The sequence below is a fragment of the Vicugna pacos genome, chromosome 21 (genome assembly GCF_048564905.1).
Source record: "Vicugna pacos chromosome 21, VicPac4, whole genome shotgun sequence".
In the NCBI taxonomy this organism is placed as follows: domain Eukaryota; kingdom Metazoa; phylum Chordata; class Mammalia; order Artiodactyla; family Camelidae; genus Vicugna; species Vicugna pacos.
The window spans coordinates 16533570-16821323 of NC_133007.1; the positions used below are offsets into that span (position 1 = coordinate 16533570).

Genomic DNA, 287754 nt, shown 5'->3' on the forward strand with positions numbered 1-287754 from the left:
TGGACCTGTTGGTGTGGGGCTGTCTCCTCTCTGAGTTCATCAAAGGCAGAGATTCTGTCTCCCATCATCTTGGTATCCCACTTGGCATAGGGCCAAGCATTAGAAGGCTATCAGCATGTTCTTGTCTTGTTCACAGTTACATCCTACACATCGTCAGTGTGGGGGACACAGTAAGTAATAAAGGTTGACTGAGAGAGTGACGGAGTGTAACTCTATCTACCCGCCCGAGACTAGTGACCTCCAGGACCACTACTGGGAGGTGTAGCCCCTTCCCCACCCACCATGCCTCCATAGCAAGCCAAAGAGGGGTGTGGGGAGACACTGTGAGCATGTGTGTGTGTAACCTGGCACAACTATCCAAAAGTTTGACAACTCCTGCCTGGTCTACAACGTTGCGGTCCAACAGAACTTCCTGTGATGAGGGAAATACTCTATCTGCACGGTCCACTGCCACACATAGCTACGGAGTGCTTAAAATGGGGTTAGTGTGAAGATCTGAATTTTAAATTTAATTTTAATTAAATTAATGGTTGCATGCAACCAGTGGCTATTATAATAGGACAGTACAATAAAGGCTTTAACCTTAAAATGCCAAAACAGATCCACTGAAGGTTGAACTGGGATATTTGCATGGCAGAAAATAATACCAGCTTGGATCAGAGGGGAATTACTAATATATAAGAGAAAATATACCAGGCCACTTAGGCTGAACCTCTTGCCAATATGTATTCCTCCAGTTAATGTGATTCCAGGATGTCAAAATAGTGCTTCATAACCAAGCAGATGTCAGTGTAATGCCCCGGTCCCACAGCAGCTCGGTTGCTTTACCAGGCCTTCGCCTCCACAGGAAGGGATTGCATTTGCAATGACTTTAATGCAAGCAGGCTGACAGGGAGGAGGAGGCCTGACAGGTGGCCCTGGAAGAGTCATAATCTAAAAGCCTGAAGTGCATTGAAATAGAAAATTTTCAACGAACCCAAATCTTTCACTTTCTCTTATGGTTATTTTTTTAGAGAGGACATGGAAGGAGGCCGGTTATTTCCAGCCAAGCGCTAGCTCTGCTCCTAGGTTTACTTCACTTTTCCCCCTTGGGCTTTTTTCTCTCTTGCTCCACCTCAATTAACCAACATTAAATCATGAGCTCAGCCTGCTGTCTGAGAGCCTGGCGTGTCCTGAGGTGTCCTGTGTCCGCGGATTCACGCTGCGCCCTCTGCAGTGTGTGCTCCTTCCTGATGATGCGATGCTGGGTCATATCCTTTACCTTGGGAGCTCAGGTTGGCTGCCTCAGAGAAAGGATGCGGAGCAGTGTGACACTTGCGGGCTGCCAGCATGCTTGTGTTCCACAGATGTTTTACATTCTTTGGGACCAAGATCCTCCAGCAAGCTTTTCAGAGCCATCTCCCCCTCTGCCAGACCTACTTCCTTTAGGAATGGCTTACACGTAAAAAAGGCCAGGGCATTTTTTTACACAGATGGGAACCATCCAGGCATGTTATAAACAAGGCCTCTGGGGTTCTGCTGGGCCAGCAAGAGCAAAGACAGGGTTTTGCAAAATGATCCACATTCCTCTGGGTCTGTTGTACATTTTAAGCGATTCCCAACAAAATAAGTTTAGATTTTTTTTGTTTCTTTCATCTAGTTGAAAGAAACTCTACCTAAAAACAAACAAAACCAAATACAACCCCCCCAAACTCTATTCAAAGCAAGAGAAAGAACCAAGAATGAATCTATATTCAAAGCTCAGTGTCCACAGAGTCCTTATCAGGGGAAGGAAAACTTCGGCTTTAAGCAAACCATCCTTAGCTTTGCCACATCCTCTGCACCCACAGCAGAGCAGTGACTCAGGTACCCATGTCTGAAATGACTTAATGCCCCAAAGGACAAAATGAGCACAAATGTGTTAGCCACACAGCACTGGAGGGCAGGGCTGGAAAGCAAATGTGAGACTATTAAACCCATCTGACCTCCTCTTCCCAGATGTTGGGAGATTAAAAAAAAACAAAACCAAAAAACCCAGACCTTTCTGGAACAAGAAAGGCCAGGTCCACAAAGCCCACAGTGCAGAAATGGATGGACAATCAAATCCAAACCCTGAGCCAAGAAGGGACAATAGTTCAACATCCTGTCTGCAGGAGGAAACACACTAGAAGCCACAGCTCCCCTGGGACTCCGAGCTTGAAAGATTTGTGCTTCCTTCCCTGTAAACACAGCCAGGGCTCCCAGAGGTTCTAGAGCGCCCTCCTGCCTTCCGCCCCCATTGTTTTCCTTACAACCTGACTCCGACTTGAGAGCGGCTGCCCCACAGATGGCTTTGGAAGGATGTGAGGAGGGGAGGGAGCTCGATCGCCGGCCTCAGACTTAGATCCCATTTCCAAGGTCCAGGGGGACTTGTCTCTCATCCTGAGCTACTTTTCTGTGGCTGCAAGTGATTTGCATTTGGCTTTTTTTTTTTCTTTAATAGTTCACACTGGACAAACGACAATTACAGGACCTCCTGTAATAGACAAAAACAAGACAATCAGAAACAACCTAAATATCCAGACCCGGTTTATGGCGCATCTATACAAGTGAAGGCCCTGCAGGTGTTAATAATGATGGCCTAGTTCTTTCCATGCTCACACGCAAGCTGCTCTGACAACGCCAAGGGGAGAAACTGCACAGCGTCGTGGTCTCATTTTTGGTTTTCAAACAGGCAAGACATCTTTACTGGAACCATCTTTGGATCCTGATTTGAAGAAACCACTTGGAAAAATGACATTTTTGAAACAAGGGGGAATTTGAGTATGAACAGAGTATTAGAGGAAATCAAGGCATTGTTTGTTTAAACGTTTTTTTAAATGTTTCTATTGAATGTGACAAAACATTAAGGTTATGTAAGAAAATGACCATATTTTTAAAAAGATGCACGTCAAAGAACGTAGGGGGTGAATGGATACGATTTAGAGACTTATTTATTTATTATTTTTTTAAACAGAGGCACTGGGGATTACACACAGGACCTCGTGCCTGCTCAGCACACGCTCTACCACTGAGCTCTACACCCCCACCCCGGAGATTTATTTTAAAATGAATCAGAACAGAGGAGAAAGGGAAAAAGGGTGGATGAGGTGATTATTGAGGATGCGGGTAGGAAAGTTGATTTTACTATTCTTTCTTCTTCTGTGCATGTTTGAAATTCTTCATAATAAAAAACTTTGAATATACCAGAAAAACGTGTGTGGGGAAGCCCGCTGTATGATCAGGCCACTCCAGGTGGCGTCTCTCTTGGTCTCTGTAGGTCCCCTGCTCCCAGTCTCCGCCTCATTTACACCCTGCACACCTGACTGACCTTCCCGCTTAATCAGGGAGCCTAACCAGTAACTGCCCACCTGCCTGGCCCCGCCCACCTTCCTCCCCATCAGCAATGATTGTTCTAATCCTTTAGGCCAGAACAGCTCCACTCCGCTAGTTTGCTTAAGGGAAACATCTGCCCCAGGGGGCTATGAGGGACTTGCTCCTCCCCCTGGGTCCCCCTGGTAATCAATGAGCCAACCTGACGTCAATTCCTCCTATAACTGCCAACGTCCTACTCCCGCCCCCTGGTAGCAAAGGCTGCTGCCGTCCTGCCTGCTGTCTGTTGTCCGCAGTGGGGTGTCGCTCCAGGACTTTGCTTCAGACAGGTAAGATCCCCTTTCCCATGAACCACTGATGTTACTGTTGGTCCCTTTGAGCTCTTTCTTTGGTCTTGCAGGCCTGTGGGGTGCAGCCCAACAATTGTCAAGCCAGACAGGAGGCCAAGGAAACTCCCGTGAACACCAAGATGCTGGGAATTAAGGGAAAGGGGAAAGTCATGGGGGATTCCCAGGGTGGCCGTCCACTAGCATGTGGGGCCCCGTGGTGGCTGTCCTTGATGAATGGGGACCACCAAGAGAGTATGGAGAACTCACAGACACCCCTAAGGATATTTATTGCAAAGCTATTGGCCTCTATTGTAGCAGGAAAAAAGAAATTAGACAACAAGGCAGTGGCTGCACCTGTGGGCTGGCCGTTGCTTGCATATGTTAAGAAAGGCCACAGCTAACTGAGCTAGTGGTCAAAGCCAAGGTTAGGCGTCTAGAGGAGGGTATAGCTCAGTGGTAGAGCACATGCATAGCCTGCATGAGGTCCTGGGTTCAATCCCCAGTACCTCCATTAAAAAAAATATTAAACAAACCTAATTAATTACCTCACCACCACCACCAAAAAAAAAAAAAAAAAAACCTCAAAAGAAACACTAGGCTAGCCCAAATCAAAACTGCAGATGTGTCAGTGGCCAGATTGTGGGAACAAGATGGGAAGTGAGAGACATTAGCCCACCACGTGGCCCAGCGAAAGGGGAAGCAGCCTCCCCAGGCCTCCCCGACAGAGTCCGGATGGTCATAGCCGGTCCAGGTGGGGACCTCAAAGTGTAGGGCTCTCCTGAGAGCACTGATGAGGAAGAAGATTAGGATGAGGTCGTAGAAATCCCTCACTAGAAGTCCCAGTAAGGCCAATGTCTGGCTCGGTGGTGACCACAAAATATAAATCAGATCAGCCTAGACCACAAGGTGTAGATGACGATCTGGTCCCTCCCCCAGAGTGGAGGAGACTGACCACCTGGCTGAACTAGTTGAACTGGGCAACGAATTTAGACAAAAGGGGAGGGAGGGAATCAGTCGCGGTTTGGTTGCTCCGTATATGGGATGTTGGCAGAGAAGGCATTATGTTAACTGGCCAGATGTCAAAAATGGCCTCTGTGCTGGGCACCTGGCCCTCTGGCAGCATTTATATGGGGCAGAAATAGAAAAGATACGGCACCAGCATATCTTTCAGAGCCACCAATGCCCGAGATGCAGAAGAAGGAAGTAAGACGACTCCTTGCTTCTCCTGGGGACCCACCTGAGTAACTAGAAAACAGATGTGGCAAGACCTAGTGGTGGTGCGGATCCCCATAAACAAAATAGATAAGCGGCCCCCTGCCACATTAGTGGAGCTGTGGCAGACGCTGAAGCCTGAACAACAGTTTACCAATATGAGACCCAAGCCACTCCTTCCATGCTTCCAAAGGATGAAGCCCTACCTTCAGCGGTAGAAGGAATGTACCCGCCCCCAAGGCCACTGGATTAGGGGTTTGGCCAAGGTCCCAGAAGGTCCTGGGCCACAGTGATGCAGGTTTCAGGGGACCAGAGGCCTCACAAAAATTAACTATTTATCAGTCCCCAAATAGGCAAACTGTTTTAGCCCTGGTGTCCACTAGTGTACATTCATATATGGAAATGTCAACTGGTTCTGTGGTCTGACTGGGATTTGGGGGTCAGTTGCCTACCACTGTTATCATCTTTTTCTCGTCCTGGTGTGGATGTCATTTGGGGTCAGTAGTCTTTTCTATAGACCAGTCCAGTGTAGAGGCCCTTCTTAAGCGGGAAATATGAATTCCCATTAATTTCCTTCAGTTCTGTTGTATACTTAAGATGATCTAATAAGGGTCCTTTTGGCAAAGCCTCTGCTAATCCCCTTTATCGTTCACACTTGTAGGTGAAATTCCCCTGCTGTAGTTTGTAAGGTGAGATCTGCTACCACATCCATCCCAAGTATATATTCTGGGACTGGGGCTATGAATCCTTCATATGTTCAGGGGGTAACAGTCCAATTTTTTAACAATAACTTTTTTTTTTTTTTGCTTTTACAGTCCCATGCCCATCAATGACTTGTGAATGCAGTTACTGCTTGAATTTTGCTTCATGGCCGTGACCTCCCCTGTGTTGTGCCTGTTACATGTCTAGCATTTCATCCCTGGCCTGAGTGGAGGAAATCTATTCAGGGACTGGGTGGCAACGCCGGCCTGACGGCAAAATGAGTCTAACTGCTGGGTCTGCAGCAAGATGCTGCTGCCATCCTTCTCCGGACTTCCACTGAAAACTGACCTGGCTTCCCCACCCATGTGGGGACAGCTGGCCATGTGGGGAAAAGACTGTCACCACCTTATACCCCACATGCCAGTACATCAGAAGGACTCCTGTCAGTAAACGTTACTGTACAACATACACACTTTGCCAGGGTGACTGCCCGCAAGCCCTCCCAGGCCATGCTGTGTGGAGTGGAATAGGCTGGCTCCTGGCCACCGACGTCCTTGCTGTGGAATTCATTGCTTTTTCTTTGGAAGGACCTAATGGGTCCATCCCTAAATGGTACCCAACATAACATAGGGTGGCAGACCTGTACTGTGACTGCTGACTCTTGGCTAGGCCACCAGCATGCTTTCTTTAGTGTTCTGTTTTTGTTGTTGTTTTTGTTTTTTTGCAGGGGCGGGGGTGGTAAACTAGGTTTATTTATTTAATTTATATATATATATATATATATATATTTTTTTTTTTATTGGCATGTAGTCAGTTTACAATCTTGTTTCAATTTCTGGCGTACAGCATAGTGCTTCAGTCATACCTGAACATACATATATTCGTTTTCATATTTTTTCAATAGGTTACTACAAGATCTTGAATATAATTGGTTCCCTGTGCTATATAGTATGAAATTGTTGTTTATTGGATTTTGTGAGAATCCTGTATTTCAAAGCAAGAGACACTCTTCCAGAGTTTAATAGAGGTTCTGTGTGATTCCGTGGGTTTGTAGATGTAATTCTTGGTATATTTGTGGGAGAGGGCAAGCTGTGAGTCCCCTCTATTCTGCCACCTTGGCACCTCCCCTCTATTTAATTATTTTTTAAATTAACAAACCCAGGACCTCATGCATGCTAAACATGCACTCTATCCTTGAGCTATACCCTCCCACCCCCAGAAGTTTTTCTTTAAAGCCAGGGCTTTTCCCTCCCCTTGGGGGTGGCTCTAGGTTTGTGGAAACCAGAGGTGGTCTTTGTTTCCTTATAACTGAACTCGACATTGCTGTCTTTGTCTCCCTCTCCTTTGACCCAATAAGCTCTTGGCTCCAAACTTCGCTCACACCCTGGAGAGCTACCATCTTTAGCATATTAGGTGTCCTTCTCTTAATCAGATTTAGCTGCTGCTGTCTGCATTGTATCTGTGGTATCTGGTTGCAGTCTACCTCTGCGTACCTGACTCCAGGGATGTTGAGGAAGAGGGGTGGACCAAGACTGTGAGGGTTGTGCAGGGTGTGTAGGGGTGGAGTGTGTGGTCAGGCCACTCACGATGGCTGCTGTCTTGCTGTCTGTACGTTACCTGCACAACCTGTCCCCTACCCCCAGCTAGTGATCGTTCTAATCCTTAGGCCAAAACAGCTGCATCCTGTTTATCAAAAGGAAACACCTGTCCATGAGTCTTAACCCTAGGGGTTATGAGGGATGTGCCCCTCAGCTGGTTTCCTTGGTAACCAGTGAGCAAACCTGACAACTCCCCCCATAACTGGAAACCTCCTTCTCCCCCTGGTAGCCAAGACAGCTGCCCTGTCATTGGTTCCTAAATCCAGTTGGCAATGTGATCGCCTAGAGTCAGAAGGCAAGAGAGCACCTGAGGTTACCTTTGAAACACCGCTAAGCCCGCTCCCTAGGGCTGTAGCCATCCTCAGAAATATGCATGTGTGGATTCGGTTGGTCTGTTCCCCATGCAGCTTGGAAATCAGAGCCTCAGCCCAAAACTTAGAGATGAGAGAACCCGGAAGATGTCATTATACTGCCCTGTGTGCTGGGGGAAGGAGCAGCTCTGGTCTCTTTGGCCACATCACATGTGATGTGGTTCACAGGGGATTCACCCCCACAGGCGAGCCTGTGCTGAAGAAAGCATCCATGTCTGCAAGCCAGGAGCTTGCAGTGAATCCACGGTAATCTATAAAATAAATCGGGAAAACTTGAATGCTTTACTAGGAAGGTGTTATTTATGACACACTTTTCAGTAGATAAAGTCACCATATGGTCTTCCAAACTGAAGTTGAGGCCTCCAGCTGGGCACCTGTTTCCACAGCCTACCTCCATCATTTCACCCACACAGCACCTTTATTTGAACAAGGAAGAAGTTAGATTGTTCTCTTTGAGAAGCCGCAGGGCAGAGTGGTTAAGAACAAGGCTTTGGATCAAGCAGCACCAGCTGCAGCCCTGCCTCCCTGGACCTTGTTATGGAGTGACCTTGGGCAAGTTATACGCCCTAAGCCCGACATTGTTTTTTTGTTGTTGTTCTCTTATTGAAGTATAGTTGATTAACAATGTTGCGTTAGTTATAGGTATACAGCAAAGTGATTCAGATTATACATATGTGTGTTCTTTTCCAGATTCTTTTCCATTAGAGGTAGTTACAAGGTATTGAATATAGTTCCCTGTGCTTTATCATAGAACCTCATTGTGTATCTACTTAATATATATTAGTGTGTATCTATTAATCCCAAACTCCTAATTTATCCCTCCCCCTTTCCCCTTTAATAACAATATATTCGAATCGTCTGTTTTGTAAATAAATTCATTTGTATCATTTTTTAAAGATTCCATATATAAGTGATACCGTATATTTGACTTTCTCTGACTTCACTTAGCGTGATAATCTCTAGGTCCACCTATGTTGCTGAAAATGGCATTTTCAATATTTTTTATGACTGAGTAATATTCTCGTGTGTGTGTGTGTGTGTGTACACACATACACACCACATCTTTATCCAGTCATATGTCAATGGACATTTAGGTTGTTTCCATGTCTTGGCTATTGTAAATAGTGCTGCTATGAACATTGGGGTGCATGTATCTTTTTGAATTAGTTTTTGTCTTCCGGATATATGCCCAGGAATGGGATTGCTGGATCATACTGTAGCTCTATTTTCAGTTTTTTAAGGAACCACCATCCTGTTTTCCATAGTGGCTGCACTTACATTCTCACCAACAGTGTAGGAGGGTTCCCTTTTCTCCACACCCTCTCCTGTATTCATTATTTGTACTTTTTGATGATGGCCATTCTGACTAGTGTGATACTTCACTATAGTTTTGATTTGAATTTCTCTATTAATTAGTGGTGCTGAACATCTTGTCATGTGCCTATTGGCTATCTGTATGTCTTCTTTGGAGAAATGTCTAGGTCTTCTGCCCATTTTCTGATTGGGTTGTTTGATTTTTCTTTTTTTATTGAGTATATGAGCCGTTTGTATATTTTGGAAATTAATCTCTTGTTGGTGGCATCATGTGCAAATATTGTCTCCCAGTCTGTGGGTATTTTCATTTTGTTCATGGTTTCCTTTGCTGGGCAAAAGCTTTTAAGTTTATTTAGGTCCCATTTATTTAGTTTTGCTTTTGTTACTGTAGGAGGCAGATCAAAAGAAATATTGCTGCGATTTACTGACACCATTCTTCTAAAAGTGGGCTTAACATTAGCACAACTAGCATTAACTCACAGTGCCAAGTGCCTGCACACAGCGAGTACTTAGTAGCTATTAGTCCCTACTAGTGTCACCTTCTCTCACCTCTACTGTGACAAGCTCTTTGAGGAGCTTTGTGTTATTTCCTTATGCTTAACACAGTGCCTGGCACAGGACAGTTCTCAAGCATAGATTTGAATGGATGAATCCATCTATCCATCGTCTATGCATTCAACATTTATTGAGCAAGTGCTAAATGCCAGGTACTTATTCTATGCACTAAAGATGGAGCAGTGATCCAAACAGCAAAGTTCTGGTCTCTTGGTGCTTATGTTCTAGTAGGGGAAACAGATAAGCACATACACAGTTCAACACGGAGAAAAACAGAGCAGAGTTAAGGGGTTTAGGGAGAGCCAGGGGTGGGTGAGGCTGCTCTTTTACTACCACAGAAGGTCCCTCTGAGAAGGTGACATGTGAGCAGACACTTAAAGGAAGTGAGGGAGCAAACCACACAAATACGTGCAGCATGTGTGTTCCAGGCCGAGGGAACGGCAGGTGCAAAGGGCCTGAGGCGGGCACATGGGGGGTGTTTCTGAAGAATGAGATGCTGCTGTGACTGGAGGAAGATAAATAAAAGGGCTTTGATCTCTTGATTAAAAATGAGCACACAACACAATCCAGTAATTGAAAAAGATGTATTAAAATATTCACAAAAGTACAGCAACTGAAAAAGAAAACAAAATAATGAGCTTGATGGTTTTTTACCTAGCTGGATACATTTCCATTGAAAAACTACAGATAGTTTGAAATGTTAATCTCTAATCCCTTTTTGATGTCCCCTTAGAGAAAATCATGCATAATTTTAAGAGGTCTCTTTATTGCCCTGCCACTTGGAAGCAACCCCACTGTTGTCAAATCTGTGGCCAGGGACAGGGATGCTGGGACATAGGAGAAAGGGCCAAAAAAGATCCTCAGGAGGTGGTGTGAAGAGGTTTTTGGAAAAAGCCCCAAACCTGAGGGGCTCACACCCAAGCGTGAGCAGCTTCCCTCGGATGAGTCAGTCACAGCCCAGAGTGGGAGGCTCGTAACTGACCACCCTGTCCAGCAGTGGAGGGTGGAGAAAGGTGGGCAGGAGAAGGCCAGGCCGAGAAGGAGGCCCGGGGGGGAGGCAGGGCAGGGAAGGCCCACAGCAGCGGTCAGCGGAAGTGCCAGCTGGTGCTCTGCATGGCAACTTCGCCAACATGCAAAGAAATTAGGGCTTCTGCTATCAGAAGATGTCAGGAATGTTTAGTAGATTCATTGGATCTGTCGAGAAAGGAGGAAAAGGAGAATGTCCCTTTTCTGTTAAAAAAAAAAAAAAGACTACAAGGAAACTACACTTCTCAATATACATACTTGGTCTTAAAAAGTCTTGGATGGCAGTACAATTCTGACAGAGGCGAGGGCTCACCAAGAGCATCATTCTCCTGGCATCAGCCTGCAGAATGGTGCCATCCCAGCCCCCTCCCGCCCCCAGAAAGGTCTCCTAAAGGCTCCTGCAGTGATCACCGTGGAGGCAGAGCAGAGCTAGGGTGCAAGGCAAAGCTGGCCACTTGGCAGGGCTGTCTCGGGGGGAGGACTCTGTGTCCCTCTCCTGCGTGGGGCCTGTGAGCACAGAAGAGGGAGACACAGGACAGCAAGCACCTGTCCTCCTTTCACACTCGACCAGACGCACAAGGCGGCAGGCACGTGTGGTGACAAAACCCCTCCCGTCTCCGTGCACGTAAAGGGGCTGGGAGTCCGAGCCCCTCTGTGGGAATAACAGCAAACAGTCCCTCATAACATAGACGATCGCAGGTGCGGGGTGGGGGCGGGGCGGGACCTGTTTTCACAGCCCGTGCGCCCTCTCTCTCTCTAATCACCTGATGCACACCTTTACCTCTGAATCCTTCTTTATTCCCTTAGAACTCGGCCTTCAAGCTCCCTCACAAGGATGACAAGACAGGAAGGAAAAAACTGCATGGGAGAAGAACTAACATTACCCGTCACCCCCACTCACCCGACCACCTTCTGGGACCAGATCGTCAGCATTCTTCCTGTAACTGTGGGCTTTCCATTTGAAATGGAAAAAAATTCTTTCAAAACAGAAGAATCCAGAAAACGGGGGAGTGGCAATAGAAGTCCACGTTTAAAGATTTTCACGAGGCTTTTCACTCCCAGTTCAAAGAAACAGACATGTTTGAGATGGGGGCGGGGGCATTCAACGGCAGAAGGTGAGTTTTTGGGAAGGATGCCCAAATTATCTAGATTTTTCCTCATCTAATTGTTTATCAATTCCATGTAATGGGGGGCGGGGGGAGAAGAAAAACAGAAGGGAGAAAGGAAGAAAAAAAATAAGACAACCAGGATTAGAGAAGAGATTCCCAAAGCACAAGTACTACCCTTGTTTGCTGATTAAAAAACTCTAGACCCTCTGTAATGTCACAGGTCCCAGAGGCACCAGGAAGCTACGTGGATGCACCGTGACTGACGCTGCTCTTACAGGAAGCATGACTGAAGCTTTATAGAGACGACCCTCTGCAGAGAGCTCTGTGATGCTGGAGACTGGCAGTCTAATTATTCCGTGTCTGCCTACATAGAGGGAAATGAAACTCCTCTCCTTCAGCCGAATGGGGACTGTCATGATAGGTAGGGAGGACTTCAGCAAAGAATACAAACTGATACCTGTTACTCTCCAAATGGTACAGAGCTCCTCAGGCCGGGCCTGGGGTCACTACTCCAGGTCCACGTACGGGGTTGATCTACCAGTATCTGGGAGGAAGTGGCCTCCGGCACTAATCCTCTGCACAGCTTGCTCTGATGACGATATGCTTGAAGGGTGTAATGTTAGAGTAAGTCTACACAAGAGAGAAAGCTAAAAACTGCCCTGTATCTTAGAAAAACATCAACAGAAACTTCTCAAACTGTCCTCAGGTGGCATAGCGAATCGACGCTTTCTAAAAACAATAACCCGATAGGTGGTGCACGTGGTCGAAGGCCACCCTGGACGTGCTTTTTCATAGTATCTCCACTCTCTGGCTAAAATCAATGCTAAGGCGGGTTAAGCCCTTAGACTAAAAGGCCATGTCTAGTATCATACTAAAAGATCTGCTGCCGCCTCCATTAAGGCAAACCACTTCTAAACGATGCGAAGAGGAATGTGTCTGAATTTTCCCAACTGTAATTAAACCCTGAATGGAAGTACAAAAACCGCAAGACAATTTACATATACGTAGAATCATACCATCTTCTCGTCATGCAACACTGGCTCCTCACATCAGGAAGATTAAATAGAATATTTATACACATCCTTTATACACATCTTTTTCTCCTTCTCTGAATAAACATGTGCTTGTCCTTGCCCAGGTCTCCAAGGCCACACGTGGTCATGGGCTACATTTTTCTGCCCCAAGAGTCCAGTTTGGATTTGTTTCTTGCTTAGGAGATGATCGGGGTCGTCTCTTAGTTTTTCCGGATGTCCGCATACACCACAGACTCTGACTTGTTAATCTTGTCACTGTGATGTCCGCCGGAGTGGTCTAGCTGCGCGTATATGACTGGGCCCTGGGGAAGAGAAGTACAATTAGAGGTCTGGAAAAACTGGGGGCCCCGTCAGGCGCAGGGACAGAAGCAATCACGAAGGTGGTATTGTTAGGGTTCCAGACCCTTTTGAATGTCTTCAGGAACATATGTTCCTTCTTAGGAACAATATGTCCAAGACAGACTTTTAAAACAAGATCAGGTACATGTCCGTAGTTGTTAAAGCTGGTACATGGAGATTTGTTACATTATTCTGTCTACTTTTGCATCTGTTTCAAAGGTTCTGTAACAATATAATATTCCTTTTCAGGAATTACCCTTATCTTAATATCTGCCACAGAACTCCTCACCTCTTGTAATGGGGATCAGAGTCTTAAGGACCAAGATGGGTACTCCTAACAGCCTGAGACCCACTGAAATCATGACTTTCAAAATGATACAAGAAACCAACATATTCAGTGCCGTCCAAAAAGACCGTCAATTTGAACTGGTCACTTTATAAACAGGTAAGTACTTAAAAATTTTTCAAATATTCTTCCATGTACCTCCTTATATGATTCTTTTAGTCTAATCTTACCATAACCGATAAAATGATTGCTTCTTTGATATCTAAGATCAGGTAACCGTTCTTCTTGATTTAAAATAATAATAAAAAAAAACCCCTCCAAAAACCAGTCTATAGAGCTATAAGGAGAAGCTCTGGATGGACTGAAGTAGGAGAGGGCCTCGTCTTAGCCTTGGCAGTAAGGAAGGCAGAGAGCTGCTGGGGTGCCCCCCGAGGAGAACAAGGGTGGGAGGCTGGGAGTTCAAACATCAGACAGGTGGTTGCACTGCACAACCCTGAGAGGCCCTTCCAACCCAGAGATTCTAAACTTGTAAACAACAACCAAATAGTCCTGGTTTTAAAAGAGAGGGTTCAGGAAACCCAAAGTCAACTTTTCTTCCAAGCCGGGGATACTCTCCTTAAATTGTCGACTATTGTGTTTAAACTCTCAACTTTGAAATCATAAGCTCAGTAGCCAAAAGCATGTGGCTTAAGATAAACATCCTCACTCCCGCCTAGGAGCCCCACCACCTGCATCCTCTAGTGTGTTACGTGGATCCTGTAGTTCAGGGCCCTTGACTTCTAGTAAGGGACAAACGCAGCTGAAAGGGCTACAGCCCTAAAAGTGGAGCTGTAACATCCAAGGGCTAGACCCAGCGGAACTCGGGCAGATCCGCAGCCTGAGTGGATGACCTGAGCATGGCAGGAGCACTGGTGAGCATGAGTTGTGTGCCCTGGGGCATATTTTTAAACCCCCAAGCACTGGCTTCTTCATCTCTAAAATGGCATGAACAATAGTCTTCTACCTCTTAAGGCGGTTGTGAGAATTAAATGAGATGATATCTACCAATGAGCAGTGCCTGACAGACAGCACTCGATCCACATTAGTCATTATTGTCACGAACGTCTTGTTATCGCGATACACTTGAAAATATACCGAGGCAACCAAGCAAGTAAATCAAGCAGTGGAAGTCAGTGTGTTTGTCTTTAGTCAGTGTGTGATTCCCTCACGCCTGTCATGGGTAACAGAATGGATCCCCCTGTTAATGCTGAATCAGACTGAGATCCTCTAAATCCAACTCAGAAAGCTGCAAGTTAAATGTAAATCTTGGGGAAAAAGTTTTTAAATGCCCTCTATTTTCTACTACTAGGAAAAGAACGAAAACAAAGTGTTTTCTAGCAAGTTAACCGATCCCTGGTAATAGTCATTTCCAATAGGACGGACCCTGGAATTAAATTACATAACTTCCCAGACAAGAAGACCTCGTATCATTAGGCGTTCTGGGGGAAGGAGTTTATACCATGTGATGGATTGCACAAACGGATGTAAACGCTTTTCCCTACACCCTTGCAATACAGTGCTACAGCTCCCCGCACCAGGAATAAGAACTTGCTTCTTGATCCCCTGAATCTGGGCTAGTCTTGTCACTTGCTGTGACCCACAGAACGTGGCAGAAGTAACATATGCAAGTTCCACCCCTAGATTTCCACAGGCCTCGCAGCTTCCACTCTCTCCTTGATCTTGAGACCCATGCGGCCACCACCACCATGTGAAGGAAGCCCGAGCTACCTGATGGCTGATGGGAGACCCAGGGCCCAGTTGTCCTTTGTCTCTCTGGCCAACTGTCTGCCAGCTGTCAGCCTACGAGACTGTCCAGCCAACTGCAGATGCACAAGTGAGCCAGCAGAGGTCAGCTGAACTGCCCCAGACCAGAGGGTCTGCCCAACCAGCCCACAGGAGCTGGAGCCAGATAAATGGTGGCTGTTGTTAAGCCATTATCTTTTAAGGCGGTTTGTTACATAGCAATAGATAACCAAGACGCTGTGAGGGTGGAAAAGAAAGAGAACAGATGAAGTAGAGAAGAAAGTAACAGAATAATCTGAGACAGTCAGTCAACATTAAAACACCCGTAAGGTCATTCACGTCAGACAGTACTGTCTCTCATGGCAAGAGAACGCAACAATTTGTTGAAAATGACTGGGAAATCATTGAAGGACAAAAGGAACTCCCTCCTATGAATGGACTTGCTTCCCACTCTCTGATGTCCTCCCTCCCTTTGCTCCTTAGAACACAATAAGGTCCTAAGGTCAGACTTTGTTAGTTAAGTGCCTAGAACAGACCGTAGGTGGTGGGTGAAAGAACAGATGAAATAATGGATCTAGAGGAATTCTGGGGTGTGAGCTGAGGTCAGGAATCTCCTGATGGATCTAGCTCAATCTAGAATGGCTCCAGCTCGGTCTAGAACAGTTCTCTGTAGCCCGGTTCCGAGGCAGATTTGGAAGCTGAAGGTACCCTGTTCTCTGGGGAACTTGCCTCAGGACCCTAATGCTCTGAGGGCCAAAAATACCACTTAGGACTTCAGGAGGAGCCAGAGAACCCAGATCAATGGAAATGAACCTGCCATCACTAAGACCCTCACTTTTGTGTGTTCAAGAATTAACACCAACACCTCCACCTACACTAACTTAGCTGTTTTTACCGTACATCTTCACACTCCTCCTTTTTTTCTTTTTTGGCTTTGCCACAAAGAATTACAATAAACAAGTGAAAAACTGCTCTGTATATAATATATTTCCCCAACTATTTACTACACAAATAATCTGAAAATGTTTCAAGAAACTTTATTGCTTGACCTAAGTCTATTCTTTTAGTTCCAGTTAGAGATAAAACTATCCCTGAACTCTACCTGCAAGAAACTTACTCCAACATAAAAACATACTGGTGAAGGTGTAGGGGGAGGGTTCTGGAGGAGCAGGGAGATCTACCTCTAAACATGTATTTATCACTCAGAAGCTATTATGTGATGTCCTGAAGTGCACTTTCCAGTCTCTGTAAGCCCTTTATAACCTGAATCTGGACCTTCAGGCATGAGTGGAAACACACCTGACACCCCAGCAGAGGTATCACTAAGCGAGAACACCTGCTCCTAACATGCTCGCTGACTGTTCACAGAACACATTTTCAGTATTCATTTCACGTCACCAAAATAGATGTGAAACACAGCTGTGTACTGTGACATTCTTTGAGATAAATGAAACTGATTATCAAAACGAAGCTGAAAAGAACTGGACAGGCAGGACGCAGTAAGTACATGCCTCAGAGCCACACAGATCTGGGTCTAACACTAGCTCTGCCACGAACTCCTGACCTTGAGCAAGTGACTCAACCTAACTAAGCCTCAGTTTCTTCTTGGGTAAAATAGAGGCAATGAAAGAACTTAGCTCACAGGGCTGTTATGAGGTCTAAATGAGAGAACACATATGATGTATATGTTTGGGAAACACAACACATCTACATACCATAGCTGACACGTACGTAACTATTCCACACAATCACTGTCCTCCAAAAACATTTGCCGTTTGCACACAAAGCGTTAACCATTTCCAGGAAAGGATCTAGAAAACCAACGGTTCAAATACTATAACAATAATTATTTCACACTAATGTCAGTCAAAACTAAGCTTTTCGCAAAGAGAGGGTTGTACTTATCTTTTCCCTAAAGCCAGAATTCTCCAAACCCTAGGTAGTGCTTACCTACCAGCTTCCCAACTCAGCTTCCCACTCTGCTCCCTGGAAGAGCCCTCCTTTGGTTCCGGTGTTCACCCTCCCTTTGCTCAGGTAAATGGTCCCCCCCCCTGCCCCCAGGGGTGAAGCCAGCCACAATTCCTGTCCCCCTGCAGATGGCTGGAAAAGGCATTAGCATGTGAGCCACTCTGGCCAAGGGGACTTAGAAGTTTGCTGGGGAGGCGCTTCCGGTCAAGATCTTCCTCTGTAATAAAAGCTGCCTGGGGGTAGATTCAGCTCTCCCTGCAGGTGCCTTTTTTCATGAGCAGCCAGTTTAAGGCTGAGGGAAGGCGCCTGAGAATAAAAGACAATATGCAGAGGATGAGCGACTAAGATGGAAAGAACCTGAGTCTTAACAAACAAAAAATAAATAACTTACCTTAAAAAAAACTATTTAATCTCATCAATTCCCTAATAGGATAAACCTATCAGGCCAAGTGAGTTTTCACTAAACCGCGAAAATCTTTCTGCCTCAGTCTGAACAAACTGAAGGTGGAGTGTACCAAAAGGATTCTGGTGAGAACAACTTTCACAAAGTCCTCCGCTGCTCTGACAGAGAGGTGCTTCCGGGACCCGTACTGAAGGCGGCATGTGAGACAAGTAACCAACAAGCAATGGCACGCCCCAGGGTCACCTGACGCCCGGCAGTGCTGAGGAGCCGTGTGGAGGATCTGCAGGAAGTGTTTTAACCCTAGGAGAGCAGCCCCTGTTACGAGTTGACCACTGACTGCAAATCTAAGTAAAATAAAAATTGGAAGATCAATCTGCAAGGAGGTCACACAGTCCTCTTCCAAGTCTTGTGTTAACTGGCAAAGGATTTTTAAGCTCCAGAAGCTGGTAAGGCAGAAAAGAGCTTTAACAACGCGTGTAACTGTAAAATAAAAGAGGCATCGTGACTTGATGAAAAGTGACTGAGTGAGACGAAGGTACTCCAGGTATGTGTCACCGAACAGAAACCTTGATCTAAAAAAATTAATAAGTAAGTAAAAGATTTATCTATGTTGGAAAAGAAAAAAAAAATCCTGATCTGCAGCAGGTTGAAGAGAGAAGAGGCCTTTGGGGCCTGCACTGAGCACAGTGGGGGGAACCCAGGAGCCAGCCCTGAGGAACACTAGAATTTTCCTCTCAACGCTGACCTGGTATCATTCTGCAAATGCCGAAAAAATGATAATGTAGATTGACACAGTGCTTGAGTTGCTTCTCTCTAACCTCCAGAAAATGCCAGAGTCAGGCCTGGGCAGAACCCCGGGGGTTTACTCACAGGAGAGCTGAGCCAGTCTGACTCAGGGACAGCAGGCACAGGGTGGGGTGCTGGCACTGAGAAGAGGCGGGCAAGTTGGCTGACAGCAGTGAGCCCTGCTCTCTGCTCCCTCTGCTCCGTTCCCAAGCATGAAATCTGAGGATTTCCTTCTGGAGAAGTCGACTAACCCAAGAGAAAAGACTCCTAGCAATTAACACTTAGAGGTCCCCCAATGACAGCCAGCCAGCACTTTATACAAACAGGAAGCCCACGATCCAGTAAACTCTGTCTCTGCACAAAGAGCTTGGGATCAGATTTGAGTACCTTCAGTGTGAACAGATAACCAAGGACATTTGAGGAAAGCTTCTAACATGAAAGGCAAAAATTATCAAAGAAAAAAGGGAGTTCAAAAGAAACAGCAAAATCCAGTAACAGAAGAAAATATATTTTTTAACGCATAAAAACAGAAGAAAAAAATGATATACTCAGAGAGATAAGTCAACACATCCAGGATATTAGAATCAGAGAATAAACAATAGCTCTTGCAAATCAGGAAAAAAATGATAGCAGAAATTAAATATTCAATAAAAGCTGGAAGATGACGTTGCAGAAATGTACTAGATAGAAGAAAACTGTAAAACAGGAAAAATAAGAAAACTAAAGGATTGCTGTGGGAGATGATTCAATTTCTAACAGGAATTTCCAAGAGAACAGAGAACAGAAAGTGGAAGGAGGAAATTTTCCAAAGAATAATGGATGATGGTATCCTAAAACTGAAGGACACAGTTCTCAGACTGAAAGTGCCCACTGAGTAGCCAGCACAATGAATAAAAAAGGCCCACAATTTTATAAAATTTCAGAACACGAGGGGTAAAAAAGACTCTAACAGAAGGGGAATAAAGCTGGTCTCACACAAAGGATGAAGAATCACAACAGTATCAACTTCTCAGCACTGGAAGCTAGAAAAAGCAGCAATGCCTCAAAATGCTGAAGGAAAAAGACTTCCATCCTGGAGTCCTACCCAACCAGATTATCAACCAAGCTTAAGGGAGAAGAATAGAAACAATTTTTAGGCCTGCTCAAAACCAATGTGTTATCTTACAGTTCTGGAGGTCAGAAGTCTGAAATGGGTTTCACGGGGTTAAATCAAGGTAGCAACAGGGCTGCATTCTTTCTGGGGGCTCTGGGAGAATGTGGTTCCTCGCCTTCTCCAGTTTATGGGAGCTGTCTGCATTTCTTGGCTTACGATCCCTTCCTTCATCTTCAAAGCCAGCAGAACAGCATCTCTAAACTCTTTCTGATTCTGATCCTCCTGTCTCCCTCTTTTAAGGACTCCTATGATTACACTGGGCTCACATGGCGGATCCAGGAAATCTCCCATCTCAAGACCCTTAATCATAGCCGTAAAGTCCTTTCGATAGGTAACGTAACATATCCCACGGGTTCCAGGGATTAGGATGTGGGCATCTTTTGGAAGTCATCATTCTGCCTCTCATACAAAGCCTCAAAATTTGTTATCTCCTGCGCATCCTTTCTCAAGAAGTTACAGAGGATATATTCCATCACAATGAGGGAATAAACTAAAAAGGTAAAGATCTGAGATCCAAAAGAAGAGAGGAAGAAAATTACTTGGGAGGGGAGGCCCCAGATGACTTCCACACAGCAGTCTAAAGCACAACAAAGCCAGAAGACTCTAACAGGTATGTCTCCAAGAATAAAATGAAACCAACAGAATTTCTGATGTGTCTGAATGTGCTCAGAGGTTTTTAACTGGAGAGTTTTGAGAAGGAATATAAATACGCACTTAGAAAACTAAGCAAATAAACAACAAGGAAATATTAGCTCCGCGACAAACAAAACTATTGTACAAGAAAACAAATGTATGTGGTACAACAGTGAAAAAGACAGGGACATGTAACACTGAAAAAACCTACCTAACTACAGTGAGACAATCATACTTAGATGAAGCATGTGGGTATATATGTGCATGTAAGTGTGTGTTGGGAAGAAGGGTTGGTGGGAGAGAGGCTAAATTCCCATAATATGGAGTCAATCAGACAAAAAAAAATCTAAAAATAGCAATAGTAAAGTTATTTAGAAATATGAAAAAATGGCCAAAAGAAGGGAAAGTGTTTGGCTATTGTTTCTTTAAATTGTTTTTCACTCTTCTCTCTTCTCTTTCCATCTCAGACTCCATTCAAACTGCTTGATACTGTCCACTGGCCTACTGGTCTACTACTGCATTTCTGCTCATGTTCCCCAGTCTTTCTTTTATGCTTCATTTTGTTCAGTTTCCATTGTTTCTTCTAGTTTACTGAACTTCTCTTCTACAGTGTCTCATCTGTTGTTCAAGCCATCCCATGTTTTTTCATTTCCAGAAGTTCCATTTTGATCCTTGTTCTAATTCTCTCCTCACTGTTAAGCTTGCCTTTACATCCTTAAGTTTATTGATAAAATTTATAATACTTGTTTTAAGGTCTTTGTGTATGAATTCCATCAGCGATGTCATTTCTGGGTTTGTTTCTATTGATTGATTTTTCTCTTGGTTAGGTATTTTTATTTTCCTCCTTTTTTTATGCTTGGTAATTTTTGACTCGTGCCTGACATTGTGAATTTTTCATTGGCAGATGTTGGACTTTATTGTATTCTTGTAAAGACTATCAGATTTTGTTCTGGTGTGCACGTAGATTACTCTTAGATTAATATGATTCTCTAAAGGCTTCCTTGTGGTGGGTCCACAGTATCTGTCATCTGGTGCTAATTTAGCTCCACTTCTAAGGCGTGACCGTTCTGAGGACTCCAACCAATACCCTGTATGTTATGAGTTCTCTCCTCTCTGGCTTTTAGGAACACAAATGATTCCCAGCCCTGTGTATGTTCCAGACATTGTATAACCTAGTGCTTTTCAGGCGGTTCTTTCTCTGGTCACAGGGAGGTTTTGCCCAAACATGCACAAGTCTGTACTCAGCAAAGGCTCAAAGGGACCGACTCCAGATCCTGACACTCTCTCTCTGCATGGTTTCTTCTTCTCTAGTACCCTGCCCCCTACATCCTAGCCCCCTTGGCCTCCCCAAACTCTGCTCTCTGCCTCCTCCATTCAGTGAGAGACAGCTGAGCTCTGTTTCCAACTCCCCTCAGCTCCGCAGCCTGGAAACTGCCTGGAGGCAGTAAGCTGGGACAAGCACAGGGCTCCCCTTGTTTATTTCCCTTCTCTCAGGGATTACGGTGCTGCACAACCTGCTTTCCAGTGTCTAAAAACCATCGCTTCTTTTATTCTTTTTCCCCTAGTTTGTTTTCAACAGGAGAACAACTCCCATGGCACTTCAAGGGCAGGAAGAAAGGTTTCCATGGCTTCTTTAGGTGTTACGCCTGTCTGCAAATCTAATGCCTTTATTCATAACCCTATTCCCAGTCATAAGACAAAATAAGCGAACCAAGGTATCTGAAGTACAGTACATGATCTGAGAGAGAGTGAGAGAGAAGGAAGAGATAATGAAAGACCTGTACAGACAGACTAGGAACAAGGAGCCTGCTTTAACACCATGACGCCTCAGCTTTTCCAGCACATATGACAACTGTGGACTACCCATGTGGGGGACTTCGTCCACACAACACAGTTATTCCTTTCTTCACTTCCTCTTAAATCCATTCTCCCCACCACACCCCCAGCGACTCCTCCTCAGGGCAAAGTTATAACTGGCCAAATTCCTTATCATGCTTTCTCCCCTAGAAGAACAGAACCACTAAGCTATGGAGTTTCCGCCACGCCACAGTTACAGTCACACCGGCACAGCCAAAACACAGCAGTAGCCACAGTGCTAGATTCTGTGCTAAGCTCCAAATAAAAGTTATTTCTTCCCTGTACTTTCTATAAGAAGTAGAAGCCAAAGTCTTTCCTTGTTCATCAGGCCTACTAATTATTCAGTAAGTGTTTATTGTCAATTTCTTTGAAAGGGTTCATACAAAATAGTTTTTCTGTTTTACTATCAATACCAAGATCAACATCTTCCTGTAAATTCCATGGCTTACAGGGTACCGCAGAATAGTCTCTAGTTCACTTTATTTCCTTGAGCAATTAAGGAAGACTCATTTACATCTGACAAAGCCATTTCCTAATTTCTCTTGGGCCAGAAGAACTACATTTTTTGTGAACAATCTGTTGGTGGTTTGGTGGAAACCTTTACGCAAGTCAGATTCTTCTCTGCCTATTTTCTTATGGTCCTCCTAAACCAGCCCTTTAATCCCCCCTGCTTCTCTTGCTCTGTCTCTCTGTTACTGTCTCTCTGTCTGTCTCTTACAGCTCAGTACTCCCTTCCGCACGGCGGAAAGTGGCAGAGCATCAAAGGGCAGAGCGGGGGACAGTGGGCAGAACTGCATTCGGCTGTTACCTGGTGAGATCCAGAAGGCAGGCTCTTTACCAGACCCTCTGTGTCGGAGGGGGACTTCCGTGGAGCCTGCTTAACCGGTGACACATTCTCTGATGTGTTGCAGCTGATGAGGTGGCAATTTGGAGAACAAATGTAAAAAAAAAAAAAAAAAATTAAAATAAATGGAAACAAAAAAAACCACAAATGCAAGTGATGACAAGACAGGGTAGCAGATGTATAAAAACAAAATTCAACGAAACAGTGGGTATCAAAACAATCACATATCTTGAAACTACTTTTTATCCCTAACACTGATTCTTCCAAGTCAGTGAAGCTACTCTGGGGGAGGTACAGAAACCAGTGCTGTGTAACCTCTTTGCCCCAGTTTACAGTAAAGGTATCTGCTGAATGGGATTCTGGCTACAATGTACATTTTTCCTTTTGGGGCTTTGGCTTTTTCCTCCTGCTGTCAATCCTCCTTTGGGATCAAGGTTTAAAGGAGCAAGCTCTACCTTCTTAATAGCAGTTCATTTATGTGATCATCAAAGGCAAAAGCTCTTCGAAATGTGCTTCCAAAACCACAGCTACAGATCTAGGCTCGCAGTCTTGACCCATCTCATCCTTCCATTCCCCAGCTCCCCACAGTTTCCTTTCCTACCAATTCTGCAACCAAACTAAAGAAAGTCCAGGAAGTCATGAATGGAAAAAAAAAAAAAACTTGTGGAATGCCACATCACACAGGCTGAACTTTTTCAGAGGCACAGAGGTCTTTAACAGCAAGCCCTATCTTATTAAAAACAATCAAGGAAAGTGAATGCCAGCAGGTAACTCACTAGGGATTCCCCAGTGGGCTAGGTCATCAGGAGAGCTTAAATCCTTTATGATGTACATTTGAAAAATCTTAGGAGTTTGTAGAGGATCACATTTAAAGTGTCGTTACTAAGACCAAAGCCTACAATGCATTCTGCAAACTGTGTCTTCTCTGAAATGGGAGGCTATCTGTATGCCCTAAACCAAAATGGTTTGAGTACTCTAACACAAAGAGGGTCTCATTCATTAGTAATACAATTCATGTTTAAAAACAGAAAACTAACACACACACACACACACACACATACACACGGCATTCTGCATGAAGAACATATATATTCAGATGACCAAAACACCTCTGTGTAACCTGACAACCCAGTTTCATCGGGATGGCACACTCAACATGTTTCTAACACAGACACGTGACGTATTTGTGGACAAACCATGATAGCTGTCGGGTTAGCTCAGAGCTAGCCGGCTAGTTGTCAACAAGAGAGATGGGCTGAATACATACACATGAATATTAACAGTAACGGCCAATGTGATTAGTTACCATGTGTCTAGTGGGAGTGGAAGAGGAGACCCTGTTACAGTCCCAATGTGGCGTCTATGTCAGCTTTTCTTAAGAAGTGGAAGATAAGCAGGATCTGATCCCGGCACACCAAGGTAGCACAGGTAGGGGAGGGGAGAAAAAACCAAAGTAAGAAGAGGAGCAGCAGCATTCACGATGCCATGCAGGATTCAGGCACACACGTCCGCGCCTTTATTAACCCGAAAGCATGAACTACAGAGACTGGCATGTGTCACCGCCCCGGATTAGTCTCACGTTGAAAACCAACGCCCCAGTTGTATTTCACCATAAAACACTCACCATGCAAGGGGGCAGGGACAGTCAGCAGAATAGAAACATTTCAAGCAAGTAGTGTCTGAAATTTGAACACTCAAACCCGTTAAAACACAGCACTCCTGAAAAGTAGAGCAGCAGAACCCCAAGAGAGGGGAGCCCGGGGCATGCAATCCTCTCAGATCACAGGCCCTTCCGTGCACCTGGGACACAGCTTGTGCTGCATCAGCGTGAATCCAGCCTTCACGCTCAGTCTTACCACGTGAGCTCTACATAGCGTCTATGGGCTGGCTTTCCAGCTGGAGTGATGAAAAGAGAAGGTCCTTGCATTAGACACACACCCTACGCTCAAATGCGTTCTCTTTGAGATGCCGTGAACAAAAAGAAAGTCTGCTTTTCTATATTGCTGGTGTACTCTGGTGTTCAACTCTTATTATCCCAGTTTGGATGAGTCTAGCCATGCATTTGAGAATGACCGAAGGAAGGAAACGGCTTGCAAAACCACAAACAGGAAAGGCCCCGCATCATCACATGTGGGGGTCATTTATCAGCACAACTCCTCTTACACATTATATTATATGTTATATTTACCTAACTGAAAAGATGAACCTTATGAGATTATTACCAAGAGATTCAAATTAAACTCATACTGGGCAAGTGATGTCTGTGGCTTAGCAACACTAGCTGCAGAGTGGACGTTACTGAAACACAGAGCACAGGCTGCTGAGCAGTTCATTTCAGCAGACCTAAGAAAGAAACTGGAATGGGGATTAGTGTCACAGCCCACATAAAATAGCAGGCCACTGATTTCCGCTTGCCCAAGTCAGAACACCTTCTAAGGAGACGACGGCTCCATTCCGACGTGAAAGCAAACAGTAGCTAATTCTTCACAATTCTTTTTCCATAAAACATATAGAAGTTTTCATAAACTCTGATTTCTTCCCTCCACCCTTCCCCTCCCAAAGCAGGGTTTCTTACCCAGTGTAATCCCGTTTAGAGTTTTTCCTTCTATAGAGGACAGCCAGAATCATGGTGATGAGCAGAGTGAGACCCAGGACCACAGCTGTCACTATGCCCACCACCACCCAGACTGGAAAGGAGGGCAAAATCTCTAGAGAGAAAGAACAAAATAGATTGAAGGTACATTGCTACAGACAAAAGAAATGGAATTTTATTAAATGAATAAACAGGTGTCTTCAGCAATTACCACACACTCGTTTACTGTCCAAATAATGAGATCCTGGTGTCTAATCGATGACATAAGTTATCAGCTGATAAAGAATGAACTTCAGAACTGAAAACATTTCTGCATACACAATCCCTCTCAACGTTCTAAAATCAAAGAAAACCTGGGGATGTGAATTCACCTCCATCTCTCCTCCAGAAAAAGCAGATTTGGTCTCAAAATGAGACACCAGAACCTGCATTTCCCGCTTAGTCTTGAAAAAGGCAAGAAATGGCTGTACTGTTTTTGCCAATATTAAAACCTTCTCCTGGAGAAAGTGAAAACAGTATTAATCTCCTTCCTTCCCAGTGTCCACCCTATCCAACCATAAGCAATTTGGTCTTTCTTCTAATGAACACTGAAAAATTCACGGTCCTCGAATCAGATCAATACGCTCCAGGCAGCAGGTATGTAAGTGGAGAAATCGGCCACTCCAGCTGGAATGAGTTCCCTGACCCCTAGTCATGTCCGATAGAGCAGGTCCATGGAAACAGGGAGCATAACTGTATGGCAAAAATATCCCTTTCAAACACACCTTAAAATGTAAGCTCTATTCTCTAACTGAGCATGAGATGAAGGGGACTGCATTGCTGCTGCAAAAATACTCAAGGAGGTACCTTTTTCTACGACATAGAGCCTAATGTGTCCCGGCTGGACGACAATGTCAGGAGGGTTTTTGACATCACAGATGTAGGTGCCATTGTGTATAAACTGCATATTTTCTATGCTGATTGATGCATCTTTCTTGTCAAGGTCTCCAGCCCAGCTGATTCGGTCCTTAAATGGTGGATAATTCCCAGCATACACTTGCCCTTGGGAGTAGTGGAAAAACTGCAATTAGAAAAAAGGAACACGTGAGCTATTCTCAAAGGCAGAAGTTCGAAACTATTACAGGCGTGCTGTGAAAAAGGGTCTTTTTAAAAAGACGTCATACAGAAGTGCCACACCATAGTCGACTCCCTAAGCTATGAAACCATGGAGCTCAGCCCTGTTTTTCAGTTGAAGAAATAAACCTGTACACTTCCTTTCATCCTCTCAGTATCCCAACGACATGGAAATTACCCTGTAGTTTTATAAATAAGGAACTGGAGGCTCAAAGAAGTCATTGCCCAAGGTCATAATGATAACAGGTGGTAGATCCAGAGTCAAAGTCAAGGCCACCTGACTCTTCAAAGCCAATGCTCTGACTGACACCATGATTGAGGCCAGTGAGTCCAAAGGTTTCAGCCATTAATTCACAAAGCTTACCGTTAAGCTACACAAAGGCATCGAGAAAAATAAGCCTAACTATCATAGATCAGTTAATCTGATGTGTTTCTGCCTCTTACTTATTGGTTTCCTGCAGAAAAGTCATGGCTGTGTGAGAGGAACACAGCCCAGATAACCCAGAATGTTCCCACCTGCCTTTGCAGGTTCAGCCCTTAGTCCCATTCTCTTTCCATTCACACTCTCTCCTCAGACCTGCTTTTGGCCAAGGAGCTCATTTCTCAAAGCAACTCTGTTAAATTCAAACCCCTGGTAGCAAGGCCAGGCCCAGCGGGGGTGGGGATCCATCCTGCTTCCATCTGAGCAGCTCTGCTGGAGGCTTACTTTGTTCTAGTTCACGGATGGGGCGATAGTGGGTCCGGGGGTGGAAATCAGCACTGGGCAATGACTGAGCTCCGCTGGCAATCCAACGCACCATTCCCAGAACCCTTTGTGGAAGGTGAAACCCCTGTGCAATCTCTCCCATTCCTATGATTTAATGGCCATCTACATCTTGTGAACTCCCAAACCTCTCTCTCATCCATAGCATTCCTCTGAGCTCCAGATTCCTCCCCCAGCTGCCTACTCAACTGTACCACCCAGCTGTCCCCACCCTCTCCTATAAACTCCATCTTCCACCTGGGCATCACCTTGACTGATGGCTACATGCCAGTCTCCCAAACCATAAATCGTTGGAGTCATCCCTGACTCCTCTGTCTTCCTTCCCATCCAATTAATCTCCTAATTCTGTCGATTTTATAAACTAAATTTCTCTCTTCTATTTAATTCCCAATGAACCTGACTTTATGCCCTCATCATCTTGGATTATGACCTCTTAACTGGTCTTAAGATCCTCTAATTCATCCTCCACCTAATGCCTAAATGATGACTGAAAAAAAAAACAACAACCATTTATCAAATATATACCTTGTACTTAATATAACCTCATGCTTGTTAGGAACCATGAAGGCTCTGAGATTTTACCCTCCCAGCTAGTCTGCCACAGGTTTACAGATGCTGGCAGAAGACACAAGACTCCTGTGAAGTCTTTGTTCTCATGAAGAAGACTTGGAGACAAAGGACCCTATTACTTACAAACAACAAGCAATATGTTTTTATCTGTGGCCCTTGCCCCCCAAGTCCCACAGGGATGGCATGGAGGGGCTCAGGTGGACGCTGTGCACAGAGGTTTTGCATCACAGCTGAGGAGCCCCGAGCTTGGGAAACTCAAACTTTTTACAATGGGCAGTAAGCTTGTCTGACCTCTGCCCCAAAAGGAGACATCCTCTTTACTATATTGGACAGTAAGCAGATCTGTCCTTTGCTCCCACAGGAGGCACCATGTCTGTCTCCCAAGGCTAGTCACTGTACAAGAAAGGCAGCCAGTGCCTCCATTTGCAAGATGTGCAGAAACGTGAAATACCATAAGAAGTAATGCTCTGATGCTCAGAATCACCCTGCAAGGTGAGATTCGTCTGCCAGGTATTTCGCAAGTGAGGTTCAGAAACTCTGAGTGACTTAATCAAAGTCACAGGTCTTAGAGAGAGAATTCAAATCCAGCTTTGATTTCAAAGCTTAAGCTGTTTGCACTATTTAATGCCTCTTGTGTCTCATCATGTCTCCCCCGCCCCAAACTCCTCAGCCTCTCTTCTTTACCAGGAAATGAACCATAAACTCTTAGCTTAGCGAACCAGTCCTTGTGGCATTTGGCCTCTGCATTCCTTTCCTACCTCAGCTGCAAACACTCCCTGCCCTGCATTTCTCAACTGGTCATGAAGACCCACACCACTGTTTCCCACCACTGTGTCTGCACAGCCCTCCCGCAGCCGGCCCGCCCTGTCAGACCAGGTGCCCTTTGAGGGCAGGGTCTAAGCCTTGTTTTTCTCCATACTTCTCCGCACTTAGCACATCACAGGAACTGGGTGTGTTTGCTGAAATGAACTGATTAACAATGCTTTGGTCAGACCAGTAAGAAAGAGAGAAGTGAAATGGTTTAAAAAAAAAGCTCACACACAAAAAAGGGACTAGATCTCCTAATTAACTAATATTTATAATGTACAAGCCATGGTGCTAAAACCATGAGGGTCACCAAAGGTGTAAGATAGGTCTCTACCCTCAAAATGCTTACATTCGAGATGAAGAAGAGAAAAACTGTCATAGAAAGGGACGCTACCTCACAGGACTGGCCCAGATAATGTGGGGAGTGAGGCTTAAGAACAGCTAAAAAGGTCAAAAGAGATCTTACGGAGACATCAGAATGTGGGGATGGGGTAAAACCTAAACGGCAAGTGTTCAGAAGTGGAAAAACAAAGCATAAAGCACTTTTTATTAAGACTGAAGGTGATCCCATGAGAGGACAGACGTGGGGCTGGAGGCGACCTGGGAGGAGCTGTGAAGCCAAGATGAGCATGGTTCGCGGCGGGGACCTGCGAGGATTCGGACGAGGGCGGGGCGAGGTGGAAGCACCGCTGTAAGACGAGGTCCCTGGCGGACTATAGGGGTGGGATGAAAGATGGATGACTTAAAGTGGAGGAATAACCAAGGGGGCTAGTGCGCCAGTCCTGGAACAGCATTTATTACTTAATGGAGAGCAGAGGAGCAGGAAGACTGACAACAAGCTACATCCCAGAAACAAAGTAGGAAGAACCTGCAAATGTTCTTATTTCTTGGGATGGGTATGAGGGGTGGAAGGGAAGGGTAGTGGATGGTGGAGGGAAGGACAGAAAAAAAAACCCAAAAAAACCCTACAACTCTTAAGATTTAGAAAATCAGGTCCCTAGAGGAACAAAAGTACCCAAAAAGAACCAGCAGAGAAGGGAAGCAGAGGGGAGAAAAGATGAATTCTGTTTTAGACATGCAGATCTTAATCTCATGGACCAGAAAAGCCACCAATGGCATGTCAGGCTTGATTTTTACTTCTCCTGAAAATCTATAAAAATGAAGAGCATCCAGCTCATCTTACTGACTGTGCACTGACATCTGGGAGTTAAAGGACCCTGTATCAGTAGCTGAAAGTTCTGGAATTAACTGTAATCAGATTGGTGTGTAAGTATAAATTGATGAGCTAAAAACATTACTCAGAAATCCAGCATGTTCTTAAATATTAAGTCTTGAGGTGTGTAAAGAGGCTTTGACCCACATGACAGGACTCTTTTGAGCATAAATGGAACTGTTCTTGTAGAGAAAGTTATGACCTGTGGGTGTCTTCCCAATGACGCTTCACTTTCTAGAGATAAAACAATGCCCTCACGTCAAGGCTGGCCAAAGGTGTCAGGGGGAAATCTTCACCAGTTTCAGTAATTCTTTGGACTCTCCTGAGTAAATGTGTGTGTTTAATTCTGCATCCACAGGACACGTGTTCTGCAACAATGCCATGTCAATGGGAAGCTGGCTCTGCTTCTGCATGACATTTGTGTGGGTTCCTGTCCTCACTCACTCTGGGACTCTTTTACACAGAGTCATACCCAGCTGGACGCAGTGAGGAAGTTACCTACATTTGTAATCTTTGACTGTACCTCACCTTTCCGTCCTTCCCTTTCATACATCCTGAGGTACACGGGTCCGCTCAAAAACTTCGAAATCAGGTATGTATTCCAACCCAGCACCTATGTATCGATACCAACAAAAAGCTGCATTTAAGGGATGCTGAACTTATTTTTTCCTAGAGGGTCCAAAGGAAGAGAAGGGCCTTGAAGTCTCTAGTAGATAACAAACTCAGTCATCTTGGAAGTGGACAATCCGGAGAATGGATCACTAATTACACCACTGCAGGAAAGCACCCCGGGGGGCAGGACTAGCAGAGAGCAGACAGTCGTTCGTACCGACACAGTGGTGTCGGCTCCTTCCGGCTGGAAGCTCCAGGTGACTGACGTCAACGTGCCGGTCATGTTAGTAGACTTGAACGTGCACGTCAGCTTCCCTTGCGTCCCATTGGCCACGAAGATTTCTTTTGGCGTATATACCTCCAAGGCCGACACGCCAGCAGTCACTGGGGAGAGAGGAACGGGAGAGCTAAGGAGCGGGATTTATTAGCATGAATATCACTGTGCATCTTTTTATCAGAGGACAAAGAAAAGATACAAAAACGTTACCAGACATATACCGTAATCCACCGCCACGGTGTACTACACATTTCAGGCGGAGTATTGTATAGCCAGGTACTTCCTATAAACAGGATAACTGGCTGAGAGTCTGGGATTTGGTTTTTTTTTTTTTTTTTTTGGTAAGAAGATACTTTTCACTAGTCCAGCTATAGCTAATAGTTACGTTCTCTTTTGAATTAATAGACTTTATCTTTTAGAGCAGTTTGAGGTTTGCAGAAAGGAGAGAGCTCCTAGATATTCCTTCCCCTTTCCCGCAAGCTCCAGTTCCCCCTATTACTAACATCTTGCATTAGCGTAGCACTAATGTCCAGAATATTCTACAGTTGGAATCAGAGAGTAAATGTAGCCTCTTCATACTGGCTTCTTTCACTTAGCAATATTCACTTAAGCTTCCTCCGTGTCACTTCGTGGCATGACAGCCCCGTTCACTGTATTGCTGAATAACAGCCACTGTGTGCATGGACCACAGTTTATCCATTCGTCTACTGAAGGGCATCTCATCAGACTTCTCTGGTGGCCTGTTTTTGATGTGGAGGTCATATTTTTATTTTTCTATTTTTTTTTTTTTTTGCAGGGAGGAGGTAATTTGGTTTATTTATTTATTTGGTTTTTCAATGGAGGTACTGGGGATTGAACCCAGGACCTCATGCATGTTAAGCAAGCGCTCTACCACTTGAGCTATACCCTCCCCTCTACTTTTTAAAATTATTCTCATATTCACCCATTACATTTCAACTGATACCACGTGGAAATGTTCTCATCTTCCATATTTAAAACAATTAAAACTATTCTAGGTAAGATATCACTTCATTTTAAAGCCATGTTTATTATTTAACTGATCCTTTTCCTATAAGGGATTTAAAGCAAAAAAAAAAAGCGCATAACTTATCTTGTTCTCATTAGTGAAATCTTACTTACTTTGAGACTTCAGTGCACGGGATATGTGTGTACTCAAGAAACAGCTGACCACGCTGGGTCACATTTTCATGTACCCACCGAGTATTTTCCAGTCAGCAGAAGCTCAGGAAGTAGTAATTAAAATGTCTACTACTTGGAACATAAAAACAGCTTTTTTTTTGAGATTTGTAATAAGAGGCAACTGCAGGAATTCAGGGATTGCTGCTAAAGTAAAATAACCTGCACTCAAAAAGGACGCTTTCGTGACTGAAGGTTAGAAAGAAGCTTAGTCGGCCTAAAAGTGGAAACAATGAGAGCTCGTGCGGGAAAGATTAAAAACACCCGTTTTCAAAAGAAGATAGTTTTTAAAGGAATAGTTGGGAGAGAATCCCTGTGTGCAGTGTTCCAGTTATTCTTAGAATGTAACCGATGAGCAGAATAAGGGAGGGTATTGTCACCCGGGGCTGACGGTCATATTCAGAATTTTTTCTTCCTCATGTCTCAACTCTGACTCCAGGCCAAGGAGAACAGGAGGCTTCCCCCACTCCTCCCAACCATCTTCCAAATGTTTATCCTCAGGACACAATGGGCACTTTTGGCCATTCTTCTAAATAAACTGATAGCCACACTGCATCAGGCAGATTTTTTTCTGCTAAAGAGGGTAGATTATTATTCTAGGGAACAATGGATTATTATTTGTGGTCCAAACCTCAAAACAAGCCCTTCTTTCAAACAAGAAGCAAACAAAAGACGTTCCTTGCTATTGTGGGTAGGCAGAAAGCAGCCCTGGGGCACTTGAGTTCAAAATGAAGGACAAAGCACAAGACTGGACGACTGGGCCGGCTTATCCCGGGGAGCGGCACTGGCGCGTAACCCTTAGTTACTCTGTGTGATTTCGACTCGTTTTCTCCACCATGACGAGCACTGCGAGGAAGGCCACAGTCTTTTAAAGTCGACAAATAAACTTTCCCAAGGACGTTCTCAAACCAGATCCCTGCCACGAGGCCTGGTTCCAAGAACATTACCCTGAGACGTTATTTAAAGATGGAACTAGGCCAGGTGCCCAAGTGTACAGTCATGGAATTTTGACCAAACAGACCAACCAAATTCCTAAATGGGCTTTCGGACAATCTATTTAAGGCAGACAATTTAATTATGCCAAAGCTGGTTAATAAACAGGCGGCTTTTAAAAACAACAACACACCATCACTCTTTAGCTAATCTGGATGGGTAGCTCTCAGAGCCAGGATTATGAATTCCAACTCCAGCCAGTCAGCTAGTTCCAGAGAAATGGAACGACTCCATGCCAGCTAGTTAACTTCCTCTTATCCCTGGATAGAAAGATCTCCTATCTTGTCATAATTCCTGGAGACTCCGTTAGTCATGAGGAGAGCCTTCCAAAACCCTGGCCTCTTAATCTTCTCCAATAATTGTATCCTCAGGCCTATCCCAGATGTTAATTCCCATGATCACACCCTAGACCAGGCTTGTCAACCGTGGGACTGGTGATGACGGGGCCAGATCACTCTTCGTTGTGGGAGCTCTCCTGTGCATTACAGGATGTTCAGCAGCATCCCTGACCGCTACTAAATGTCTGTACCATCTTCTCCCCTTCCAGTTTTGACAACCAAAAATGTCCTTAGACAACAGCAAAATGTCCCTTCCTCGAGAGCAAACTGCTCATGGTTGGGAATGACTGATTCTACCATCAATACCTGCGCCCCCTCCACAGTCTCAATTTCAGGCTCTTTACTCTTTGACTGACCACCTTAGACATTTCCAGAGCATTTCCTCCAATGCCCTGATTTTGAGACAGGAGGGAAGGGGGCAGGGCACAGCCATTCAAGGAATGGCACAGCAATTAACACCAAAATGGAGGAAGATTCAACTCCCAGTAGACTTTGAGGCTCAAGATGGCAGGAGATTTGACTTCTAGTAGACCTTGGGCTTCATCATATGCTCACTGTAATATTAACATGGTAAACGACACTCATACAGGTGCCGTGACAGCTTCAGGCTAACCATAAAAGGTCAAAGAGTGGGTGGTGGCCTAATTCCTGGGAATCCCAGCCCCTTCCCCAGGGTAGTTGGAATGGTTCTCCCACTTGTTGGCACATGAAGCTACTGAGCCCATAAAAACTGGCAACACTGCGTGGCCACCTCTCTCATTGCCTCGTTTTCAGAGATGGCCCGCACTCTGCAGAGTGTGTACCTACTTTTACTTTAATCTAAGCACCCAACCCCTACATGTCATGGCCTTTCTCTTGCCTTCTGAAACAGCCTACACTCTATGGAGTATATATCTAAATAAATCTGTGTTTACTCAACAGTGGCTCGCCCTTGAATTCTTTTCTGCACAAGGCCAAGGACCCACACTTGGTGGGCCACATCCCAGAGAGTCAAATGAGAGCTGAGAAACAGCCCTCCTCTCACCATACATTAATTTTTTTCCAGTATCAATTTTATTGATCCTTTAGCCACATTAGAGCCCAGAATCCTTCAGTCTTCCAGTCCTTTTACTGTCTCATCCCCAGCATGTCTTCATTTGCCCCCTCAGATTAGATCCACGGTGCAGCATGAGACTCACCTCGTTCCCTTGCCTCTCTCCTGGCAGTGCATTCACCCCACCAAACTTCAATTCTGGTTAAATCCACTTCTCCACCCACACTGCACAGACGGGAGAAAAGCAAACACTCCCACTGACTGGTTTCACCTTAAATTCATGACCACTAACTTCAAAGAGGACTCCTAACAGTGCCCAGCAATCCTTCCACATTTCCCCACACCATCTATACCCCACTCTCCTGCCATCAGCCATATAATTACATTTGTTTATATCTCAACGTTAGGGGAAAAAAACCTTGACCCTGCATCTGCCCTCAGCTATGATCCCTTTGCCTTCCTCTAATTTACAAATCGTGAAAGAATTGCCTAGACTCACTGTGCCCAGTCTCTCTCCTCCCACTGTCTCCTGAACAAGCCCAGTTCCAGCTCTCATCCCCGGTACTGCACTCAGACTGTTCCTGTTTAGGAAGCCAATGACCTCCACGTGGCTAAATCAATATTCATTCTCAAACCTCATCTTACTGATCCACCTGCAGCATGACAAAGTTATCTCTCCCTCCTTGGAACCTTTTTTTTTTTTTCAGTTTGGCTTCTGAAACATCATTCCCTTTAGATTTTCTTCTCATCTCATTACCTGCTCCTTTCCTAGCTCCCCTGACCCCTGTAAGGTGCAGAGTCCCAGATCATTCCCCTGACTTCTTATCTTTTCATCCTCGTGGTGACCTCATCTAGTTTCAGGGCTGCAAATGCCTCCTAAATGCTGATGACCCCTGTACACACACACACACCCTTGCATACATATACAAATGTTTATCCAACAACTTCACTTGGATCTAATTGGCATCTGAAATTTATTATGTCCAGAATGAATTCCTGATTCCCACCCCAACACCTAACCTTCCACGGTCGTCTCCATTTCAGTAAGTGATCACTCCAGCCTTCCAGGGGCTGAGGCCAAAACTCTGGATGCCTCCTCTTTCTCACAACTTACCTCCAGGCCATCCCAAAGCATGTGTCTCTACTAAGAACCTATCTAGAAATTGACCTCTCCTGCTCTTTCAGCGCCACATCTTAGTCCAAGCCACCAGTGTTGTTCATCCAGATCATTTCAGTGACTTCTGGAGCTGATGTCTCTGCTTCCACCCTCAGCCACTTAATTGTGGCTAAGCTACGGACAGGCCAGAGAGATCTTGTCAAAATGCGAGTCAGATCTTATCATTCCTTGGTTCAAAACCCTCCATCGGTTCCCCATATCAGCCAGGATCAGGTCCGAGTCCTCAGAGTGGCCCACAGAGCCCGACATAAGCTAGCTCCCGGCCACCTCTCAGACCCCACCTCCCACGCTTCCCCCACAAACATGCTGAGCAGACACCCCGTCACCTTGTTGCTCCTCTACCTGTGACGAGTGCCCCAGTTTAGAGAATGCTACGGACCGGAGACAGGAAATCGTGATTCCATGAGAGACAAGAGAAGAATCATCAACCATGCGAACGGCTGAGTCAGGTGCTCAGCACAGCTGATCTCAGGGAGAAGTTTCAGCAGAGACCCTTCCTAAAACTGCACATAGTAGAAGCCCAAAGCGCTTTTGCCAAGAACGGTACAACAGCTTCTGATCAACTGTGATAAGCACCAATGACATCTGCTTATTAGCAAGTTTCTCTGGTGTCGGGAAAGAAAGGAAAACAGACAGAGAGCCCCCCTCATACATTCCACATAGTCCAAGTCAGGGGATGAGCTCGCTGGGTTCTTAAACCGGGAATCGTTAGCCTCGCCCAGCCTTTTCTTTCTTCCTTTCCTTCCTTCCTTTTCTCTCTCTCTCTCTCTCTCTAAGTGCTAGGAGTATTATGGAAGTACACAGCAAATTTACTGTGGAATTCAAATGGCTCACCTTCAGGGTCATAGAAGAGTTTTAATGGGCTAGTTAGAATGGCTAAATAATGCAAATATAAAGGGCATTTGAAAGAGCAGCAAACTAACGAGATGGCTATTGAGTTGTTCAGGCCTGCACTTTTAGCTGAACTGACCTTATGACTAACACGCTCCCCACCCCCTGTGCACTCTTTTCTTCGAATAACTTATCCTTTTAGCCTAGAGGTCTTGAAAGAAGGTCATGGGCTGAACCTCAAGAAAATGGGCAGACCCTCCTAAATTCCTCTATAACAGCAAGTTCCTATCAAGATGGAGAGAATGTAACATTTAAAATGTTACCACCTTTTCTGTTCCATCCAGTTTTTCTATAAAACCTCAAGACCCCAACCCCACGATGGATTCAGTTTCCAAGGCATGAGCCTGCTGTGACTGCCCTTTGCCGGGCAAAGCAATAAAGCTGCTCTCTTCTTTGCTCCCAAACTCTGTCTCCCAGTTTGAATTTGCTTTTCGGGGTGCAGAGGCCGATTTTTTGGTAACAACTTTTCGGTAACACACTGAGATGTAGACAAACTACTGTTCTAATCTGCATCATCCCATGTCCCTGTGGACTGGAATCCCAGTCTGAGTAAGATTATTACATACGTTTCTTTCAGGCCTAAGATTTACAATTATGGCATGGTGGTAAAAAATCGCTGTGAAAAGTATTAAAACTTTAGTTTAAAAACTCATAGATGGCTGGTGCATAGGGGGAGCCTCTTGTTGAGTCCTGGAAAAACCAACTGCCTCAGGAATAAAAACACAGAGACGTAATGAAACGAAATAAAAAGATTAAGTGATACGCACATGTTTTTGTAACCGGCCAACTTTGGACTCTGAGTTACACATTAACTTACAGATAAACTTCAGAACAGTAATGGAAGCGGGGCTGACTTTCTTCCTGGGGAAGGAGTAGTGCTAGGTACACTAGAGCTCAAAGGGCAAGAAGACAAACAAAAAGAAACAACCCTCCTCCTGCTGAGCTCTGGGAAAGAAACTTCTGAAATACACTAGGTTGCCCCAAAATACCATTTAGCAGCGAAGTGACAATGACCCTCAAAAGAGGGAGAGCAATTCAAATGAAAAAAGGGTGCAAAGTCATTTGACAAGCAGTCAAGAAGTCTGTGAACTCAACTCACTAAGTAGTCAGATATGATACTCAGAACTTGATATTCTCTCATTGTGGATGGAGAACCTGACAGTTTAAGGGGAAGGGGGGGTGCAGATACAAGAAAACAAACAACATCCATCACAACCACAAAGAAAAATGCAAATTCGAACATGGTTTGCCCAAAGGGCTATTTCTGACATGATCTATTTCAATATTTTGAATCACTGAAGTCGTATCAATGTCCATAAGGGTTCCCAACTAACATGTCAAGATAAACTTACTCCAGCAAATTCAAACTCTGATACCACAAAATCATTTTAAATACACCGGGGCAGCATTATGACGAACAGGCACACCTTCACGGCCTGGCTTGAAATAACAGGGGTGTCACTGGCTTTGGTGGAAGCAACTCCTTGTCATGTTCCTGCTACGTCCATGTGTCGTACCCTGGTTTGTAAAAACCGTTTTTTAAACAAATCCTGTTAAGGTTTTCCTTGAAATCGAAAGGCTTTTGCTTTGACGTGTTTTTAAAGGGGCTTTGATGTTACCAGTATATTCTCCTCCTTAAAAGAGTACAATCAAGCAATTTATTCAAACAGCTTCCCGGCCTCTCTCTTGTGTTGGCCGATGGCACACGGCGGTAGCCTGATACTGTAATATTTCCTAGCACAAAAATAAAGATGACCTTTTAAAACACAGTAAAAGAGAGACAAAACAGAACATTGAACACAAAATTCAGATTAGTGGTTATGACTGGAGCGGAGTGGAGGGGGTAGGATGTGAACAGCACACACTAATGGCCATGTTTAATGTCCCAGGCCAGGTAGTGAGGGACTGGGAGCCTGGGAGCTCCTTTTAATGTGTGCTTTGCGAACTGCACACACACAAACACACACACACACACACACACACACACTCTTTTGTGTGTGTTTTATTTTTCAGAATAAAAACTGGGTTTTTCTCAAGAGAGAAAGGAAGACCTCAGTAGGTGATAAGAGAGTTACTCCTTTAATTTCCGAATGCTCCAGCATGGGGTCCCCTCACAGTGCAGCTGGGACTCCTGCGACCAGGCTGGATAAAGGAAAGCCAACAGACCACGTGGGTCCGCGGAAACAACGCTGGTGTCGGGTCAGAGGCCTCACAGCCCCCTCGGAACAGGGCCACCCTGCGGCTGACGTGGGCTCCTTTTCTCCGTGCATCAGGGCTATTTTGGCACTCCCTCAGCCAGATGGCACAGTAAGGGGAGGCGGCGAAAATATACTCTATTCAATGAGCCACAAATACTAATCAATTAAGCTTTTCATTTGTCAGGGACACACTCTTCCGTACTCGGTCTGCAGTTAGGCTTCAGGCCACAGTGGAAAAGTGACTTCCTCCTGGCGTCTGCCCCCTTACACCCCACCCGGCCCCCCTCCCACTCTACTGGGGAGACTGGGGCCATCCCCAGGGGAGGGCGGGGGGACTGTGTCCACCTTTTTTATCACACCAACCCCATTACCTCGCAAATGCCTACCCCCCTTGTCAGTGTGTTCGACAAATGTTTGTTTGAAAGTTGGAAAAAAATGAATGAATGGGATGGATGAATGGAGAGAATAAAAAAGACCAACCTCAACTCATTTAAGCTCAGCTGTAAACATTATACTTGTGCCACAGCCAACAGCTTCAGCATCATGCCCAACACAAAAAGTATTTGCAGAGATTACTCAGGGTCAAGTTTGAATGCTGACACTATCTCAGAGAAGGCTTACACAGGTTTCCTCCAAGAGTCACCTTCCTCTTCAGGTGAGACTATCCCAAACGTGACTCATCTTTTGAAATGTTCAATAATAAGAATAATTTAAAAATCCATGCACTTTAAAACACACAGGGTTACCACATTCCTCTCAGAGCTGACTCCTTCCACTCATGATGGATGGCCAGCTGGCCACATCTCTATCCTTGACCTCTGTACCAACAAAGATCTTTCTGTTTCTCAAATGAGAGATATTCAAAAGGTCCTGAATCAGGCCAGTCACTGAACGAATCACTTGACTTCTTAAAGCACTGGTATTTCTTGTTTGCCCTCCTCTATGTGTCTACTGTTCATCTTTCTTTCCTGCTACGGCTTTCCTTTTTTCAATCAACCATTCATTCTTTCAAGCCACGCTGGGACTCAGCCTCTGCCCTCGAGGGCCTGACAGTCTCGTGGAGACCACGGACACACATCTGCAGGGCACGAGCAGAGAGAGGCCCAGTGCCTGGCCCCTGGGAGGTACACGGGGCTGGCGCAGAGACAGGGCAGGGCTTCCGCTCAAGACCAAGGTCTCCAAACAACCAAGCAGTCCACACAAACGCCACAGTTGTAGACAACCTGCATTGCATGATTTGCGTCCAAACATTACTCCAAAATTGTCCAAACATTTCTCAGTTCTTAGCAAGCAGATGAAAATAAAGACGTTCTGGGGAAGAAATCAGATCGCTTTACTTCCGACAGGTTACAGTGGACTAAAATGTTCAGCATAAAGAACATGTCGTCAGCTCTGGGGGCAGATCTCATGGATAACAGAGTAACACTCTCACATAGTTTATACTTCCCAGGGGCCGAGAAACAGCGTATCAAACTTTCCATGGAAGCAAAAGACCACTGCTCTGGAAATCTATTTTTCCGAGCTGTTAAATTTTACCAGAAAGCCTGCAGTCTGTTAGAAGATATCTGAACCAAAATTTAATCTAGTCCAGAAAAGGCTACTACACAATATTACAGGAACAAAAACCCAAAAGATGGTAAAGTACTTGCCTGTGGTTGATGGCAAGAAGGGTAACTCCTTGTCTCCAAAACAGGGCAAAAGAGAAGGTGCAACTGCCAAACCACCACATTTTAAGTGCTTACTATCACTTAAGCATCATTAAACTGTGGTACATTTATTATTTCTCAGCATCACTGTTGGGTATTTTCTATTAGACAGAAGCTCAGGGAGGCTAAGGAATTTGCCCAAGTGACTTATTCAGCAAATGTGGAGCCAAAAGTTGAATCTAGGACCCTCTGACTCCAAAGCCTGGCTCCTTCTACTACGATGATTATCAATCTTTAACAGAATCCTTTATTCAAACAGAGTCTTATGTGGAACCCAATATATAATGGAGACAGAGGTAGTTTTTACATACAAGTCAGACAAGAAGTACTCAGAACTGACAACAATAAGTCCCAGAAGTAGAACACAGCACAGTGGTTCTCCACCTTGGCTGAATTTTGGAATCACCTAGAGAGCTTTGAAAAATAGTGATGGCTCGTGAAGCCACTCTGCAATGATGGATATATGTCTTTATACGCTTGTTCAAATCCAGAGAAGGTACAATACCAAAAGTCTACAACACCAAGAATGTAAATGACGGACGGACAAGAATGTAAGCGATTTACAAAAATGTAAATGGTGTTAACAATCTGTCAATGTAGGTTCCTCAGTTGCAGTAAATGCACCACTCTGGTGGGGATGCTGGTAATGAGGGAGGCTATGCATGTGTTGGGGCAGAAGAAATATGGGTATATAATCTCTCAATTTTTCTGTGAAAAATAAAGTCTATTTTTTAAAAAATCACTTACACCTGAAATTAGCATTGTAAATCAACTACACTTCAATTAAAAAAAAATTACTCATGGCTGGTTCCTGTCCCTACTCCCAGGGATTCTGATTTAATAAGTATGGGGTGTGGCCTCGGCATCAGGATTTTTAAAAGGCCCCAACGTGATTCTAAGCCTGTAACCACTATCCAGCACATCAATGAGACACTGGACTTCACTTATGATACTATAATAAAAAAGACCATGCCTGAAACATGAGCCGAGCCTTGCCTGGCATTTGACTGAGTGTAGGTTCAGGTATGCTGGCTTGTAAAATATATATGAGTGCACATGCATAGACCTGAATTTTTCAGAGGACTAGGGCAGCGTTCTACTATCCTCTTAATCAGTCACACACAAGTTTAAATGTATACACGGAAATTACAAACATCTGCTTAATTCTAAAGAATGCACTGGCTGCCAGAGTTAACATGGCAGTGGTCTCCAAAGTCCCCAAATTACGTATATAACCTAGTATCTGGCATGTTGTTCCTTACTATTATATTAATGGTTAAACATACACTTTAGAAACAAATGAAACGTACATCAAACATTCAGAAGTTCTAAAACACAGTTCCTGAAATGCCCTAGAAATCTGAAGAGAGTTTAAAAACCACTTCCCAGCTTGGTTCTTGAGAAGTTCGAGTTTACTGAAGGTGTGTAAAACCAGAGCCTGCTGCCAGAGCAACCTGAAGCTGGACAAGCAGACTGACCACATTTTAAGCCCACAGGGGGAAGTGAATTACATGAAGGAGGAAACACTCCATCCTTCCGGGGACCGTAGGTACTGACAGAGCTGTACCTTCCACCTGGTAATTCTTTGGGCAGGTTCCCAATTAAATGCAAGTTTGTCTAAGCTAATTTCTTATTTAAAACCCAGTTTTAAAGCTCCCCCATTGCTTCCCGAGCCTGAAGTCCTCAGCATGCTATCCTAGGCTTTTCAAAGTAACACTCCCCGCCCCCTCTGCCCTTCCAGCTTTATGTTTGGCCAGGGCTGTTGCTGGTGAGCTGGTATCGGCCTGCTCTTGCTTCCTGCAACATGCCACACAGCTGGCATACCTCTGGGCACATGATGTGTGTGTTTACTCAGTTTGGAATGAGTCCACCTCTGAAATCCTACAGAATCTCGACTCTAACCTAACCATGACTTCAATGAAACCCTCCCTGATCTGACCGCCTCTTGTTCCCCGCAACTTAGTCTTTGTCACACACCTCTCTGGGTCTGCAGTCTACTGAAGCTACACCTTCCAGTGAGAAGCCAAATCTTTTTGGTATCAGTCCCGCAGTTGTCTTGAGCTCCCCTACCAGATTCTAGGCTCCTCGAAGGATGGAACTACCTCTATTTGAAGTGTGTGTGCCCAACACATGAGATACTTCCTGGCCGTCAGAAAGCTCTCAAGGAACACGTAAGGAGTAAACAGACTGAGAAGAGCTGCATTTTTTGAATTCCTATAATGTGAGGCTTTGGTTAATGACACGTATAAGCACCTTTTTTTTTCCCCTAAAATAAAGAAACAAGTTGCCCTTCAATGGAAACTTAACCCCACTCAGTCAAGCTCTCTCTGGCTTTAAGAAAAAGCTGGCAGAGAGTCCAGATTAATCAGCCCTAACTTATCAATGCCAGAAAGAGCTCAAAGGGTAAACGCTCACTCTTGGACATGAAGAAAAATATCAGACAAGAATGGAAATATGCGCCCCCTTTTCCTGTTGAGATGCAGGCTTTGTTAGAATAAAACCCCAAAAGTAGGTGGGGGTGGTTATAGCTCAGGTGGTCGAGTACCTGTTTAGCATGCACAAGGTCCTGGGTTCAATTCCCAGTATCTCCTCTAAAAAGTGAATAAATAAAACTAATTACACCCCCCCCAAGAAATCAAAAGACACTAATATCAATTAAATAACTTATCTATTGAATAGCAAATAAGTGCTAGGCTCTGTGGGAGGTACAGTCTCATGAGACACGATGCATGAACATACACACAGGAGACTGTAGGCACGAAACAGTGGTGCCCACAGTGTGCAGGGTCTGGGCCCAACGGAGTCCACAAGAGAACAGCCCTCCCAAACCTTGTTACATGCTACCTGGTCTGTATTTTATCTCTTGTCTGTACCACCTTATTCTCCTGTAAAAAGTTCCTACTAAAGCATCTCCCTAAGGTAGCAAAGAGACTACATGCAGTTAATTAAAGCTGATGTTTGAAAAATGAAGAGGTCAGTCAGGGAGTGTTTTATGGGGAATACACTTGAATTTTATCTGGAATGTTGACAAGAATCAAGGTAGACAGATGGGAGGGACATCTTGCAGAGACAGAAAAACATGAGATAAAGTTTCCAAATGGGTTATGTAGATTAGTTTGGCTGGGATAGAAGAAAACTTCAAAGAAAAGGTAGGCTGAGAAGCTGGAACTTGACCCCGTGGGACATGGGTAACCACCGAGTATTTTTAAGCAGGGAGACAAGGTAAAAGTGGACCTTGGGGCAGAGATAATGAAGAGACACAGGGAAAGGAGGGAAAGGAGACACATTTAGAAGACTTTTTTCTCAAAGAAGTTTTGTTTGCTTCATTCTTCCCTTAACACTAGACAAAGTAGAAAAACTTTCGGGAATGACTCATCCCTAAATCTTTCAAAAGCAACGATAGTACTAAGAAATCAAATTATTTTTACATTTATAAGCTTACAAATTGACTTTAGGTATGTGATGGATATTTTAAAACACTAAGTATTGCATACACCTAATTTCTTTGAAATAATTAATCATAAGGAATTCTACATGATTCTATTTATCATACGGTGGCCACAAGCTCCTTGAAGTTTTTTTTTTTTAACACTAGTGTTAAACCATTTTGATGAAAATCTTGCTAAAATATGTTTTTCTTCTGTGTTCATAAAAAGTTAATCCAATGAGTGAAGGTCAGCAATATTTATATAGTTTCAAAGCATTCCTCCAAAAGATAGTCATTAATTATAAAGGGAAAAATTAGTTACTGTACAGTGGAGAAATATGACAGACACCATCCTGACAAAGTTAACATCATTAATAATAGAACCAATCGGTAACCAATGTCTCCTTGATGCACTGAGAGGAACAGAACATCACTGCCGTGGTACCTCTGCCGCATTTGTATTACACACATGTGTGCATAACCTGAATCATCATCCAGATAAACCCGATGGAGGGACATTCTACTATGTAACTGGCCTGTACTCTTCAAAAACGTTAATATGAAATTAAGGGAAAAAAGACTCAGGAAGTGCTGCTGACTAAAGAGACACGACAAGTGTACGGAACACATGATTCTGGATTTTCTTCTGCTATCGGGGACGTTATTGGGACAAATGGCAACACCTGAATAAAGTCTGCATACGTGATAACAGTACTATATCAGTACTGATTTCCTGATTTTGATCATTACACTGTGGTTATATAAAATGATGTTCTTCATCTTTAGGGAACACACATTAAAGTATGTAAGGATAAAGGTACACACACACACAAAAAATATTTACAGATAAGGAACCAGCATTTCTGCTGCTCTCACATAGTTGAGAAACACACACATGAGGGAGAGGGAGAGAGATTAAGAAAATATAATAAAATGTTAACATCTAGTTGAAGGGTAGATGGTATTCTTTGCATTCTTTTGCCACTTTTCTGTAAGTCTAAGAGTATATATTAAAAAAATGGAAAAGAACATACTGTTTTGTTGATTTTTTTTTTTTTTGCTAACTCTTTGGTAATGCGGGACTTGTGCGGCTGTCAAGAACATAATATAATTTAGTGATACCCTCTGGGGCCACTGAGATATGTAGGGCTATTTGCCCCTATCTAGCTGCCTTCAGCCATGATTATTTTTGAACCTTTGTAAATGCTTTTCATTTTCTTACGATTACCCTTCCAATCAGGTAATCTGTTGTCACCATTGTTGACTGCAGTTTGCCTCCAGGAGCCCCTATGCCACCTCCTAATTAATTGGTCCAATCTATTACGTGCTTGGAAACTGATCTAGCTCATGTTCACTTTACAGATGAAAAAACTCTAGTCCAGAAAGGGTGAGTAACTTACTGAAGATGTCCATTATCATCAAGAACGGAAAAAAGATCTGAAAAATTCCAAAGTGCTTTTTGTGACATCATGCTGATTTAATTAGTATATAAAACAGGAGGAAACAGTCTCTTAATAAAGAACTGTGTTAAGAGTAAAGCTCAGGAACTTTAAGGAACAGACGTTGTCATATTAATCCTAGCTGTCCCTTAGCCTCTTTTTGCTTACCAGTGGCCAGATGATCAAAGTGTTGGTGTATTTCAAGATTTTCCCCTAAGCTTCCTCTTTATTTAAAAAAGAAATCCCCATGTTTCACAATCTCCAGATACTCTACTGCTTACTTGGTGGCTGGCTGAATTGCCCAAAGTTTGAATTATTACCCACTTAGATTCTATACAGTAAAAGGAGAGGACACATGCTACTAAGTCATATGTAATTGAACAGAGTTTAAAATGTATGACGAAATTCTAGAGCATCATGTTCCTCTGAAGTATTTTTACAGATGTTTTCAGATAATTGAATCTTCTGCCTCCTCTCTTACTGTAAACATTTAGTGGAGTGAAATCTCTTGAAATAATTCCTTGGTGGGGGGGTCATTCTTCACAGAGCACTGGCATTTACTCAAAGGCTTCTGGATGGCAAGAATTGCTTAGAACAAAGTCTGTCAAATGGTTGAAAATGCTACTTTGAGGAGGCTGGTATGAAATGACTTTTTAAACCACATGAGATTTTGAAATAATCTCCAAACCCAAATGTTTATGTAAATTTTCATCAGCGGGGGAACTATTTAAATAAATGTAGTGTCTCTTCAGGGGAATATCCTGGTATCATAAGAAAGAACGAGGAAGTGATCTCCAAGACATATTATTAAATGAAGAAAGCAAAATGTAGACACATCACATACAAAAATTAACTCAAACTGTATCATTGACTTAAATGTAAAAGCTAAAACTATAAAATTCTGAGAAGACAACAGAGGGTAACTCCGTGATGCTGTATCAGGCAATGGTTTCTTAGGTATGACATCAAAAGCATGAGCAACAAAAGAATAGGGAAACTGGACTTAATCAAAATTAAAACCCTTTGAGCCTCAAAGGATGCATTAAGAAAGTCAACCCACAGAATGGAGAAAACATTTGCAAATCTTGTATCTGTTAAGGGACTTGTAGCCAAAGTATATAAATAACATGTATAATTCAACTATAAAAAGACAAAGTAATTAAAAAATGAACAAAGGACTTGAATAGATATTTCTCCAAAGAAGATATATTAATGGCCAATAAGCAAATGAAAAGATGCTCAGACATTCCTAACCATTAGAGGGACAGAAATGAAACCACAGTGAGATACCACTTCATACCCACTAGGCAGGCTATTCAAAAATACAGTAAGTGAGGATGCGGAGAAGTTAGATCTCTCTACATTGCTGGTGGGAGTGTAAAACAGTGCAGCCCTTTGGAAAACAGACTGGCAGTTCCTCAAATGGTTAAACAGACAGTTACCATCGACTTAGCAGTTTGCCTCCTAAGCATATACCCAAGAGACCCGAAAACGTGCCCATCAATTGATGAATGGATAAACAAAGTGTGGCATATCCATACAATGGAATATTTTTCAGCCATAAAAAAGAAAAAACATATTGATACATGCTGTATCATGGATGAACCATGAAAACATGTTAAGTGAAAGCTGAATACAAAAGGTCCCGTATTATGTGAGCCCATTTACATGAAATTTCCAGAATAGGCAACCCCACAGAGACAGAAAGAAGACTGGTGGGGGCTGGGAGCAGAGGGGGATGGGGAGTGAGCACCAATGAGTATAGGGTTTCATTATGGGGTAATGAAAGTATTCTAAAATTGGACAGTAGTGATGGCTGCATTATTCTATAAATATACTAAACACACACACACACACACCCCCACTGAACTCTATGCTCTAAAATGGTGAGTTTCCTAGTATGTGAACTGTACCGCAGTAAAGCTGCTGTTAAAAAACAAAAGCAAACTGTCGAACAATGTGTATGGGATGCTATTGCTGACAGATTTGCTCGTATCTCCATAAAATCTCCCTGAAAAGATACACAGGAAACTAACACTGGCCTCCTCAGCAAGGGGACAGGAGACAGAGGAAGATTCTTCACCATGTACTCTTTTTTAACTTTTGAACCATATCTATATAGTACTATTCAAAAGTTTTAATTAGAAGTGAAATGAGGGGGGTGGGTATAGCTCAAACAGTAGAGCGCATGCTTAGCATGCACGAGGTCTTGGGTTCAATCCCCAGTACCCTCACTAAAAATAAATAAATAAGCAAACCTAATTATCTACCACCCACTAAAGGAAAAAACGAAAGAAGTGAAAGGAAATTAAAAAGTGCTTTTAATCGACTAGTTCCTTCCATTGGTTTGACAAAGCAAAGTTCTATGCAAAACAGCACACTTAGGGGCTGTGGATGGTAATAAATGCTAAAATTAGCCTGAATTAACAGAAAAATCAGTATGGTTTTCTTTTTTATACTGTTTAATTCTGGTTCCATTAACTTTTCCCTTTTGGTCTTCTAACTCTTTATATCTTAGTGGCTCTTTGATGAAGACATTGTCTGTATCTCTTTTATTTGGAAACCCAAACTAAACAAATTTTTCCTATAATTGATCAAATTTCCAAACTTGTTAAAAAAAAAAAAAAGCAAGAAACCTATTTTTTTTAATTTCTGATAAAACCTCCCTCTACCAGACATTATAGTTTAGAAGACATTAAGGATAATAAGTGACCTTTGATTTAGGAATAAATTTAAGAATAAATGACCTTTAGGAAAAAGCCAAAAACAGCTAGAAACACTATTTCCTACATGCTCCACTCCTAAATGCCCATGCAAGTGGATTAAAACTGCCCTCTGAAAGCCACTCTCTATTTTTCACCAACTTTGTCACAGGGCTAGTCCAGAAACAGGCCTCCAAAACAGGCCCCTGAACCCCAGCTCTGCTCATAACTGGGGCAGAAGGAAAGAGCCCCACTTGGTGAAGAAGGTCTCTCTTCCACTTAATTCCACACTCTCCAGCTGCAAACAGAGCGTAGTTTCTTCCATTTTGGAGAGTTCTATACTGCAGATCTGATGTGATATACAAATTACCTACGCTCTTCTGTTACTATGCCCGCGCCACGCACACACCCCCTCGCCGATGCAGAGGGGAGAGCTGCTTTACAAGGCCACAGGGCTGTGCCAGCCCAGCCTCAACGCCCTAGCACGGCACACAAAGCCCTTCAAAGGCTGGCTCCGGGTTACCATTCTGGCCAGTTCATCACTCTCTCCATCTCACCCCAGACTATACATTTCTGCCACATCAAACTTCTAGCCCTTTTGCCAACACAGTGCACTTTTTGACAACCATATGCTTTGTACATGCTACTCTTTTTGTCTGGAATGCCATCTCCACCAACTCACTCACTCAAACAACGCCTACTCTTCCTTCAGGGCAACTCCAAGATAATCACGTCTGAAAAGTCTCCCCTAACTTGGGGTCTAATTGTGTGCATTTTTTTCTGAAGTTTAAATGCATTTCTATTTAAAAAGACTTATTACCAAGTTATAAAAATTAGCGTATTTCATCAATTCTAAGACACCACTGATGACAAGACATTATTTTATGTGCCACCAGGAAGTAAAAATGGTGGCTCAGTGACTGTAAGGCACATTGCAACATGAGAGATATTAAAATGTGCAAAAAATGATTGTTAAAATTAAAGAAACATAGTAAAACAAATCTGAAAGGTAAAGATGTTGTTTTCCAACTATCTGTTTACCTGTAACACATCTCTTGATAATTGTTTTCATCTCTTCCAGGCCTTTGGCAACTAAGATTTTGGATTTTACTCACATTTGATTCTTCCCAATAATTAGCTCGGAATCTAAAACCTAAGCTATGCACAGTAAGAGTCCCATTTATTAAATTTAAAAATAAGAATTCCTATTTATTAAGCATCTGTTTAATCAAATATAAAAAGAATCTGATAAAACTTAGAAATCATTAATGCCATAAAAATAAAACTTAAAACAGCTTCTTTGTCCGCAGTGACCCAGGCAATACCAGTATTTCAGCATCAGTGTTACCCCTAAATATACTGGAGATGTTAAATATTCTTAGCCTTTTAAAAAGATGCATAGGATATGCCCTTGCATTCAAGGTTCCAAAAACATTCTTGACATTCGAGTTTGCCAAATCTCCCATTTGCTACATTAGATTAATGGGGTATGGGATTTACTTAGTACAGAGACAACATTTTTGCCCCATAACATAAACAATGATAGGCACTTAAGAATATATTTGTAAGAAGAGAGTCTGATGTTTGCTGACGGCTTTCAAGCTGTCCCCGTCCCCCTCTCCCCAGGGGAAGCTGCTAAGAAGCCCCAGATGACCCCTCCTTTGGAGCAGATGGGAAGTTAAAACCAAGCCCGGCCAGCAGCACAGATGGGAACCCTGACCCAGCCCCACCACCTAATCACAATAAAAGCAAAGCCAGTCTCCTTCCTTGTACTTTTAAGCCACTTTTGGACCTGCTTGAGAAGCCTGCTCTGCTCTTCCCAGAGAGCCTCATTATATGATCAACAAACCTTTCGATGCCCTCTTGGTGCACAGGTGGCACTGTCAGCTCCTATATCCAAACCAAATCTGGTGTGCGTTGCGGGGCTGGGGGGTGTCCTCTCACCTCTGTGGAGCGATCACAGCAATGCTAATTCTCCAACTGATGGCAGCAGATAATACTGCTATGATTTCACTCCCAATTTAAAGTAAATGTAATGATACAAGTGGATAAAAATGTTCATTCATTGTTGTAAAGGGTCCACGGTAAGGACTTTTATTCGGGCCTACGTGTAAACTTATTCCAGAGGGCGGGAGCGGGAAAAGCATCTGTCTATCTGCAGGTTCTTAGAGAACTCATGGGCCTCAGTCAGACAAACTTTCTAACGGCTCTTATTCATTTTACGTGTCACAAGTTCTCCCCCTAGAAAGGCAAGTTGTTTACAAGATAGCTCCAACTTTTCCTGGAAAACCACCAGTGTGGCTGTGTGGTCTGCAACTACGGAAGCCAGAGGGCTACCTGAGACAGCGAGGAATGATGTATAACCCTGGGCAAAAACCTCTCTATGCCTCAGCGCCTTCCACTATTTATTCTAACAACCGTACCTACCACACAGGGTTATTACAAAACAAAATGAGTTAATATTTATAAAGGGCTTAGAAGAGTGCCTGGCCTATGATAAGCTCCACATGAATTTCTGATAAATAAATAAGCAGCTGCAAGGACATTTTAGGTGTATTTGTGCAATGGGATGCTTTTGGGCTATAAAAAGTATCTATCAAAATCGACAGCAGCCTCTCCTTTCTGAAAAACTGCGTTAGTAAGGAGTCTAAGAATGTCGGTCCCATTTACTTCATGGCATTGGTCATCTCCCCAAATGGACTCTGAGCACGTGGAGAGCCTGAGTCACCCCCACAGTCCTCTTCTGTTCCTGCCAAGCACGTTCACAGTGTCAAGCTCCTCAGGAACATCCAGGGATGCCAGTGGCTGGGCTGGCTTCGGAATGGTGTCGACAGTGCTGGAACTAAAGCACAGACAGGCTGCCCGGCCCACCTCGGTGAGCTCTACTTTTCTTGAAATGGGAGGTGTTCTAGAGTACTCTCTAAGTAAAGGATGTTCAACAACTGTTCATGCGGAGTCCGGAGACAGAGGCCAAGTTAGCCAGGAGCAGAGCAACAGAAAACAGACCACTGTGGCTTGACTGCTGGAAACAAGAGGCATCGTTACTTTCATTTATTTACACTCTGCCTAGTTATATGAAGCAGCTGATGTGGCTTACTACAAATACATACAAACATAAATCCTAAATAAAACACGGAATCAGGAAAATATCAAGTAAAATCTCAATGCTGGGGGTAAGGTAACAGAACAGAGACATGCAGGAGATACGGTCTTTTCTTGGCTGGCGTGTCTAGAAATCTCTCCTACGCTTTACAGCCTAAGTAATGCAGGGAGTATGTCTTTAAGAACAACCTATAATAGTGCAATTGTGTATTTTGTAAAGCAGGCTCTCCTGACACTCCCCGTACAAAAAAAAAAAAAAAAAGCTGATGATATTACACCACAATAGGACTCAAAGAAAGCATTTGTGTAAGGAGCCAAAGCATGACTGTCCAAATACAAAGCCAGACCAAGGATAAGACGTGGAACAGCTACAGAAGTCAATGGACTGCACATTGCTTGAACAATCCTTTACAAATACCCCTTCCCTTGACGGGGCTCCTGATAAAAGTTGTTTGGCAAAACGTTTCCCATTACACTCTTTGCCAGTGTGGTCTGTGTTGATTATCAAAGGAAGGTCCACATTCTTGACAGATCAAAGAACAAAGCAGGTTGACAGTTCACTGTAAAAGCTGAGGTGTCAAACCAAAGCTCTCACCTAGGTCCGTGGCCATCTCGCGCCCCCCACCCCCCAGGTGGGAGGTGAGTCACGGGAATGCCCCGTGAAGCCACAGCAGCCCCTCTCCTAGGGAGTGACTTTGGGATTGCTCCAGAGTGAAGTACAAATGATAGGTCACACGGCCAACTACCGACCATAGAGCACAGGCAATACGATTTTAGTCCAGAATTTCCCACAGTACTTGCTAACAGTCACCCAGAACAGTCAGCAGCTACACACTTCGCAGGGCCTAAGCCAAGGATGGGAGGGGGCCAAAATCCCAACCCCAGGAGGCAGCACGGAGGCAAGCTGACATGTGAGCTGAGGCTCGTGCACACAACACCCCACAGTCTCAGCAGACTTCATCTATAAAATACACATTCAAAGATCTTTCAAGACATTAAGACTATCAAGACGGTGACCTCAGAGCATGGCAGCCCAAGTTGGTCACAGGGCCCTCTTGAGTGCGAGGCCCTGAGTGACGATGCTAATTGCCTGCCTGTGAAGCTGGCTCCAACAGCCGTGAAAGATTCTGCAAAATGTTCCCACAAAACGTCTGACTTTGAATGATAAACCTCATCAATAACCCGGTCAATTGAATGAGTTATGAAAGATATTCCTCTGTCACATTTACAGCTCTCCATCATATCAGACACAGTACACACGGGTTTCAAGTTACCATCACCACCACCACCACCACCATCACGACCTAAGAAATGACATTCCTAGACTTTTGGCTCTAATTACAAAATGAAACTATTATTCCTATTCTGAGATAAGAGACTAGGGACTCCTTACTGAAATCTCTTCAGGCAATCCATATATACTTATTTTAAAATTTGGAAAGTATCTTTTCCATTTGAAAGTTACTATTAATGGGAGGTGGGTACAGCTCAGTGGTAGGGCCCATGCTTAGGATGCACGAGGTCGTGGTTCAGTCCCAGTACCTCCATTAAAAAAAAAAAAGAACGTATACAAGATCTTGTGGTAGCTCACAGCGGGAAAAAAATGTGACAATGAATATACGTATGTTCATGTATAACTGAAAAATTGTGCTCTACACTGGAATTTGACACTACATTGTAAAATCACTATAACTCAATAAAAAAATGTAAAAAAAACTAATAAATTTTGGGAAAAAATGAAAAAGAATGAATTTCTGAAAGTTACTATAAATGTCACAACTAAGCAATACACTCTTATGCTTATATTCCAGCCTTCTGACATTATGGAAAATAAGAATAATTTGATCAGACTGAAAGGCTTTAAACAGGAAAGTGACATGCAATTTAAAACAGTTCTCGCTTTTACGCAGAAACTAGAATGGAGGGGGATGTGGGCAGAAACAGGGAAATTGGTTAGGAAGTTATGGGACGGAGTGGTGGTGACCTGGACCAGAGGTGACGAGATGGAAAGAGAAATGGATGATCGACAGCACTTCTTGCAAACTGAATCTGGGGACGAAGAAAAGGAATGAACCAAGAATAACTGCTGGGTTTCCTGCTTGAGCAACTGGATAAGGAAAGGTGCTTACAGAGCTAGAGATCTAACTTGGAGAAGGAAAGGAAATCAACCTACATTCTCAAAAATGTTAAATTTGTGATGTCTATGAGACCTCCAAATGGAGCCAAGTAGGTAACTGGATATGCTGGTCTGAAGCTCAGAGGAGTCTGGGCTGTGTATAAATTCCTGAAGTGACCAGCATACAGGTGGTATTTAAAATCACAGAAGAAAAGGCCATCACCTAAGAAAATAATGCTGTGAAAGATGAGGGTCAGGCCTAAGTCTGGAGGAGTCAGGTATGGAGGGAGGGAAGGCCTTGCAGAAGGCAGCTGACATGGAGCAGCTTGTGACCAAGGAAGAAAACCAGAGAATGGGGTGTCAGGAAAGCCAAAAGAGGAACGGGGTGGGGGGAGTCTCAGCAGGTGACCACAGAGAAGGATCAACAGAGTCTGGCAGCCTGGCATGTGTGATCCAGGCCAGGAGAAGTTCAGTGGTGACGAGGTCGGACTGAAGCAAGGGTGTGAAGGGCGGGGGTGTGTACAAAGACGGGAGTACAGACAGCTCTTCAGAAATTCTGCTGAGAGTTGGAGCCTGGAAATGTAGCTAAGGGGCTTGTGGGACCAAGAGAGGGTCTTTAAAGATTAGAAATTCTAGAGCTTGTTTGTACTGTAATAAGGACAATCCAAAGAGAGGTGGTAAAGAAAGCAACAAACCCCTGAGGAGATGAAAAGAGATGATGGGGTGGGGCTGGCCAGCTGGTTACAATGAGGGGACAGAAGGGCAAGGGAGGCAGGAGTATTTGAAAGGGAGTGATTATAACAATGCACCATGGAATCTGAGCTGGAGACGAGAGAGGAGCAGCCAGGAAGTGACTAATGTGAGTAAGAGAGTGGGAAAGAACCAGAAGTCTTAATGAGTTCCAGAAAGTGTTGCAGTAAGACTGCAAGAAGGAAGTGGGGCTGGAAAAATAGGATGAGTTTTTAAGAGTTGTTGCATTTTCTAGCAATGACGAGGCTCAGAGAAGACAAAACTAGAAGTGAGATGGCCAGGGAAGGAGATGTTCAGAGTGTAAAAAACACCTCCTCAAGAGATGGCATGCGCCCAGGGACTTCCTGCAAGTGGCTGGCCAATAGGGATACGAAGAATGAAAGGGAGGAAGGTACAAACAAGTTCTCTGGCTGCATTCCCCAGGTACAAAGCTGCCTAATGGGCTCCCCGGGGCTTCTTGGGGTGTCGTGGCAATGTGTACGGGAAGGCAGCGCCTCCTGAGAATTTCAGAGCTCAGTTTCCACATTTGTTTCAGGTAAATTATACCGTAGAATTTCAGAAACTTTAAGTTGTTTTTAAAATTCAAAGAGCCCTTTTATTTCATAACTTTCAACTAACAAACTTAAAACAAAGTATAGCAACACTCTGCTCACCACCAACAATATATATTCAACAGACACCTACTGGGTTCCCTGCTGGGCACCTTCTAGGCCTTATCCTCCAGTGGGAGGACCCAGAAAGAACAAACAGATACAGAAGAAATAATATATTTTCAGCTATAAACAGTAGAAAGAGTATAAACTAGAGCAATGGATATCAGCAAAAAATACGGTTAGCAGTTGTATGTTCATTTTTTGTTGGTTTGGGGGGAGGCAGTTAGATTTATATATCTTAATCAATCAATCAGTCAATCAATCTATCTATCTATTTTAGTGGAGGTACTGGGGATTGAACTCAGGACCTCGTGCATGCTAAGCATGCACTCCACCTCTGAACTATACCCTCCTCCCTTGCTCATTTTATTTTGTGCCACTGTGCTGTTAGCTGACACGAGTGTTCACTGTGTGTGTGTGTGTTCGTTTTTGTGTACTGTGACTCCTAAGTCCGATGTTCTTTCCATGCAACATTAGTATATTAAATACCTTGAAATCGGGTGTAGAACTGCTTATTTAAAGGGAAAAAAAAAAAAAAAAGGAAGGTCCGTGAAGCTTGAAATAAGAGGTAGCAACACTCAGCAGATGCTGTTGTTCAACTGTAGAGAGAATCCACTTCACATGACACGCTCTCTGTCTAGGAAAACTCTCAAGATGCAGGGAACTATCAAGGAGTCCAGTCAAGGTTTCTGGGCCGTCTCCTCATGTCTGAAGTGGCACTGTCAGCATGTGACAGCACTCTCCAGTGAAGAGGGTGACTTAACCAATCCAACGTGTCTGTTAGTTACATGCCTACCACAGAGAGAGGGATGTTTCAGGCTACCATGGCTTGACGACCATAACCATTCAATAAACATCCACTGAGCTAATGCCATATTCCCTGGGCAATCTAGTGAGGATAGTTTGTCTTTGGACAGAGAGAAAAATGCACTAACAACTCAATCCGCTTAAGGATTCTAGCCCCCCAGTATTTATAATGCTCACTGAAACTCCATAAGCTGACATGATGTTCTTACTGGATATAATGCCCTTGAGAGCCTGGTTAGACAGTTTCCCCCCTGAGCCACATCCCTGTCAAATCCAATGTCTGGACTACAAAGCTGACATCTGACTGCTCCCTGCATCTGAAGATCCTGAATTCTGGGAAGACCTACCTCTCTATTTTCACTCATTCTCTGTTCTATTGTTTATAGTTTCTACATGGGGTTCAGCTCAACACTTCACCTCATATCTACTAAATGCTTACTATGTTCCAGGTATTGTGCCAAGTATCAGAGGCTTAAAGATGAACACGGCACAGTCCTGCACTTAGAGAAACAATGATATAAACAGATAATTTTAGATAAAGTGATAGAGAAGAAGCTTAGAGGCAGGGCACCTGGCCTAGCCTCGGATTATCTGCCAGATGAACTTGTAATTGAGATAGAAAGTTTAAATAGGGGTAGCCAGGTATATAAATGGGGAGAAGGGTAATCAGGAGGGAGTGAAAAATACCATATACAAAGCCAAGGAGACAAAATGATGAATTATGCAGAAATGTTGCAAACAATTAATGAAGTGCAAGGGAGGGGATGGCAGATGAGGAGGGCAGAACATACGAGTCAAGCTAGGGACCTGAGCTTCTCCTTAAGATAACGGGGAGAGACGGAGGGTCTTAGCAGAAGGGCAGCACAAGTAAGTCTGCCCAGGAGACCCCTCTGGCAACAGCTGGGAGGGTAGACCTGAGAGGAGCATGACAAGCATTAGGGAGACCGCTTCCAAGGCTCTCACAGTCATCTGGACTTACAGCGATCGGCACTTGTCCTAGCACAATAAAAAAGCAGACGTAGACTTAGAAATAGAAGGTGGACATTGGCAGGGCTCTCATTAAACCCATGGAGGTGGGGTGAGGGAAAGGAAGGGCATTTGTCTTGGGTGTTTGAGGGAAAGGCAAACGGGACAGGGAGAAACAATGAGAACAATGGCCAGTGGAGTGACGTGGAGACACAGTTTGGAAAGGAGAGATATATGGAGTTAAGTTTTGAACATAAAAATTTGAGGTGCCTCTGGACATTCAAATGGACGTGGAGAGTGGGTTAAAGTCTGCACTGCAGAGCACTGGAGATTTATTTGGAAGTAACCATTTATTTAATAAATCCTTATCAAACGCCTGTATCTGCCAGATATGAATTGTAGTAAAAAGGACAAAATTGGATGAGATCACCAAAGATGAGAACATGATGAGACAAGCAGAGGGCTGAGAGCAGAATCTATGGAAAATCAATGTTGGGGCACAGCCCCGGACACGGGAATCTTGGAGCAGACAGGGAAGAGAGATGAGAATCAAAGTAAGATCACAAAGATAAAAGAAGACAAGGGTGGTTAACAATGTCGAGGAAGGAAAGAAGGCCAGAATGAAAAGACCTTTCATAGGTCAGTTGGTTTGGCAAATCAGGTGGCCTTTAGCAAAGCGTCAAATAGGTGAGAGGAGACAGAAGTCAGGTAACTCTGGCATGAGGTGTGACTAGCAAGTGCCAGAATAGAGACGGCAAGGAACAGAACCACTCATGAACAGGGGAAATCAACAATTTGAGATTTCCACCTATGCCTTATCTTTTATAACTCACCACTGGTGTGGTGGTTAATTTTAAGTGTCAATTTGGCTGGACCATCAGCTGGACCAATAATCTCTGGTCAAAGATTACCGTGGATGTTTCTATGAAGGTGTTGTTTTGGAGGAGATTACCATTGAAGCTGGCAGACTGAGTAAAGCAGATTATCCTCCATAATGCAGGTGAGCCTCATCCAATCAGCTGCAGGTCTTAAAAAAAACAAAGACTGACCTCCCTGAGAAAGAATTCTACCAGCAGATTGGATTTGGACTCCAACTACACTACTTCCCTGAATTTCCAGCCTGCCAGCCTACCCCACAGATTTTAGATTTACCAAGCTTCCACCACTGTGTGTGTCATTTCCTTAAAATATCCATCCACCCATCCACCCATCCATCCATCCACCCATCCACCCATCCATCCTGCTGGTTCTGTTTCTATACAGATTTTGGTACCAAGAGTGGTTCTAGAAGAACAGACTCTTAAGGATGAGTTTTCTGAATTGATTCTGGGGCTTCTGGAATTGGTCTCTCATCTGATTTGGTTTAAAGACACTAATGACTCCAGTAGTAAAGAATGCTCTGATAATCCATGGCGTGATGTGGCCATAGAGACATGCAAAACATCACCACTGGATTCTCCTAACCAAACACTGACAAAAGGCAAGGTCTGGATGACCATGTAGGTAATACCTTTGAACATTCTGTCCAACTAATGAGTATAATGATACTGGCCAATTGCTCCTAATGTCACTAGACAAAGTGAAGAAAGCAAAGGATGAGCTCAGGGATTCGAATGCCCAGCTCAAATGTTCATAAATGACCAGAAAATTTCTATGTTTACCCTGAAAGGGACCCTTACCTCCTACAGCCACAGAGCTGAGACTGTTGAAAACTGAACCCAGGACCTCATCCTGAGAGTGACTGAATTACAGAGCAAAATGAATCCCCGACTTCACAAAGTAAGGGCATTGACTTCAAATGAACAGGGACCCTGGGGGAAGACTCTGATGAAGATGGGGGACACTGAACTCCTAATAACAGTGAGTCTTCTCTGCCAATAAAAGCAGACCCCAGTCTGAGGAGATAACCCTGTTGTGCCTAAGGAAACCTTGATGCCTCACTGAGGCAGCTGCCCTGAGAGACAGGCTGATTCTCCTGAGGACCATTCCCCCCACTCCTCTTTGCTTCTAGACTCATCACTAGACTCAAGTCACAGAAGGCCCCTACAGGTATAAAGTGTGACCCTTGAGGACATGCACTACACAACAAAAGAACTACTTCATTTTTCTAATTTATACAAACAGAAACCCAGGGAATATGTGTGGAATGGACATAAAGCGTGTGAGATACTGGTGGAAGGAACAAAGTTGAATGAATTGGGCCAAACTGACTGAGATGAGCCCATTAGACAGAGATTTTGCATTTACTGCTGCAACTCGGGGAGTTAGAAGGAGCTCTAACAGCTTGTTTTGGATTCCTTGGCTAAAACATGGACAAAAAGTGGCTCACAGTAAGTGAGCCTGAAATGCCAGCCTGCCTTGGTTTTATGGAGAGGAAGGGATTCGAAGGCTCCGGGAGATTGGAATGTCAGCGTGGATCTGTCATCCACCCTGGGAAGGTCATGTCTTTCAGCATCACTGTGAGAAATGCATTAGAGCCCTGGACCACTCTTCTCTGTAGGCCAGAACTCACAGTGGGCACCGCTAACACCGAGGCAGTGCTTCCTAAATACAGGGACGTAAGTGGGTCCTGGAGTAGCAGCGGGAAGCGGCAGCACTCAACCGCCAAAGGCAAGGCAGGTATGGTTACTACCATAGATGGCAGAGCGAAAGCAGCAATCAGAACAGCCTGACTCAGAGCCCTGCAGCGTTCCTGGAAATGACACAGCTGTGCAGCCTGCTAAACTCTTACTTGATCTGGAGAAGCAGAGAAGTTCAAGGTCAATTGAATGAAAGTCTAACGTGAATACAGAAACAAAGTCACATCGCCTCAATCAACTCCCAGACTTGAGCCAGTTTACAGACCCAGAACCCCTTGAATAAAGGGGAGGCCGGCTCCAAACCAGCATAAATTAAGAAAAGAATCTGAATGAAGGAATTCAAGTGGCAAGCCATCAGCTTTAGGTATGAGATGTACTTCAGAAGGTGGAATTTTTCAGATTTTAGAAAATCAATACAACGTACACACTGTATTTCATCAGCCACCCCAGCTGGGTCTAGGGCACCATCTCATTATCAAACACATCAGTATTTCTGTGCTGAAACATATGATTTGTCTCACCAAGTGGATCACGACTGAAAATCGTCTCGCATTTGTAGTTGAAGTCAAATTTTGCAGCCAAAAAAGTCTGTATAGAACTCAGGAAAATTTTCAGTTTTCAGAGCTTTGGGGATCTGGGAAGTGCTGATAAAAGACTGTGGACCTTTAATTTGAAGTGAGCATGAGAAATTAACCCTCAGCATTTTCTGTTCTGAAATCCATATACTAGAGCCTGATTGCAAATCTGCATCACTTCTGCTTCTAATTAAAACATCCTCTAATTTTTCTAGTGTATAAAGTTCAGCAAGCTTTACTGGGGTTCTACACTTGCAGTCACTGGGGGGAAAGAAAAAGAAATTCCAAGCAGCTGAAAGTGATCAAGACTGAAAAGTCCCCATTCGTCATGAGACAAGGGCTGGGACTCCTGCTCATGGAGGCAGCAGGGCCACAGAACTGCTGCCAGGGGGGTGGAGGGGCCAGGGGAAGGCGCCGGTGAGCAGCCTCTGGTTTCAACACCCTGAGCCTGTTTGGGCCTCCCGTAGGGCAAGCCTGCGAGGAATCTAACTGCAGAGGGATCTGCACAGCTCCAGGGAGGAACTCAGCCCCAGGGAAGAGGTAAGGCTCAGTGGCTCGGGCAGTGCTTCTTGATGAGGGACAAGGAACCCTCCCGAGCTTCGCTTGTGTGGTGTCAGACACTGTGTTAAATGGATGCGTGCTGGGTCCTAGCCCGAGGGAGCAGAATCAGAGTGCGGGGAACCTACAAGAACCACACCACTGACAATCCCTGAGGAGCAGTCAGAGCGTGGTTCTGCACTGTTGGCGATGATGGCTTCTGCACGGTAGCTTCGTCCCTCTACACTGGAGTGGGCAGCATCAAGGCATCGGGGTTCTTGGCACAAACACGACCACAGAGGGGAGGACATCGGTGGATGCCCTGGGACAGTTAAAGGACTCCCTGCAAACATCTCCTGCAAAGTCAGAGACTTTGAAGGAGAAATTCTGTAATAATACAGAGTGGTTGAAATAAATGCTTTGGAGTTTTGAGTCCCAACTCGACCATATATTAGCTATGTGACCTTGCACAAGTGAAACAACCTGTCTGATTCTTAGTTCCTCATCTGTCAAACGAATATAAATAATAATTATCACAGAGAGTTGTAAGGAGCAGATGAGATAATGCATATAAATTGCTTAGCAAAGGCTTGGCACATGGTAAGCACTCAATAAATGAGGTCAGAACAAAAATAACATGAACCTAGTTTCATGTCCAACCTTCTAAGTTATACCTGGCAGAAGAGAGAAAGATATATATATTATATATAAATAAAATCTATACATAGACAGATATGAGTTAATTAACTTAAAATTTCTCATAACTACTCACTCACTTTCTCTCTGCTCTTCTTAGCTATTTAGGAGATTTCAAATATTTGAATTTTAACACATTTTTCTCTTGGGAACCTGAATCCTTTACTTATGTTTCCTAGCAACACCCTTCAGAGGAAGACATATAGCAATTACAACCTGCACGTGACTGGAGAGTAACAGGAAGAGACTGCCTGGCACAAGGTCATATGAGTTCTCATTGAACCTTAGTCTCGAACAGAGCACCTTATCTTTTCCAGTGTTATCTGGAAGAAGCACAGGATTATGGTAAATTTATATAACTCTACACTGGGCTCTTTAATTTCTGGAGAGAAGAAAATTTCTTAATTTTGATAAAAGCACTTCAGAAATGGTTTTAAATTCAGACCCCAAAGTAGACCATCAGAGTCCTAGCACAGAAAATGTTCACTGCAAATTCATCAACATGTGTTCGGTTGGTTACAGCACAATACTAACAAGCCAAAGTCATGGATTTCACTCTACGGGCCAATCTTATCTACAAGAGTAAATATTGCTCAGGCTCAGCAAAGGCATGCTGCATTCCCAACCCCAATTAGGCAAACCTAAGTACTGGGTACATACAACGTATCACAGTTGTTAGAAAATCTACAGGCCCAGACAGCCGACCAGAGGTATTACAAAGGATCATAATTTCTCAAGTGTTCAGAAGAAAAAAAAAAAATTACTGAAGGAGAACCTATCAATGCATCATCCTTCTGTTCTTGGATAAAGGCTTAATGGGACCAAGGGAAAATCGTAAGTGAATAAAAAATTACAGCGGCCACATGCATTCAGAAAGATAATGAATAAATAAGGAGGTTTAAGGGCAAAGATATAAAGGTCCCAGGAGACAATTACAATTTCTCAATTTAGGCCCTACAGATGGTCACAAAGCCAATTGACCTTTGCCTTCTTAGCAGCCAAAATTTCAAGGACTTTTCCAAAATTCCAAGGTCTGGACTCTAGGGCATTGCTAATGTCAAGTACTTGGCAAAGGAAGAGTGGAAAAGGAAGAAAGGAACATCACCCAAGATACAGAAAGGCTTCAAGTCTCACCACCCTGAGGGACCAAGACCCAGAGCCACGTGATACTTGAAACCTCAGTCAATGCTTCTAGTTCTTCTAATAATTAAATTTCCTTTGATGGGGGGTAAAGACCAAACTAATCTATAGCGAACTCCATGCCAAAGCCAATCATTTATTTTCTTTTTAAAAATGACAGCAATGGTCTTAGAAAGCAAGATTAAAGTCTTTCTAAGGTTTAGGTACACTTAAGATGCATGTCCTATACAGAGAATTAAAATTCTCAGATAAAAGACACAACTTCAATAAAAACACAATAGATTCTAATCATTCAGGAGAAATGTGATTGTAGCTTCACCAAATCAGCTTCAGTGGCAACAGAAAGGAATGCGAGAAATACTTACCAGGTTTTACCAGCATTTACTAGATGGAGGGGAGGCAGCCATATTTCCAAAAAAAAATGTGTATATCAAGTTTTTCCCAATTAAATCACATCTTAAAAAGTCAACAGGAGAGCAACCATTAACGAAATCCCACTTATCCTTTGTAAGTTTTAAAAACATCTATTTTGTAATGCCAATAGTATTCTCTATTTTTTTTTTTTACTGCAAATTTTCACAAAAGACAAACCATATTATCTTACATGCGATGACTGTCAGGAATTTAATCTGTCCTTTGGTATTCATTATTTATTTGAGTATGTGTGCCCTGTCTGATCTGACACCTCAAACTAGAGAGATTCTAGCCTCCCTGATGCATTCGCGGTACTTAAAATAGTGCCTGGCACCCAGTAGGTGTTCATTTAGTTGAATAAGTGAATAATAAGACTTGTGAAAACACAAATTTACATTTTGTGTACTTTTGACATCATATATCCCTCTTTCACTTAATCTTTGTCTTTATTTCTCTTTTGACAGCTTTTGAGGCAAGTGAATATCCTGGAGTTAAGGCTAAAAAACAAGTGGTAGAATATTTAAAAAAAAAAAAAAAGACTAAGTTTTTGTTTTATTATCCCAACTAGGAAATACGTATAAGTGAGGGAATTGATAATGGGATTTGTGGTCTTTCAACTACAGGAATAGTGTCTCAAGTCTAAATTTGGTCAAAAATCAAAAAATAGAAAAGCTTTAATGATAAAACACTTAGATGCTACAAGAAACATGATAAAATAATTTAAATATATAAATAGTGATTCCAAAACTATAGCCTTTAAAGTGGTTGACAAGTGTTAACTCATTCCATACATTTCTGAAGAAATATGAAACGGTACTAAAAGCATGAAAATTATCAGACAGGGCATAAAAATCACAGTTGGAAAAAAATATTCTTTGTTTCTACAAACATTTATTTGATATGTACTATGTGCCAGGCTAAATCCTAACAACATGTTGTAAACTACCAATAAAGGGTCATCAACACATGCCTACGCCTCAGTGCCATTTAATACACATTTAATGGTATCTATTATAGCTACAACACTAAGCACAAGGGATACCTCTATAAACAAGACAAACACTTCTCTGTCCTGGATTCTAGTAGAGGGAAAAAGAGAAAAAGAACCAAATAGTGAAAAACCACAATAAGGATATAAACAAAGGGCCAAGAAATGCTAACAGAGGACTCCTCTGGACAGAATGGTTGGAGAAGGTCTCTCTAAGGAAGTGACATTTATGCCAGGGCCTCACAGATGAAAAGGAGACAGCGCTGGCCAGTTCTGGGGAAAGAGCACACCAGGCAGCAGGAACAGCAAGTGCAAAGGACCTGGGGTGGGAATGGGAGTCAAAGAGCAGAAAGATGGCAGGGTAGCTTGAAAGCGGTGAGCAAGGGAGTGCGTGGCACAAAGTGAAGTCAGAGAGGTAGGCAGAAGCTACATCCCACAGAGAACTACAGGCCGTGGGGACGTCATTCAGAGCACAACGGGAAACCATGAAAGAATTCTGAACAAGAAAGCGGTATGATCTGATTTGCATTTTTATAAAAATCATTCTTGCTGTTGCGTGAAGAATGGATTAGAAAGAGGCAAGAGGAGAAAATGGGGAGTCCAGCTGGGAGGCTCTGGCAGTATCACAGTAACATAAGGCAAGAAAAGACAGTGATACGTGTGACTAAAATGCAGGGTGCGACCACTGACAGAAAAACAGTGTGCGTTCCAGTCGTATGCTGAAGATGGGAGAACTGACTGGATGTGGAGGACGGATAGGGAGGAAATCTTAGGTCTGGGGTTGAGCCATGAGACAGATGATGGGGCCATTCACTGAAATGGGTGATATAAATTACTGGGATTTATTCTTCATGTATCTTGTGTTCATTCCTACCTAAGTGTTATCACAGATGTTCCAATTGCCAAATTCAGTAATTCTTCCTGCATTCACTCTTTCTTCATCTGACACTGTTAACCATTTCCTCTTCCTTAAAGCTTCATTTCCTTTTGGTTTCCAAGACACCACACTCATCAGGTTCTTCTCAGGTTTGTAAACCCCGAGACTCTGTCCTTGGCTTTCTTCTATTTTCTCCAATACACTCTCCCTGGTGACTTCATCCAGGTAATCCATAGCTTTAACTACTATCCACATAAAGCCTCTCAAATCTATATTTCCAACCAGAACTTCCTCCTTACCTCTAGAACCATCTACCCCACTGTCTTCTGACCATTTCTGTTGAGATGTCTCAGCAGCATCTTAAACTCAACATTTCCAGAAGTAACTTCATCACCCCCTTCCTTTGACACTCCAATTCCCTCATCCGATAGTCTTCATCTGTGAAAAGCCCCACTTACCAAAAATATTAACCCCCTTCCCAAGCCCAAAACCTCAGAATCATCTTACACTTTGCTCTTTCAAGCCCATATCAAATCAATTTCCAAGCCCGGGGGTGGGGGAGGGTATAGATCAATGGGAGAATGCATGCTTAGCATGCACGAGATCCTGGCTTCAACCCCCAGTACCTCCATTACAAAACAAAAAAACAAACAAACAAATCTAATTACCTCCCCCCCTACAAAATTTTTTTTTTTAATTTTCAAGCCCTATCAAATTTACTTTTTAAACGGCTCCTGGTTATGTCATCTCTTCACATCCCACTCCTTTAACTCAGATATTCATCATCTTTCTCTGGTTTATTACAACAGCCCTCTGCTTTCTTCAGCCTCACATCATTCTAACCCACCCTTCGCATCTCAATTGACAGAGGAATCCTTCACAGGCTCCCCACAGCCCTTAGGATAAAATTCAGACCTATGAATGGCACACAAGGTCCTTTGTGAGTTAGTATCTCTGGCTGGCTCTCCTGCCTCAACTCCCACAATCTCTCCTATACACTCCAACCTCCTACCACACCGACCTACCAACAGGTTCATTCACGACTCTGCATATACTGTTTCCTCCCCCAGTGCCTACTCAGCTTAAGCATCTCTTTCTCCAGGAGCCTGACCTTCTGTCTAAAGATGACTCTCCTTAATGCTCTGACAGCAAACCATTCATGAAAGACTTCTTACATTACTTACCACACTGTGTTTCTCCCACTGAACCGTAAATTATGTGAGGCCAGGTCCTTTCTAGAATACTTCTGGTGTTTAATACTTCAAAAATGCTTAACAAATGTTTGCTGAATAACTGTATCTGGATCAAACTCAAGAAGGCTTTCTGTAAAATATGAATTGCTATGTACAGTATCCATGATAAGGAAAGGTAACTTGGCCAGAAGAAATATTCCAGTCTTCCAAAATGAACCAATAACATCAGCTGTTGACTTTTCACGTATCAGTGTTCATCTTTCATTAATGAAGAGCTAGGTGTGTCCATGGTGGGTATAGATGTTATTCTGCTGATCTCTTTATATTACTATCCACTAATACTTAGTTTTTCAGTTCTGCTACTTTTTAATACCCTGAGTTTAAGATTACTCTGACTGCTTCTGCCTCAATAAAATCGATGTCTGCCTCTCATGCATAATAATTCTGTCTGAACAGATTTCTGGCAAGCCTTAGTTTTAAGCTATTTACTCCTTGTTCACCTAAAACATGAATATTACCACCATAACCAACAAAAAACTTCCACACTTTCAATCTTTCTTTTCCCCTTAGAAGAGATTTATACAGAACAGATTGTGTCTTATATGTACAAAGTATATATCTTTAACTGTCAACCTCCAGAGGGTGGGGGGAACTTTTACATGTATACTTTATAGTTCCTGGAATCATTCATTAAATGATATTTTTCCTGGTTCCAAACACTACACTAAGGACTTTTCCATGGAAGAAATTACTGAGTTTACTCATGTTCAGACACTGTGATGCAACTGACATTCTGCAAAACAAAAGAGATGAGCAAGTCTCTGTGGTTCCTTAGGAGTTGGCCCTCCTTATAACCATTTCTTAACCACATTCTGAGGCAGCAACAAGTACTCTGAACAACAATACAAAAAAAGTCCTGTGGCAGACACTACTGCAGATGGCCCTAAAACGACTCATCCAGGTCAATCAATCCAGCCTCAGATTTACCTTATATCTCACTCACGTAATCTGGCAACAACAACAAAAAAAGTGAACTTTTTTTTTTTTTTGGAAAAAAGAAAAATGGGCCTTTTAAAAGGCAACGTGTTAAATAATGGCCTACGTCTTGCCAAACCATGGTGACTATGTCTGGAGTTATCATGGGATTTGATCAAACTCTTTTAAGCCAGGTCATTTCAGTGGAATTCCCCCCTCTCTGCAGAAGTAATGTAGATTTCTTCTTGGTGCTGTGCAGACTACAGGGACGAGGCAAATGAGACTAGGGACGCTTCTACTTCGGACGCTTTAAAAAATGGGTTGGAAAGCAGTAAAATTTAATTTACAAGGTAAAAGAAAACATTCGCTTAAAACAGGGAAACAAACAACAAAGGCCCTACAGATGAAAAACCTGCAACCTTCCGCCACCTCCCAAAGGTGGAAAACGCCAGAAGCCTGGGTTCCTGAACCGGAATCCCAGTCGGGCCTGGGCGGCCAAGAGTCACCATGCGGAGAAGGGAGGCCACTCGGCGAGGGTGCAAAGCAGCCGCCTGCTGGCCCCACTCCCCAGGAAGACCCCCACGAAGGAGCAAGGTAGGGCGCTCTCCCGGTCTCCTCCACACGCAGGCTTCCAAGAAGAAGAAAGAGGCTCCGCGTCTACCCAGCCCTTCGGGGGGCCACTGCTCCCCGCCCGCTGGCTCAGGTCCCCCGGCCCCAGAGCGCGCAGGCCGCGCCCCCTCCCCACCTCGGCGCCCCGCACGCGCAGGCCCCGCGACGCGGCCCCAGAGCCCCCGCCGCCCCCGCCCCCGCCCCGGCCCGGCATCACTCACAGAGCCCGAGCGCCGCCGCCAGCACCGACCACTGCCAGCGCCTGCGGTCTGGAGCTGCAATCAGTGCTCCGGCCCCGGTGGGCGCTGCCATCGTCCTCCCGCTGCAGCCGCAGCCGCCGCGCCCCTGGGCCCCGGTCCCCACTGCGGTTAGCTCGCCTCGGAGCTGGGGGCTCCGGACTCGCCGCCGACCGCGTCCGCTGGCACCTCCACGCCGCGCTCCCCGCTGCCGGCCCCAGCCGCTGCCCGCCCGCCCTCCGCCCTGGCCTGGGCCCCGCGCCGGCCTCTGCTGTCCGCTCATTGGCCTGCCCCGCACCCTTTAAGGGACGCGATTGGAAGGCACCGACAGTCCATCATTCCCTTTCTCCAAGCAAGGCCCCGCCTTCTCGGTCCCACCCAGGCTCCTTATCCTGGCGCTGGAGGCCCGGGTCCCGGGAGGTCGAGTCTACTGCTGCCAAGCCCTCAGCCTGCCTGCGTGGCCGTCCGCCTGTCTGTCCCGGCCCGCCTGACTGCCTGCCAGTGTCTCCTCTGCATCTCTAAGGGCCCAATTCCCCAGATCTCTTCATTTTCTCTCCTAGCCGCGGGGCTTTGCCTGGTCTGTCCTCGCTTCTGTTTCCGCTCTTCTCGGCTTCTCTGAGCCTCACCTAAAGAAAAAGCAGGTCATTTACGAAATTTTAAAGAATAGTAATATTAAGAGATGGGTAGGACGAGGAGAGACTTCGGATTCAGTCGTCCGGATAGAACACATCACCCCCCTTGCCCTGTCTTCAAGGCCTGTCCTTTGACTGGACCAGGTAATTTACGTGTTGCAATTTGAGACATCTACTAGCTTAGAAAGAAGTCTCCATCTTGTCTGACTCTCCTAGGAGCCCCTTCTTTTGGTTTAAGAATGGTTGGGAACTGGGAACTCTTTCCTCCTACCTGGAGCACAAATGAATGTGGTTTTGTTTGTTTTGCTCATGTAAACAAACTGTCCCTCCGTTTATCAATAAAAATTGGGCTAGGGCAAGTTCCCCACGCTGACTCTCAAGTGCCGTGGCTGAGCCCACTCAACCTGGTTTCCTTGGCCCAGAACAGTGTCTGCCACTTACTGGTTGCCCAGTAAATACTGGAAAGTGTTTGGAAGGGTCCTGATGAGAATGGCCCACAAAAAAAAAAAAAAAAAAAAAAGTGAAAAGGAAAAATTTAGGTGGGAGTCCAATCAATAGTGTGAGAGAAGGAAACAAGTATTAGACAGGAGAGTGGGGGGAAGAGCTTGGTGAGAGAGCCCAAATGCAGCCCCTCATTTCAGGGTTTTGTCTAAAGTCAGTCTCATCAACGCGCTTCCTGATATTTCTGCTGTTTTAGCCTGCTTGCCTTGCAGTACAGCAAACTTATAATTAGCACTAGTGAGAGAAGACTAAAAACAAACAAACAAAAACAGAACCATTTTGCCCTATTTCTCTCTCAGTAAGATCCTTATGAAGTGTTTCTGGACGGTCATAGGTTGAAAAGAATACAAATGCACTAAATGAGAAACTACTATGTGCCGTAGGTACACAATACTTAGACTTTATGCTCAAGAAGCACAGAGTCCACCAGTGTAGCAAGCCAGTACCAAACAAAAATTTTTTCAGTGCTGGAAGAGAAGGTTGAGTAAAGAAGAAACTTAAAGCCAACAGGCACAGTGATTCCCAAAGACACATGTAAGGTTAAAAGCTTCTCCTCTGACTGTGATATACCCCAATGCACATACCTCCCTCTTCTGAGAACCACTGGCCAAAAAGGTGTCTGGAAAAGATGTACAAAGGATGTAGTGTTTGAGGTGGATTTTAAAGGATGAGTAAAGGCTCACCACAGAGAAACAGGAAAACAAACTCAAAAACAGGAAAGCAATACCAGGTGCAAAGAATAGTGGGTTTATCCTGTGTGGTTTGGAACTTCAGGGGAGTGAGGGAAAGAGGGGAAAGAGAATGCTAGAAAAGGAGGCTGTGGTCATATTCTCGCACCATGCTCTAACCAGCTGAGCTAACCGGCCAGCTGACACTGTGGTCATACTTTGAAGCGCCTTGGTTGTCTTTATTCTGTAGGCAGTGGGGGGCGGGGTGATGAAAGGGAAGTGATAAGTTCAGATCTGTGTTTTAAAAGGGTGTCCCCTGCAACAGACAAGAAGTGAAGACAGCACGACTGAAGGCACTGGCAGTGATGATGGCGAGGAAGGCAAGGATTGGAGAAGCATTTCAGGAAAAGAATGGCGGGACTGCCTATAACCTGGATGGGAAGTCTATTTAAGAGAAAAGAATCCTCAAAGACAGATGTGACTTCCAGTTTCTAGTGGCGAGTGGAGAAAAATGTTACCAGTTAACTAAGACCAAAAACCCAGTAAGAGAACCTGGTCTTTGAGGAAAGCTGATGAGCTGGGCCTTGGACACAGCTTACAGTGCTGAGAATACCCAGACGGTCAATCAGAAGGCAGTTAGATATCGAGGTCTAGAGCCCAGGAAAGCAACCGAAGGGCCAACGTGGAACCAGAGACAGCTGTGGAAGCAAAGTGTTTTCACAATAAGCAATAGTAGATGCTGAATGAACAGATGAATGAATGTTTATTCAATTAATTTAGAGACATTACAAAGAAAAAAAAAATCTTGCAATGGTGTTTTAGCTATAGTCCTGGCATGGCAGTTTCTGATCCTTCTGTAGAGATAGTACATGGAAAACAAGCAAACCAACAAACCCTTTGGATTTCAATCACTGTCGTGAGCCTGCAGGTATCACTCAACAAGCCGCCTCCTCTTCCAGATATCTGCTCTTTCCAGCTCAGACAACACTATCAGAATCAGGTGAGGAAGGTCTTTTTAAATTTAATTATTATTTTCATTAGTGGAGGTACTGGGGATTGAACCCAGCACCTGGTGCATGCTAAGCATAAGCTATATACCCTCCCCTCCTCCAAAGGGGTGTCCTTTTTAATGGGCTGTTGCTTCTGAAAGGAATGGGCTCCTTGGGGAGAATTTGCCCCACAGAGTTAGTAATAAGGAAAATCATGTGCAGAGTCCTGTCTGCTAGTTATCTCACAGACGTGCTGCTCCATGCAGCGCGCAATAAAGGCACTGATAAGGAGGGGTTTGCCTTTGGAACATCTCAGGGCTTTACATTGTCTCTTAATGGAGACCAGATGAGGGGCCACCCAGGAGCAGCTAGTACTGGCAAATATATATAGGAAGAATTTTCTAGAGCTGGAATTTTCTAGAAGTAGGCAAAGGGTGGCCGGCACCAGCATTTCAAACATCTTTGTGATTGTGGAAGCATGCTCTTCCACCTCCTGTGCTCTAACTGGCGTTCTCTCCCTCTTTGTCTCTTAAGATCTGTGGCCAGAGGAAAACGGGAATGCTGTGATCTGAGGGTGGTGATAGCAAGCCATTCAAGGAACACTGAGATTTGATGAATATCAGATAAAGAGTCAAAGATGAATTTCAGGTCACACTGAGAAAGATTTACCTGGAGCTAAATCAGTTTCACTAACATTTCTACAGAGAGAATGTCTTAATCTGGGAAAAGGGTTGCATTTTTGAAAGGGAATTTTTGAAAATCTGAAAATTAGATTTGTAGTGTCTTTGGTGTCTCTGGGCTTAGAGGTACTGATTTGGGGGGAATATGAGTAATGGGGTCTTTAGGATTCATTGTATAGGAGAAGGATATATCACCAGGCTTCTTTATTCACTGCTGCCAGGATAAAATATTCCTCAAGGTTTTCTATCTTCCAGTGCTCTGCAACTTCTAATTCACCTTTAAGGGGAGGATGTGCCCTGGAGAGGGGTCACAGATATTTCTCTTACTGAGCAAGAGATATTTCCCATTGTGTTGGGCAATTGAGATCCTGAGTTTTGTTACTGTCAGTCTTTCTGTATCATTGTGGGGGGAGGGGGGGAGATGAGGTAACCCTAGTGGCACCTGCAGAGTAAAGACAAGCTCAATCACTAGAGAAGTAAGAGTAAGAAAAAAAAATTTTTTTTAAGCCCAAAAAGGATAATAACTGTAGTAAATTCAAGTAGCAAAGGTGAGCATAGAGGCAGATTTCTTAGTAACTGCAGAGAATGGAGGTTTTCAGAAATCTCAGGTGAAACATTATTTTACTTAATGAATTATATTTTGTAGTTTCGTCATTCTCAGGAGAAATAGAAACTTAAGTGTCCAGGGCACATTTTTTTCCAATTAGGTTCTGATGAATAAATTATGCTGGCACCTAGAACTAACGAACACTTTTAAAGGCTATTCTTATCCTCTCTGCCTTGGACGCTAAAAAGGACTGAAGACTCAAGTTAGGACAGTTTCAAGTAAAACAAAGAAGGGTGGGGAGTGAGCCTTAGTGCTCCAGAACTATAAGTAACTGGTGTCAAACAATAAGAAGAAAGTTAACAACTCAGAGTCAGGCAAATAATGCCTCTAAATGTTTGTTGAATGAACGAGCAAGCAAATGAATGAATGAACTGATGAATGAATGGTATATAAAATAAAATGAATGAATAGGTGTATTTAGGATAGTCACCCTGTTGACTTGTTTCCTGTCTGGTTAATTATTTGCTAGAGTGACAATTCAAATTACTGATTGTCCAAGTACCAAAATAGGAATTTTTAAGGGATTTGGAACAAATTGTGGTCATTCAGCAATTACTCATTGAGTTCCAGCTTTGCTAGCATGAGCCTCAATGCTAAGTATGTAACAATGTAAAATACATTGAAGAAGCCATGCCTTAAAGATACTGGGACAATTGGGCACCAATTATAACAACTGGTTATCAATTATAGAGTAGAATTCAGTGTTAGTGTTGGTGTTGGTGTCCTGTCTTCCAATAGATTATGATTAGAGAAGACAGGACTGCAACCCAATTATATACCACACATAATTGGTTTTAATATGTTAAAGGATCTTTTTCTAGGAAGTTAGAGTTTGGGATTTATCAAAAAGAGAAAGAGCATGCGAGAGACATTTTCCAACTGAATAAAACAATTTGAGTAGAAACACAGAGATGGGAATTCGAAAGGCTGGAAAGGTGGTGCTTCGAACACTAGGCTAAAAGGTGTAAGCATGAAACCGACAATTTTACTATTACTGGGAAGCGCAACGTCCAGAACTCACTAAGGGAGAGAGTCTAGAATCCGCCTGCCACAGGGATATTGCTACACACTAACTGCAATTTATTAGCCACGAATATAAACAGAATTATAAACATTACAGTGGTAGTGACATCATTGTTTTTCTCTGTGTCACTGATTTTCAAAAATCAAAAGAAAAAAGAAAGAAAATCGAAAACACTAGAACGCAAAATAGCTTAAGAATATAAACACATCAGGTAGACAACCACTTGGGGGCGCAGGACCGAGTCATTTCACCTTCCTTTATGACGGCGGAAACACCAACTTCACAGCGGCTCGTTGGTCTAGGGGTATGATTCTCGCTTAGGGTGCGAGAGGTCCCGGGTTCAAATCCCGGACGAGCCCACTTCTTTTTCTAAATGAATCCGTTTCTAAAGGAACTAATTTTTTTTTTTTAATAAATCCATAAGTGTAATAAATACATGTTGGCGAAAACCACAAAGCTGAGACATTTTGAACTTAGAGCACATTTTATGTTCAACTATCGTTTAAAGACGTAACCTGGGAACGTAGAAAATTCGTTCCATGTAATACTCTGAAAACGCTGTCCCCTCTCCTGCCAGTTCCAGGGTCGAGCATGTGTGTAAGGGACGCAGAGTTCGGATCTCAGCTGCCTACAGGTGCTGTTTAAACCTGCTCACGCCCGCGCACGCCCACCGGCACAGCGGGGCAGGGGCGACCGCTGGAGGAAGCCGGCGCGCCCCATCACCGGGGTCCCGCTAATCCACGGCGCCCCTTGCTCACGTTTGGAGTGTTCGAGGGGCACCTAGGATTCCGCACGGTGAGTATCGTCTGTTTTAAATGTTACATTTTAATGCCTTGCCCTCGGACGTACAGAAACTGCATATTGTATGAATTGACCATATTCGATCCTTTACTTCGTAAAGGGACTCAATATTCGAGCTCAAGGGACTAAAAGAGTTTCATTTCAGTCTTTAAATGGCTTGTGTGAGAAAGAGAAACTGCTTTTTAAATTTTACGCTTAGACAGAAAAAAAGCCTGGGCTCGTCCGGGATTTGAACCCGGGACCTCTCGCACCCGAAGCGAGAATCATACCCCTAGACCAACGAGCCGCTCTCGGCAAAGGCGCTCCTGGTTCCTCCCTTCAGTCTTGCTCCGCCTCCGGCCGCACTGCCCGACCGACCGCAGCCGGCGACCCTTCTCTTATTCCGGAGGTTTCGGGTCGGAAACTTCTCGCCACTCAGAGAGGAAGCAGGGAAGGACGCGCATTTTGCCCAGCAGAGCCGGGCGTATCACCCAGCGTCCGCGCTCCGCGCCTCGGCCTGCGGCCGTCCGCACTCGATCCGGGAAGCTGCCTTCCCCGAGCCGGGAGCGCGGTGGCGGCCGGGCGCCGGGAGCCCGGGAATAGGAGGGCGCGGGCAGGGCCCGCGGCAGGACACGCCGGACGCCGCCGGGTGCCCGCAGCCCAGTCTCCCCGCCACCAGTTTCGCTCCTTGCGGGGAGCTCAGACCACCCTCCGCCCACGCCACCCTCAGTGCCGCGTGCCGCGTCCCGATCCCGTCCCCGCCCCCTGCACTGCCGCTGGACCACGCTAGCGGTGGGGTGGAAAGGACCGCGGAAGAGACACGCGGAGGGATGCATCTTATCCCTTGGAGGGAGTGATGTGGCCAAGAAATCTCAAAGGAGAGAGTATTCACAGCTAACCTTTTTAGAACGTTCGTTTTGGGATCGTGCTCTCTTTTAAGCGCTCTGCACGTACTGAGCTCACTGTCTATACGTAACTGTCTGTCCCTTAGGTACTACTGTTACCCTCATTTTGCAGTGAGGTAATTCATACCCAGAGACGTTAAGTAGCTCACTTAAGGCCACAGGGCGAGGAAGTGGTAGCCCCGAGATCTTGGAAGGGGTGGGGGGTGAATGGGAAAGGCCATGAAAGGAGCTGGGGAGGGAGGGGATAGATTTGGGTGTCTTGGTGGCTTGGAGGAGTGGAGAAGGCATGGCAGGGGGGAGGACCTTCGCCCTGGGACCAGCCCACCTCCATCCCCTGCTGTAATAAGGAGGAACAAATCCGGCTCTGTATTGAATCCCTTTCTTTTACTTTAACCTTTGAGTTTGATTACTTTTGCTACAAGTTAATCACTAAAGGGATGTTGCCTGTAGCGTAAAGTACACATAATGGCTCATTACTGGGAACCCTGCCTACCATGCCTGAGTGTTAAGCTAAAGTACCTTTGTTAAAACTCACAAGAAACGTCCTGACCAGGCCCACCTGTGAATGGCTGCAGGAAAGAAGAAATTAACACATCCCCTCCCGATTCTGGCCAGAATCAGGAAATATTTGCAACAACTTATCTCCTTTTTTTAAACTTTACCTCCTCACTTCCCCCTCGTTGTTCTATAAAAGAAACTATCATTTAAACCTGAGCAAGATGATCCTGTCCCAAGGAACCATCTTCTCTGACTGGCTTTCCAAATAAAGTCGCCATTCCTTGCCCGGACAACTTCTCTCGATTTCTTGATCTGTCCTGCTGGGAGCAGTAAGAGCTTGGACTCGGTGGCCCCACAGTTCCAGCCTATCCTAAGGCCCTTCCCCAGTGGACAGAGAGTGCAGGGTCTCTTTTCCGTAAGGTTTCCCGGCCTGGGATCTTCAGCAAGCCTTGTCTGCTTGAGGCCTGCACTCCCCCCTCCTTCCCCACCCGCTACCTCCTTGCGGTTTGTGGTTTGTGGTCGCTTGCAGAGATTCCTCATTTCTGGAAACCCTCTTCCATTCAGCCACCTTTCATTCCGGATCCCTGGAATGCATTGCTCCATAGCCTGGTCAGACGGTTCTCCGAGGGTCCAGGTGGTGTTTTGTTGACTGACAGCTCCCTATATGCACAGCGTCTCAGCTCTTCCATCCCGTCCTTCCTCTGGATGCCAGTGGGCACTGGAGGTGCCAGTCAGTGATAGAAGGTCAGGACCAGAGCCAATACCCTTGGGGAGTGTGACAGAGGAAATACAAGTGGACGTACTTCAAAACAAAGAGAAAGCAGAAAAACCTTTCTATAATCAATCCATTCTGGCCATGTAGAGAGATCCCAGAGCCTTGCTGCTCCCTGGAGGAGGAGGACATGCCTAGGGCGGGCAACTCTGTCTGAGTCTTCCTTTGGCTTTGAAAGCACATAAACATTTTAATTACGCCTTCTCCCTGTCTAAGACCACTTTTCTTCCTCCTACTGAGCTAAGGTTTGAGACCCGGAGATTACTTTTAACCTACTTTCGTATAGTTCAAGACTGGGTTCAGGAAGGTGAAAAAAGAGGAGTTCTCATTAGGAGGAGTCCTGACCAAAACAGGGTTTGCCCTCCCCTTTGAGACCGTGGCTTTGCTGGGGCTCCTTCTGCTCTGTCTGAGCTGTATTCCACTCCTGGGAGCTCCCGGTCATTCCCTTTGCTCGCCAAGGTGTCATGGAAGATGGCAAAGCTGGAGATGTCTCCTGCCTTTGCTAGGGTCCACTCTCAAGGTTCTTGTTATTACTGTTTTTCAATTTCCCACACCTGTTTCCCCATCCTTTTAAATTGTAATGATTTTTTTTTACTATTCCCTCAAGATAATACAGCATCATTTTCTTAATGATTCTTCTACTGTGTGATAAATTACTGGCATCCAACGTTTCATTGATTATAAATATTGTTTGATCCATTTGTGTATATACTTTCCCCATGTTTTGCATGATTTCCTGAGGACGCACTCCCAGAGCTGGCACGGTCAAGAGGAATGATGGCTTTTATGGCTGTCCATGCAATTCCATGCCAATGAGCTTGGCTTGGCAGGTTACAAGTAAGACGAAAACAGATGTGGAGGAAGAGGACCAGTGGCTCTCAGAGAACTTTGAAACCCATGATTCAATCTTTTAATTTAATTTAAGGAATTTGGTGGCTTCTACACTTTTGAGAATGGTGGTAGGTTAAAAGCACTATTGAACATAACAGTTTTGACTTGGGGTGAGTTGCTGACAGAGCGAAGATGACATGAGAAAAAGTAGGTCCATTAGGAGACGATTAGAATAACTCCAACTCTGAAATGCTGTCAAGGTTGGCGCCTTGAAATTGTGAACGGCTTTTAAAATCACTTATGTTGAGGGCTTGGTGACTATTTTATAACTAAAATTTGCTTGCCACTGAGTTCTGACCTAATTTAGGCTTAAGTGATGCAGCGATGGCTCTGACTGGGCATGGTCAGCCCTTGGAAGTGAGAATACAATTTAATCACACAATCTGCCATTCAAAGGAAACTCCTGGCTAACTCGGCCCATGAGACTAGCCTCGCGACTGCGTGCTGAGCCTGGTTTGCTGCCTGTGGGGTTGGCACTGGCTCACAGGTCATCACAGTTGCCATGCAGATAGGTTTGCTTCGTCCACTGCAAGCCGTGTCCTGATCCACACAGAAACTTGGATCAGATCGAACGTATGTGTCTTTTTTCTGGACATACCAGTCTAATAGCCAACAACAGCTTCAGTTACATTTTACTTCCTCTGTGGTTTCCCTCAGCGATCCTTTTTCTGAAACTTATCGCATGCCTCTCCCAGAATTTTACAATCTGTGAATCAGCAGGAATGAATTTTTGCAATTGCCCCAGCCCTTTCATCTTTCGTTAAAACATGTTCACTTGTGTTAAGTTTTGAGCGTGCCTGAGGCCATAAATCCAACAGGAATCTAAGATCTAGATTGTGAAAAGAACTGCCTTCTCCCAGGACACCTTCATTTCCCCCAGGGGGTATTGTTACTCCTCCCTTTTATACAGATTTGGTCTTACTCTGGGTATTATTGGATGAATAGAAGAAGACAAAAGTGTATAGTTTTCATGATCAAAATTATGACTGTTTATGAAGACACACTCACGATCGAATGTTGCAAAACAGAAAGATACACAATTACATATAGGAAGATCCCAGTTTTGGAACCGCGATGAATTCAAAACCAAACATGTACATGTCTATAGGCATTAAAAAAAAAAAACTAGAGGAAAATCCGTAAAATATTAATACTAGTTATCTCTGGGTAGAAGGATGACAAATAATTTGTATTAACTTAAAATCTTTAATTTTCCTGCATGAATGTTTAAAAATAATGATGTAATACCTCTATAATGAGAAAAAATAAAGATAAATAATATTTTTAAATCACAGAGAAAACAGGGTTCTTAAATACTGTGTTTCCTTGTGCTTGGTAGAATGAAAAGAGACACAGAATTAGAGGCAAGTGATGCAAAGCAGGCCCTTTTGCCTTTTCCCATCCCAGCTGCTTCCAGAAGTCGTCAATAAGGCTGCTACTGTCGTTCCTGAGGGCCCAGGAGTAGCCGGGATGGGAAGTGCCCAGCACCATCTAGCACCCATGGGTCCCTTAGATAGTCCAACAGTCTGAGTTCCTGCTATTTTCTTGGAGGGGAATGAGTATACCATTCTTTGAGTACCTACCATGTAATCATTCTAGAATCTTGTTTCTGAACGTTGGTTAAAGTGCAGTTCAGCCCACTCATGCTTTAAAACGGGAGCAGGTGGTAAGTGTGATAACCGACATGACAGGGTTATTCAAGTTCAAGTAATTTTTTCAAGTTTTCATGGGAAACTACGCCTTAAGGGGCCAGAGTCATTACTTATGGGGGTGCCCAGTGAGGAGTTCTAGCCTGTGCCGGCCCCTTCCTTCCACGTCCTGTTTCCCTCATGGCCTCTCCCTGGCTGTGCCGACTAGGATGTTGCAGAGTCCATTGAGGGCCCACAGATTTCCAGGACGAGGAGAAGAAGTCTCTTTGTTCCTGTTTTTGAAGTGAGTGACTCCCTTTTTACTGTGAGGCATTTAACACATCCTCTGAGGAGTCTCAAAGAACCAGCATTTCCTGCCCCATCTGACCACAGTGGGGCCTCTCCAGAATTCCCACAGCTTTCCTCAGATGTGAGGGCAGACCTGTAATAATGGCCATCCCAGCCTCGTGGCCACTCTGGCCAGGACGTCACTGGGCTAGGAGGCCGCCAGACTTACCCCAAGCAAGGCTGGGAGGTCGGGAAAGTGTGTCTCCTGCTTTCTGTGGGTCTTGCTTTGCCTCAACCCCTTCTGGGAAGGCTTTCTAGAACTAACTCAACACAAAGTGTGATGACAAAGGAGGCTTAAAACCTTACCTCACTCAGGATGTGTGTTTTAACTGGGAAGGAAGGCTACAGCCAGTGGAATCAGTTGTTAATTACGACCCTTCAGGCATCTGGTATCAGATGTGCGAATTGTTGGGCAGCGATAAGTGTTGAAAAGAGTCCTATTCCAGCTCTGAAATCAGTTCAATCATCCATTACTTAACAGTTATGAGCACCTAGAATGCATGAGGCACGGGCATGAGGAGGAACAGCACAGACACCAACTGGACCCTCACGGAGCTCCAGGCTAGCTCTGAACACAGCAGACAGAACATGATGACATAAAATGGGAGCCTAATTTTCTTTGGTGCCTTATGAAAACTAATTCTGTTTTATTTGCCTAGCAGTTGAATTTTACTCAGTTCTCTCTTCTTTTTTGCCTACTCAGCATGATTTCCTTTAGCAACAGCACCCTGATTTCACCTGGAGGCACCCCATTGCTCTTACTCACTGGCCTTGCAGGTGAAAGCGAACTGACTCACCTGGCCCCTAACCGCAGGAGAGGGCCTGGGACGGAGGCCCGGCCAGTCTGATCTCTGCATCTTCTTGATCATAACGATTGGTTCAGGCATGGCTGTAGGAGCCCCATGGATCCTAAAGAAAACCTTCGTAGGATTCCCTGCACCCTGTATCCCCTGTTACTGGGAAAAAAATAAGTTTCTTCCATTGGGTTTACAGGCTGCATAGAGCCTGCTTGAGAATGTGGCCAACACAGAGGAAAGCAGTAACAGAGATTTCTGGCATTGCTTAGGTATTTAGGTCTATCCATGGATTTTCAATTATATCATTCAGTATATAGGTAAACAGAGAGAGGAGGGAGGGAGGGAGAGAGAGAAGGAGGGAGGGAGGGAGGGAGGGAGAGAGAGAAGGAGAGAGAGATTCATAGATGTAATTGTTTTGTATCAGCCAGTTTGAGTTGAGTTCCTTTCATTGGCAGCTGAAGGTCCTCATTCATTCAACTGTATTAAACTTTTAACCTCGCAAGAGTTCCTAATCAAAAGAAGATGATGAACTGGTTGCTTGTCCACTCCCTCTTCCCCTATCTGATGTATATTTATGGAGTGACCAGTCAACTGCTCACAAACCCAAACTGGTCTGGCCAACTGGGCTTTGTTCAGGGTGACAGTGAGGAGAGCGGTCTGTGGCCCCAGCCAGGGCTTCTGGCGGTCCTGTCTCATTACACATGGCTGAAACAGCATCACAGCCCCCCTTTTAAAATTGGCATATTCCTTCAAACCTTTCAAGTTGTTGTTGTTGTTTTCCCCCTGCTCCCTCTCTGAAGGAAGGAAGGACATAGGTTAAAATTCAAGCTAGACTACAAAGGTGGTGGAAGAATGACTCTGACACGTCTCTCTAGCCTGTAGCTGTGAAGGACCAGTGTTTCCCTTCAAGCTTATTAAGAAAGCCGAAATGCAAGCCTTCCTGGCCTGGTGACGGCTCTGTGCTACCTAAGACACAAACGGATTTCTTTAATCCCCACTTTGAAATCCCAGTATCAACCATGCCGATGCAACACCCGAATGCGGTTGCTCTGAGAAAGGAGAGCAGTAAACAGCCAGGTTGCGGCACCAACAGAGAACGGGTCCTGGTCCTGCCTAAGCTTCATGAATTCCCCACCAAGAGCCCCATCTCGGGTAACAACCCCTGGGGGTGGCAGTCTCTGTGTTTTCACAAAATAGATCAACTACATGACTAACAGGGAACTGGGGAGACAGAAAGGTGTTTTGACAGCATCACACGTGTTCCTTCAGCATCGCGTTCTTGTCATTTTTGATTGCTCCTTCCTTACCCACTAGTGTAAGGCATGGACCCTCCAGAAGGAAGACAGAGTTGTATTTTCACATCTACATTCCATCTATACGAGTCCTCTCTAGGAAGGGCAAGTAGCAGATTTCCCCCTTTCATCACACACACCCCAACAATCATGCTCACATCCACAAATCTCTTGCCCTGTTATGTGCATAAGTATATAAACAACCCAAAGACATATATAAATAAATCCACGTATTGTTTAGGGGGTATACAGCTCCGTCAGTACACAGATGGACGACAGATGGATAGATGATCAATCTCAAAATAATTGACACACATATCTCCCAAACTCTGCTAAAATACAAGGCTTATTATAGTATAAGTCTTCACTCAATTACAAGTCGTAGAAGCTGCATTAGATTTAAAAATAGTTTTTGAAAAATATATATCCCAAATATTAACACTACCCTGGAATTAGGAAAACTGTAAATGGGATGATAAACTGAGGTACCAGCGGTGAGATAAGGCCTTTTAGTCTGGGACAGTGCTTTCTGAAATCAGAGTTAAGTGTGGTCCAAAAGACCGCTAGGAAAAGCGACTGCTCCAACGACCAAATCAGCATGTGGAGACACTAAAATACTCAGATCTGAATAAGGACCAACCCTAAAGATTAAACATTTATGCAGATTAGCATCTTTCAGCAGGAGCCTTTGAAAAGGGGAGACAATATGTGGTATGTCGAGGAAGGGGCAGTCAGGCTCTCTGTTTCTGGGGAAGCCTCCCTGCTCTCCAAACTGCACATTAAAGCAGCAGCGACCCAGCGAGAACAGACAGAAGACCCAACCTGAGTCGGAAGGAGAGCCTGGCTTCTATTCAAGAGCTTCCCAGGAAACCAGGAAGGACACTCTCATTAGGGAGCCTGCACATCACGAAGCTCAAAGCACCTCCCAGGAGACATCCAATCCGTGCTCAAGGGTGCCCTTCTGGAAGTGCAAACTTCAACCTCCCAGAATAAATCAGAGGGCAGCCATTGTTCAGGTATCACCTCTCTGCTTTCAGGATGAGGAAATGCAGTGTGAAACTTCTGGATGTTCTGCCTCTCCAAAGGGGTTGCTCCCTGCCTCTGCCTCCCCCCACCCCCACCCCCGGCAGAAGCAGGTGAGCTGAGCTGGTCTCCTCCCAGTGTATCATCAACCAGAGAATTACCGGGTGGGAGAGCCCCTGGTGCTGGACCTGACACATTTTGTTTTTCAATGTTTCAATGATTTTCTCTTCTAGTCCAGTGTTTTCAAAATTGGCAGGCCAGTTCAAATTTGGACCCAGCTGAAAGGTCGTCTTGGGGTCTCCATACAATTTGCAGTCTTTGGTAACTTTTAGGATTTCTATTTCCAGTGATTATCTTTTGTTTCTAGCCACCTGAAATGAGTTTTGACTTATATTTGAGAACAGTGAAAACTTTAGTCAAAAGGCGCTCACTTTATACAAACCAGATCTGATTGTCTAAATCCTAGACCAGTCCTAAGGTGGGTCTGGAGAGCAGCCAGCCCCACAAGTTGACCAGTATCCCTGGGGAATTGTCACCACAGTAGATTGTTTTAACTAAAAAAAAATTTAACCAAGTCCATCAAGTGACATAAACTCAAGCTGATAAAAGTCTGCTGCCCTCAGATCCAATCTCCGACGGCGACGGAGTGTGGGGGAAACGGCATCCTGTGTCTTCAGGCTGACTCCTGCCCTCAGCACATCCCGCTTCTGCCGTGGCTTCCCTGGCTGCCGCTACTGTCGCTGCTGCTACTTCCAAAGAGACGGCTCCAGCAGCTTCCTCACAAGCACAGTCAGCTCCTCTTCACATTTTAGTGTCCTGGACAGAGGTTTTATCCTGTGAACAGAGGAGGAAGGAATAAATTGGGAGGAGAGTAGGGAAACTCAGACACTCAGTCTATCTCCTTGGGGATGCTAGATCAGTCAATAATAGTAATAATAATGCTGTGTGCCTGATATTGAGGCGGGAAGCCCCATAAAAAGACTGGCAGCAGGACCCCCAGGCAGGGCCACTACTCTCCTGACAGCACCATCCGGTTCCCTAACCCAGAGGCTTTATCTCACTTTTTGCCTCTGAAATGGCTTACTTACCCCTAAAATTCTATTGGTTCCCTGAGCTCACTCCTGATTGGTTATTTCTCTCCCTCCTGATTGGTCCATTTCTACAAAGCTTGTTCCTAATCAGTCAACTTTTGTTATACTTCATTTGCATATGATTTTGCAAAGTGTAAACTGGCAGCCTATAAAAGCCAGTGTAAACTTACAGACGGGGTCCAGAGCTTGGAGTGTTAACTCCTCTGGGCCTGCTGGAGTCAAAGCCTGAGTTCTCCAACTCTCTGAGTGCTGTAACACTGAGCTATAACACTGAGCTGTAACACATTTTTTCTGCAACAATATAATTGTTCACATGCATTGACTCATGTATTCCTCACAAAAGCAATATGAGTTTGGTAGTTTTATTAGCTGTGTTTTATAGCTGAGGCAGTTAAGGCACAGAGAGGTCAAGTGACTTCCCTGAGGTCACACAGCTAGTAAGTGGTGGAGTCAGGATTTAAATCCAGGGACCTGAGCTTGACTGAGCCCTGAACTACTAGGTGACACTGCCTATGTCTTGATGCGTGGCCGCCCATGTCCTCCCTGCCCTAGCTTCTTATTCCTTCACTCATTTCCATTAATTTCATCATCCTGAAACACTGCTCAAGAATCTTTGGCAGCATACAAGTGGCAAAAGAACAGAAAGCATCAAAAATAAAAGACTGATGCTAAGTAAAAGGACAGGAAAACCACTATTTGTTCAGTGTCCTTTCAAAGGGTGTTACTTTTAAGCTCCTTCTGTGCAGGAGCTGTACCAGGCCTTCTAACATCATCTTTAGCTGAAACTGAGATATTTACGAATGCATCCACAGTACAAGGTATGTGACATGGGCCATCCTAATGCACTATACAGAGTGCAAGGAGCTGGGGTCATTTGTCATCAGAGCAATCAGAGACGAAGGCCTATGGAGGTCAGAGGTGCAGTGAGAGGACTTCCAGGTCACAGTGAGGGCTGGGCCCAAGTGATCTCAGCTGGTGGTGCAGGCACTTTCGGTGGAAGGGACACCAGGACAGGCTGTGTTACCTATTGGGGAATGGTGGGTGATGTAGGCTGGCTGGAGCCCTAGGCCCCATCACAGGGGACAGGACCAGCAGAGTTCAGCACACAGAAGAGTGAAAGTTCAATTTTCCAATGGGCAGAACCAAAAGGTTTTGGCTGGGAGGGTAGTCAGTTGAGACAGCATTTCCAGGAAGATGTATATGGTGCTAATATAAAGGGTGGGTCTGGAGACCAGGAATTCTGTTAAGAGTGACTTGTGATTGTAGAGAGATGAGGAAGAAGGGGCAGCACGGGGGTCAGGGCAATGGAGATGGAGAGAGAGAGAAGGTGAAATGCCATAAGTGGGAGATTTCCCAAGACTTGGGGACTGATTAGGTATGGGGGGAAAGTGACACAGAGAAAGAAGAAAGTACCTCATGAGCAGAAATGGGTGAGGCTAGCAAAGGAATTTTGGGTTTCAGTTGAATGTAAGTGAAGAAACAAAGTGAGCAGGAGCCTGGTTTTGGAAATGTGGAGTGCAAGGGACTGGTGGGCCTTCAGGTGCAGAGGTTAGGGGACCATGGTCAGAGCCTGGCTGGTGCTAAGCTGTCAGGACTGGTCTGGAAGGCAATGGTGAGGACCAGGTGTAGGAGTCATTGGCAAAACGAGGTGCATCCCGGGACTGGGGGCCAGAGGAGACTATCAAGGTCAGGATCTGGTGACTCTGCCCTAGGAGGCAGGGAGGATGGTGGGGGGGTCCGGGCAGCCCAGCCAGACAGAGGCTAAAGGAGGAAGGTGGTCTCAAGGGTAGGTTGCCAGTGTCAGCTGCTTGACAGAGGTGAGGATGACAAGAACCAAGACACGACCTGTCCTTGGGGGCCGGGAGGGTATTTGTGAGCTTCAAAATCATTGATAAGAGTGCGATCAGAAGGGGAAACATAAGAGGGAGACAGAGAGGACTCGGGAGGCGGGGAGCAGAGTTGAGAGGTTTAGGATGAGAGAGATCTGAGTCTGTGTGTAGGCAGCAAGGGGTGAGCTAGGGAGGAGTTAGAAACACAGAAGACTAACCAAATGGGAGATTCTTAGTCTAACCCCTCACTTAACATGCACACACATGCACCACAGATACTTGTGGAAAAGTCCAGAAAATGGTGGTTGGGGTGGGGGGAGCCAAACACAGCCAGCCTCAGGCAGGATGCAAAAGGATTCTCCAGTGAGAATAACTGTGGGCCCCTTGGCTCATGGGCTCCCCGGGCACCCCATGCCTGTCCCAGGTCTTTCCTGCATCTGGCGGAGGCAGCACACACCACCAAAGAGACAACTTTCCAGCCCCTGATCTAATCCCCATCTTGGTCTTTGATCAGTAGAAACTACACATAAACTACAACAAGATGGATATGCTCAAAAGACTGTCAAGAGGAAGGGACAAGCATATCCAGCAGTTAAAAAAATACATCTTTGTGAAAAACAACTGCAGCTCAGCCCATCCAACCCAAATCCCAAATAGGACTGAAAATATGAACGCCAAGTTGTTTATGGTGATGACACTAAGGAGAGAGGTGGAGAGAGAGAGGGTAGAGATTCAAAATTCATTCTTAGAGATAAACAACAAAGATTTACTGTATAGCACAGGGAAATATATTCAATGTCTTTATTAATAAACTATAATGGAAAAGAATGGGAAAAAAGCATATATATATATTATATATATACACACACACACACACGCACACACACATATATATGTATAACTGAATCACTTTGCTCTACACCTGAAACTAACACAATATTGTAAATCAATTACATGTCAATTTAAAAACAGAAAAAAATTCATCCTCCATACTTCCATTTGTTAGAACCTTTAAAATGAGAATGTATTCAGTGCACTAGGAAATAAAAATTATTCTAGACAATTTAATCAGTAACATTATACATAGGTCAGTTGGAAAATAATCCTAACACATTACTACTTAACTCATCAATTTATTAATTGAAATTAACTAGGCAAAATAGGAGAAAGCCTATGCTATGGCTGCCTGCTTGTATTTTAAAACAACAATCTGAACACCTTATCAAGCTTTGCCAATTCCTCAAGAAAAGTAAATAAACTGAAAAGCCCCACTGAATAACATATTTCCCTTAGAAAGGCCAAAAAGGAAAGTTTAGATATACAGTTTCTGGAAAAGACATATTTTTCAACCAAGTTTTTTTGCTGTTTATTTGGCACTTCAAACACATATCTATCTTCATCCTTGTATATTAAAAAAATTAATATACCAAATACTCAATAATTTTCTCAAGAATTTTATAATAGTCTTCAATTAAAATCTCCTTGGAAGTGGAAGTGTGTGTGTTTTTAACACACACACACACGACAGCCAGTACAGTGTTCTGCACATAGTGAGGCTCTGATATGTGCAGTTAAATGAGAAATTAGATGCTGTTAAGTTCTTATAAAGAGGTAGCACCTTGCATTTAAGTAATAAAACAAAAAAAAAAGACAACGGTTTTTTGAAAATAAAAAATCCCATTTTTTTTAGTATTACTATATTAAAGAAAGTTTAGTGAACATTCAAGAGCAAGATGTTTAAGACCTGAACACTATCAATTTGGATTATAAAAATACAACCATGAAGAAGGGCTGGAAGGATGCACATGTGCCAGCTGTATGTAACTTAAGCCACGGTCCTAAACAACAGTTCTCAGATGACATACTGGAAAGCCACAGGTTCTGACTCTGGTCAGCCAATTTTGTACTTATAAATTACTTCACCAGGTTGCTTCAAGGATCTAGGTATTAACCACTGCAGAAACCAAACCAAACCAAACCAAAAAACAAAAAAATCAGTATGGTTGGGGCATGGTGAGGGGGAGAGTCAGGGAGAGCTGGACATGGGCCTCACAGAGGGTTTGGATTTTATATTCTGAGTGCACTGGGAAACCACAGGACAAGAGGGAGGGGAGGTATGGGGCACTGTGTCCTCTCCCCGAAAGACCTGTCCAATCCTAACCCCTAGTACCTGTGAATGTAATCTTATTTAGAAAGGGGATCTTTGCAGACGTAATTAAGGATCTCAAGATGAGATCACTCTGGATTTAGGGTGAGTATACACTGGGTGACTGGTTGTCACCTTGTAAGAGAAAGGAGAGGGAGTTGTCTCACACACACACACACACACACACACACACACACACACATACACACACACACACACGAAGACCATGTGAAGACAGAGGCAGAGGTTGGAGTGGTAAGTCTACAAGCAGGAAACGCCAAGGACTGCTGACAACCACCAGAAGCTGGAAGAGGCAAGGAAAGATTCTGAGGGTTGCCGGCAGCCACCAGGAGTTAGGGGACCGGCCTGGAACAGATTCTTTCTCAGACCCTCCAGAGGGAACCAACCCTGCCAGCACCTTGATTTTGGAGTTCTGGCCTCCAGCGCTGAGAAAATACATTTCTATCGTTTTAAGCTGCCAGTTTGCGGTAGGGGAATAATTTTAGCAATGAGCAAACACACATGCACACTTCTGGTTGCTGTACAGAGTGGACTGTGTAGGCAGAAAAAATGGAAGCAAGTATCCAGGTAAGAGGCTCGTGTAGCTGGAAGCTTATGGTGGCTTGAGTGAATAAACGAAGGAACGAATGAACTGACAAAAAGGGAACAGGAAAACACTGGAGAGTGACTTTGTGGATGAGATTGTCAGGGAGCGCAGTAGGAAAGGGGCACACGGAGCTTTTGTTGCGGAACTTCTAGTCTCAGCAGGGCTGGTTCTGCTTCTAAAGCGTATGTAGGGGAGTTCAAGGTGCGCTTCCTGGGGGTGGCCGGAGGAGCCGGCTGAAGGACGAACAATTGTGAGCCCAGCAGGAGGGCAGGGACTGAATCACACCCCCTCCTCCTTAGAACTAGGTGTCCAACACCTGTGCGTGGATGGACAGAACATAAAGCCTCCTTTAAAGGCCCAATTCACACACCACCTTCACCCTGCTGTTCTCCAACAAAAAGGGGGCGGGTAGGCAAGCCGGGCCACCTACCTCTGTCTCGGGGACCTCACTGCTGGTGTGTGGCTGGGCATGGCTGGTGCCGGCGTCACAGCCGGCCTCGGGAAGGGTCCCCTCGTCTTGCTCTTCCTTGCCTTCCCCCTGTTCGGGGCTGTGGCCGCCCTCCACTCCTCTGGGAGGACTTTGAGGGGTCTCCTCTCCCACAGCTGCCTCCTCCGGCCCCTTTATGTCTTGGCTCCTTTGTCCGGGTTCATCCTCTTTGCTGGCCGCCCTCTCCTGCACCTCCGTAGGCCCCTCCGTCTGCTCTCCCGCCGGTTTCTCCTCCGTGGGGCTCCCACACCCGTTCTCGGCCTCTGGGCCGGAGGCCAGGGCTGGACGCTGACCGGCCCCCTCTTCGGAGTTGCCCACGGCCTCCTCGCGCTGGGGGCCTTCCTCCGTGGCCGTGCCCGTCTCCTCCTGCTTCTCTGTCCTGTTGGACGTCCTCCTCAGAGGAGGGGACCCTGGGGCCTGGCTCTTGGGTGGGAACACCTCACCCCCGTTCTCTTCCTTGGCACCATTCTCCTGGGAGAACTCCACGGCCCTGAAGTCCCCCAGGTCCCCGCAGTCCGACTGGGACCTTCGGAATCGCCTGGAGGGAGGGCGCCTTTTGATCGAGCCCCTTGTCCGCACCTGGAAGAAAGCATTAAGGACAATGACCCACAGCCTGTGAGAAAGGCCAAGGGGAGGATGATGTGTTCCTTCAGCGCCAGCCTCATGCACGGCCTCACAAGCCCCTCCGAGGATCAGGTTCTAGGGGGATGTACCACTGCTGGCTACTCACTAATAGGTGGAGCCCTGTGGGATTGTGATTTTACATGGTAACGTGCAGATTTTTTTGCGAAGATGAAAATGCTTTGTATCCAGTAAAAAAGATAACCTATGATTTTATTGCCCTGTAAAATATCAGTTTGGTGTCTAACTTGGCAATTGTACTCTAACATTTGTTCTTTTGAATTGCCTATAAATAATCGGTTCTTCGAATGTTCTCTGAATGAGCTTTACCTCCTTACAGGTTTCTCATAAATTAACAAGCTGAATAAAATCTCCTTTTGGATGAAAGTCATGTTTTGACATTTTGACAATTCTACTTTGACAAAGATGAACCTAACAGAGGAGAAGGTGAGGGGCCTGCGGGTGGCCTGATCCAGAACAGGGACCTCGTGGGCGTGGAGCTGGACGGCTGGTGACCAGCTTTCTCTCTTTCCCCAGCTCGCCCTCCCCGCCCCTCACAAAGCTGGCTAACTCTGGGAGGCCTGCGCAGCCAGGGTCCTTTGCTTTCCCTTAGCAGCAGCCACACTAAGCAGCAGCCAGCACAGCTGCCTGAAAATCGTTTCCTCTCTGGGAAGGGTGTGGATCTCAGAAGGAGGTCTCACCTCAGTCCACCTGACTTTGTCAGAAGTTCGATGGACGTGTTTGTACCAGATGCCCTGCTTAAGTGACATGGCCTTTAAAAATGTATATGCAAATCAAATCTTATTTTCATAAATCTTATTTTCTCGCTTACTTACATTTTGGTATTGGTCAATCCTAGTTCTGCCTCAGAGGTTTGGAATAAACAGTTCATTTTAAGAGGGTTCCCTGGGGGATGGGTATAGCTCAGCGGTAGAGCACACGCTTGGCATGTACAGGTCCTGGGTTCAATCCCCAGTACCTCCGTTAAAAAATAAATAAACCTAATTACCTTCCCTCCAAACAAAAAATATTTTTTAAAAAGGGCTTCAGGCCAGACTAGCCAGGCCTCAGCCCTCATGGCCAGCAGGGTTCAGAAATAATCTGCCTGCTCCCTTGCTGCTGTCACAAGCCTAAAGCTTCCCCAGTAATATGACCAGGTGGCAGTGCCTCCCTCCCTGCCCCTACTCCCTACTGACATCCTGACATCCTGTGAGAAGACAAGCCTCTCCCCTGGGTTCCTCCTGGGTTCCTCTCTGCCACCACCAGGGGGGTCTCTCCATCGCCCTGAGCTGGAGGAGCGCCACAATGTCCCCAGCCAGCAGGGGCAAGCCCTCCCCATCACCTCCTTGCTGCCAGCACTTTGTTTCCTTGGGCCCTACCTGTTTCAACAAACTCATTTGATCTTTTTTTCCTAGATGGACTTTCTGGGAAGAGCCCAGAATATCCCTCTCTCTCCATCCCTCATTCTAAAGTCACATCCATTTACCATTTCTTGGCATCAGATCCCCGTAACTCTTGGCCCCTGCTTGGCTCTGGTCCAGTTTGCTGGGTACCTGCTTGGAGTGAACTGGACTGTGTGTGCCTCTGATTCTTATATCCTCCTACGAGGGCAGGGATCTGAGGACAGCACACACAAAGTATCGGGCACAACGCATCTACAGAAACAGGCCCTGCCATACATCTTTTCACAAAGAAACAGTATGGATGTTCTTTAATTGGGGCAAGATGCAGTAAGAACAACCTGACCCTATACTGGGACACAGCAGTATTCCTATTACTCCAGGACACAGTGTTTTAAAGACCTAGTGACCCTGCCCTCCCTTCTGATGAGTCACTGATCAGGTCTTTAGCTTTTGTTTTTGGCTTTTGACATAACTCTCTGTGCAGCTGGGGTCAGTCCTGAATTCCCACCCTTCTCTCCACAGAGGACAGAGCACTCCATCCCTCACGCCTGCCTTCCAGGTGAGGGGTGCTGTTACAGGGAGAGGAGCTGAGAGAGGCAGGCTAGACAGAGGGAGATCTTAGTTCGGGGATCATTTGCCAGGAAGAAGAGAAATAAATGTCCCTTGTTAAAACCCAGCTCTGACCACAGCTCAAACGCAGCCTCCTTCCTCCAGGACAACAACAGGGTAGAGGTCATTCAGGATCGCCCAGTGCCCACATTTCCACAGACACACCACAGTGCTTTGTGTGCAGACATTACCTTATTGTAACAGGGCAGGTGACTGCCTTCAGGAGGCTGGTCAAAGCTGACGGGCACCTCCTCTGGCTCGCTGGCCCGAGACCGCACGCCAGGGCTGCTGGGGGTAGAGGGCGGGCTGTGAAATGGCGACACCATGGTCTTGAGTCCGGGACTCTTGGGTGAGGCCCCAGGCAGCAGGGCTGCTGGATCAAAGGCTAAATTGGCCTGTCGGGAAAACACAAGAAATGACAGGGAGGGGCGGTTCCCTGGCCTCAGAACTGACTGGTTGGGCCTAGGTAACACGAGGCTCTTCATGTTACTTCCTAACCAGTTATCCATTGTCACATCATGTCCTGCCCCTCCTGGAAGCACCACCTCCACAGTCTATCTCCTGCTACCTGGCTTACCCCAGGCTGCATCCCAGAATACCCAGGAAGTACTGATTTGATCCAACAAAAATGCACTAGAACTGTCCCACTTTATAGACAAAGAAGCCAAAATGGCCACTGCCAGCACCCGCAGGCACCCGGATCTCACGGCAGGTCAGCACCTTTTACCATCTTTCTTGTCAGCGTCAATCATAGTTACCGCTCACGGGGTGCCTGCTCCTTGCTGGGCATGTACAGTTTTCCCCTCTACAACCACCAGCCACCCCACATGTTTGGTTTTGTCCTCCTGCCATAAATTAGGAACGTGCCTAAGGAATCTGCCCTGGGATTCAAGCCAGGTCTGTGTGTCCCTCAGCCTGCAAGGACAGGGTGTCTCTCGGTGGACACAGCAGGCCACCGAGCCCGTCCAGAGGGGAGCCAGCCGAGCAGACGCCAGTGTGAACCCCAACCGGGAGCATCTCAGTGCAGGTGAAACAAGATTAAAATGAACCCTAAGAACAACAAAGGGGAGAGGTTACTCAAAGGTAACCTGAGGCCTGAGGGAGTCATGAGTTTGGTGGGGAAGGAGGCCCGATCCATTCTACTGCCTCGGAGACGGTGGTGGGGCAGGTGTCTACGGAGGGACTGAACGTGAGCGCCCCAGGTCCTCTCCAGCGCCACCTAGGGGCCAGTGCGCCTCCTGCTCCGCCCTCTGCATTTCCAAATCACCGCACAGTTGTCCTCCAGACCAGCAAAGCCAGCATCAAGGCCTCACAGGGAAGGGACCAGGCTCGAGGGGCAGGTGACGCTCTCCACGCAGACACACTTGACTCCAAATATCAGCTTTCAGTGAGTAGCTGCGTGACCTTCAGTGAGTCCCGTAACCTTTCTAAGTCTCGCATTTGTCCAATCTACTGAGCCTGACCTCCAGAATCTTTTTCGATCCACCCCATTACTCTCTCCTGCCACTACCTGGCTCACACCCTTCCCCTCCAGACTCCCCTCGGTGCCACCCTTCCACCAGCTAAGACTGTCACCCCAGAGAACTCCTACATGGACTCTGGGACTTGCAGAGTACGGAACGTTTACACATGTTAGGAAGACACTAATATTTCTATTGTGAGCTTAAGAAAGAACTTATAGACAATATTGCATCATGGTAAACTTAAAAATATAAAAGTTAAATGGCAACACTGTGGGCCCAACCAAGCCATGTCTAAAAGCAGCACATGGCAGGTACCAAGGGGCAGAGGCTGTGGGAGCTGATGCGCTGGGATGGCTCAGAGGGCTTCATGGCAGAGGAGACGTTAACTGAGCATTAAAGGAGGTCTTTCTCCCTTCTCATTGTCAAGTTGGGAAATTCCTTCCGTAAGACTGCTTGCAAATAACATGGGTCTAGCTAGCCAATGGAAAACTTGAACTTTGAATTATGGACAGTAGTGAAGAAAAATCATAGTTCCTAACTCATCCAATAAAATATTTAGAAGAAATCCAGCTTCTGGTGCATTGCTTAGTTCTTTGCCCACATGTTTCCAACAAAGCAAGGCTCCTATGGGATTTGGTCAAATGATACATTATCCCTGACACCCTTCATGAGATTAAACCGTTAGAGATCAAAACCTCATTCTCAGGTTGCTGTGCTTCCGAAAGAGGCTCATTAATGGCTGGAAAGGGGAATAAGGCCAAGACTGCAGGGTACACAGCATTTGGGAACTAATTTCCCGCACCTGGATGAGGGCGGGGCTGGCTGCAGGCAGGTGGAGGCGGCTGTCCTGGGCTACACCTCTTAGATGGCTGCTAGGAGGGAATGTCAAGTTTTGGGGTCCTGTCTGAGAAATCCCTGTTACGTGCATGGGAGCCCTGCAGCCTCCTACAGTGATGGACAGCCCCCCTCCCTCCCTGCAGCGGGGGTGGAATCAGGGCTTCTCAGAATGAATTAAACTTCAGGGGAGATGCCTCCCCACCCTCCACAGGGAAGGCTCATGGCCCAAAACCAGGGATGCTTTCCTTCACCCCAAATCAGGCTGGGAGCCAAATCCTGGGCTCTCCTGTAGCTGGGAACTGCAGAGGCTGTGGCTACTTGTCTCCACACATCCCTGATAATGGCTTCAGAACGAGGCTGGTGTGCCAATTTTGTTAGTTGGGCCCAGGTGGGACGATCCAGGGCATGAGAGCCTTGCTGTTCTCCTGGGTGGCTGCACAGAGACTGCGGTGAAAGCCAGAGCATCTTCTACAGGCCCCACCCAGACATGTCACGCCTGCCCCTCCTCTGCGCTCAGCGCATGCTGTTCCCACAACAGGCGCGCTTTCCTCTCTCCTTTCCAGCCATCATCCCTAAGGACCAACTCAGGGTATGCGTTAATTACTCCTGCCCACTCACTCTCTTCTTGCTCAGAAATTCTCGAGCAGTGGTTCTCACCTGGAGTGGGGTTGGGGATTTTGCCCCCAGGAGACCTGTGGCAACATGTAGGGACATTTTTCTTTGTTACAATTTGTTGACAAGTTCTGCTGGCACCTCGTGGATCGGGACCAGGGATGCTGCTAAACATCTTGCAAATGTACAAAGCAGCCCCCTGCAACAGAACTACCCTGCACAAATGATCCCAAGGTTAAAAAGCCCTGGTCTAGCGCAGTTGAAGTCGGGTACTTAACACACAATTTAGATCTCCGGTGTTTGCTTCACTCTCCTATACAGCTTTTACTGGATCATGTGTGAAAATCACGTCTCCCCAACGAGACTGTGAGATCAAGTGCAGTGTCATGTGCAAGCTGGTTACCAGAGGTCAGCCATCCAGGTGACATGTGGGACTACTCTTGAGCCCCAAAGGCATGCAAATGTTGGATAAGAGGTGGGGAAGGATAAGAGGTAGCAAGAGCTAACCGTTCTGAACTTACCTGAAGCTTCTCGATCAGAGGCGAGCTCTTCACCTTGATTTTAGGAGGGTGGTTTGCATTGGGCGGTGACTTCTATAAAAGCAAATGGACCAAAACAACCAGATAAATAAGGTGAAAGGAGGTGGGGTTCTGGCAGGAGACCAAAAGCCACCGTTGGAATAAGAGGAGAAGAAAAAGTTGGTTTCACCACTTGAGCTTCAAAGCCCACTTCCCCCATCGGGTCCTGGGCGGGGCAGGCTCATCTTACTACTGACAAGACCACCTGAATCTATGAATTAGAGAAGGCAGGACAGATGTCTTCAACATAGGAGGTCTGTTCTAGGAAGAACGCCTTCGTGGTCATTGTAAGGGAACAGGCTATGTCGCAGGGGGACAAGGTTTTCACCTCCTGACCTTCAGCAATGTAAGCCGATATTTGGAAGGAATTTCAAAGAGGACCATTCTGCTTGTCACAAACAAAACAAGAAACCACAGAGCCAGACTGAAACCTGTCAGGGGTATTAATGAAATTCTTCCCTTGAACTAATAATATTTTGGAAAACCCCACCAAGAGTGTTGTTGATAAATTATCATTTTCTAAAACATTAGCTATTCATTTTGATTAAGCAGACATTTATTATCTACTAGATTCCAGGCATTGTGTTGGTTACATAAAGATGAATATGATTTAGTCCCTGCCTTCTAGAGTAGTCAATGCTTGATTTTATATATACATAAAATCCATATAGGTGCTCTGTTAGTTGGAGATTTTTTTTTTGGTGGTGGTGGGGTGATTAGGTTTATTTATTTATTTTTGGAGGAGGTACTGGGGATTGAACCCAGGACCTTGTGCACCTAAGCATGTGCTCTATGGCTTAAGTTATACCCTCCCAGCACTGGAGATATTTTTTTGTGATGAATGCATGTCAGGAATCTTGTCTGTCTTTGGATTTTATATTATCTAAAAAGACTATCTCCTTCTTGTTTGGTGTAAAATCCCTACAACTTGATCCTAGTTCCACAGGCATATTGATCCTCACTCAGCATGTAGGGATGATGACAGTAATGATGATGATGATAATGAAGAAGAAAAAGAAGAAGATGTGTCTGCTGGACAGAGACCAGAGCAGAAAAAGAATTTTCCTTTAGTTTGGGGACCCTCACTCCTAATTTACTTGAATCATAAGAATAACCCCAATTTCTTACAACTATTCTGAGATATTTATTGTGTGAGATGATTGGATTTTAGTGATGGAAGGAGAGAGACTCACTCAACTGAACTCCTTGTAACCTTTTTAAGGCCCAACATTGTGGGAGAGGTGCTGGAATGGGGCAGTCACTGGCTAGGATGCAGGGGCCTCCCTCCCCAGCCCCCTCTCACTCTGGCTTTGCAAGGAGCCAGATGGATGCCCTGGCCTCAGGCTCCTCATCCAAGACCCAGGCTGGCGGGTTGGAATAACTGATTCTAAGGACAACTCCAGCTCTCCAGTGCCTCTGAATCCACAAGTCTACAATGTGAGACATAGTCCCAGAGCGCTCAGTCTTTCAGAGAGCTTTGTGTCCATGGTGACTACAAACAGCTTCCAGCCCAAACTCGACTATCCTTGATTTCTGGGCTTTACAGTGAAAGTTCACAGGAGCCAGTGTTCCTGAAGACACCCGTTTTAAAACCTGCAGCAGCAGATGTGCTGACAAAACTCACTTTATATAATACTTTAAACTCTTCTCTTCGGCAACTGACTACTATCTTCTGAAAAGAGGGAAAATTAAAAAAAAAAACACAGTCCCTTCCGCATAAGACAGTGCTGGGAACTTAGCCTGTTCTCCCCAAAATCCTTGTTGATTTGAATTGAACTGCAAAGCAGGAAGAATCCAAAATAGCCGCCAATGCAAGAAATGCAGTTCCTGGGAAAGGCAGTAGGTGGCAGTATTTCCATTACTGTTTAAGAAACAGCTCTAGGCAAGTGGCTCGGGCTAATAGTGTTGGTGCAGAAAAGCCAGGCTTGCATCTCTCTAAATGTATGTATATGTGCCCATACACAACATTCTATCAAGTTTAGAAATTACAGACTATATTTTTCAGATGGAAGTGTTTTTCACTTCTCTGGGCAGGTGAGGTAGGGTCAGGGGCCACAGTAAACACACTTTTGAGGGGGGAGGTTACAGCGCAGCGGTAGAGCACATGCTTAGTGTGCAGGTCCTGGGTTCAATCCCCAGTATCTCCTCTGAAAATAAAGAAACAAATAAACCTAATTACCTCCCCCCTCAAAAAAAAAAAACCCTAAATAAAGTCACTCTTCAAAAAATAAAAAGAAATAAAATAAATTTAAAACAATTTTTTAAAAAACACACTTTTGGGTGGGTCCTCCAGAGACGGGTAACTCCAGGACACCCAGTCTGCAGGAGCTGGCGCCACCATCTCAGGCTCTGCAGGCATAGGGAGGGGGCAGGGATGAAGAAGGGATGGGAAGACCCTTTCCAGCACTGCGCATCAAGAACCGAGGAGCAGCCTGAGTGGGGCCCTCCCTGCAGGTCCCCAGGGCTCCCGGCATTAAGGCTCCTGCAGGCTGTGCTATGGGAGCATAGGAGTGTGGGCACAGCCTCCGTCTAACCCGGACAGACAGGGCTGGCTGTTCGTTTTATTTTTATGTGGATTTCAAGGTGATGAAGTCATTGATCTCTGGAAGCAATGCCCTTCCTGTGTGCAAGCAGCTTGTCACTCCACGCAGGAATTACCCTCTCAATCCCACGCTCCCACCCATCCAGCCCTTGGTTATATATGCCACTTAGCTGCTGGTGTACCCTCTGGGATGAGACCTGTAAATGCATTTCTCCCAAAGCTGCTGAACTAACCTGACTCACTCCTCTTTTACCTAAGGAATAAAACATCCCTATCCAGCCCCATCTGCTTAGTGTTCTTGTTCCTTTTACAAAAAAGGAAAGGAGCTCAGTGCAGTGCAGTGACGTCTCCGGGGCCAAGTCCAGGTCACGGAGGCAGCCCCACAGTAGGCTCCTAATGGCCACGGCCTTAGCCTGTTGCCTAAGACAGACTCCAAGCCCAGAGAGTTGAAGGTCACAGGAGAAGTTGACACTCAGTAAAGAGAAATTGCTGGTATGTATTTGGTCAGGACATTGGCTGGTGACCCCAAGAAGCCACAGAATCATGTCAGCACTTGAGGAGGCCCCAACAAAAGCTTCATGGTTTTTTGTTGTTGTTGGGTTTTGGGGGTTTTTTGGGGGGAGGGGTAATTAGGTTTATTTATTTTTTTAATGGGGGTATTGGCGACTGAACCCAGGACCTTGTGCATGCTAAGAATGCACTCTACCACTGAGTAACCTACCCCCCCAAAACTTAGTGATTTTTAAACTGTGCTTCTTGGGGGTTCTCATCTCAGAAGACCCCGATCCGTACGGGTGGTGGAGTATTCTCAGAGCAAATGGGGCGTTAGACTCCAACCCCACTGTGCCCCACATCCCACTCGAGCAGTTCTGAGCTTCGTCTGATGGGTTTCTGCTTATACATCCTGAGTTGACAAAAAGGTTTGAAAATCGCTGATCCACTCCAAATGGCTCACTTCATGTAGGCCCCAAGAGGCTCGCCCAAGTTCACATGTCTATCTGGTGTCTGCCATCAGGACACCAGTCTCCGAAAAGGAAGAGGGGAAAGAGGTGGTCACAATGGGATGTGGGAACTGGACTGCCTTGCTCTATTTTGGGGCTGGCCTCCCAGGCTGGACAAGGGAACATGCAAATCCATTTCTGGCCGGGACCATGATGACCACAGTGAAGGTTCATGGATGGCTGGGAGGGCGTGGACAAGACACTCCTACAGCTACAATTAGATAAATAAGAGTAGGTGAATATGCAGGCTGGGAATCCATCGCTGGCTATGATCTGTGATACCAGACCCTTTATTATGTTTGTAACACTGGCTATTTATATCTGAGGGCAATGAGGTCTCTTGTGTGCTCTGGTTTTCTTCCAGTGATCCAGAACAATAGTCAGCCTTCATAAGATCCCGCAGAACCTCACGACTCTCTCACACTGCAATTCTGCCTTACGTGAGTGCAGCGCCTCTTTCCGGACGCCTTCTACACAACGGAAGATTCTGTCTACGCATGGAAGATCATCTAAGTCAGACCTGACAGTAAAACGTGACTTTCATGACTCCTGAATCCGGTGTGGCAATACTGTGCGGTCCATTCTCTTTGCTGAAATGCTGAGGCTTGAAAAAGAGTGTTCCTGCCCTTGAACAGGAGGCTCAGTAAGAGAAAGCAGAAGGAGCCTCGTTTTCAAATGATAGGATTCAGGAAGCATTAAGAAGAGGAGACTCATCCCTGAATCTGAAATGTTGAAGTTCCCCGCGCAGGTTTCGAAGTCTACAAGTGTGACTGTGGTGCCTCTTCCTCTAAGGAAGAAGAAAACCCATCACCAGCATCCTCTGAGCCCCCGGCAGCAGTGGCACTTACCTCCTCACCATTCTGGCCCAGCTCTACCTTGGGGGGGAACAGAGAGAGGGAGCAGGGCGGTTTCCTTCTTGTTGGTTTAGTGGCTGGTGTCTAGAGGGAGGGCGACAGACGGACACATAGAGAGAAAAAGAGAGAGAGCTAATCAGGCAACAAGGAGGAAGAGGAAGGAAGTGGTAAATGGTTTTAGGAATGTTTAGGGATGTCTGAAGGAGAAAAGAATGGAGGGAGGCATTGCATGTCTTTGTGACCATCCGTTAACCCAAACCATAAATTCATTCCAGTGAACTGTTGGCCCGTTTTGACTTTCAGCCTCTCCTCTCCTGGTCCTTTCCTGCCAGAGAATCCACTTCTACTTGAGATGCATCAGCCTGAAGCAACATCTCAAAATGACACCACATCCAGCTGCTAAGTACTGCTAGCACCTTAGATCAGGGGTCTCTCTTTCACCCTTTATGACATTCCTATAATGTCTAGAAATTATGGGCCGATTTTTCAGATGAGAAAACAAAAATGCAAAATAACACACCTAAGAAAGCATGACAACCATATTCTCGTCTGCCCCAAGAGGCCATGATAACCCTCCTTCCACACTGGGGCGTGAGTTGCGGGGGAGCTCTTCCCTCACTTCACTTCTAAAGAGCTCCTCACACTGTAGGACTAGAGAAAACCTAGCCCGAATCTCTCCAATGCTACCTTTGACTCTGCCCTCTCCAGCAGGTTCTTTCTAGAATCCATTGGTCACTGGCTTCCGTTCCATCCTGATCCCTGGCTTCCTATCTGACTATGCTTCCCTTGAAGTCCTCTCTTTCTTCCCAAGGCTCCATTTGGAATCTGTCCTTGCTCTGGATCCCTAGGTTCCGGCAGGAGCCTGGTGCGGGGGCTTCTTTATTCTGCATGAGCCCAGGTCTAGTACAGCTGTGCAAGATCTAAGTCTCCATCAGTGAATCCAGAAGGAGATGAATGCAGACTCTCTCCGACGGGCAGGACTTCAGCTCGCGGCCGGCCCTGGGTCTGCTCCCTCCGCGCCAGAGTGTAAGCCTCACTCTGCTGGGGAAAGATCCCGCCCAGGCCCAGCGGCATGGTGACATTCCTCACATTCAGGGAGACCCCTCTCCGCTTCTCTTCCTAATTTGGTAATTACCAAGCCTCCTCCCGCCCTCTCCTCTGGGCCTGACCCAGACTTCCCCTTCCTCCAGCCCCCTCCCAGGAGAGGGGCTCTGAAGCCGCCTGACTCACCTCCTTTGCAGCGGCTGCCTGCTCCCTAAACCGCCCGGCCAGCTGGGCTACCGACGGGGGCGCCGAGTCGTCCACTTTGGCGTTAGTTTCTGCCGGCCTTTCCTGGCAAACCAAGGACAAGCAAAAGTTAACCAGCAAGTATGTACTTGGCACCGCAGAGAGTCGGCACTGGGTGCCACACAAGGTGCTGGGTATAAGGCCACGATGTTATGTGTGTCACTGTGCCAGGACAGTGAGGTCTTTAACAGCATTTTGCAATTGGCTCCTGCATTCAAAGATTTTTTAAAAGACCTGTTCAGTCAACTGCATTTAGTGAATATTTACAATGTCCTCAGCCCTGGGTGTGGCTCTGGGGACCTGGAGAGGAAGACAACTTGGTGCTGTCCTGGGAGGTGGGAAGGTGCCCAGAGATCTGAGAGGCAGGATAAGGCCGGCTTCCCCCCAAATTCCACAAAGACCCGGCCTAAGGAGGGGTATATCAGTGACAGCATCTTCCCTTGGTCAGACGAGGCTTAGGAAACTGGGGGCTGGCAACATGCACTGGAGAGAGAGGCCTGTAACTACATGTAATAGGATGAGCAAATGCCGTCTATTGAACTTGGACAATATTTTTGTGTCTTGTCTCCCCTGCTTAATTGAGTGCCTTGGACATAGAAATGTTCAGAAAATATTTGTTGAATTAACAGATAAATAACATGAGAGGTAGGGAGCATGGCGGACGGGAACCAGACTGTCTGGATTTGGCTGCTCGTACTAGTTCAGTGACCTTAAGCAAATTACTTTACTTTTCTGTACCTTGACAGGGATAATAGTAGCACATCACTCACAAGGCTGTTCTGAGAATTATATGATTTACTGTATAGCTATAGGGCAGGGACAAGGCCCCGGGACATAAGAATTTTAGAACGGCTGTTATGAGTATGGGCAACAGGGTCCTTCCAAGAACCCTTGTGATGATTTCAGTTAGATATTTGCATATCTCATTACATTCTCCACAGTGTCTGCACTGAGAGACTCACTTCTTTTACTGTTCTGTTCCTTTTTGCTGGGAGTTTTCTCCAAGCCGGTTACCATGCCCCTGCTCTGCCACCAGGGCAGTCATCAGTTTCCTGCAGCCTCTCCTCCCTCAAGGTGCCTCCAGGCTCCCTGAAGAGGCCACAATGCATCTGGACACCGCTCACTCCTATCTGTCACACACACACACAGGGTGAGTCAGCGAGTGCTGGAAACAGCCACCTCTCTTCTGCCTTGTTACGTGCATCCCACAGAACCACCTGGTTTTAATAACGTTTATCAAATGTCCAGTCCCAGAGATGCTAGGCTTTGGTTTTTGGTGACTGTGATGATGGCATTTTTTATGCAGACTGCAAACTCCCTCTCCACGCTTCCCTGCTCATGTCTAGCTTGAAACTGGGAGGATTTGGGTAGTACGTTTGCCTGAGAAAGTTCATCTCTGTCTTTCCATGGGGCTCATGGCCTTCCAAGACCAGGCATGCTCCTCTCCAACTGCAAGCTTGCATCCCTGTGCACCACACACCAGCACAGACACACACACACACATTCACATACACTTCCTAGGCCCTCCTTTTTGTGCTAAAATTGTTTCCAAGCTTTGTTATTTGGGTGTTCCCTCCAAAGTAAATGTCACTGGTTATACCAGATGCTGCCCACTTGGAGCAGAGGAGGGGCAGACAGACGCCTGACCGCCCGCTGAACTCCAGCGCCCTCCGGCGGTGAAGCTGAGTAGGTGGGGGCAAAGCTTTGTGAGGAGGGCTTTGCTTAGAGATAGGAAAGAACTGCTGGGGCCATGGACCTGCTGATCTGTGAACAGGCTGTTCTAGAGAAAAAGACGGGTCCCTTTTTACTATTTCCCGCTGTTATTCAAGTTTATCCCCAGTGCATCCTAAACATCAAATGCTGACTTCACATCAAGATGTAAAAGGATTCACTTCTCTTCAAGATGCCAGAATTCCCCACAACGCTGGGGGAAAGCAGGGGAGCGGTGCCCACCCTGATCATGCCCCGCACTTGCCGCATTGGGCCTTGTCGGAGGTGAACATCTTGTCCTCTCGGAACAACGGAGACGCTCCAGGGACAGTGTGATTAATTAATTGAGCTGCTCTTGGCAAAGATGCTGGGCCCATTAGTTTGTCCATCTGTCTAACTTCCTGCCCCGGAACAGCTCAGTCTCTCTGTCCGTTGCTATTTATCGCTCACATCCTGCTGACAGCGCACTTTACCTCGGCCCCAAAGGCGCCAATCACTGGCGGTGCAGGAAGATACATTCCAGATAAAAATAGAGCTACAGGAATCAGAAACTCCTCCCCAACTTCCCTGTCTCAAAACTGGGCTTGGCAAGGGGCGAAAGAACTACAAGCCTTCTGGAAGCATTTAGGGCTTAAAAGCTGGGTTGAAGGAAAGATTATAATACGTCTGAATTTGTTTTCTTGGAACCTAGTGAATGGCTTTTCTTTTGAATGTCCACGGACTCCAGGGCTTGCTGAAGCCTGGCAAATCCACTCACCACCAGCCCCTCTCCAGATGCTTCTCATTCTATGTTATGGAAGAATGACTGATTGTTGCCTTCTCTCAGTCGGGCACACCAAAGCCCAGAGAAGGCAAGTGACTTAACCAGAGTCACACAGGACAAGCTAAACAGAATACTCTGTGAAACACTTGACTCCAATGCCTGATAAGCTAGCAATGGACATCAGTTAAGTAGGATAATTTGTGCAGGTGCTTTGAGAACTGTCAAGTGATACATAAACAGTGAAGCTATCCTATGCCACTGGGTTGCACAGGAATAGTGGGAGCAGCATGGCTCTGGGGAGGGACAGGCGCTGAGGTGCTGCCTGGATTTCTGCCTTGCAGTTCTGGCAGGGACCACAACTAACCTCCTCCAGCAATTTGACATCACACCGCCTCAGCCCCAGGAGGGTGAGCTCTCTCTTGGCCAAGGCTGGTTTGGTAAGGTCATGCTCCCACCTTGATTGCTCTTAGATCTGAGACTGACTTCAGCGTCCCTGCCTAGTCCCCAGTTCTCCTGGGACACCCTCCCTCCCATCCCTGCCCACAGCCTCCCTGGGACTAAGTGTTCTTTCTCTATTCCAAAGAGAATATTCTCTATTCTGTTAAGTTCTGAACACAGAGCAGGGAACACAGAAAGTTCTCATCAAAGGATGCTTTCTTCCCCTCCCCCACCACCCAACCCCCAGCAGGTGCCCAGGTATCAGGCCCGGGCACCTGCTCCCAGAGTCACTAACACCCTCCCCTGCCTACATCCACATTCCACGTTTTGTCGTTGTTTTGACCCCAGCTTGTCCTTTCTTTCCGGGGCCAATCGCTACGTCTTAAATCTGTCTTCTCACCTCATTCCTCTCCGGGTCCTGCTTCAGTTGACACTTGTCCTTCCAGACTGTAGCCCCCTACTCCATCTTCTGGGTCCTGGAACTTGCTCACCAAGCCCTCGGTGCCACCATTTCAGCCTGGCTCTGCCGGCAAGCTTGGAACCCATTCCCGTGGTTCGCGCGACTTTGCCGAGGCCAGAAGAAAATCACCTCTGGTGTTTACTTTCTGTTTCTATGGGACTTTCTTCTGAGAACTGAGGAGCCCCTGTGTCTGGATGGCATGGAACTTCCCTCTCGCTGTTGCCATGTTGAGTCAGTACAATTTGGACGCTGCCGGCCACCCACACAGTGGAATCTTTGTGGACACGCCCGAATTGGGCACTACCTACCTCCCTGCCTCTGCCCCATCCCGCCTCCTTGGTCCAAGGTCTATGTATCGAACAGTCTCTGGATCGTGGTTTAGGAAGACAAGGCACGTACAGCTTGGAGGAGAAGCAATGGGAGGGCTCTGCCTAGGGGCTGAGGAACCCCTGCCCTTATAGCTAAAAGGAAGGTTCTCTTGCTCACCAGAAACAAGCGAGACCACCCAGAGCCTCAGAAGTGTAAGGTGTGCTTGCTTCTCTGCTCTTCTAGAGCAGCTGTGGATCTTAAGACCATACTCACCCCCTTCCAATATGTCCATACTTAAACCATCATTTCAGAAGGATCAACAGACAGTCTCTTTGGGATCTCACGATGGTTCCAGCATCTTTCTTTACCCTCACCTTATCCTTAACTCTTTAATTCACCCCAGCGTTTCACCATTACCATCCTGGGACGATGGAAAGGACGAGGGACTGGGAGCCCAGGTGGCCCCTTTGACCTACCTGCCTACTGGAACAGCTGCTCTGTGGGAGGCACTGTCCTTAGAGCACCCGATACATTTTCTATCATCCTCATACTTCTTCTAGAACAGAAAATGGCCCAGAGTCGCTAACTCGTCAAGTTACTAAGTGTAGCACCAGCTTTATCTGGATTCCAAAGATCTAGCGTTTTCCCGCACCGACATGCTGTACCAACTCTAGACTTCTGCGCCAGAAGTTATCTCACTCATTCTCTCATCAGTAAACATTATTGCCCTGGGCCCCGGGGTGAAGCCATGACAGTTCTTGCCCTTAAGGAGTTTCTATTCCACCAAGGGTAGCAAAGAGTAAACACAGATAAACAAATAAGATACCTTGTTAAAGGCCATGAAAAAGAGAAAACAGGGCATTTTATCTCTGGGGGTGTGAGCAGACATCTCTGAGGAAAGGTCATCTGAGTTGAATCCCAGCTGGGGAAAAGATGGGAAGAAAGTTCTTCTGAGCAGAAAGCACAGACAGGAACAAAGCCTGACAAGCCGAGAAAAGAGAGGTGTGGCGAGGACCTGTCTCATCAAGGACAAAGGAGGGGAGATCCAGGATGAGAAGCAGCCTGGAGCCCACCGTGTGGAGCCTCGAGGACTGTGGCAAGCAGTTTGTGTTTCATTTTAAGTAAACTGGACGCAGGAAGGGGCAGAGGAGCTAAGACCCTGAGCAGCGGACAGGGCCAGCCACTTGTGGGGGAAATGGCCAGAATGGAAGGAACCTCTGGTGATGGGGTGGCCAAAAGGGTTTCGGTGAACAGGAATCTCTGGTCGTTGATTTACAGTTGTTAGCTATGTGGTGTCATCACAACCGCCTCCTGCAATCCGCAAACCTGCAGTAGAAGTTCTACTGAATGCCTTTTATTTATGGGTGCTTTGTAAAGGGATAGAGTGAGAATGAAAAGTGTCTAGGGCCCACATTTGGTAAAGGAATGCCTTCAAGCGGCAGACTTTTTTGATTTGCCCACTCAGAGGACATTAATGAGCCCGACACATGCCAGGGATTCACAGGGGAGCAGATTCACAGGGTGCTTAGGTCTACTGGGCTTACAGGAGAATGGAGGACAAGGATTCAGAAGAGGCAGAAAACTGGGACCAAAGGCGACCATGGGCAGATAAATCTGGGAATTAGTAACTATGAGGATGGCTTAGACATAGGGTTGGAGCCAATACTCTGCAGATCTCAGGAGTCTGTGAGACTAGCCGGAATGGTGGTCTGAACTGCAGTTGGGTCTGTGGGGATGGGATATTAGCAGAACTCAAAAGCAAATTAGGTGGAGGATTGATCAGAACTGACGACTGACCAAGTGTGTGTAGGGAGGTGGCAAGATGCTGCCCAGGTTTCTGGCCTCTGCTGGGTGAACAGGGATGCTGTCTACAGAGATGGGGAGCCTAGAGGAGGAGCAGGGCTGGAAGGAAAGAGGTGAGAGGTGCCAAGAGAAGGGAAAAGTGCCCAGAAGGGGTGAGTGGACAGAGCAGAGAGTCCAGGACAGACCTAAAGGATCTGCCTGGGATTTTTGGAGTCAGACAAACCTGGGTTTGAAACTTGGTTCCTGTTACAAGGTAATGGCCAAAGACAGGCAAGGTTAGTGGAGGGTGGGAGGAGGTGGAGAGAGTGCTGGGATGAGGAGCAGAAGCAGCAACCTCGTGGTCCGGGCTGGGGTGCACGCACCAACAACTCCATCTTCCTCCTACCACCAGTGGGCGTGCAGGGGGGGAGGAGCAAATCAGATTCAACCTTGTCAGTCTGTCAGCCTGGGAGCAGCTGGCTTTTTTTTTCCTTTTTCTTTTTAGGGCAAAGGGGAAATGCCTCTGCATAGCTAACATGGGTGATTCAGAGGGCCAACATGTAAATCTACAACACACTGCTCTTCAAAGGGAGTTTCTTCTGTATAGCACAGGGGGCTATATTCAACATCCTGTAATAACCTTCAATGAAAAAGAATATGAAAACAAATATATGTATGTATACGCATGATGGGGACATTGTGCTGTACAAAGAAACTGACACATTGTAACTAACTGTACTTCAATAAAAAAATTTTTTTAATAAAATAAAAATGTGATTCAACTTAAAAAAAAAAGAGTTCAGAGACTCCTGTCATGTGCTCCTCTCTTGCTGGTTAGTCCCATAATAAACCTGATTCCACTGGGAGCCCCTCCAAGTCTGAGAGATGGGTTGGGTTCCAGGCACCAGGGTTGCCTGGAGTCCTGGGGTTTGCTGCAGCCACCCGGAGGCCCCCCAGGGACACCCTTCACTGGGGGCCGTTTCTGCTTCCTGAGTGGGAGTGACAGTGAGCGTGTCCTGAGGTCTGGGACATCTGCCCTTCATGCCACAGCAGAAAGCCCAGCATGCCTTCTAAGATTAGAACAAGTCGCCCGAGGACCAGGGCCTGCCTCCCAGTCAGCTGCAGCCTCTCCTGTTACAGCAGCTCCTCTTCCCTCCCCTCCCGTCCTCCCTTGCAGCCTGGAGCTGGACTCTTAGTAGGGAGCCCCCTGGGATGCTCTGTGGGTCGGACCACAATGGGTAGGATGTGGTGCTGGGTCTTCCGCTCCTTCTTTTTGCTTTATCACATCTTGGGCTCATTCACTCGTTCATTTTTCCTGTACTCCAGGTCCTGCGCCAGAATATAGCAATTAACAAGATAATACAGGTCCTTTCATAATGGAGGTTACAGTCCAATGAGGGTGACTGTTCAACAACCATCATTTTTGCCCCAGGTTGTTGTTAGGGTAATAAATGCTGCAGAGGGAAAGGACTAGGAAAGCAAGTGACAAGGGGACCTGACCCAAAGATGTGATGGTTAAACTGAGACCTGAAAGATAAGTAGCAGTGATCCAAGCAAAGTGTATGAGGTGGGGAGGGGAGGGGGGTAGCCAACGGCATTCCAAGGAGAGTTTACACCAAGGTCTGGAACTGAGAAGACTGGGAGGTGTTTAAGGAAACTAAAGGTCGATGTGTCTGAAAAACAGAGAGTTTATCAAATACCGTGGTTTTGCAAGCCTGTCTCTTTCTGCTGTAAGCTCAGGGACAGTGTATTATTCGTGTCCCCATCCCCTAGCCCACTGTGATATTAAGTGCTTGATAAATGCCTGTAAATGAATGAATGAATAAATGAATGATGTCCCAGTAAACCAACACCACTGGGCAAACATTGTGCGGGCTTGATAAATATAGATCAGGACCTTGAAGTGGAAATGGAAACAAAGTGTCAGCCAGGGTTGGCTCTGGGCACACCTGGCTTGAATACGTTCATTACGATTCATTGACTCGTCCAAGGTCAATGGCATAGTACCTAGAGGGCAAAGAATGAGACCTTCCCTGATGAATCCAATGGTTAACAACCTGAACCTCCAGTCTCTACTTGGAGCTAAGAAATCCATTATGATTTCTTATTCCCATCCCTGGGTATTTGTCTTCTCCACTTTTAATAATCCAATCTCTCCTAAAACATGACATATCTTTAAAAAATACTTAAAATTTGTCTATTTCTTTATCTAGAATGGTTGGATCCTTCTGTTGGCAGCTAGGATTTTCAGACACATTTCCTCAAGGATCAAATGATGCACAGAAAGGCATGAGTCCCTATCAGTGCAGAGTGGTGTCTGCACAGGATCTAAAATCCACATCTCTGGTCTGCCCCTGCAGCTGTCCTCAGATACCAAGGCTGTCCTCCCCTCCTTGCTGCCCAGGGATGCTCTAGGCGGGAGCCCACAATCTCTGGTATGTCAAAGAGGCCCCATGCAAAGTACAGGCAGGCGCTACCTGCCCAAGAAGCCAACTCACTGGGGTGGGGCCAAAGGGGTCTTGAAGCAGTTATTTTAATTATCTTTCCCATCTCCTCTTGCCACACCGTCCAAAGAAGAGAAAAGGAAAGAAAACCACCTAGCTGAGTTGAGTTGCTTCACTTGAAAGGTCTGTTGGGTTCCATAGAGCAAAACAGCTGACCCCTGGTATGAAAAGGGGGAGCTGGGAAGGGTAGGGGGATTGGCTTTCAGCCTGCAGAGGCTTGTAGATGGCCTGACATCTCTTTCCCACCTGCTCTTCCCTCTGGCTGCTCCCCTTGGGCCTGGGGCTGATTCATGGTGTGAGTGTCCCCTCCAGAAGCTGACTGAGAGCACTCTCGGGCCAAGAGTCCCACATGAGTCCAGACCTGCTGGGCTGCTCAGGTCCCCTCTGTGCCCAGCACCATCCCCGTACTGGGTGATTCTATCTACACCTGCCATCTTTGCTTAACTATCTCTCTTTAGCAACTGATTTTAAATTAATAAGAGTAGACTTTTGTCATGTCATTCTCTCAACAACAATAAAGCAGCTGATTTACTGAAAGTTTATTGTGCCAGGTACTGTGTTAAGATTATCTCATTCAATCCTCGTAGCATCTCTGTGACACGGGTTTCATAAGTACCTCCATGTTACTGATGAGAAAACTGATACCTAGAGAGCCCAAGTAAGTGGTCCAGGATCGCACAGCTACTAATGGTAAGTCTAGAATCCACACTCCGATGATCTCCTGAGGCCTGTGTTCTGAACCACAACACCACATGCCTCTGGCAGCCAAAGCTTTCAGGAGTTCACATTTGGGGATTAAAAAGTGCTCATCAAATTGTGTAATAATAAGACAAATAACCCAATTAAAAAAGGGCAAAGGATCTGGACAGACGCTTCACCAAAGAAGATATGTGAATGGCAAATAAGCACATTAATCATTAGGTAAATGCAACTTAAGACTGCAAAGAGATATCACTGGATACCCACAAGAATGGTTACAGTAAGACAAACTGACAACGCCAAATGTTGGGGAGCCTGCAGAGCAACTGGAGTGCTCATCCATTGTTAGAGGAAATGCTACGTGGTATGCCCACTTAGAAAAATATTTTGGCAGCCTCTCAAGTTAAACATACACCAACCAAATGACCTGACGAATCCCACTCTTTGGTATTTGCCCAGGAGAAATAAAAACATGTATCTACATAAAGACTTGTATGCAAATTTTTAGAGCAGCTTTCTTACTGGTAGCCCAGATCTAGAAACCCAAATGTCCATCAACTGGTGAGTGGATAAACGAACATGCTGTGTTATACACATATCACAGAATCCCACTCGGCAATAAAAAGGAGCAAACCAGGGCTACGTGCACGGCATGGATGAATTTTGACAGCTTTATGCCACGTGAAAGAAGTCAGATGTGAAAGACGACCAGAATGGCTCCATTTACATAAGAACAGTCTTAAAAATGCAAAGCTATGATGACAGAAAGCAACTCACTGATTGCCGGGGACCAGGGGTAGGCGTCGGGGACTGACTACAAAGGAAATGTTCTAGATCTTGATTGTGACCTCTGTCTTGTGGTGGTGGTGGTTACATAACTGTATACAGTCAATACTCATCAAATTGCACCCTTAAATTACGTGACTTCTACTATATGTAAGTTTTATCTCGTAACTGTGATGAAATTTCTTTTTAATTAAAAAAAGTGCTTAAAGAAAAAGTTTGAGGCACACTCCATCTGCATAAGGTCTCTCTTTTCTTAAAAGTATTGGCCTTTAGGTATTATAAGATGCATATATTTATTTGAATAAATACACATTGTTTACTTGTATTTTTTTGTTTGTTTGTTTTGGGGGGAGGAGATAATTAGGTGTATTTATTTTATTACTGATTTTTTGATGAAGGTACTGGGGATTGAACCCTCGTGCATGCTAAGCATGTACTCTACCACTGAGCTACAACCTCCCCCTATAAGGTCTCTTTTCATTTGCCCAGGACTACGGGACTTGGCTTAGTCCCAGGATGCCAGTCCCATGGGCCCCACCGTATTGGCAAGAAGGCACCATGGCTGTAGGAGGTGGGCAGCCTCTGGCAGCTGCTGGGAATAGACCACACCCAGCCATTCCTGTCCAACCCAGGGCAGCCAGCAGCACTCAGGAAGCAAGAATGGTGAAGAGAGTACAGAATTTGGAGTCTGACAAGCTCAAATTTGAATCTCATTCTAAAATTTATGGATTGCGGGTCTTGGGCAATTGACTTAACTGCTCAGAGTCTCATCTATAAAATGCGGCTAATAACACCCACTGTGGGGTGGTGAAGATGCTAAGAGATTGTCTGATAGGACAGTTTGGGTTCAAATCCGAACCCTTCCTCTTACTAGACGTTTGATCTTGGGCAAGACTCAACTTCGCTCAGTTCCCCCACTTGTAAATTAAGGATTATAAAAGCACTTGTCTCATATGATTGTTATAAAGCCCAAATGTGTTAATGCACATGAAGTCCCAGCACAGTGCCTGGTGCATAATAAGCCTTCCCTCCCACCTGAGCTATTGTTCTTGTCGTCACCTAAGACAATGACTGCCACACAGCAGGAGTTAGTTGGAATGTGGGTACCCTTGCACTCCTTGTAGGGATGGCAGGCTGTTGCCAGTTGGCCCTGAAGAACTGCAAGGGGGAAGTAGGGATCTGCTGCTGCCACGTCATTTTCATCCCCACTGGTAGAACAAGTCTGCAGATCAGGTGGGTTGGCATTGCACGTTAATATCAGAGGAATATACAAATGAGATTTTGGGCTCCAGCCACGGATAGCCTATCTCATAGCAGGGCCATTTATGAGCTGAGGTCATCTGGATGTTTTGGAGATGTGGGGTGGGGTAATGGGGGCAAGACCAGCCACCAGAGATAAGCCTGCTTCTGGCTTCTGCAGGTGGGGAAGGTCCTGCCTTTCACCCACGGCCCTGAAGGGGCCATAAAAAGGAAAGCACCATGGCCAGAGTTTGAGGGTTGGGCCTGCCCCTGCAGGTCCAAGCCTGATGAGGCTAGTCCATCAGGTAGGAGCAGAGACCCTCAGGGGCTCCAGTGGGTGAATGGCTGGAGCAGCTCTCCAAGGAACATGCTTGGATCCAAACAATGCAGCGAGTGGAAACAAGAGGTTAAGTCTCCGGGCAGACACGCTCTGTCTTGCAGAGTCAGAAGGGAAGATCCAGATGAACAATTTTAAGAGCTGAGCATCCTGGTGGAGGAGGAGGCCGCTGACCCAGCGGTCAGGAGCACTGTGTGACCTCTCCACCCCTCTCTGCCCTTCCGCTTCCTCATGGCAAAGTGAACGGCTTGCCGGGGAGGCTTCCCAAGGCCCCTGCTGGCTGGCTCACTCTTCATTTTCTTACTTTAACATCACTGTGAGGACAGTTGGGAACACGCAGGTTATCTTTCTCATGTAGATGCAAACAGAGGTGCATGCCTGACTAAGTTTAGACAGAATAGAGCAAACTCTGCTGGCAAGCTCAGGAGCCCCAAGGAAATGCAGTGCTATATCTCCAGCCATCTTCACACACAGCTCTGCAAAGTAAAGAACCCCATCTCTCCTCCTGCTTCTTCCAAAGACGATTCTAAGAATGGAACCCTCTCCTGTTCTCAAATGGCCAGGAATCAAATGGCCATGTGATATAATCCCTTCATTCCAAATTAGCAAACTGGGGTCAGTAATTCTTTGAGAACGAAGAGCTTCTTCTCTCTCAAGAAGATGAGATGGCACATAGCCTAGGAGGCATTTAAAAGCCAATAAAAAGGAAAAATGGGTGAGAAATCAGTAAGAAAGAATCATGACCAAGCCGGTCAAAAGAAGCATAATTGTAAAAGGGAATTTAAATGAGGAGAGTCCAGGGTTTTCCCCAGGCAGGTTGCTGCCCAGCTGGGGAAAGAATAACCCCCACTTTGGTTTCCTTGGGAAGTCATACCAAGAAGGAATGACTACAGGTTTTGTTTTCTTTCATTCACACCCTTCAGCGTGTTCCTTTGTTTTGCTATCTACTACACCAAGGGCACAGGCTCTGAGTCTCGGCCAGCTTGAGAGCCGCACGGTTCTGAAACAGGAATCAGGGGCTCTAAGAATAGAATGGGCCTGCAGGGAAGCGTTTGGAGTAGATATAGACAGGGCTTTTCACCAACCCTCTAGGGTGAGCAAGTGATGCTCTGGGGCCCTGTGGGAGGGAAGAAGGATTAAGCCAAGAAAGATCCTCCCGCTAGTCAGCACAGAAACAAACCGACCCTCAGCCTGAGAAACACAGAACACAAGGTCTAAGAGACAAACAAGCCAGCCTCCTCTTGCTCCCCTCTTATCAGCACTTGTACCGCCCTCCACCCTGTGCACGAGGAATCTCTCCTTGGACACTGGCCAATCGGCTCCTCATATAGATATCTGAGCAGATGACTCACAAGATGGTTTGGTTTTCTTCTGGGCAGTAGAGCTGTGGACAGACCAGCAGTACTTTATCCCATCACTCCACACATCCACACACGTCCCTCCGAGCTGCCACCAGGGAGCCCGGCAGGGCGGCTGTCGTGGCTTTTCCAGGAGAGGTGGCTCCACTCTAGTGGCTTTCAGGTCACTTCACACAGAGGGGATATGGGATTGCAAAAGGACCTCCTTAATCCCCACAGAAAGCATAGAGGGCAGATATGGTGCTCATTTCCACCCCAGGATCAGCATGGTGCTGGTAATAAGATCAGACTGGCCCACGCTGGCCTGGCTGCAATCATCCTGACATCCAAGCACAGGCTGCTGTGATGCAGTGAGAGGAGGACTCACAGTCCGAAGCAGAGTCTAGCCCCAGACCTATCTTCTCTGGACTTCATTTCCTCCTCTGAAAAATGGAGATGAGATTTACTACATAGGTCATTATCAAGATTAAGTGAAAGGTGCATAGGAAGTATTTTACAAGCCAACATTGACTGACTGATCACTCCTACTGTCTACTGATTTTACTTAATAAGGCCAAGAACTGGCTCATGCTGGTAGTCAAGACCTCAAATTAAACAGGGACATCGGCAGATTCATAGCTGCAAGTATTTTAAAGTCGAGTGAGATTTAAGACTATTTAATATCCCTACAGAGTCTGGGCTAAACATCATTTTAATGAAGGCTGGAGGAAGTTCCTGAAAAATAAAAAGCAATCAGTCAACAAATTTGTGGGAAGAGGCAGTTACAGAGAAATTAAGTCACGGTCCCTGTTCCATTGAAGCTGACAGTCCAGTTGGGGAAATACAAAGCAAAGGTAGATTAAATACAAGAGCAAGCTAAGAAGACAATGGTACTAGAAGCTGTATCCATGGTGGCATGATCAATGGGCCAAGGAGCAGTCCAGGCTGTAAATGTGACTGCATCTGAAGACCCAGGAAGGAGAAGTGATGGAGTAGGAATAGGGGGTAAGACAGGCTCAGAAGGTGGTTACAGATGGTGCTCCGGAGACAGAATGTTTGATTCACATCCTCATACTCTCCTCTTTATGTGACCATGGGCAGGTAACTAAGATCTGTAAATTTCAGTGGCCTCCTCTGTAAAGCGAGGATACATTTGCATCATAGGCTTGTGTAAGAACCAGGAGAGAGAACATACATGCACAGTGCTCAGCAGAGTCTGGCACATAATAAGTGCTCACTAAACACAGGCTAGTATTACACATAAAGCCAAGGTATTTGGAATTTATACTGAAGGGGTAAATCCGACAAGGAGTTTAAAGGAAAACATTTGTCCTGACTCTTAACATGCAAACCACAAATGCAAAGAGGCACTTGGGCAGCCCTGACAGAGATGCAGATATCTTTTTGGAGAGAGGCTGGATGTTCAGGGAAGGGTGGGCTACCCAGCTTAGATGGCAGGAAAGGACCCTATGACCCTAGGAGGCCCTGGGGAAGGGGCATGAAAAGTTCAGGGACATTCCACATCTCTCCCATCAGAAAGAAGGACAAAGTATAGAAGAGAGCTGGGAAAATAGAAGGAAAACTTCCATTTAAGGAGCAAGTGGGGGAGGGGGCTGGCAGAGGAGGGAGGAGAAATCAGGGTCTAAGAGCTGGAGATAGAAAAATTCCAGACTGGTATCAGCTATAGGATCTGGTCAGAGAATTGACACGTGGCCTAAGGGAAGCCTGTGATAACAGCTCCCAGCATGCTTTGCTGATTTCCCACGCTTGACTCTGGGGTTCGTGTCCATTTGAAGGCAGACTGAGATTAGTTAGCTGGAACATAGGATGTAACAGCATAATAGGACAAGAGTGTTAAAATGAAACATTTTCCTTTTTCACTAAAAAAGAAATCCCAGATCTCTCTCTATATATGTATATTTAAAAGCCCCCACCTTATAAAAAATGGACAACTTTTTTGGCGGGGTGGGTATAGCTCAGTAGTAGAGTGTGTGCCTACCATGCATGAGGTCCTGGGTTCAATCCCCAGTACTTCCATTTAAAAAAATTAAAGAAAAAACTTCCACTATTCAAAAAAAGAACATTAAAAAGTACAACTTTTTAATGGCAAAAATACTGTAAATGAAGTGAAAAGCAAGCAATAGATCTTAAAAATTGTTTGTAACACAAATGAAAAGATAACATCTGTTATACAAAATGTTTTTACAAAATAACAAGAACAATATATATAACAAAGAATATAAATAAGCAATTCATGGAGAGGCAAGTTCAAAAAGCCAATAAACATGAAGAGATGCTCAAACTTACTACTTATCGAGGAAATGCAAATTAGATTAACACTAGGATTTCTCTTTCTGCTTATCAGACAGGCAAGGAAAGAGAAGGGAGAGAGAGAGAAACAGCCACCGCTATTTGGGAAACAGAAGGAAGGAACCATCATAGATTGTTGGAGGAGATGCGAGCTGGTACAGTCTTTTAGGAAAGTTATCTGGCAACATTTATTATCTTAGATCACACAAACCTTCTGATTCACTCCCACCCTCCTGGGAATCTGCTCCACAGACATACAAGCCCCAGTACTTAAGGACGGGGAGGCTGACTGCTGCACTGTTTAGAGCAGCAAAACTCTGGGAGCAAAGTGAATACCCATAAAAAGGAAATGTTTTATGGTCCACTCACATAAACAAGCTATTATGAAACCATTAAAAAGAATGAATTGGAGCACTCCAAACTTCCATGAAGAATTGTAAAGTGAGAACAGTTAGATGTAGAGAAGTATGTATAATATGATCCCAGTTTCATAAAGCAACAATTGAACCATCTACCCCCATATGTGTTTATGTCTATGTATACCTATAGTACGTGTGTGTATAATGTAGTAATTTATATAGTTATAGAATATGACATATCCTACAGAAAGGTACATGTGAGGTTTCTGGAGGCTGGGGTAATAGGGAAGGGGAGCTGATTTGGCGGAAGGAAACCAAAAGAAAAAAATACTGCCTGTAAAGACCCAGCATGCTTGCTGTGATCTCAGTCATGTAAAATTGTGTATGTGTATTTGAACAAGTAAATTAGAACTGACTCATGGGGCTGTCTAAATGTTTTCAAGGGAAAGAAAGCAAGTTGTCAAGATATAATATGAAAAACATCAAATAAAGGAAAACTTTTTTAAATACTGAAATGAGAATTTCAAGCTCTACTCCCCAAATCTTCTGGGAAAGTTTGATTTGAACAGGGGAACAAATAAATACTTGAAAACAACTTTGGAGTGAGTTGTCAGTCTTCTCAAAATACCAAAACCAGGGCCTGAGCATCTGTCTGGGAACAGGACACATATGCCCAGAGGGGAGGAGGAGAAGTTATCCATAATTCCATAAAGATATTGTGCCACTAAGTTTAAACACACGCACCTTGCAGCTGTTTTTAGGTTTACTAAAATCTAGGTCAATGGATCCCATTTGCAGTAGCCCCCAAAACATTTTAAAATGTTGTCTCTTCTCTATTACAAATGGCTCTCTGCTCAAGGAAATGATCCATCCGAAGCCAAAATGTCCCCTTCCATCTCAGCAGATACTCTTAGAAGAATGAAATTACAAGATGAGAGAAAAGAGGAAGAAACAGGTGATTTCCTTTAGACTCCACACTCTGGTCTTCTAAGGCCGTGGACAGCTCAGCACAGACTCACTTAATGTCCCTGGTGATAAATGGACAATGTACCCGGGGGGCTACGTATTCATCACTTCTGGAAAGCAAAAAGAGACCAGGAATCAATATTGATTGAGTGCTTACGATGGGCAAAGCACATCACAGATATTGCTCACTGAATCCTCTCAACAGCCCTAGGAAGTAGATATTATTAGATTACTAGTCCTATTTCACAAGGAAGCATGGAGATAAAAAGTCGCTTTCCCAGAGTCACATGCTGGTATAGTGGGGCTGGGCTCAAAACTCGGCCAGTCTGACTCTTAGTACGACACAGCCATCCTCTCTTCTATGAAATCTATTTCTATTCCAGATGTTAACAATGCAAATTCTGAACAGGAACTGCCATTCACAGGAGCCACAACCCCTTTAGGAGTAGACGGGAAACCGAGACCTTCCCAATGTGCAAGACCCATTCAGATCCTGGGTGTATTTTTGCGGCCTGTTTCCATGCCCCTCTCCCACATCATTTGGGGTGGGCTTTGCAAACTTCAGTGCCTTCAGAGGACAGGCAGGAAACGTAAAGAAGGGCACAGGAGGTTGGGAGAAACCCCTGACTGCATCCTCAGATGAAGAGGCCCTGCTACTCAGCTCCAGCCCGCCGCTTGCTTGGGTCACACTGGGCCACGTTTCAAAAGATCATTCAAGTCCCAGATCACCAAATAATCTTGATTTTTCAAGGGATTAAAATCCAGATTTTTAAGTGCCATTTACTGATTTTGTTTTTCATATCGGCTCAGTTGGGGAAAAAAAAAGGAAACCTCAGTGGGGCTAGAAAACGTCTGCCTGCAGCACTGGGCCCAAAAGGCTACCGGTTTGCTACCTCTGATCTACAGGAAGAATGTTTTTATCCTAGTCTGCCTGTTTTCCTGGATAATCCCAGGAGGCATCTTTTGGTTTAATATATGGATTTGTCTTTAATTACCATATGTACATCACTATGTAACATATATCAATGGTACCCTTGCTGTCTCATTGAATTCTAAGGTATATTACACCTAAGGTATATATTACAGTATACAACTCCAGACATGATGAGCTGGGTTCAGGTTCTACTCCTGTCCCTCAGCAGATACTAGACCCCTTAACTAGTCTGAGCCTTAGTCTCCCAATCAGTAAAATAGATCTGTAAGACTCAACTCACAGAATGGCCGTGAGGGTTTCATTTTTTATTTTTGGTGGGGAAGCAATTAGATTTGTTTGTTTGTTTAACGGAGGTACTGGGGATTGAACCCAGGACCTCATGCATGCTAAACACAGGCTCTACCACTGAGCAATACCCTCCCCGCTGTGAGGGTTTTAAAAGACAAGCTGTGTCATAGAAGTATGCAACACATATTTGTTTCATTCTTTCTAAAAGACAGATGTGAGGCTCCACAAATATTGAAAACAGATCAGTCGAGAGAGATTATGTTGCTTTACTAACGGTTTCTTCAATTTATAGAAAGGATTTCTCATTGCGGGCTTCTGTGGTACATGAGAAACATGACGGTTTCCCTGAAGTTTCAGTTTATGCACAACTTTTTGGGGGTCGAAATAAACAAGCATCCTGCTTTTTCAATAGCAAGGGCATCCTCACCTGTCCTACCAGGCTGTCATAATTGGTTGGACATGGGAGAACTCCTACATATGAGAAGTGAAGAATAATTCTACTGGAACTACCCGGCACCTCTGTCATTAAGGCCACAGTTGGTAGGGACTCAGCAACCAGAGTAATACTGGAAACCAAAGACTCCCTCCTGTCCACTGTCCCCAACACTACCGCGTATCAGTAGGTTTTTGGAGCTAGCCCTGCCTTCAATGGTACAGAACACAGCTCACCTCACCTTGCCCAGAGGGGATCTGAGGTGGCACACACAGGCCAGAGCGGGGAGACTTTTTGGAAATCTCAGGAACAAAGCTGACTACGTCATGAGCTTTGTCTTTCCTGACAGCAACACCATAGGAAACACCTGTGGACAGCCGGAAACTAGAGGAATTAAAAATATCTGCCTGATCCCTAAAAAATAAATAAAAGAGGAAAGGAAAATGGTCTCTTTTCTTCCTAGGGAAAACAAACAAGGTAATATCTGGTTTGAGCCATTTCCGCTCTGCAAAGTACATCCCTCCTGTGGGCCACCGTCCCCAGGCCGACAAGGGCCTGGACCACACACTTCGACAGCCCCAGGACATCCGGATGTCTGAGACGGCTGTCGGTGAGGGTCCTGAGCAGGTTCCAAGTCCCCAAGCTTGAGATTTCTTTTGCAAAAGGGAGGGTTTGAGGAGGCTGAGCTCATTTCCTTGGGGAGAGGGGTAGCCTCCCTCTCGTTTTGGAAATAAAAGGCCCTTGTGTTCTTCCTCCACAGTCCTTCCAGTCCCAGGAAGTCAGCTCCTCGGAGCCATGAAGGTCAGGGATGGCAGGCCTGTTTGGAAAGGAGATGATTGCTGGGCCTGCAGGGTCTGGCTGAGCACAGGAGCAGACTTCAAGGTGGGAGGATTAGGAAACCTCACATCCTGCTCTCTCTCCTGCCTCCCCACATCCAGGAGGTCGCCAAGCCTGGTCTTTCTGTCTTCTAGCTCTGTTTCCAGCCTGGCGTCTTCATCGTCACTGCGGTCACTGCACCTAAGGGCCCCTTTCATCTCTCCCTTGAGTGGGGAGAGACTGTGGTCACCTAACTGATTTCTTTGCTTTGACCTTCTTCCTCTCGTCCATTCTCCTGACTCTGTTGCCCAAACAATCTGTCTAAAATCTGTCCAACCATGTCTTTACTTGGCTTACCTACTATATAGTACCTACTACACAATCAAGACATGTTAGTGTAGAACATAAGGCTCTGTCCATCTTTCTTCCCTAAAAGATAATTTTCTCTAAGAACCAAAACTTAACCAAAACAAAACCAAAAGCCAAAACTTACTGAACATTTACCATGTGCCAAGTGCTATGGTTAGTGCTTCATAAAGATGATCTTATTTGATCAATCACCAGGCAGGCCTGGCATTATGATCATCATGCTGTGGAAGGTGGAATAAGAGTAGAGAGAGGCTAAGTGACTTGCCCAAGGCGATGAAGCTGTTGTGGATCTGGGATTCCAACCCTGGCAGTCCAACTCCACATCCTGCTCTTCCCACTGCGAACTTCTCTGCAGCCCTCTAAACACACTATGCATTTTCATCCTTCTGTGTCTTTGCACATGCTGTTCCTCTACCTCAAATGCCTTGATCCTTATTCCCTCCACCTGGATAGCTCTTTTTCATCATGCAAGACCTGGCTTCTTGCCACCTCCTCCCAGAAGCCTTCCTGGACCTCTTCCCTGAGTTGAGCCACCCACGCAAACCTCTCCTATAGCACTTCTCTTGATATATTGAGCTGTCTGTCCCCCTCACTACAGTATGAAGCCCCTTGAAGATACGTACCATGGCCTTCTTGACTTTCCCCTGTTCCTAGCAGAGTGGCCAACATACAGTAGGTGTGCAAGAAATATTGATTGATTTAAAGACATCAGCCATTGGAAAAGATGGAGGCTCTGGCTTCTGGATCAGGTCTCTGGGTCTCAGGGTCTCCATTTGCTAGATGAGACCAGTAGTATGCTCAGCTCCTCTCCTTTATTTCCAAAGAGGGCCCAGGTTCCATATTTTGGAAGCAGGGTGATGCCCTACTCCACGTGACTCTTAACATGCATCCAGGGTTGAGAACCATGGCTTTGATCTAAAGAAGACTTAGTGGAGGCAAAGGCTGCTGCCGGGGAAAGGCTTGCTAAGGGAAATCACACAACATATTTATAAATGTGAAATCTGTGTAAAAGAAACACCAGAAAGCATCAAAGGAGGTAAAGTTCCAAAGCACGAGGAGAAAATACTGACCCAGATTTGGGAAGACACAGGACTTTGAGAATCAACACTAAAATGGAAGTTAACTTTAAGGTTACCAACGCACAACTACAATAAATATATTGTAAATATAACACATAAAATATGTTATAATAATAAAAAGCCAGAGCTACCAGGGTCATGGGGAAAATCATTCCCTTAAAAACTTCTATTAGCATTACGCATCGATTAATTCCGTCCTCTCTAGAGACAATAATCTGGGACTACGTAACAAGAAAATGCTAGTTCTGTTTTTTAGAATATATGCTAAGGAAATAAAGAGGAAAAGTACAGCTTATACAAAATTATAGCATTGCTATTCACATGAGATGAAAACTCAGAAGCCATCTGAATACTGTATTTTAGAAAACAGTTGAAGTAAACTATAGATCATAAAGGCAATAAAACACTATGTTCCCATTAAAAATGACAAATACACAACCTTCCTAACACATGGAGATGTGTATGGAACAAAAAGGGAAAAAAAAGGGCTAAGAAATCCACAGCGTTTTGTGCACGGTGATGAGAGTCGCACGAAAACATATAGATACACTTCGACAAAAACTGGAAGTAAATTCAGAAGGATGGAGGAATGAAAGGAATGTTCATCAGCTTAGAAGCTGTTCAGTTTTCGTCACTGGAAAATGTGTGCCTCCAGCTGGGGTAGCAACTAGTGGGTCTCTCTCTACGGCGGGGCAGGCCTGGTTCCAGTCTGACAACTGCTTGTATCTTTACCTGGGCCTCTTGGCTGAAAATGCACTCCCGTATCTGGCCATGGTGAGGCTTCAACTTAAAAGGGGCCCAGTTCCTTTTAAACTCATATCCTCTGCAGTCCAGATGATAAGGGGGAATCACTGGCTCCACAAGGAATGGAGAGTGAGGCGATAGGAGCCAGGGGTGGGGAAATCTCCTCTGGGGGCCTGGTAACCGGGCACCACCCTCCTGTGGGAAAAGGAAACATCTGAGGCCCACCCCCTAGATAAGGGTGAATGTGGTGGGGGGTGCAGCCCCTCTCAGAGCAATTGGGAGATTGCCCGCCCATCAGAGGCTCCACCTCCTCTTTCCTGCCCAGTGATCTCAGAACAGAGGGCAGATAGGCAGCTGGTTATCAAGGCTGACCACGGCCCCCCGCCATGCCTTACCCCTTTGTCTTGGCTTGGTAGACATGGCCCCCAAATGGACTAGTGACAGGGGAGTAAGAGCTCAGAGTAATAAAACTTCTCACAGGAGGGTGGGGAAGAGCAGGGAAGTTCAGGGCAGAGGGACCCGCAGGAGCAAAGCCCTTCAAGACAGAGAACGCCAGAGCAGCTCCGAGAGGCTGGAAAACGCACGGTCGGAGTCCATCGCGTCGCACTCTGTGTTGGCAGCAGAGGTGATGCGAGTGTATCTAACCAGGAGGAGGTGACAGAAGCTGTGCCTGGGGCAGGTGGGGGTGGGGAGCAGAAAAGTGGGAGAGCTGGGCAGCAATACTGCCAGTGCGCAATGCGGTGTGCCCTGGTGCCCTGGTGCCCTCTCTCTAGGATGTGTCCCAGGGACAGGCGTGACAGAAAGCATCCCGACGTGGAGTGAGCGAAAGGTGGGCCCTGGGCCACGGGGTGTTCAGTGTCCTTGGAGTTCTATTTCCACCCCGTGGCTTGGTGACCTCCACTGCGACTTTTCCGTTCTTACCCACGCTGAAAGTGAGGCTATGGGTATGGGGGGTGTCATTATATATTGAATTGTGTCCCTCAAATTCATATGTTGACGTCCTAACCCCAGTACCTCGGAATGAGCCTATTTGGAGATAAAGTCTCCAGAGGTCATTAGGGTGAATAATCCAATGTGACTGGTGTCCTTGTAAGGAGGAGATTAGGACCTTTAAGGAAGGAAGATCCTGTAGAGACTGGGAGAAGTCCATCTTAAAGCCAAGAGGAGAAGCCTCAGGAGAAAGCAACCCTGCTGACACCTTAATCTTGGACGTCTAGCCTCTAGAACTGTGAGAAAATAAATCTCTGGGTTTAAGCCCCTCCCCTTCCGTGGCACTTTGTTATGGCAGCCCTGGCAGAGAATCCAGGTGTCGAACCTGGTTTGTGGAGGCTGCCTCTGGGGCTGTGCCCACGTCCCCCTCGCCCCATCATACGATGTATATACTCTTGCTCCTAGCATGTCGTCAGGGTAAAAGCACCTTGAATTCTTCGCTCCTTCTCTATCAGAACTGCCCGACTTCACACAAGCAGAGCCATTGGCTGGGCTGGAATTCTTGACCTCTGCCCTCCCTGCTCTGTCCTTAATTGGTGCTTTTGCTTCTAAAGCTCAAAACACTTCACTGGGCAGGGGGAAGTCCCTGTAGTTCCTGAACTTCGCCCTTGACTGTGACTGGAACAGAGCCCTTGGATGGAGGGACGGGGCAGTGGTCCCCCTGGTGAGGAGAGCAGGTCTCTCCTTACGTCCCAGGGCCTCCTGGTGGGCCCCTGGGGTGTCAGGCCAGAGACGGACCCACGTACTACAGTCAGGAAGTCCTGCCCACGCCCCCCACACCCCCCACACCCCCTGCTGGTTTCCTCTTTGTAGCTTCAAACGCAGACTCTGCCTCTGAGCAGAGTGATCTGGGCAGGGCCCAACCTGGCCTCTCTTGTAACAGCTGCTCCGAGCTTCAAAGAAAAGCCACAAGGGGAGGAAGCAGAGGCCCAAGCGGAGGTACCCGTCCCCTGGAGCCCCCGACCCCCACCCTGCCCCACACGCTCCAGAGCGCCTGCTTCTCTTTGAGGCACCAAGTCGTTTCCAGACATTTCTCTGTGTTTTCCAAAACACAGAGGTGACAACACCTCGCATCTGTCAAGTCCTTTATACCTCTTCCAAGTCCTTCACGATGCACACACACGTTAACTCATTTAATCCTCCTAGTAAGTCAGGCAGGGACAGAATTATCATCCTGGTGAGGGCCCCAAATCTTGTGCCATTGATTCAACAATCCACAGCAATTTCCACAGGGATGGAATTTGGTCCAGAGCCCTGCACTCGTGCACCACCAGGCCTGGCTTCTTCCAGCTAGATGGTAACACTCATTTGGTTGTCCTCCAGCACATACATACCAACATGCACAACGTACCTGTACAGATGCCCAAGAGACACAGGGGAACTGCTCTTCATTACGGACACGAGAAACCCAGTCCCACGTCTGTGTGCCCTTTAAATGCCATGGCCATGTCTGGGCATATCTCCACAACAGCACGGGCCCCTTGGAACCACGCTGCCCCTTCCCTTCATCCTCAGCTAGGGCTGAGGTAGAAAGTTCTTGGCCCTGTGAGGGTCGCCCTCAATCTCCTCTCTCTCCCTCTACCTCCTCTACCTTCCTGAAGCCCACCTTGCCTGGCTGTTAGTCCAGGCGACCGAACAGCCCCCTAAAGGTCTCCACGTGATGCTCTCTCCAGTCCATTCTCTGGGGACCACAGCCACAGCGAACTTTCTAAAATGCAAACCTGATCACCTAACTCCCTATCTCCCACTGCTTTGGGGATAAAAGAAGTGGCACCACAAAGAGGTGGCTTTCGAGAGCCTTCACGTTCCCCGTAATCTCAGCAGCCATGCCAAGTACATATCCAGTTTAAGATAACAGTGTGCCTGCCCTACAGCTGCAGCTTCAAGGCCGGCCCCTTCAGCTCTCCCTCTGCAATGTCGCTGTGCCTCCACACGCCTCTGTGTAGAAATCCTGGCGCCTCCCAGATCAAGTCCTATGGAGTCTTACACGGTCTACCGAGTAAATCCAGTTGCTCTCACAAATTCACACGCCCTCCTTTCTCCTGCTGCTCCCCCAGCTGCAAATCCTTCTCTTCACCCTTCAACTGGCCAGCTCCTCCTCCTCATCCTTCTGTCTGAGCTCAGGTATAACCCTCTTTGGGAAGCCGTTCCTCCCCCCAGGCCATACCAGGATCTGGTCCCGAGCATAGCATAACTGACCATACATTATCCTGTTATCCTTCTGACTGCCCTCACTAGACTGCAAGCTCTCTGAGGGCAGGATCCAAGTTTTGTTCCTTTTTGTGCCCAGAATTTGCAGCACAGAATCTGACATAACGGGCACTCATGAAATCTTTATTAAGTTAGGGACTGAGTGAGTGCTTTTCCTCTCTAACCCAGACCAGCCTTGCTCATGACCTCAAGGGAATTTCCTAGGAGCAAGTCTATTGCTTCCTAGAGGCCAGCCCAGACGGGCTGTTCTGTCTCCATCTCTGACCAGTGGGTGAGGTTCTTGGTGTCCTCAGGCTCACTCTGCCCTGCCTCCCTCCCACTGGTATGTAATTTCCCCCAACTGCAGCTGCTCCAGCAGGAAGTCCAGATGGTTGCTTCACTTCCCAGGGTGTCCACACCCCTTTCCTGCCCTCCCCTTCCCCTCCCTACTCGCAGAGGGGGACCACAGGAGTACCGTGGGAGGATGGGGCTCTGGGCTGGACCAGGCTCCGCGGGGTGCTCTCGCCTCACATCCCCCTCCTGGCACATTTCGCTGAGCTCGCAATTTGTGAACCAGGTACAGTGAGACTTTGAGAAAGGAAGGCAGCTGAGGGCTCATTTGGCAACACTGATCAAAAACCATAAAAACATTCATATCCTTTGGCCTAGTAATTCCTCTCCTGGGAATTGCTTCCAAAGAAATAATTCAAAAGAGGAAAAAAAGATACATGTACTGTTTATAGCTCTGTTATTTACAATAAGAAGAAAGTGGAAGCAAATGCCATGTCTCCAAATAGAAAAATTACTAAATAAATGATGGTATATTTGTGTTAATAGACTATTACGCAGACATTTTAAGTGAAAATATGACCGGAGAACAAGCATATTGTCTTGGAAATAGCATTAGGTGAAAAGATAGAGTACAGAGCTGATTATAATTTTGCAAGAATTATATATGTGGCTAGAAATAATAAAGACATAAAACTGGAAATAGTTATATTAAGTGGAATTGTCTATTTCTTCCAGTTTTTTTTAAATGATAAAGGGGGTAAAACTGAGGACCAGAAGGGAGTAAGAAAAAGAGAAAAAAACAGTTGTGTAAGGATGATAATTTTTATGTTACCTTAAAATGTTTAATATTACCTTAATAATAAAGTAATATTTTAACACTAAAGAGAAAGCCCTGAACACCAAATCCTAGGATTTTCTAAAAAGGATTTGTTGTTGACTGTAGTTTTATCATTAACAAGCAACTATAATGAAGAAGAGTATGAAAATGAATACACGTGTGTATGTATGACAAACATGCTGTACATCAGACATTGACACATTGTAAACTGACAAAAAATAAAAAAAAATTAGAAGAGCATGCCTCATTCAGACCTTCCCAGTGTGTGGCTGTGAGTCTATGAATTATCCGAGGTGGGTGGGACCCATGACCCGATCGCCACTAAAAGCACTTAGAGGATCTCTGCCCGATGGATAAATAATTCTGTCCCCTCTCCCTCCAATCTCTCTCTGTATCTCAGCTACCACATCCCAGCCCCTGGGTGACAGCTCAGAGCTGAGAGAGGGTTGGGGAACAGAGACAGGAGTACACAGAGTCCTGGGGAGGTCACCTGGGCAGGGTCCAAAACTTGAAATCCTACACTTGTGGGATATAAAGCCTGGGATTGAGTCTTTTTTTTTTTTCCAAGAGAAAAGTGTTAGTTTATGAGAAGTTTGTGGTCAGCTAAATTCCCAACCCTTTGTGCATAAACTGCTCCTTCACTGTCCTTAGATGTTCAGATGTTCCTCAGATGTGAAGGATGCCCACGGTGTTGTCCTCTGCCTGCTCTCGCCCTGCTGCGGCTGCAGAGACCACTTCTGTGCAGATGACCGCTGAACCTCATCTCAGCCCAATGCCCCTCCACACTCCGGTTCCGTACTTCCAATTCTGAATGTCCTGCCATGGCCTCAACAAAACCCAGCCTCTCCTCCTCCCAAACCAGCACAATTCTTCTCCCTGCTCCCAGAATGGAAATGCAGTCACTCTGATTACCTTCCCTCTAACCCCTACCCTCCAGCAGCCTCCCCGTAAATACCAAATAATGTGGATCCTTGCCTCAATTTATTCTACAACTTCTCTGCCTTTCCAATCTCAAGGCCCCCTCTCATTGGTGCTTTAGCGTATCAATTGGTATTTCGGCCTCTGAAGTCTCCCCACCCATTCATCCTACACACTGGGGCCAGATGAACAGGCCCCCGGTGCTCCTTTGATCCCGGGAGCCCCTCTTTCGATGAAAGTCCACATCATCGGCGCTTTCGGGTCGGCACACAGTCTAGTTTCATCCTCTGTTTGGCAGTGGAGCCCTCCTCTCCCCATCCCCATGCACGCACGTGTGCACAGCCTCCGTTTTCGCCACACAGGTTACTCATACCTCCCCTCTGCCCCTCCATTCGTCACGTTAACTGCCCACTACCGTTACTTCTTTGCCTCTTCACTATTGCCACCTGTTTAAAAAAAAAAACTTCCTGGTTTTCAGTGCCCACTCTGAAGTCACCCTCTCTCATAAAGCCTTCTCCAGTTGTACCAGCTCAGCATGACCTGGCTCCCAGAAAGTCCCCCAGCCCTGTGGTCTTGTCACTTACATGATGCTTCATACCCTGTGCCCTGTATTTATTTGGAGACACATCACATCACTTCCCACCGCCACTACTAAACCTTCAGCTTATTGAGATACCATCTTTACATCTGACTCCCTCTGAGAATCCAGACAGCACCTTTCACACGGTGAGCCCAATAAACGTTTGTGGAATTGACTGAACACATGAGCGTGTATTTCCGAGCCAGGTCTGCCCTACACCGCCGGTGCCTGACATACCAAAGCTAAGCAGAAGACTTGACGTTCATCCCTGGTTAATTTCATTATGTTGGTTTTGGCCCAGCATCCCATCCTATATAAATCATTCTTAACTTGAGTATGTCATGTATCATATTAAGTATCCCAGCTGTGGGTCATCTGGTTTCTTTCTATTTTTCATCCAAGTCATTAACAAAAATGTTTAACAAGCCAGGGCCAAGGACCGAGCCCGGTGGCCTGTCCCTGGAGAGTTCCCCGAGGAAAGACCTGGGATGGACGCAGAATGAAGCTACAGTATGTTAGGGGCAAGGTAGCTCAACCGGCCCTGAGTTCATTTTGCCAAAAAAACAAAAACAAAATCCCAAAAACAAAAACCAAAAACCAAACCTTTGCAATACATGTAATTACTCTGGCAAGATGAATTCAGAGCAGGTTGAGCAACCTTCACTATTTGAGAAATCAAAATATGAAGGCACTCAATTCCTTCAGCCTAGCAGGAAGCTCGGGACTGATGTCAGCTGAGATGGGCTCCGAATGGTTAGCTTCTTCTCCAATTCTTGCAGCTGTCTTTGCAATCATAGAGTCCCACCCTGTCCAGCTCCCCAGCAGGGGACTCCCATGCAGATGTGAAAGGTGAGGACAGGTCAGGGAAGAAGTAACCAAGGGAAGCAAGCAAGAAGGAGAAAGAGGAAGGGAAGCCATACTTCAGTCAGACTGTCCCCTTGTCATTTCCTGCTCCTCTCGTCACCCGCTCTACCAGGGTGAACCTGGCTCCTGAAATGCATTTATTGAGCCAATGATATTCTCTTCTTCTTGAAGACTGTGGATGCTCTGTGAGCCTGCAGGCAGGATTTGCTATTCCGTGCCTAAGGCTCCCCCATCCACATTTTCCTGGTTCTATGCTGAACTTATGTGGGTACTGTTCCAGCGCTGCCTCCAAGGACCAACCACGTACAGAAGTCCCAGAGCTCTACCAGCAGAGGTCAGCACATGGTGCGCACCACCCACTCGTCTCCCCGAACACTCTCAGGCTGGAGAACTTCAGGTGTCCTCTTGTCCCTCCTGCATCCCAGTCAAAGCTGCACCAACAGCAAAAGAGACCATTCTCTTTTAAATGACTATAAAAAACCGTCTTATTTCTTAAACAAAAATTCATGTCACACATATGTGCCAGGCATTGTTCTAAGCACTCTACACAAATAACAGTCAGCCCTCCATATCCGTGGGTTCTGTATCCTTAGATTCAACCAACTGTGGGTCAAAAATATTCAGGAAAAAAATTTTTTTTGAAAGTTCCAAAAATCAAAACTTGAATTTGCCACACGTCAGCATCCACCGCATTTACATTGTATTAGGTATTACAGATAATCTAAAGGTGATTTACAGTATACAGGAAGATATGTGTAGTTTATATGCAAATACTATGCCATATCATATAAGGCCTTTGGCATCCACAGAATCAATCTGAGAGAGGGATCCTGGAACCAATCCCTCACGGATACCGAGCTACAACTGTATAAATTCATTTAAGCCTCACAACAACCCAATCAATCATGCAGGTACTATTGTTACTTCCATTTTACAGGTGGGAAAACCAAGGCACAGAGAAGTCAGAAGCTAGTAACTGACAAAGTTGGGATTCAGACCCAGCTGTTCGGCTCCTGAATCTGTGCTTTTAACCCCTACATCATGCTGCCCCTCCATGAAGCAATATGATGCATTCCTGTGTTCATTCAAAAGGCTATGTTGAATACACAGCTGATTCTTGAAAAACGAGGGGGTTAGAAACACCCCCTTCCTCCAAACTGGAAAATCTGTGAAAATTCATGTATAACTTTATAGATAACCCTCCATATCCAAGGTTCTGAACCCAAGGATTCAACCAACTGTGGATCGTGTAGTACCTACCATAGTACAATGTGCTTAGTGAAAGAAACCCGAGTCTAAGTGGACCTATGCAGTTCAAACCCATGTTGTTCAAGGCTCAACTGCACTGTGTTCTTCGTAGGATCCTAGGGCCAGTGATGGGGATTTTTTAGAGCTTACGGTTTAACTCAAGAGATATGGGAAATTCTTTGAAAAAAAAAGTGTGAGATAATTGTAAAGTCTTTTCCTTGCTGCTCAGGTTAGTCTCTTTTGTGCGTCCTTTTTGGTCTATAACGGAAGCCTTAGTTTCATTCATATTCACCGATGTCACCTTCTTTCCCTCCCCCTGACACCTTCCGTTAGGTAAAGAAAACACCAGAATGTTCTTACAGAAGACACACGCAGGAAAAAAAAAAGGACACACTTGGAATTATTACAATTTTGCACAATATCTCTCTAATAAACATTAGTAATCATAGCACCATGACTTTATGGGATATTTTACCTTTCCAAAGTACTTTCATTAACTATCTTATCATGCATGATTTTATTTCTTTTTCAAAATAGCCCTATTAAGGTAGGTAACGCAGGTACCAGTTTCACAGATGGAGGGACCAACCAGGACCCTAAGGCTAGTTACTGATTCTGGACCTAAACTCAGGTCTCGTGGTTTCTCTCTCTACACAGCACTCCCCTTGGCCTGTCCCAGATGCAATCATACAACAAAGGAAACCTAAAAAGAACAGAGGGCAGAGGACAGCCTGGTGTTCCCACTTCCTTCAAATTCCACCACCTAACTCCAGTATTATTCAGAGGTGGGCTTTCACTGACCCTTTTCATAGGCAGAAAGGGCAGAGCTTATGTATGGGCTTATAGGGGGAGAAAGGCAATTCTAAGTGTTGTGTAACTGCACGTAGAAAAAGGCACAGGTTCTCTATTCACTATGGGGAGCACTTCCAATCAAAAAGGATGCCTATAAGCTGTCTCTCTTGATGGCATGGTCTAGGGAGTTGGCTGTTCTGGGGCTAAGATATTTGGGAAACATTTTAAACAGCGGCACCCCATGACATGTTTGTGTTTCACTGATATGTTTACCTGTACAAATAGGGCATATATTCACCCCCTGACTTCCTTTTCAAACCTACCTGCCCCTCCTAATCACACCTCAAAGCATAAAGAACAACGGAAATCACTAAAAACACTCGTTGTGCTGGCAAAGCAGCTCTCGTTGTAATCAGGAAGGACATCTCTGACCACAAGAGTTGTGTAAGTCTCAAGGGAGTGAGCCCTGAATGGCAGAGATAAATGCTTTCCTCCTCAGCCTTCTCACCTTTGTCAGCCGGAAAGATAGTCTTACTTCAAGACCTGCTCACAGTTCATCTGCTCTGTGAAGTCTTCTGAGATTCCACCAGGACATACATGATGTTTATGAAGTATTTCTAGCTCTCATCATTTGGGGCACATGGGAGGACTGTACTTCCTTATCCCTGTGGTTGAGTTGATGTGGCTAGTTCCAACCCTTTCAGGTCAGAGCCATGGCCAGGGCAAGCCCTCCAGGACCTTCCCTCCCTCTGCTGTGACAACTGACAGCTGCACCGTCAACCTGGGTCCCAGAGGGAGGACAATGACATGGAGCCAAGCCTGGGTGGACATGTAGCGTGAATGAGAAGCAAGCCTTTGTCGTTTTCAGCCACTAAGACCGTGTGGAGTTGTTTTACAGAAAGGCTAGTTTGCCTGGACTGCTACAGTCCCTCGTCCTCACTTGTGTCCTCACTGCCCTTAAAGATCCAGTCACGTTACTCTGTAACCATTGCTTCCATTTCTGTCCCCCTCTCCTCCTCCAGACTATATGGGTCTTGAGAACAGGTATTGTGTCTTATAAATTCTCATTTGGTAGCTGCTCAGCACATGAATGAATGCGTGAATAAGGTATTTATAATTTGATAAGGTATTTGATAACACTTGATATCAAATGAGATCAGATAAAATGTAGTTCTATAATCTTGTTAGGAGCAATCCTCTCTGAAGGTGGAGATGATCCTGGAATCTTAGGTAGCTCTTCCCAGCCTACTGGCCATAGTTATTCACTGGAAAAGGACCAGAACAGGTCATCGCTCCTGGAAAGGCTCCACAGCACCCTGTAGACCTTCTCTCCCAGCTGTAGCTCTGAACGGAAAGGGTGGTGGTGTGACCCATGAACACATGGGCGTATGTGGGCTACCCCAGAGGCAGGAAATTAGTCCCACCACAGGAATCAATGAATATTCATAGGCAATTCACCCCCAGGGCAGTAGGGGGAGGAGTGTCACTATATAGCCTAGAAATAACCAAGAATTGACCCTACCAAGCCCCAAGTCCCCCACTCCTATCACGGACAGCAGGTTGCCTGCTGTCATGAGCTTAACGGTTGCCCCCCTTCTCAAAAGACAGGACCACTTCCCAATCTCTGGAAACTGCTAATGTTACCTTATTTAGTAAAAAGGTCTTTGCAGATGTAGTTAAAGATTTTGAGATGAGGAAATCATCCTGGATTATCAGTATGGGTCCTAAATCCTAGGACACATGTCCCTATGAGAGACTCAGAAGAGAGGGTGAAGTAACGGGAGGCAAGGATGGGAGTGGCCGCGAGCCAAGCAAGCCAGCAAGCACCAGAAGCCACAAGATTGTCCCCTAGGGCCTCTACAGGGAATGTGGTCCTGCGACACTTAGATGTCAGATATCTGGCCTCCAGAACTGTGAGAGAATAGATTTCTGTTGTTTTAAGCCACCTTGTTTGTGGCAATGTGTTATGGCAGTCCTAGCAAATGCGTGCATCGGCCAGCTCCTCTGGCTGCAGACGCCCACCTGGGCAGCACTTCAGCATTCATCCTGCAGCAGCCTGGCGCTCTGCCGTCCCTCAGTCTCCCGCTCATTTCTCCCAGGAAACACAAGGGCTTGGAGTCATCCTTGTTCTTCTCTCAAGTACTTCGATTCAGGACTTTGTGAGGGGATTCAGGCATGACGAAGCAATGTGGCCCAAGGGCTCCCCCAAGATGACTCCTTGAGGGTCACATTCTAGAAAGGAAGGCTGGTAGGATGAGGTCGGGGTACAGCCCTCTGAGGCTCAGCTGAGGTCTCCTGTTACTTATTGATTAAAACAATGAGATAATAACAGTTGTTCCTCTCTTCTCCTAGCTAACCACCCCCTGCCCCCAGTAATGGTAAAACCTAGAAAATGGAGTTCCACTGGTGTGGACTTGGAAAGCCTCCAGAAGACAATATACAGAAATGCGGAGGCAATCAAGTAATTATGAGATGACAAACACATGGATCACAGCGCCCCGTAGAAGGGAGGTTCCTGTGCTGGGAGCTGGGAGACCTTCATCTTCGTTATGACTTCGCCACTAATTGACTCTAAGCGTGACCAGCACTTATGTTAGTTTCCTCATCTTTAAAATGAAGGGAATGGGAGAAATTGCTAATATTCTTTCTCATTCTCAAAACTCTAAGCCATAAAAGCGAATTTTTATATAAACTTCCTTTTTGCCATAGATGTCGGCACTTGTTTCAACCAGAGACACAAGTGGAACTTTTCAGAAACCTCCCAGGTGTGTGGATGAGGGCTCAGAACAACTCTGTGCCGGACCTCAGGAGCCCCAAGCCTTTAGCTGCCTGGCTGCCACCATGGCCTGGGCCTGAGCTGGAGGAGGACTGGCCAGGTTGAGGGGCCTTAGGTCTCCCTGTAAGCCCACACTGTGGGGACAGCCAGAGCCCCTCCAGTGCAGGAGAAAGAACAGAGGCCGTACGATCCCGTCTAATAGGTGGGTCCAAATCTGGGCTGCTCTGGTCATCACCTTCTAGACCCTGGGCACACAATTTAATCATATCGAATCCTTAACATCCTCATTTAGAAAACAGATGTAATAGGACTTCATGAGGATTAAAAAGATAAACTTACATGCAAAACATCGGTATACAGTAGGCATTCAAGTGGTAGCAGTTACCGTGACAGCAAGTCTAGGTTTTCCTCACACTGACATCAGTGTGGATGCTCAGAAATGGATTTCCCACTATCTATCAAAACATATCTTGAAAGCAAGATAAGCCAGGGACCTGACGCCGGGGAATGTATTTCAGAGACAGGGGCAGTGGGTGGTCGTGGGATGGGAGGGTGGCCCCATCAGGGTGGCAGCACTATCCGTCTAGCTTGTGTGCTATTGTGAGTGGGGTCTAGGGAGGAGGCCCCGAGGAGGCCTGAAGCCCTCTGCGGGATGCTGTAAGACATGAATCCTCCTTGACCCCTGGTGTGGGTGCCTGGGTTGTGTAACAGCAACCACAGGGCTCAACTTCTCGTTTCTTTTGTGCTGTTCTCGCTGGGCCCAGACTGGGCTGATGCAGGCAGCTGACTGCGGCTCCTGGGCCCATCTCGGCTTGTCCCTGCCATGCCTTTGGACAAAGAGGAGAAATGCTGGCTTTTTGCGACCACAGTGGGAGGAATGAGTGGGGCTGCAAGAGGAGGTGTGAATTGAAAGAGGAGATGTTTGTGTGTGAATGTGGTTTATTCCCAGAGGCCTCCTTCTGTCAGAGGAGGTAAGAGGGCCTTGGGGGTGGCTTTGGGTGAGCTCAACTAAAGGCATTCCCTTGGGGCCTGGAGCCTGTTTCAAATGGACTTCTTCAGTAAGAGCATTTAGGTGCAGATCCTCCCCACGCCCGCCCAGGCAGAGCGTGCTAATCACTGGGGTGAAATCTCCTGTTAGCTGTGCACCCCCAGGACTGCCAGGAGGCCTGGGAGGAGCCACACTCGTCGGGGGAATCCCCAGCAGAGGAAGCAAGTTTTCTCTAGCTCCCATTAGAGCAGCTGACTTTGAACTCCCACACACCTGGGAGCTTTATCAAGATACTATGTTGTATTTTTTTATGTTGTGTCATATGTATTTATCTTGCTTCCTCAAATAGAAGTGAGCTCCTTTTATGGTAGAAACTGTAACTTATATTTCTCTGTATCCCCCATCTAGGCTCCCAACTTCAGATACCTTTATCTTGCTTTATCTTCCAGAAACAAACTGCTCGTAACTCACACCATGTTGTTTCTAGCAATGGCGCGTGCTCTCATTCCCTGATTGGAAAGCTTTTCCTGGTTTTCTGCACTTGGTCAACTCCTACTTATCTCTGCAGACTCCACTTCGACGCCGTCTGTCACAGGAAGCCCCTCGGGACCCAGGCTGGGTATGACACCTCTCCACCATCCACGTGAATTCAAACCCCTGCTCTGCTGACACCTGTTAGGCGCTTCAAGGACCAGCAGGGTAAAACATTCATCTTTGTATTTCTGCTGCCCGGCAGGCAGTACGGCCTCTACATGTGTCTGCTGGACCTAACTGAAGAGCTGGTGTGTGGTTATGAATTGAATTGTAAATATGAACTGATATCGATCGATATAGAAGATCCTGCCTGGAAGATGGCTGTGATTGCTAGCCCAAGGCCAGGAGGGTGGCCCTGATATGGTGCAAGTAGGTTCAAAATTAAGGGCTGGGGACATCTTGAGAGGAGAGAACGTTCACCTCCAATCTCTGAAACATCTCAGCGCTCCCAGCCTGGGGTCCTCAAAGCTACCCATTAAGAATGGGCTCTGATGGCATCTTAGGTGGGTATCTTATGGAGGTAAGGGTCCTGTATGCCCATCTCACCTCTCCCAGGGAGGCACTGGGGTTTGCAGTTGCAGTGGCTGGAGCCCCTTCCCTTAAGATAAGATTTGACCCACCCAAATGAGACCTTCCAGGTGAGCCGCACAGGTTCAGCAGTCATTTCCCACAATGCCCAGGACACAGATGTTCAGGAAACCCAAAAGGAGAAAGATGGGGAGCTCACTCTCCAAAAGGCCAAGGTATGAGGGCAGCGCCCTCCAGGCCTGGTTCAGCTAGATCCACTGGGGCTATGAGGTCCTGCAGGGCCTAGAGCAATGAGGCTGATGCTGGTGACCAAGCCTTAGTACTGTGTTAGCAGTTTCACTGTATCTTCTTTTGCACAAAAGAGATTAAAAATGTCTACATAACACTCTAAAGGCCAAACACAAGGTGGATAGTTTTTGTGATGAAACTGACCATCTTACTCCTTAAGGTTTAACCTGAACAACCCCTCGGATGAGAGAACAGATACAAACTGTTGACCTTCCAAAGATCCAATGGTCCCTACGTCCCCAGGCAGCCTCAGTCTCTCTTGTGTCTCGTTTTCTCCTTTACAGTGTGCCAGTTAGAGATCAGTTCATTCCACCCAGAGCTTTGAGATGTTTAGAGCTAATGAGTTGACTAGAGGTGGTCAAGCTGGCTACACAAACATAAAACCTGAGGAAGGCAGATCTGCCTTCAGATTTCTCTGGAACCAAAACGTTCTCTTGAGGCCCTGATAAGATTACTAGGCTGCCGAGCCGCCAGCGTTCAGATTTCCCACGGAACCGCGCCCCGCCAGGATCTGGCTGGCCTGGCTGTGAGGAGCCACGCTGTGGATCAGCTCTGAAACCTGACTCCACTCCAGGAATGCACGCTCGCCCCCTCCCGTGATAGTGCCTGGGCCCTTCCAGTCTGCCTCCCGGAACTCCCCCCCCCCCCCCCCCCCCCGTCATTGCGATCCAGTGAATGCAAGTGTCTGCTCAGTGAAAGCCAGGGTTGCTCTGAGGGCCCCGCAGAGCGGGAGCCAGACAGGAATGTGGGGGGCACTCGGGCAGGCCCGCAAGTCCACTGAGCCAAACTCCAGCTCCCAGAGGCCAAGCAATCCCTAATAATCCTAGGCTCCAGCTAGCAGCCAACCTATGGCTCAGTGAGAGGGTGGGTCTAAAACCAGCAAAGGCTGTTGGTGAAAATGTGGTAGAAAATGTTCAATGAAGTAAAAAGATTGTCATCGAAAAAGTAGGTTACAAAATGGCCATCACATGTACCAGTATGTATACGGATAAACTCTCTCTTTCTCTCTCTCACCATCTGTAATACTGACAGTCTGTGAGGATGAAAAGACATGATAGCGCAGTAATATTGACAAGATCTAGTAGGTAATAAATGCTCAAAAAATACTGAATAAATGGATGAATGACAAACAATATTTGGAAAGGAGCGACCTCAGAGAGAAGGGCTCATTGTTTCCATCTATTCGGAGAGAAATTGAATTTCCACGTGTCTATTATTTTTCATTGAACAAATGAAGACTTTAGTCAGTGAAAATTAAACTTGTTCAAGGGCTCTTAGGCTATTTGGTAGTGCCTACCATTTATATTTAAGCAACTGAGAATATTAGTTTAATTTCAACGTCCTAAGTCTCCAGCTCTTTCTCGACACTTCTCTCTTTCGGATTCCTATCCAGAGTAACTTCACCTATTAATTCTTCTAGAGAAGAATCATATTTTCGTCATAAGAGGCCTGTACGTCTCATGGAGTGCTGGACATTCCTGCTCAGAACAATCAAAACCAACACATCTAAACCTTGTTTTTAAAAAATCTGATTTTTCTCCCATTTTCAACCATTTATTTACTCATTCAACAAGCATTTGAGTGCCATCAGGCCCTAGATATGTAAGATGGACCCCGCCCTTGAGGAATTTTCCAGAGAGAGAGCCAGGTAAGCAGACAGTTACAGTTCTGCCTGGTACGCTAATTCGGTTTGAACAAGGTGCCCCGAGAGTGCTGTAGAGTCTGAGGGCATCAGCAAAGGCTTCCTGAGGTGGAGATATTCGACCTGCAGACTGAGAGGGGAAGGAGTTCCCTGTTTGTTAATTCATTTATTAAGCAAACTATCCTCAAGAAATTATGCGATTATATTCTAGGCTAATCTCTGGAGAGCTAATGACCAATAAGATAGTCCCTGCCTACAGAAGGCTTATACAGCCGTAAAAGGGGTACTGCCATTCTCCTTGGCATTCTGGAGAACTCTGCTCTTCTGGGTACCCTGGCGAGTTCGAACATGGAAGGCATTTCTGGCTTCTCCTACTACATGTGGTCTTTACTCTTCCATCTTTTCTATTCTTGCTCTCTCTCAAAGTCAGAGTATGCCTGGATTCTAAGAAGCTCCTGCGTCCAGTTTCCTTGCTCACTCCATGAACTGGTGTTTCTGCCATATCAGCCCTGCTACATCGTGGCCACCGTCTTACTCAAGACCACTCAGCTTCCTGCTATCCAGGGAGCAGAATCCTGGGCCATCCCCTCTCTGGCCTTTGAGGGCTGCAGCTGGCCTCTGTCTGAATTGTAATAAGGCAACCCTTCGGGGCACAGCTAGGCAAGGAGAGTTTGCATGAAGGAAAAGTAACCCTTTCTTCCAGATGGATTGAATTCCAGCTCCCACTCATCCACTTGGCCAGCATCCACTGTACTCGGAGGCCCTGTGGTTTTTATCTTATTACTTTCATTTTTTTTTTCTCTCTCGCTTCCCCACCTTCCTCTTTAGCTAACTGGCCTACTTTCCTGCATAAAGCTGGCATGTTCTCCCTGCACTCATTCCTTATGCCTTCTCCTCCTCACCACCCACCTTTCTTTCAAGACTTCTTTTGAGCCTCACATTGAAATACTGAAATACTGTAGAACTTACAGTCTGCAACAGCCATACCTTTGGCACTTAAGCATTTCAAAATTATATACATGACAAGAAATAATAGTCTCATTTTCCCTATTGGGAGCTTTTAAAAGGTATCCTTATCTTGTTTACTCCACAGGGCTTAATGAGGGTGGAAGGAATGATTGATATTATTGGTAACAGTGACTTAAAAAAAGAAAAGATTTCCCAAAGACTTCCAATAGGTAAATGAGTTCTAGAGAATGAATATTGAGTAAGTCTTGTTGGCCTGGTTTAAATTCCTAATACTTGGAAGTAACAGAACTCAGTTTCAGACTAAATACAGTGGTCCCTTCATTTCTCAAAAGTGGGTTTCACTTCTCAACACAGGATTTTACTCAGAGATTTTTCAGGAATTCCCAAATTCCACTCCTGCATATCACGTCCCACCACGAAAAGTTTACTTCCTGGCTAAGAATCGACACTTCCCCAGCCTTTTGGTTTCCTCTTTACTTCCTTTACCAGTGCTAACAGTTGCAGTTCTTTTTTTCAGGCATTTTGACAAAGAAACTTCAAAAGTAGTCACCGCGAACCAGCAAATCTACGCCCTGTACAGACCCAGTGCAAACTGACAGGCTTCCTGGCTGGCCGAGCAATGCCCCCATCTCGGCAGAAGCCCCCATCAATGACTACACATCTCGGTTTGTAGACTGGAGGACCTTCTCTTTTTATGTTCCACTCCCCCCTACCCCACCGAGTCACACAGGAAGTTGCTTAGGTGACAGTTTCAGGGCCTCTGCCACACACTGTCCCTTCCTCAACTGACGGAGAAGAAAGTACCTTTGGAAGGAGTCCCTTGTGTCCTCCTATAACAAAGCTCAAACTTGCATTTGGCCCTCAAGCAGCAACCTGCTTTTAAGACTAACACTTGCTTAGTTCTTATCTCCCATCCATTTCTGCAAGACTCTAGAGGATCCTAGATCATACCACAACTCTAGCAGGGTGCCTGGGGCACTCTTTCAGAGGAGGAAACCCACTCCTAAAGCAACTTCTTCAGGAAACTTCACCCAGCCTGTGGGTTTCCCCTAGGTCATCTCCCTCCCTTGTGCTAAAGCTATAGCCAGCCAGAGAGGATCTTGTTGCTCTGGGCTATCTTTGAGTAGACGTGAACACCCACTGCTGTGTTCCCTCCCACCCTTTCCCAGTCCTGATCTGCCCTGGCTTACAGGTGTTTCTACAGAGGGTCTGTCCTAGCTTCTGGTGGATCCCACTGTCCCCTGAACTTATAAAGCCTCCCTGAAGGTGATCCCTGGTCCTTGAAGCAACTGGTAGAGTTGGATGCCTGAACGCAACTGCTTAGGACAGACTTACTGCAGAGATGTCATAGCACCTTGAAGGCCAAGCAGTAGGTTAGCTTAGAAGAGCCAACCAGAGCTCCAGTGTAGAACCGGACACCGGAAGAACCAGCAGAACTGACTATGAATCTTGACGGTGCTGACCACAGCCTTGGGAGGAGCGGCTCAGCTTTTGAAAAGGGTGGGAATCACTTTGGAAGCTAGATGACATTTGCACCTTCTCTTCTTTTCACAAGCAAGCCCAAGTCCTGCTAAGACTGGCTTAGGGCTAAATGTCAGGTCTCAGTTTCAAGGGGGAAATCTATGGCAACCTCAAGATGTGGAGAAGGCAGGGAGGAGGGGAATACACCCAGCCACTCCTCCACTGGAGGGTGGTTCCTGGATCCCACTGTCGTTGGAACGGTCCCAGGAAAATCCCAGGCAGAGCAGTGGTGGGCCTCACCCTTGTGCCCCAACAGATGTGGCAGGCACACCCCCATACACACAGGGACATACAAGGAAGTCTCACGTTTGATCAGAAACAGTGCCATTTGGACAAGAGGGGAGTTTTTCAGAAAGTTCTGTAAGAAGATGTGACAGACAGAAGCGGGACTTGAGAAGCAAGAGGGCGACCAGACTCACAGGGGGAAAAAGTCCAATCTTCATCGAATAGGAAGCCCACAGATTGGCAAAGGAGAGCTTCACGTTAACAGTACTGTTTCTCTTTCAGTACCCATCTCTTCAGACCCAGCGGCTTCTGCTTTCTTGAGTTTTTTGCTCACACGTTTGCCCATTTACAAAGTTGGCTGCACCTAACTTCCCACCACCACCACCACTCCCGCCCCGAAACATTTGAGTCCCTAAGCAAAATACCTGGACCCCTGGGAAGGCCCTTCCCCTCTCCCCGAGGTCTTCCCCTGCCGAGCCCTGCCTGCCGGGAGGGGTCCGCTAGGTAGGACCAGAGGCGAGCCTCCGTAGCCGGTCGGGAGGCGTGGGAGCGGCGAGCGTTTGCCGTGCTCCTGGGTGGCAGCGATGAGCCCGGTGCGCCCCGCTGCCCGCCCGATCGCCGACCCGCCCGCGCGCCACCGCCTGCGTTACCTCCATGTCCTCCAGGTGCCGACTCGGCGGCGGCTGCGCGCGCTCCTCGCTCGGGCCGGGGCTCGCGATCCCCGCTCTCCGCTCGGCTCCCGCCCGGGCCAGGTTCGGCGGCGGCGCGCCCGGCTCGCTGGCTGCGGGACTGCCCCGGCCCCCCGGCCCTGCGCGTGAGAACGAGGAAGGAGGGGGAGGAGGGAGCGAGGGAGGGAGGGAGGGAGGGGAAGGGGTGGGGAGCGGGGGGAGGAGGCCGGCGATCAGGGTTTAAATTTAGACACACATCTAAACAGATACTGTCCCCTCCCGAGGCAGGACTCAAGCAAGGGAGCCACGACTCCATTAATCTGCCCAAACATGGGGATGGGACAGCCGCCTGGCCCCTCTTTCTCGCGAAGTTCCTCCAGGACCCTGGTCTTTGCCTGGGTGTCCGTCCTTCTCAACCTCTACCTCCTTTAACATGCCTTCCTTCTTTTTCTTCCCCTAAAAGTTAGAGTCGTTCTTTCATTCTTATCTCCCCTCTTTCCTATTTACTTCTTTTATGTGCATCCCTACTCTTTTTTACGTCATTAAAAAAAATTGCATTCACCGCGTACCTGGTTTTCCTGGCGATCCTAGGCGGAGAGTGAGGCCCTTCCTTGGTTGATGTGTCCGTGTTCTCTCATGGCCCCAGAAGAGGGCTGTTCAGACAGTGCCATCAACTCTCAGCGTGGGACGGAGTCGACCACTTTTCCCTCTGGCGTCTCTTTGACTCCCCACCTCTCATTTCCTCTATCAATCTACCCATCTCTCATCTGTGTATCATGAAGAGGAGGAGGAGATAAATAAGAAATCCAAGCAAAGCTATCCAGGCTCCCTGAAGCAGTATATCTTTCCCTCTACCCTTGATTTGATTGATGCATACGATTTTGCAGAATTTCAGCTCCCACAAGCTTCTTGCTAAAGAGCCTTTTTGCTATTCCTAAGTGTACTGTAAGAAACAGAGTAAAGGGCAAGATCGTGAACATCCGATTCCCATAGGCCCAGTTTAGCAACCCTCCCCAAGGGCCATCCCAGCCCTCTGGGCAGCAAAGAGGATAAAAAAAAAAAAAAAAAAAAAAAAAAAAAAAAAAAAAAACACCAAACCAAAGTTGCTTGGGAAGGACAGGGGAACCGAAATCTGGAGCAGCTTCTTTCTCTGCTACAAGTTTATACACTGACCACCAACCCTAGGTGCCCCTCCAGGATTCCCCCTACCCCACCCAGAGAGGAAGAGGAGAAATGCCTTCAGACTCCTGTGAGTGTGAAGGGGACTGGCTGGCAGGCATGCCCCTATGACTTTCTGCAGGGTTCTTGCACCCCCAGCCCTCCCCCAAACCTGACCTGATTCACCCTGGGAAAGGGACAGTGGGCCAGGTGATGGGGAGCTCTATGAAATGAGATATATGGGCAAACAAGTAAAGGAAACAAGCTGAGAGTCTGCTCACACAACAAAAAACTGCCCTGATTCTGCTCCTCATGGAGACACCACCCTTGCACTGTCAGGTACATAGATTGCTGCTTTGGGCCTTTGAACATGGCCTCTTTCCTGTAGAATCCTCTAAGGCCTGACTTTCTAAAACACTAACAACCCTAATGACAAGGGGTTTTCTAGTTCATTTAACTCAATTGAAGATAGAGACAAAATCCTTAATTTCAGAAACAGCTTGCAAGTTGAATTCTAGCTCTGCTGCTTTCCAGCTGTGTTTCTTGGACAAGTCACTTAATCTCCCTGACCCTCATTTGCCTCACCTATATACTTTAGTAGGCACTCTGAAAAAGAGAAGCTGTCTTTATAACTCTTAGCCTCATGTCCAAGCTCAGATGAATTGGAACCCAGTATTTCTTTTATTGCCAGGCATTCTAGGGCCCAGTGAATGGGGCCTCCACTCCCAGGAATGCCGCAGAGGTGAAGGCACTAGGGCAGAACTGACAGCAAGAAAGGAAGTTTCCTGGTACCTTGCAGTGTATACTTGTGCTTGTGATTTTTTTCCCCCTTTCTTCTTTTTAAAGGTGCAGGACTGAGTTGGTGATGGGAGCGTGGTCTCTTCATATCTGCTAGTTCTGACTCACGAGGCCTTTTCCTTTCTGCCTCCACCTAGTCCTCCTTTCTGCTCAGAATGGGGCTGCCCCGGCACAGGTTTCTGCCTTCATAAACAGGAGGGCGGAAGTGTCTGCCCGAAGGAAACCGTTAGGCCTAGATAGCATCACAGTCACTCAAGGTGACTTGCAGCTGTGGCCCACGCCCTGCTCAGGCCTTCATGTCCCCGTGAGAACCCATGACCCACAGTGCAAACAAGCTGGCCTCTGCCATGCTTCCGGGTCTCAGAACATGCAGGGTGGGGTGCTCCTCCTGAGGTCTTGGACCCCTAAGCAGAGACCTTCGTGGGAGGAAGGAGCGGGAAATGGGGAGAGAGGGGCAGAGGACAAGAACTCAGTTCCAGCAGCCATGAGTAGGTGTGGGGCCTGTGCTCTCTTTCCTTCCCCTCCTGCCCCTCCTGAAGATCCCCAGAAGCCAGAATGGAAATACCCCAGCTGGTAAACACCCTGTTTTTGTGGGGCTGTCTGAGATTGTGACTTGCTTGTGTGCCAGGAGAAGCTGACAGCCCAAGAGGAAGGGAAAGTGGCTCTGAGGGGGTGGTTCCCCTCCCCTCTAGGGGACTGGTTGGCTCACAAGGACCTACTTCCTGTACTCTCCCCTCTTCACACACCCTGGTAGTCTGAATCGGCCAAGCAGTACATAGAGGCCAGTGCAGAATGAAGAACAAGAAACTTCAGAGTGACAGCTTGAGCAGGGGAGCCCATCTTACCATGGGCAGCCCTAGGCACATAGCAGGCCTTCAATAAATATTTGGTGAATGAATGACTGGATGAATGACTAAATGAAGCAAATTAATAGGATCTTTGCCTTTAAATCAAAGGCAGAGGCTTTTTCCATAGATGTGTCTCCAATGGTAGAAAAGGCCCAGGGGGAAGAAAAGATCATGGAAGGATACAAGGTAAGCAGTAACTTAATTAGTTTCTAAGCAGAATTGCAAAGCGCTCCAACCAATCAGCACGTAGTAAGTGGCCACACTGTGCTGCTAGTTGTCCATATTAAAAATCAAAAGCAAGAAGCAAATATTGTTTCATGGCTATAGATACTAACCTTGCAGTATATATACTTCAGCCCTAAATCCTGGGAATCTTGGCAAAAATAAAATGTAACAAGTCACTCTGTTACAAGTGACTGTCAGTGAGGAACAGAGTTAAATATAGTGAAACTAAAACAACAAGGCTTGAGTGCTTTTATGTGTTCAAGGAACATCAGGAGAGGGTTTCCCAGAGGAACAGGGTAGCATGTGAAAGGCAAACTGAGAAGGGAGGTAGCAGGGCAACAAGTGGGCCACAAGGAGGATGCTGAAGTGTGGAAAGAGCAGCCAGCGGGGGTTGGCGACTTCATGAGGAAGGCTTTTGACTGGCCCTTTTGATTTTGATGGGGATCAGGAGATTGGTTACATAGGGAAATTGAACAAATAGGTTGAAACCAAAGAGGCCAAAGGAAGCCAAGATTCTCACTGATGGGGAAGGGAGATACAAATATGCAGAGGGATGGGAGTGGAGGGACTAGGATGAATCCTGTGCTGCTGGGTGGAATGGGAGGCATTGGTGTGAACTCATAGTTCTCAGCCTGTAGGCAGATAGATGTAGAGATAAGCGTGTGTACATACATACATATATTTCTTAGTTTGAGCTACTGAGAGGGCCTGGGGGAGATGATACCTCAGTAGTAATCAGTGCACACAGAGCCCAGATCTTGGTTTCTAAATACCATTCTCCACTAAAGGAACCAAGGGTCCTTGGAGAAGAAAGGCTGATTACAGGGTTGGGGCATGTAAAGAATAAGATAAATGTGGAACATCTTGTTAGGCTAGAAAATATGAAAGTGCTCAATAAATAGCAGGGTGATGTTACAACAACAAAACCTACAGAAGCCAGATTGCAGAGGCTTCCTCCTGGGAAAATATTGGGATAATAAGAGGATCAAAATACATAATCATAGCAAGGCATTATAACCCTTAAGTAAAACAGGAGTTCATGAGTTCACACTTACATAAACAAAAAAGTAAACAAGTTAGTGGGAGAAGAGAAAGCTCTTCCTTACAGCACGATGCTAACAAATGTGAAAAAAAAAAGTTAGAAGAAAATTGCCATAGGACAATTATAATACTTTTAGTTAAGAAACATCATTGGGTGCTAAATCTAGTGGGTAAAAATGGGATGAGGAATGGAATTTTACACAATTTCAAAGTATCTCCCTATAGGTTACTCACTAATTACAGAGGTTACTCACTAATTTACAGAGAATAAGCCTAGCAGATACCATAGTAACCAAGTGATCAAAATAAACACCACCAGTGCTGGGACAAATTGACATCACATGCTACCTGATGGGTAAGAAGAACACAACAACACTTCCATGGTATTCTGGTCCAAGGTGTACAACCTGAATCTAATCATGAGGAAACACTGGACAAGTCAAATAGGAACATTCCTCGAAGTGACTGGTCTGTGATCTCCCAAAGTGCCAACGTCGAGAAGGCCAGGAAAGGCTGAGGAAGGGTTCCAGGTTACAGAAGACTAGAGCCACGTGACTACTGGGTTGAAAGTGTGCTTCTGGGTTGGCTCCTCTGACTACAAAGTATATTAAAGGAATTAGTCTATATACACATACCAAATCATCACTGCGTATACTTTAAGCATCTTAGTATGTTATTTGTCACTTACATCTCAGTAAAGCTGAAAAAAGAGAAATTATTAGAATTGGCAAAACTGTAAGGAATCCTGGGTGAAGGATGTATGGGAGTTTTTTGTACTAATCTTACAATTTCCTCAAAGTTTAAAATTATCTCAAACTGAGTGTGTATATGTCCATGAATGACTGAAAAATTGTGCTGAACACTGGAATTTGACACAACATTGTAAAATGATTATAAATCAATAAAAATGTTAAAAAAAATAAAATAAAAAATAAAATTATCTCAAACTAAGAAGTTAGGAAAAAAAGGTGGTGGCGGTTAAGTATTGAGCCGTCCCTTTTTCTTTGATTCCAGACTGACTCCCAACCCAGTCCCTTTGTTGTCTGTTCCTCCCCACTCCACCCCAACACCAGAGACCCGCAGGATGGGCCAGGGCCTGTTAACATTGATGACAGAGAGACAGCGGGCAGAGAGCTAGTCTTCTGGAACGATAGAGGATGGAGACAGGAAGGGGAAGATTATTCAAATCTTTCTTTGTATAAATATCTTTGTGATGGTTTAGTGGTTGCAGCAAATATATGTATTTTTAAAGTTTTAGAAGAGAGATTTCACAAAAGAATTTTTTTTAAAAGGAAGAAAACATTATACATCTATCAAAAGTCATCAAAGTGTACACCTGAAATATGTATAGCTTACTATACAGGAACCATACCACAATAAAGAGGTAAAATAAAAAAGGTTATCAGAAACCTAAAAATCAATGGAAATGAATAAACTATTTGTGATAATAAAAAAAAACTTAGAAAAATTTAAAAAGGAGGAAAACACAAGAACCAAACCAAACTGGACTGAAGGAAGGTGGACATACTGATGGAGACTGGTCAGCCCAGGTACACTGAGAAAGGGGCTGGGAGTCTGCGGCTGAGAAGAGCCAACTAGGGATTTCCTGGGATGAGGCTGGCGGAAGCCCAGCTAGGATTCTGGTCTAATCACCAATGCCAAAGAACAGTGTTGACAAAAAAAACAAAGGGGATGGTCTGGAGGCCACAAGAGATTGCACCCTTCTCCTTCTGAGGCATAGCCCAAGTTGAGGAATGAAATTATACACATCTACAAGGAAACCCAAACCTTCTCAACCCTAAAGTATCTCATGCAGAGCATCTGAACACCAACCTCAACACTAGATGTAAATTAGAATGGGCCTGAAAGCTTTACAAAAATTAGCTATGCCTGAGCCTCCCCTACGCCCACCCCTGCAAATGAACAGGGAGTGGGGCCTGGTGTCAGTACTTTTTTAAGCTTCAGTAAAAAGGTAAATCTTAAATAGTCTAAGCCAATTACAGAAATACCATCCTCTTGCCAAAAATTGGTTTAGAGAGAAATAAGTGAGGAAATTTTGGCCAATGAGATAAAATGAGAAATCTTTATCCTTTCTGATAAAGAAACAGATAGGAAGAGATGCCCTGTTGTGCTACCTGATGTGATGCCTGGAACTACAGCAACTATTGTGCTACCGCGAGACAAAGCTAGGAAAATTCAGTATGTAAACTCCATAAAGACATAAGGACAGAGGTTTTTGTTTCTTTTTTTGTCAGTGTATATCCCATGTACCTAAATCAAGGCCAGACACAAATAGCCATTCAATAAATATTTATTGAAAGAGGACCCCAATGGCTTTGCTGACCTAATGGTTCTGTTGAGGCACAGAATTGACCAACTCTTGAGGGACTATCCCTGGTATTCTTATGTGAAGTAATAAATTTCTTTATGATTTAAGCCACATGGGCATGATCTTTTGTTATAGCTGAAAGCATCCAACTGATTCAGATATATGCAAACTTAACAAGAGGAAGATAAAATCAGATGCATATATCAGTACAAAGAAAGAAGCGGTCCCTCGGACAATTGTCCAGCAGAGATGTGGAGAAAGTCTGGCATGGAAGTGCAGACACACACACACACACACACACACACACACACACAGAGTTGGGGCAGGGGGGTGGGAATGAGGAAATATGAAGCAGAAAAGAGACTGGGAAACCTAACTAATATCCATTGGGGAAGAAAAAAATTCAGAGTGGGAAAAAAAAAGAGTCATCACTGTCAGAATTTTTTTTTAATGTTTTTAAATTTTTTTGAGGGAGGAGGTAATAAGGTTTATTCATTTATTTATTTTTAGAGGAGGTGCTGGGGAATTGAACCCAGGACCTTATGCATGTTAAGCATGTTCTCTACCACTTGAGCTGTAACCCTCCCACCACTGTCAGAATTTGAAGTGTTTTAATTTCTACCTAACTTTCAGACAGTACATGGTCTAGTCTTGAAAAGAAGAACTGATGTCTTCTAGAAAGAAAGTGGGGTGATATTTACAGAAATAAAGCTGTGTTTTCATAAAGTAATTTCACAACACAATTTCTTTTAGGATATTGTTAGTAATGTTAAGTGATGTTGCAGTTTTGCCACTAAAGGAAGGCATTTACTGATACGAATCAGTATCTTGGATTGGGCAGGAACTTGTCTAAAGCTGGAGGTTACCCATATGGCCTCAAAATGAATTATCTCCAATGATTCTACACTAATAAAGTGAAACGGTTTATAAGAATAGTGCCCAAGGTGGGAACCCGCCACTCATCCTCTTTGTATTTTAGATGGACAACAGGCAAAGAATCGTGTGGAAAGTTTTCTGTACAAAGTACACGTTTGCAAAGTTCTACTAAAAACCTGTGTCCCCACCTGTTAGTTTCTCTTTCCTTCTTGTGGTGGTCTCCCTACCCATCCATCTGTTCATCCCAGTAACCTGATTCTTCCTTTATCTTTACCAACTGGGTGCTGCAATTCTAGCTCTGAAATATCCTGACATTTCTCCCCACAACCTCCCACCAATCAGTCATTGCCATTTTTCATCTGGATTAAGAAATCAGTGTTCTAGTTGATCTCCATGTCTCCTAATTGCTGTCCTGGTCTCCAACCTTGATTCACTATCTCCCCACGTCTACTTCCCACTCTACAGGTGGTGATCTTTCTAAGGATTACTTTAGAGGGTGTAGCTCACACTCTTTCCTGACATGGCCATGCTTACCTCTCCACCTTGTCTCAGCAGAGAACACCAAGTACTCCACCCTCAAGCCGTCCTGAACTGCTTTCAGGTCCCTGAACGAGCTGTCTTCTCTGCCTGGAACACATTCCTTCCTTTGTACAAGGCACAAAGTTAACTCATTCATTTCTTGTTTCTCAGATTAGGCTTCCTCCAGGAAGATGGTCCTGACCACCACCCCGCTTCCCCCAGATCCCACCTCCTGGAAGAGATGTGCTTCCTATGTGTACCTGATGCATGCACGATTCCCGCCATTGCAAAGATTACTTTACAATTGCTTGTTTACTTTCTTTACCCATCCACAAAACTTTAAAGGGGGCACATTCCATTCTACCTTGGTTAAAGTTCCATGATCAATGTTGGGTTTAAATTTGGTGAGTAAATACATGTTGGATGAATGAATGGACACTGGCTATATGCAAAAGAGGTAGATAGTCTGTTTTGTAACCCAGTTCTCGAATCTCCATCTAAAAATCTAGTACACAAGAGGTCCTGGGTTCAATCCCTAGTACCTTCATTCAAATAAATAAATAAATAAACCTAATTGCCCCTCCCTTCCAAATGTAGTACATAGACAGTTGTAACAAAGAGGATAGCATAGAGATTTAAAGATCAGCACTGAAACCAGATGTCCTGGGTCCAATTGTGACCTTGATCATGTTACTTAATTTTGCTCCCAGTTTCTCTATCTGTAAAATGGGGATAGTAATAGAATTTACCATGTAGAGTTGCAACGATTAAATGAGTTAATACATGTGAAATGCTTAAAATCATGCTAGCAAATAATGAGTGTGATAAAGGCTGGGTCATTATTGTCATAGAAGTAATAGGAGCAGTGGCGGCATTTTATCGTGAAGAAATGATTGTAACCAGGGGCAGGCAGCAAATCCAGCTTCCTCCAGACATGATTCCACATTCCTCTCTCATTCTAAGCTATCCACTTGTGATTTTCACCTACTTTTAATAGATTTCTCTGCTTGGCTACAGCCTCACCCTGTTGGAAAGACTCATCTGTGTCTTATTTCTTCTCACCTGTACTTTATCTGACTGTTCTAGAATGTTCTACATTCAGATTCAGTTCTGCATTTTTTGCTTGTACATGCTGGGAAAAAAAAAGTGTGAGTGGAGTTCCTCATATCTCAATTCGTAATAAATTTTCACTATCTTGAATAGTGTTTCACTTTGGAAACCAGTTTTTAAGTTACACTGGTTTAAATGCATAAATTTGTATGCACAGAAATTATGAGTTTTTATCTGGTGTAGTCAAGGATTTGACCTTCTATCCTAAATCTTACCACTCATCGACTAGTTTACTTGCTCTTATCCCGTTGTACAGCCTCACAACTCCTGATGACGAAGCTTTATCCAAGAGTTTACAGCTTTGGAGTATGTCATTATTACATCTCCTACACTCATACACCTTCATCCACCTTTTCTGCTTCCTGACCAGTGACAGTATTAGAGACTTCTTCATATTTTTCTCATCTTGGTGTACCCAGTACCATCAACCCGGTGAGGCCCACAGAGGGTCCCTATCTTACAAGCCTGTCATTTATCTGAGAAGGCAATACACAATAGACCCTTGGACATTTGAATCATAATACAAACTAAATGCTAAATGTCCTGAAGCAGTGTAAGACTGGATGCTTCTGAGTCCTAAGGAAGGCTAGACTGACAAGGCCGGAGGGTTCAAAGAAGGCCTGGGGCAGGAAGTAGAAGAAGCTGGCCTAGGTGTGCTTGGTGAAGATGGGGATGGTGGGGCTTGGGCACCTGGAACATCATGTGAGCTGAGGGCTCCCAGAGCCTGAGGAGGGGGTGGAGAGTGACATGAAGGTTTGTCAGAGGCCAGCTTTGACTGTCCTCAGGTTTGCAGGGTCTACTGCATATGGCACACGTTAGCTCTTTAAGTGAGCATTAAGTTTGGAATCCATCCTGGCCTCCTTACAGGGAGCCGACTGACCCTAGAGTCGTTCTGGGAATGTTTTATGCTTGGTACTTGCCTCTGTAAAAATAGATGATGTTTGCATTTTGAAGATTACTGACCTTGAGAACAGTTGCTTCTGACTTGTATTTTCTGTTTCTGCTTCCTTTATTGCACATGGTGGGGATTTTAAGTGGCAACAAAGAGAAAGAGATTGGGTAAGAGTGAGTAAGGAAAGAGACAGGACAACCACTTACCTATAAAGACTCCATAGGCAAGGCGGCCAAGCTGAGGACTGGGGACTCCAGGATGCTACCACACTTGTGGTTTCTAAACGGCAAAGTTACTCAACCATTCTTATTTCCTTATTTGATGATAATTCTCGTTAGTCACCCGGGGATGTGGCAAAGAACTCCTAATCAAAATGACCATAAATCTAAAACCATCATGAAGCAAGTTAAGCACTCAATTTGGCCTCACACAACCCAGTCAGCAATGAAGCAAAGGACGCACGCAGCCCCTGCTGGGAGTCACACAGGGAGGAGAGTGCATCTCTGCTGTGGAAGGGGGAATGGAGTGGGTGGCAGTGGTCGGGAGTGGGGTGGGGGTGGGGTGGGGAAAGAATTTGCATCTCATGGCCTAATCAGATCTGAAAGCTAACATCCTGTTTTTCTGTAGGTTGGGCACATCAGTAGCTAAAAGCCTTCTCTGACTATGACCAGGCTCAGGAAGTGAGTGTCAACAGCCTTGCAGATAGGAACCCAACTCCGAGTGACCATGCCTGCAAAGGCGTCCCACTCCCATTCGGGCCAGGCGCCCTGCACTCCCGCTCCCCTAATTCTAGAACTCCAGGCCTCACCCCCTCCTCCCTAGAGACTTATCAACAGGAAGTTAAGTCAGCTGGAACACTCTGTTCCCTTGACATTTTTGTTTTAATTCTGCAGCTGTGTTTAAGGCTTCATGAATTCTCTCTCTGGCTCTGTGTCTTGGGTCTGTCTGTCTGCCTGCCTGGTGCTTTCTCTCTCACATTCACGTACCAAGTCGTGATTACCATAAGGCTGGTGGACCAGAATGAGAACTTAGGGTTCGTAAGAAGGAAGTGGGGGTGGTGAGGGGACGGGTAAGAAAGCACTTTAGGGGCTGTAATACTAGCTGTTGATGAGCTAAGGAAGGGGACCATTTGCCCAGGGATTATTACTGAGGGGAAGCTGTAAATGCTGAGGAGGAATTCCTAAATCATGAACAACGTGCACTGCCGTAGCCATCCCTCCTCATCCCTTCATGGTGCTTATCTCTACCTCCTATCAGCATGATGTGTGGGCATGTCTTCTCAATATTCTATACTGCCTACTCAGATGTCTTACATACCCTTATTCTCTCTTAGGAAGCAGTTGGTAAATAAATGAATGAAGCCTCTCTCCCTTGTTTTATTCCAAGTCAGCTTGTCACTTAAAAAAACCAAGACACAGCTTCCAACTACAACCTGGTCTACTCAAGGTGATATCTCAGTCTCTGGTAGCTGCAATTACACGGTTCCTTACTTGCTGAACATCTTTTAATTTGAGGTACGTTGTTTCAAGACTCATCAGGGCATATTTTGTTCAGCCCCAATTGCCTTTTTCCCTATTGCCTCTCATTCAAGTCTAGAGGAAAAAGACCTCTGAACTGAGAGACCCTGAATCTCTAAAGTCCCTAAATGGCTAGAAGGAAAGTGATGGTTATTATCTTTTCAAATCCTTCCTCAACAGACCCAAGAGGAGTGTCCCCTATTTATTATAGTAGCTAGTCCATTGAACTCTCATGTGTGAACTGCCAGGGTTGGTTTTAAAGGGCCATGTGAAGCAAATGACTTATAGTCACACAGGTTATATGCTTTGTCAATCATCGCCCTTGAAATCTAAGTCCAAGGAAACATAGCTCACAAGACAGGTAGGGTACCGTGTGTCTCCACAAAATCACATCTAAAGAATCCATATACAGATCTGTTGGTAGTTGGTAACCTTGAGCTATCATTTCAAATGCCTGCTAGTGTCTGCCTGAATTTTATATTTGTATTTCAAAATTAGTCCAGGAATCCTATATTCTAAAAAAGTAAACTAGGGGGAGAATAATAGCTAAGTGGTAGAGTGCCTGCTTAGCATGCACGAGGTCCTGGGTTCAATCCCCTATACTTCCATTAAAATAAATAAATAAACCTAATTACCTCCCCCCCCCAAAAAAATAAATTAAAAAAAAGTGTAAACTATATGAAGCCCACAATGCACATCATACTCAACAATGAAAAACATAAAACTTTCCCTCTAGGATCAGGAACAAGGCAAGTTTGCCCACTCTTGCTGCTTGTATTCAACATAGTACTGGGAGTTCTAGCCAGAGAAACTAGGCAAGAAAAAGAAGTAAAAGGCAACCAAATTGGAAAGAAAGAAGTAAAATGATCTTTGTTTGCAGATGACATGAACTTATATGCAGAAAACTCTGAAGATCCCACACATTTGTTATTAGAACTAATAAGCAAATGCAGCAAAGTTGCAGGACACAAAACCAATACACAAATCAGTTGCATTTCTACAGCTAACAATGAACAATTCAAGAAGGAAATTGATGATAATTCCATTTACAATAGTATCAAAAAGAATGAAATACTTAGAAGTAAGCCTAACCAAGGAGGTAAAAGACTGATACAATGAAAACTACAAAACATCTGAAAGAAACTAAAGCAGACACAAATAAATGGAAAGGCATTATGTGTTCATGCATTGGAAGACTTAATATTGTTAGAATGTTCATGCTAACAAAGCTAGCTACAGATTCAATGCAATCCCTTTTAAAATCCCAATGGCATTTCAGAAATAGGAAAAAAAAATCCCCAAATTCATATGGAATTTCAAGGGCCCCAAATTGCCAAAAAAATCTTGAAAAGGAAGAATGAAGTTGGAGGCCTTACACTTCATGGCTTCAAAACATATTACAAAGCTACAATGAGCCACTGGCATAAAGACAGACACACAGACCAATGGAACAGGACAGAACAGAGAGCCCATTTATGGTCAAATATCTTCAACAGGATGCCAAGACCACACAATGGGGAAGGGACAGTCTCTTCAACAAATGGTGTTTGGATATTCACATGCAAATGATTGATGTTAGACCCTTAACTTACTCCATATACAAAAATTAACTCAAAATGGATTAAAGACCCAAACATAAGACTTAAAACTATAAAACTCCTAGAAGAAAACATAGGGGGAAATCTTCATGACACTGGATTTGGCAATGATTTCTTGGATATAATGCCAAAAGCACAGGCAACAAGAGTGGAAACAGACAAGTGGGCCTACATTAAACTCTAAAACTTCAGCACGTTAAAGGAAACAATCAACAGAGTGAAAGGCAATCTATGGAAGGAGGGAAAAATAGCAAATCATATACCTGATAAGGAGTTAACATACAGAATATATACAGAACTCCTATACCTCAACAACAAAAAACCAAATGACCTAATTTAAAAATAGGCAAAGGAACTAAATAGATATTTCTCAAAGGACACATACAAATGGCCACCATGCATATGAAAAGATACTTAACATCACTAATCATTAGAGAAATGCAAGTTAAAACCACAATGGGACATCACCTCATACCCATTAGGATGGCCACTATAAAAAACAAAAAACAAAAACAAAAACTAGAAAATAAGTGTTGACAAGGATGTGGAGAAATTGGAACCCTTCTGCACTGCTGGTGGGAATGTAAAATGGTATAGCCACTAGGCAAAACAGTATGGAGTTTCCTCAAAAAACTAAAAATGGAATTACTATATGATCTAGCAATCCCACTTCTGGGGACCCAAAAGAATTTAAAGCAAGGTCTCGGAGAAGTATTTGGCCACCCACGTTCACTGTAGCATTATTCACAATAGCCAAGAGGTGGAAGCAGCCCTGATGTCCACTGACAAACGAATGGATAAAGAAAACGTACACACACCACCCAAACACACTGGAATAATATTCAGCCTTAAGAAAGAAGGAGGTCCTGTTCACCTGCTACAACATGTGTGAACTTTAAGGACATTTTGCTGAGAGGAATAAGCCAGTCACAAAAGGACAAACGACGTATGATTCCATTTATGTGAGATAGCTAGAGTAGTCAAATTCATGGAAACAGAAAGTAGAATTGTGGTTGCCAGGGGCTGGGGGAAGCGGAAAAAGAGCGTTGTTATTTGATGGGTATAGAGCTTCCGTTTTGCAAGATGAAAAAGTTCTAGAGATCTGCTGCACAACGTGACTATAGTTAACACTTCTGAACTGAACACTTAAAAATGGTTAAGAGGGGAAATTTTATAGTATGTGTGTGTTTACCACAATTAAAACTAAGAGAGAAAAAACAAAAAGTAAAAGTATAAACACTTCGATATGCCTAACCATAAATTACCTGCCCCTCCTCTGGGTTTACTTAAAAGCCCAGGGCTATGTCTGAGTTAAAATTTCTTAAAAAGCAGATTTGGCGTCAACAAAGAGAACACCTTTATAACAACTAGCCTTCCAGCTGTGCTTTCTCTTAAGAAGGAGCGTGTCCTCCAGTAGCGGAGATCACAAGCCAATCTCAGCAATCACTTAGAGGGATGTCACAGGGCATCCACGTTCTGATAGGTTCAAACTGCTTGACTTCTGCAGTTCCCCACATGGAGATTCTAGGATTATAAACCGCAAAATTGGGCTGAGAAGTGGCGACGGGAGAGGCAGAAGCCCCTTTGAACTAAAACTATGCTAGGTCCAGAATTTTCTTTAAAATATTCCAGAAAAAAAAATCGATTAGGAAGATAGATGAGGCAGGCTTGGGAAGGTATTGATCACTGTTGAAACTGGGTGTGGGCATGTGGGAATTCACAGCACGATTCTCTCTGGGTTTGCGTGTCCTTATAAATTTCCATAATAATGGGAAAACAGTGAACAGACTCAGGTTGACTGGGTATCTGGACTGGACTTGGAGTAGGAGAGGAAGGAGCACTAAAAACTTTCAAATCAATAAATACATCTTTATCTACTTTAGAGGTTCACTGAAGGGCAATCTCCTTCAGATGATAGGGGAGTTGATATCATTTCCTTAAAACTTTGAGAGTCAGTTCCACGACCCAGCAACCCCGTATCTAGAGATGTTCCCAAAAGAAATGAGTGGATATACCTATCAAAAACCATGTACAAAAATGTTCACATTAGCTTTGTCCTTAACAGTACAAAACTAGAAACAACCCAAATACCAAAGGACAGATCAATAAATTGTGGATCATTCATACAATAAAATGTTACTCAGCAATTAAAAGAAACAAACTACAGACACACATGACATAGGCGAATTTCAAAAACATCGTCCTGAGGGGAGGGTATAGCTCACACCGTAGAGCACATGCTTAGCATGCACGAGGTCTTGGGTTCAATCCCCAATACCGCCTCTAAAAATAAATTAAACCTAATTACCTCCCCACCCACATCAAAATAAAATAATAATAAAACAAACAAAAACATTGTCCAGAGCAGAAACCAGACATAAAAGGATACGTGTTGTGACGTTCAGGAATACGTACAACTAATTGAGGTCGATAGACACCAGAGTAATAGTTGTGCCTGGGCAGTGATATTTGATTGGGAAGGGCACGAGAGACCCTTTCAGGCAACGGAAACGTATTACATCTTGATCTGAGGGCTGGTGTCTCATGTGTACGGATCCGTCTAATAGCATGCTTTGCGCATTCTACACTGTAGTAGATGTTATAACTCAATTCTCAAAATAATTTTTTAAGGCAGGAAAAGAAAAAAAACCCCAAAACTTGGGAGTGTTTTGAATTTCTAAGAGAAATCTAAGTGGTGGTGAAATTTAAACAATATTTTTGGGGTCTAAAAAAACCATTCTGAGTTTCTGACTCAGAAAGCAAAAATATCTTCCTAGGAAAATGCTGCCTGGAATGTTCTATAGCCCAGGGGTCAGAGAAAGGGTTCCAGTTCTACCCTAGACTTCCATCCTGCTTTTCCCTTTTGCAAAATGCATCAGCTGCCTGTTTAGCCAACTGTTTGCCCCAGTAGCAATTAAAGAATCCATTCTTTTTTCCTTTTTTTTTTCCCTTGGAAACATTCATGGCGAAATCCTAATCATCGCCAATTCAACATACTAAGCCAAATGAAGCTGTCATCTACAGAATAATGAACTTGCAGCCTACAAAGAAAAAATGGTTTGTTTTTCAGAGACTCGTTCTGATATAGCGGGGGCATCAGGGGAGGAAGGGACATGTCGGGGAGGGCGGTGCGTTGCAGAGTTCTGTAAATAGTACCGGACTTATAGTAAGAAGACTTGGGTTCTAAGTCTAGCTATTTTTAGTTATGATGAGCTATGCATTTGGGCCAAATCACGCAACTTCTATTATCATCAATTCCTCATTTGAGAACGGCAGGATGAGCCTGCAGGGCTGGCAGGAGGATTAAATGAGATTGTGTGCACACAGCGGCAAGTGAGCTCCTGTTGCTCAATAAATAGTGACCAAAATAGGAGAGGAGAAGGAAGCACCCACACATCCAAACTTCTTTACACCCTTCCACTCGTCCCTTTCTTCTTCTCCTAAGCTCCTGGTGCCTCAAGGGTCCCCAGACCCCTCCTGCTACACCTCCTGAGTGAGGACCCCACTCAGGAACCTCCTCTGGGATGCTTCACTGCAAATCTGAGGTGGAAAATCACAGATGTGACCAGTGCCCTCCAGATGCCCTCTGCCAGCGGCAGGGAGAACTGGGGCACTGGAGAGGTTTCACTGAGGAGGTGACACTGAGATTAAGGATGAAAGCCCAAAGCAGGTTTTTCCAGGCTGTGAGGTTAGCAGAAGCAAATCTGAAGATACATGAAAGGGTACACTGTAGGGAGGGAAAGGCCAAGTCCAGTGTGGCTGGGCTGGTGGAGAAAAACGGGGGCTGGATTGGATATGCTAAGGAGTTTGGACTTTAGTGGGAGAAGGGGCAACATGGCAGAGGCTGTTTTGCAGGGGTTAAATTGCATTGTAGGACGATGACTCTGGCAGCAGAAGGAATCAGAGGCAATACATCTGCAGCCAGAAAAACAAGTCAGGAGATCCTGACCACATCAGCTGAACGTGATAAAGACCTAAACTAACGAGGAGGAAAGGGGTTGAAACATACTACAAGGTGGATTTGCCAGGATTGGCATGCAGGATACCAAGGGAAGCTGAGAATAACAAACTTTCAGAATAGGATTGCCAGATTTATCAAATAAAAATACAGGACGGACATCCAGTTAAATTGGAATTTCCAACCATCGATGAATAATTTTCAGTATAAGTATGTCCCATGCAATAATTAATCTAACATTCAAATTGAATTGGGTGTCTTGTATTTTTCTGGCAACTCAGATGGTTTCAGAATCATCTCCCTAAAATGGAAATCTGGTTTGCTTAAACTACTGCTATCTTTTTAAAATTATTTTTGATCGAAGCATAGTCAGTTACAATGTGTCAATTTCTGGTGCACAGCTTAATGTTTCAGTTATGTATACACATACATATATTCATTTTCATATTCTTTTTCATTATAGGTTACTACAAGATATTGAATATACTTCTCTGTGCTATACAGAAGAAACCTGTATATCTATTTTATATATAGTAGTTAGTATTTTTAAGCCTCAAAAAAATATGGAACACCTCACAAATTCGCATGTCATTCTTGCTCAGGGGCCGTGCTAATCTTCTCTGTGTCATTTCAATTTTAGTATATGTGCTGCCAAAGAGAGCACAACTACTACTACGACTGTCTTAATTCAGCTTCCGAGGTAAATAATCCTCCGGGCAAGAGACTGCACTTGTTAGCTGGAAAGAGTATTTGGGTTAATTGAACAATCTTGTTGCTCTTTTTCAACTGGAGAATTGGCCTAGTGAAGAGCACTTTTCCAGCATCAGACTAACTTTGGTGTCAAGTCACCTGCACCATCAGTTACTATACATGGTTTTTAGCTCTATATTAAATTTACTCACTTAAAAAATTTAGCATTGTCCTAAGTAATAATATCCACGAAGTCACCATTTTATTGGGCTAGTTATTTTTTTTCTATACCAATTAAAATAAACATATGACTGTAAAATAAACATTTCATCCCCAAACTACTTAAAATTTGCATATACGCTTTGGGAAATGCAAGCAGAGTAGGGAGGGCTATGCCTGGGCTGGTCTGATTCATACCCTACCAGCCTGGAGCCCCAATCCTGCCTAGATGGGGAGGAGGACGGCCTGCTGTGCTTGCAAACCTGCACTTGACCATACTAGATTAGGAGGAGATGGACAGGCCCCTGCTGACGAAAGGGCAAGTGGGGACCGGAGCTCAGCCTCTGGGAGTCCAGCGGGTCCCCAGAGGGGCAGACGCACAAATGAGGTTTGGGTCCACTGATCGAGAATAGCTGCATGGGGACAAGTGAGGGCTGAGAACTTAGCTGGAGGTTGGGTTGAGGCGTTTACATCCCAGGGGAACAACACCTCTCCCCAGGGGCTGTAAGCTGATATCCAAGCACGCTTGCTGTGGGATTTGGAGGCAGACTGTTGATCTACCTGCTTGCACAATGTCTAATTGTTCTGGGTTTGTTAAGAAAGCTTCTCCGGATACCCAGCAGCAGTTCAGGTTGATGTCAGTCCCTGGGCTGTCCAACAGAGAGGTTTTCCCAGGTATCTTGGTGGAGACTGGAGCCACCCTGAACTCAAACCAACCAGACATTCTTGCCCAGGCACCTCTGACCCCAAAGGTCATGCTGATGAGCCCAGAGGCTCTGATTGTGATTTCAGCACTTCAGCCACATGATGGCCCTCACTGTCACGTTTCCCAAATGCCACGAGGCTCTCCCTCCAGGTTTCACTGATTAACTCTGTTTGTAAAAAGACTCCTGGACTGTGCCAGCATTACTCCGGGACTATCTCTGTGCTAATCAAAATTCAGGCCCCAAGGTAAGGGCTGATGCATCCCTGCATGTTTTCCACAGTGGGCTGGTGAGACAAGAGGCAGCAGGAGTGAGGCCGGCACTCTGTCTAATGCTCGTGTCATAAGGCTGTTCTGTGGGGGACAAGGCAGAGGGCTGGGCAGGAGACAGCAGTAAGTGTTATGTGCCAAGCATTGTGCTAAGCCAACCTTCACAGTGATTCAAGAGGCAGGTACAACCATCTTCATCTTACAGATGATGAAACAAACACAGAGAGATTAAGCAACTTGTATAAGGCTGAAAAGGCAGAGCTAGAATGAGACCTCAGACTTTCTGACCTTAACTCTGGTACTCTTTGAATTATGCCATTTGAAATCATTTTGAGGGGAAGAATGATCACTGGCTCAGTTTCAATGCAATAAGAATTTGTGCATGAGATCCTGGGTTCAGTCCCTAGTACCTCCATTTAAAAAACAAACAAATAAACAAACCTAGTTACCTCCCTCAAATAATTTAAAATTTAAAAAGTTAAAAATTAAAAACAAAAATTTGGAGGCACCTTCTGTGTGCCTAAGGGTGAGTTTCAACCAGTGACTATAATTCAGGTGATTTGCAACGGGCAAAACCTACTGGTAACATGTCCTTCAGAATGCTCTGCTTTAACTCCTGTCCTTTAAAAAAAATTTTTTTAGCCCACAGACTTCTTTCCTCACAACTACTATTATTAGACACACATACTCACATTAGTTAGAGTAAATGTTAGGCTGCTATAACAAAGAGACCCAAAATACAATAGATTAAATTTGTGTCTCTCTTATATAAAACTACAGGTGAGTAGTTCTGAGGTGCTACACCTCAAAGTGGCTTCCTCAGCTCCTACCATCACATTCTACATCCCTATCATCAGGAAGAAGGAGAAGGCATATCTTCATTTTAAGGGGCTAGCCTAGAAGAGTATACATATCACTTCAACTTTTATCTCATGTTGGCTCAGACATCCAATTACATAGATGATTATGGCTGCAAGGTAAGTTGGGGAATGTAGGTTTTAGCTGAGTTGTCACCTGTGTAGTAAAACTTCTATAGTCATAGAAAAAGAGAACAGATATTGGGGAGAACAGATAACCACCACCACAATAATTTGGGGATGCTCTTGCATGAAGTGATAGGCCATTATGTTTTCTGTAAGAAGTCTGGATTAGAGGGGAGGGTATAGCTCAGTGGTAGAGTGCATGCCCAGCATGCATGAATTTCTGGGTTCAGTCCTCGTACTCCATTAAAATAACATTAAAAACCTAATTATCTCCCCCCAAAAAAAGAATTAAAAAAAAATCTGGATTGAGAGTCAGATAACTTCGCTTAGAACCACAGCTTGGCCACTTAGGTGTGATCTCGGTTGGTTGTGTAACTTCCCTGAATTGCAGTCTTTTCCTCTGTACAATTAGGTAATGATAATTAGTTAGGCTAACTCCTGGGATGTTGGGAGGCCCAAATAAACTCACGTCTTTGGGAGCCTAGGCGGGGTTGCAAGGTCAAATGAAAAGTGAAGTGCTACTGCATTCGAGCACCCAGATGTGGTTTTCTGGTTTTTTGTTTTTTGTTTTTTTTAATTGTGAGCACTTGGTGCTGGCTCCCCAGTTTCGTTTAGGATGAAAACCATATTGTCTGAAATGTCTCTGTACTGTATTTCCACTCACAGGTGAATACTTCGGTGTGTCCTCTTTGCTTCTCCTGGTTAGCCTGCCCTGCTGTGACCAAGCACCTCTCCGGGGCTCCTGGGCTCTCCTCCTTCTCTGGGCTGAGAGTCATTGGTAACTCATCCCCCGGCTCCTTCTGTGCTCTAACCATGTGTGACTGATGAAGGCCCTGAAACTTACTCCTGGCAAAGTGGACTCGGGTGGAGACCCTGGAAGAGGACTGGCAGGAAGGAAACCAGCCAAGGCCCCCAGGATGCCAGTCTGGGCAGTTTCTCCCTACCCCGTAGGCAACAAACCACAAAAGGCAGCCTGGGCATGACTTGCGTCCCGAGTTGAGCTTGTCTGACAGTCTGCAGTGTGTCAGCACAGCAGAACCTGTTCTCATTTATTAGCCTCTAATCTCCTTAGGGAAGGAAGGAAGGAAATCTTTTCTCGGCATCTATTATGTTGCAGGCACATAAACAATGTTGTGGGCACAACGGGGCGGCCGGTCGGTGAGCCAGTGACACGCGGGTTGGTAAAAGAATTTACCAAAGGTAAAGTATGAGACTAGAAAGTAGGTTATTAGGGTACACAGTCACAGACAACAGAGAGGTGTCTGTGTGAGCACTGAGGGCTGGTTACTGGGGTCTTTTATAAGGTCGGGTCACAAGGTGCCTGAGTGGCTTGTGCACCAGTCTCTGATTGGCTGCAGGTGCGGTAAGAGGTTTAGGGCTGTGAAGGGCAGTGGAGGTTTGTGACTCTGATAAGGTGGGCTGAAACAAGCCAGCCTGAGCATTACCTGGGCTATTAGTTTGTTAGGGGAAACACGCTCAGTAAAGAATGTACTTTATCTGTTGGGGGATCACAGGCAGACATCAGAGAGCCCAGGAATGGGGGTCACTGGACTTTGAAGGATGCCAGTTGGCCCCACAAACAACTTGCCAGCATTTATTCCGCACCCTACCTCACTGCCAGCAGATATTATGACTTCCTTACTGATAGATAGGGAGTCGGGGGTTGAAAATCTACCCTGCTCAGTACTGCATAGCCTTCAAGTGGAAGAGGTAAGATTTGAACCCAAGACCTCTGCCATCCAGTATGGCTCTCATTCTACCATACCATGATTATTTTTATTATAGTTGAGTGTGAAAGGGTAGAAACCACATGTTCATTGGATCACTGGATCCTCCCCTGAGTATGAGCATGATTTTGTGCCCATAGTACGGACTCAAAAGAGTTGGAATGCATGGCATTTTTACCATTTTCTCTCCAGCAGTACACGGCCCAGTGCCTGACATGTGAAACAGGTCATTATAGTATTTATTGGATATACTGAAATCGCTGGATTGATATTTTTAAAAAGACGCATAGCTGAGTTGAAGGTAAAAACGGCTTGCAAAGACCCCATGGGACTAGGGTCTTCAGGGAGACAAAGCAAACAAGTGAGGTCAAGGAAAGGGGTTTCCAGGACACAACGGCTCACCACCCTACCACCCCCCGCCCCGGGCTTCCTGGCAGAACCTGAGCAAGAGTTAACCAAGGGTCTACTGTGGCTGGTATCTGAGTCACACTTACAGCCTTGAATCTGTAGCAAAAGCAGTTGGCACTTCCAGCCATCCCTCAGAGGAGAGAATTTCCCATGAGGTATGTGCAACCATCCATCCTGGGTTTCCTGGCATGGTCCAATTTCACTTCTTTTGTCTGGAAAAAGTTCTTAGAATGGCATGTGTCCTGTTTGGGTAATGAGCCCTGCTTTTGAATATGGAAAATATGGTTACAGCAGGCACGTGGAAAGTGCCTTTTATTGCTTCCTGCTGGCAGATCAAAAGCAAAGGGGTTGGACCACCCCAGGACAGCTGGTTTTACCCGGGAAAGGGAGGGACCTCAGGGCTCCGAGTCTTTTGTTATTCTGTGCAGGTCAGGAAGCCAGAGGGAGGCTGTGGATAGAGAAAGCCAACTGGGGCTGGAGCAGAGCTGTGTCCTGAGAATTTGGTCACAGAGAAGGCAAGGAAAGTGGTAAGGGGAAAGAAGCTGAGGCAGAAACTGCTTTTTTGTTGCACAAGGGAAGGAGGTGACCAAAGGCTTCTTGTGACACAGGAAGAAACATATTTGGGGAAGTGAGAGCCTCTCCCTACAGATCCCTTCAGATTAGAGGCCAGTTATGGGTGGCCTCAGGGCAAGCAAGAAGCTTTTTTGTGGTTCTGGCTCTTTCCACACCTGGGTGGGGTCGTTTGCTGGGTAAGGGTGCCCCTCATAAGCTGTTTAAACCAAGCCCAAAGCCTATTTGTTTTCTAGGATCAGCCCATCAAGGCCCACCTCCCCGCTCCCTCTCTGTTCCGCCCACCCTTCAGCTCCAGGCCGGTCAGTCAGGTCCCTAAAGGCCAAACCCTGAGCTAGGACTCCAGGGACCAGAGTCTTACGCTGTTTCCTTAATCAGTTCTGAAGCCCAGGGCACATCACTCTTCCCCTCTGACCTCTGCTCTTTCCGATGTCAGAATTACAGAGTGCTTACTACAGATGGACTGGTTACTTTGCCCTGAGGTGATTCAGCTAGCTGACTCCCCATGTGAAAAGCTAGGAAATATTCATTTTCCTCAGTGCAGTGAAATCTGATTCTACACGTTTCATTCATTCATTTAAATGTGTATTACCCACCACTCTATGTCTGCCGTGCTAGGTAACATACAGTGATAACTTCTGCTTACTGAGTCCCTACTATGTGTCGCATGCTGTTAGATGCTTTAGATTATTATTCCATTGAATCCTCGCCACAGCTCTTTGAGATAAAACTTCCATTTTTAGACTCGGAAGAGTTTAAGCAACTTACTCCAGTTCATATGTTTAAAATTTTTTTTTTTTATCTTTGAGGGGGAGGTAATTAGGTTTATTTCTTTCTTTCTTAATGGAGATACTGGGGATGGAAACTAGGACGTAGTGCGTGCTAAGCAGGCATCTCTACCGCTGAGCTATACCCTCCCCACCACCCAGTTCATATATCTTTGATTCTAGGTCAGACTCCAAAGCTAGTGTTCTGACACACTAATTCTTTCACTGCATAGGTAAGTGAGATTCATGGGTCCTGATCTCAAGGAGGTTCCAACCAGCAGCCCTGGGGCCAGAAAGCCAGCTTGCAGGCTCTGACATTGTTCACTTGGTACATCAGAACATGTCCCACCCTCTCCGGAAAACCTGGTGAGCTTGGAACACATAGCAAACCTTTTTTTTCTCATTATGCTCCCAGCCATGAGTTCCACAGACCTAGTTTTCTACATGAAATGTCTGTACTATATTATAAACTATAGAAATAGTGACCCCTTGTGTCAGGAGTACAACATGCATTTGAACTCAGCAGAAAGATACATTTTAAACAATCTTAAACAATGATACACTAGATTTTGTGTTTTTATTTTTGTTGTCTGACTTTGAAACACGCTGGGGAGAAATGAAAAATCGCTAAAACTTGCAGAACTATTCGCAGGGGCAAATTACTAAGTACTAATTACTAAGTACATTCAGCAGGGCAGAATGAAGGGATGTGGTCTTGGCATACTCCCTTGCTGGGCAGATCTGATGTCCTACACTAGCTTGGAAAACCTAAAACTTCCGTTATTTCAATCTGAATATAATCTTTATTTCTTTACATGTTTCCTTTCTTCCTTTATGCTTTCCCCCCACTTCTTTTCTCTTTTTTTTTTACTTTCCCTTCATTTGCTCCCCCCCTTCCCTTCTCTACTCTCCCTACCCATTCTTAGAAATGTATTTGCTTATAACCCATACCATCTTTATTTCTCTCTTTTATGGGATTTAAGAAATTTACCTGTGCTTTTCTGAGTGTGTGTTGGGGGTGGGGGAAGGCATGCAAGGAGGGAAACATTGTTATAACTGAAGATTTAGAAGATCTAGATTTGCCTCCATCCACCCATTCCTTCCTGCTCTTTCCACAAAGGATTAGCAGTCGCTTATTAAAACATATACAGTAAAAATGACACAAGGTATAGTTTGGGGAATATGATGAAGGGAAATACATGTAATAATAGAAAGGTCAGGCGTAAGACCAACACAAGGAAATATACACCATAGAGTCCTATATGTTTGCCCAAAGTATGTCACAAGATATGTCCTTGTGGAATCTCTCAGACACCAAGGAAAAGATACTTTGTGATTGAATATTCATTGGTTGAAAACAAGCCAGTTATTCTTTGGAAGTGCTGTGCTCTCTGGTCTTGAGGACTGACAAACTCTCCCATGGGCACTCGTGAAGAAAGGACTGTGTAACTGTGGGAAACACTCTCAACGGCAGCCCTACAATAGCTACAGTAACACATTTCCTACCGTTGTTTCTTATAACAATGTTCAAAGTAAGGCTGATAATGTAACTCCAGGGTACAGTGCAGGATAAGCAAACCCAAACAAGGGAGGAAAACAAAATAATCCAAGTAGGCAATTCTCTGCTACTCTTGATACATTTCAAGGGTAAAATTTAGAAGAGCTAAAAAAAAAAAAAAAGAGGAGTAGACTGCATGTTCTCAGGGAATCTATCACAGGTATTATTTCTCCTGACTGGGCTTTTGATAAAATTGAGCAGGACAGTGTCCGGTTGTAATCTCCTAAAAGAAACTGTGTCGTGGATAAAAGAACGATTACTGTGATTTTAACAACTAAAAAGGAAAAGAACGAAGTCTTTAAAAGAGAATTTAGGATTAGGATTCTATCCAGACTCGTGACTGATTGATGCTCACTTCATCTCAGCAGAGGATGAATTTAAGGAGTACCTAGAAGCTGAAGGTAAAATCTCTTTCAGAAAACAGTTTGGGGTTTACTTCAGTTTATGAAAGAATGAGGCATAATTTTCCCCCAAAATTTTAGTGTGCATAGGACATACTAAGATATTTGTTTAAAATGCAGTCCTGAGACCCACCCTCAAAGATTTTGATTCCTAGAGTTCTAGAGAGGCCCATGAACCTGCATTTTAAATTCAAGAAATAATTGGGACAGAGACACTGCCTTAAAGTGGGGCTATGGTAATTCTAGCAGGGGTGGGGCGGGAACAAACTCAAAGCAGTGCTAGTAATTTCTCACTTGGACAAAAGTCCTCAATAAAACACCTTATCTTACACTGATTTAAAATTATAGCTCCCTGGTAACATCTACAGGACAAATTAGTTCATAATTGTGCCACCTGAGTAACTGAATGTTCTAATCTGCTGTATAGAATTGCTGTTATAAGTCAATTTTATCTTGGAAGCTGTCTACTAAAAGTGATTTGATTTTAGAGTAAACTCAAGTCATTCAATCAGTTGGGATTAGGTTTGGCTGCCTGTAACAGAAAAACTGCAGTGGCTTAAACAACGTGGAAGCTTACTTCTCTCTCACAGAAATGAGCTTCAGAGGCTGGCTGTGCTGAGCAGGTACGTGCTCTACACAGGGACCCAGTCTCCTTTCATTGCTCTGATCTTAAGCACGTGGCTCTTACGTCATGCAGAAGATGTCACGGGAGCTCCTGCCATGGTTCTACGTGACAGATGGGAGGAAAGAAGAAGGGGAAATACGGATGTGCTCCCTCCCTTTAAGAACTCTTATTGGGTTTGTACTCAGTGCATCTGCTTACATTTTATTGACCAGAACTTGGTCTCACAGCCATATCTAGCTGCAAGGAGCTGGGGCTCTGGGAAATGTAATCTTCACTTTGCATGGCCATGTGCCCAGCTAAAGGTGGGGGCTGACCATAGAAAGGGGAGAAATGAATGGGTGCTGGGGACATCGACCAGTCTCTGCCATAGCCGTTTGTGGACATGGATTAAGTGACAATATCCATCATCGGTTGAAACAATTCCTAACGGGTAACACCAAAGCCACGTCACCTCCCTCAGAAAAGAGACTTTCTGATCTCAACGCAAATGCTCACGCTTCCTCCTTATCTGAAAGCGAAAGCAATTCATAAGATACACACTGAAGAGACGATGCGTCAAAATTCCTCTGCTTTTTTCCATTTTCCTCTTTTGAAAAATTTACATGTATGATACTGGCTTGTGACAAAACCAAGCAGCATGAAAGAGCGAAAAACACAAGCTCCCTCCTGCCGCAATCCCCACCTCTAATCCTACCCTAACCTACCTTGGTTAACATTTTGGGTGTTTCTTTCCAAACAAGATGTCTATCTCCCCCTCGAAACTGTCACCTGATTTATCAGGGCCCCATGCTAACCCTGACTTCTCTCTTGCTTTGTTCTGGGTCACTGTGGAATCTACTGCTTTCATTGCAGTAATGAATGGGGGTCAAAGACAACAAATGTTAAGGGACTTTAGAAATCACAATGTGCTCTCACAAGTTATTCCTTAGTTTATACTGAAATGTGACTGGGGCTCTGCTTGCCCTCCTCGCCCCCACAATTGACTTAAGGGGTTTTCTTTATTTTTTTTATACTTGATTCATGCAGAAGTGAATATGTAACTTCTCTTGGGATCTTCAGTAACATAAACCAGGACATTCCCTTTTTTGTGCTCTAGTCAGTCTGAGTGTGTTTTGCTGACAGTTATCCAGACAGTGCCCACAAAGGCAACCATCTAAGAGAACATGAAACAAATGGAAAGAGAGAGAGCCACCCTTCCTTTTCTATCACAGCACAGAGGGGCCCCGGGGGTACAGAAAGACGGCAGAAGCCCTCAGCCAGGAATCGCAGTGTCTGCCACAGTGGCCCCCTGCGGGCGCATCTGAAGGGGTAAGCAGAAGCACTGATACCTTTTGCAAAGACAGCAGTGTCCAGGGGAGATGCCCAGAAGAGCGGGCTCTAGCAGGAAGCGGGGAAGACAGTGGTCACTGTGGTGGAGTAATTATACCAGACTTAGTCGATGTGCCCCCACCCCTATTTGCTCTGCTCCACCTGTGTTTTTCTCTCTCTGTCACACATGTGCACACACACACACACACACACTCACACTCTAGCCTCCTCCTCACCCCAGGACCTTGTCCATAGGCTAAAAGGAGAGCCTCCCCTGCTGTCACTGTCATCACCTCATGTCCTAACAGTGCCAGTTGCCTCAGCCTCCCCCAGGAGAGGGCTTGGCTTCAGCATGGCTTCTATCATGTCTATCAGAGAAGTCCTGGAGCCCCGATTCTTCCCAATTGCACCCCTAGTGCTGTGGCTCCTCCCACACTTCTGGGCTCAGGCCAGAGGTCACAATCGTGGGGGAGAGGATCTGGCTTTCCCAGCAACTTCCCAGAAGGTTTGCATAACTCAGCCCAGAAGAACAGGGGAATTAATGCCCCATGCAGTGAACTTTAACAATGACAGAAGGAGATGAAAGATCTGGCTGAAACATCCCTCTCCTTTCTTCCCCAGAGGCACAGGTCCAGGGCTCGGTGTTTCCACCTGGCCTGTCTGCATGACTGAGCAACCAGCTGTCTTTCCTTGTGCAGCTGTGGGCAGCTAATCAATGTGCCACCTCATATTTGCTTTTATTCCTCCCTTTCTTTTTTGCTTCCTGCTCTGGGACTTGCAGTAAGGCTGCGGCATGTGATGTTTGCCTCCGGCTTTTTTTCTAGGGCTAGGAGAATACCTGATGATATTTGTCACAAGCATATGTGAGCTGTTCCCTGGAAGGAGGGTTACAAGATTTGGCAAATAAGAATACAGCATTGAATTCTGAAATACTGAATTCCAGATAAACAGCAAAAAAATTTGTTTAACATAAGTGTATCCCAAATATTGCATGGGACATACTTGTGCTAAAAAAATGTTTTGCTATTTATCTGAAATTCTAATTTAACTCTGCATCCCGTTTTTTATCTGGTAACCTTATCTGAAGACACCAAGAAATTCCTGAGAGAAGAGGCTTTGTAGGGTTTGAGGGGAGGGAACAGAGTAGGCAACATGGTACTCAACGAAGCTCTACAAAGAATGAAACAACATACAGGCGGTGTGAAATGTAAAGAGGGGGTGCAATGGGAGACAGAGCTGTGCCGCAGTAAAGAAACTTAGGTTTCTACATTGGTAGAGGAGTGATGTGGTCACTTTTAAAAAAAATATAGATCAGTCTGATGAAAATTCTGGACGATGAAATTCTGAAGAAAAGCTGGTTGAGGGGCAAGATGGAAGGAAGGCAAGAAGGCCAGTTAAGAGGTTGTTCAGTCACAGACATTGGAGAGAACTAGGGCTTGGACTCAACTCATGGTAGTTGGGAATGGAAGGAAGTTGATGGTTTTGAGATCTTCTGGGAAGATAAAATTTAAAAGTCGTGGTGAATAACTGGACAGCATGGGAAGTGGTAAGAAAGAGGCAGAAATATGCAACGCATTCCAGGTGAGCACTTCTGCTTAGAGTAACCAGTGTCGCCAACACCAATGGGAAGAACGGATTTAGGGGAGGAAAAGCACAAGTTCAGTTTTCTACATGTTGAGTTTGAGAGGGTCTGCATGCGTTGCAGCAGAGAGATCCCAGGAGTGGGTGGGCGTAAGAATCTGGGTTTGGGCCAGGATAGACAGGACCACTGCACAACCCCAGAGAGCACCATTCACATTGTATGCAGGGACTATATTGCATCATATTGGTCCTGAGGGTAAGGATATGAGTGGGTGTGAGGAGATAATTCTCCATGGGTATCATGCATTTCTGTACACCTTGTGAACAGAGGTACTGACTGCCTTTGTTCTAGAGTATCTTTTGAAGGATGTTTGTTTAGCAAACAGCGTTGGAAGATAAAGAGGGTATCTCCCTTCAGGGAAAAATGTAGGGCTGTTTCCTAATCCAGTTATCAAAGATAATGTGACCCTTTGACAGACTTACTGCCCATTATAAAAGACTTGGTTCTCCTCAGCTCAGGGTTTCTTTCCTGTCATGCAACCCACTGTATGTGCAGGTGACCTGGCCCTCTTCGTATTACCCTATGGGAATTGGGGCTTGGAGAACCAACCAAATGCTGCTACTCTGCCAACTGCTATTGCTCTGAGTAATAAAATCCTTTGTCTCTGATCTAAGAGTCTTGTGTCCTCTGCCAGCATCCATGAAATTGTGGCAGGCTCACTTGTTGGTCTGTGGGGAGAATAAAATAGCAGGTCCTTCACAGTTCTTGACAGTGGGGAGAGAGGAATAATATTATAAACCTGAACCCCCATGTACCCGTCACTCAGCCTTAACAATTGAGGATAAACAACTTAATGCTGTATGAATATTTATGTGTTATATAAAATAATGCTTTATGTCCATTACGGATAACTTTTCTTTTGCAAAAATGATCACTGTTTAATCTCCATTCCATCTCATGCATCCTGAGATAGTAAAGATGTAATTGGTTCATTGCCAAATTAAATATCACCATTAGGACTCTGCTGGAAGGTACAAAGAGATTTTTCAGAATCTTATAAAGTCAAAGCCAAAAAAGCTACAGCAGAAAGAGCAATTCTGGGAGTCAAAAACTGCTTGGGTCAAATTGTGTTTTAGTTTCCTCATCCGTAACAAGTGAGGATGAAATAGAAGTTTCTTGAAGGCTTTTCTAACTCCAACATGACATGGTTATTAAAAGAATCCTGAATGTTTGTCAGGAGAATGACCTCTGGCCCACACACTCAAATAGCAGCTCTGCTTTGAGTCTGCACTTGGAGCACACGCTGGCTCTTCTCTCCACAGACCGTTCTGCAGTGGGTGCTGCGGTGTGCCACCCACGTACCCACCCCCATCCCCTTTCAGGACTGAGACCCTCATTTCCTCAATTGCTCAGAGTGTTGGCAACTCACAGCTGGCAGCCAAGTCCCTTCCTGGAGACGACCCTCAGCTGGGGAGCATGCTGGTCAAGGCAGGGGTCTAAATGTCTAGTCCCTCTGCCCCAATCTGGGCCAGCTTCAGGGCCATCCCAGCTCCATAGGACTGTGGTGTCAGTTGAGGCTTCTGATGGGACTGAATCCCAGCTCATCTTCTCTTGCCGCCTCATCCTGCTCCCTTCTGTATCCCCAGAGTTGATTCTAAGAGCACATCCCTATAAACATCTTAAGCCAAGTCTCTGTCTCAGTGTCTGATGTCTAGGGAGCCTGACCTTTGGCAGTGAATGCCAGGAGTGGTCCAAGAAAGAAGACTGTTTATAAATTGGATCCAACGACTATGATGAGCAGCAAGGTTGGAGTGGCAGCCCCGGGTGCTTGACCTGAGAGAGCTATCGAAACTGAGCAGGACCCTGTGGGACCTTCCAGATCAGACCCCTCCCCCCATGTCCTCTGCTGCAGCTCCTCTCTGAAGCACCCAGATAATAGTATCTCTTGCATATTTCCTGAGTTTTTCAGATGCTTAAAAACCACCACCAAAGGGAAGAAATGAACTACTTGATGATTGAGAGCACGTGGCCCCCAGACCTTCTGGTGCCTGAGGGGTTGACAGTGTTGATCACCCTATTACCTCAACATCAGCCAATCAGAAAACTGTGCACGAGCTGATCACGCACCCTGCAACCCCACTCCCTTACTTAGCCTTTAAATATGCTTTGCTGAAACCCTTCAGGGAGCTCAGGGTTTTCTTGGGCAGAAGCCACTCTGTCCTCCTTGCTCGGCCCTGCATTAAACCTTTCTCTGCTCCAAACTTTGACGTTTCAGTTTCTTTGGCCTCACAGTGCATCAGGCACATGAACTTGCATTCGGCAACACTACTGAGACAGTGACTAGAAGATGATGTCCCGAGGGGTACAACACACAGACAGTCAACAATGGTCTGGCTCCATCTATGAAACCAAAAGAAATCAAGACCGGATGAGAGATTTCTGTTTTCTGGTTCCTCATGTAAGGACCTTAGCAGTTGCCACTCTGTCCTAACAACAAGTAAGAGACTGAAAAATTAACTGTTCTTGGATATGTCTGGGAGGGGAGAACACAGGGGAAATGGCTGCCCCCAGACTGGAGAGGCAGGCAGGTGAATGCAGGGGGTCACAGCTTCCAAGGGCAGAGAGTCAGGGGCTGAGATGGCCTCTGGAGCTGGTGTCCAGGTAGGAAAATCTGAACTGTGATTGATGAAGCGTGGAGACTCAGTGTGGACAACTCTGTGAGTTAAAGACTCCAAGGGTACCCAGGTGTAGGGGACCCCACAATACTGCAAGAGTAACCACGCTCCACCATGTGCCCATAGCAAATATTAAAGAAAAATCTCCTCTGGCTCTCTGCAGGGGATGGAAAAAGGAACCCTCCCGAAACATGCCAGAACATTCTCTTCTTCTTAACAAGGTCTGCCCTCAGGGGAAACAAGTTAATCAGAGCCTAACATGCTGGGGTATTCAGACCCTAACTGATCTGGGGGAGGGAAATACTCAACTCTAGTTCACTCTAGCCATCCTGTCCCACCTAAGGGAGCAGGAAAAAAACTAAGAAACTCTTGTCAAGTTCACATTCCAGAGACACAGGCTTGAAAGCCTGAGACCTAATCATAGGACTGTAGAGCACTCCCCACCCCCCCAACCACATTACCAAAGGCCTATTTACAGCAGTTCCTTTTACTCAGTACATCATGTCCAGCTAACAAGAAAAATCACAAGTCGTACTAAAAAGCAAAAAACACCCCACAATCTAAAGAGCCCGAATAAGCACCAGAACCAGACGTGACAGGGATGCTGGAATTATCAGACCGGAAATTTAAAACAAATATGATTAATATTACAAGGGCTCCAATGGATAAAGTAGACAGCATGCAAGAACAGATGGGCAATGTAAACAGAGAGCTGGGAACCCTAAGAAGGACCCAAAAGAAATGTTAACACTATAATGAAAACACTGTAACAGAAATGAAGAATGCCTTCGTTAGCCTTATTAGTAGACTGGACATGGGCAAGAAAAGAATCTCTGAGCTAGACGATATATCAATAAATCCCCCAAAAAACTGAAAAGCAAAGAGAATAAAGACTGAAAAAAATACAGAGTATCCAAGAACTGTGGGACAACTACAAAGGTATAACATACATACAGTGGGAGAAGAAAGAGAGAGGAACAGAACAAATAGCTGAAACAATGATGACTGAGAATTTCCCCCAAATTAATGTCAGACATCGAACCACAGATCCAGGAAGCCCAGAGAATACCAGGCAGGATAAATCCCCCTAAAGCCCATACCTAGGTATATTATTTTCAAACTGCAGAAAATCAAAGGTAAAGAAAAAAATCCTGGAGGAAGTCAGACCGAAAAACCAACTTACTATATAGGAGCAAATATAAGAATTACATCTGGCTTCTCTTCAGAAACCAGGCAAGCAAGAGAAAGGTGGTGTGAAATATTTAAAGTATTGAGAGGAAAAAAACCCCGCCAACCTAAAATTCTGTAAATCCTGTGAAAATATCCTTCAAAAGTGAAGGGGAAATATAGACTTTCTCAAACAAACAGAAACTGAGGGAATGTGTTGCCAGTTGAGCTGTCCTGCAAGAAACGTTCAAGAAGTTCTTCAGAAGGAAGGAAAGCAATGTAGGTCAGAATCTTGGATCTACGTAAAGTGAGGAAGAACACTGAAGCAGGAATAAGTGAAGGTAAAATAAAAACTTACTTTTCTTATTCTTAAATGATCTAACAGATAACTTCAAAATAATAACACTAACAATGCTTTTGATTATGCATGCTAATGTGTATATGTATTATATATACACTTATATACACTTATTATGTAAGTGCAATGAATGACGGCAACGCTACAAGGGATGGGAGGGAGGAATGAGGATTATTGACATTTTCTTACCATTCAATCCATAATCATACTCCTAGGTATTTACTCAGAGGAGTTTAAAACTTATGTCTACATAAAAACCTGCACACAGGTGTTTACAGCAGCTTTACTGATAACTGCCCAAACTTGGAAGCAACCAAGATTTTCTTCAGCAGGTAAATGGATAAATCAACCGTGGCATATCCAGACAGTGGAATAGTATTTCGGGCTAGAAAGAAATGAGTTATTAAGCCATGAAAAGACTTGATAGGAAACTTAAATGCATATTACTAAGTGAAAGAAGCCAACCTAAAAAGGATACATAACTGTATGATTCAAATTATACGACATTCCGGAAAAGGCAAAACTACTGAGACGGTGGGGGGCAGGGTATACAGCTCAAGTGGCTGAGCGAATGCTTAGCATGCATGAGGTCCTGGGTTCAATCCCCAGTACCTCCTCCAAAAATAAATAAACCTAATTACCTCCCCCTCTTGCCAAAATAAATAATAATAAAGTAATGCAATAATAAATAAAATATTTAAAAAACTACTGAGACAGTAAAAAGATCAGTAGTTGCCAGGGATTGGGGAGGTGGGGGCAAGGGAAGGATGTATAGATGGAGCACAGGATTTTGAGGGCAGCGAAAATACTCTGTGATACCTCAGTGATGGATACATGTTATTATATATTTGTCCAAACTCGAAGGATGTGCAACACCAACAGTGAACCCCAAAGCAAACTATGGACTTTGTGTGATTATGTGTCAATGTAGGTTCATTGATTGTAACAAATGTAGCACTCCGGCGGGGGATGTGGATAATAGCAGAGGCTATTCATGTGTTGGGGTGGGGAATATATGGGAAATCTCTGTACCTTCCATTCAATTTCGCTGAGAAACTAAAACTCTTCTAAAAAAAAAAAGTTTTACTAATAATAAAAAAGTTTACCCCCATTAGAGAGTTTACACAATAATTTTTTTTTAAAGTAGGTCATTAGGAGACTGAGAGCAGCCACCACAATAAAAAATTTAGAAATCTTTTTTTTTTTTTTTTTTGATTTTCAGGCCTGAGCCAGCTTTTTAGATCTAGAACCTGCTAATTCCAGGACGGCTGAATCCTTAGGGGGAAGGCCTTGTACCATCACAGCAAGTGTAAACGGCAATGATCCCCCTAGTCCTTCCTCCCTAAAAAGTGAGAGCTATTTAGTCGGGTAATTGTGCGCTAAGAGTGGTATCCAGATATTTTGAGGACACAGAGTCCAAGCTGATACTGAAGCTTGGAAACGGAAAGCGTTCCTGTGGGCCTCCATTACAGCAGGGATGAGTGGGGACTAGGTGATAAGTGCTCCTGGCCTTGGTCCAGCTCACAGCTGGTCTCCTGGGGTCCACAGACTTTCCCACTGGTCATTTTCCCAGCCTCAAATGTATAATTTGAAATAAACAAACTGAGGGTTGGCATAGACCCCACCTTGGCGTGCACAGGGAGAGGTTATCATAGCAGGGATGGCCCAAATCAAACCCTTAAAACTGTCACCCCACCGCATCCAAGACAGTAAATCAAAAACAGTAGCACATCCTGAGGGAAGATGGCAGTGATTCATGCCATCCTTAAAAACCTGGAGGGTGTAGGCTGGCGCTCCCTAACACCTGTCTATTAACTTCTCCCTCTGGCCTCAGAAGGACCCTGGAGGGTACCAGTAGACGGCAGAGCGCTCTACCAAGGTGCACCTTCAGCTGCGGGTTCTGTGCCTCGTGTGCTGTTTTACTAGAGTGAATTCACACTGATTTGCATATGATACGTGGCCAGGGATGTGCATTACTTTCTAGCCCGATCAGAAAGGAGGATCTGCAACAGTTCTCATCATGTGGAATAGTCAACAGTGTACACTGTTACTGCTCTAGAACTTTCCCTCCTTCTGTTATAATGTAGGACAGAGGGACCTGGATTCTGGCCACGCTGCATGGTCATCACGTTGGTCCACCTTATAGATGACATCGTGTTATTCAGGCTGTATGAGCAAGACGTGGCTAACACACAGGAAGACTTGTCTTAACACATGAGCTCTACTTTCTGGCATTACCCTGGTGGGTGTGGGGCAGGGAGTGGTTATGGCCTGGAAAGGGCGGGAAGGGTCCCATTGCTTTTGCTGGCATGGGTAGAGCCTTAGTGTGTTAGTGTGAGTGTGAGTGTGTGTGTGTGTGTGTGTGTGTGTGTGTGTGTGTGTGTTTGGGTGTGGGGGTCCTGAAGTAGAGAAATTATCATCTAAAAGTTTTCCGCTTTGCTAGAATGTTCCTTTCATGGCCTTTGACTAAAGAGAAGCAGACTTTCATTGGGGCTTTTTTTGGTCTATGTACATTTGTGGTTCCAGGTTGCCAGTTTCTTGGGCTCCAGGTCTGGGATACATGAGACAGAAAAAGAAAACTCAGGGGACTCACCACTGTGTTGTTCCTCAGATCCCAGGGCCTCCAGCTAGTCAGATACCTGTTCTCCACCTTTCAGAGTCTTCTTATGTCTGAGTTTTTGGTTGTACATAGTGGCAGGAATAGTGAAAACTAATATTCCATCTTCTGGAAGAGTGGAAGTCCAGAAGTGTTTCATCCACAGACATGAGATCTCCTATAACATAGCACTGGAACCAGAGGGTCACTTCACAGCACAGTAGATACAGAAGTGAGCCCATGACTATGGGATCCACTGGTCCTTCACATACGAGAATACCCAGAAAACACCATCCTGATGGAGCAATGGAACGTCCTCCTGAAGGCACAGCTGAGGTGCTAGGCTGGAGCTGACACCATGTGAGGATGGGGAGCTATCCTCCCGGACAGAGTATGTACTCCCTCACCCATCATTACATGGTGCCATGGCCCCAGCAGGTAGAGTGCTTGGGTCTGGAGAACACGGTGTGAAAATGAGAGGTCCCACTGAACATCACTCCAGGTTTTCCACTTCCTGCCCCACAGTTCTGGGCTCTGCAGACTTAGAAGTCTTGGTTCCCAGAGAGTGAATGTTTCCACCCAGCACCCTGGGTATCTCACGCTGAGAGGCCAGCAGGAAAAGACCCTGATCATTAGGAGGAGATGAGTCTGCTGTTACACGGTGACAGTAGAGAAGAATATGGCTGGTGTGCAGGTCATCCATTTGGACATCACTTGGTTCTCCCTTGACCAACTCTGCTGATAAATTGGCAAATGCAGCAGCCATGGCCTAAGAAGGGCGTTATAATCAGGGACTCAGACCCCTCAGGGTAAGGGGCTAGGTCATCCCACCAGGTAAGCCACCTGGACCAGCAGAGATGCTTAGGAAGGAAGCTAGAGGAAATCTAGAACAGAAAGTAGAAGAGGGAAGTTATGAGCAGCAGTTGAGACCCACTGAAGCATCGTCTGTCCCCCTAATCATCCTCTTCTAAGTTCCCCAGGGAAAAAGCCTTGAGAGAAGAATCCTCAAAGAACTGCTTCCAAAGTTCATACAAATCAAGCAGATTCAAGCGGTGCAAGGGGTGGACTGTGGTGGAGGCTCTGCGTCCCGCCCGAGTCCCTCCTCCCCTGCTCAGGATGAAGCCCTCATCTCCCCAGCTGCTGAGAGGGTTGCCAGCTGACAGCCTGCTTCTGAGCCCTGCTTCCGAGATGGCCTTCAGCAGAGAAGGTCCTGCCTCCTCCATGGTCCTGTTCCCACATCTGTGTGTGTGTTTGTTTTAACGGAGGTACTGGGGATTGAACCCAGGGCCTCGTGCATGCTAAGCACACGCTCTACCACTGAGCTATACCCTCCCCTCCCGTTCCCACATCTAATGACAAGTTGATGTGGAGGCTATAAACAATCAGGACAGTCTGAAAGGCCTATCCCAGGTTCAGAGCTCTCCATCAGATCACCTGAGTCTTTTGTTGCGACTGTATCACAACCCAACTCCTCCTTCTGCCCAATCCTGCTTTCTTCACTCCCCTTATGTGTTGATTCCCAAGTCGCTCCACCAATAACCTTACTGCATGCAAAGATTTGTTTCAGAATCTGTTTCCTGGGAAATCTGACCTGAGACCTCTCCACAACACGCCAGAACAGAGGCCGCTCTGCCTTTGAACGGGCCGGCACGCAGGCTGTTCTCTGGAGTCGAGGGTACCACCAGTCCCGGGATGATCTCTAGATGCCCAGAGGCTTTACTGAAATCCTTCCAACGAAGGAGTCACTGAAATTCTTGTGAGGAAGAACCTAGGAGGAAGGGAGGTACACAATAAGAGACAGATGGATATAAACTCACAGTTTCCATCAAGTTTAGGGCCTGAATCGTATGCTGAGAGAGAGGGGTTGCAAGGAATAAAAAGGGTCTAGCCAAGACATTTCATCTACTCCCAAGCTCGATGCAAGGAAGGGTCTACAAGCTGGTGATGCAGGGGCCACTAAACGGACTGTCAGTTCCAGGGTACAGAGTAACCTAGTGACTGGGACTCACTGCTTCCTTTCAGGTTGGGAAGGGGCAGCCAGGCTTAAAGCACTGAGTGACCAACTGACCGCTTCTTTTCCTTTTCTTCCCTGTGCTGTGAACTGACTGACAGTCAGGGTTTTGTGTCCAGTTGCAGAGTGACAGCCGAACCTCCACTGCCCTGACCCCACTGCCTTGTCCCTCTTTTTACAACAGAGCAAGCCTTGATGCCTTCCTCCTCCTCCACGCCTTAAACTTAGGTGGAATTTAAGTTGAGAAGATTCTTAGCTGCAAAATGGGCATGATCTGACTGAGAGGCCATTGAGTATATTTTGAACCTTCAGAATACCTGAAAAACATAGTTTTGCTCTGGATGTGTCCAGACGTAGAAGAATTAAAACTATTTCCAAGGGTTCACAGATTAAGCAGAAACCCACAAGACTTGGAGGAAGCAAATTTACTGGTGAGACATTTTTATCCACTCCACTTGACCTTACCTTAACTAACTGCATCTGCAGGGACCCTATTTCCAAATCAAGTCACACTTTGAGGTACTGGGGTTTAGAACTTCAAGCTGTGAAGTTTGGGGGCCAGGACACAATTCAAGCCATAATACCCAGTGAGGATTGCGTTACTGCCCTTTGCCTGAACCCCCTGGTAAAGAGAAGAGGAGGGGTTAGGATGGTAGGAAATCTGAAGCTGTTTCAGACACATCTAGATGGTAGCTTACTGGGAGGAAGTGAAAAAGAGAGCTCAAAGGTGGTATTAAATACCAATTAACCAGCAGACTTGTTGGACAATCACACCTGATAAAAAGTCACATTTCCATAAGACATTATTCTCTTAGTAAGTACTGGCAGCTGGCACCATACCTGAGCTTATGGAAGTAAAATATTTGATTTGTTTAGTCAAGTCCAGAGGGCTACAGTCTGCATAGTAAGGGAATGAATTCACTAGACTTTTTGTCTGTGCTTCTCCAAAGAAGATATACAAAAAGCCAAAAAAATCATGTGAAAAGGTCCTCAGTATTGTTAGTCACTAGGGAAATGAAAATTAAAACTTCCACCCACTAGGATGACAAGAATCCAAAATATGGAAAGTAACAAGTGTCGGTAAGGATGTGGAGAAACTGAAACTCACCTACGTTGCTGGGAATGTAAAATGGGGAAGCTGCTATGTAAAGCTGCATGGTGATACCTCAAAAGAGTTAAACACGGAGTTCCCACATGACCCAGAAATTCTACTCCTAGGTCTACACCCCACAACATGGAAAATAGACACTCAAATCCTTATACAGGAATCTTCATAGTAGCACTATTCACAGCAGTCAAAAGACAGAAACAGCCCAGATGTTCATTAACAGATGAACGGATAAATGAACTGTAGTTATACGTGTACAATGGAGTATTATTCAGGCATAAAAGGAATGAAGTACTGATTCAGGCTACCATATGGATGAACCTTGAAAACATTATGTTGAATGAAAGAAGCCAGACAGAAAAAGGCATACACATTTTCCACTCCCTAGTCCTAGGGCAAAGGCCATCAATGCAAAGTCGCCATCAATGTAGAGGTGATTTACAATCAGCAATCCAGGGGAAAAACAAAACAAAGTAAAACCCTGATTTATAGCATGTGCCAATTTCCATGGTGTAAATACTTCTAACGTGGCCAATCTCAAGCTGCTGGAGTCACTGAACTCAGGGATAAGAAGAGATGTGCAGAATCAGCTCTTAGGGGTTGGTACAAACTGGCTCCAGTACCAATTCCCACCCCGCCCTCTTCTGCCCCCCACTTCTTACCTTTAAACTTCTTCCTGGAAGTTGGTTGTCTTTTTCCTCCTAACCTACTCCTTCTAGAATTTATCAGCAGATTTGGTTTAAGAAGTACGCTTGGCACATAGAAGTTGTTCAATAAGTATTTGGTGGACAAATGAAAGAATAAATGAAATCATTGTTAGTTGCTTCACTGACCTTATGTGTACAGTGAAGGAAAAGTAGTTGGTTTGAAAGGTACCCGGAATTAGCAAGGGCACTGCACATGAGACAGAAAACTTAAGTTCAAGACCTGGCTCTGTCCTGTAATATCTACCTCCCTTGGGACAAGTCCCGTAGGGGCTCTGGGCTTCATTTGGATCATATGTAAAATGAGGCTAAGAAGAATCTGCTTAACGCAGAGAGTTGCTATAAGAATCAAATGAAATAATATATAGTAAAAATTCTACGATGCTGTTTTCTCGGTATCACTGCACAGCAGAATCTGAAATTTACAAAAGCTACCAAACAGTTTGTAAGGACATTCAACAGGAACTAAAGTTTAATAAATGTAACTACTGATGCAGGGTAATGAGCACAGGCATTGAGTCAGACAGATGTGGGTTTGAAAACGGATTCTGCCACTGATTTGCTCTATGACCTGAGGAAATCACATCACTAAAATGCAGATAATGATACCTACTCCATCAGGTTTTGGCAAGAATTGTAACGTGACAGTTTAAGAGTTAAAATAGGCTGTTATGCTGGGGTAAAAGATGGCACTCAAATCTCTGTGACTTCAAACAATAAAGGTCCATTCATATTTCCCAATCATAATACGTGTTTACTGTGTTCACTGCAGATAAACTTGGGGTCGGGGTGGGGGGATCCGCTCTATAATGCTTCAGGGTCCAGGTGGACAGAGCAGCTTCAATCTGGAACACTGCAAGCTGCCTACGTAGAGGGAAAGCAGGTCTTACACCCGCATGGAAGTGATATATATCATTTCTTCTTGTATCTCATTGGCCAGAACTAGTCAGATGTCCCCACCGACCCCAAGTCGGTCAACCACAGTCCTCCCTGAAATACTGCAGACAGCCTGAAATATTGAGGGGACAGCTTAACATCTACCCCAGACAGCATACATGATAACCCTTGGCCCATTTAAATGCTTCTATTTTTCCTCCCTTTCTAGGTGTGAAGGAATAAGATGCTTTCAACCAAAAAGCTTAAAATTTATTTGATCCGTATACATTGTGTAACTGCTCAAGAGTTTCCCTTCGTAGTTTTATGAATGTGAAGGAGGGGGAGAAAAACCTACTAGTTTAAAAATGGGCCCCAGAATTTCTTTAGAAAAAGAAGTGTATTTTAATTCATATCATCTTAGAAAGTCATTTTATTGGGGGAAAATAGCCCCACATCAGGGTGGCTGGGCTAGGAAAAGACCTCGTGAAATTACTGTACATTTTAAAGAGAGAAGAATTTAAAGTTTCTTGAAGCAGGCTGGGAAACTTTCTAGAAATAAGAGATTCGAATAATTAATTTAAACTAACCTGCTCTGGTACCTAGCAATGTAGCTCCACTCCCAAATCTTCAACAAAAACTTGTTACACTTTTGGTAAGTGGTGTTTGTTGTGGGGTGGAGGATTAAGAAGTTTGTGGGGTTAATTCAGGACAAAAAGAAGAGAAAACTTCAAGCACCATCAAGAATTTAGCAGAAAACTATCACAAGAAACAAATCCCCTGAGAAGTCTTAGTTATTCTGTGAGGAAATGCTGAGTTTCCTAGCCCAGTAAATGAGACATTTTAATTTAAATATTAAAGGGGAGGGTAGTCCCACTAAGCTGAAGGAGACAGGGCTCTCCAGGCTGCTGCTAAGAGACTGAAAAAAAATAGTACAGACCTCCAATAATTGTTGAGTTTCTTTGAGGATGCCATTGGTTAACATTTAAAAAAATCAAAATTGAAGTTGATTTCTTCAAGAAATGTCAGCATCTTATTAAGATAGATCCAGCACATGAAGTACTGAAATGAATTCCCTGGGGTTCTGTTATGTTGTAGGAAGTCAGGCATGTTTCTCTTGGGCTGAGGCTGGGAGCCAGCCCTGCCTGTGTTCTTTGTCCCTAAGCATTCCTCTGCTTTCCTAGCAGTTATTCAGTAACCCACAGCCCCTCCAGGGCATTGGAGCCAGCACGTTGAAAGGGGGTTAATTTACCTCTACATGCCATGTATCTGCCTCCTGTCAAACAAAATGACATTTCTTGAAATCCAAGTGGAATTTTGATTTATAATAAACTTAGATGTGAGAGGTTTGGATTGTTTGTAGTGTGAAAGGACACATCTAAGTTTACTACATGAAAGGAAAATAAAAATGGAGTCGGTGTTGCTAAGAGAGCTCTCTAAAATGAGCCAGGAGGCCGTTAAGGAAGTGTGACTTATGCATGTCTCAGCCTGGATGAAATGTGACCTTTGACCTGATGAAGTTATCCAGAACACCTGCCAGAAACTCAAGCTATGAAAGAAATAAACAGGGTTGTTCAATGGAGGAGCAACCAAGGCAGGCCTCTTGGAAAGAGTGGTCAAGAAGGCAGCTCTGAGAAGTGACATCTGAGTGGAGATTCGGATGTGAGTGAGGTAGCTATGCCCATAGCTGAGGGTGGAGGGTTTGGAGCAGAGGGAACAGCCAGTGCAAAGACAGACATCGAGAGGAGGTGCTTCAGGCTGGAGGGTTTGTAGATCTCATTCTAATGCTCTGATGCATGAGACCCAGTTCTAGGCACATGTTTTGTAATGGGGGCTACAATAGGGCTTATTGTTATTTCATATAGCAATACTGGCACAGCAGTAAAAAAAAAGTATTTTTTAGTCCTCCTGCAAAAAATTATTCATTTTCTGAAACCTAAAAAAGGCCCTTATTTTGCATGTTAACAGAAAAATAGTACATAGAGCCAGAAGAGGTGTCAGATATCATCTAATCCAAAGTCTCATTTTCGAAACGAAAACAGAGGTCCAAAAAGGTGAAATGAAATTCCCACAGGAACATGACTTGATAGTGGCAGAACTGAGATTTGAAGTCCAAATCTCAAACTCCATATGCTCTTTTCCTAACAGACTGAGGATGAACTCTTTGTAATTGGCAGGCACTCAAACTATTCGTATTAAATATTTGTTTTGAAAATGATAAACCTGATTTTCCTCCTCTGAAATGCTTCCCACTTAAGTTTTCTATCTAGCTTGAAGCTCTCCTAAATTCAGTTGTTAAAAAGGAAACCAACTTTGAGGTGTTCTCCCTCTTTCTTACCTGAAGGTGCAAGCAGCGTGTGTAACACCCTTTGGCCACCAGAGGGAGCTGGAGACTCCTACTCAGAGGAAGTGGTCCTGCTTCCGAACCCGAGCTCTGCCTGATCAGCCTCAGAACCTTCCAGGCTGACTATGGGGAGGCGGAGCTCGAGACAGGAAGTGGAGGCGGGGCTTTGGCTCGCACACCTGTGGCCCCTCCCACTTGCTCACCTGACTGGCCCGGGGCAGCTGAGTGAGGTTACTTCACCTTTGTTGAACAGCTCAGCCTCAGAGGGCCAGGTTCGCCAGAGCCGGCTTTACGAGCAGAGACACTCCCGCGCCAGCACCACCTCGCAGTATTTATAACAACGATGAATGTGGGGCTTGGAGGCCAGGCCAGAAAGATTAGGCCTCACTCTGAGGAGAGGTGACCGAAGCTTACAATTCTAAAGAAAGTATGTCAGGTGGTATGAGCTTACTTACCAATTCCCAGAGTATCAGAAAGAGGAAGCACCGCTGAAGAAATGGAAGGGACTTTCTTTGGAGGAGCAAAAGGAAATGCCCCTTACATGGAGTGAGGAGTCAGCAAGGGCAAGACATTTGTGAAACCACTGCCCTCAAGCCTGATGACTTTGGCCCACGATTGGCTTCGATGAGTCCAAATTCGTGCACAGAATCCTGACCCTCCCCGAGTGTCTCTGTCTGAGAGGCTCCTGGGCCAGGAGTAGTTTATAAGGTGGGAAACTGTGGGGTTTCTCTCCTTCCCACTAGGACGTTTGCTGCTTTTGGTGCGGATAGTGAAGTAAACAGGAAAAAGCATATGTAGAAAACTCAGCATTTCCTCTCGGATGCCAGATACCCATATCCAAAGGTACCAAAGGAAGGGGTGCGTGTGAAGAGGCTGGTTCTTTCCTAATAGTATGACGTGGCAGGGGGCCTAATTACTCTACGCCTTCGTTTTTTCATCTGTCAAACAAAATAAATATCCCGTTTAGGACAGTTTCGCAATCCTGACAAACCTGCAGGACAGAGCAGCGCGGCGCAGGAGGAAGGTGGATAAACAGCCGGGTCCCAGCAGGTTGCCGAGCGGGCCGAGGGACACGCCCCCTCCACCAGCACCCCGTACTCCGATTGGTCCCCCTCGGAGGGGGCGGGGCCTATGTGCCCCCGAGGTGGGCGGGGCCCGGGAGCAATGGCCTAAATTTGGGCCCCCGTAGGCCTCGGGTCTCCGGGCTCTCGCTGGAGTCACCGCCATGGCCGGGCGTGCCCGCGGATCCGCGCGCGCCGTGCTCGCCTGCCTGCTGGCGCCGGTTCTTGTGGCCCTCCTGGTGGCGCCGGCGCGAGGCCGGGGCGGCCGGGAACACGCCGACTGGGACGCCGCCAAGCTGCTGCCGCCGCTGCCGCCCCGCGAGAAAGCGGCGCTCGTGGCCCGCTTCGTGACGAACGTCTGCGACTGGGGCGCTCTGGCCACCATCTCCACGCAGGAGGGGGTGCGCGGCCGGCCCTTCGCCGACGTCTTATCGCTTAGCGACGGGCCTCCGAGCAAGGGCAGCGGCGTGCCCTACTTCTACCTGAGTCCGCTGCAGCAGTCGGTGGGCAACCTGCAGGTGAGCGGGCGGGGCCGCGCGGAACCGCGCGCCGGAGCGCGAGCCTTTCCACTGTTGCCTGAATTCTGCCCGGGAAGGAGAGCTGGCCTCTTACAGATGAGAATTTGAGCCTCGCCCAAACCCCTGCCTCTTCTCTCCCGCGCTGACCAGGCAGGCATTGCAGCTTCCCAGTTGTTGGGCAATTAAATTCCAGGAATTGCACGCACGCCCTCGCCACCGCGCGACTCACTTGGGGTGAATTCTTCACCAGCACCTGGAGGACTTCTCACCCCCGAGTCGTCTTGGGGCACGGTGTCTCATTAACCGGGCTCCGATTATTAAAAGTTTTATAGGGTGTAGAGACGTTTGGGTAGTTTAGCACTTTGTCTAAGTGGCTTCAGGGATTTTCTTTCTTACCCCTCCTACTGAATTAAGAATTTTCCCTTCAGCAGCAAGAAGCGAATAGACATAGTGAATGATTATGGCAGTCTTTAGGCCTCGTGTGCGCATCAGCTTCCCCCGTAGGGAGCACAGCTGATGGGAGGGCCCTGTCCTCACCTTTGCCCATCTTTTGGGGCAAGACTAGGTTGACACCTCGCTGGTGGACCACTGCTGTGCCAAGAGCTGTGTCACAGCTTGGGAGACTAGAGCCAGACTGAGTCCAGGAACAGAGCCTGATTTGGGAAAGGGTCTCTATGACAGAAGATCCCAGATCTGAGGTTAACTTTGTTAATAAAGATAAGATGAAAAACCTGATAATTTGATGAAGCACCTGCTGTGTGCCAGGCTGACCTCTTTCCACCCATCGTCTCTTTTAATAACCTTCAAGGTGAGTATTACCATCTTCATACTGCAGATGAAGAACTTGAGACTTAGGTTAGGTAATTTGCCCAAAGCCAGTAGCCACAATCGAATCTCACCGCAGGTCCATCTGCCTTCAAAACACAGGTCACAGACTTGTGGCCCATGAGCTGAATATGTCCCACAGACTGGTTTTCTTTGGCCCACGCAGAGCTCTGTTCTGTTTTTTAATACATTTGAGTTTGTTGCCAACATTCAAAAATTGAGATTGCAATTAAAAAGTATAAATTTCGGACTTCTTGAAAAATTGGACAGTCTGTAACCCTGGGGACCTGCATTCTCTGAGCAAAACCAGAAGCAGCTGCCTCCTTTATCCAAGGCAATACACCTCCATTCACTATTTTCTTATTCCCAGCCCGCTCCCCTCCCTTAGACGTTTGTTCACAGTGAGCTCATTCCACTCACTCCATCAGTGATGTTCAATCTTCATTGCAAATAGTCACCTGGAAAGATTTTCAAAAATACAATGCCAAGGTATTTTATTAAAAGTTACCCCCCAGATTCCTCCCTGCTGCTGCTGCTGCTTTTCCTTCCTTAGCAGATGCACTGGGATTGAACCCAGCACCTGGTGCACACCAAGCACACGTTCTACCACTGAGCTCTACCCGCCCCCTCCTCCCTGATGCTTCTAATGGTGGCGGGTTGGATTGTGCAGATTGTCGGAATGAGGAAACAAACTCAGAGGTGCAGGGACTTGTCAGCTAATGGCTGTCAGGTAGAATTTGAGCCCAGGTCTTTGACATCTCTAGAAAGAGACAGTGGTGAGGAACCCACCCAGGGTTTCAGGTCATGATGTGATGGCAGTGAAAAGGCATGGCCTACGCATCGGACTGAGTCTGACTCTGAGTCCATCAGTTAATGCGACAAAGTTGTTAATTTCTGCTTTCTACTTTTCTTCCTCTTTCTGACCTCTGTCTTCTTCCTGTCTGCTCCTGTCCACTCCACCCACCAGATTTACATGAACAAAATACCACTCAGCATTGCCCTCTTCCCAGAAACCTTTAATAATGTCTATCTGCCTAGAGCTGAGTAAGATTCATCTGGGGTGTTTGTTAAAAATCCCAATACCTGAGCTGGGAGTGGAGCCCAGAAATCTGCATTTTAACAGGCTCTCCAGACAAGCAGTTCTTGGAAAGCATGGACAGGTGCCAGCCTGCAAAATACAGTCTTGACTTCTTAGCTTGGAGTTAAACCACCCTTACTACCCAAACTCCCCCTCAACCTTGTCTCCAACCCCCTCTCCTCAGAAAGCCTTTCTTTCAAGCAAATTGGGTTTCTCACCACTCACAGTCATGTCTTACACTTTCCCAATTCCGTGTTTTGCAATTACCATTCCCTTTGCCTTTAATGTGTCTTCCCACATCCATCCTGATTTTGAATATCATACAAAGCTCTTTAGAGTTTCCATATCACTCCAGGCTGTGCTGACATCTCCTTACACTGAACTTCAGATACACTTAACTGTATCATTCACTTGGCAATTAGTTATGTGCTGCCTTTTGACTGCTTCTGTGCCTTTGTTTTGCATCATTTAGGTTTTGTTTATGTCTGAATTTTCAACCAGATAATCAACTCACAGAGAAGGGAAACACCTTATCTGAGTCACCCCCCCCCATTTTTGGTCTCCTATAATGCCTTGCCTAATGGTCTGTAGATAGCAAATATTTGGCTAAATGATTCCAAGAAGATCTCTTTATGACTCACTGTTTTGTTGGGTCACTGTGAGATGGCAAAATTCTCCCCACGAGACACTTGGTGTTTAAAGCACTAAATACAACGTATGAATTTTGCTGTAATCTGTCAACAGTGCCATTTAGGAAGCTCATTTCTGAATAAGAAAGCATTAGAAATTTTGCTTGCCTCACGTTTTTTATCTAAGAATTCTCTTGTTGCCAGAGCAGAAATGAGCAACTTCTCCAGTTTTGAAATCACATGACAGTTTCTTCTATCTTAAGATAACCAAGAAGCATGATTCAGCTACTTTCTTGCTTAAACTGTACAATCAGCTTGTTGAGCCACAGTGATATTTTTATGCACAAGTTTCATGTTAGAGTCTAATCCTTTAGATCTTTCAGTTAAGACTATAGATTAGCCTTGTATTTGGGTGGTACTGTAATTATAATTCCTCTGGTGAATACGGGACAAATTAAGAGTTTAAGAGAAAAAAAGTTAAAATAATTCTTACCGAGTCAGTTAATTTTAAATATGAAACAGTGTCCCCCCCACGCACAAATTTTTTGGAGCAAGGATCAAGATCAGTCTCTATCCAAGTAGTAATTTTCCTGAGTGGAACGTGGTGTTTTTCAATTCATTGTTTCACGGAAGCACGGTCAAGTTCTGGGAACAGTGTGTATGCAACCTGTGAAATGTATTACCTCTCCAGAGACACTATTTCACAGGACAGGGTCTTCATTTTTCTCTCCACAGGAGAATCCATATGCTACGCTGACCATGTCTTTGGCAGAGACTAGCTTCTGCAAGAAATATGGATTTGATCCCCAAAGTCCCCTCTGTGCTCACATAATACTGTCGGGAACTGTTGTCAAGGTAAATCGTTATCTTACGAGAACAGACACTGGTTTTAGAAGGGCATCATCTTATTAACAATAAAGGAAGAGATATATTTTGAGAATAAAATAAAGTTGGTGATTGAGGTACACAGAATATGTTCTAATATGTAATTTCATGAAAGCTAAAGGTTTTAATCAGTTGCTTTCATGTAGGTGTTCAATAAGATGTTTATGGGGGAAATGAGCTATTTTTTGAAGCTGAACAGATGTAACAGCTATTAAGCTCCTGTATAAGGAACATCTGCTCAACCAAAGTTCATAGTCATGTTGTACACTACACAGTACTTCTCGTTCTGGGGTTCCTTATCTCCGGATTTTACCAGCGGCTGAGAGCACAGAGTGTACTAAGTGAGTTAACAGAGGAGTAACCATTATTAAATACTAGAAATGAATTTCGGCAGTTTGGGGTGAGTGCTAGAGGGAAGAGGTTCAGTAAAGCCATGGGAAGGGCGGAGGATGAGGGGTCCTGAACACTCATCTGACTGCCGAGCCAGAAGACCTTCCTTCCTCACCTTGTCAGTCATGAATCCCTCAGAGAAGATTTATTTGTGGTCTGGAAATTCCATGTAGGTGCATCTCTGGAGTTGAGTGTCCTTCACTGGAGGAGAAAGGGGGAGGGGCACAGGTGCTCTTGAGTTCCGCTGTGCCTCTTCCACAGACTTTTATCCTTTCTGTACGCCCATCTCCATGTTTAATGTGTACGAGTTTTGGGATAAATGTGCTAATGTTAGATGGCATAAGCACTGGTAACATTTTATTATAGTACTTTGCATCAATTACTCTGATAGCTCAAAATTACCATTTAGCAGTGAACACTGGCACTCGTGATGGCTTCCCACTTCATTATAGTATGTCATCACCAACATTTGAAATCTCCACTGTTCTCTGCATTTCTTCAAGCTCCCTTTACTTTCTCCTGATTCCTTAAGATCAGCAGTTGAGAAGATCTTAAAAGTTCTCAGCGCAAGAAAAAAAGAAAAGGAAAAAAAGAAGAGAAGAAAATTGTAACTGTGTGGTGATGAATGTTAACTAAACTTGTGATCATTTTGCAATATATGCACATATCAAATCATTATGTTGCACACCTAAAACTAATAGATTGTTGTATGTCAATTATATATCAATTTTTTAAAAAATTAAACTTAAAAAATCAGGACTTATCACTAGACTCTTTAGGATTTGTAGAATACTAGAATCACATACTCTTAACAGGCAAGAAAACAAAATGTGACTGCTATGAGGTTTATTTTATATATATCTTATAGGTGAGTGAGACAGAAGTGGACATTGCAAAGAATTCATTATTCATTCGACACCCTGAGATGAAAAGCTGGCCATCCAGCCATAATTGGTTCTTTGCTAAGTTGAATATAACCAATATCTGGGTCCTGGACTACTTTGGTGGACCGAAAATAGTGACGCCTGAAGAATATTATAACGTCACATTTCAGTAAGTATTTACACACCTTTCATCTTTGCAGTGTTGCAGCCCTTATCAGTGGTCCTCAACCTAATTCTAAAGCAAGGGGGGGAGTCTTAACCATTTTGTGTACCGTGGATTCCTTTGACAAGCTGGTAAGCCTGTGACCACCTGCCAAGAACAATATTTTTTAAATGCTTAAAACACATAAGATTACAAAAGAAACGAACTACATTGAAATACATGTGTAAAAGTATTTCAAATGTGTAATATAGTCATATGTTGGCTTTTTAGTGAACACGTTATGTAATAAGATCCAATAGTGAGTCCATAAATCTTCTGTACTTTCAGAGCAGTGAGGACTGAAACAATATTTTAAGACCTCTGCAACAACTCTACCATGTTGTGCAAGTGTCTGTGATTGCTGTGTTTCTGTTGGTGGCCGTCACTGATAGGCCATCACCACTGTGGTTTATTGCCTACATTCATTGTTGAAGAAAACGAAACATTTCAGAGCATCATGAATATGAAAACTTTTTTCCATCCCCGTTTCTCCCCCCCCAGACCCTCTGAACTCTATCTCCAAGCTAGGACACCAAGTGGAGACCCCATTTGAAGGCTGTGCTTATGGGATCCTGGATGGAGCCCAGTTCTGACCCATGATGGTGCATTTTCTCACGAGAGTCAGACCTGGGTGCTTCCGTGCCGGAGCATGTGACGCCCTCCCTTCCGCCCCCAGTCCTGTGGGCCCTGGTGGGATGGACGTGTGGTGTATCCCGCCAGCAGCTGACGCTTGGAGGGAAGGAACCATGGGAGAGAATGAGGAGAAAAACGTAACCTGAAGATGGGAAAGGGGTGCGATCAGATTCTTTACAATTAGGTCAGGGTTGACCTAAGGATGATGAAGGAGCACAAGGGACTGGTGCTTCTTCCAGGCGACACAGGTCACTCTGGCACGCCTGGCGCTTCTAGGCCTGGTGGTCGGTGACACGAAGAACAGTAGCGGCAGTGTTTGTGGAGCGTCACCGGCTTGTCACCGATGAGCTCGCTGCACTCTCGCGGCAGCCCTGTGCGTCAGGGGATGTTTTTCTTCATCTCTGGGGTGAAGAGCGGATGCACAGAAAAGTAAGAAACTTGCCTAACGTCCCACAGCCAGTCAGCGACGGCGCTGGGGTTCAGGCCCCGGCCCTCCAGCGCCAGAGCCCTCCCCTGGCTTCTAAACTGACGTCACGCTCCCCCTCTGGTCACCGCGCTGCAGCTGGCCAGGCTCCTAATCCAGTGTCATATGAACACCTTCTGCTTGTGGAGACTAGGGTGGTAATGCCACGCTAGCCCTGTGGCTGGGGTCTGGGCTTCTTACATTGTTTATTCTTTTGTTCATTCTTCGTCTGTTGCATCTGTGGTGCACTGTTGGTTTCCCACCACAGTTGTCAATCTCTTCACAGCAAAGCTCAGGTTTTAGTTTTGTTGTTGTTTTTCCCTCTGTTCCAAACAGGGGCCTGGGACAGTGCACAGCACAGGCGTTTAGCAAATACTGACTACTGGTCAGGCTGGTAGCTTTGAGACAAAGATTTTCAACTTCTTTGTTTGAATAAAGAGTCCAACCATCATGGCGTTTATTCCACTGCCGTGCACGCCAGGGCCAGTGACTGCCTTCTGGACCCAAAAAGCCATCTTCCTTTATAGGAAGACAGAGGTAGCAATTACAACACCATGGCCAGGCGACAAATTATCAAGCAGGAATAGTCAGTAAGATGACAGGCCCACTCTTCGAGGTTAAATGTCATTTATGCAGGACATAACAATCTCTGAAGTAGTTATCTTTGCACAGATAACATGTCCAAGGGCAATGCTTTCTTTAATAAAACAAATATGGGTTTTCCCGCAAGTCTCCACGCTGAATGAGTGAGTATAATAGATAAATTTGAGGTTCTCACTTTATCAATACCGATGAGTGGACCTTTACTGCAGCTCAGAGGTAAGAGAGAACACTCTCTCCTGTCCTTTCGAGAGGAGGACAAAAGACTAGCCCCGCATGTGACAACCTCCCCCCTCCCCCCACCGGAGGCAGAACACCGGAATCCTAGGAATGGGCAGTGCCTTGAAGCTGACTTTCCCAGACAGGTGCCTCTGACTGTTGTTCATTTCAGAGCCCACGAATGGGTCCCCCACCATCCCACCCACCCAGTTTGCCACCAGAACTGTTTAACAGCCCGAGAGAATGTACAGTAGTATTTGTAGGGCCTTGGGAAGCCACTCCCAGGGGCTCGCAGGCATTCTAGGGCCTCCCCAAGTGGCAGCCACCTTGCCCCGTTTGCCCTGATGGGTTTCAGAAGGTGTTATTTCTCTAAATACCATAAAGCCATCTGCATTTCAAACCTGTTTTCACTCCCATGGGGTCTTTTGAGAGAGCTTCAGCACCAGGCCCATTTGGTAGGGCTCATACGGGGCCTAACTGGACTGTTGGGGCAAGACCCACAAGCATATTTTCATATTGAATGGAAGGTTGAAATGTTTACCCGAAGTGTTTGCGGACATGCTTGAGTAAGTAAGCAGCTCTCTTAAGTATGAGCAGTTGCCTTTTCTCACTGTTAAGTCTGAGCAGCAGGCCTCCCACGTGTTCCCTGGCAAAGACAGATGTAATTTGCCTTTACCTGGACATGGATTTCCTGATGGCCGTGGTCAGGGCTGCAACAGGGGAGTGGATCAAGGTCACCTCCCTGGCTGGGCACTGGCTGATTACTGCTCTTTTGCTCTAGTGTTCGGGACGCCTTCAGTGTCTTTGTCTTTAAAACCTTCAGATATTCTAGAATGAGATGATCACAGCAGCCACGGCTGCTAGTTCATGTTTTGTCCTGGTAGCGTTTGCTAAAGTGTGTCAGCCGGGATGCTGGCTAGGATGAAGATTCCTTGGCCTGAGCCTAAACCAGAACTCAGGGATCTGCATTTTAGCAAACTCAGGCGATTCTTAAGCACATGAAAGACGTCAATTTTTTTTTTTTAAGAAATAGATCCCCAAATGGGTTTGTTTGATTGATTGATTTTAACACCTTTATTGTGATGTGATTTCTGTACAGCAAACTACATATATTTCATATGTACAATTTGATGAATTTTGATAGATGTATACACCAGTGAAATCACCAAGAATGTGGCTGAAATTAACTCGAGATCTTGAACTTTTACATCAGAGGTTTCTCTAGTCCTTCCCTAGAATGAAATAACTTTTTACCATCTGTCAACTCATTTAATGAAAGAATTTTTCCTCCTCTGTCTTCCCCTCTCTAGGTGAAGCAGCATATGGTGAATTTAACCACACATGCGAAGAGTCTTAGGAAATTTCATACAGACTTGGGGCGCTTAATGTTTCTCTATGGAAAGTTTCCCAGAAGATTAACTAGTTTTCTGTCACATACTGGTTTGTTTGTTTGCCTGCTTGCTTGTTTACAGAATTGAGTGGGATTGTTACTGGATTTCTTGGAAGATGAGATTGCTAGATATATATATATATATTTTCATATTTTGAAGCCATTTTCATAGAGACATCTTTTGTTATGATCAAAGGTTTTGTTCCATCACTCCCAAATGGTTTTCCAACGGTGATCCTTGTAAAGGGGCAGGTACCAGATTTAGATTGACCATTGGTGTTTGAAAGTACTCAAGTATATGTTCTCAATTCCTGGAAACCCCTGTGCTGGGGAGAGGTCGTCCCTCCCCCACGGCTGCTGCCTGAACCTGTACTAAGGGGTTGGCACATGTTATATACAGTGCACCTGAATAAATCTTGCCAAGACAAACAATGATGAAACACAAATGGAACGTCCCACCCGTGGTCCATTTCTGTCTGACAGTCCTTGAGCCAATGTAGGGCAAAACTATTTCTTATAAAGAACTTTTAAAAAAGCTTTTCAAATCTAAGCGAACACTGTATAATCAGTTTCCTCCACTCAAAATATGTACACATAAGCACACATTTTTTTTTTTTGCCCCAAAATGGGATTGCAAAAGAAAGGAGGGAATTTTGTGTGTAAGTTGTTTCGGGTGTTCCTTTATAAGTAAAGTTAACCTGGACACGGACCAGCTTAAACCAGGGCCAAAGTCCATCTCCCAACCACTCTCTGTAGCTTTTTTTTTTTCATTAATGCTACTTTGAACACTGATCTAAGACTTCCTCAACTGCTTTAAATGGCTTCTAATGCTGTTACTACCTAAATCTGGTCATCAGAGGGACAATAACATGACTTTAAAAGAAAATTACTTTTCTTCAGAAGAGAAGAAATTGTTTACTTTTATCACCTGTATATGCGATTTCAGATGACGATGTGAGATCCCTCATAAAGAGGTGTGTCAGGAATCAAGCAACTGAATCCTTAAATGGCTAAGAGAGAGGAACTTGAATACGAGTTTCAAAACAGCTTCTCTTTAGGAAAAATATGTCTTAAACTTGGTAGAATAAATTTCTTATCCAAAGCACTAATAATTAAAAGCATTATTTTAATGAAATGTGTTGGATTTATTTTCTTAAACATAGATGTTAACATTTATTACGTTTCGTTTCATTGTCCACAGTCAAAACTCTCCTGTGTTTTCATTTTAGTGGGCTATTAAATGAACTTCTGGCTGCTTCAGAGCTTACGGTGAATAATCTGAGTCTTTCCCACTGGTAGACATCTCCTTGTGCCTTAGAATTTGGGGGATGGCCAGAATGCAGTCTTTGTCCCGGGTCTTCTTCCCTCAGGGTCTTGGGTGCCAAGGTACCTTGTGATAGAATTAGGTTGAGAGTATCTATCTGTATTACTCCCTTCATACACTTATTGTGAGTTTTGTCTTCATCATTTGATACCATATAAAAACATCCGTGTTCAGATAAGATCCGATTATCACAAAGAAGCACTAACAGCTTGTTCTCAGCAGGTGCTTCAGATTCCTTGGCAGTTGAAATGTGCCGATTGTGCCCCTGTTATGTTGTAACTGACCACCAGAGGGCGCTGTAGACCACTTTTTGTGCAGGTGCCAGTTTCTTGCACAGCAGTCCGCCCCCTCATCTGCAGGGATATGTTCCAAGACCACCCCCCCGACACACCCCCCCAGTGGATGCCTGAAACCTGATAATACCAAACCTATATATTATATACTATGTTTTTTCCTATACATGCATACAGTAAAGTTTAATTTATAAATTAGGCACAGTAAGAAATAACCTGAATTGCCAGCACCACTACTCTTGTGTTTTGGGGCCATTATTATGTAAAATAAGGGTTACCTGAACCCTAGCACTGTGACACCAAGACCGTCGATCTGATAGCCCCGCCGACTGCTAGGTGACAGGTAGTGTATACAGCGTGGCTATGCAGAACAAAGGGAGGACTCATGGTATAAGACCTCATCATGCTGCTCAGAACAGCACACACAGTTTAAAACTTATGAATTGTTTATTTCTGGAAATTTCCGTTTAGTATATGAGGACTGGGGTCGACTGCTGGTAACTGAATCAGCAGAAAGCAAAACCGAGGCTAAGAGTGGACCACTGCACAACAGATCTGATCAAGCCCCCGAGAACGACGCCGGGGGCTGGGGTGGGGGTGGATGGCCTCGATGCGATGACACCGGGGTGAAGGCGGCCCAGTAGGGCGAGAGGAGAAGCTGAGGCCTGGTCTTCTGCCACTGCCAATTGGAGTTCATGGATGTATCCCGCCCTCCCTCCTTGTCGTGTGCTTCATGACGGGCTGCAGAATCGGGACAGAGCCCTGACCTTAACCAGAGGAGGGACGAGTGTCTTGGATGGGGACTGGCTTTGGCCCAAAAAGCAAGGCAGGCCCTAATCAAGAAAAGAGAAAATCAGAATTAGAAAGAGGAGCCCCAAACTGCTGAGCCCAGGCGGCTGTGCTTGGCAGATGTCTTGGCCTTGGATCTGTGCTCAGCTGGTCAAGGCCCCGTGGCCAGTAGTCACGGTTCATTCTGTCTTCTAGTCCGGGTACAGATTCCTTGCAAGTATGTAGTGAGGTGGAGAAAAATCCTTTAAGACACCAGGCAGGGCTCAATGAAATCGGTGCATAAACAGTCTCGTTTTTGTTTTCTTTTTACTGAAATATAGTTGGTTTACAATGTTGTGTCAATTTCTGGTGTACAGCATAATGTTTCAGTCATACATGCACATACATATATTCATTTTCATATTCTTTTTCATTATAGGTTACTACAAGGTATTGAATAGAGTTCCCTGAGCTGTACGGAAGAAACGTCACTGTATGAATATTCGACTGGAGGTTGTTCAGATCATGTTTCTCTTCTTAGTAATATTCAGACTGTAGACCACAAAGTCATTGAGGAACCTCTACTTTCCTGTAGTGGGGGCATGTTTTCAGTTTTAGTACTGAAAAAAACGCTCTGCTTTGTATAAAGCTGGTAGGTCAATATTTTTAGGGAAATTCCAAACTGTCAACTTCAAAAAACCAGGTGCTCTATGTATTTTCATCTGAGGAGACAATGACAACTTAGGTCCTCTTTAGAATTGAGACAGGTGTAAATCAGCCAGTAAAACTGTATCTTTTTCTTCATTTTTTCCCCCTTACTATTAATTGTAAGATAGATATCTTTGTGTGATAAATACACAAGGTAAAAGTTTGCAAATTCACAATCTCACCAGCTGGCATGGCTGCTAATATTTTGATGTGTTTGCTTCTAATCTTTGCTTCCATGAAATGTTTAAATATAATCAAGGTCATGCTGCACATTGATTGTGTGTCATGCCTCTTTCACTTAATCATAATCTTGTTATGTTGCTAGAAACCATAAGGATGGCTTAGAATGGCTGCAAATACTTCATCAGATCTACTTTGGCTACCAAATAATGGTCTGTATCAGCACTCTCTTGCTAGTGACAGAAACCCTAGTCAAAGTAGTTTAAGTGAAAAGAGGAGTTCATTGACCTGAAAATATTCCTTCAGGACTCCGTCTTGATCTCCTGGCTCCTCTGTGTTGGTTTTAATGGCAATCAGCAATCTTAGAGCAACGAGGGCAAGGAGGACCATTCCAGAATAATCCCTGTGTCTGGGAATCGGGTTCCGTCATTAGCCGATCCTCCATCCTGTGTCTTTCCCTGCAACTGGGGCTTCAGCTCAGCCCCCATCAGAATCACAGGGACCAGGAGAATTTTGAAGTAAAGCTCCTGAAAGGAAAAAAGTCTTGTTAACTGAAAGGAGACCGGACAGGCCAAAGCGAAGGGCTGTTACCATTTTCTCCAGTGTCTGAACATTTAAGTTACTTCTGTTTTTTTTTCCCTGTTAAGAGAGAACTCTTTATGCATGAAGGATTTTCTGCATCTCTGTTTGTTTCCTTAGAGAGTTCCCAGCAGTGGAATTCCCAAGCCAAAAGCTGGTGGTACCTGTTACCCATTGCTCTTAAGAATTTATACCAATGAACAGTCCTGCCAGCAGTGTCTGAAAATGTTTATTCTGCACTGAATTTCCAGGTAAAAATCGTATTGTGTTCTTTTAATTGGCAATTCTTAGGTAGTGGTCACGTTGGACATTAATAATCTCAGTAGAGGGAAAAGAAATAGCTCAGTGGTAGAGCACATGCTTAGCATACATAAGGTCCTGGGTTCAGTACCTCCATTAAAAATAAATTAATTAATTTTTTAAAATCTCAATAAGCACTAGTTGCATTGCTTTTCTTTGTTTCAAATATCAGTTGGTAACTACAGGTTGAGTTTTCTCAAAAAGGAAATTATGATTGTCATAGGATTTAATTGTAGAAAACAGCTTCACATCCAGCATTTTATCTAATCCTTGCAGCAAACCCAAGTAGCAGGTGGCACACACGTTATTTTCCTTACTTCAGGGAGAGGCTGGAGTCCCCGGATGGTTAGCTTGGGTGAGTTCATACAGTTGCCTGGCAGACCTGGTCCTTAAGTCTAGCTCTGTCCCCAAGAATCCATGACCCCTCAGCTACTGGCGACATTATGGGTCTTTGCCATTTGTATTAAAGGTGTGTAGTAAAAAAAAAAAAAAAAAAAGACAAGGGCCGTGTGTGAGAAAACCCCAGGCTTTCATGGGTAGTGCACTGACGTCTTTGAGGCAGGCAGTGGGGGTATAGGAGAGAGTGTGCGCTCCGAAGCCAGGTGGCTGCTTTCAAATCCCAGCTCAACCACTTAGCCAGGTGGCCTTAGGCAAAAGCTCTGCAAAAGGGTCCCCTCTTAGGTAAGTCAGGGATGATGCCTAGGATGGGGGAGGAGTTAGTTAGTTAGCATTAGTCTCCATCACCGTGTGGGACAGCCCGAGGCCACCCACGACAGGGATGCTCTGTAAAGGACCAAAGGACCAGGCATTTTCTCAGTAATAACACTGCAGGAAGGTCATCCCTGTCGTGTGTCAGTCACTGGTCTCCCCTGGGCCTTGGGGGACACACACCCCTGTCGTGTGCTGGCATGTATCATGTGGGAGCAGAGCAGGGGTGGGAAGCTATGGGGCCTCGTGGTGAAACGTGGTCAGAGGTCAGGCCCCACGCGCCAGCTGCGGAAAGAGCCCGGAAAACGTAGTTTGACACGACAGCTGCCTTGAACTGCCCGGGGAGGGTCTGCCCAGAGGAGGAAAATCCTCTTTAATCCTCCCATCTAGGGCCAGGCCAGCTGCATCACTGGAATTCAGGGCCCCCTTGGTCTTTTTTTGGGAGGGGGTAATTAGGTTTATTTGTTTGTTTGTATTTTAATGGAAGTACTGGGGATGGAACTCAGGACCTCGTGCACGCCAAGCATGTGCTCTACCACTGAGCTATACCTTCCTCTCCCTGCCCCCTATCCCACACCCTACCTCCCCTCGCCTGTCTTATAACTACCTTTCCTTCCCCTTAAGCTGGTGGCCATCCTAAGGGACTTTAAAGGTCTAATGCCAGGACCTACTTGTCCCTTGCCAGCAGTCCCCAGAGGTGGGCCCCTTTCAGGCTTGTTTCTGGGACAAGAGGACACAGGCCTGTTTGGGGTGGGAGTCCTCAAGGGCCAGGCTGGCTTCAGAGAGGACCTTGAGCCAGCCAGCTGACTCCGCTCCACACAAACTCAGTTGGTCCTTCCTCTTTGCAAATGACATAAATGTGATCTGCATGAAGTCAAAGCATCTCCAGCACAATCAGCGGGGGCCAAGCCCTGAAAAACAACAGCCAGGCCCCCATATAGAAGCCTGGTCACTGGGCCTGCTCCCTTGGTCTGTGTGGCGGACCATCAAGGAGCTGCAGGATCGCAGCTCTCAAGATGTGCTCAGGGCAGCACGTATGACCCTGTGCCCCACCCTGGAGGGTGACAGCAGCTGGCAGGGCTGAAAAGGAAGAGGGCGCTGGAGAGGCAGGAATAATTAAACCGATATATAATTTCTGGATAGAAGATAGCTTGGGGGCCTTCTGGGTCAGCCCTTTCATCTCTCTTTCTTTTCTTCTTTTTTCTTAAATTGAATTATAATTGATTTACAATGTTGTGTTAGTTTGAGGTGTACAGCAAAATAATTCAGTTAGATAGATAGACAGACAGACTTTTTCAGATTCTTTTCTGTTACAAGTTTTATAAGATATTGAATATAGTTCCCTGTGCTATACAGTAGATCCTTATTTATCTGTTTTATGTATAGTAATGTGTATCTATTAATCCCAAACTCCTAATTTATCCCTCCTCCCTTTCCCCTTTGGTAACCATAAATTTGTTTTCTCTGTGAGTCTATTTCTGTTTTGTAAATGAGTTCACTTGTTATCATTTTTTAGATTCCACATATAAGTGATATCACATTGTATTTGTCTTTTCCTGTCTGACTCACTTCACTTAGTGTGATAGTCTCTAGATCAGTCCTTGTTACTGCAAAGGGCATTATTTTATTCTTTTTTATGGCTGAGTAATATTCCATTGCCTTTCATCTCTTTTTTAAAAGAAAAAATGCACTTTATTTTTTCATGCTTTAATTACAAATACAATAAAGACCACTTCCTATGTGACAAATATTTACTGAGCTTCAAGTATATGCAAGGCACTGTACCAGCTCTTGTGGTAGCCGTCCAAGAGCTGCTTTTCTGACAGAGGAGTCCACAATATCTCTGTTTATTTCTCAGGATGTTTTTCACTCTCAAGTAGTGAAAAATCCACCTAAAAATGCAGCCCCTTCATCTTATGGCTGAAGACACCAAGACCCAGAGAGGGAAAGTGATTTGTTCAAGGTCACACAGCAAATTAAGGACAAAGCTGGGAGCCAATCCTAGGTCTATGCATTCCCAAAGCAGCAGCTCATTGTGGTGCCACACTGAGGGCTGACGGTTTGGTAGAGTCAGAAGTAGGGCTAAGCCATGGCAGAGGCAAGGAACTTGAGAAGATCCACTGCTTAGCATGAAGAGGTAAGCCAGGCTCACGGGTGCCCTAGCATCTCATGGTTAGAAGATGGCTCATTTTGGAAGGTGATTTTGCTTTTCCTCCAATGCCCAGGAACAGACTTTATACAACTTCTGAAGCTTAACTCATCCCCTCCACCAGGAACCACGTGTTCATAACAAATATGAGGCAGGTGCCCTAAGTTCTGACCTGGTGCTCGAGAGCTGCAGATCCCAAAGAGGAAAAACATGGGCCCTGCTCTGGGACATGGGGCCTCCCCTTCCTGCTATCAACTCCTCTCTGTCTCCTACCCTCCCCACAGAGACTGGGACCCCCACACCCATTACCAGAAAGATTTTGCACACAGCATCTGTATGTCAGGATTGACCACCTTACTGAGTCATCATGAAGATTAAATATGAAAACATGTGTGAAAGTGGCACAAGTGTAAGGCTTCCTCAAAGCAGAAAAAGTTCTTTTTCCAGGGGAAGCTCTTTGACCATCAACAGCAATATTTAGTAGGTTATAACTTGTCTCATCCTTGGTAATATCTCTTTAATTTTACCCACACCCCAACTTTTTTTTTTTTTTTTTTGCTATCTCTTGCTATTTTTAAAATCTATCTTTGCAGTCGTTTCATTTATTTCTTTCTCATGTTTGGTCATTAGGCATGCCTTTCCTCCTTAAAGTCTCAGTAAAGAAAATTGTGTGACTTAATTTCCTTAAAGATGAATAATATTTTGAGGAGAAGGGCCCCTTAGGTAAAATCCCCACAAAGTAGACCCAGGCAAAATTGTGAAGTTCACAAGCATGTCTTCAATGGCTCTGCATTTTCAGCACCTCTGATATTCCAGGCCATTTCAATTTCAAGGTACAGAATCAGTCAGATAGCTTAAGAAAAAAGTTATTGGCTTAAGAAACGGAAAAGCCCATGGACAGGCCTTTCGGTATGGCGTGATCCAGGTTCTCAATGGATGCAGTGAGTTGTCAACCTGTCTTTATACATCTCTTGCTCTGCTCTCCTCTGGGTTGGCTTCATTCCCAGGCAAGCTTCCTCCATCAGGTGAGAAAGACAGATACCCAATCCTCACAAAGGGAAAAGGAAGGAGCATCTTTTCCAATAACACTTCTGTGGGAGACAGGAGCATAAGACGGCTCCAAGAGTTCCACACTGGTGTATATGCCCTGTATCATCTCTGTGACTATGGGAAGGACCTGCGACTATAATGAGGTATCACTCCTGTGATTAAATTATGCGATTAAATTATGGCCAATCAGGAGAGCCCTTTAAAAGCAGAGTTTTCTCAAGCTGATTGCAGAAGAAGTCAGAGGGATGTGCTCTGGTTGGTCTGGGAGCAAGCAAACATCCATGTTGTGAACTGCTTATGAGGGCCACGTGGTAAGGAAATGCAAGTGTTCCCTAGGATCTGAGACAGTCCTTGGTCAATTATTAGCAGCAAAATAGAGACCTAGTCCTATATTTGTAAGGAAATAGGTTTGTCAACAACCAGTGACCTTGGAAGAAGATCATGAGCTTCAGATGAGAACTGCAGTCCCAGCCGACACCTTGATTCCAGCCTCATAAGACCCTGAGCAGAGAACCCACTTATGCTGTGCCTGAATTTCTGACCTACATTACTGTGAGATAATAAATTTGTGTTGTTTTAAGTCACAAAGTTTGTGATACTCTGTTATGAAGCAATAGAAAGCTAATACAACTTTCAAAAATCCCAATGTATGAGTTAGAATCATTTGGTTACAAGCAACAGAAACCAACTCTGCATAACCTGAGCAAAAAGGAAGCGTACTGGGACATTTGCTCATAGAGCCACAAAGCATGAACAGCTCCCGGGCTGGGTCCCAAGCAGGAGAAATAAACAGGGGATGTTTCCAGGTCTTTTTTTCACTCTCCCATGATTTAAATTACAGGGAGAAAGCAGCTGATTGGCTCATCAAGACTGTAACCAAGGGAGAATGGTTGGTTCTTTAAAGCAAAATTGATGGAATGACAGCATACTCAGCATAGCTGAGTAAGATGTCCCTTGTTCATGTTCCACCCTCAACAACAAAAATTTGACATCCATCCATGGACAGAAGTGCCTTTGTGGGAGCTGTGAGACTCAGCACCATACACCAAGGGACCCGGGAGGAGTCTTGCTCACACATGCGTTGGGTGATAGGCATCCAGACCTCAGTCCCAGCTGTGGGCCCTACGGTGGCCCAGAATTGGCTCTAGTCCCTCTTAGCTATGATCTGGGAGCTCCTGGAAAATGCTATCTCCGACAATCACCCATAGGCAAGAGAGCCCCTGTGGAAGTCCAGGTTCCAGAGGAGAAGTCCAGCACTCTGCTAAAACAACAACAACAAAACAACAGAAAGAGTTTGGATGCACTGGAGTGGTTAAGAGGAACAGCTTTAATTTACTTGCATCATTCCTCCCCAGAGTTGGCACAGCTGAGGGATAAGAGACATTTTCTCAGCCCTGTGATTTCTTCTACAGGGCAAAGTGAGACCGTGTGAGTGAGCACCCGGCTTCCCCAGCTGTGTGGGATGCTGCTAAAGAGGTTTATTTTCTCTCTCGTTCCATGACTGGGGGCCAGGAAAAGACTGGGCGAGTGGCAGATAGGACTCTTTGGGGCCATTAAAGTGATGTGGAACCTACTAAGTGAGTTGTGGGCACCATCAAGAAGCCAGACCATGAACCATGGGGGATGCCTTGCCTGCAGGTCCTCCCAGCCAACCCACGAACGTCCAGGAAGATTTTGGTAAAGGGTACAAACTCACAGTTATAAGATAATTAAGTTCTGGGTGCAGCATGGTGAGGCTGCAAAGACAAGCCCCACTGAGCTGTTTGGGTGGGGTCCTGCAGGGACTGCTGGCCATTTCTGCTCCAACAGAGACCCCTCAGGAAACAGCTGCTTGTCAGTCTGAGACCAGTCAGCTGAAGAGTATATGAACATTGAGTCCCCAAACCCTGGAGAAGTGGTCCCTCATCAGAGAAAGCTTGGGAGTGACTGCCTCTAGAAACCCCAAAGGACAGAAGTCAAACCTCTTTTTTGTGCTTCTTTTTCTGGTGATCAGGAGGCTTGGAATTGCTCCATTTAGCAGTGTCTGGATTTCCCTTGCTGTGTCTTTCTCAACAGCTGAGGCAGCCTCCTCCTCAGTGTTGGATTTCCTGCCATCCCTGATGTCACCATCCATCCATTCATCTACTCACACATCCATCCACAATGTACTGGGAGCTAAAGATTCACTCATGAGGAATAGCCAGAGCTTTCCCACTAGGAACTCACAGCTGCTGGTCATCATGTTCTACCTGGACCTTCCCTCAGCTCCCGTCCCTGTGTCCTCTGCAAAGTGTGGGCCTAGTTCTGGGTCCCCGTCCCCCTTCCACTGCACTCACCAGAGCAAGGCTGGCAGCAGTGGGCAGCTACTGTTTTATATATGCCCTGAATCCTTTCCCTTTCTTTCTTCCATAACAAATGATTCTGGTAGGACTGTTAATCCTAGTGTCCCATCTCCAATCTTGTCTTGTCCCCCTGGAAACAATGGTTGATCCAAGAGGTAAGCATAAGCCCCAGGCTGAACCAATGAGATCGTTTCCTGAGACTGGTATAGGGACACTGAGTGTTTCTGTTATCTACCACTGTGTAACATCCATCCCAAGTTTAGTGACGTAGAACAATTGTTTCAGGTGTTGTTGTGGGCCAGCAACTTAGGCTGGGCTCAGTTAAGCGGTGCTCTAGCCTAACCTGGGCTCATTCATATGGCTGCAGTCCTCTGGTGGCTGTGTTGTGACTGGATGATCTAAGATAGCTTTGCTCACTTACCTGGAATTTAGTGCTGGCTGTCCGCTGAGTCATGTATCTGTGTCAGGCTAATTCTTCTTCCCATGGAGAAGCCTGGATTAGCTTAGTGGATTCCCAAAGCTGCGAGAACTATGGCAAGCTCCAGAATGCAAATGTTTTTTCAAATCTTTAAGGGTTTTTTAAAGATGGGAGAAATAACATACTTGTATACTGACAAGAATGATTCAATTTAGAAGAAAAAACTATTATGCAAGGGGAGAAAATTTCTGGAATAATGTCCTTGGGAGGCAAGAGAGGATGGAACCCAGTGAAGTGGTTGATACCAATATGATAGGTTAAAAAAAGTGTATTCATTGTAGTTTTAATTTTGATTTATCTTATTATGAGTGATACTGAGCATTTTTCATTCACTTAAAAGCCATTTACTACTTCCTTTTCCATGAATTTTCTGTTCAAGTTCTTTTCTCATTTTCTAATGTGTTTTTAGACTTCTGCAGGCCTGAAAATTTCATGAGGATGAGGATTCTTTGTTTCCCTCCCAGCTGTATCTTTAGCATTTAGCACAGTGGTTGGCACATGATAGGCACTCAAAACTATTTGTTGTAATTGAACAATGTTTAGGAGCTCCTTATGGATAAAGGAACTAAGCCCTTTGTCACAGTGTTAGAATTTTATATAAATGAAATCTTTCAATATGTACTTGTTACCTGGTTTCTTTCACTCAGTATAATTTTGAGATTCAACAATGTTGTTGTATTACTAGCAGTTTAGTCATTTTTATTATTGAGTGTAATTTCAATAATATGGATATACCATAATTTGTTTATCCTTACATCTATTGATGGAATCTGGGTGGTTTCCAGTTTTGGGCTATTACAAATAAAGCTGCTAAGAAGATTCACATACAAGTTAGGACATGTATTTCCTTTTCTCTTGGGTAGACACCTAAGAGTATAGTGGCTGGATCGTATGGTAGCTGTATGTTTAACTTTTTAATAAACTGCCAAACTGTTTTCCAAAGTTTTATCATTGTACATTTCCACTATCAATGTATGAGAGTTCCAGTTCCTCCACATCCTTGTCAACACTTTATATGGCCAATTGTTTAAATTTAGCTGTATTAATAAGTGTGTAGTGATATCTCATTGTGTTTTAATTTGTAATTCTTTAATTATTAGTGATGTTTAGCATCTTTTTATGTGCTTACTAACCATTCATTTATCTTCTCTGGGTAATTTTCTATTCAAATGTTTTATTCATTTTCTTACTGAGTTAATAATCTTATTGAGTTGAAAGAGCTCTTTATATATGTTGGGTATAAGTCCTCTGTCTGCTTTATGTGTTTGCAAATAATTTCTCCCAGTCTCTGGCTTGCTTTTTCATTTTCTTAATGGTGTTTTTCAATGAACAAAGTTTTTAATTTTATGAATTATTTTATCAATTATTTTTCTCTTACACTTTGTGCTTTCTGTGTTCTACCATAAAGATTTTTCCCCTATTTTTTCCAGAAGTTTTATGGTTTTTACTTTTTACATATAGGCCTATGAATTATTTTAATTAATTTTTGTGTATGGTGTAAAATAAGGATTAATTTTTTCCCCATAAAGTTACCCAGTTGGTTGTCCATTGAATTTTCTTTACACTTTTATCAAAAAACTAGTGACCATATGTTTGAGTTTATAGTATCACAAGTACTATATGGTAATCATATCACTTTGTAATGTTCAGTGTTTGGCAGGGCGATTTCACTCTCCTTACTCTTTTATAGAGTTTTCCTGGCTGTTCTTTGCTTTTTTAGCATTATTTTTGTATCAAGATATATAATTCACTTAAGAATTACCATGTTAAAGTGTACAGTTTGGTGGTTTTTAGTATATTCACTATATTGTACATCTTCACAACTAGCTCATTCTAAAACATTTCCATCATTCCCAAAAGCAAGTTTGTACCTACTAAGAGTTAGTCCCAATTTCCCTCTTTCCTTATCCTCTGAAACTACTAATCTACTTTTGTCTCTATGGCCTAGTCTGGACATTTCATATAAACGGGATCATATATGTGGTCTTTTGTGTCTGGCTTCTTTCACTTAGCACACTGTTTCCAAGGTTCACCCATGTTACAACATGTAATGATGCTTCCTTTTTAGGGGTGAATCATATTCCATTGTTTGGATATACCACATTTGTTTACCTATTCCTCAGTTGGTGGACATTAGGGTTTCCAGTTTGGGGCTACTATGTGATAGTAGCTGCTCTAAACATTCAAGTACAAGTTTCTATATGGACACATTTTCAATTCTCTTGATTATATGCCTAGGAGTAGAATTGCTGCATCATATGATAATTCTATTTAACTTTCTGGGGAAATGCCACACTATTTTCCACAAGGGCTTCATCACCATTCAGCATTCCCAGCAGCAATGTACAGGAGTTCCAATTTCTTCACATCCTCACTAACACTGGTCTGTCTTTTTAAACTTTAGCCATCCTAAGTGTGTGTGAAGTAACAGTTCATTGTAATTTTGATTTGCGTTTCCCTAATGATCAAAGATACTGAGCGTCTTTTCATGTGCTCATTGGCCATTAGCATATCTTTGGAGAAATGTCTATTCAGATCTTTGAAAGATTTTTAATTTTTTTCCTGGTTGAGTTATTTATATATTCTAAATACTAGACCCTTATAGGTATATGATTTGCAAATATTTTCTCCCTTTCTAGTGGGTAGTTTACAGCTCAGTGGTAAAGTGCATGCCTAGTATGCACGATGTCCTGGGTTCAATTCCCAGTGCCTCCATCAAAAAAAAAAAAAAAAAAACCAAGTAAATACACCTAATTTCCTCCCCCTGCAAAAAAAAAAAAAAATTCTCCCTTTCTATGGATTGTCTTTTCACTTTCTTGATAGTGTCCTTTATGCACAAAAGTTTTAAATTCTGATGAAGTCCAGTTAACCTATTTTTTTTTCTTTGCTAATGCTTTTGGTGTCCTGCCTATTTGTGTACAAGAATTTTTTCATGTAAACTTTGGAACCAGCTTATCTTGTTCTAAAACTTTCGTTGACATCTTTAGAGGGATGGATTGATTAATTTAGGGAGAATCGAGGTCTTCTTAAGAGGGCACTTTATAACAAAGACCGGGATACACCTTTCCATTTACCCAAGTCCTTTCTGTATTCTTAAGGAATGTTTTAAAGTTTCTATTCTTACACTTTCTATTAACTTTATTTCCTGTTATTTACGTTTTTTTATTATCATAAATGAGTCCAACGTTTAAATGCTGACAACTCACAAAAGTATTTGAAGTATTATATGAGCTATACTATCTTGAACTAACCTATGGTCCAAATTCAGGCCAAATTCAGATCCAAAACCTCAGCTCTACTCCAGCAATTTGCCTTATAGGTAAGGATGCTGAAGTCGAGAGCTGTTGAGTGACTTACTCAAGGCTGCACAGCAAGTAGGTAGCAGAGATGGCGCTAACGCCCAAATATTCTGTCTTCACATTTTGCCTGACTCTGAATCCAGAGCTCTGTCATCTGACCAAACACCATAAAATATACGGATCTAGGAAAGTGGCAGATGTTCTTACAGGCACTGGGAACTCATGTCTGTCTAGGGGACTGACTTCAACGATCAAGATAGGAATTAGAGAAAAATGAGACAAAAATTAGAAAAAACAAAACAAAACAACGGTTAAATAAGAGAAGCAGCAAAAGTTCAGAAAGACACACACACACACACACATACACACACCCCAAACCCTCAAACCTCCAGAGCTTCCTGCCTATGAACCGAGAGGGGGGGTGAGTTTCTTGGCCCCGTTGGCAGGTGCCTTCTCAAAGGCCCCATCGTCCTCCACTTCCTGAGGAGGCAGCAGCGGAGCAAAGCCGGCAGAGGCTCCTTTTCTCCTCTTCGTCCAGCCACAACTGCCTCAGCCTCTGGCTCCCGGCTCTATCCTGGGGAAGGACAAGATGAAGTGGACGGTGCTCATTATCCTGGCCATCCTGCAGGCGCAGCTTCCAGTTACAGGTAAGGCCGGATGTTTCGATGGAACTTTTAGAAACTCTTTGTGCATGTGTGTTGGGGGGGTGGGGGTGGAGGGAAATAGCACTGGGTTGGTGAGGAGCCAGTGTCTCCTTTAAATCCCGTCCTCCCCAAATCAACGGGCAGCTGGCTGAGCCGGGAGGGGTCTGGCTTGATGCCGGCAACTGCTCCATTACGGCCACGTTGGGCATCAGATTAGATCCAGCTGCTTGAAAACACACTTGTCCAAAGCATGGATTATTTTTCCAGTGATAAAAGGAGAGAGAAAAGTCTGCGGTGGTGGGAAGACAACGAGGAACTGAGGCAGAGCCTGTGTGGAGAAGAGGAGGGGGGTATTTAACTGAAGCTGGGTGGGACCAGAAAGACAGCTGAGACCTTTTTTTCTAGCCTCTGTGTCTTCTTTGACCACCTTGCTGGCTCCGTCACTCGGCCCCTTTCCTTCTTCCTTGGCCAACAAAGAACATTTCATTCATTGGTCAGAGAGGGTTGACTGGCTGACTTGAGGCTTCGATGGGCTAGGGACTGACTGGGGTTAACGGAAGAGGGATGTGGCCTTGCGCAGGGTCCACGTCTGGGCTCGGCTCTGACACGGCTGCCCACACGCACAGCCAAGGGCAGCCCGATGACACACCCATCCCAGCCTCAGTGACTCACCCACCACCCCTGGCAGCTCTCATCTGAGGCCAAATAAGCCAGAGATGCTGGCAGAACATGAACGTAAGGGACAGATGAAAGGATGTGACTTAAGGCACCACCATGGGTAACAACCAACCCTTAAGAGAACCTACTCCTCACTTGGCTCCAGTCCTTGAAGCCTGGCTTTTCTAGAATCCTTTCACTCCTGCTGGGTTTTCTAGCCCAGATAATGAGGAGGTGAAGTAAAAAGAAGACAAAATGGACTCCGTCCGGGGTTCGGCGACCTGGCATTTTTACAGGAAACGGGACAAACTGTATTTAAATCTCAAGTGTTGGGGGGGTGGGTCCCAAACCAACGTCGTCCGTCCACTTTGCAGCTCACCTCGGTGTGGGAGGGTGTCTGGTGACAATGCTGGGGGCAGGAGAGGCCACTGGCACCTCTGTTGCTGCCGGGAACACGGCACAGCCCCGGCCTAGCGCCTCGGGGGTTTCGAGGACTAAGCCGTGGCGGGGTTTTCTGTAAGATCACAGCTCTCTTCTCAGAAGGGCCTGCTGGGGATGAGTCATGCGCTGCTGGGGGCAAGGACACCAGAATGAGCCCAGAGCAGCCCGTCCTGTGTGCGGGGCTCCAGAGGACCCGTGATGCCGTCACAGCCTGTGATTCAGGGATTTGTGGAGGGGAACAGCTGACAGCAGTGGATTCAGACCCTGGGCCTCAGGTTTGGGGGCTGCACTTGGGAGATAATTGCATCACGTGACGTTTCCTCAGGGGTCTATCTGTGTTGGGCCTTGGGGCCAAGGCGGGGGCAATGGAATTAGAAGAGAAAGAAGCTGCGAGGGTGGTGGTAGCTGCCAGGAGTGGCAAACAGAACCCCACCCGGCAGACAAGATGGGGGCCATGCCCCATTTCCACGAAGAGCGCACAGGAGGAAAAACTAGATTCATCCTTCAGTGCTCTGCAGGGGTAGAGATGGAAATTTCAGCTCTTTTTAGATAAAGGCTCCTGGACGGAAGTTTTTCAAACTGTCCTCACCCCACTGAGGGAAGGCAAGGGAGATTTAGAGAGGCCTTTAACACCCAGGGCCGCAAACGGCATCCGTGTTGCCTAAACAGGACACCATGTATGATTTCCTCCGGAGGAAAGGCTGCTGGCGGAGTTGGCGCTGAGGTCTTCCCTCTTTCCTTGCTCAATTAAGTTACTCACCCTCAAACCCTATTTTTTTTTGTCATGCTAATTCATTTTTATTTTATTTTTTTAATTGAAATACAGTCGGTTTCCAATGTTGTGTTCATCCAAACCCTTTTAAAACATCTTTTTACTAAGACTTTTCTATTTGCATTTCCTTGGAAATGCCCAGAGCATTCCGATTAAAGCAAATTATGACTCTGTCTGTCCGAGGAGGTCTCTCTGGTGAGTCTGCCAAGACGGTCACCAGGGTCTAAGGCTGGAAGAGACTAAGATGGCGTGCCTAAAGGCATGGGCACCCTTGCCTGCGGAGCCCTCAACTTTTCAGTGCCCCTAACTCCTGGCCTCATGGTGGCCAGTGAGGCCTTTGTCCTTTCTCCAGCAAGGAAATGCAGCTCTGACACCAAGCCTCACGAAATGCAGGCTTCTAGTCTTGTGAGCAGCTCTGCTTTTAGAGAAACAGACGGGGTGGGAAGAGCCAGGCCCATCACATGGCTGCCAATTTCCCAGCTGTGCAACCTTAAGCAAGTAACTTAACCTCTCTGGGCCTCAGCTGTCTCACCTCTAAAGTTAGGAATATCTTCATGCAGAGATGTGAAAAAGAAAAGTAAATGTAATGTGCCTGACAGATACTAGACAGTCAATACATGGAAGTTGTGTTGTTACTGTTATAAAATCCTGGCCTGTTTTCTTGTTCTCAAGATCCAGGAACAGGAAATGGAAACCCACGGTTAGGATTCTTAATTTGCTCTCCTTTGTGTTGTAAAGCAGCACTGGGCATTTTCTCCATCTGTTGAAGTCCAGCTCGTCTGTCTTTTGATTTCTGAGCATATCCGTAACAACACAGGAACGCAGCGGTGATCCCTCCCAGCCGTAGGTCCAACCGTGAGCAAGAAGCAAAGCTTTGGTGGGTCATAGGATGAGCGTTACAGCTACCATTTTTTGGTTTTTAAGACATTTATTCTGTAGGGGATTTTCTCCCCAGGTGAAAAATGTGACTGACAATATATAGAATATAAACAGTTAAGGGGAGCAAATTAGAACAAGGTCCACCTGGTCGTCACTGGTTAGGGCCACCATCCAGATTTGGCAGCCAAATGCGTAGTGTGGGTGCACAGTGACCAGGGTATTTAAATGAATACTTCTTGAAACCAGATCTTTGCTTAAACTGCCTGGAGCTAGACTTGAGGGAAGCATCTAAGCGATGCCAGGACAAATCTTTCATCGAAGGCATTTTCACCAGTGGTTTATTTCGACCTCTGGTCATCTGACTCTGCTCACCCAGAGGAGGTACCTCATTTTTCACTTTGACCTTTCTCAGACTTGCTGGCCTGTTTCCCATCTGCTGCTTCAAACACCACCCTGAAACAGTCCTGGGAAGTACTTGCTTAGGTGAATAAACAACACTGCTGAATCTATTTAAAAATTCCCTTCATTTTTGCCTTTAACGAATTTAATCTAATTTTTTATTGGATACACTTTTACTTTCGAGAATCCCTGGGCATTGTGTCTTGTGTTTTATTTAGGGTTCAGGCACCTTTAGGGAACTGTCTTGCGTTAGATTTGTCCAGACACACACCCTGGGAATCCTTTTTTTTCTGAGCCTTATTTACTTATGGGTCAGGAAACTGAATAAATAGCAGCGATAGTTCAAAATACATTTCTTCTCTGCTTGGGCCAAGGTTAGTTCTTATTAACACTAAAGTGATAGTAGATTTAATCAATCTGAGCAAACATACAGACCATTTGGTTAAAAAATAATCAAACCCGTCATTTGATCTGTTAATTGAAACAAAATGATCAGTTACTAAACCGGACACACATAGCCACTCCTTCCAGCCTCAGACACAGTGTATGTTTCCTGAGGGAAAAGACATTCCTCTGCTCAGGAACTATTCTAGCACTTAGCACGGTGCCTGGAGCAGGCCGTGAATATTTGTTGGGTGACTTACAAGGTGGCTGAATGAGGGAAATCTAGACCTTTCCATGCAATTAAATTCACTTTAATGGTTTTTTAGGGAGGTCATATCTTGGAGTGGCGTAGTTGGACCTTTCTTCTGGGGAATTTAGTATTAAACAAAGTACTTAAAAAAAAACAACCAGAAATTAAGCTAGTGGAGGGGACAGGGCAGTTTGAATAAATAGACTGATTAAAAATGAGTTACAAGGACAGTTTAAGATAAAATCCTACCGTTGTTAAAATTTTCTGGTTGGACCATATGAAATTTCTGACATTTGTCTATTTGGGACCTACAAAAATGATAATTTCATATGAGTCAACTAATATATCTTGAAAATAAAGAAAGATGCTCATTTTTCCGACTTTGCTTTAATGATAGGGAAAAGCAGAAAATAAAGAGGGCTGCCACGGCTGGAGATTGTTAACTAATGAATCAATAAACTTACGAAGGCACCAAGGAGAAAAATAAGAGTTTGTGGATTATAGCATAAATCACATTATTCAGTTGCCCAATTGCTTCAAAATACAGAAAGAAAAAAAAAGCAGAATATCTAACCATTATAGTCCAATTTGTTCTAGATTACTAAATAAATATTCCAAGTAGTTATCACTTTTTTTCTCTCTTAATCTGAGGTATTTTACCAAAAATACCAAAATCATCAGAGGAGGTCATAAATTTTTTAAATGTCCCATTCCGCTTTTTTTTTTAAAAGTGTTTACATATTTTTATAGAGCTGCTATGTGCTTTTTTTCCTTCATATTTTATTCTGAGCATCTTTTTTATGCTTGGCCTTCGCGACTGTTTTTAAACTTCTGTAGTTCATGCATCGCATTTTCTTCACTGTTTCCTTATTGCTGGGCACTTGAGCTGTTTCTAATTTTTGTTATTATAGTTAATCCTGCAAGAAAATCTTGACATATGTAGCCTTTAAAATGTCTTCTGAATTACTTTCTTGGGCTAATTTCTCCAGGACTGACAATTAAAAGAAGAAGTTAAAGTAAAAGGACATTTCGCAGGATACTTTAGACTTCTGTTGAAAATAATCCTGTCGAGGAGAGGTTTTGGGTTTTTGTTTTTTGTTTTTTGTTTTCCAATTCTCTGACCATCGGCAAGTGTTTCTGTCTTCTCTGGAGCAGGCAATATGGGGGAGGGAGAGTGGAGGTCATGGAACCAGAAAGATCTGGATCCAGGTCCTGTTTGCTCCCCAGCCTTTCACTGTGGCCAGCTGCCCACCTCCAGAACCCCTTTCTTCCTCTGTGAGATGGCGGTGGAGTGGAGACACACTCGGAAGAGGCACACACACAAGAGGTGTAGTCGTGACCACAGGTGCTTCAGTTTCCCAACCTGCAAAATAGAAAGGGTATCATTTTCCCAAAGCAAGAAAGTGGAAACGCTGGCACTAATGTGCTTTTTTTTTAACTTCTTTTGTCACTAAATTGCAGTGTAAACTTGGGCAGAAGTCTCTCTCTGGGCTTTAGTTTTCTCATCTGTGTGATGGGGAAGAAGAGGATTGAACATCCCTTTCAGCTACACCATGAGTTACGTACGGTCTTGAAATTACCAAGTTTTTAAGAACGGTTAGTTACCTAGCCCCCCACCCCACTGGTATTGACTTACAGAATTAGGACCTCCAATCAATAAATGAAATTTATTCATCCCTGTAGCTCCAATAAATAAATAAAATTAAAACTTAAAAAAAATCTGGACTCCCACCTTATCACAGTATTTTTAACTCTAACGGGAGCCTCTGTTGTGAAAAATCCAAGGACGGAGTCCAACATTTTCTAGCTTGTCCCTTATGCTTGTGCATCGGCTGCAGATTTATGGCCACTCAAGGACTTTGCTGGTGAGAACTGACTTGAAGAGAAAGCAAATTGCCGTCTGAAGCGGCCAAATTGCACTGGTGGAAATGTTAGAAGCTCCCTTTGTCCGCTCTGCTTGCCTGTTATGATTTGTGCTTCTCAGCAACTAATTTTCAGGCTCAAGGGGGAAAAAATAAATAGAAAGCATTCGAACCAGGACAGGCAGGATCCTTGCCCAGTCCAGACCACCATTCTCTTAGCACGGTCATTCCTTTATATTTACAAAATCCTTCCCAATGCCTTCGTTTACTCGATCCTCGTAACCATTCTATGGCAAGTAGCAGAAAAAGTACTAAGATTCTCTTTGTATAAACAAAGAAAATGAGGCTCAGAGGTTTGATGACATGCCTAATAGTAGAACCAGGCTCCAAACACAGTTTCTGATCCCCCGTTCAAGGTGCGTGCTCTCGAACATTCTAGCAACCTCTCTACCAGGTCTTCTATCAATTTGCATCTTACACCTAATGACTGAATTCTGCAGCAGACTTTTGAAGGCATTTCCCTCAGTCAGCACTTACTACGATTTTCCTCTCAATTTTTGAAGTAAGAATTATTTTGATGCTGAATATCCTCATTTAATATAAATTTTCCTGCTGAGTATGAAATATTTGGTTGTTAGTACAGAATTGCATTTTTCTCTGGCCTATTATTATAGTTCTGAACTCACATTTCCTCCAGATGCGGTAAAATCCATATTTTCTGTTTTACTCTTAATAAATGTACCTCTTTGGGAGCTTTTCTTGAGAGGGATCAACCTCAGTTTGCAATTTTACCCGTTTCTATGGTTTCTATGTGTGCCGCACCTGCCCCCTCCACCACCGTGTGAGGCATCGGTGGAAATCAAACGTGTAAATCAAAGTGCAAATTAAATTGTATTTGAGAAGCTTTCATCCTCAATGATAGCCTTCAATCGGTCTGTTTGGTAAGAACGGTTTTGTGTAAGGTTTTGTGGGGTGAGGTTTTCTAAAAGAAGAGCACGCTATTCCACACAGACGCTCAGTCGAAGTTGGCGGGTTTTTGGTTTTGTTTTGTGTTTTATTGAAGTCTAGTCGATTTACAATGTTGCGTTAGTTTCTCTTGTACAGCCTAGTGATTCATATATATTCCTTTTCATATTCTTTTTTATTATAGGCTATTACAAGCTTCCGAATATAGTTCCCTGTGCTGTACAGTAGGACCTTGTTGTTTATCTGTTTTATATATAGCAGTGTGTATCTGCAAATCCTGAACTCCCAATTTATTCCTCCCCTCTTCCCCCACTGGTAACCGGAGATTTGGTTTTTATATAAATCCTCGAGAAGTGGGAGAATTACTTTTATATTGTTTTAATTTTTTCATTAAACATTTTTTTGTTTGTTTGTTTGGTGGGGGGTAGGTAATTAGGTTTATTTACTTATTTTTTAACAGAGGTACTGGAGACTGAACCCAGGACATCGTGCATGCTAAGCATGCACTCTACCACAAAGCTATACCCTGCCCCCTGAAAATTACCTTTAAATGACAAATATATATAATCCATTCTCAATTATTTATGTCAGATTTTGGTTTTAAGTCCAGTTGCATCTGCCTGGGCCAAGCCCGGGAGTCCAATCCTTTTTGCTGTTACTGGAGCAAAGTAAACCAAGATAAGAAATTTGGTGCTCAGAGCAGAATACGTGAAGCATCAGATTGCCCAATATTTGAATATCAGTAGCTCTTCGTGTGTCCACTCTCCAGGCTGATTGGGAGGAGGCCTGGGAGAGGAGGAGTGTCTAGGAGTTTGGCAGGGTATTTGCAGGGCTGCTGGGCTATAGGTGCCTCCCCTTTGCCAAACCCTGGAGCTGGGGAGGACAGCTCAGAATGCAAACCAGCACTACCATTTAGGATTAAACACATCCCCGCTTCTCTCAATTGCTGCAGACACTAGAAAGTCAGCTCTGTGTTCCTACATTTCACCAGTTCCCCATCAGGCAGTGTTGTACTGGCTCGAAGCCATATTGTCAATGACAGCCCTGAGCCAGAACTGCCTTTTTGTCATGTGGACTGGGAGTGATGGTGAAGAGTTGGAGGGAAGAGGTTGGAGGGAAGAGTAGAAAAGACAGCCTGGCGGGTAGGGGTGGAGGTTGCCATCTGTGGCCATAGGAGGCAGACAAGCCAGAGCGGCTTGCTGTAGGGAGAAGGCAGCTGAGCTGGGTGACTCTAGCGTGGGACTAGCCTGTCCCCAGATCCCATCCCATGGGTTATAGCTCAGTTTGGGTGTGGCACACATGCATGCCAGTGTGTGTTTACCTGTGTGCTCTGCAGGTGTCTGTGCCCCACTGTGCATGTGCTGGTGTGTGTGGGACTGTGTGTTTGTGTTCCAGCATGTGGGTGCATGCACTGGCATGTACTGTGTGCTTGTCTGTATGCAGCGGACATGTCTTGCGTCTGTGTTTCTGTGTGCACCAGTGAGTGGCTTTCTGAGTATGATGTGTGTATTTAAGAGGAGGTTGGTGGCAGTAGGACCTAGAAGAAAGGGGCAGCATTGCTTGAGCTTGGAGCTGGCGATCTAGGTCAGGTAATAGTGGGACTGAGATATCATGGGACCCATTCCAGACATTTTGTGCAGAAGGGAGCCAAGAAATCTTCCGTCCAAACTAGAATCTCTAGGATCATGGAGAGGTGGGATCAGCTCCTTCATTAGATGCAGATACTTCTCAGGTCTCCCGACTACCTTCAGAACTCCCCTGAGAACTCTCCCATCTCCCAAGTAAGCCTGCTGTCTTTCTTTCCACCTTCTTCCCAGTCCCCTTACTTAAAATGCTGACCCTACCCCACCCCGTGAAAACCCTACTGTCCCCTTATAATTAAGTCCAGATGTGGGGGGAATCTCCCAGGCCCTCTGTTGACACTGTCACCAGTGTTCAGATGACAAAGGAAGGTGGAAAATTATTGTTCTTAGAACTCAAGGTTAAAAACCCAACACAAATAGTGCCCTATGATGAGCCCTTCTCAGAGTGGAGGCCCAGCACGCGAAGAGTTTCAGGAACACTACCCATCAGCAGAAAATATCAGCGGCTCCCCTATTTCCCATCAGTTCTTCCCACAGTGGCCAATAGATGAGTTTTGACTAAAAGAGTCAAAGTGCATTTGGTGCTTTTCTTTCTTTCTGCCCTCAGAAGAGATTCACAAGCAATTCAGTAAGGTGTTGGTGGAGTGGGATGTGGAAACCCAGGTGGTAGAAATACACGTGGTGTTGAAGGATATGATGGTTACAATGAAGGAGGACATTTTGGATGTGGTAACTATGGCGGTGGAGGATGCTATAATGATTTTGAAAATTATACTGGACAACAGCAATCAAATTATGGGCCCATGAAGGGGGACAGTTTTGGTGGAAGAAGCCTGGGCAGCCCCTTTATTGGTGGTTATGGATCGGGTAGTGGAAGGGGTGGAGATGCTGGCAGAAGGTTCTAAAAACTCAGAAGAAAAGAAAGGGCTACAGTTCTTAGCAGGAGAGAGAGCAAGGCGTTGTCAGGAAAGCTGCAGGTTACTTTGAGGCAATCGTCCCAAATGCATTAGAGGGACTGTAAAAATCTGCTACAGATGGAACAATGATCCATAGTCAGAAAAGTTATTGCAGCTTAAACAGGAAACCCTTCTTGATCAGGACTGTCTTGCCACAGTTTGCAAAAAGTGCAGCTACTGTCAAGCAGAGGTACACTCCTGGGATCTTTTACCTCATGTAGCCTTATATTTTTCTATTCATTACATCACGTATATTATCCTGTAAATGGTGGTAGGGTACAGGATTTAAAAAATCAAGGAATTTTTAACTTAAAAACAAAACCAAAGTAACACAAGTCATCTGGTCAACCGCTTGACTTATCAATTAATATTTACCAAGCACCTCTTATGTACCCCAAGGCAAACAGTTCTGTAGATGGTTGGCCCAACTAGCCCATTGACCAGGCCAGTGTCTTGGAGATGGATGTTGAGTGATTGAGAGCCCATAAATAAAAGAAAGCTTCCCTAATTCTGTAGGTCATGTTCTCGGGTTTTATGAAAAAGTTTTAATTCCCCTACAGGCTTGCTTCGTTACGGTCTGGCCTAATTTTCATCGTTTTGTGAGCCTGTGCTAATTTCCATGCTGAGCTTAGTAGCAAAGGAGGTGCATACCAGGAGATACCACCCAGGACTGTTTTGAGTTAGGCTCGAGAGCTTCAGAAATTCCCCCTTTGATTTCCTCAGATTAGAGAGAAATCTTTGTCTTTCCTCTCACTTCACTATCAACACTTCAGAACCCAGACCTATATAAAATACACAAATGCTTTCTGGACAGAAAGAATCTTGTCTGTTTTCTTTGGATTTTGGTGGGAACAATAAAGATGGAGCTACAAAAGCTTGGCAAAGAGGATTATTCTTTTTCTTTCTATTAAGTGTAGAGGCTTCAAAAGAACGGCTTAGAAAGTCAAATAATTGTATCCACTGCAGCTCACCCATCCATCTCCCTGCTGACCTGGCCTGTGAAATCCCCTTTAAAAACTTGGCCAGCTCTCACCTGCCCATTGCAAATGCTGTATTGTTAATGTCCCCATCCATAATTCCACGAGGGAGGCTGCTATAAAGCAAATTCCTTCCATTTCAACAGAGTATCTCGTCAGGAATAGCTTTTGGGGGTAGGGGGAAGGGTGTCTCTAATTTTCAAAGCTTTGCAATTTCATTTTGGAGTGGGAGCTACTTGGAAACCAAAAATGGGTTGTGGATAAAGTTATAATCACAAACTCTTGCAATCCAAACCTCCAGCGGGGAGGATGTGAAAGGGAAGGTTTGGAGAGCAGTTTTTGATCTTCATGACAATTTCTTGATTTCTTTGGTTTGGCGGGGGGAACACAGCTGTTAGTTTCCAGCTATGGCTCTCAACACAAAGCCTCAGACTTGAAGCTGGTCTAATTTCTGGTTTGGTTTCCGACCGTAGCGTCCTCAGAAAATTCCTGTCAGCCATTTCGAAGAGCACAAAATGGCTCTTCTGTGCCAAGGGATAAAGAGAGGATTTGGCTGGTTAGGGATTTTTAAATTTGAGGTTGAACATTTTATAGCAGCATTCAAGTCTGGAGTAATTTCAGTTAAGAAAGAAAGAAATCTAACCTCCAAATTGGCTCATCATCTCAGATCCCGTGCAGAATGATAACCCAAGGAGGACACATTGTGCTGCTGGGTCCTCTCTAGGGCGTCCTCTCTATGGTCCTGGATGCTCTCCGCATCAAGTTCCTCCAAACCCACGGTCTTTCTTCATCAGGTTTGACCTCGTGTCATCACCTTTCTCTCCCAGCGCCTTGTTCCTTTTCTTGGACGGTTAAAAAAAAAAAAATCCTTCCCCAGGGAATATACAAATCACAGTTAATGGGATTTTGAATTATGCAAATTTGACATAATGCAATACAAAAAATTAGTAAGGTCTCAGTGTATATGCACTATTTAAAATTAATGTGACTCTTATCTTGCATTTATTCCTGTGAGAAATTAACTGGACTTTTGCAAAATCATCAGGAAAATACTTACTTTGTAATCAGAAGGGCTTGTGGTAATATCGTGATTAGCTGGGGAGCTGTGCAGGGCATTGGGGTTGCTGCCAGTGAATTTTATTTTCAGTGATGAGAACAGTACATAGAGCCTCTCTGGAAAGATTTCTGTTGACCTAAGTGGGGCTGGCCTGATATGACAGAATCATAGAATAGTTGAGCTAGAAGGGATAGACACCTTCAAGTTCCACTTCTGGATTTTACCAGGGAAGAAACGGTGGTCCAAGAGATCAAAAGCCAGCTGAACATCACATAGCAACCAAGTGGCAGAGTCAGCCCTTGAACTCAGGACTCTTTTTTGTTTTGTTTTGTTCTTCCTTAAATCTTTTTTTTTCTTTTTAAAAAAATTTAGGGGGGAGGCAATTAGGTGGTTTGGGTTTTTTTTTTTTTTTTGCTTGTTTGTTTTTTTATCGGAGGTAATGTGGCTCAAACCAGGACCGTGTGCATGCTAAGCATTCGCTCTTCCATTAAGCTTTTTCTTTCTTTTTTTTAATTGAGATATAGTCAGTTTACAATGCTGTGTCAATTTCTGGTGTACAGCATAATGTTTCAGTCATACATGTGCATACATATACTCCTTTTCATATTCTTTTTCATTATAGGTTACTATGAGATATTGAACAGAGTTCCCTGTGCTATACAGTAGAAACTTGGTTATGAACCCAGGACTTTTGATTCTTGCTCCAACCATCTGCCCTCTAGGCCACCAGATTGCCCTGTTGTAAGGGAAGGGTGCTTCCGGAGCTGGCTCCTTTGGCCACTTGGGTCTCAGGTGTGTGTGAAGAGGCCTCACACTGGGATGGCAACCACGGAAGAGCTGCGGGGGGCCAGGCCGTGTTAGTTTAGTCCAGCCCCAAGGCCCGGACGGTGGCAGACCGGCCAATGCCGGGAGCTGGGGGACAGCCTTCAACTGTTTCAGGAAGCACAGAAAGATATTGGATCACCCCTACCGTGATGAAACCCTTGGCAGGGACAGTCGATGCTGCCGGGGAGCCTCATTTGATCTCCCTCCACTCCAGTTTCTACAGGCCAAGTTCCCGGTGTTGTGTAAGTTGTTCGCAGGTTAGTGCCACAGATGCTGACCACCCACCTATGGGACAACAGGCTGCCTGAGGGCGGAGAGCAGCCTGAGGGCCTTGCTTCCCAGGACCTGCTCTCCTGCAGCTCTGGGAGGAGATCAAGTCAGCACTCGACTCAGAATCCTTTCAGGAGCAAGGCGGGTGGTGGGTAGGCAGAGAGAAAGCCATACACACACCCTGCAATAAACTGAGCCAGGGTGATTTTGTCTGTACAGACGTTTAATAAATGAACAAGTGATCCAAATTCCTTATACTATTAATACATCTAGGTTCAGAAAATGTCTTATAGTATGTAAATTATACCTTATCGTATATAAAATATACAAAGATTTTTTTTTTTAAAAAGAAAATGTGAGACAGATACAAGGGGAACTTTCCCACTAGATGAGACCCTTGGAAAGTCTTGTGGAAGAGAATATTATAGCAGAACTTAAAATATACTTAGGAGAGTGTTATTGAATTGTTTAGTAATACAAGGATTAATTTTCTAATTTAGTTTTCACAAGTGTGAATTTTCACTTATTGGATTTTCTTAGCACAGATATATTTAATTTTCTCAAAGAAAGTGGTGTGAGAGCCGTGCCCAGATTTCCCTATCAGTTGGAGGGGGGAAGGATTGATCCCTTGTTCTTGGAAGAGTTTCCTTTTAAGAAGTTTCTGGGGTGCAATTCTTTCTGGGTGTCTCAGCTCCCTCTCTGGCTCCCCACTCATGACTATATTGCCTCTTTGTGCAGATAAATCAATGGCATCTCTAACTTCTCTGCTGAGACTGTCCAGGACCATGGTGGCCACAAGGACAATGACCCACTGATCCAAAGCTCTGGCAGCCAAACTCACCTCTAATAATGACTGGGCATCTGTTAGGTTAATCTAGCTGGGGAGGTTAGACTAAGACCGATGAAAGCAAATCAAGTCATCTTTCTATTAGTGAAGAGGGTACGTTTTAACAATACCTTTCATTGTCAGAAATATTATCAGAGGTAGAAATAAAGAACAGAGCATAGCCGTGCCTTAAGTCATCCTAAATTTCTTCTCTTTTTTCTTTTTCAAATGGAGGTAGTGGGGATTGAACCCAGGACCTCGTGCATGCTAAGCACATGCTCTACCACTGAGCCATACACTCCACCCCTAACTTTGTTTTCTGAGCAAGCACTGTCACACATCAGGTGCTGCACTGTGACAAGTCCCAGCTGCTGTGCTCGGAGAACTCATGCATTTTGGGGGCTAGTAGATATCACTGAGGGGTCTGGTAAAGCGATATGAGCAGCTTTAACCATTAACACTTGCTGAGAGGATCTTGTTTTCTGTGTTGTTGATATGCATGAGGTCAGTTCTTCCTGTGGCCCTTTTATTGGTGTCCCCATTATGCAGGCGGGGAACGGAGGCCCGGGGGTACCTGGCTAGCACAGGTAGAGGCAGGCTTTGACCCCAGCATCCTGGCCCCCTGTGTGAACCCCATTGCCTCTGGGTGGGGAATCAGAGCCTACATTTGTCATGAATTTTGAGGGGCCGGTTGAGTTTAGTTTGCCACGTGGAGAAGGGGGTTGGAAAAGGGCAGATCTGGTGGAAGGGAGATGTCTCACCTCAGGAAACTGGGAAACACCAACTCTTAGTAGCAACCCCCAATCCCTGAAACCGCACCCCCCACCCTCAGGACGGTTTTGGGATGAAGAGCCTGGGGACACCTCCCACTCATGGCCCTTGGTACCCTGATAGGTAGGAAACCGCCCCCCCAACACACCCCGACACACACACACTCTAGACCTGGACCTGGCCTTGCTCTGTGGGGCCAGCAGCTCACATGACCCACCCTTCCAAAGGATTCCTAAAGGCCTTGTCCACTGGAGTTTATAACGAAGGCACCATTTCCCAAACTCTGTTCTGCAAGATGGGAATACCGAACCGCAGAAAGAGGGGACAGAAACATGTATTGGAAACATTAGTCTGAGCAAACTTAAGGAAGGTTTTGTTTGTTGTTGTTTCACTGCAGGGCTTGTCAGAACCTTATGTCTGCGAACATGCCTATGCACCCCCAGGAGGAAGAGAGGGAGATACAGTATGCAATGCTGCCTGAATTGATTTGACTGCCATTTGGCATTTGTTTTTTCAGAAAGGCCCTATTAAACGCAGAATACAGTTCAAGAAAGACTCAATAGAGGCCTTTATTGAGTGGCTCAGAATGTGGGTCTGAGAAGGCCAGGCTGCAGAAGTAAAGGGATGCCCCTGGGGGACACAGGATTTGAATGGGTAGGATTTAATGCAAAGAGGAGGAGAGAAAGACACCCAGGAAGGGGACACATGTACCAAAGGCATGACAGCAGCATGAGTGCAAATGCCCAGGTAAGGGCTTAGCAGCTGTGTTCCTTTGAGCAACTCCCATGCCCTACTCACACCCCCATGACAGGACAGGCAAATGACGGTGGAGGGGGTGCTTGAGGGGCACTGATGGGCAGGATTGTTCCAATGAAAAGTGGGGCCAATAATACTTTCCCCTTCTTTAATAACCTACGTGTTACACTCTGCAATGGATACTCCCAACAGCCTGAAGAAGACTCAGCTCATCCTTTGGAGTGGATGGTGCTGTTCATACCACACTGCACCCCGCCTCCCCGCCTACCCCCCAGTGTCTGGCCAGCCTTCCAGCTGCCGCCACCTGCACCTCTCGGCTCAAGGCTTTTCTCTGTCCGTGGAGCCTTCTCCACCCTGTGCGCCTGCAGGCTGGCAGTGCAGGGGGATTACCAGCCTGCCGGGGCCACCCTCAACGGCCTTGCCGTCACGTGTGGTATCTCTGCACTACCTGTTCCAAACTGTTTCCTCGAATTTACCAGCATGATAACTAGCTGAGAAGGCTCCCTTTATTGAGTTCCTTCCTATTCCTCCCAGATCCCCCCATGTATTTACTGTACTCATTTCCTAGGGCCACTGTACCAAAATACCTCAAACTGGTTGGCTTTGAAAAAAGATACTGATTCTTTCGCAATCCTGGAGGTTAGAGGTCCAAGATCAAGATGTTCGCAGGGTTGGTGCCTTCTGAGAGAGAATCTGTTCCAGGCCTCTCCCCAAGTTTCTGGTGGTTGCTGGCAAGGTGGGGCACTTCTTGGCTGGTAGACACATCGCCTAGAATTCTGCCCCATCTTCTCGTGGCGCTCACCCTGTGTGCAAGCCAGCCTCTGTGTCTAAACGTCCCCGTTTTATGAGGACACTGCTTTTTGGATTAGAGCCCACCCTAATGACCTCATCTTAGCTTGATCATCTGTCAGCACTATTTCCAAATAAGGTCACGTTCACAGGTGCTGGGCGTTAGGACTTCAACAAGGTTTTGCAGGGCACCATTCAATCCGTAACAGCTACCTTCCTTCATCTCCCAATAAAGCACCTGTACTTTAATTTTTGCCTCAGGGTCTGCTTCCGGAAGAACCCAAACTAAGACACTTTCTTAAAAATGGTTCCTCAAGTGATGCAAAGAGATTGTGAAACTTTCCGAGCACCATGTAACAAGTCCCTTGCTGAAATTATGATTTCAGTCAGCATTTTAATTTCTTTCTTAAACACAAGAATATACTTCTCAAACTCTCCTAAGACTGTTGAGAAAATATGCTTCTCTGATGGCTCAGTTTATTTGTTTTGAACACTGATTGCCATTCACCACAATGTGGTTCCACGAGGAGAGGGAGGCGACATGTCAACTGCCCAGGGGTCTCTGTCATCAGGCAGTGCTGAGGGCAGGACACTTCCAGCTCAAGGCATAGAAGTTCATGTCCAGCCTGGTTGACTAGCAAGCTCTGGCTGCAGTGACTGACATAGATGCAGATTGTGGGGTTGCTGAACCAGCTCTGTCCCCTCCCCACGTCCCTCCTTCCCTCCAGAAGATGGAATAAATGTGTAAGAGGGGAGGGTGCTTCCCTCTCGGGAGCACCGGGGTTGCCCTTTAGAAAAACATTGCCAGCACATTCTGCAATCTCGAAATGAATCTGAATGGTAATTCAAGCAGCAGGGCTGGTTCTAGATTTTAGACAGTTATTCTGGCTGCTCCAGACCCTCTTTTTCCGGGCTCCATCTGAACTCCCCATGGCAGTGGTCTGGATGGCAGAGGGACCCTGACAGGAAGAAGGGCCAAGATGGCAGCTGTGGCTGGCCCCTCCTGCCTTCTGTGTGGTCTCCTTGGCTGGTGAAAGAAGAACAAACGAAGTCATGTTTCCAGGTCACAGCTGCCGGGGGCCCCAGCTGTAAGGCAGGGTGGTTCCAGTTCAGTTCTGAGTCAAGAAATGCCTCAAACATAATCTCCTTGGGAAAAGTCAGTAGGAATTGGTCATTTCTCTCTGTAGCTTTCTGAGGCCCATGAGCATTTGAGAAATGGGAATAGGGCCCAGCCCTGGCTTGCAAGGAAAGGCTGTTTTAATTAAGAATAGATTTTAATTCTAGTGAGGCATGCTTGTTTACAAACACAGGTGTGTAGACCGGAGCTAGGATGACCTTGATTTTCTTTGCTGTTGCAAGTAGATTGTGTGTGTGTGTGTGTGTGTGTGTGTGTGTGTGTGCGCGCGCATGACAGAGACAGATAGACAGAATTAGGAGGCACGAAAGGGACAGGAAGATGTATTACAAGGATATTCATGGCAAAGAAAATAATTTCTATGATTCCTTTTCTCTTCTTGTCGGCAGCCAGCACCTCAGGCGGGCTCTGGCCCGTGGACGTGGGAGGTTGTGAGAGGAGTGTGTTGGCGAGCAGCAGCACTGTTTTTATTCCACTGCTGGAAAATGACCCCCTCCTTTGTGGGAGGAGGCCACTCCATGAGGTTCACATCCTTAGCAAGGAGCCCCTTTTGCTCTGCTGATTTGGGAGAAAGGAACCATATCCAGAAGCAGAACAGCCTTCATTTATTCCAGAGTCCTTCCCTTGTTGCCAGCTTCCCATCTGCCTTTAACTTCCCTCTCTAATGGTATTTAGCTCATGCCTACACACACCTGGCGTTTCCATGTAGGGTCCCATCTCGTAGCCTATTCAGTCCTATGACACCCTTGTGAGGTCAGCATCACTCCATTTTATGGGTGAGAAACCAAAGCCCTAACAGACTAAGAGGTTTGTCTCAGGACTTGTTAGTAAGTGGTGCAGCCGAGGTTTGGAGCCAGAGTCTCTGATGCCTGGTGCTTCCCAGGGTCCTCGCTGTGCTGAGCTCCACTATTAATATGGTTGCGGAAGAGGTGCCATCAGAGAAGGGGGCTATGGTGTGGGATGCAGAGACCAGATCTGAATCTCTCTTTGGGTGACGAGGGTGCTTCTAACCACATGTCTCCCCAAAAGCCCTAAGACAGACCTGCCTCGGGCCCTCTCCTAGGGGCACAGGAACAACCACCAAGCCACCTGCAGCCCGCTTCTCCTGCCAGCATCACTGACAGTGGCTCAGGTCCCACCCTTTGATGTGTGGTGGCTGGGAGTTGGATGCAATTGACCTGGGGCGGCTAATAAACACTTACTGGAGGTTCTGAACAGGTCTGGGAGAGATCAGTCATAGGAAAGATGTGTCCTCTGGCCAAGTCCCCTCCCCAGGGCTAGCTGGTCAGGATTAACGTGCGACGTGGTCTTCTCTCATGTGGGGAGGATTGTTTCTGAGATGCTTCTCCATCCTTCTTGGCATCACCCAGGCCCCATCTCTGCTTTGAAGACTTGGTAGCCCACCCAGACCGCAATAACCCCTCCCTTCATTGAACTCCCAAGGCTTTCATGTCTGCTCCACTCAGCTGACGGTGAGGAGTATGGGTTCCGGACTCACACTTACTGGGTTCAAATTCTACCTTCAGGACTTTCCAGTGGTATGTCCCTCGGACAAACAAAAGCTCTCTGGATCCAGGGCTCTTCATCTGTTTAACAATATTGACCTCAAAGGGGTTTTGGGACGAACAAACTCTATGAGGCATGAAAAGTGTTGGGCTTGGAGCCAGGCAGTTGACACATCCTGGCTCATAAGATCAGTGCACTGGGCTGTCGTTGACTGCTGGCTCATGTCATCATCCAACTCTTGTATTATTATTATTTTTTTTTTTTTTTAGTGGAGGTACTGGGAATTGAACTTTAGCACATGCTGTCCCATTGAGCTATACCCTCCCCCAACTCTTGTATTATTAATTAACTTTTTATGTACGTCGTTACATTTCTCCAACTGAAAGATTCTGGAGTCAAGGACTCTGACGTTTGTTTCTTTGTGTTCTCTGTATGCCCGAAGTATGTACCATTGGACCCCCTCAAATGAAACCCAGCAGCTAAGCAGAGCCTTGTAAACTTTTTCTCCAAAGGACCAGAGAGTAAACATTTAAAACACATTTAAAAACATTTTAGGTTTTATGGGCCATAGGTCTCGTTCACAACTGCTCCGCTCTGCTGGAGTCACACAAAAGTAGCCACGGACAATATGCAAAGCAATGAGCGCTGTGATATTCCGATAAAACTTTGTTTACAAGCCAGCAGCTACCTGGATTTGGGCCACAGGTCATACTTTGCCACCGTGCCTTTAAGAGCGATGGGATCAGAAGTCAGATGCTTGGGTCCAAATCTACCTCCACTACATCATATGCCTGGTTTTCTATCTCTGCGTTTGAAAGGGGGCCCCATGTCAGTAAGTAAGTGTCTTCCCATCTCTGCTTATTCCCAGCCCATAGCACCTGGGAGATGCCTGAGGGGCTCTCCATAGGCGGCCGTACAGCTGGAGGGAGGGGTTGGCTTCAATGAGCAGACAGCACAGGTGTAGAGCTTAAAACAAAAATGGCGTACATTTGCTGGGGGGGGGCATCTTCAATTCTCTCATCAAAGTGAAATGGAAACCCAAATGTGATTTGGCTGGCCTGCATGATAAAAACATTTGTTATTATTCTCTGATTTGCTCTGTTTTTGGAGAGTTTAGTCATAGGAGTTTCTGTTCTCAGGAACTCAGCGCACGTCACGACACACAGCTTATTCGTCCTCAGAATAATTCTGCTCTGCATAACAAGACTTTACAGGCAAGAGGGGCAATTATGAGAAACCATGTGTGTTAAAATTGCTACCAGTGCTTCGAGATCATCAGATAAAAGTTAATTAATAACACATGTACGTGGACAGGCCCCCCTCTCTAATTCTTAAGAGAAGCTCAGGTTGTAATGGAAGGATGGCATGCTCTGTTTTCAACTTAACAAAAAAAAACAACCCTTGAAATTGTGTTGATTTTGAAAGTAAAACTCCAGCATCCTGTTAAGTTAAGGAAAGGCAAAAACAGATGAGAACTACAGAGCAATACGAGTCTGGCTCAAAGCAGCAAGAATGATTGTAGGACAAGAAAGCATTGGGTAATGTGAAGATCTCATCACTGGGAACATGGAGAGCTACGTTATAAATATTGTCTGTCTAACCATCCTCAGCTTTCTCATTGTAATAGGATGTACTGCCTTCTTAGAAGCAAGACTCTCCTTTGGGACATGAGTAAAATAAGTTGAATTCAATTTCCCTTTCATGGTATAACGAGTATTTCTCCAGTGCAGCCTAAGAAACAGAATGTCACCCAGGAGAAACTTACATAGGCAGCGATAATGTGGGAAAATCTAATAAAGAGAAACCACATGCCCCACAGAGGAGAAGCCCTCTGTGTGTGTGATCATCGTCTTGTGAGCGGTTAGATCACACTTTATAGTTTTGTCAAGTGCTTTCATGTAAATTACTTCATGAAAAAAATCCACATCCCTTTGGAATATGTGCTTAGCCCCCTTTTACTGGTGGAGAAGCTAAAGCTGAAAGAAGATAAGTGATTTGCTCAAGATTCGTTATTGGTAGAGTTGGAAATTGAATTCCATTCTTCTGGGTCCAAATCTGAGCTCTTCTCCGAGATACTTAACATACGAAGAGGTTATGTATACATCTGTGGCCTGAAGGGATGGCATGCGGCGGGGTGAGGGGACTTACGGAAAAGAACGCATTCAACGAAAATTTGCACATGAGCTTCCATTATTACACATGCTTTTCATTTTCTGTTTATTTTCCTCTTAGAAGTTGAATTTTCCACTCCTGATTTTAACCCAAAGCAAATTCCATGGGCCACACTTGAAGAAGGCAAACTGGAAAACATAGACGATGCCAACTAATTAGCATATCAGGATGTGGACACCTTGGTCCAGGCTAACTCTTGGACAGTTTATCCCTAGAGACAATTTTCCAGGAATAAAATAGATGCTCTTTTTGATATTTGGTCTTCAGTTGTGCCAAATCCCTTTTGATTGAGTGCTTGGAGCAGGGGTTTTCAATCTCTGCTCTATGGTGTTTGGGGCTGGACACTGTTTTGTTGTGGGGGGCTGTCCTGTGCATTGTAGCACGTTTAGCAGCAGCCCTGGTCTCTACCTACTGGATGCACTTCCAAGCTGTGACAGCCCACAATGTCTTTAGATGTTGCAGAAATCCCAAGGGGCAAAAATCTGGCCCTGGTTGAGAACTCGTGGATTGAAGTCATAATTTTTGTTCATCAACCAATCAGTGATGGGTTAGGTCCTGACGGACAATCCAGTTTGACTTCATTTTGGTCATTAGGTTGATCAGCGCGGGAGGCTAGAGACTGATCCATTGCTAATCGCTTTCCCCAACGTTAGTTGAAGTGATGGCCTCGGGGCTGCCCTGTGAGTATGGCTTTTGGTTGGTTCTCCCCAAGGGCAACAGCCATGAATCAGGGAAAGCAGCCACTGGACACTGGGTATCCACAGTTGGCCAGTGCCTCCTCCTGTCTTCCATTGGCGTTGGGATTGAGGGAGGTCCGTTTCAGCAGAAAGTGGGGATAGCATAGATTTATGAGGCAAACAGATGTAAATCAAAATTCTGGCTTTACCACTACCTAGCTAGATGACCCTGAGCAAGTGACTAGACCTCTCTGAAACTGCTCTTTGGAAAAATGAAGTAACTCTACTTATCTTAATTTGGGGGAGAATTAAAGATAATGTCTGTAAAGGGCCAAGATGAAGCTAGGCACATAATAGCCCTGTAATAAATGTTTTCTGTTATTATAGATTAAAAAAAAAAGAATGAACACCTGAACAGATAAAGTAGAAATGTCAAATAGAGTGTCTGCCAGTGGCCGTGTCCATCTGCGATCTCAAGGGTTTTCTGATGATCCCTGAAGCATGAGCCCATCTCCAGCTCCCTCGAGTCCCTCTCCATCTGTTCTCACCCCAATGTCCCTGATCCTCTGACTCTTGAGGGATCTGAGCATTCTAAAACAAAAGTTTAGAAAGGTATGGGTTCATGTAGAAATATGCCAAAGCACTGTTGGTTTTAGCAGCTGATCTGATCTGGGGTGTGAAAAACAACCAAAGTCACTGAGCCACAGAGGAATAGAAATGTGGACAGATGGGCAGATGGGAAGGCAGCTCCTGGATCTGAGCAGCACAGAAGATGCTCCCTTGACAAGGGCTAGGGGATAGACTAAAGGACAGGAGTGGTGGCAGAGAGCTGCCACAGCCAGGGTCCCAAGACCAAGCTACAAGCACCCATCACACGTCTGCAGCAGGGTCCACTCTAGGCACCAAGGAGAAAGGACCAGGCCCTCAATAAAATATTTGCCCAGGACAGCCCTGGGTAAAATGATAAAGGAGGTTTTTATGGCACCATCTGTCTTCCCCTCTTCATCATGGAATCTGTCCTTGGTAAAGAAGCTAGCAGATCCCCTTGGTCCTAATCCCTTTAGTTCACTGGCCCTGAGAAAGGAGGTGGCAGAACCATGAAGCTGGTAGCTGAGCCAGAAAGATGCTGTAGGTGGAATTCAGGTCATGGATGGGGTTGGGTGCACCTTATACACAGATTTCCGAGTTTGTTCCAGTCGACAGTTTGTGATTCTCGATCTGCAGCCCAGGATGGACTCAGCCCAGTGCTCTTTCTGCTCTGCCAGGCTCTCCTCTCATCCCTACTTATTTTAACTCTAAATTCTAGGATAATAGTTATCCAAGGCAATAGTACTGTTTCCAAATCAAATAGCAACAGCACTTGTGATCTTCATGTCCTTATTTATTTGATGCTGCCCCTAAAAGTGGTAAATTACCACCAAGAAAGTTTCTCGTGCCCTAGAATACTAGAGAAAATGAGAAATAAGCAAAAGATGGCCTGAAAGTCAGCCATTCTACCACATCCTATTTAAAACTGGGTGGATTTTATTACCTGCTTTTAGAACCTAAAATACACACGCTTTAAAAGACAGCATTTTTCCTATTTTAATGATTACAAGGTCAAAGTGTACTTATTGTGGAAAACTTAGTAAATATAGGAAAGAACAGAGAGAAAACAAAAATCATGTAAAAAAATTTTTGCCGCCAAGGCTCATTTGTATGTCAGTGGCCATCCTTCCGGATTGAATACATTCATTTAGTTTTATAACGTTTTTTTTTCCCCCACTTAATGATAAATCATGGCCATCTTTCCTTCTTGTTAAATATTTCTCTGCATCAATTCTAGTGCCCACAGAGTGCTGTAATTTATTCCACCACTGCCTATTGTTGGACATTAAATGACTTCACATTTTGATGCATTATGAACAGTGCTGCTGTGGACATTCCTGTGCATAAATTTGTGTCCACATTGGGGGTTATTTCTTTGGAATAAATTCCTGGCAGTAGACCTGCTAGGTCTCCCCTCACGGTCAGTGTCCTTGCTTCCGGGGGCCCGCCTTTGGAGCTTTCATGAGCCCAAACTTTGCATTACTCACCTTCCTTGTGAAGCTTCCTAAACTCCAGGCCTATCTCCACCTGATGGAGAGTTTAGGTGTGGCAGGGTGCTCATCACACCCATCCTGGCCTGCTCTCCAAAGGGTGGAGCTGATGGCCATTTGTAGCCATGGCGGTCAAGACCAAGAAGGGTTTCTCATACCATTCCTTTCGGGCATTTATGATGGTGACAGAGGACCACAGTGGACATATCCATCCAAAGACATCTCTCATCCAGAGACACCTCTCAGGAGATGGAGGGACCCCATTGAAGAATAGTCCCCGAATCTCAAACTTCAACTCGGTCCCGAGTTACACTCGTCTCCCTGGTTGTGGTCCTTCTTCCTCCCACCCCTTGTTCACCTCTCAGCCCCACCCAGGGAGCCCTGCTTGTCAGCTGACCTTGCTAATTTCTCTCTGGGTCCAGCACCTCTGAGATCCAGCTGCTTCCTCCTTAGATTCCTTCTTCGTACTCCCTGCTCCAGTCTGTGCAGAGTCAGACGCTTCGCAGGATGGAGCAGGCTTCAATGCCAAAGTAATGCAAAACCTCTTCGCTTCATGATTTGGTGGCAAGCTGGTGCTTTTGAGCAGACTTGCAGCCCAGGTACTGGCCAGGAGAGGAGGGACTGCTGGGGGTGGGGGGGGTGCATAAGGCTCCTGTGATCCTGCTACAGCACATGCAGGCCCAACCCGGATGCAGCAGTCAGAACATTGGAAGTCCCTTCAAGGTCCTCAAGTCAAAATTCTCTTCTAACACAGCTGTCACTCAATAGTGTCTTTGGTGTGTGGAAAGCCAGAATTTTGGGGATAGTTCTGTAATGAATAACTCACTACTAGACTATTTTCTGCCTTATTCCACAATTCTTCCCATGTAGAGAAAACAAATACAAAACAAAACCCACCACAAATACTAATCATTTGTTTATTCATTCAACAAATATTTATCGAGCATCTTTTCTATGCCCGGAACAGTTCTGGGTGCTTTGGAAACGACACGAACAAAACAGACCCAAAACAAAACAAAACAACCACCTCAGACCTCATAGAGCTAACATTTTAAAGGTGGAGACAGGTAATTCACAAGGCAATGAGTAAGATACATAGTCAGAGAGAGAGAGAAGTGCTAAGAAGGAAAATACCACAGGGAAGGAGCACAGAAGTGTCTGGGTGGTGGTGGAAGGGACACAATTTTATGTAGAGTGCTCAGGGATGTCCTTGCTGAGACAGTGACACAGGAGTCAAACCAGAAGGGAGTGAGTGAGCAGGCCAAGTGGGACTCTGGCAGGAGGCGGGGAGGGACAGTGCAGAGACTGGCGAGTTTCCGGGGCTGCAAGGAGGTGGAGGAAGTGACGGGGAGGCCAGAGGTACTGAGTTTCAGTCGGGGGTGGGGGCAAGGAGAGTGACAGTTGAGGATGGGCTTGAAGAACGTTGTATGCGAGGTGAGATGGAGATCAAGAGCGCGGAGCAGAAAAGAGACCCAGTTTTATGTTTTAGCGCGGTCAGTGTAGCAGCTGGGCTGGGAATTTAGTGAGGGCAAGTGAGGGCAGAAGTCAGTATTCCTAGCACTGTGCTAGGTGAGAAGGATGAAGTGAGGAGCCAACTCTCTTCCCTCGGAGGGATCAGTGTGACCACTGTTACCCAGCTAGCTCTGTTTGCCCGGCAAGCCAAACACTGAGATGCCGAGGTTCACAGCTGAGAAGGAGTTGATTCACAAGGCAGCCAAGCAGGGAGATGGGAGAACAAGTCTCAGATCCACTTCCCCGAAGGCGAGGGGGTTGGGATGTTTATGGGCTGAGCAGGGTGGTCGCAGCTGCGGGGAAAGGTGACTGGAGGCAGGGAAAAGTGAGGGGATCGGTGTTCTGCGCAGGTGCGTCTTGGTTCCGTGCTTCTGCACGTTCAAAATGGAGGTGCTTAGCCTGCTCTGAGGGTGGAGTTTTCCAGCCTTCAGATGTCAAAGTGCCACTCACCGGACAACTGCGCAGGCCCAGTTTTAGGGTCGGTGGCCCCAGCCATCCCTAGCCGGCTCGCACTGCAAAAGAGCTGGCTCCGGTTTCCTGTAAAACAACTGTACTGCTGGAAAGGTATGCAATTAAAGAGAATGAAAAAGAAGGAAAGAACAAATAATTAAGGCAAACTTATCAAGGAAGGCAGTTTACAAGCAAAGGGGTTTTAGCAAGCTGTTCCCTTTCTGTTGTTCTGGAAGACCAGTTCAGGAATTTCTATCAGTATCAGCTTCTGTTAACTCTGTGGGGCAGTTTCACAATTGCCCCCACCTCCATCATTTAATGTACACAGACCCAGTGCCCACCTCGGGGCTGAGCACACCCCATCCATCGCTGCAATTACTCCTCTCAAACAACCCCATGATATCCCAGTTTTACAGAGAGGCCATGTAATATATTCCAGACCACACAGCTAGTAAGCAGCCAACCTGGACTTAAACCCAGGACCGTCTTACACCAAAGTCTGAATCCTGGCCATGATGTCACTGATGGGAACTTTTTCTCACACTGGATTTTGTAAGTTCTTCTAAGAGAGCACGAGAAATCCACTGAACTCTTTCAGGTGGCCACCTGGGCTACCAGACCTCCCCTTCTCCAGATCTACCCTCCCCGCAGTGTCTGAAAGGAGGGGTCCTGAACTGCTCTGAGGATGCAAGAACCCAACGGGGAGGGAACAAAGTTTTCTAGGATAAGGCCTTGGAATAGGTCTCTAACTCTCATTTCAGCTCAAAATCCAGTGAGTACACTGGATTTTAAAATCTGATGTGATCATTGCCTCTGTCCCACACATGTTGTTTTTGGCAAAACTTTCGCACTCAACACCCATTGTTTTAATAAATGTTTCTCTGCATCCAGGCCCTATAGGAGATACAGAATACAAGGCAAAGCTCCTGCCCTCTGAGGAACACACGATTCCTCATCTCATCTGATCCTTGTAACAATCCAGTGACAGGGATGGCGTAAAGCCATGGTGCAAAATAAAACTAGGACGATGCAACCACAAGACCACAAGTGCCTCAGAATAGTGCTAGTTACTACCTAGTTGCTACATCCCCACCCGCTTTCTCATCTGACCCTCACAGCAGAACTGAGAGGTCAACGGTGAGGAAATTACTCCCATAACACAGATGGGCAAAATGCAGCCCAGTGAGCTACATGATTTCTCCCAAGGTCCTGCTCCTCCCGGTGTAGAGGAGCCACCATGTTTATTAAACTCCAAATCATCAAGTCAACCCAGCATAGTCTGTAGAATGTCCCGAGCACCAGGCCATTCCCCACGTAGAAGGAGAACCCCTGAGCCTTTCCAAAAGGATGAAGCCAATCCAGAATCCCTGGGCAGAGGCTTTGCTGAACTGGCCCCAGGAACTGGCTGTATACAATAAACACAGAGAGAGAGGGCTCTTCAGAAAGCATGTTTTATTTACCAGCCACCTCCCTCCCACACCCTTTCCATCCTCCACAAGTCCCCCCGACACAGCTGTAGTCCCCCACTAGTCCTGCCTCCTTTGTAACTCTGGGGAGACGCAGCCTGGATTGCCCTGGGAGAGCCCCGAGCCATCTTCTTGTTTTGCAGCCCCTACAGCTGAGCCCTGGGAAGAAGGTCCAGGGTCCCCGAGGCTGCACCTGCAGACACAGATTCAGCAAAACTAAGAGCATCTCAGGTGTCCTGGGTCTCTGATGGAGAGTTTGCTAATTCTGTGCCTGACCAGGGTAAATTTTTGGTAAATGCTTCCTGGACAAATTGATGATTCTGGATGAGTAATGTAGACACTCACTTATGGAGAAGGCCTATAGGACAGGAAAAGTTTTGGAATTAGGTGGCCAGCTCCTGGGTCTGGGCTCTGCCACTAACTAGCTGTGTGGACTCAAGAACATCACTTGATGTCTCTGATTCTATTTTCCTCTGTACGAGATGGAAGGTTTGGACACTGATGGTCAGTAAGGTTCCTTCTAGCCCTAGAACTCAGCCATTTTGGAAAAGGCAGGCAGGAGCAAAATCTACATTAATGTCATAATCGGAGCTTGAAACTGGCTGCCTCCTTTCTCTCCCTATCAGTCAGACTTCTCCATTCCCTGCTGACACCATTATCATCAGATCTACTGCCTTAAAAAAAGGAAGGGATAGAGGAAGATGTGGAAGAGGAATGAGAGAAGGAGGAGGGAAGAGAATTTGCAAAAAATATAGCAACACAGTGCTAAGTCTTGGCTCTGAAGGCTGATCGTCAAGGTTCAAATCCCTGCTCTGCTATATTTCTAGCTGTGTGACCTTGGACATGTCACTTAACCTCTCTCTAAGCCTCAGCATCTCTATCTGTAAAATGGATGCAGTAACACCTATGTCCTATGGCCATTGTGAGGAACCAAAGACATAACCTATTGTAGCCCTTAATCCAGGAGAGACACTGAGAAAGGGCTCAACTAAGTAGCAGCTGTCTCTAATATGCTGATGCTTACTTGGTGAAGCAGAAAGGGGAAAGCTGGAGAAGGAGAGCTGATGGAAAGAAAAGAGAAGAAACATTAAGAACGTGGAAGTAGAGGAGGAGGCAAGAAAGGTTTGAGGATGGCAGGGGAATCATTTTCATCTGCCTAGAAGTACAATATGTTTGGAATCCAAAAAAAGCACTCATCCCCTCCCCGCCACTCCCCATCGCCTTCCCCTCTGCCCCTAGCCGACCCCATGGTGTCCCAGGAACGAAGCCTTCTGTAACTGTGGGACCTGCTGCTCCAGGCTGACACTAAGCCGGGTGTCCCTGAATGAGACTTCCAGCTCAGCCTCCTTCCTCACACCCACCCGTGAGGGGTCCCTGTGAGATGGATGCGTGGTTTCCCACCTCCCACTTGGGGCGAATTGAACTGTCAGTTCAAGAAGGAGGTTTTAGGGGATGGGGTGTCCCCTACCCGGGGCTAACCCCGGACAGGGGTTGTTGATGATTTGAAGCTGGAGACAGCAGCCCACGCGACGGGAGAGGAAAATTCCCCTCCCTGCTAGTAAGAGGCTTCACAGAGCTCACCAGCCTGTTGTTTTCTTGATGTTTTGGTTTTTTTTTAATTTGTGCACATCAGCTTCTAAATTTTGCAAGCTGTTGCCTAGCTTTATCTTTGAAAGCAATGGAACTTGCTGGACTCAGGAAAGTGAGTACCAATGAGCTGACGAGCTACTGATGGAATAAAAGAGGCAAAGGCCGCTGCTTTCCTCGGCGCTGCAAGGGTTAAGCCTTTCTGTGGACCAGCATCCTACCCACCTGACTCCTAACCGCTCGCCCCTGCTTTCTCTTCTCCCCCCTCGAAGATGCAGAATGTGACAGTCTCAATGCCTCAGACAGTTTTAACAGTATGTGCTTCTCAATTCTGCAACACCCCCACCAGCAACTTCTTATTGTGGTAAAATACACATTAAATTTATCACCTGAACCATTTTTAACTGTGCACTTAGTGGGATCAAGTACATTTATATTGTGCAACCACCATCACCGACCATTCACAGAAGTCTTTTCATCTTGCAAAACTGAGACTCTATTAAACATAACGCTCCCTGCTTCCCTTCCCCCCCAGCTCCAGGCAACCACCATTCTACTTTCTGTCTCTGTGTATTTGACTTCGCTAGGTACTTCATGTAAGTGGAATCATACAGTAATGGTCCCATTTGTGCGTATCTTTCTTCACTTAGACAGTGTCCTCAAGGTTCACCCATGTTGTAGCACGTGTCAGGATTTCCTTCCTTTTTGAGACTGAGTACTGTTCCACTGTATGGATAGACCACGTTTTGTTTATCCATCCATCTGTTGATAAACACTTGGGTTGCTAACACATTTTGGCTAATGTGAATAATGCTGTTATGAATATGGGCGTACAACTATCTCTTTGAGACTCTGCTCTCAATTCTTTGGGGTATATACCTAGAAGTGGGATTGCTGGATCATGTGGTGGTTCTATTTTTAATTTTCTGGGGAATCACCAAACTGGACCATTTGACATTTCCAGTAGTACACAAGTGCTCCAATTTCTCGACATCCTCATAGTTACTACTTTCTGTTTTTTGATAATAGCCATTTTAATAGGTGTGAGGTGGTCTAAATTTTTTTAAAGGAAGAAATGCAAAAAGTAGGATTTCAGAATTTATAAATATAGAATAAAATCTGCTATTTTAGAAGTGACAAGAGAATTGAACAAATTGATTATTTTAACACACATAAAACTCTAATAACTGCTTGATGTAAGTTCCTTCTGAGATGTCAAAGGAGGAAAGAGAGAATGAGAGGGGAAAAGAGAAAGGGAGAAGAAAAATTAAGTAAAATGAGGGCAAGGTGAAGCAAAAAGATGGAAGGGCTCTGAGGGCAGCACCTGGAGCCATCACTTTGGAGTTAAGAGGCCGGTGGCCCTCCTCCCTCAGTCCTGTGCCAATGCATTTGCTTGAGGAACGTGGATTGCTTTCTGTGGGGTTTCTCTGTGCTGGGAGGGACACAAAGATGAACCAGCCACTGTTCCTTCCTTGGGCCAGGAGGTCAGCAAAAGGGGATGGAGATGGGGGGCTTTTGGCAGCTACGCCGGCTCTGCCTCCCTGGCCGAGAGGTCAGCTTCCTCGCTGGGCCTGCCTGTCCCAACACCTCAGCACGGGCACGGGTCACAGGCCGGCCTGGGTGGCATTCAATCTTGGTTTCATGCATTTTTAAAGCTGCTTTTGAAGGAACGAATGCATCATGATTCTTCGGTTCTTTCGTTTCAGGGAAAGCGACTGTGAGAAAGGGGGAGGTGGGGAAGCCTCGGAGCCTGGGAGGGGCCACCCTGGGCTTTGGTCCAACAAAGCCACCCCTGCTCAGCAGTGGGGCTCTTGCCCTTTGAAAACCAATCAGCCAGGAGCCCCTCGGCCTCTTTCCTGTGGGACAGTCACAGCACATTTTACAGATCTCAGGAAAGAGGACCCAGGTCCCTGTCCTCTGTCACTCTGGGTTTGTGTCCCCGCAGCTCCGACGTATCGGTTTTCCGGACAGTCACAGCCTCTAAGGGAACAGCAGCATTTTGCTTCTCTGCTCCCTGAAAAGGGTCACACTTCCATGGAATTCCACAACCAAACCGGATGAATAGGAAGAAAATGAACAGAGCCCATTAAGTAGACAGGGCATTGCTGGCGTCTCAATGGGAGCGTCACCTAATCACAAAGCAGGCAGGAAGTCTTCAATTAACCCCGTTTCCAGACACAAAAGCCCGTGATAACATTTCATCCTATTTGAATACATATTTTCCAAGAAGGCGACGTGGGAGCACTTTTATTTTTGTTACTGGAGCGCTGATTTAACACCATGGATATTTTAAACTGTCAGACAAGAACGCAAAACCTGTACCTATAAACACAGAGGATGGGGGGGAAATCCTCCTAGGAACTCGCCTTTCTTTCTTCCATTTTTATTCCGCAGTGACACATCCCTCTTGGGAAAATCCTGCCCTGGATTTTTATTAGTCTTTTGTAGGCTGCCGGGTATTAAAACCTCACAAATCCATTATGTGCTTCTCAACCCTGCTTTTCAAGTTGCCTTTCCATGAGGTGTGGACTAATGAAATGGGGAGGGGGGCAAACTGCTGCCCTCAGCCCTCTCAGAGGCTGAGCCCAAAGACCCTCAGGGCGGGCTTCCTCCCTGTACTCACTGTATTCTCACTTCCCCAAGTTTTTGTCCAGAACTATTTGAACTACAAGAATATGCTCCCTAATGTGGCATAGAAACACGCGTGCACATGCAGGAAGGAAAATACTGGTTTGCTCCATCAGAGAGGATCTTTTTCTAACTTTGAAAAGAAAGCCTCAGTGTTACCATGATGTCATCTTAGCAATAAAATTATTTTAAAAATTTTGTTAGAACATACACTAACAATCTCTTGGAGCCATATCCTGATTTCTATTCTACAAAGCTCCTTTGTTTTTGCCTCACCACACACCCTTTGAGAGAGGGCTTGTCATTCCCATTTGACAGATCAGGAAACTAAGGCTCTGGGTGACTAAGTGAGTTCCTCAAGGGAACACGGCTAGAAAGTAGTATTGTAGGACCATGACCCACATCTTCGAACGCTCAGTTTGGTGCTCATTCCCTTTGGCCTTGCTGCCTTGTCACCAGAAGACACTCCATCAAGCATCATTGGAAGTGTGGTGGGTCTGGCTCTCCCAGCGTGTGGTTAGTGATCCCTTTAGTCAGCACCGCCAAGTGTGGTTATCAGCATGAGCAGTGGATAAAGGCACCAGGCTGAGGCTCCCAGGGGGTCCAGAAGCTGCCTGCACCCTTCACGGTGGAGGGGGGCCCAGGAGCACCCACCTACAGGAGAGTGATTACCTAGGCCCGGCCTCCACGAACATGCTTCTTCTTTTTTTAATGTGTGACTTTTTTTTAATTGAAGTATAGTCGATTTACAATGCTGTGTTAATTTCTGGTGTACAGCCTAGTGAGTCATCTATACATTTACATAGATATTCCTTTTCATATTCCTTCATTATAGGCCGTTACAAGGCATTGAATATAGTTCCCTGTGCTATGCAGTAGGACCTTGTTATCTATTTTATTTAGTAGTTAGTAGAAGGGGCTCTTTGTCACTCACACAAAGATGTATGAACGGCTGGCAGTGGCCCAGCGTTTAGTGGTCAGGGCTCTTTCACAAGGTGGGATGGGGCATTTGTCTGATGACCCTCTCAGCAGGCAGCAGGTCCCACAAGCCAGACAGAAAGGATGTGGTAGCAGAGACTGGCCTCTGCAGCGTGCGAAACAGATGTGCATGCCATCGGTGGTGTGCCTGCCGGATTGCATGCTCTGCCGCCGAGCTCAGGTCGGGTGCTGGATGGGGGCCTGGGCCTGGGCCTGGGGAGACCGGGGCTCTGGTCCCAGTTCTGCCACTGAGGTCTTCTGTTTTATTTCTATGTTTCAGTTTACACAGTATTTCCACACAAGCAATCTCTGGTGATCCCCACCACAACCCTCTGGAGTTGGCCCACGATGCTCAGAGAGGGTCAGTGACTTGCCCGTGGCCCACAGCACTTCAGCCTCCAAGGCCAGGGCGCTTGCCACCTCCCTGAGTTGTTTCTCAAGAGCTGTGGTGATTCAGGCAGGTCTTGTGTCCCTTCTGAATTCAATTTCTCATATGAAAAATTAGGGGGTTGATGCAAGACCCAAACCAGTTTCTTGCTGTGATCAAAACATGTTTTCTTTCCACTGACTTCTCCTTGCTGCTCATTTCTTTGGCTGACAATGCCTCTTCTCTTGTTATCTATCTCTTGGGAGCAGTGGAGCTGAGGCTATCTGCCCCTCCGAGCATGGGGGTGTGTCCTTGAAGGGGTCGGAGGGATAGAGTGGACAGAGAGGCAAGGGGAAGGACGTGCTGGTAGGTGGCTGACCACAAATCCTGCCCCTCCCCTGACTCCAGCCCTCCGGTCATTTTCTTCTAGTTGATGACCTAGTGGTTCAACCTTCCTGTTAGCATTGTGGCTTCTTTCCCCAACTCCCACCCTATGACCATACTGATCTCCTCCGGGACTCAGCCAGAGGGAAGCAGAGAGCAAAATTCATATTGTTCTTGGTGGGAAATAGTTATATCCCATCCAAAAGGTCTGTGGGGACTTGGGGCTGGCTGCGGAATGGAAAGAGCGCTTCCTGAGCTCTGCCCCTCCTGCTCCCTACTCCACCCGGGTTTTAACCTCCAAGGAAGCCATGCCAGGCAGGGAATCCTCCCCGACTGGAGCCTGGCACTCAGCCCTCCATGCACCAGCCAGCACTGCAGGAGGAGAAGACAGGGGCCCTGACCCCGGGAGCTCACTGGAGAGGCAGATGTATAAACAGATCATTTCCTTGAGTTGCCAGCAATCCAAGGCCAGGACTTGAGGACTGAGCTTCTGCAAGTGCAGCTGCTGAACTGTAAATCATTCTGTTAGCTCTAGGGCTCCCACCCGGTGATGTCTGGTGAGGAGTGGCAGGCAGGAAGGGGCAGGTCCACCCATGCCACCCTCGGGTCCCTGACCCCCACCCCTCACTGTGCACCGTGCGTGCCCACCTGCAGATCTGCTCAGGCAAGGATGTCTTCCCTCCAGCACTCAGACCCTTGCTTGCCTCTGTTTTCCCGAAGTGGCAAATGTGGGACGCAGGACATGATCTCAGGATGCTCCAGTCAGCGGGCGCCAGGCACCACCTCCTCCTCCTCCTCCAGGACCCCCACTCTGTCCTCTGGGCTCCCTGAGGGGACGGGATGAGGAAGGGGCTCCTGAGAGCCAGGAGAAGCCCTAGCTGTCCCTGCGACCGAGGTAGAGCCCCCATGACAATAGGCAGCGCACAGGGAAGGCAGAAAACAGAGGCAGGGAAGACGGCAGGGTGAGCAAGTGGTATCTGTCTGATGACTAGAGGTAAAGGAATCAGGCTCCTGAGACCAAGGTGCTCTCAGAGAAACAAGAAGGAAACAAAATTGCAGGGGTCGCTGACCTGTGGGCCAGAGCACAAGGGAGGTGGACGGGGAGGGCTGTGCTTGCAGGGACCCGGGGCGCCCACCTCTGATTCCGCTGCCGCACACAGCCCTGCCAGGCCCACCCTCAGGCCAAGCTAGTACTGAAGCCCTTCCACCCCCAGCCCCAGCGGGACACTTGCTGCGGACAGCCCAGGGTGGCCTCTGCTCAGAAAACTCCCGCTGTCTCTGCGGCCAGCCCAGTGGGCGAGTGCTTTCTCATGTCCGTCAAGAAGTGGCTGAGCTGACCTGTGCCTGAGGAGGGAAGGGGAGCAGCACCTCTTCTCGGGCCCAATTCATGCCCCAGATTCAGAGCTGAGGAGCACTGCGGCAAAGCGCTGTGCCGATGTAAAACAGCTTCATTGTCGTTGCACGCCAGTCCCTCCTGGTCTCCAGAAGCAAGGGCTGCACTGCAGGTGACGTGGGCCTTGGCACCTCACAGAACAGCTCCTCTCCCTACCAGCTGTGTGACTTCGGGCAGTGACTTCACCTCCCTGAGCCTCTTCCTCCTGTCTCTAAAATGGGGAGAATCTGATCCATCTCCCTGAGCGGGCTCCGAAGATTAAATGAGATACACGTTTATAGCCGGTGCCAGGAACACAGGAGATAAATGATAAATCCCAGCTCCTTTTTGGGGAAAAACTAGGCTGAAAATGTTTTAAAGGGCATCTGAGGCTGGTGGGAAAGCTGAATAGGAGGGTGAGGGTGGCTACTTCTAGGGTCTAGGCAGCATACCCGTGAGAGGGGCTCGGTTTTCTCTCCTGGACACGATAGCTTACAAGCTAAAGGTATTAGAATGCTGGCTAGCTGCTCTGTGGGTACAGCATGGGCTCCTAGAAAGGGCCCAAACCAGAGCTCACCCAAGCCTCTCCCTCCCCCATTTGAGCTTCTCACCAGCCTTGAGGCAAACTCGGGTTCTATCCTAATGAACTGTGGAAACATGCGTCAGATAAGTGATCCGCCACCCCACGTCCCCTACCCAGGCGCTCTCCCAGGAGAAGAGACACAGGCCCTTTCAACTTAAGTCCAGAAGGATTTCCCTTGAAGTGGCTCCAGCCCTGCACGGGGCCTGGAGGCCTGAGGCCCAGGCCCTCCTGAGCTGCTGCCTCCACAGCAGCTGGGTTTCCTCTGCTGTCCCGTCCCAGCTCCGTGCTCTTAAAGGTCAGCAACCTGGCTGGCCCCAGCCAGCAGAAGCTTTGCTTCTGGTAAGAGCAAGAGACAGGAGAGGGATGTGGGCAGAGGAGGGGAAGGAAGGGAGTGCCAACGCACTGCACAGAGCCGTGTGTGGGAGACACTCAGAGAGGAGGGAGGCTCACCCAGCCCAGCCACACAGAGGTGAGGTGAGCTTCAAACCAAAGCCAAGGTGCAACCCGAAACGCGGTGTCCTGACGGTCAAGCAGCGCCTTGGCTGTTGGTGAGGAGGACCTATCTGCCTTCTCTCTTTATCTTCAGCACCTGCGGGAGCTCAACATTTTGTGAGCCCTGGGGAGAACACACGGGCCTGGGGCTTGGGGTTCTGAAAGGTCACGAGAGAGGAGATGTCATTTTGGCCCCTCCATCCCACAGCGGTGGAGGACAGCACTTTCCCGAGTGGGGCCAGGAGTTGGGGTGAAGCTGCTGTGAGTTCAAGATCATCCTCAGGTCAGAGAACGTTTCACGAGATCCAGGGAACGCCTCTAATTCCTTCTGAGACAGTTCTTAGCTCTGAGCCTCCTTCCAAGAGTTGTCCACAGGGTGACGAGAGCCCGTCCCCAGAGAGTCTTGGCTGAGAGGCAGGGAAGGGAGGGGGCAGGTCGCTTAGGGAGGGCTCACACCTAGTGAAAGGGTCAGATAGGCCTGCTGCCAAAGGCTGGAAACCAACTTCAGTGGAGGCCTGGGGTCCTTCTGAGCACCCAGCACAAAGCTTTTCCCCACCTACCCTGTGCCTCAGTGTCCCCTGTGAAATAGGCAGACAGGAATTCCTGACCAGTCTCTCGGGGCTAAACGAAGTGATGCTCCTGTGATCCCCTCTGCTTTTTCCTGCAGAAAGTTGGGACAACGGTGCCATTTGCAATGTGTCTCCATCTGGAGTATTGTGTACCAGTCAATTCAATACGCTGTTTCTTAAGCCCCTAGCACTCAGTGCTGGCTGGCATCATGAACTTACTGCGTCTATCCTCAGGAAACTGGTGGTTTCAAAAAGCAGTAAGACATTTCACGCCAAATGACGAGAGCAGAAATTCTGAAGTTTTCTTTCAATCCCAGCCCATGCTGGATGGCGCTGGAATGTGTGTTCCCCATGTGACTGCCAAAAACCCCACCGTCACCCTGCACCCAACTTTCTCCCCGGGTCAAGAGTGCATATAACTGAAAGTGATTTTGACATAGGTTTATCTTTGACTCCACTTTAAATTTTGCAATAGAAGAAAGTTACTTCTAAGTTTTTGTATTCTATCTATTATACATAACTTTGTTCTTATAACACCTTCTAATGGTTAATGGTCAAGAACCAATACAGTAGGTGCTGTTTTCAGGCAATATTATAACTGTGCTCTATACCAGCCTTATTGTTGACATAAATATTCACATAAATCTTACCTGTGAAGGGAAGTTGTAGGTTAGAATTTTTTGACGTTACAAAAATTCCCAAGAGATTGGCTGATACAAACTACTATGTACAGAATAGATAAAAACAAGGTCCTATTGTATAGCACAGAGAACTATATTCAATGGCTTGTAGTAACATGTAATGGAAAAGTATATATATATACACACATATATATAATATATATATATAACTGAATCATTATGCTGTATACCAGAAGCTAATACATTATAAATTTTAAAAAAAAACTTCATACAAGAAAAAAAAATTTCCAAGAGTGCATGATAAAAGCCAAGAAATTATAGCCAATCACAAATTAAATAAATTACTTGCAACCAAATAATTTCAAAAGCAAGATTATTAAAATGCTTTTCAAATCTTTTTATAACAAAGTAGTTATATATTTTACGTGGAACCCATGTGCATCATCACGTTTGATTTGAAGCAGAGTGGGCTGAAGAGATAAAAGGTTTAAAAAGGTCTTGCTTAAACCATCCTTTAAAATGTCCCTGTTCTCTCTGAAATCACCTGAGAAGAATATGCCTCAGTCACCCTTGTTTTCATGTTTCAGAGCCTATGGTCTCAGGTTGAAGAGGTTCCAGGCTAAAATTTTGGAGCTGGGAGAGGTCTCACGTTGGCTCCATGGTTGCTTGAACAGGAAGAGACCTCCAGGGTGCTGGGGGGCAGGACTGGGAAGGGAGGGGGTATCTGAAGGGCGAAGTAGCACCGTAAGGCACACAGCTGCTACGGTTTTCTTCATATATTGAAGACTAGCATGGACTCATATCAACTCTTTTCCTAGCTAAATTAACCCTATTTTCTTTACTTTTTTTTCCACTTTCTGTTTCCCGTCGTCATGACCCTACCTAGACTTCTCCAGTTCGTCTCCATTTGGCACGTGTTGAGAAGCTCTAAACCAAGCACCGAATGTTCAGGGAAAAGTGAGGAAACTGTTTCTTTCACACCAGGGCAGGACTGTGTTTCAACTGTAGGGCCGCCTTAACAAACCACCTGGCAGGTCTACTCTCTTTTCGGATCCATTGGTTGTCTGCCTAATTGGGTCTTGGCTTGGGCTGGGACTGGGGTATCAGACAATGCGGCCGTGGCCATTGAGTAACATAGTCCAGCGTGGTTTTTGAATTCTGAGCACCTCCTCAGTGTCGAGCTAGGTGTTTAGATCTGGGGCATGGAAGATAACAGAGAAGTAGGAAATGTGACCTCACAGTCAAGAAGCTCATACCCAAATGGGCAAGACAAGACCCAGGGTCAAGGGCAGTAAAGAAGGTAGTTGTGATCAATCGTTTGGTGCAGAAAAGGAACTGGCATCTGCAGGAGGAGCTCAGGCGACCTTGACTGATGGGTAGGATGTGGATACGTGGATTGACAGGAGGGAGGAGGGGTCCGGGGTGAGGGGTCAGCTGCGGTCCAGGCATGGAGAGGACAGGTGTAGTTGAGGCCCCACGGAGGTGAACCTAGCTGGGTGGGAGAGACACGGACTGGGGACATAGGTGGAAAGTTTGTGACCAGAGTGTGAGATGCTGAAGCCACATGGTGTGGGGAGAGGTTTGCTATGTGATGCAAAAGCAAATTGGAACTTCTGGGTGGTTTTTGAAGGGGAAGGAGGGGGGCACGACCACCATTGGGCTGCAGTGCGTGGTGCATGGAGGCGGATGTGTCACGTCATGTAATTGCCTCCATCTCGTGGTCACAGTCATGGTCGCAGAAACGAGATCGGCAGGTCTGTGGGGGCCTTTGAGCTAGTCAAGACTGACCTTCTCTTTTGATTTCTTTCTGGTTTAGTTTTCATTCCGGTTAATGCCCCTCCCCCCCCCACTTTCAAAATAGTGCACATTTAATTTAGAAAACGTTTAAAGTACAGAGAAGAATAAAGCAACAGACCTTAGTCATCACTCATCTCTGTAGAGTAACCACTACTACCAGTGTCACTGATTTCTTTCCAGTCCTTATTTTTATACACTGGCTTCTTAATGGTTGAGATTAAACAGTATAAATAATGCAACTGTCCATTAGCCGTACAGGTTTGAATACTTTTGGCGACAAGGTGGTTTAAACCCTATTAGGGACCAGGATCTCACTACATCTTTAAGCATTTTGGAAACAGAGATAGCATAAACAATGTTTTTCTATTTATGAAGTAATACATGCTTATCTAGAAAATACGCAATACTTAAAAGTGTAAAAATTTAAAGCATCCATAATTCTGTTGTCCCGAAATCACCTAATCTGTTGTTGACATTTTGCAGTATTTTCTTCTAATATTCTTCCAAAATAATGTGCATTTTAGAGGGAGAGTAGAGCTTAGTGGTAGAGTGCGTGCTTAGCACGCAGGAGGTGCTGGGTTCAATCCCCAGGATTTCTGTTAAAAATAAATAAATAAATAAACCTAGTTCCCCGCCCCCAAATCCAAAAAGATGTTTAAAAAAAATTAAAATTGCAACAGATTTAAAAAAACAAAGAAAACAAAATAATGTGCATTTTAAAAACAAAATTGGTCATACAACTTGGATCTTGCTGTCTTCATTTGTGATATCACAGAAGTTTCTGTCTGCTGACAGTGGTGAACATTATATTAACCTAACATTTATTGAGTGCTTAGTATGAACCAGGCCATTCAAAGCATTTTTACGTACATTCACTCATTTTAATCTTTACAACAGCCCTTGAAGATAAGTACTACTTTTTAGTTCCACTTTACAGACAAGATAACTTAGGCACAGAAGGTAGGATTTGAAGCTGGATGTTCTGACTTCAGAGCCAGCACTCCTACCCACCATATGGCCTCGGCAACCCGTTCTCAGCAAAGCTTCTTTCAGTGAACTCAAGTATACACACACACACACACACACACACAGACATGCACGCACATCTAACCTCTTGTTCATGAGACCGACTTTTAAATACTGAAAGCATTTCTGGGTCCCCAAGTCTTGCCTTTATCAGGCTTAACATCATCATCTCAGTCATTCTTCATGGCTCAAGGCCCTTCACCATGTTGTCTTCACTCAGGCAGGGCTGTGTTCTTTTGTGTCCCTTTAACTGGGCGGCTAGAAACAAAAGCATGGCTATAGGGTAACATGCTCGAACCTGGAAGCAGCCAGCCTCTCCACCTGCGTGTGCTGCACACTGGACACCTGTCAGGAGAGCCAGAAGCGCTTTGGCTTTTATGTGTAACAGCTGACCTGCCGTGAACAAAGAGTGCTTTTTCCAAATCCCTGGCCCCTCACAGCTCCAGGGCCTGGCTTGTGCAGCCTTTTGATTCGTTGCCTGGTCCTCTAGAGCACAGCCCAGGGGAAAGACATTTAGGAATTTCCAGGGGCCATAGTGTGGCTGGGCTGAGGACTTTCATGACAACCTGGTGGGGATCAAAATGACAGCGTCTGGCCTGCCTGGGTCAGTGGGGCAGGAGGGGAGACCCAGATCCGGCCGCAGAGCCAGCGGCTGCTCCAGCAGTACCTGTGGTTCTCCAGACAGCTTCCAAGTTTTCCACCAGGATGTCTCAAAAAGGCATCAGCTGTCAGAGGAGCCAGGCTTCCAGAGTCTGACTGGGTGGCAGGGGGGCAGCGAGGAAGGGGTCCTTCTGGGCAGGTGCTGGAACCACACAGACGGCACATCCAGGAGGGGCCTCTCCCTTCCCTGGGTCTGTCTGAGAACAAGGAAGGCAGCTTTATTCACCCGTCACCTGGCACTGACTGCTTGAGGTTGGAATCAGGACAGGTTCCAGGTACAATTGCCAAGATTATGGTGGACTTTTGTCCTTTTTTTTTTTTTGGTATTTATTTTAATTTTTTTAATGGAGGTACTGGGGAATTGAATCCAGGACCTCGTGCAAGCTAAGCATGTGCTCTACCACTGAGCTATACCCGCCCCCTGGACTTTTCCTTAATACCTTCTTCCCTTCCTAGCCTGACCAGTCCTCTTTTCTCTAGGGTCCCGGCAGAGGAGGGAGAGTAATCTGATAAACAGTTTCATGGTAAGGCATTAGTGGTGCACAGAAACTTAATGTCGTACCCCTGTCAGGGTCACTTCCACTCTAACAGAGACCCAAAGGCCTCCATCTGAAGATATTTTCAGAGAGAGAACGTCCTACTGTCCCTCAGATTATTAAAGGGTGGCCAGTACCCTCTTCATCCTGCGCATTAAGAAAAAAAATATACAAACACAGCACTGATCCTTTACATCCTGGAGCCCTGACTTCCCCATCCATGAGATGAGGTGAATAATAGTACATCCCTTGTAGGGTTTTATGAGATTAATGAGATGATGCCTGTAAAGCTCTTAGAACTAAATCTGGAACACAGTTAGACTTCAATATATGTTATTATTACTGTGAGTTATTAATTTGATAATAGAGCATCTTCATATTTATTTTGCCATTTTATCCTTACAACCACCCTGTGAATTTAGTTCTATTGCTGATTTTCTAGATTAAGAAAGGGAATTGGGGGATTAAGTATGTAGCTAAGTAAGAATGGAGCACAGCCAAGCTCTCTCTGAAAGGGTGCTTGGCTCTCCCTGCTCAGGAGGGTTTAGGGAAAGCCCAGGGGTCCAGCCCCGGGCCTGGCAGACTGGAGGCACAGAGACACCCCAGAACAGAGCCCACCTTGGGGAGCTCTCCAGAAGCTCAGAAAAGATGTCAGCAGCCTGGGAAAAGTGCCATTTCATCCCATAATGTACTTACCAGCGAAGCTTCACTTCTGACCAGCTCCCCGTCTTCCGAAGAGGGAACCAAGGCAGCTCTTTCTGTTCCAAACACATATGAATGTAGAGGAAAATGATATAATGAACCACACATACATATTTCAGGGTGTATCTCTAAAAATTAGAGACTTATAAAAAAACATAACCACAACACCATTATCCTACCTGCACAATTTACTCTAATTCCTTCATATCATCAAATATCTGGTCAGCATTTACATTCTTCCAACCTTCCTTTTTCAGCATTGCAGTGTGTTTGTTTGAATGAGGTGCCAACTGGCTTACACGTTGTTTTGCCTCTTTTACATCAGGTTTCCTTCCCCACACTCCGCCCTGCCCCCAACCCGTCTGATTTCCTTGAACTGTATCGTTGAGTTTGTTTCTGCCATAGATTTCCCACAGTCTGGATTGCGCTGCCTGCATCCCTGTGGCGTTCTGTGGCCTGGGCCTCTGCCTCCTGGATTGTATAAACTGGCAGGTGGACCTGGAGGCTTGATGGAATTCAGGTGTGACGTGGTAGCAAGACTCCTTCAAGGTAGTTTGGTGTATTTCATCAGGAGGTTCATGGTGTCCCAAGGTCTTTATCTGGGTGACATGAGAAGCCACTGATGATCACTGCCTACCGCTGCTATTTTCTTATGGGTTAGGTCTTTTTTCATTTATTGGGTGGAATACTTCTATAAAGTCCTCATCAACTATTCCGTTACTCTGATAAATACCCAGGATAGATGCTTATTTACAGAGATTATGATCTTTAGATGGATACGACGCTTATGACTTAATTCAAAATAACCCTGGAAAGGGGGAGGGAGTAAACATCTAAAAGAAGAGCAGTGGGCTGATCGTTGTTGAGGTCAAGTGCCAGCTGCACAGAGGTTCATTCCTCTATCCTACTTTTGTGTATGTTTGATATATTTTATAACTAAAAGCAAGGGTTTTTGTTTTTCAGTAAAAAAATTAAGTAAGGATTTGGTTCCCAAGCATCCTCTGAAGGAGAGCAATGAGTGTGTTGGTTGGTTGGTTGTAGTGTCATGATGACTGCATAGACTTGAACATATTTAAGTTATTTTAATCCACTGTTGTTATTTTTCTTACTGATGCTTAAGTGGTTCAACTGCTGGCCAGTGGGAGCCTCCTCAGGTTGGCTCCCAAGTTCTTTTTGACCCAAGTCCAGAGGTCTTTGCTCGTGGTCTTTGATAGGATCCTTGCTCGTGGTCTTTGATAGCATCCTTGCTCGTGGTCTTTGATAGCATCCTTGCTCGTGGTCTTTGATAGCATCCTTGCTCGTGGTCTTTGATAGCATCCTTGCTCGTGGTCTTTGATAGCATCCTTGCTCGTGGTCTTTGATAGCATCCTTGCTCGTGGTCTTTGATAGCATCCTTGCTTGCAGTATGACAAGGGTCCTGTTTGTGTTGTACATTTCCTACACAGACCTGGGCCATTTTTCCTAAGGTAGGGTTGTGTCTTGCCTTAAAGGGTCTTTTTTTGTGTGTGTGTGCCTGGCCACTGTTACCGAAAGAGATCTCTCTCAGGCTCCAGTCAGACTCTGTAGCCAGGAGCAGAGTTTTGCTCCCTACACACCAAGCAAGTGCCTGCCACCCTTTCCCCCAACAACTACCGCTGCACTCCCACTCCCACCCCCACCCAAGCAGGTGTCTCAGCGATGCGTTGACTGTGCTGGTGGGTGGGTGGAGGGGAAGGGAGATTAAAATCTGACTTTAAAGGCGCAGGCAGTAACTTGCTTGAGGCTGGCTCCCCCTCCCCAGCCCCAGCCCCACCCCAGATTCAGAACCAGGGAGAAGGAAAGGAGGGCAGTGAGAGTGTTCAGTATCTATTTATCTATCTCTGTTTAGGCAGATTTATCTTGCATAGTAAATCAGAGAGAAACATTTAGGGAGGAGGCAGTGGGGTACCTCCGGTTTACAAGCTTTATCTTATCTCTGGGGTGAGGATGGGGGTTGTGCAGAGCCCTCCAGAGACAAGCATAAGACGAAAAGGGCACAGAAGACTAGAGGGGGATTGGCCAAGCACAGCCTTCAGACACGCGGGGTGCCACCAAGTAGAAGACAGTGCATACTGTTAACTTCCAAGGGCAGAACTAGCCCCTGTGGGTCAGGGTGACAAGGATGCTAGTGACAGTAGAACCGCCCAGCAATGGAGTGAGGAGCTGTCACATGAAGCAGTGAGAGTTCTGAAAAGTCTGGAAGATCTCCAGCCAGGAATGTTTGGGAAGGGGCTTCCCATATGACGACTGGGCATATACTCAAAGACAGGACGTGGATTTGGACACGGCAGAGGAGAAAAACCCAGGGCTCATGGTTGGATGCACCAGCTGTGTGAACTTGGTCTGGTCAGTTCCTGCCCACTTTAAAAAACATATATTATTGTTTTTCTTTTTATTGGAGTACAGTCAATTACAATATGTCTATCTCTGGTGTACAGCACAATGTCCCAGTCCTGCATACACATACATATATTCGTTTTCACATTTTTTTCCATTAAAGGTTATTACAAGATATTGAGCATAGTTCCCTGTGCTATACAAAAGGCGCTTTCTAAAAAATCTATCTCTATACATAGTGGCTAACATTTGTAAATATCAAACTCCCAAATTTATCCCCTCCCATCTCCTTTCCACGGTAACCATAAGATTGTTTACTAAGACTGAGAGTTTGTTTCTGTTTTGTAGATGAGTTCACAGTGTCCTTTTTAAAAAATATTTTATTTTATTTCTTTTTTTTATGGAGGTACTGGGGATTGAACCCAGGACCTCCCATATGCTAAGCACGTGCTGTATCACAGAGCTACACTCATCCTCCTCCTCCCCACTTTTTTGATCACGCCTCATCCTCAAGGCTATTTTGGCAGGGAACAGTGGGCAGTTAAAGGAGAGATGAGTTGAGAAGCTCTGGGAATCCCTGGGTGTGGGTGTGGTTGAATGATCCTCTCGTCTCTGCTGGGGAATCTGCAGATAGGTGAGAAGCGACTGCATTTGTCTTCCAAACAATGTCCAGGCTGAAACTGCTCCCAGACTGAAGTCGCATGATAGAAAGACCCAGAGTGGAGGAGACGGTGAGCAAAGGGAGGAGGCAGCCAAGCATGCCCTGGGGCAGTGGATGGAGGCTCTGGAGGAAGCTGGTCCTTTCAGAGGATAGAACCACCCAGAGGCACTAACAGCGAGTCTGAACAGGAAAACACTGCTTTTCAAAAAGAGGTCTCAGAATAGATTTCTCTGTAAAACTACAGGTGTGTGTGTGTGTGTGTGTGTTTGTGTGTGTGCGTGTGTTTGTGTGTGTGTGTGTAAAACTAAAAGAAAACAAATGATGGCGGACACCTGAGTAGTCCCACCTGACTCCTTCCAGGCCTGAGCTACAGAATATTTCTTTGGGCTGGAGGGTGAGGCCAGAGGAGCAGACCTGCGGGGAAGGCCGGAGGGCAGGAGCCTGAGTGGAGGGTTTCCAAGCAGCAACGTGCATCCCACACCCCTGCACGCCAGGGTGTACAGGGCGTGAGCCAGGCCAACAAGACCTGGAAATTCTAGGCCATGGGGCCACCCCAGGCCCGGGTAGCCCTCGTGATATGTCGGAAGAGCGTGGTCAGACACAAGAAGGACAGCAGTCTCACTCACAAATATATCCACATTTAAAGCATTTCCTACACATGCCTCTGTCCCCTTTGATTCTTATTTCTCCTAAAAAAAAGTGATGAATTAAATAAAAACTGCAAGAGGATCCAATTTTAACAGCAGCAAAATCCTAACGGAAGTGTAATTGCATCTTTTCTAACCTGGTTATAAAACAGCGATTGTGGCTATATTGTTACTGTCCTCTTGACAAAAGCCCACAATATTTCCTTCTTAATTTTGCTGCATTTAAATAAAGTCAGTTCCATTAGACTTGCTTTCCCCCATGTGCACATGCTGTGGATGAGTGTGTACAGACACATTTAGCAATAGGTAGAATTCTGCCAATCCGGGCTCCTGCATAAAACACTTCTTAAGTTTTTTTATTGTGAATGTTTCTCAGAATATCATTGAAAAGAGTACCTCCAAGCAAATACAAGTGAATATATACTTGATCTCAAAATGAGGAAACATTTTCTAAGCATATGAGTAAAAGCAAAAAAAATTGATGACAGTTTCAATTTCTGTATGTCAAAGACACCAAATGAAAAGTAGATGACAAAGTGGAAAAATATTTGCAATATATACAATGGGAAAAGGGTGAATATCCCTGGTAGGAAACATGCTGTTAGAAATCACTTAAGAAAGCACATCCAGAAACAGAAAAAAAGCAAGAGTCATCGCCACACAATCCATTAAATGAGAAACACACATGGTGAAGAAAATGCATGAAAAAAATGTTCACCATGACTAATAATCAAAGAAATGTGACATTTAAAATTAGAATCTGTTTTTTGCTTCCCGGGTTTTGATTTTTGTTTGCTTAATTAACACCCAGTGTTGGTGGGAAAACCATGAATTAGAGTCTTTCAGAAACCGCTGAGGGTAAATTGGTACCATCTTTCCAGACATTAATTTAGTCCTAAACTTAAAGAGTTTCAAAAATATTGATTCCTATTTGTTGCATACTTCCTGTGTTTATTTCTTAAGAAATAATCAGAAGGATAAAAATATCTATGTTCAAGGATGTTTATTGCAACAAATAGTATTTTTATAATATTCACAAATCAACAATAACCTATATTTCTACCAATAAGGGGAGTGGCTAAATAATTAAATATAGCAAAAATAGTAAAAAAAAAAATCAGTGGTCCTAAGTAAAATCAAACAAACAAAACCCCTAAGGTTTCAGGGAAAAAAATGTATTAGAATAAACATTAGAAAAAATAGCAATATATTAACAGTGATTATGTTTGAGTCCTAGGGTTGTAGGTAATTTTTATTTTCTTTTTCATGTTTGTCTATATTTTCCAACTTGTCTATAATGAACATTTCTACTCCTGTTATCAGAGAAGTTATATAGAATATAAAAATGACTTCCCCCTACTTTTGAACTGAGAAATCAAATTCATCCTAACATCACCAAAGGACCCAAAAGAGCAGGTCTGCCGCGGGAGAAGCAAAGAGCGCTGCTTAGGACCAGCTAAGGCTGAGTTGTTCATTAAGCATCCATGTAGATGTTCGAGTCCGGATTTCAGGGAGAGCTGGGGCTGCAGATATAAATGTTGGAGTCAACAGCATATGGATCGTATTTTAAAGCCCTGAGAATGAATGATGAGATCACAAAAGGAGTGAGTTTAGGAAGATTAGAGAAGAGGTTCACGGCCTGACCCTCAAGTCCCTCTCTCTCCCTCTCCTTTCAGGCCTAATTCTTGAATAAAGGGGTGGAGGGGGGGTGGGCATGCATTGTTCTTGAGAATAAAATCATGTTTGGATAAAAAAAAAATCCCAGATTAAAAAAATGCTGATTCAACGCTTGTGACCAGCTTAATAAGCATGTAAGTGTATCAGTATCAACAGTAGCCACTTAAGCCCACTGGGAAGTAATCCAGTGCTGGAGGCCAGGCCTCGACCTGACTCTTTTTCTCCAATGAATCCCCCTGATTGAACGTGCAACTGGATCTTACAACAGAAAATCAAATGACTCCATTTTCCAATTAAACTGATTAGTTCTGTGAACCTTTGGTTTGGAGCCAACACATTTGGACTATTTAAATGGGCTCAGTCCTGCCAATGTATAAATCTTGCTTGGCAAACTTTTTTTTTTGAAAGGATTTATTTTAAAACCAGATCACATCTTTTCAGTTTTAGCAACTCCTGTTTTTGAGTGCAGTTTGCTTTTTTCTGTGCTTGGGAGCATAGCTTCCTTCCACTGCTTGGAAGGAAAGAGAATATTTTATTTTTCAATCCCCTTCCTTCACAATGGGCCAGCTAGGTGGAGGATCTGTCTAGCAGAGGGCAACAGAGGTATTAGCCGCTGTAGATTTGTCGGTTACAATTTAGCAGAAGGCAGTGGAGGAGGGACGAGAAAAGGGTGGTTCCCTAGCCTCAGTTTCTCCTGCTTGGGACCCAGGCGGCGAGGGTGGGAAGATCGCCCCTTCCCGGGTGAGAGCTCAGTGGAGTGGGCTCACGGTGTAAGTCACTGAACTTAATTGAAGGAAGGCAGCTCTAAAACAGTCCTGCTGGGTGACTAGGAGGCTGACTTGGAGGAGTCTTTGCATCAAACTGATTGATAGTCTCTCCGTGTCTCGGAGAGGTGTTTTGGCTTCGTGTCAGAGCTCCCATCAGACGAGCCTGTGCTATGAGAGGTTTGAAAAATGGTTCGGATGAAAAAATTGACTCTGTTCAATAATAAATTATAATGATGCTTTGTATTTATAGAGCATCCTTCAACTGAGGGAGCTCTAAGTTCTTTATGGATATTAACTCACCTTTCTCACAATAGAGAAAAGATAATTTTGTCAATTCAGTATTTTTTTTTCTTTTACTGAGGGAGGAGGTTAGCTATTACAGGGATGTTTTCTTCTATTAATTTAGAGGCAATAAATCTTCCTTTCCTTTTTTTTTCTCTAGAAATCTTTTCTTATTGGATAGCACATAAAAAATTAAAAATGAATAGAGATGCCTAAAATGTGTGTGTATATGCATTTATATGTCTATGTGGGTGTAGTATCTATATAAATATTTAATTTTTATGGTTTAAGCCTTCTCCCTCAGTTTTCATGGGCTAGAATTTATTAGCTACTGAACAGTGGGGCTTTTATTATTTGCTTTTGCACCTAAATGATTTAAAAGTCAATTATGAATTGGCTACGGGGATTGGAGAACTGTGCCATGTAATATGGCCCCGCAATTTCGATTTGTCTGGCATGAGGAAGTGTCCGGGGGGGAAACAGCCCACAGACGTAACATACAGATATTAAACTGACCAGACAGAGGCCTTAGGTCACTGAGATGTAGCAGCTCTGCTGGGTTTCATCTGGCTAGGTTAGGAGGTGGGGGCAGAGGGTGCTGGGGAGGGTGTACAGACAGACAGACACATAAATCTAAGGGTAAAGCAGAACCCCAGGACTGGCCAAAACAATGACTGAAAATAGGCAAGCCCAAGGAGAGGCTGGTCACAACAACCAGCCCCCAACGTGTAGATCTGGGCTCTACACCCCCAGCGACAATTAAAGCAAGCGCCAACTGGCTCCAGGGTCCCCGGGGAGGAAATGTAAACATTTACCGCATTTCCTATTTATCTGCAAAGAACTGACTTCTGAGTCACGAAGGCAAGGCGGAGAAGCAGGTTGCAAGGCAGTAATGACCTAATGCAACAATTTGTCGAACGGAAAATTCCCCTATGGGGTTCCTGTCCTTTGAACATTCCAAATGGGAGATGGGAGTTTGCAGGTGGCAAAGCGAGGTGTGGAAAACAGCAAGGTATGATTCGTGCGCTGGGTCTTCCACTGGGGACTTTATGACTTTGTGTTTACATGAAGGGACGCTGAAACTCAGATTCTGTCCACCTCGGAATCAGCCAGGAGCAAAACGGCAAAATTTTGTTAACAAGCTTGGAGTCCACAGTAAATTTTAAAAAGCAAGTGTGCGACACAATGAGCACTCATCATAAATCTTCAGTTGCCTCTGGGTTCTGGCCTGGACGCTGAAAAGGAGTCAGTACTTTGGAACGAGAGCCAGGCCTTCTGATGCCTTTGTATTTTAACTAACTAATCAAGGTGCTCCAGCCTTTTTTCTGCTCACGCTCCCCGGTTATTGATCACTTGACTTAACAGTCCTCACTCTTGAACATTGAAATTGCTGCTCGGAATACATTGTATACACACACACGTATAATATGTATAAGCATATACATATGTGCCCATAGTGTGTGTGTGTGTGTGTGTGTATGTATGTATGTATGTGTATGTATACATACACATGTTTTTCCTCATAAATGAAACTGAATTAAACTTTATTTTCAGTAACTGGGATTGAAAAGGCAGGGCAGGGGAATAATTATTCTGTAGGTTATCTCTAAATGAAAATTTCTCAAAAAACATTAGTTCCAAATTCTAACATTAAAACAAAAAATTTAAAGGGGTACAACAGAACGATGGGCTGAAATTTAATACACAAAAACCACGTAGCACCTTGAGTCAGTCCAAAGACAAACTGATTTTTTTTCCCCTAAAGGAGGTCACAGTTAACCTGGCAAGTGGTCAGAAAATCGTGAAGAAGGGTTTTTTTTGTTGTTGGTTTATTTGTTTGATTTGAGGTTCTCTAAGCGCCATGATTGGTACCAATCACGAGATCTGTGCTGAGCTGCAAACCCCAAAGCTGCAACCGGAGCCCCCAGTGAAGTTAATTAAGTTTGAGTCTTGGGCTGGTTGATGTCAGAATAAATCTAATGTGTTGTCAGCAGGCTAAACTAGAAGTGCAGAGATCCAAAGAGGAATTTCTATGCAGTAAATATCACTTAAATTCCACTCAAAGTTGGAGCTGGTGTCAAAGTCCAAAAAAGCAATATTCCCTGGCAACTGCTGTCAGGAGTGTGTTTGTGCCTGGCTATGTATCATCTGAACACTCAAATTAGCAGAGAAGAAGGATAGTGAGTTAATATCACCCAGCTGACTGCTCACAGAACTGCTTTAACTGTAGCCAGAGAAATATGGAGAGAACACGACCAGTCATCAATGACCTCCAAAGGACTAGATGCTCAGAATTTTCTGGCAGGCTGGGCTAGATAAATAATTCCTGCTGTGAAAAATAAATTCCCTGAAATATTTCAGGGAAACCAATGCTACCGCTTCCTGGCTACTCAGCTAGAACGAGATGGAGAAAGGCTACAGATGAAGAGGAAAGGAAGGTGGGGAAATCTACCTACTGGTAGATTTCTACCTCATTGCTCTCTGGTTTATGAGGGGCTGGTGAGCCCAGTGATGTTGGCATGGTGAGTGGGAATGGGAGTTCTTCCAAGAACTCTGTATGTGAGGCTTGTGAACATATTCTCTCTCTGGACAGGTCTTTGGAAGGGAAGGAAGGAGACTGGGAAGGATGGAAGGAAGGAAGGAAAGAAGGAAGGAAGTAAGGAAGGAAAGGGATATATGGAAAGGGAGATTGAAGATGGGAGACAGGAGAGAAAAGAGGAAGGCAAGAGACAGTGATATCAACTAAAAAATGAAATAAACAAAAGAGAGGAAAAATGGAAGAGAAGGATAGAGAGAGGAAAAAGAGAGAGGGATTAATACTATGTAGCTCTAAATTATTAGGGATCTTCTTTTAAAAAAAAAGAACATACACTGCAGATAAATATTGCAATCTTGGAACTTTTTCAGTAACTGTATTTCTTATTCTTTCTCTTGCTTTTTTTTTTTTACATTAATTTAGAATGTTTGCTTTTAAGACAGAGACAATTGAAGTTTCAGGTTAGCGCTGTCACCCTCCATTTCCAGGTGTTTTAGAGCTAGAAAAACTACAGGCACAATTCTTCCCTTTCGTTTCCATCTTCCTTCACTGTCCTGGCTTCCAGTTTGCCCAGCTTTCTGCTTTCAGAAAATGAAAGAGCTGGGGGTGGGTACTGAGAAAATTAGCTTTGGGGAGTTCAAGGTATTTGGGTCCCTAACTGCTTCTGAAGCCCAAGCCTGAAGCCCACACCCTTGCCCAAAGCAGGAGGCAGCCCGTCTGGAGCCTGAGAGTGCCTTCTCCCACGGACTCTTTCTGAGTCATTCTTGGGGAAAGCCCATCCCGAGAGAGATTCAGCTCTGGAACTAAATTCCTCTTCCCCTAAAGAAAAACAGGGGTGTTTAGGAACCCCCAAGCCCCACGCAGCAAGGAGGCAGCCTCTGTATCTGGAGCTAAGTGTTTGTAAAAAGCCAGCTCCAAGCACAGGCTGGGGAAAGAAATCAGCTGCCTTCTACACAGCACAGATAGGGGATGCCAAAAAACTGCAGCTCCATCCTGTGTACTTGCAATCCTGGGGTGATTTTGTTCAAGGAGACCAGCATCTGCTTGGGGACAAGGGGGATTATAACCTTATTATTTACATTTATAAATTAAGCTTCTCAAAAGAAGGGAACTTGAAAATATTTTTATTATTGCCCAGTGTAAAGACAATTGCTACCGGCTCCAAACAGCACATTCTGGGAGAAAGTCAATGCAGCACAAAACACATGACATGGTCGACTACAGGGGTTTCTTTTTGAGGCAGTTATAAAAGGTGTATGTCTTATTAGCCCCCAGGATTTCTGGGGGTGTTTTGTTATCTCATGGAATGAGGCCACCTCCAGGGCTATGTGCTTCTTAAGTCAGGAAACAAAACATTAAACACAGACCAACCAACCAGCATTTTCTCCTTCACCATTTCTCTAACCATCCTCCTTTAAGTCTGTAGGACATAATATCCCCAGAAAGAGAAACTTCTTTAGTGGAAATGAATCACTGGTTTTAATTAAGGCAATAGAGTGACATTCTCCTTAATTTAATAATTTTAGGAAATAAATTTATGGAGAGTCAGATCAAATTCCAACCACTCATTTCAATGGGGTCTGCTTTTATTTAAGTTTAAAAGTCTGATGTTGTTCCAAAAAATAAGGACTCTTTGAACTTGATGTGCAACTAATAAATTAGCACAATTTCAAGTTCCCACTAAACTGGAGGCTGAAATGCAGGATTAAGAGAAAAAAAGATTTAAGCTACAAACCTAGATTCTAAATACCCCAGCAGATTATCTCCACGAAACTGACTTTGATTTTTTTGTGAGTAAGTGTATGGATGTTCCCCTCCCTTTCCCTCTTCTCCTTTAAAATAAAAAATAAATGATGACTTTTTCAGGTCTTTGCTTCCAGATATGAAGGGCTTTGGCCATTTGAAGTCAGATGGGAGGCAGGAATGAGCACTACTAATTGGGTGCGTCCCGGCGTGCTAATACAAAGATAGCCAGTGTGACTGCGGGTTTCTGAGTTTGCCGTCTGTACCTGGCCTGTCTGGGGATTAAGAAAGGCTTGCTAGCCCCGGGTCATAAGTTACATTGCAGACTTGATTGCAATTCCCTGGATGATTCCTACACCAGAGCGGACAGTGTGACCTCTATGCTAACCAGCCCAGGGTGGCTCAAACTCAGCGGTCACACAGAAAAACCACACACAGAAGCTAGGAAGGATTGCCAAGATGGCCGGGTGACTACCTATCCTCCAGAGAGAGCTGGATCAAGCCAAAGGAGCATCCTCAAATCCTTCGGGACAGGGCTGCCAGGCAACATGTCATCCAAGTCTCTCTGAGGTGGGGCAGGGGATGGGTGACAGAGAAATAAAAGGGTGATAGGCAAGGATCGGGAGTGGGGGCGGGGGGTGCAGGGAGGAGTCCACTGAGAGAATAACCAGAGGAAAGAGGTGTATCAGGCTGGAGACGGAATGACGCAGGAGAGGGAAAGCAGGAGGAGGGCTGGAAGGGCTTCAGCCCGGCAAGCAGGGAGGGCAGACATTTCCAGGGGTGAGTGATTCGGTCTGGCTGTCTTCTACTTGCTGGTCACACGCTTCTGATGGAGAGAACCTAGGCTGTGAAGTGGCCCAGGTGCCTCTTCTCTGGAACGGGGTCTGGCGTGGGGGTTCCCCTCTGAAAAGCCCATCAAATCTCTTCCAGCGGGGGCTTGACCCCGGCCTAAAGGAGTATTTCACCTCCTTTCTTGGTTTAGACGCTTCTGAGAGGCAGGGCGTGCTCCCTCCCATGGGCTCCTGTGTGTGTAGGGCACTCATCTACCCACACAGACACTCCCAGGTCCTGATCTCGGATGCACCGTCTGTGTGTTTGGATACACCGTTCTATCCAGCATTCCCACCCATCGCTAAAGTTTTGTTCTCTAAGCCACACTGATCTGGCTGCATGGCCAGACTCAGTGCCTGGCACACTGACAGGCCTCTCCTGTGAACTGTATTTTGGGAGGGGTACCATGAACAGTGGCCCATGACCCCAGAGCAACCCCAAGCCCCAGCCTGGTCCTTGTCCTGGGATGTGAAAGAGGGGCATCAAGCCCCAAGTAGGACGAGGAGACAGATGTGCCCCCATCTGCCTCCTGGGCTTGAAGAGAGCCAGGCCGGGAGAGGACCTGGGCTCGGCACTGACCAGCCTGTGACGGCAGCCAGGTCCCGTGTACCACGCTAAATGCCCCGCTTCCTTTCTGCGGGCTTACTCTGTGGATTGGTTGGAACCAACCTTTAACTCCAGCATCCCATCAGCTACCTCGCTCCTGTTGGTGTGTGTGTGTGAAGAAAGCAGAGTAATTTAGACATTCATCATCTTAAAGGCAACTGAGGAGTGGGCGCACAGCAATGGGGAGGAGGTTAATACAAAACGTCAAAACTGTATTTTACTACTTTTCTCCTCTTTCAAAATTTTACATTCTTATATAATATATTGTAGAACTTGGAAAATAGGGAAAGGCATAAAAAAGATTGAAATCTCATAATTTTGCAAACCAGAGATGAAACCACTGTTAACATTTTGCTGTATTTTCTTTCGTTTGCTTTTCTTAAGTGCTATCTGCATCTCTGTCTATGTGCATAAATCTAGATTTAGAATCAAATAGATTTTGCTTTTTTTTTTAATAATGGGGGTACTGAGGATAGAACCCAGGACCTCCTGCATACTAGTGTGCGCTCTACCACTGAACTGCTATCCTCTCCACTAGAATCAAATTGGATGACCCGAGGGTGCTGCAGGTGTCCCACACAGGCTCTGGTAGCAGAACTCACTGATCCCTGGGGGTTCTGGTGAGATGTCCTGCGGACCCAAAATGTGGGGTAACTGAGAGAGCAAGAGAGAAAGTGACATGCTCAGGCTCCCCATACCGCCCCTCCCCCGCCGCCACCCACACCCTCACCTGAGAAGGGGGAGAGCCGAGGTGGGTTTGGAAGCCGCAGGGTGAACTCCCTCCCATGGGAGAGAGGTAGCAGCCCAGCAGGCTGGCTCTCAGCCAAACGGTCGCCCACATCCCCAGCACGTCCCCAGCGCGTCCCCAGCACGTCCCCAGCACGTCCCCAGCGCGGCAGCTGCAGGGGCGGCAGGCTTTGTGGGGCCTTTGATCCATGTGAACGAAGTACGTCACAGGCGAGTGCTCGCGGGGCGTGGGCTGGGCACACCGAGGGTTGCCAAACTGACAAACACACCCCTCCAGGAAAGCCTTCCAGCCCTGGCTGTGCTTCGATCCAGCCAGCAGCCCCCTCTTCTCACAGACCACGAGCATCGGAGGCTTGGGGATGCAAGGGCGCCCTCCCAGCCCCTCATCCCGGGTATTCCCGGCTCAGACCTGGCACCGACTCACAAGAGCTCAGAAATAACCCCTCCCCACTCCCAGCACTAGTCAGCAGCACCGTGATGTGAGAAGCCAGGCCTTCCTTGCACCTTGCTGCTCACGGGAGCAGATTTTTGTTAGGCTCACTTACATTGCTTTTAGACATCTGAGACATAAAGCTCTTAATCTTGTTCCTTCTTGTTAAACTTTTGGGGATTATGGAGACAGAGTTGTAAACACAGGAATGAGGGAGGCAGCTCACTCTGGGCTCAGCTCCAGAGCAAGGGTCCGGGGTGAATCCCAGCAGACTTTATCATTTAGTCATGTCAGAGCCTTAGGACTGCCTGCTTCATGCTGGCACTGTCTAGGAATTGCAGAGTCAAAGAAGAAGAAAATAGATTCCAGACCTTGCGGAGTTTAATGTTTAACAGGGACAGGCCTGTCAGCAAAGAATTAGTGGAAATGTGTCAAAAACCACAGTGTCTGATGAGTCAGAAATATTACCATAAACTTATTTTTGAACAGAATGTTAGCTACATTTTTGAACAATATGCTCAAAGTGATTTTCTTCAACCTCCAGACAACTTACCAGGAAATTCTAAGTTTAAAGCAATGAGTCCAATTGTCCACGTGAAAAAAGTACAAGAAATACACTACAGCGTGTCCAAAAAGCTTGGAAACACAGAAAAAAGTACTGTATTTCTTGTACCTTATGAAAACAGGATTAACAATTGGATTCATTTATTTTTCTTCTTTAGATTAGACATGACAGTTTATTTTTGTATTTTGTTTTGATTTTGTTTGATTTCGTTTTGATTCAATAATACAGAGAAAATCCTGATTTTCCCACATACACACTTGCAAATATAACCGCTTTTTTCTTTTTCTTTTTGGATCCATTTCTTTAATTAAAAGGCCCTTAACCTGAACAGGTGTCTTGAAGGTTGAAGGAAAATGTATGGAATGTAGTTTTTGAAAATGTAACTAATATTCTGTTTAACAATAAATTTAACCCACGATTCCTCACTTTTCAGGCCCCCTGTTGAATAGCAACAGGAGCCCGTTGAAGGGAGATTAGTTCTGCCTGAAGGAAAGCATTCTTCCTAGAGTTGGTTATCATTTTATGCGCCTGGAAAGACAAGTGCAAGTTTTGTTAAGCTGAAGAATTTAATGGAGGATGAGCTGACCACAGTCTTACTGGATCCCAGGGGCCGGCCCTCCCAGAAGACTCATCCTTCCTGGGTGAACTCGTCCTGTTCTTTGCTCGGGTGTCGGTAGGATACTGAACTGGGTGGTGGTCCTGCCTGGCAGGGCCCCAGCCTGAGTCCAACACAGGGCGGGAGGCCTGCTCGAAGCCTGAGGCCCACCTGTAAGAAAACGCCCTGCCAGTCTTCCTCCCTCACTGGCTCAGGGGCTGAGACATCCCACCCTGCTTACTCATGCTCGTACCAGGGCCACGCAGGCAGGGACACCAGGGAACATGGAGGGCACTTTGGGAATCTGACAATTTGTAACACCTGCTTATTAAGAAATCTTCAGTAGTTTTCTTCCGATGACTAGCTGGAACACTGGATCACAGCTGGAAGGAACCATAGAGATTTTCATACGAAGCCCTTATTTGGGAGGCAAAGGAACCGGGGGTGAAGTAACTTGCCTAAGGTCACATACTTTGGGTGACTACCTTAGCCCAGGCTGCAATGAAAATGGTCTCTCAGGTCTCTTCCAACTCACAGGGGAAATGCAGGGGGCAAAATTCGTTTATTTTTACTCATTAACGGTCACCAATCAATCCATCAATCAGCCTCTTAATCATCCAAGCAATTATGTAATTACTGAGTTTGGGGGATGCCTACCAATGGGTTTCCTAAAGGGGTAGAATTAAAAGAACTAAAAGAGAAGCTCGCTCTTTGACCTTGAGCAACCTGCAATCTACTTGAGTAGGAGAGAACCCCTTGGACACAATGAGAGTAACAAAGTGCTCTTTGCACTAAAAAATAATGAATGCAGTGGAAGTTGGTGTAGGCAGGAGCTCTGGGTGAGGAGGAAGCCTTAGGAAGGGGACAGCTGAGAAAATCTTGGAAAGATTCACTAGAGAGACAGCAAAAGGCAGGAGAGTCATGGGCAACATTTGGGAAAACTCGAGAGTGACTGTTTATAGACAAGCCTGCGCTCACTCGTGCACTCACAGGCTCCCTGCTTCAGCACACAGCAGTTCTCATCTTCCAGGGTTGGTAGGTGATTTTGCTCCTTCTCCATACATCGGTGAAGGCTGTACAGGAGCAGGAAGACAGCTCATTTTGGCTGCAGAGTTCTTTTCTCCTTCACTGGTCATTCTGGTCTGTTTGGAGATTGAACTTAATTCTCTTTGGCCAACTAACCTGGCAATGGGAACTAAAGTGTGCTTCGGAGTGTCCGGGCCCCCCAGCCTGTCTTCCCCCTAGCTCTGATCGGACCACTCAAGAGTCCCCAAATTGCTCAGAGCCGCTGTGTCTCTGGTACCAGGAGCCAAAGCCACTGCTAAGACGGTGCCAACGCAGCGTGATACGCCCAGCCCAGCTCCTGGCGCTCCCCAGGCTGGCGGCTCCCATCAGCTGTTTAGAATCCCCCAAGACACAGGTGGGTGTGAGGGCTTCCTGGACAGGCCCCAGGACCCAGCAAGCTGGTCCTTAGCAGTTGACTGGATGTGAAAAAAAAGCAGAGCTAGAAGGGGAAAAAGAAATTCCAGGACTGCCCTCGTTAGTATATTTTAAACAAAGCAGAACTCCAGGCAGCCAGGTTAGGGCGGTCTGATGTTCCCGTGAAATCACACATGGACGTGATGAAATGTGGGGAATGAACACAAGGCGGACCTGCAGTGTCAGGCTCCCTCAGTTGTCTCTCTGACAAAAGCAACAAGTGTGGGTATAATGGTCCCTGTTGGGGTGCTCTGTGTCTATGACAGAGAGCCTTGGGGTCACCCTCTTTCAAGGAGCAGCCTGTCAGCAAGTGCACAGGTGAGGCTGGATTTAGTCATAGAATTTCCCAGACCCAACCAACCCAGAAGGCAGTGGTCCCCAAAGTGTAACACAAAAGAGAATATGGGGGAGCATGTTAGAAGGCAGATCCCTGGGCACTCCTTCAGAGACTCAAATTCAGCTGCTCTGGGGTGATTCTGACACAGGCCTCAGAACAAACTGGCAAGCACTGCTGTGGGCTTTGGCTCTGCTGTGGGCCAAGAGGAGTGAAGGAACCCCTCTTCACCCAGAAACCAGCTCAACTGACTTTTTCTGTTCTTCTAAGTCAAAATTCTCTTCATCCCATTTTTCGTAAATACCCTATCATGAGACCTGATTAGCTCAAGTCAGAGGAAACCAGGAGAAGCTGACAGGGCCTACCTCCTTGGCCATTCTCCTCCCCTACCCTGGCCCCTCACTCCTGGGCTAATGGGAGAGAATGCAGCCCCAACCCTGCACGCGCACTCCTGGAGCTGGGGATTCCTGGATCCGCAGAGCACTGCCCCATCAGGCGGGGAGGTAACATCCAGCGCTGGCTAATTGCTGGGCCTAAGAGCCAGGAAGGCCCCTGACACAATGCTCAGGGCTCCGAAATGAAAGTAGCTGTCGATTCTGAAAGCGGCAGGTTTGACGACATTTGGAGTCCCCCCTGTGTGAGAACAGAGAGACCCCTGTGCTTCCGCCTCTGAGAAGGGGAAGCAGTGCTGGGGAGATCGAGGCACTTCCAGGGAGAGGTTTATGTCTCCAGAGGGGATTTTTATCTCCTGAGCCTTGAAATCGGAAGGCAGCGGCTTGTCCTCAGGCTGTGTGACTATGGACACAGCCGCACATGTGTCAGGCAACCCAGGGCCAGGCTTTCTCCCAGTCACTGTCCTCTCCATCCCCAGGCAGGCCCAGAGCGTGGCTCCGTCCGTGCCTCTCAAGAGGACCCCTGGACAGTCCTCTCCGACGTCTGGGAGGCAGCCCCTCCGGCCCCAGCCCCCCGAGCCCAGCGCCCATCCAGCCACGCTCTAGCGCTCCCAGCCCCGGGCCGACTTCCCCGCAGAGGCTGGGGGCGGTGCGGTTCGGGGGAAGGGACCGCAAGTGGGGGCGGGCGCCTGAGCAGTTCAAGTTCAGATGGGAGATCTCGGGCGATAACCCAGGCCCGGGATGGCGGCGCTCAACAGGAAACCTCGAGCGAGGAGACAGCTGTGGGCCGAGGGGAGGAGCTGCTGCTCCCGGTAACCGCACCGAGAGGCCGCGGGGCGGCGCCGGGAGCCCACCCTGGCCGCCTGGGGAGCAAGAGCCTCAGGCCCTCAGCTGAGCCCAGGCCCCCTGTTCCTCATGGGGAGGGCTGTCCTTCATGAGTCTGGTGACTCGGATTGTGGTCCGGCACACGTCGGCTTTGGGTGTGGTTGGAGAGGCGAGCCCGCCCCCGGAGCGCACAGGGTGGGCGGTGACAGCCTGGGCAGGACCCGCCCCTATCAGACCCGGGTGGCCGGGGCCGAGGGTCAGTGTGAACATGGCCACCCCGGGGAGAAGCCCCGGAGAGCCAGCCACCGCCTCTTCCCCTCCCCTTTCCTTGAGGGACCCCCCCCTCCACGTGGTGGACAGTGAGCCTCTCAAGGCCCAGGCTTGCCTCTTGAAAAATCCCGGGGAGTCGTTGGCTCTATCCCGTGAGGTTATCTGTGTCTGACTTCAAATCAGCATAGCATTTCCTCCCCCCAGCCTCTGAGAAGCTGAAGCTCGGTGCAGTGGGAAGCTGCTCAGCCGGGCCTCATCCTGTTCCTTGTCCCCCACCCCGCCAGCCTGCCACAGTGTCTCAAGAGAAGCCCATCACGGGGCCTACAGACGTGGAGGAGGCACCGCCCCAGGTTCGGGGAGCCCCTCCTGGAGGGGATGTCAGTCAGGCAGATAGATACACAGCTTTCTGCTGTGGGTGCTGCAGGAGCCGGAAGGAGGTACCCTCAGTCGCCTGGGGCCAGCAGGACGGTTCTCTGAGGGCGGATGAGGGCTGCAGGTAGGGCCCAGACTTTGGCTCCCTTCTGCCCCATGGTCTCCCTTGGGTTCCCCGGGCAGCTCAGCTACCAACGCCCAGAAACCTGCTTGGCCTCTAGGGTGCGTTAACTCGCAGAAGTAGCGGCATGTTTGGAGCGCGGTCGGCTCAGAGCTGCTCTCACCTAGCAGGGTGGGTTCTCATATCAGGGATGGTAGCAAGGAGGGACTTGCATGTAAAAGCGTCTATTTTCTGCAGCATTAGATAATAGTAACAATAACACCAGTGCTATTCATCAGCAGTTCAAATGTTCATGCATAAATGTATTAAATTTTCCCCAAGTACCGTTAGGTGAAGTTTTCCGTGTATTTAAAATACTTCCAAATCCCAGCAGGTCATCACCAGAAATGTACTGAGCCACAGGGTCTTTCCTCAGTGGATGAGTCTCTGTCCCTCTACTTTCTCCCTGCCTAGAGCTGTGCCACACACCTTGCTTGTTTTAATGGTTCATGTCATTTGTTTTTGTTTGAGTTGTTTAATATTATAAACGAATTATACTATCGTAGAGTTTCAAAGAGCACAAAAATGTGCAAATTGGAAAATAAGTAAAATTTCCCCAACCTCCTCCTCCTTTACTCCTCACCAGAGTTAACCATGGAAAACATATTTTGTGGATATAGTTACCCATATAGATAGGTAGGTAGGTAGGTAGATAGATAGATAGATAGAAACATTTTTATTATGATGAACAATGTTGTACAACTATCATCACTATCTATTTCCAGAACTTTTTCTTTTTTTAACTGTCTGATAGTTTTTAAATTTTTAAAATTACAGACTTAAAGTAATAGTAATAGTAATTAATAATACACTACTTTTGGTGTGTAGTTTTATGAGTTTTAAAATTTGGATAGATTCATGTAACCAGGATCACAAATAGGATGCAGAGCAATCTCCCTCTGAAACTTCCTGATGTATTTTAGAGGTTTATATATTCAGGACTCAATCCTCTTTTGTATATGTGATTTCAATATGTTTTCTCCCAGTCAGTGGCTTCTTCCCCAAAAAAGGAATGATCTTAACAAATTATATACAGAACTTGTACACTGAAAAGCTTAAACCATGTTTACAGAAACTAAAGAGACCTAAATGGAGAGATTTACCATAATCATGAATGTTTCCAGAACTTTTTCATCATCCTAAATGGCAACTCCATCCATATACGTTTTTATGTGTATATAAGTATACATATGCAGCCTAATTGATATGCTTTTTCTTTTTTACACACAAATAATATACACACCATTCTAGAGCTTGCTTTTTTCATTTAATTATCTTGACAGTCTTTCCGTAGCAAAGCATGCAGAACTATCTGTTGTGCGTGTGTACGTTTTTTTTTTTGAACTACTATATATGAATATACCAAAATTTATTTATCGGTTCCTAGTTGGTGGACATTTATGTTGTTTTTCTTCTTTTTTTGCTCCTGCAGATAATGACGCAATAAACATCTTTGTGCATACATCTCTGCCCACTGTGAGGGTTCAACTGCAGAATAAATTAAAGTCTCAGAGAAATGGCAAAATCCCGCCTGGAATTTTTACGTGAGAGGTTTGCTCTCGAGTGGATTTCTTTTAAATGGTGCTGATGTTCGAGAGCATAATGCGAGGGCTGTGTGCTGTGTGAGAAAGAACAAAGGCCTGCCGAGACCCGGCCTCTCACCCAGGCTCTGCTACACATGCGCCTCGGGACTTCAGGAAGGTCATTTCACCTCCCTGACCTTCAGTCTCTTTATCTGCAAAGTGGAGCAAATAAGATCTGCCCAGCTTACTTCACTCCCCTCTTGTGAGAATCGAATGAAATCAAGAATATAAAAGGGTTTTGTAAACTGAAAGTATAGAGCAAATGTTTCTTTATGACCATGATTGTTACAGAGTCAACCCCTGGAGTCACAGGAAAGCCATGGGTCCAAGTTGGCAGCAAGAGGAATGAAAGAGTCCCTCTTTCTTTCTCTTGATATAAAGATACTGATACAGACATTGACATAGATGTAGATACAGATTGTATATACACTTACATGAATATATGTATATATACACACACGCATACATGTATACACACGTATGTGTATAGATATAGATATAGCTAGCACTCTCTCCCTGTATATCTATCTATACTTTATTCCGTGCCTGGCACAGAGCAAGTGCTATCCACTGAAAAGAGAGACTTGTCCTCTGGCCTTGAGGGGCTGCTGGGAAGGTGGAATAAGTGGAAGGAACTGAAAGGGGAATTCTGCTGGCCGGGGGAGGTCACTTGCCTGTCACTGTCTTACTCCCAGAGCATCAGCAAAGGCGTCGCCTCCCTCCAGTCTCCTCAGCACCGTGTGCCTCTCTCTCGATGGGAAGATCTGTTTACTTGCTCACCTCCCTGCTCAAGTGCAGGCTAGCCCTGTGTCTTGACTTGATCCTCACCACGGGGTTCTGAGTACCTACTAGGTTTCAGGCACTGCGCTAGCTTCTAGTTTAATGCAATATGCCCCTTCCTTGCAATTACGCAGAAGTGAGGAGTTACGGTGCTTGTTTATGGAGAAGGAAACTGTAATTGTTAGGGCTGAGTGGCTTAAACAACAGAAATTTATTTTCCCACAGTTCTGGAGGCTGGAAGTCCGAGATCAAGGTGTGGGCAGGGTTGATTTCTTCTCAGAGTCTCTCTCCTTGGCTTGTAGACAGCCGTCTACTCTCTGTGTCTTCGCATGGTCTTTCCTCTGTGCGTGCCTGTGTCCTAATGGCATCTTCTTATAAGGCCACCAGTCATACTGGATTAGGGCCCATCCTAAGACTTCCTCTTAACTTGATTACCTCTTCGAAGACTCTGTCTTCACATACAGTCACAATCTGAGGTACTGGGGGTTAGGACTTCAGCATCTAAATTTTGAGGGGACACAATTCAGCCGATAACAGAAACAAAGGCTTGATGGTCATATGTGTTAATGAAAGATGAGAGAGCAAAAGAATGAACGGATTTGCAGCCCTTCAGTAGAAATAAAGCCACTTTCTGGGTGGAAACCTTAGCTTGGTTTATGGGGCAAGGGCAGAAAAAGATAAAGATGACTGCCATTTGGGTGAATGAAGACAAATCACGGAGGACCTCTACAGAGTACGCCGGGCCCTGGCAGTGCAGCCCGGACGGACCTCAGGCCTGCCCCGCAGCTTGTCTGTCCTGCGTATCCAGGCAACCCAGGGGCCCAAGGTAACAGTGAGCCAAGTTTCCTCCAACTGGCTTTAATTTTTTTTCTTTTAAAATGTATTCGTGTTTTTGAAATTACAAAGATTGTGTATTTGTTGTAAAAAGAGAAAATCCTGCAATTGCTCCTCTCATTAAGAGTAAAATCGACTGACCGAGGAGGTTCTAACTAATGCCCTCACCCTCTAAACTCATTTTCAAGTGCTCTCTCTCTTTCATGCCACCCTGGCCATACCCACCGCCTTGCTGTTCAGACACACCAGACCTGGGACCACCACAGGACCTTTGCACCTCCTGCTCCTTTGCCAGAAGTGTCCTTCTTCCCCATATCCTCATAGCTGTGGCCTTCTGACTACCTGAGAAAATGGGATTCATCTCTTCATCATTTTTATCTTTATTTACCTGACCAGTAGTGAGACTGAGTGTCTTTTTATGTTTATAAGCAATTCATTTTTCCTCCTCTGAGAATTGCCTACTTGTATGTTTTGCTGATTTTTTCTCTTGGGCCAGTTAGCTTTCATTTTTTAAAGTATTATTGATTCAATTATAAACCTGTAAAAGCTTTAGGAATGAAGCTTTTCATCCTAGAATTTTTTACAATGATGAAAAATTAGAAATAAATGGTCATTGATGGGGAATGACTACATAAATAGTGGAAGGATTATTATGCAGCCATTAAAAGGGATATTCAGTAAAACCATAACATGAAATATGAATATGTGAAATAACATAAAAATATAATGTTAAATTATAATGCTAACTAAAAATTTTATGTAGAATGATTAGAATTTATAAATAACCAATACCTTGGAGGACAGTCTGCCATCATGTCAATAGTGGCTGCATTTGAACCTGGTATTATGGGTGATTTTTATTTTTCCTACTTTCCTGCACTTTTATAATGAGTTGATTTACTTGAAAATAAAAAAGTGATTACAGAAAAAAAAATTTTAAACTATTGCCCAAACCATAACAAGTTTAATGGAAATAAAAATATAATAAGGGAAATATTTACTCATAGTCCTGTTACCTGTATGAAATCAAACAGCTCCTTTGCACCCCCATTCCCTTAGAATTTTTGTCTATGAATATATAATTTGTAGGTGGTTGCGACCAGCTGATTAGCTTTACAATGAAACATGAATATTTGAAATCCAGCACCGAGGAGGGAGTTGAGGATACTGGCAACCTAAAGTGAATAGCAATAAATTATATTATCCTAATAAATGATGGAGACTTGTTCTGCAAGTCAACGTGATTAAGGCATCTCCAGATGGGTCAGCCTTTATGGGCATTGGCCAGTGAGGGTCCTGGCCTCGCATTTGATAGCAGGCCAGTGATACCTGTTAACCCCCTAGCATTTTCAGCCCCCTGCCTCCTTAAAGGAAAAAGGCATTGGTAGAGTCAGGATATCATCTACAAATGTGGATCCTTTGAGAAAGAAGGTCTCCACAGCATGGTGAGGAACCCTTCTCCCCATCCCTGAAGACCAGTAAGTGGTCCAAGGGCAGTACCAAGTCTGGACCAAATGATATCTAGATTATGGATTCAGACACGCCTGGGTTCATCCCTGCCTCTAGACCTTAGGTGTTAATAAACCTCTCCGAGTCTCAGATTCCCCTGTTGTAAAGTCATAGTTGCTGTTAGGACGAAATGAGAAAACTCACACCTACTTCCTGGCATAAAGTAAATCTTCAACTGGAGGTTGTAACTATTAGCCTATGTGTCTAGTCTGTATCTTTCCCACTGCAGCGAAAGTTAGTTGCTCAATGAAAGTGAGCAACTCCCTTGAGCAGGAGGTCTGGGTGACTGGAGTGCTGTGGTGGATGGGCTGGGCATCACCCCCAGCTCAGGCACCCCCATCGCTGCTGCCACTGCCTTCCTGAAAACACATGACTTCCTGTTTTCTAAATTCTTAGCCTGCAACACCATCACCCATTTTGTCTGAGTCTGGGGGTGGGGCTGGGCAGCAGCAGGACCTGGGGCTCAAGGCTGGAGATACACAAGGTGGTCAGGGAGCTTGGAAGCTGTCCGCTCCTGCCTGAATCGTACGCTATTAGTATTGATACCATTAGCGCCTATGGACTGAGAGCTTACTAGGTACCCAGCCCATCCCATTCACCTCGCTCAGCCTGGAGGTAGCTATGATCATCCCATGTGCACACAGCTAATTAAGTAGCAGGGCCAGGTCTCGGACTCAAGATGTCTACCTTCAAAGGATTTAGTCTTGCTGTGATGCTAAACTGCTTCTTATTAAGAGAGAGACAAGCTGGACACGGGTGGGATTTTAAAGGCCCTATGAAAGTGGGAGAATCTGTGTTCTTTGTGCTTCTGGAGACAGAACTAGGACCAAAGTTGTTTTTTCAAAGCTCTGAAAATTAGCACTCTCCACCAGTAACTGACGGGTGGTGAGCTCTCTGTTACCCGAGGTATTCAAGCAGAGGCTTGAGGTATCAGAGAAGAAATTCCTACAAAAGACGGGAAGCTCTCTGGATGAGAGAAACCCCAGAGGCACCAGGATAATGTGGACAGACAAGGAACTCTGTATCAGACGAACCTTGAGAACTTTCTAGCTCTGTGACCTTTCTGAGCCTCAGTTTCTTCATCTGAATAGAATTGGCCGTAATTTTGCCCATATTAATTAGTTCTGAGGATTAAATCAGAAAATGCAAGGGCAGAGAGTTCCCTAAACCGTACACTGAGTGCAAACGTAAGTTACCGCGTTACCATTTTGTGAAGCCGGGAGTTCTCAGAATGTCCACACGTGATTGCGCTCCTGCTGCGTGCCAGGCAATGCGTGTGTGTGTGTATAATCCTCATACACCCTGAAGGGTGAGTCACTCCATCTTGAGCTGGGGACGCTAACCAGGTTCCATCCCCACCTTGGCATGAAGGGGTGGGAAGCCCAGGTCCATGCCTGCTGCCACTTGTACCTCCAGATCCTCTATTGTAGCAAAGAAGGTCACTTTAGACCTGTGGGCTCAGCACGTGCCACCAGGCCGGGCACTGCCCTGTATACTGTTGTTCCATTTCATCTGCATAACTGCCCTGGGAAGTCAGTCTTATTCAAACCCTTTTGCAGGTGGAGGAATTGAAGCTCAGAGTGTTTAAGAAAGCTGTCCAAAACCACAAAGCCAGTAAGCAGCAGATTCAGAATTTTAATCTTAGCCTTTCTGGCTCTAAGGCCTCTGTTCTTTCCTCTTCTCAAGTGGCATCGTCCGTGCTTAGGTGAGGAGGGGAAATAAACAAGTGAAACCAAAATGCATCATCTGTGATTTCCAGGGCTTGTTGGGGAGGGAGACACGATGTGAAAAGTTCACAAGCTGCCGTGACTAAGTGTCAAAAGCCGGCAAAGAGTAAGGGCTGTGAATTGAGAGCTGGGTGAAAGCTCTGCGTTCTGTACCCAAAGGTGAGGCACACCTAAGGCAGAGCGGTTAGACAAGTACCCGAAATCAGGAGACCAGTCGTCCCAGCTCGGCCTCTAACCCGCAGGTGTCCTCAGAGAAGTGACTTGATTCCACTGTTCTCAGGTTATCAGCCTGGGATTTGGACCCAGTAATAGCCCCCTTCCTACTTTCTGGGCTCTCATGAGAATAAAAGTTGATCAGGCACAGGAAATAACTTTAAAAGTAAAAATTGGGGTCCCAATGGGAGGGAATCCTTACTAGCGGGATGTGAGGGAGTTCAGCAGATGCCCTGCTCCTAAATAGGATTTGCTGGAGGGGGACATGGACACCAGGGTGTGCCTGCAGCTCGGGGCAATGGCAGGACCGGGTGGATTAAGTCCTGTTCCCCCTGTTTGCAGAAGCTCACAGCCTGCCCGGGAGGTAGACAAATAACACAGCTCAAACACAGCTCAAATACAGCTCGCCCAAAGAAGCCAGACCCTGTTGGGGTGGGTGCCTCCCCCAGGCTGACTTCTGGGGCCCCAGACTCTTCCTGTTAATGGTCAGTGCCATGAGACGTCCTAAACTCAGGGCTGTTGTGAAGATGACAAAAGAGTGTACAGAGATCGCCAGACTCACTCTCACTAATAAGACTCGGAACATTTTTAGATTCAACGAGCTGTATGGATAGCTACGCCGTGATCCATCTCTGGTTTCCCCTGGAGCCTCCTCTGGGCATGTCCTGGGGCTTGTTCCAGGTATCCTGCGTCAACCAAAAATACCGCAGGAGACGGCAAATAAGAAAAGAGTTTATTTGGGGTCTTAAGTATTCGGGAGACACAGATTTGAGTAACCTGAAATGAGTGTTCCGAGAGGAAGAGGAAGAGTCAGGGGGCTTGTAAAGACAAAAAGCCACCATGTCATTAAATGTTGCCTGGTGAGAACTGTGATGGACTCAGACATGAGTCAGAAGATACTCGTCCTTAAGGAATCACAAGTTGTCTTAGAGTCGATGGGTCCCAGAAGTGGGTAGACTGTCATGAGTTACTCTAGGGTAGGTATCTTGAGTTTCTGGATGACATCATCAGGTCAAAAGGTCAGATTTCATCCAGGCTGGGCCGTTCATAAGTCACAGTTTCTTAACGGCCTCCTGGCTCCATTTTAGAGAGCTCTCTTAGCCATTCTGCCACAATTTTGATTTCCCTTTCACACCTGCTACCCTGCGGGAAGGCTCCAGTTTATTGCACTTAAAGTAAAAAGCACAGAGTTGCCCTGGGAGCTTCAGATGGGAATTGGTGCCCGGGGGATGGGGAGCTGGCAGTGGGGGCTCACGATTTGCTGCCTGGGCACTGCAAACATCCATGCCACCCTGGGCTGCAGGATGGACTGTGCATCCAAGGGCCTGGGCTCTAGGAACAGTGCACTGAGCACTGAGGCTCTTTTCGGGGCTCAGCCACTCTCTGCCCTATGTGATGGGGCCCCTCCAGATGGATTAGGAGCCAATGCCCCCACCACTGGGACCAATGTACTGGGGAGAAAGGTCCTCTATCTGCTCAGCTTCTTCATCTTCACCAAGTGCATTGTGCAAGTTCCAAGGCCCCCAGTGATGTCCAACGCCGTCTCCTCTGTGACCTGGGGCAGCAGAAGGAGGTTTTCCCTCTGGATGAGGTCGAGCAGGCTTCCAACAAGGTGATGTGAAGGCTTCTCTTCTTGAAGAGAAGGAGAACGCCTCCGGGTGATGATGCAGTATGTGCCTGGGATGCTGGTCCACCCCCTGCTTTTCATCTCAGTGAGCTGTGTGGTCCAGTTTGGGGACTGGAGGCTAAGTACAGTGGTATGCTGAGCTATACTGGGGAGATTTCCAGGAGGAGGGGCTTCTGGGATTCTTTGTCAGGTTAATCCCTCACCTCCTGGGAGAGGTGGTTCTCTGGTGGGGCTGTAAGCTGTCGGACCACGTCATCAATGCCTAACTGGTGGATGACAGTGTGATGACATGGGGGCTAGGAAACACCTGGAATCCAGAGTCCCAGTTCAGCCAGGCCCTGGCCATTCAGAGCTGCACCCAGTTTGTGATGGGGACCACAGCGAGACTGCTGGCTGGTGATCTCCTGGTCGTGAACAACTGCGGGCTGCAGGCCAGGCTCCCCTTGGTCCCCAGGGTTCCAGTCCGCTGCTGGAAGCACCTGAGTGTGCAGGGCCAGTCCTCCCAGGCTCCAGGCTGCTTTTCCTCCAGGGACTATTGGGGTTGTACTTTGGCCTGAAGTAATTAGAATCACCTATAGAACTGCTCTGTCTCAGCCTGGCCACCTTGAGTGAGGCCTGATCTGGGAGCACCTGTGAGACAATTCCAACCCAGCAGCACCAGGTGTGCTCCAGCCCAGCCGGGCTTCGGTTCCATACCTGCCATGTGTCTGTCCTGCTGTGCTGGTCCAGGGGGCTTGGGGCTGTGTCCTGTGGATTGGGTCACCTGTTGGACCTGGGTAAATTGGAGTGGGGTTGGCAAATTGGGGTAGAATCCCCTTAATTCTCAGTTTTGCTGAGCTGCCTGGTGCCAGGGGACCAAAGAGCAGCTCCTGGAGACCTAGGTTGGATGGGAAAAGGCTCACAGCGTCAGATCCCACCCCCAGCTCTCACCCTGCAGCTCAGCTGGGAACACCACGTTCCTGCTTTGTAAACAGGGCGAGATCCCCTTTCCTGAGGCCACCATCATGTTCAGGCCTGGGCTGGGAGGCTATTGCTAAGTTCTGTCTTTGTTTTCCTCAGCACTACTTTTCTGATACACAGGCAGCACCCCCTGAATGGGAAATCACGTGACTGCTCAGACCGCAGCCCCTCATCAAATGCTGGCTGGTTTCATGGTGACACCTCACGTGCAGGGTCTGGTTACCTGTGCAGCTGGGAGCACCCAGAAGCTAGGCAGATCAGTGTCCCTAGTCCTAACAGGCTTAAAATTCCCTGATATGATTTGACCCTTTCTCCCTCAAATACATGCATGGGTGATGATTTGGGACAAAAAATCACGGTGACAACAATAGCTGACCTATGGAGCACTTATTACATGCTTGGTCCTGAACCCCATAATAATTATCTTAATTAAGCCTCACCACCACCTAATGAGACAGGGAATATTATTATCCCACTTTACAGATGAGGAAACTGAGGCTTAGACAAGTTCAATAACACACCATTCAGAAGTGCACAAAAATTACAGTGCAGATGAGAGACTGAGGCTTTAATTTCGTTCTTTGTCTCTGTTTGGCAGCGAAATGTATACTTGTTGTAGGGTGTGGCTGTGCTGCTATGGAAGGCTGTGCACGAGTGAAACTCAACCCTGCCGGGCACCAGCCCATGCTCATGCCCAGACCCCACCCTGGACCAATTAAATGAGAACTTGGGGGGTTGGGGGTGATTCTAATATGCAGCCAGGATCCAGGGTCTGTGTGAGAACCCTCAATCAGTATCTGGGTACTTGTTCAAACACTGGGGTTCTCCTGGTGCTGTGGATCTGGGGTGGGGGACAGGAGGCGCATGAGATAAAACCGCTTCTCCAGGTGGATAGGAAAACAGCCACCATATAACCCCATCAAATGCCTGTCTTTTAAATTGAATGCAGAAACAAGATGCACAAGTGGCTCAGGGAAAGAGGCGAACAGGTGTCTTCCTTGTGGGTGGAGAGGACAAGGAAGAAGCTGGACTCCTGGGAGTGTCTATGATTTGTACCTTTGAGCTGGCATCTTGGAAAGCTGTCTGCTGTTCAAGGGAAGCCCCTCCACCCTGGGCCTGGCCTCTTAAGCTAAGCCATAAGCCCCATGAAGGCAGGAACTCGGAAGACCCTACCGAAATGTTAGACATCATTGTCCTTATGAAGGAAACTTACAGAAACACCCACGAATACGTTCTCTTACTTGATTCTCACCACACCCTTAAGGTAGATAAGATTATCCACCATTTAACAGATGGAGAAACTGAGGCCCAGACTGGTGAAGTGACTTGTCCAAGACCACACAGCTGCCTAGTGGCAGGGGAAGGGCTAAACCCACCTGACACCCAGTCCAGGGCTCTTTCTATTTCAACATTCTCTGACATCAAGCAGAAGTCCAATAAATATTTACTTAATCACGTAATTGAATTAGGTCCTGGGTCCCTCCAAGGAACTTTCTGGACTATCACTGCCTTCCTCAGGCCCATACCTCCCAGCACAGACACAGCTGGACTAGGGAGAGAGAGGGTCCCTACGCTGGGAAGTGCGTAGCGATAAATAGCCTCTCCTCGACCAAACCACATACAGCATACTTGTCACTGGTCATAAAATCATGCTGCTCAAGAAAGAAAGAAAGAAAGAAAGAAAGAAAGAAAGAAAGAAAGAAAGAAAGAAAGAAAGAAAGGAAGGAAGGAAAACTTGCCCCTATTACTTATCTCTGGGGAGGCTCTCAATCCCCGCCACCCTCGCCACGCTGGCTCTGCACAACACCAAGAAATATTTCTTCTTATTTGTTCTAAATTTACTGTCCAGCAATTTTTCTGTTCTCATTTTATGTGACAGGCAACTGAGCGATTTTCTCCCAACCCTTTTTCTGAATCTCAACCACCCCCATAAATCGCTGCTGACACCTCCTCTCCAGTCCTAAAAGAAAAAAAAAAAATCACCCCAGCTTTGGTGGCCTTTGCTGGGCGGCTGGCTTGTCTCCTAGAGACGTTCAGACTCCCACCTTCGGTCAGTGGGGGCTTCTGGCGCTCCCTCAGGGCCAGAGGGCAGGCCAACCTTGGGTGGGGGGGGCCCTGGCATCATCCCTGAAAGTTCCCTCTGTTTAGTGAATGTCTCCCCCGTGCTCTGTGCTCTGATGGTGGTGTGGAGGACGAGCCATAAATGAAGGTGCAGCCATTGTAATCCAGTGCTGACAGCCTGGATGGAGCAGGATCTGGTCACCCAACACAGGCTGTCTGTACAGTGCAATTTGGGAGACAAGCTCTGGCACCTCCATCAGCACAATGCATTCTCACTAGGGGCTGTGGCAGTGACGGGAGGAGTCCCATTCCAGCAGCTGTTGAGTGGAGCGGGTGGTGCTAGCAACCGCAGGCCAGGAAGAGGAACCAGCCAGAGGGAGGGCAGGAGGGTGGAGCCCGAGGAGCCGGGCCGTGTGGGGAGAAGGCATGGTAGGGACTGGATCTGAACTGCTAGGTCAGGGCTGGACTTTGCTCAGAAAGACTGAGAGGCTGATGGTGTCTGAGCAGGGACTGGGAATTTTACAGAGATCATTGCCTGGGGCCAGCAGGAGTCCTGAGTTAGGGAGAGAGCCAAAGGTTTGAGGACAGAGGGATTGGCGGGGCGGGACTCTGGGGCAGCCTTGACTAACCCGCTCCCAGGCGTGCAGGAGAAGCCAAAACGCTGCTCCTGCAGGAGAATGGGCAGGGCTGGGCCCAGGGGAGGAGGGGAAAGGGAGGGGAGACACGCTGCGGGGGGCAGTCCTGGGCTGCCTCCCACTTGCTGTGCGTGCTCCTGGCTAAAGCTGAGGTTCTCCGTGCCTCCGCGTCCGTGTGGTGCTGTTGCGAGGATCTGACAAGTTGTTACATCAAAGCAGTGTCTGCTACGGAGTGAACACTAAAGAAATGTGGCAGTTTTCACCCCGGTCAAGAGAAGAGGCAGCTGACTTCGGATAAATAACTCGCTCCAAGTCACATAGCTAGTAAGGATAAGGCAGCGTTCAAGTGCACGCAATCCATTCTCTTAGCCCCGACGTAGGCCTGCAGGCGGCCACCAGAGGGCGCCCCGGCCTCGGGAGAGGAGGCGGCCGCGGGACCTCTGCTCCTATCAATACCAGGCAGGGCTGGAGTGAGCCGTGTACTATGCCCCGTTTTACAGCTTGGATTTCCGCACACTTGCCTGGTAGAAAGAACAGTCTAGACTAAAATCTGTCTCCTCACTCACAGTGCAGTAAGATTTCAAATAAAAATGTTTTTATTTATTGTACCCCCTTCCTCAACCAGATTGCATTCCAATGCCAGTGCCCAATTAAATATGCATACTATAGTTTGACAAAGGCTATTATGGCAGTAGGGATTAGGGGCTCCTTGACAATGTGGGGTGGAACAGCCTAAACAGAGGGGACCTCTGAGCAGCACTTTGTAGGCTGCATCAGATGGTTGTATTACAGGGAGAGACTACATAGAGCGGACAGAAGCAAACAGTCTGCAAGAGCAAGGTGTGTCCTGGGAATGACAAGTGTGGGCGAGGGGAGCAGAGAGGGAGGGATGAGGCTGAGGACTTGGAACTAGGACTGGTGAGCAGGGAGATTGCCAGGTTCAAGAGTGGAGGGGGGACCACCAAAGCACCTCATCTCATGAGACCCCTCAGGGCCCAGGGGAGGGAAGCCCAGCACCAGATCCCACTGCTCAGTGCCTGACACCGAGGAAGCAGGGAGTCAGGAAGGAAGAGTTAACCCAGGTTCTCACAGTCCTAATTAAGTTGAAATTAAGAGGTTGAAATTATCTCTTTTGACCTTCAGTCCCGTTCTCCGCCTGTGGGTAAGCCTCGGGGAGCCACAGACCCTAATCCCCGTGGTGGTACCACTCATCCAGAGGTGGGCATCTTACAGAGGCGTCCAGAGTGTGTGGTTCAGATGGTGCTCACACCCAGCTGGGCTCCCACGCCCTAAATAGCAGTCCTGTGGGCAGCGACAGTTTCCCCTTCCCATCTGGTTTCTGCCTCGCTCCTGTCTTCCAGAGCTCGTGGCCCCACCAGGTGCCATGTTGGGGCACTAGGTTGTTAGGGCAGGCTAGGTTTTCCCAGGGGTTGGTCCCAGTGGGTAGAAGCGTGGTTGTGGTCAGAGGGGTATGAAGAATGGATCCAGTCCCCTGTCATGATTTCCTTGACCGGTCATGGCCCCCTCGGGGTTGTGGGGACATGTTGTGCCACCTGGGCCACCTGGTTGACCAATCTCATCTCCTGACACAGCGGCACAGAGCTTCGGCCTGCTCGATCCCAAACTCTGCTACCTGTTGGATGGGATCCTCTTCATCTATGGCGTCGTTATCACTGCTCTGTTCCTGAGAGCGAAGGTGGGTACCACTGGGCTCTGGGGGGAAGGCGTGGGCTCCCCAACTCAGTGGGTGTTCAGAGGGGACTTGGTCTTGGAAAGCCTCAAGCTTGGGTGGTACCTGAGACTTGGTGTCCACGGGCAAAGCAGGGACCAGCCAAGTGTGCACACTGGGTGGGCTGCGGAAGTGGGGGGTGGTATCCGGCTGAGCTGGACAGAGTGGGAAGGCAAGCCTGGTGCTGGTGCCTTAGTGAGGAGCCAGCGGATCAAAGCATCCCAGGGCAGGGGCTCTGCCAGCAAGAGAGGGGGTTATGCTTCAGGCAGTGAAGAACAGGGAGGTGGGGACCTTGGTCCCTTTCCAGAGTCTGCTGTCCAATTGCTGACCCAGGCTCTCCCAGCCTTTCTCTAGAAACCTCCGCTTCCTCATCAGTACATGGGAGGGTTGGCCCAGAGCCTGGGTTTTCACCTGGTGCCCCTGCGGGCCCTGGATTTCTTGGAGGGGCTGGGGCTGCGGGTGGCCATGGCCTGGGCAGAGGGTGGAAGGACTTCTGGGACAGGAAACTCAAGTCGTTATCACTTCCCGTGCCTCAATCCATTTCTCCTTTTGATTTTGGACTTTGGCAAAAAGATTTTGTTATAAAGAACAGAGCCTTACTGATTTTCTTAAGTCTGAACGACGTTGTTCTAGGTGATCTCTCAGGTGGCTCCCAATGCTCTGAATCGCTAAGCCCCTGGAGTTCACCTGAGGCGGCATGAACTGAAAATCGAGCGAGGCGATGTGCCTGGGCCAGGTCCTCGGGACACTAAGCTGGCGCGACCCAGCGCCGCACGGAAAGCACCCTGCGGCGGGGGCGAGATAGGAGGTGGGACCTTGCGCAGCCACCGTCGTGCCCCGAGCCCCGGAGGGCGGGGCCTGGAGAACTTCCCGGAACCCGGGGGCGCGGTCCGCGAGCCCGGTGCTGCTGGCGCTTCTGCGCACGCGCGAGGCCGCGGGCGGGGGGAGAAGAAAGCGCAGCGGGTGCTGGGGGCCGACGCCGTGTCTGCCCTTGACCCCTGGGAGGAGAAAGAACAGTTGAGATCAGAAAAGGGGGCCCCCACAGCACCGCCCCCGCAGGGGCCCGGCCGCGGCAGGCAGGGCGCGCGCCGTTGGCCGTCGAGGAGCGGGGCGAGGCTGCGTGCGCGGGGCGTAACGCGCTCTCTCCCCACTTCTCCATCCAGTTCAGCGGGAGCGCGGACGTCGCCGCCTACCAGCAGGGCCAGAACCAGCTCTACAACGTAAGTCTGCCTCTCCCGTGGAGCCCCGCCGAGAGCAAGTGCAGCCCGCAGCTGGGGCGTGGGGAAGACGGCGGCCAGGGGCTCGGTCTACGTCTGGTCCACGGCTGCCAGCCCTGCAAGTCGTCTTACCTCCCTGGGGCTCAGTTTCCTAACCAGTAAAACGGGGATAGTCAAGGTGCCTGCCTCGTGGGGTTACTGCGAGGATGCCACCACTAGCGATTTGATGCCCGGAAGGCGCCTACTTGGTGTAGTGCCTGCTCCGCGGTTCATAGGCCAGAAGAGATGGGGGTGGAGAAGGAATGTCTAAAATCTTCCCTGCGGTAGGGAAGCGATTTCACGCTCCCTGTGCAATGGGACTTTAGTCGAACCGATGATCACCGCTTTCCCCTGTCCCCCGCAAGGTAACGCATGTTCTTTGAGATGTTCTTGGAGATGATGGTTCCCCATGAATCTCCCAGCCCCTGCTCTTTCCTTTGTGAGCCACCACCCAGAGGGGTCTCCCAGTCCCGCCAGCCCCATCCTCCTGAGCCTCTCTTTCTGGTCTCTGATACTTTTCTCTCTGTTTTAGGAGCTCAATCTGGGACGAAGAGAGGAGTATGCTGTTTTGGATAAGAGAGGGGGCCTGGACCCTGAAATGGGAGGGAAACCGGTAGGGCCTTAACTGTCTCTGCACGTGTGTGTGATGAGAGGGTGTGAGTGTGTGTAAGGGCTCAGCCGGGCAGTGAGGAGAGGACTCCTGGGCACTCTGCCACACTCTGCCACTACCTTCCACCGTAATGTGAGAGGCCTGGGCATGAGGACGGGGGAGGCCCTGTTTCCCGCTGCCCTTCAGGAAGGGGACAGGCTGACGGCAGAGCCCACAGAGGGTGTGGGGCCACGGGGCATGGGGAGGGTGCTGCAGCTCTCCTGGCCTGGATTCCTGTTTCTCCACCTCTAACTTCTCCCCCTTGTCTCTCCCAGCAGAGGAGGAAGAATCCCCAGGACATCGTGTACAATGTGAGTAGAGGAGGTGTCACATTCTCCCTGGAAAAGTTGGCTGGTAGGGCTGGAGGAGGGCCTTGGATGAAGACTTTGCTCCCTACTCGGTGGTCTTTGCCTGGCTTGGCCGTCACTTCCCTGGGCCAGATAATGCCTCCCCTGCTTGCCGCCTGCAGCGGCTGCTTGTCGGAAGGCCCCTTGGCTTGCCTTCCCTCCCTGCTGTTGGAGTTCCCTTGATAAGCCCGGTGGGGACCCCCTTGGGGGACAGCGACATCAGGCTGGGGAAGCCCCCTCTGAGGGCTCCTGTTCCTCAGGGCTGGAGTTATCCCCTGAGTGTCGCCTCTCATTGGAAAGTCAGCCTCACCATCCTGGGTGTTGATCTGGGGCTGCCACAAAAGGGACTGTTGTAGGCGGTGACCTGCTGTAAGGAGAGCTACCCTGCTTTCCGTCCTGCAGTTGGCTGACCCACCGCTCATGGTGCTGGCTGTGTAAAGACACAACTAACTCAAATAGATGATTCTGGAGCTCCCAGTGAGCCCTTGCATTGTCCAACATGCGTGTCCTTTAGCTAGGACTCCACATCTTATCTTTTTGAACCTAACCTGAGTTTTTCAGCTCCATGCAAAGGGCTGGCAGCTCAGAGAATGTTCCAGTGGGCTGAGGAGGAGGAGGATGGAGTTGGACCTGGTTGTTGGCAAAGATGTTTGTGTGAATAAGGCCTGGAGCCTTGATTGTGGAAGCCTTCCCCGCAACTCCTGACCAACTTGGGAATCCAGAAGTTTCCTCTTGTAGGAGAGCCCACAGTTTTCTGCGTTAATTGGTAAAACCAGTGTCTCGCACCCACTTCTCTAGGAGCTGCGAAAAGACAAGATGGCGGAGGCCTACAGCGAGATCGGGATGAAAAGCGAGGTGAGCGTTGCTCTTTCTTAATTCCCAAGAATTGGGTGGTGTAGGAGTTGCTCCAGAGAAGTTTCCAGATGCCCTGCCACAGGCCTCTAGTCCCACCCCTTCCTCTGATTACCTGCAAAAGCCCGTGTGGTGGCTGGCAGAGGCAGAGTTAGTCCAGCTCTTGCCCACTGGCTAGTATGTAAGGTACTAAGGAAGGGCTGATGCCCTTTAAGGAGTGAAAACCTAGTTAGATTCTAAGATGCCTGTGCTTTGCAAAAACAGGTCAAATCTGTCACCATTAATAACAGTCATTATCATGTGCACTTGGAATGGCAGGGCTCGTTGTTCATAAATGACTGAGAATTTCCAAAAAGCGAGAACAGAGCATTGAACCCCTCTAAATTTGACCCCTGTGTCACTGCATTGGTGACATGCCTGTGAAGCTGGCCTGGTCAATGCTTTACCAGATAGATGGTCTCCTGTAATTCCCACAACAACCCAGTGAGAAAGGTGCCCTGCCAGGCACAGGAGGTGCGGTAACTTACCCAAGGCCACGCAGCCGGTGAACAGGGAAGCCAGGATGGGGGTGGGCTCTACGTCTGAGCTTGTCCCCACGGCGTAGGTGCTGTTCCCAGGGAGCGTTGATGACTAGCCGAGAATTTTGAGAGCATCAGGGAAGCTCGTTTAATTCCAAGCGGTGGGCCACGTGGGCAACTCCCATGTGGACCAGATCCAAGAATCTGATGCCTGGGAGGATCTGAGTTGGGCAGAGCAAGCCTGGGCCTGGTCAGAACCAGGCCTCACCTTACTCTGCAGAGGCCAAGGTCTGACCAGTGGCCCGAGGACCCTTCTCTCCCAGGGGGCAGGGGTGCTGGCTGGGGGGCAGTCATCTCTGCCTCTCTGGCGCCCCTCAAGTAGGGCCCTTGGGCAGGAAGGCTATTGCTGACAGCCTGACTGTATGGTTTTTTCTTTTTGCTTTTAATTGAAGTATAGTCAGTTTACAATGTAGTGTTAGTCTCTGGTGTACAGCATAGTGATTCACTTATGTGTATATATAGTCCTTTCCATATTATTTTTCATTATAGGTTATTATAACATACTGAATGTAGTTCCCTGTGCTGTACAGTAGGACCTTGCTGTTTATCTATTTTTTATATAGTAGTTAGTATTTGCAAATCCCGAACTCCCAGTTTATCCCTCCCCACCCCCTTTCCCCCTGATAACCGTAAGACTGTTTCCTATGTGAATCTGTTTCTGTTTTGTAAATAAGTTCATTTAGGTCATTCTTTTAGATTTCATATGTAAGTGATATTATATGGTATTTTTCTTTTTCTGGTTTACTTCACTTAATGTGATGATCTCCAGGTCCATCCACGTGGCTGCAAATGGCATTATTTTATTCTTTTCTGTGGCTGAGTAGTACTGACTCTCTGGCTTTCTAACCCTTTCCTTGTCTCACTCCTGCAGAACCAGCGGCGAAGAGGCAAGGGGCAGGACGGCCTTTACCAGGTAAGGGCTGGTGGCAGTGCCTCTGGCCTGCGCTGCTGCCCTTCTTCCCAGGGTGGCACCGTGTAACCAGGGCCGAGGTCAGGCTCCCTGGTTTTGCTTGTTGGTGGCGCCAGCTCCTGTCAGCAGCTGGGCTGGGCAAGCCCGAGACACGCATTCAGGCCCGGGGTAACTCCTCTGTCAGTCAGTCCCTGGGGCAGGGTTGGGATTCAACCATTCAAGCACTTGGCTCCGACCTGGAGGCCTGGAGGCCTGGAGGCCGTGGGAGCGCTGCCCCGTCACACCAGGGGCAGCTGCCTGGAGGCTGGGTGGTCTTGTAGCAGAGGATGCCCCACGAGCCACTTCCTGCCACTTTCTCTGCAGCTCTGGGCCCTTGCAGAAGCCTTGCTCTGCCTCGCATCCTCACCCCTCACAGGATGGGAGGATGGGTGAGAAGATTGAGGGAAAACAAATCAAGAAAAATAGCTGTAGCCAGGTACCTAGCTTATGCAGATCAGTGTGAATAATTATGCAAACTAAGCGCAACCAACCTACTTCTCTAAAATGTAATCCCCGGTGGGTTCTCTGGGTTCTCACTTCGCTGTTCATGCCTCCCCAAGGCTGTTCACAGCTCGCTCGACTGACTCTAAAATCTCGGGCTGCCTGGCTTGCCTGAGTTCAGGGTGATGTCAAAACGGCCCCCAGAATTTTTCTGTGTGGCTGCTGTTGATCTGTCTTCTCGACCAGAGAGGGAGACGGTCCAGTGAGGTTGGACCAGCCTGCCTGTTCCCCTGCAAAGAAGTGGAAGGAGGCTCAGGAGGGCTGAGGCCAACGAGCCACTCTGTGCCCGTGATACGTCCCGGCTTCCTGGAGGCCCATGCCTCAGGGACAGCCGATTCTCTGGAGCAGGACTGCCCCCTGCCCCCTGGCTCCAGCTCAGTGTTCCAGCTGGGGCGCTCTCCTTCCTCTGTGGTCTGACAGGAAGTTCTGTTGGGCGTTGCACTTGACAAGGTGGGAGAAGATGAGAATTTAGCTGGAAAGGAATTGCACCAGGGCCATTCCCAGCGGGACACAGAGCCCATCTCTGCTCCAGCCACATAGGCCAAGGCCCCCGCCTGTGGCTTGTGGGGATGGTTCGTAGGCCCTCAGGCTGGCTGGGAGGTCACAGGCCAGGCTGCACAAGACACCTGCTGGCCTCCAGGTAGGCTCGTGCCCACGTGGGGCTCCTGACCCACTCTTCTTTTCTGATTTGCTTTCCCTAGGGGCTCAGTGCGGCCACCAAAGACACCTATGATGCTCTCCACATGCAGACCCTGCACCCTCGCTAACGGCTCAGGCTAGACCTGCAGACGCCCGGATTGTTCAAGCTACAGGATAAAGCATTTACAACCCAGTTCACTCATAACTTCTCCACCGAAGTATTCCTCTTTATGAATGGGAGGCTTCAAGTTGTAACATTTAGTCATACCCAATCCCAAACTGTCACACAGAATTTCATCCCTGGACACCAGGAGGGAGGGAGTCCGCCAGGCCCTGTCTTGGAGGAGGCCACTATGAGCACAGCGTGTTCTGGGGTCTGGTTTCCTGGAGACCATGGGCAGGCCCCGCTCCCGGTGGCTCTGGGCTCTTACCTGGAAGACGGGTTCCCTCCTTCTCATACCCAGTCCAGCTAGGCTGTGTTTTGTAAAGTCCCCAGAGTAACCCCAGATGTCAGCGAATGTCCTAATGGTCTGTATCGCTCTCTCAGTATTTGAGTGGCTTCGCTCCTGCTGTAAATTTGGCTTCTGTTGTCAGCCAGGGTAACTGATGGTTGGGCCAGGGAGGCTGTAGTGCCTTCCTGTGGAGGGTGAAGGGTCAGGGCAGAGGGGAAGGTGGGCCTGTGTAGCAGCCGGAGGTGACTGAAGTGGGGAGGCAGTGGGGGGGGGGTGAGGGATGGGAGCAGAAGAGCAAGAGGCCTTGGGGTGGGGCGGGAAGGGGCCCTCCTGCAAGCAAGCATACATTCCCCCCTGGAGGACTTGTGTGCAGGCCCTGTGGGGACCGAAACAAGCCCATTCTTGCCCTCCGGGAGCCCACATTCTCCCAGGGAAGCCAGCTACGGGGAGACATGTGAAAGAACACAGCGGTGTCATCAGCGTATGAACACAGCCGGGGGCACGAGAAAAGCAAGACCACATTCTTTCCAGACACTTGCTCAACTCACCGAGTGAAAGACAAACCTGTCAAGGGAAAGGCCTCGAAGGAAGACTCGGTACCACTCAGACCTAGAAGGATCCCCAAAGACAGTGGCAGGGCGGGGAAAACCTCAGCTGACTTCCTGGGACAGTGCTGTGTAACAGAAGGGCACGTGGCCATGGATGGAGAACCCTCTCTGCCTGGCTCGGTTTTAATTTATACGTGTTTGCTAGCGCCTTACTCTTCTGCGTAATAAATGCTTCAGTGAAAATGCCACTTTGCCGCCAGGTTCATTTCAGCTGTCAAGCCTGTAATGCTAACTTAGTCGTCAGGAAATCAGCCTGCTGCCCCTGCAGTGGGTACAAAACTGCTGAATTTTGGGAGAAGGAGATGGTTCCTTGGAACTTGTAGATGAGTAAGATGCACCCCCTGGCCCAGAATGCTGCTGCATCTAGCAGGGTGCTGTGCCTGGGGCGATGGAGCATGTCAGGGTGGGCCAGGCCTTATGCGGAGCCGGGAGAAGGTGATGGGGAGGGAGCCCTGGAGGGCAGGGCTCCCAGCATCAAGCTAGCTTGCAGCTTGCAGGAAAATGAGCCCGAGACAGGCCAGCTGAGCATTTGGAGGTCAGGAAGAGGCAGCATCGTAGGCAGAGGGTGTCTGAGAGTTATGAACAGACACCAGTGCCACCACGCAAAGCCTTAGTCCATAGGATTTGGGGAGGGATGGAGGACAACAAGATCTTTTAGGTCAGGTTCTCTCACAAAAAGTAGCCATGTCCCCAGCAGTATTTTCTCTGACTGCGGGGGCTGTTTTTAACGCCCCAACTCATCAAGCCACCAGTTAATATTGGGTAAAGGCTTTGAAATCCAAGGCCTCAGCTGTTAAAAGCATCTGAGCATTTGGGATTTCAACAGGAGCGATGTGCATCTCTGCCAGGTGTGCACACGACAGCCCATGAAGAGAAGGCATTGGATTCGCATACTGGCCTCACAGGGGAATTCAATTCCACTCATTCAACCAATGTTGGTCTAGCACCTGTCTGGTGTCCAGGACTTTGCAAGCTACCAGGGAGGGTGGAGAAGTGTCATCACAGAGTTAGGGACTTAGGATCCTGTCATGGGATTTCATCCACCTCATCTAGAAGAACTCAGCATCACACTGCAGTGTCATGACACACACGGGACTGGTAGGTGGGAGCAGAGGCGGGCAGGGATGAGTAGCTGCCGCTGAAGGGGTGCAGACAGGGCCCAGCCAGGGGTCGGAGAAGCTGCGGAAGGCTTGATGGAAGAAACAGAGCTCTGAGGGGGACAGAGTGGCCGAAGACTGTGAGCCCTCCTTTAATATCACCTGGTCATGGAGCAAAGAAGTGGAAAATTCCACTATGTTGTTTCAGCTGTCTTTCCACGGACTGACGTTCATTAAGACAAGTGACCGCCTCCTTTGGGGTGCTACTTCTTTATCTTATATTCACCGGGGTTTTTAAAGACTGAAGTTGGCTTCCCCTCTCAGTCGAAGTGGGTTAAGCCTCAACCTGAGACCGACTTTCAAGGTGCAGGCTGTGTGACCTATATAGCTGGCCTGAAAATAAGAGAGCTTGACCCAATTCTGTCAATATTTTGACTCAAGAGGCAAGGAGGAAGGCGGGCTGTAAGCCATGGTTGCGGGAGCTCGCCCCAGGGGTTGGGGGATGCGGGCCGGAGGGCGCACTGCAGTCTGAGCCAGACCAGCACAGAGACAGTGGTGGGGAGCGGACGTGCTGGCAGAACGAAGCCCCGGATCAGGGTGAGAGTGGCCCTAGTCTTTGGAGAGAGAAAAGGCAGCAGTAAGAGAGAATTCACACCCTTCACATGCCCTCATAGGCACTTTGGCCTGGTGGGTACCACTGAAGTGGGGTAGGAACAACGTTTTAAAAGGGATTTTGCTTTCTGAGGTCATTCTCATGCTTGTGAGCACACCGTCGTCTCTACAGAACAGAGGATTCCTGTTAAAGCCTGAAATTGTTTTAAGGAAATTACTTCACAGGGGAGAGGATGTAGCTCAGTGGTGAGGTGCATGCTTAGTACGCATGTGGTCCAGGGTTCAATGCCCACCACCTCCATCAAAGTAAATTAGTAAATGAAAAAACCTAATTACCCCTCCCCCAAACAAACAAAAAGATTAAAAAGGAAAGTAACTTTACACACTTAAAAGCAAGCTATAAATTCGAGACAGGGTGGAATGGGAAAGAGGGAGGCGTTCTTTGACATAGGACTAGGGGAGGAAAAGGCCCAGTATCCGTCTTCCCACTGGGGGCCCCTGACACGGCAGTGACCGCATCTTGAGAGCCAGCCCGTGCTCTCTCTCAGCCTCCTAGTTCAAGGAAAACGCGCAGAGTCAGTTCACACACACTAGTTAAACAGGATGCCTCCCAGAGCTCTTCAGCAAGCTGAAGTTTTCTCTCTGTGGGAAATTCACTTTAAGATGCAAATTTTCCTTTTCATGTCATTTCAAATCAACGAATTGCATGAAGACACTAAATGGTGACTATGACAAGCTAGAGGGAGCTACATTGTGTACCCTCAGACAGGAGAACCAGAGGATAAGTTTGGGGTGAGCTTCCTTCAGAGTGTAACGGAGCAGGACCCCAGAGGGCCTTCCCAGGACAGACCTCTCTCCCATATTCTCTGCTGCAGTTTGTCTCCGAAGGACCCAGATAACAGTATCTCATGCATATTTCCTGAGTTTTCCTGCCGCTAAAAACCACTACCAAGTGGAAGACATTAACTCCTTGATGACCATGAGCACTTAGCCCCCAGACCTTCTGGTGCCTAAGGACTGATCACCATCAACCAATCAGGGAA

The 287754-nt window shown here is 45.9% G+C and overlaps 4 protein-coding genes, 6 non-coding genes and 1 pseudogene across 14 annotated transcripts; 5 read left to right on the forward strand and 6 right to left on the reverse strand.

Annotated features, from left to right (window-relative positions):
- Window positions 1-9981: 9981 nt before the first annotated feature.
- Window positions 9982-67146, reverse strand: MPZL1 (myelin protein zero like 1). Its single transcript, XM_072946194.1, has 6 exons — window positions 66879-67146; window positions 30520-30686; window positions 26071-26284; window positions 25207-25339; window positions 22596-22698; window positions 9982-12882 (listed from the first exon to the last, which is right to left on the reverse strand). Exons 1-6 carry the CDS (start codon window positions 66967-66969, stop codon window positions 12781-12783), a joined length of 810 nt encoding a protein of 269 aa, XP_072802295.1. The 5' UTR covers window positions 66970-67146; the 3' UTR covers window positions 9982-12780.
- Window positions 31417-31490, reverse strand: TRNAV-AAC (transfer RNA valine (anticodon AAC)). Its single transcript has one exon. It is a non-coding gene; the product is annotated as a tRNA-Val (tRNA).
- A 5135-nt stretch (window positions 67147-72281) lies between the features above and the next one.
- On the forward strand, window positions 72282-72353 carry TRNAP-AGG (transfer RNA proline (anticodon AGG)). Its single transcript has one exon. It is a non-coding gene; the product is annotated as a tRNA-Pro (tRNA).
- A 656-nt stretch (window positions 72354-73009) lies between these two features.
- Window positions 73010-73081, reverse strand: TRNAP-CGG (transfer RNA proline (anticodon CGG)). Its single transcript has one exon. It is a non-coding gene; the product is annotated as a tRNA-Pro (tRNA).
- A 7041-nt stretch (window positions 73082-80122) lies between these two features.
- Window positions 80123-139278, reverse strand: RCSD1 (RCSD domain containing 1). 2 transcript variants are annotated; one of them, XM_072946195.1, is made up of 8 exons: window positions 138977-139277; window positions 138390-138547; window positions 98839-98940; window positions 97603-97692; window positions 93155-93226; window positions 89913-90116; window positions 87032-87667; window positions 80123-81762 (listed from the first exon to the last, which is right to left on the reverse strand). In XM_072946195.1, exons 2-8 carry the CDS (start codon window positions 138393-138395, stop codon window positions 81730-81732), a joined length of 1143 nt encoding a protein of 380 aa, XP_072802296.1. In that variant the 5' UTR covers window positions 138396-138547; window positions 138977-139277; the 3' UTR covers window positions 80123-81729. The 2 variants fall into 2 exon arrangements, with proteins under 2 accessions (XP_072802296.1, XP_072802297.1); XM_072946196.1 differs by lacking the exon at window positions 97603-97692 and having other exon boundaries at window positions 138977-139278.
- Window positions 113224-113296, forward strand: TRNAG-ACC (transfer RNA glycine (anticodon ACC)). Its single transcript has one exon. It is a non-coding gene; the product is annotated as a tRNA-Gly (tRNA).
- Window positions 139279-155833: 16555 nt separating the features above from the next.
- On the reverse strand, window positions 155834-155940 carry LOC116284831 (U6 spliceosomal RNA). The gene has a single exon (XR_004194493.2). It is a non-coding gene; the product is annotated as a U6 spliceosomal RNA (small nuclear RNA).
- Window positions 155941-175143: 19203 nt separating this feature from the next.
- TRNAA-AGC (transfer RNA alanine (anticodon AGC)) lies at window positions 175144-175216 on the reverse strand. The gene has a single exon. It is a non-coding gene; the product is annotated as a tRNA-Ala (tRNA).
- A 6845-nt stretch (window positions 175217-182061) lies between these two features.
- Window positions 182062-191835, forward strand: CREG1 (cellular repressor of E1A stimulated genes 1). Of its 2 annotated transcripts, XM_031688680.2 has the most exons (4): window positions 182065-182502; window positions 185770-185889; window positions 187178-187362; window positions 190621-191835. In XM_031688680.2, the coding sequence occupies exons 1-4, from the start codon at window positions 182149-182151 to the stop codon at window positions 190622-190624; spliced, it is 663 nt and encodes a 220-aa protein (XP_031544540.2). In that variant the 5' UTR covers window positions 182065-182148; the 3' UTR covers window positions 190625-191835. The 2 variants fall into 2 exon arrangements, with proteins under 2 accessions (XP_072802298.1, XP_031544540.2); XM_072946197.1 differs by lacking the exon at window positions 190621-191835 and having other exon boundaries at window positions 182062-182502; window positions 187178-187366.
- A 13515-nt stretch (window positions 191836-205350) lies between these two features.
- CD247 (CD247 molecule) lies at window positions 205351-285190 on the forward strand. Of its 3 annotated transcripts, none has more exons than XM_015245110.3 (8): window positions 205351-205504; window positions 278035-278138; window positions 279335-279391; window positions 279960-280040; window positions 280352-280387; window positions 281222-281278; window positions 282725-282766; window positions 284005-285190. In XM_015245110.3, exons 1-8 carry the CDS (start codon window positions 205447-205449, stop codon window positions 284068-284070), a joined length of 501 nt encoding a protein of 166 aa, XP_015100596.1. In that variant the 5' UTR covers window positions 205351-205446; the 3' UTR covers window positions 284071-285190. The 3 variants fall into 3 exon arrangements, with proteins under 3 accessions (XP_015100596.1, XP_015100597.1, XP_072802299.1); XM_015245111.3 differs by having other exon boundaries at window positions 280355-280387; XM_072946198.1 differs by lacking the exon at window positions 205351-205504 and adding an exon at window positions 264420-264477.
- On the forward strand, window positions 272464-273343 carry LOC116284828 (mitochondrial carrier homolog 1-like; annotated as a pseudogene).
- Window positions 285191-287754: the final 2564 nt, after the last annotated feature.

What these genes read in the sequence shown, in the direction of transcription:
- RCSD1 (XM_072946195.1), bottom strand. An exon ending in TGGGCCAGAATGGTGAGGAG is followed by an intron (nt 93,227 to 97,602) that starts GTAAGTGCCACT and finishes TTGCTTTTATAG; the next exon opens with AAGTCACCGCCCAATGCAAA. An exon ending in GTGAGGTCCCCGAGACAGAG is followed by an intron (nt 81,763 to 87,031) that starts GTAGGTGGCCCG and finishes CTCTGTTCACAG; the next exon opens with GATAAAACCTCTGTCCAGGA.
- CD247 (XM_015245110.3), top strand. Translation starts at nt 205,447, where the DNA reads ATGAAGTGGACGGTGCTCATTATCCTGGCCATCCTGCAGGCGCAGCTT. An exon ending in CTCTGTTCCTGAGAGCGAAG is followed by an intron (nt 278,139 to 279,334) that starts GTGGGTACCACT and finishes TTCTCCATCCAG; the next exon opens with TTCAGCGGGAGCGCGGACGT. An exon ending in GGCAGGACGGCCTTTACCAG is followed by an intron (nt 282,767 to 284,004) that starts GTAAGGGCTGGT and finishes TGCTTTCCCTAG; the next exon opens with GGGCTCAGTGCGGCCACCAA.
- CREG1 (XM_072946197.1), top strand. Translation starts at nt 182,149, where the DNA reads ATGGCCGGGCGTGCCCGCGGATCCGCGCGCGCCGTGCTCGCCTGCCTG. An exon ending in AGTCGGTGGGCAACCTGCAG is followed by an intron (nt 182,503 to 185,769) that starts GTGAGCGGGCGG and finishes TTCTCTCCACAG; the next exon opens with GAGAATCCATATGCTACGCT. An exon ending in TGTCGGGAACTGTTGTCAAG is followed by an intron (nt 185,890 to 187,177) that starts GTAAATCGTTAT and finishes TATATCTTATAG; the next exon opens with GTGAGTGAGACAGAAGTGGA.
- MPZL1 (XM_072946194.1), bottom strand. Translation starts at nt 66,969, where the DNA reads ATGGCAGCGCCCACCGGGGCCGGAGCACTGATTGCAGCTCCAGACCGC. An exon ending in GGCGGCGGCGCTCGGGCTCT is followed by an intron (nt 30,687 to 66,878) that starts GTGAGTGATGCC and finishes CTCTCTCCCCAG; the next exon opens with TGACTGCTGGCGTGTCGGCC. An exon ending in GAGCCGACACCACTGTGTCG is followed by an intron (nt 26,285 to 30,519) that starts GTACGAACGACT and finishes TTCTAATTGCAG; the next exon opens with TTTTTCCACTACTCCCAAGG.